Here is a 288,358-nt window from a genome sequence, read left to right on the forward strand (position 1 = left end):
ATACCAATTATCCTTAAAGAAGATTCTCTTTCTCAAGCTTAGGCTTGGTTTAGCAGGAATGTTGGTAACAAATGAGAGTTTACATCTTGTTTATTGAGTGTAATCACAATGTCAAAAATATTTTCTTTTATTGAGACTTTGAACTTACTGAGTATTTTGAATCCCAAATAGCTGCAATCTTGGACATTTTTAATCTAGAAGTTCCGTTTTAATATAGGCAGTGGTATAGCTTCTAATTAAAATGGGGGTTCCTAAAAAAATTTGCAATCCAACCTCCCTTTAATATAATCTTAATGTACATGATCTTCCCTAAAAATCCAAACACCAAAATAAATACAAATGGATAACTACATTCATTTAATCTTTATTATAGTCACGGACCAGAACAAAAAAATAAACATTAAAAATAAAGTAAAACTGAACAGAACCAAACAGAACAAAGCATAGTAACATGGTACAATTGAGAATGAAATGATCAGTGGATGCCTAATTTTACAGACAGTGTAACAAAACTTAACTACATTCAGAGAAATTGAATCATACTGATCTGACAATAGTTGTTGTAAATAAAAGAGATAAGAGTTTCCAAAATATTTAATCAGGTAAGGTGTTAAACGGGTCCATGATTATGACCAATTCTGATGCAAATGACACAGTAAATCTAAAAATCATGTATTTAGATTTTAGGTTTTAAAGGATTAACACTATAATGCCATATACTTTATTTCACATTCTGCATGTACAATAGGATAATCTATGGTACTGTGGAAAGGGAACTTCACGAAGACAGTAGTGTCACTCAAACAGGAAAAGCCCAAGGGGAACATCAGGTCAGCCATAAAACAAACTTACATAGGAAAAGGAATCAAATAAAAGGTATTAAAGAATCCCTATAGACAAAAGCCTAAGTAATTAAGAAAACTAGACAAATAAGAAAAGGAAACCCTTACAAACACAGGACATACCAAATAAGCAAAACAAAGAGACAAAAGACACAAAAAAATATAAATTACAAAAGAGACAGACAGATTGCCACAAAACAAATATGAAAAAACCATTATAAAGCTGAAAGAGATTAGGAAAAAAAAACGATAATACAATCTAACCACCCCGCGGAGTTTGCCCTCTGGCGGGAATAAAGACAAACTCAAACAGGATTTGAAACATTAAGCACAAATACAAACATTCACATAAAATCAACTTACAAAGGGAGAAAAGGGTATAAAAACCAGGGACTTACCATAAGAAGCCAGCTAGCCCAGGAACGCAGACTTCTCGCTGTCCCTCGCCTTCCTGAAAAATAAAAAGATCCAGCTTTCAAGCAGTTGTCCATATCCTTGCGCCGGAGCTCTCCCAGCAGGAAAATCGAATCCTCGAAGGAAAGGCATTTTGACACCTTTCAACAGTACCTAAGGAAGTTTTTTTTTTTAATATTTCAGATGCCATCCTGTTTCCACTTCATATTCTGTCTCCTTTCCTCTGTTGTTTCTACTTAGTACATTGCCAAGAACAAATCATTTTTAACTAAAGTGTGGATTTGTCAGTTGCAGAGATGAAGGAATGACAACAATGATAATGATGGTCATCACCATCATCCTAACATACATCATGTCATTTTTCTACCCGGATTGTCCACTCTTGCCTTAGAGGCTTGATATACAATCACCTGAGAGTGAATTCTGAAGAGTCCATGTTCTCTGAGGAGAGCATTCTAAAGATTAAAAAAAAAGGAGAATATAAAATCCTTCAGAATGTGATCTTTGGATCAGTAAACATTAAACACAAATCATTTAAACTTTCACACCTGACTTCAGCACACATAAAATCACAATGATGTTGCAATTGTTACTTTTTTAAAAGTGTCATTATATGTCATATTATACAGCAGCCTGTAAAATATGCCAAAGAAACTATGGTACGTTCTCTAACTAATGGGGCTAAATGAATAAAATAATTTTATGTATAAAGTTGCCACCTTCTTCCTCCTTTGAAAAGGTGGCCTGCATTCCCGAATACTACAGATATACATGTCCACATAATACATTAAACTGAAATGTAGTTTTGGTTCAGCATAAGATGTAACTTTTTGTCATTGTAGTTTGAAAATTATAGTTTGGTTTCTCACCCTTCGTAAACAGCCTTCTATGACACATTCAACAAACCATATCTAAGTAAATGGCTTAATGGTTTGGCACAATGGGTGAACTCTTTTTCTGGGTGAGTGCTATCATTCATTGAGTTCTTTAGAGGAAAAAACTATTATATCCTCTGTCATAGTTGTTTTGACAAGCTTAATGTATTAATATGGTCATCATATTATGACACATGCTGGTCAGAGTCACTTGTTGAGATGGGTAGCTGTAGAAATCAAATAAACAAACAAATAAAATTATATCTCTTGTTCAGAGGTGGTATTCAGCAGGTTCTGACCAGTTCTGGAGAACCAATAGCGGTTCTCAGAGAACTGGCAAATACCACCTCTGACTGGAGATTTTACAGTATCCTTCCCCTGCCATGCCCACCAAGCCACACGCACAGAATCGTTAGTAAAAAAAATTTGAATGCCACCATTGCTCCTGTTGAATAAAATACCTTATTCGTGGTAGAATAACTGTTTAATGTGCATAAAGTATAGGACAACTCTGCTCCATAAACCATCTTGAGCCCTTGAAGGAAAGGTGATATACTAATGTAAAGATAATGATGATGGTGATGATAATGATGATGACAATGATGATGATTGCATTTCCAAAGCTGCCTGAAGCTATGGAGATTCCACATTCAGAGTACTCACCTGTATGCAGGGGTCCCCAACCGCCGGTCCGCGGACCGGTACCGGGCCGCGGAACAAGCCTTACCGGGCGCTGGTTGCTGGGCGCCGCCATCTTTTTGCAAAAAAGCAATTTTTCGTCAAAAAGATGGCGGTGCCAGCGCTTCGGTGAGCTTTTCCGGTGAAAGCCATTTCTACCCGAAAAAGCTCACCGAGCGTTAGCGCCGCTTATTTTTGACGAAAAATCACTTCGTGACGCCACCGGAAGTGATTTTTCGCCAAAAATGGCGGCGCCCAGCTGACGCCGAACCGGGCATGGCGCCCAGCTGACGCCGGAACCGGGCCGCGGCGCCCCAGCTGACGCCGGAACTGGGCCGCGGCGTCGAAAAGGTTGGGGATCCCTGCCTGTATGGACCAATGGTCAAACAAAAGAATCTGCAACAAAATTCTGTTGTAACACAAACATGCATATAAAATATTTAATGGATCCATGCTTGACCTCAGGGCAGATTGCGTTCATAATTTTATTTGAATGCATTGTAGTTGAATAAGGCTGGGCTGAGGGTGAGCTAAAGTTCAGAACCTCCCATCCCGGTAGCCCTTAGAAATAGTATCACATGGATATGGGGTTATAGCATAGCATAGCATAGTCCAGTAGATGGAAAGGTTTTTAAAACAAAATAGTTTGTCGGTTTCATTTGTTGGCTCTAATGTACCAGAAATGTAGAAAGCAGCTACTGAAAGCATGATAAATGGAGGTAGTAGATGGGACAATATTATTTCTGTGATTTCTAATGGAGGTAATATCAATATTGAGAATATTTGTAGTTCAGGGTTGAAAGCTTGGTTGTTTTCTTACAGACAGTTCATTACCCAAACTAGGTACCATCATTAGAGCTAGATGATGTTACCTAATTTGGGTAATGAAATGTCTGCAAGAAAACAACTAAGTTCAGAGAACACCAAGTAATGAAAGTATCAATGAAAGTAATACACATGGTAACCTAAGGGGGAGAGGAGCATAAAATAATTAACTTTTGAGGGGGGAAGTAAAACCATTATTAAGTTACAATCGTTTTACCCAGAGGTGGTATTCAACAGGTTCTGACCAGTTCTGGAGAACCGGTAGCGGAAATTTTGAGTAGTTCGGGGAACCGGCCAATACCACCTCTGACTGGAGATTTTATAGTATCTTTCCCCTGCCACGCCCACCAAGCCACGCCCACAGAACATGTAGTAAAAAAAATTGAATCCCATCACTGATTTTACCTACAGAAAGACTCTTGTTCTATTGTGTATATTGTGTATAGGAAAAAATAACTCAGATCTTGGAAAGGCTCCAGTCAATATGAATCTGATATCCTCCAGGATCTGAACTTTCTTCCAAATGTGGAGTCATGTTACACAGGCATTTTGAGAAGTAAAGTCTAATGTATCTGGAGAACTAGTTGGGAAATCTTGATGGTAGATACAACAATAGGCAGTTTCAAATGTTCATCTTCCAACCACTATAGTTATATTCTAGCTACAGTACTTCAATTTAATGGGAGCACTGAAAGGTAAAGGACAGTGTTTCTGTACTTATATACTGTAGTTGTAATAGAAATATATTAATTCAGTTGTAAAAAGAAAGTAAATAAAGACCTACAGTAGAACTGGAGGGAGGCATTTAGGCCATTTAATACAATCCCTGCTCAATGAAGGAATCCAAATTACAGCATTGTAGAGAGATGGCTGCAGCTTCAGTCTGACTATAGTTGAAGTGGAGTTTATCAGCTTCCAGTCAAACTGTTTTCGCTATTTGAAAAAGCATCTAAAAGCATCTCAGCTTTCCTTGAAAATGAATTACACTGAGGAAGTAGCATTTAAACTTGCTTTAGGATTGCACTGTATTAGGTGCATAGAAGAATGTCAGGGTATATGACATTCGCTGTATAAATGGTTGAGATAACTGTACAGATGTTTCTTTAAAAAACTGTGTACACTTTGTTGTTTGTTTAGCTCACAAGTGTCAACAGTTTTATAGTAAGCTTTCTGAACATAAGTATGTAAATTATATGGTAATACTGTCTGGTGACTACCAAATGTCTAATCCACAACATGTGCTTTGGAGCGTGACTAAATATGGATGGTTGTCAGATGAATCACTTTATTGATTATTCTCTGACAAACTGTTCACGTTTAGATTAGATTATGTCAAAGATTACCAATCAAAAACAATCATGTAAATCTTCTTACAGTTTAAAATCATATGCACTTCAGTTTTATTTGCAATTCTTTATGTTTTGTTTATTAATTAAATTTACATTAAAGTTTCAAAAAAGGACTCCACTTTCCAAACAAATAACATTATATGGGATGAGAGAAAGTGTGCAGTATATATGAACATTATACAAGTGCCAAGAAATTGTTTTATCTTCTTATGATGACATGTTAGGTATTTGCAAATTGTCTTTTATTTTTTTATTTTTCCCCCAAAAAATTTCAAAAAGAAAGAAAGAGAAGAAAGAATTGACATTGGAAATAAGAAGAACCAGTGCTTTATCTTACAATCTTACAAAAAGCAATCTTTCCTTTTTAACAATCCCTCAAAGTATTTGCTCATTTGCCTTCACCCATGTAAATATTGCTGTTCATGTTTGTACAGAAAACATGTATGGGGTTTTTTCTAACCAATGTTAGCAATTTTGAAAGCATGATGAATTTTCAGACTTTTGTGTTTAAAAGAAATTTCCAATTTTTGCAGTCTCTTATTTAGGGAAAGAGGATTATTCCCTTTTAACACAACGCCATTAAACAATATCTACTTCAGCATCTCGTCTGATGAAATAAATATAAGCAAATTGTTTTAAAAGGCATGAGTCCTAGCCTAAGAATGCTACTCACAGCGATGTAGAGAATTGACATAACTTCAGCATGCAAACTGCTCTCAAGCAACAGAATCAACTGTGGCTTTGATCAGCAAGTTTAAACTTGCTTGTCTGATAAACAGTCAACTCACTGCATAGCACATAACACTAGTCATGTGTAAAACAGAGATCTACTTTTTCATGTTAAGGACAGAATCAACCAGTCCAGAAAGTCACCGGAAATGGAACAGAAAGGAGTAAAAATAAGCTGGACATATACAAGGGGCTATTATGCATAAACTCAAGAAGATATGATGGTAGGAAAGAGCAAATAAAGAAAAATCAAACAAAAAGGAGCTTCTCCTCCAAAAATCCCAGTATATAGTATGGCCATTTTATTGCAGGAAGTTTATAAACGTTTTGTAGCACCACTGGACTTCAACCAATTGTTGCAAGAGATTCCATGACACAGTCTCTCTGAGTCTGAAATGGCCTATTCTCAATAATTTCTGAGATTTATTTTTCATGGTAGACAGGATGCTAGAGATATCAAATCTTAAAAGGCTAAAATCCATACATGTCACTATACCAGATTTATTTCACATTCCAATAAAATGTTTAAATGTTGTGAAATATCATGGCATGCCGCTTGAAGAACAGAGAAGTGCACCTGCTCCTGAAGAAGTTATCTCTTCCAATCTTCCATTTTGGGGGAGGATTTAGGAGAAGATGGTATAGTGACAGTTGCAGACACTCCTAGATCAAGCAGCTTATCTGGATTCCTTTCTCAGAATATCTGAAGATTGGATGAAAACCATATTAGTAGAAGACTGTCAGGACCTGAATGGAGACAATGCAAACCCCATGAATCAACTAGACCTCTTGATGGCATTTGCTACTTTTGACAATGATATCCCCCCTTGATCACTTGTGAGGGTTAGGAGTGTATGTCACTGATTCATTGTTGCTTCATTTCTTCCTGAGTGGGCTGCTCCAAAAAAATAGTTATGGGGCAGAAGCAGTCAAAGTATGTGTGGCATGTTCCCTGTAATATTTAACACCTACATGAAATTGTTTGGAGGTTTTATATCCACCTTGGGCTGAGCTAGAGTTGGAACAGATTTTATTCCATGTCTGGAGGCTGTGACAGATTGCAGGGAGGGGGGAGTTAAAATTGAATTCTGGACAAACAGAGGTTTATTTATGCATAATCTGGCTTCATTGCAACAACCTCTATATTAGATGTGGATGAAGCAATCATCTCCCAAAGAAATAAGTCCATGACTCGAGAATCCTCTTGGATCCACACCTTGTGTTTAATAAGCAAGTAGAGGCCATAGGTAGGGAGGCCTTTACCAAACCTCAGCTGATGTGTCAGTTGCTGCCCTTTTGGAGTGGGAAGCCTAAGCAAAGTGTTTCATGTTCATATCACATTAAAGTCAAGATGCTGCACAGGATTCCAAATAATGTAATTACTTTAAAAGATTAAGGGAATACAGTAGATGTAATATATCTTGATTTCAGTAGGGCATTTGACAAGTACCACATGGTTCTGTGATTATCAAGGTTTGAGTTGGAGAAATACTAATTAAGTGAATCTATGACAGCTCAAAAATCACACTTGATGAATGATTCCTTATCAAAACTAGAAAATGTATCAAGTGACTTGCTAAAGGTTCAGTCCTTGGGTCTTCATTCTTTAATATTTCTATAATGATCAAGAAGAAAGAAGGCAATGATTATCACAATTTTCAGATGATGCATCTGAAAGAAACTAATATCCTAGAAGATAAAAAGAATATTCAAAATCATTTTCACAGGATAGAGAAATGGGCTCAAAAAGCAGAATGAAATTTAACAAACAATTATAAACTTTTTTGGTTTCTAAACAAAAATCATTACTCTTTGTATTAGTACTTCTGATAAAGATCTTAGAAAATGATGCATAATAATAAAAGACTGAATATGAGTTGACAGGATCTGGCTGAAAAAAACCATTAAATGTAATTTTAGACCTTATTAATAGAAGCATAATTTCTGAATCATAGCAAGTTTTTCTCTTTGATCACACCATGCCTTGAATACTGTGTTTGGTAATGGGCGACATCCTTTAAGAAAGATTTAGACAAACTGTAAAAAAGTTGAAGTGCAAATGGGATGATCTTGGAAGAATTCAGGGATTATGCAAATATGAGGAAACATTGAAAGAGTTGATAGGGGGACCTGGTTCCATTGTTTAAAAAGCTGAAAGAATGTCACACATAAGGATGGAATGCATTTCTACACCCACTACAGTTGTTTATTAGAAAGTATCTTCTATTGGTCTGGTTTCAAAGATAAAGAACACTGAGAAAGAAGATTAAGGACTTTGAAAATAGATAGCACATCTATTTTGCAGAGTGAGTAGATACCAGCCACCTATGGAACATGCCAAAGATGATGTAAGTATACATCATGGACAATTAAGTTACTGGTGACAAAAGACATGTTGTCTTTTCTGTTTCTCCCAAGAGCTGCTCTGGCTCCAGTTCCCTTCTTAACCTCACTGCCAATCTCTTCACAGATAGGATGCTGCAACCATGGGTAACAGACAACGTTCCATCTGCATGTCTGTCAGCTTCTTGCCATTTGAGGAAACATCCTGATGTAATGTAGCCATGGTTCTAAAATCAAACCCTGGTTTATTTTCCCAACCTACCAAAAAATACAATCTAAAAGCTCATATTTGTGTGTGTGTCACTTTGATTGTTTAAAGAATCTTGTTTAAAGAATCGCCCAGTTGTGAGCTTTCTTTTCACCAGAGATCAATTTTAAAGAGCAATGCACTGAAAAGTTCCTCATCAGCATTATAAAGCATGCAATAGTAAGTGCCCTTCCCTTAGACATTTTGCCCAGAGCAGTTTGGGCTTAGTCATACACAGGGTTTGGTCCCATTAGGAGATCTCTCAATATGCTTTTATGTTCTTCTCCCATAGTGCTCTACAGCAGACTTGTTAGCTCTACAATGATTCAGATGAAGCTCAGATGAAGAACTGGTGTGAACTGCTCTTGATTTCCATTAAAAATGGACTTGCCCAAGATATACTGTACTTAAAAATTATACTTAAAATGTCAGATAATGTATGTTTTCACATACAATTTGTAGCTTTTCTTCTTTTTAATGTAAATAGCATGAGGGAAAATCTACACTGGAACAGATGTAGAGGGAGGAAAATTAAGATATTCCTTGACTTACAACCATTCATTTAGTGACCCTTCAACGACACTGAAAAAAGTGACTTATGACCATTTTTCACACTTATAACCATTGCACTTACAACCCACAGTCACGTGATCAGAATTTGGACACTTGGCAACCACTTCATATTTATGATGGTTGCAGTGTCCCTGGGTCATGTCATCACCTCTTATGACCTTCTCACAAAACAAAGTCAATGGGGAACCCAAATTCACTTAACAACCATGTTACTCACTTAACAACTGCAGTGATTCACTTAACAATCTTGGCAAGAAAGCTCAAAAGCTCATTTAACAACTGTCTCACGAAGCAACAGAAATATTGGGCTGCATTATGGTGGTAAGTCGAGGATTATCTGTATTTCTCTTACTGATGCAGTCTGAAGGACAACCTCATTTCTGAAGCTGATAGATCTTTGTAAGAAAATGGAAATTTGAAGCCAGAAAAAGTTGCAATTGATACAAGGTTTCCTAGCACCACTTATCCATATACTTATGTGCCAGGCAGAGAATGATGGAACACACATGTACTGTGATGGTAACTGGTTCCTCTTCTGGAAGATTGCTTTAGTCTGTTTTCAGGTCTTGCAGCCACTTTGCACTGGTGTTATATGCTCCCTTTTTCCCTTGTGTTCTTCCAGTACTGTTCAATTCCTGCTGTTGGTAACTCTGCAGTTACTGTCTTATTGTGCTGCAGTTGGAATGTACTTTGGATGTTTGTTTGTTTTTAAGAGGACAGGGCAATTATCTTCTTGGCCTCTGCTTCTATAGCTTATCTCCTTAGCCTGGTAGCCAGTTCTGTGAGCCTTTGTTTAGCAGTCAAGAGCTTCAGATGGAGTCAAGCCTTTGTATTTTTTTTTCAGTAGCAATGGCATTAACAGTAGCACTTAGACTTATATACTGCTTCATAGTGTTTTACAGCCCACTCTAAGCAGTTTACAGGGTCCTCATTTTACTGACCTTAAAAGGATGGAAGGCTGAGTTAACCTTGAATTGGTCAGGATCAAACTGGCTGAGGCCTGCAATAATGTATTCTAACCATTGCACCACCATAGTTTCTTCAGTAGCCAAGTCTTATTTTTAATTTTCACATCCTTATGTAATTTTACCATCTTACTAACCTCTAAGTTTCCTTGATAATAGCTTCTAATTTCATTTTCCAGGTGTGTGTGCGCACATACTGATGTACTACTGTTCTTGATCATATAACTAAGCATTTCCAGGGCTAGAGCAGCTGTAGCATATATGTTCATTGATTTGAGTTATGGTGCTTAGAGGGATTGTCATGAAGGCTCTATTGGCATTTTCTAGCATATAATCTGATTATATTTGTCCACTGACCTTGGTAATTGGTCTTAGTAACTAGATTATCTATGATCTTATACCTCACATCAACTGCTGGGCTCTGTGATGGAGGACGTGGCAGAGACATTCCATCCTTAGGTGTTGGCTGAATATCCAGTTGTTTTTCTGGGTCTTCTTGAGTCCAGAATGTAATGTGTAATTGGTCAGTCTCAAGTTGTGAGAGCACCTTCCTCTTCACTATGTTGAAGTGTTTGGTAACTAGCTAATCCTCAATCTGTGTGAATGTAGGTCTTCAGTCCATCCATAGTTCCCTCATAAGTTTCATCTATCTCCTCTCACTAGGTATCCTGTTCCATCAATTCCATATCCATCAATTCTAGCCTCTCTCATCTCATTCATGTATGATTTGTTACAGTAGCTTACATATCATCAGATTGTTCTGACTGCCCAATATTTGATGTGGATTTTGTTAATGATAAGTATCAGCCACAATTTGAACTTGGTCTCTCGTGACAAAGGTACATTCTTACACCATGTTATCCAACCAGTTGCTATATACACAGACATACATACAGAGCATAAAAATATAATACCAGTAACAGTAATAATAAAAACAGTAAGTGCCTTGGGTGCAATCCCAAAACATCTGAAGGACATTTGAACATCATTGACTTCGACAAAATCATCATCAGTCAATTGCAAAAGGCAGTTTTACTTGGAACAGCACCATCAAAAAAAAAAAAAAAAAGCATCTGCCTATCCCAAATCCTTAGGAAGGACTCAATAGGTGGATAAAAATACCAAATACTATCTAAACATCTGGCTGATTTTGTACATAACTAACTTATAAAACAAAGATACTTAACTGCAGTAGCAGGTTGCTGCCTCAGAATAAGCATATTTTGTATGTTTGTCCCAAAGCTACTTTTCTGTTTAAAAATATTTTTGATGAGAGAAATGCAAGTCATTCCAGTTGTCCAGATACAGTTGCCTTGTCCATTATCTTTTTAAAGAAAGGTGGAAGAATTTTTAAAAAGCAAGAACTGTACATGTTTTGTTTCCCTTTCCCTTTCTTGTGCAAACTTTCTATTCCAGTTTCTGGCCTCTTTAATTTGGGTCTGGCTGCCTTTCCATTACGGATAATATTTTTATAATTTTGTTGATGTGTGAGAGAACATGAAAGGATTTCTGCATTTACAATATATGTATCTGTTCTGATTACACTACTGTATTTATTTAATGTTAAATAGGAAATAATAGAGCTGTTGATGTCTTTCAGCCGAATTCTCTACCTCTGTTTCTCCTTTCATTAATGTGGTTTAATGTTCTTCCCATATCTATTCCAATTTCTCTTCATCAATTGTAATGTACACCACAACCCACAGGCATCTCACACAAAATACGTTTGATTTTGGCTTGGTAGTCCTCTAAACTCAAGTCATTGTGGATTTTCAGGGCTTCAAAAGGGTCTAAAGTTTATGCCTTAATTTGTAGAAATCCCTTTACTTTTACGGGGTCTCACTCAAAGTCATGAAAGATAATTCCAGTGAACTCCTTGTACTTGTCTTTCCAAATACATATATTCAGCAGCCTTCGCAACCAGTCTATTATTATCCAGAATGGGGACAATGGCAGTCCATTCCAATTCAAGGGCAACGAGTGAGACTGCTGTACAATTAATTGTATGCATATGCTTTTTCTTTCGAGGCGAGCGATGCTCGGTTCTTCCGTACAGCAAAGGCATCAGTGCGGGAGGTGGGGCGTTAGGGAAAGTTCAAGTATTTGCCCAAATGCACAACGACTGCAGAGTGAGCATCTGAATTAGAAATAAAGCGACTATGCCTCAGGGGTCCCCAAACGTGGCAACTTGAAGACTTAAAACTCCCAAATTTCTGAACTTCCATCCTTGCAAACATCGCGCACTTCATGAGAACTCGAAAGGAATGTTACGGGCAGACGTGTTTTAAGGAAGCTTAACCAATTGGAAACGCTATCTTTAAATAGAAAATCCATGCGCTTTACGAAACATGAGGGAAATTTACTTCCGGGGCACAACCTTCCCCCCGCCCCCATGGTTTTAGAGGCATCCAGTTGTAGCCATCCGCCCTTTCTAAAGGTGATGGAATGGCCCCAGCCCGTTCTTGGCTTGCGCAGCTCTTGGTGAAATACTGTGTACGGGGTTAGTAGTGCCTTGCCCTTCTCCAAGATGGCAACTCTTCCGTTCCTTTGGTTTGTTTGTTTGTTTTTTTGTCCGTCCCCCGAGAGGCGGAGCCGATCTCGAACCACGCCCTCCTGCTTATTGATGCGCGCGGAGCCGAGGGTGTGTCTGCGTGTGTCATGTGCGCGCGCCGAATGCTCGCGCCCCGGCCGCGGCTGCCTCCGGCACGCGCCCAAACGACAGAGGGAGGAGTGAGTGAGTGAGCGAGCGAGCGAGTAAGCGAACGAGACGCGGGCTAGAACTGCCTCGCGCACCCTACGGGCCAAAGAGGGGCCCGTAGACAGACGCGGAATTCTCAGGCGCTGAGGCGGCAACGAGCGTGATGGCGGCGACGGCAACGACGGCGGCAACAAGACTGAAATGGGAAGCGACTCCGCGCTCCAGCGGGTCTTCCTCTCTTCCCGTGGTGACCGAGAGCCTAGCGGCGACGACGACCGTCCCTTGGCTAGGAGTAGCGCTGCGGTTATTGGTCGCGCTGCTTCTCAACGCGGCCCGGGCCGACAAAGAAGGTGAGCTGGCGATGGATATATCTCCTTCGGGAGCGTGTATTAACCGAAGCATCGTCCCCTTAGCTAGAGTGGCCCGGAGGGGGGGGGGTGGATCCGAGGGACGCGGGCGATGCCTTCCTAGTGTCTCTCCCTCCTTCTTCCCCAGGTGGTTAAACATCCAGGGTTTCAGCGTTTTCTTCCTTTTTATTGCCTGGCCGCCCCTCTCGTTGGACGGTCCTGTGCAGTTATTATCTCCCCAATGATTTCCTTAACATCGCGTCGACGTTGTTAGCAATATTGTTTCTACGCCCCTTCCCCTCCCAAAGTTTCTGCATCTTGGGGGCCGTTCCCTATAAACCGCTTGCCTCTGCTTTTTCCCCTTTCTCGAAGGTCCCTTGCGATTTCTTCTCGGAAATCATTTACTACATTTTCCTATTCCTCGGTGCTGTAATTCTCTCACGTCCCCTCCCAGCCGGGCTGCCAACTCACTGCCCGGCCCTGTTAGTTGCTCCACCCGGCTTGGGACCTGCCTCCCCTGGGCTTGACTTTCCCCCACTTTGTAACCCGGGCCGTGATAGCTGAAGCTGTGCTTGTTTGGTAATAAAAATGAAGTTTCTCTGTTTATTCTCTGTATGGGAATGGAAGACGAGTTGCTCTTAGCCTCTCGGCTGAATTCTAAAAGCTGAAATAGTTATTGCACCATTTACAATCAACGTTAGACTTGGCTTGCTTTTTAAAATTACTCTAAAATATTTCTTCAGGCACCCTAAGTTCATTTCTTTACCTCACTGGTTAGCTCTCCTTCCAGTCCCCCCCCCCTCCAATCAAGAGATGTTTGTGAAAGTATAAATAGCGTAATGCTACCTTTGCTGCTTGGTTTATGATAGAGGGGAGTGATACCTGGTTATTGTAATGAAGCATGTATTCAGATTGTGAAGAAATTTATAGAGGGTATAGAAAGAGTCTTATCATACACACTTGGTCTTGGCTTTTGTGGTTGATATCAATCCAAGAGAAACATGAAATGAGGGAAATATCTCCTCAGGCTTCCATTTGGTTTTCCATAAGCACATATGAACATGTTTGGACATTTGTAAGTTGGGACTTCTAATTTGCTTTGATGCTTATATTTTGTAGCTGCTTATTCATAAAATAGAAATTATTATTTAAGGCTTTATCACAACTCAGGAAGAGTTTTGGGCCTGTTATCACTGAGTTGTTAGCTGATTTTTGTATCAACCAGAGAAGTGACTTTAAGCCAGGTGTTTTAGCCACAGAAAGTAAATCATGGCAGAATTTCTTGGAGAAGGAACATATAAAACAAATTGCTACATGTGAGCTATTTTTCTACTAATTCTATTTGATAACAATGTTTAATCACATTATGAAGATGAATCAAGATAAAATATTTTAAAATCTAGTTGAGTAGTCTATATTTCAACATTTTAACTTAGGGAAACTTTGATTAAGGAACTAGAACCTGCATTAACTATTGATTAAAAATTGTCAGAAAAATAAAATGTGTCAATTATATTTCTTTGATTCTGTGACTGATTTTGCAGAATGGTCCTGATCTTGTGAATGGCTTGTATAAATAGATTCTATTTGAATAAGTTGTTGCTTCGTTCTGTCTTAATAATGTGCCCTCATGCCTGCCTTCATGCGTTGCCTGGAATCTGCAAAGTCAGCAGTTAGCTCATTTTTAATTTCCTCCCTTCTGAATTTATTTATTTATGTAAAGCATTTATATTGGTGCCCAATTCAAATATGAAATTTTGGGAGGCATACAATAAATAGATAAATGAAAATATCAAATAATATATACAATCAGATATTAACTGGCAGCCAGGAACTCAGATTTATTGCCTCCTTTTTTTGTAAGAGCTCTAATCATTTTTACCCAAATGCTCAAGGAAAGACCAGGTTTTCACTGCCTTTGTAAAGGCCTAAAGAACTGGGGCCTATCAAATGGTTGAGTGGAAATAACTCTTGAGGGCAGACACTGTCCTAGGAATGGTATCCCCCTTAGGTCTCATCAGATGACATTATTTTAAGAATGTGCCTACCCAAGAGTGTACTTTCCAAATGGGAGCATTTGGAATGGGTAGATGCCATTGGGAGAAAATGGTGCTGCAAATAATCAGGCCCTGTGCCACATAGAGTCTTATGGGTGATAACCAGCTTCTTAAATCCCTCCCAGAAGCCTATGGGAAGCTTATATTTTTAATTAATTGTCTGGATATTTTCTCTCCTTACGGGTCCCCACGGCCCCCACTTCCCCGCTCTCTCCCCCCCTTTTCCCCCCCCCCCCCCCCCCCCCCCCCCCCCCTGACTTTATTCCCCCCGGAAGCTATATTTTTAATTAATTGTAGCTTCTGGATAGTTTTCTGGGCAATCCTATATAGAACTAATTGCAGTAGACCAGTGAGGAGATGAAGGTATGAGTGACTGCAAGTGGAACTTTAGCATGTTGGTGTACAAGATAAAGTTGTGAAAATGTCTCTGGTAGTTTAGTAGTTTCCAGGCATGCTATTTGAAATTGATACTTCATTGTATTGATAAAGCTGGCATATTATTGTTCAGAAGTCTTGACATAATACTTGATATTTCATAGCTACTGAGAACAAATATTTCTACTTCCCCATATCCATTTGAATAGTTCTATGCTTCCAGTATATTCTGATATTGAAACAAGCTTTTTATTTAAGGCATTTTGGATCATCTACTCTCCATTCTTTAATTAAATTTATCAGGCATATCCATCAGTTGGCTTATTTCTTTTAAAAGGGTACAGAAGCTAATACACTTTTTCAAGCTATCTGACTTTAACTGGATTGTTTACTTATCAGAATCTATTTTGGTCTTGTGACTTGGCAATTCATTACTTTTAACTTTGAGTTGTAATGTCTGCTATTGTTGATAAATGTATAGACAGACAATTATTTGTAGGGTGATTTAGATTTTTAAATCAAATTTTGAATACAATTTTAGTAAAAAGGGGAAAACTTGCTTATAATTATATATTTTGAATCTGAATTATTTTAATATAAAGGTAAAGGATTCCCTGTCCAGTCATGACTGACTCTGGGGCATGTTGCTAATCTCCGTTACTTGGCTGAGGGAGCGAGCATTGTCTGAAGACATTTTCTGTGGTCATGTGACCAGCATGGCTATACGTCAAAGGTGCAGGGAATGCTGTTACAGAATTGGTACCTATTAAACTACTCGTGTTTGCATGCTTTTGAACTGCTAGGCGGACAGGAGCTGGGGCAGGAATGAGAGTCATCCTACTGCATGGCGCACAGGTTTCATATCCATGCTGTCAGCTTTTCAGCTCAGCATCTTTAACTGGTGAGCCATCGCACCCCCTTCTTTTATAGATAGACAGATTTAAAAGTATACTGGTATTGTCTGTGATCTGACAAGAGGTGAAGCACAAAGCAGCTCACCACTGTACCTCTGAAGATGCAAGCTGGCAAGACATTAGGATAAAAGAAAACTAGATCACAACTGTACAGTCTGAAAGCTCATCGCTGTTTCAAACATAACTTTAAAACATACTTTGTAGATTTCATTTACCTTTGTTGATTAAACTGCTAACAACATTAAGACAACAGTGGCAAGATGGGCATCTGCTTTGTCTGAGTAACAGGTTGTATTGTACTTGGAGGGAAAAATCTGATTCAGTGATAATACATGTGTTGGTAATCTCAAGGCTAGACTACTGCAATGTATTATTTCATGCAACAGTTTTCAAAGATGGCCCAAAAATTGCAGTTGGTATAGAAGGCAAGTGTCATTTTTTGGAGATGCCATATTGCTCCTATGTTGGAAGAGTTCACTATTACTACCATAGTTGCATTCTGACACTAATATTCATTCTGGTGCATACCTTGTACATAAATTGACTATGGGACCGGCTGTATGTAGCCTGCTCTCCTGATAACTAACCTTTAAGTATTTGGAGTTGCCTGTAGTCTTCTCTAATAAAGCATATCTATACCCAGTTTCTTTAACTTCCTCAGAGGATTTAGTTTCCAGGAGCCCGATAATTTTGGAGGCCATCTGAACAAGATCTGGTTTATTGATGATTTTTTAGATGTCTATGCCCAGAATGGAATACTATCTTGCCCTCATTTTGGCCAAAGTCAAAATCCTAGGGTTTCACAAGAACCTGGTCAGATTTCTTGGAATGATAGTGTTAACTCAATTTTCTTCATTATAGCTTTATCATTTAATAAGTGGTCCAGGATTTAAAAAAAAAAACAGATTGTGAAACTTGAAAAAGTTTGGAAAAAAAAACTGAGTTAGTGGGTGGGCCGGGGTGATGGTGGTAGAGAAAATACTTTAATTTGGATTCCAGAATTGAAGAACTAGGTGAGCTCCTAAATGGCCACTTCCAATTATTAAGATTCTATTAATTTATCCCTGTGGTTCACTCTCGGGCTTGCCATAATTTAACTCATGATACAGATTCAGATGTCATTCTGGATATAATTGTATTTTAAACTGATTATGAAACTGAATCCAGATTAGGTTAAAATTCCAGGTTGGATTGCATGTTAATTTGTTCACGTTTCTTCTCTGTTTCCTGTTTTATCCTTTCATCTTGGAGTACTTGATGATTGTGTATAGTTTTGTAGTTGATCTATCTTATCAAACTGTTAATGTTTTCTTGCCATTGCTGGGTATGGTATTACAGTATAACTACTATTTCTTTTATAACTGGTCTAGTAGTCAAGGCAGGGGTCTTCAAATTTGACAGCTTTAAGACTTGTGGACTTCAACTCCCAGAATTCTCCCTCCAGTCATGTTAGATCAGGAATTCTGGGAGTTGAAGTCCACAAGTCTTAAACTTGCCAAGTTTGAAGACTCTTGAGTTAAGGCATCAGAATAGAAACCAGGTGACTGTGATTTCTAGTCCTGTCTTAGGCATGAAAGCCAGCTGAGTGACTTTGGGCCAGTCATTCTCTCTCAGTCCAACCTTACAGGGGGTTATGGGAAAATAGGAAAAGAAAGGAGTATTTGGTATGCTCCCCAATTTATTTGTAAAAATACTAAGGGTGAGATATAAATAAATAAAAATTATTTTGCTGTACATCCCTGCAATTAACTTCTGGCTCCTTTTAAAGCACTGTTAAAATTTTATATCATATCTATATTCAAGGACTGTATCTAAATTTTGTCTTTTAAACAATTCATTGTTTTAAATTATAGATAAAATAATATACAATATTATTTTGGATTGTATAGAAGTACTCTTTTTATGATTAAAATAATATTTGATATAATTGTTTTTTTTTAATCCATTTCTCTATGAATTGTTAATAAGATAACAGAAAAATGGGAAGACTGTTGTGTCCATGCTAATTTACAGAATGAAGAAATATAGCAAAAAATAATGTAATGCAATTACTGTAGATTCCTCATCCTATCCCAGTACCTTCATCTTCTTCTTCCTAGCATATTATGCAGATGCAGGGTACACTTTTCGGATCATTGAATTCCATTTTGTGCAGTCAGCTGCATCTCCAGGGTGCAGGACCGCCTCTTTCATGTCTTTGTTGATGGTGTCTCGCCATCTCTGTTTTGGACACCCACCAGGTCACTGGCCATTAACTTCTAGTTGATAGGCTCTCTAAGCAATGGTGGAAGGTGCCGCTCTCTGGACAGGTCCATATTAGTGGAGCCGGCCTTCTCTCATCATCTCTGTAATTGGTGCCACACCAAAATGCTGTTGAATTGTATCATTTGTGATGTGGTCAAGAAGGGAGATGCCCAATATCCAACTGAGCATTTTCATTTTCATTGCATGGAGATAGCTTTCTGTCCCTGTTGTTGCTGCCCATTATTCAGTGCCATACAGAATAACAAGGCAGATGGTTGTTGTTGAGGTATTCCCCGTTAGGAGAATGAGTGCACTCAGGGAAACATAGTGAGAGTGATGTTGAATAACACACAACCAGCACACAGATACACTGAATAGTAAAATGTAGGTTTTACTTCCAGTAAATGGGTAAACAAAGTCCAACAAACAGTCCAAATCATACACGGTTAAAGCAGTATCAGTCCAGGGATAATCCAAAAACGAAGTCAAGTATCATAAACAAAGTTCGGTAAAGGGGGTTTGCTAACAGTTGTAAGACTCACAACAATCCAAGCAGAACGACGATCAGGCAATACGGCAAAACAGGAAATGCAAGGAGAAAGAAACCAGGTTTCTGGCCCCATTTTATGGCCGTTGGAGGAACCTCACCCAATCACAATTACAGTATTTTCTTAAAGATACAGTATTAAATGACTATCCTGGTTTATATATTTCCAACCCAACGGTTAGGGAGCTATCATTCCTAACATTCTCCCCTTTGGGTAGGACAATATATAAAGCCTTACAGTTTAAGTCCATATTCCTCACAGCAAGCCTTATGTTTTACAGTGCCTTAGGCTTTTGTAAAATGATCAGCAATGTTATTCTCTGACATGCAGTACTCCAGTGTAATCATTTTACTTTCAACACATTGTCTCACATTTAGATATCTTAGATCGGTGTGTTTTGATCTTGTCTTTACAGCAAGATTGGAAGCCATCTGTATTGCTGATTGGTTGTCATCATACACAACAATAGGTTCCTTTACATTACATCCCATATCTATCAATAGTTGTTTATAACAAACTAAATCCGTACATAATAGAGACAAACATGAGAAATCAGCCTCCATTGTTGATAAACTTAGATGTTTTTGTTGAATAGACTGCCATCCAATTAACACCTTTCCTAATAATACTACAGTATCTGACGTTGATTTACGTGTAGGAATGTCTGTAGCGAAACTTGCATCGGCATATGCAGTTAAACTTAGTTCATCCTTAGGCTCCAAATATAATGCATATCTCAACACACGCTTAGGAGCGTGCCAGTGGCTTTCAGTAGGCTCAGTGTTAAACCTGGCTAATTGGTTAACACTATATGGTATATCTGGCCTTGACCAATTACTAAGATAAGATAAGCTACCAATTAATGACTGATAAATATCTTTATCAAAAACAGGACTTTGCACATCACTGTGGCTAAACTCCTGGCTCATTGGTGTTTTAGACCAGTGATCCCCAACCTTTTTGACGCCGCGGCCCGGTACCGGCATCAGCTGGGCGCCGCGCCCGGCACCGGCATCAACTGGGCACCGCCATCTTTTTGACGAAAAAGTGCTTCCGGTGACCTCACCAGAAGCACTTTTCGTCAAAAAGATGGCGCGAGCGCTTCGGTGAGCTTTTCGGGTAGAAATGGCTTTCTACCGGAAAAGCTCACGAGCGGGCGCCGCCATCTTTTTGATGAAAAGTGCTTCCGTGAGCTTTCTACCGGAAAAGCTCACCGGAAGCACTTTACCAAAAAGATGGCGGCGCCAGCAACCAGCGACCGGTAAGACTTGTTCCGCGGACGGTGCACGGTCCACGGACCGGCGGTTGGGGACCCCTGTTTTAGACTGTTTACAGAGTTCCATTTTAAAATTCTTTAGTAAATGGTTACTTTTATCTGCCTGTGAGATTTTGTATCCTCCCCTAGTTTTATCTATTTTTAAACCAAGATACTGTTTAATCTCTCCTAAATGTTTTATTTTAAATTTCTTCTCTAACAGTGAAATAATCTCAGTAGCTTCTTGCTCAGTCTTAGTGATCAATGCTATGTCATCAGTAAACAATAGCAATAATGAAACTACACCATCACTTTCCTTTTTGAATAAACATGGATCAGCCATGACCAATATAAACAGAAGTAGTGACAGTTCATGCCATGCCCCTGTCAGAATCTGAATCAGAAGGGGAGGCTGAGCAGCTGACAGGGAGTGGGAGTGTGATTCCATTAGCTGTGGAAGAAACTGGGGAAGGGCAAAGTCCGGCTGAGCAGAGCAGGGAAGAGGTAGAGCAAGGGAGAGGGAATTCGGTGGAAGACCCAGGCCCATCCCCTCTTCATCCTAGGGCACGCAGGGAGGAACAGAGAAGGGAGTAATGTGAGTTGCATGGCTTACAGGGGAGGAAAGGGCCCTGGTTCCCTTCATTAGCTGCAGCTGGGAACACAGTGTTTAAAAAGGGAAGCTGCGCACAGCAAGTTGTTGGGAGCAAATCGTGAATTATCTGGTTTCATGGAGGCTTATCTGTGTTCCTGGCGTCTTCCCAACTGTGTGTGTTTTGCTGTGCTTTCAAGTCTACGATTCCTTCTCCTGCCCTGTCAAGTTAATTATTGCAGCGTGGTTTGTTTGGATTTTTAGTTACAGTTTGTATGTACTTTTTTTTCGTACTGAATTTCCTCCACTTAAAGACTGTTCCTGGAAGAGTTTTTCTCCAGCCGAAGGTAACCTGGACATTGGGGGCAAAGTTGGAGATAATAAAGGGACTCTTATTGCTTATTTGACTGTGTTGCCTTTGTGCCATGCCCCAGGTTATCACAGTTCAGAGCCTTGGTGCACTCCAAACGTCACCTGGAATCTGTTGGAGAGACCAGCTGGGCATCACACTTGACTGCTGGTGTTCTTACATAACATTTTGACCCAGTCAATTAGTGCTTCAGGTACTCTGTGATCCCAGAGATACTCCGTTATCCCAGTACCTTAATGTGTTTTTTTGTTATTAACAGGTGGGAACTGGCTCATATATATTAAAATATGTTTTTTGGTTGGTTGAGGCCTTGTCTCCCTGTGATACTGTATCTAGCTATTATACTGAAGTTTTTTGCATTGCCTGAGAAAGAATTATTCTCTTTGCATAATTGTTTAAAGTCCACCTATCCCCCAATCCTAACATTTCTTGCCATTCTTCAGCTCTAAAATATGTTAGTCTTCCTTATGCACAGTTTTCCCAAACAAACTATTTCGTCACTCTTTCAATAATGGTTATAGGTTTTGTTTTTCTACAGTACAAAATAAAGAATTAATTATGAGCAATAGAATAAGATACTGGCACTAACAACAGGGTGTTAAAACATGAATAGTTGTTATTTTAAGCATGGTTTGGTAGAACTTGAATGGATGATGGTTTGGGCAGGTCTTTTAAGACAAGCTGATCTGCTTAAACAGCAAATGGAAACCGTGGCCTACTTTAACTAAAATGCCTTGATGATAGTAACTCATGCTGTAATCACCACTTGGTTGGATTGTTACAACATGCTCAAAAGGGCTGCCTTTGGAGATATTGAGGATTGCAGCTGGTATAAAATACAATGACTAGATTGCTAACTAGATAAGCTGGACAGGCAGGAATAATACCTATTTTGAAATTGCTGCATTAGTTGCCAGTAGTTTCTAGGCTTAAAACAAAGTGCAGGTTATTACCTTCAAAGGCATGTCTAGTGCAGTATCAGGATATATTAGGAAATGTCTTGGCAGAACTATCTGATTCAGTCATTAAGAGAGGATATATTGCAGTCTCTCCTCCATATGATATGCATGATCAGGCAGCAAGCCTTCTCAGTGGCATCCCCCACTTTATGGAATACCCTTCTTCCAGTAGAACAGAAAACCCCAATCTGCTGGCATTTCTTAAACAAGCAAAATAATTGGTTTGAGCATTTGTTCAGCCTTTAGATTAAAGGATTTATGAAGTTTACTGACGGGTTTCTAGCATTTTTTTTTATTTTCACTTATAATTTACTACTTTATTAAATTTGTGCCACCCATCTCATAAGAGATAACTCTGGGCAGTTTACAAACATTAAAACTAGTACACATTAAAATAATAAAAAACAATAAATAGTACCATTAAAAGATGGAGAGAAATGGAACACAAAGGATACGTGGTGAGGTGGCAGAGAAATCTCTTTTCCTGAAAAGTGGAAAATTCTTGACTGATGGGATCAGGAGCATTCTCCTTTTATTGACACAGGTTGGCCAATCCCAAAGAGTTGAGATGGTTCTTCAGCTAACCTGGTCCCATGCCTTGAATTGTAGCTGGAAACAAACCAGTAGCCAGTGCAGCTTGCAGAACAGTAGTGTAACATGGGCCAACCTAGGGGCCCCAAGAACTGCCCATGTTGCTGCATTCTGCACTAGCTGTAGCTTCCGAATTCTTAATCCTGACAGAAAGGGGTCCAAATAATCAATTTCTTCCTCTGAAACTGCTAAGCAACCACCTTTTCTCCATGGCGCTGTTCCAAGCATCCAGGTCTGGGAAGTGCTTCCATCTGTCGTCCAATAGGCTGAGCAAAGTTCTGAGGACACTCCCCTTGTCATTTGTCCCCAGTTTAGCTCAGCCTGTCGTTCAAGCTAGACGTGAGCAATTTGCTGACCGGGATCTTCGAAACCCTTGGAGAAAGCCCCTAAAATGGGAAGGTTGGAAACTACACAAAAATTGTCTGGACAAGTGGGGTGAGAAGCTGGGGTTTTCTAGAAGTGGGCAAACCAGACCTCCTTAAAAGACCTCAGGAACGGCCCTTTCTGCAGTGAAAAATGAATCAATTTCACCAGCGAGGAGGGCTAAAGATCTAATTGACAGGTGGTTGCACTGATAGCATCGAGAACCCTGTCCACTTCATCAAGATCAAACTGTTCCCGGAGCGTGGTTTTGCAAGGCTCGGCGGCAGGAATTCGCGATCCTCCGTGATTCCTGCTGCGCTCGCTGCCGAGGTTCCTCCGATCCAGATGGATCTGGAGGATAGGGCTGCCCCATAGAGGCAGCCGAAGAGAGAGGGGATCCGGATTTGGGTTTGGGGGTATCGCAAACCCCCTCCTCAGCCGGCAAAACCCCCTTTTCCCAAGGCGGTGGAGTGGCGGTCAGCAATGGCCGCCGCAAAGAAGCCTGCAGCCGGGTAAGATTTGTGCAGGAGGAAGCAGGTGAAGGCGAAAGTTTTGGCTGAACCGGGACTAGAAGAAACTTTTAAATACCTTGGAAACTAAATCGTTTGAAGGATACATTGTCTCCCAAGGAAGATCGTAAAAGCGGTGAAAAAAAGCTGAAAGGGAAAGTTACTTTCTTTCACTCTCCCTTCCCACAGAAACAGCAGTTGGAAATCTGGAAAACCTGCTTGGGCATAGAAGGTAAACTTGAAATTTAAAGCCAAGGGGATAAAGGATTTCTGGACATTGGAACTAAAAACTTAAAATTCTTTTTATTTGTTATAAGTGGAAGGGAAGAGGTAAAGATTTATTTTAAGATTGTATTGAAGGAGACTGCTTTGAGTTTATAAGATCAGAAATAAAAGGTATTACGACTTCTAGAAGATTACTTTGGAACTGTGTATTTGAATTCTACCCTAGGAAGAGAAAATATAGAAAGAAGAAAGTGCTAAATGAAATTGTTTGTTTTGATTTGGTTTGGTTTGTGACTTTGGGATCTTTGTGAACTATTTCTTGAAAGATTAAAGATATTTGGGTTGTTTCAAAAAAGGGAAAAAATGGCATTATCTTTTGAAGAATTACAAATGGAATTTCAAAAATTGAAAGAAGATGAACAGGAAGGCATGGGCTCTTCTGGATCTATTTTCCACTTTTTAGAAATGGCGATTTCTACCTATCAAGAAATACAACAGCGACAGGAAGACTGGGACCAAGAAGAAGAAGCCATTTTTAATGGACAAATACTCTTAGTGGAGGAAGAAAAGCGTAAGGGGGGTAAAGAAATGGTGAATTCAGGACTTAAAAAAGCAACCAAGAAAAAGAAAAATAAGATGAAAAATCGATATGATGTCAGAAAACAACAGAAAAGAGAAATACAACAGAGAGGGAAGATAAAGAGAGTGAAACTTGAGAGATGGGGGGGTCAAAAAGCTAGAATTGACAAGAAAGGAAGGGAAAAAGGAAAGAGAAGTCATAAAAGCTTAAACAAGATGTTAAAAAACAGTTTTTTTTCAGAGATAAGGGGTAATATAATTTTATAAAATGATTCTGCAAAAGTACATAAGATTGTATGGTAGATATTAGTATTTGAAATTGAATTAGAAAATTAAAATATTACATGAATTAATAATGCATTAAAGGGAAACTATGAAAATGTTTAAGATTTGATAATAGAGTTTAATTTACTATGAAATATTGCTCTTATTATATTATAAACTCAATATTCCTTTTTTTTGGTTTTACTATTACTTATTAAATTTAATATTATTGGCTTGTTTTATTATTTTGAAATGTAGTACTTAGAATGTACGAAGCAGAATCAGTATGGAAAGTATGTATTATTTTAAGTGTAAAATTTAGGGGAAAGATAAAAAGTTGTCATACTTCAACCAGTGGTTACAGGAGAAATATTGTATTAGAAAGAAAGAAAAAATAGATGATTGAAAGAGAACGGACAAAAGATGCAAGTATAATTATTTAAATTGAGATGAAATAAATAAAATAGAATTAAAAGAATGAATAGGAGAGAGAAAATATATAGAAAATATAGAATGTTAAATAAGATATGAAATAGTATATTATGTGAGCACGAATGTGATTTATGTCTGTACAAAAAGATCTAACCCGGGGTAAGCCGCTTTCCAAAAAGAAGTTTTATGTATTTATGTTTGTGTAATGTTTGTTTATGTTTGAAAGGATGTTGGAAGAGAATTAATGAAACTATATATAATGAACATATATAATTTAAGGCAAAAGAAATACAATTAAACAGAAGGAAAGGGAGCAGTAAAGAGAAGTTGGGAAAGGATATGAAGTTGAACAGATAAGATATATATTATATATTAAATGGTGTTTGTATAGAAATGTGATAATTTGGAATTATCTTGTTTTTAAATAAAATATTCTATGTGTTTTTTAGAAAAAGATATTTTATGTTACTACATCCTATGTTTTGTTTGCTTGTGTATGTTTTTAAAAAAAATTAATAAAATTTGTTCAAAAAAAAAAAAAAGATCAAACTCTTCCCATATAATTGGGTAAGGCCCATCTCCCAGCATCTCCCATGTAGCAGTGCCACACATAGGTTCAAACTGGGAATGAATCTGAACAAGGTGTTGAACAAATTCCTTTGTGCAATCCTAAAGATGATCATCTGAACCCTCCTGTTCCAGGAGGGACTAGGTGATCCTGAACAGGGCTTCCGGGCAATATTCTGTGGATGCAAGAATGGTGGAGAAATAATGATGTCTTGCTACTCTGACTACAACAAGATAGGCCTTAATGGCAGTTCTAAGTCATTTCCAGTGGGAGTTATCCATTGTCTTCCCCCAGTGCTGCTCTATCTAGGTGGCTCTTAACCCTTTTCAAGACCCACAGCTCCTCTATGAATCATAGGATGGGGTGGGTGTGAATAGTCAAGAGAGGTTGCACAGGCACAGTCTTGTTCAAAGCCTTGACTACTCTTGATTCCAGGACTTTATCAGAGCTTTGGCAGGTTTGTGCAGTGAAGCCCCCAGGATATCCCCTAGTCCCCTCTGGAACCCATTCAGGGTCAATAGTCACTGGGGACAGACCACTCAAATGAATACAGCCTCCCTGCGGAGGGAAGCAGTATAAGGGAATCTCAGGGACACTAAGGCGTGATCTGAACATAACAAGGGAGAAACCAACAAGTTTCACACACGCCCCAGCTAACGTTGCCATTGCTCTGATAAGTAAATTGCATTTGGTGTGTGACCATTATCCTGAGTTGGACATGAGATGATCTGAGATAGGCCCATGGCGACCATGATAGTCATGAACATCTGGGCCACTTCTGAGGTCAAACCTAGAAATGGCAGATTGAAGTCTCCCAGAACAACAAGCCTGGGGAACTCCACTACCAGCCCGGGATATAGTCTCCAGCAGTTCAAGCAGAGAGGCTGCTACGTAGCAGAAAGGCTGGTTACAATCGCTTAATTTTTGTTTTACCTTTGTTGTACTGTACCCATAATTATCAGAATTGGGCAATTTTTAAATATTATAAAATAAATAGGTCATAAAGTTAACTTGAATGAAATTTTTGTTCCTTTTTCTTACAGCTTTTATCCAATCGGATAGCATAATAGAAGTCTTACGCTTTGATGAAGGAGGCTTATTACAGGTAAATGTTTATTGTTAAATAGAATTGTATAGTAACATTTCTTTAAATAGCCTGCTTTACTAGTTGCATTATTTTCTTTAATAAATAAAAAATAATGGTGGAACAACTAGTCAGACTTGATTTCCTTTTCAAATGGTCTCTTGCAAGTCCCTTGTGTTATTTTACCGGTAAGCATATTTCAGCAAGTGTCTTTTTTGATGCCGAGATAAAATTTTAAGTGACTAGCTGGATTTTTGGCACAAGGAATTTTTGGGTGAACTGGCCAATTCCTGAATAATTTTATGAAATATTTTTTTTAATTATTTACAGTGTTGAATTGAGCTACAACTTATATAGCTTGTTTATGTTGACTTATTACTCAGCTAACCATGGTTAAAACAAACTATAGCAAGATATGTGAAGTTACCTGATATTTGTTAGTTTGAGAGAATTGTTTCAAAAATTTGTATTTCACTTTTCATTTCAAATGATGCTAGTATAAAAAGATTTATAGTCCTTTACTTACAACAGCTCTTTCAGTGGTCATTTGAAGTTACAACAGCACTGAAAAAATGAGTTATGACCGTTTTTCACAACCGTTGCAGCATGCTCACGTGATCATTTGCTTGGCCTATGACTCATTTTTATGACGGTTGCATCCTGGGGTTATGTGACCTTCTGAAAAGCAAAGTCAATGGAGAAGCCAGATTCACTTCACCATGTTACTAACTTAAGAACTGTAGTGATTCATTTAACAGTGGCAAGAAAAGACATAAAATGGGGCAAAACTCACTTAACAAATGTCTCACTTAGCAGCAGAAACTTTGGGCTCAATTGAGGACTACCTGTATTTGAGGACTACCTGTATTTGATTTCAAAATAGTTTTTAAAATTATTTTATTCATCTTGTCTCATGAAAAGCAGTTGATTGTTTTTTATATTTAATGAGTGCATTTTGGGCAAGACTTTATATAGCTGTGTTCCTCGTTGAGCTTCTTCATTCTTCATTTACCATCTTTCTGGGCTGTTATTTTCCACTTTCCCTTTCAGGCTGCCAGCTATGTCTTTTCTCCTGTCAGAAAACTAGCATTATGATGGGTGAAAGAGGCTTGAGTGAGCATGAGGGAGAAGTGGGGGGAGGGGAGAAATGTGTCTCACAGCATACAGGTAGTCCTCAAGTTAGAACAGTTCATTTAGTGACTGTTTAAAGTTACAACAGCACTGAAAAAAGCGATGTATGTCTGTTTTTAACATGAATGACCGATTGCGGCATCCCCATGATCATGTCATCAAAATTCAGACGCTTGGCAACTGACTCATATTTATAATGGTTGCAGTGTCCCACGATCATGTGATCACTTTTTGCGAAGTTCTGACAAAGTCAATGGGAAAGCCAGATTCATTTAACAACCATTACTAACTTAATAATTGCAGTATTCACTTAACAACAGTGGTAAGAAGGTCATAAAATGGGGTAAAACTCATTTAACAATTGTCTTGCTTGGCAACAGAAATTTTGAGCTCAGTTGTCATAAATCTAAGACTACCTGTATTTGTAAGTCATCATATGACATGCAGAAATTATATCTTGAATTTAAATTTCAAATACTTTCAATACAGGTAATCCTCAAGTTACAAATGTAATGGAGCCTGCCAATTACATTCATAACCCAAGGATTCATAGGAGTAACTTGAACTCCCTGCTTTCACTAATCAAATGCGCAGGTCGTTAAGTGCACGAGGTAACTCTGGGTGGGGAAGGCCTAGTGCTTCCAACCACCCAAGACTGTCTCTGACCCACTGAGATATCTCATGGTTTCCTCCACCCCACCCCAATCCTGCCTGACCGGGTCATTTACCTTACATAGATCTTGATGAGAGCTGTCTCCTTTCCAGCCTCTCTGCCACAATTTCGCCTTGAGCAAAGGCTTGGCAAAACCTGCAGGGATGAGAGATTACATCTCTATAGGCTCCAGTCATCTGTGCAAAAAACCTTTGCTGCCAAGAACGGAGTCCAGGAGGTGTGCGCACATCCTTTCAGACCTCTGTTTATGGCAGCAAAGGGCTTTCCACAAGGCCTTTGCTGCCAAGAATGGAGCCTGGGAGTGGCGCGAACATCTTTCTGGGCCTCCATTTACGACGGCAAAGGGTTGACCTCAAGGCCTTTGCCGCCAAGAATGGAGGCTGGGAGGGATGCACACCTCCCTCCGAGTCTCCATTTCCAGTAGCCTTTGCCGCCAAGAATGGAGGCCCGGAGGTATGCAGGCACCCCTCCCAGCCTCCGTCCTTGGCAGCAAAGGCTTTTTGCAATGGCAGCAAAAGGCTTTGCAAATGGAGGAAAGGCTTTAGTGTTTCAGGGCTTCCCTCTGTTTACAAAGCCTTTTACCACAGATTTCATCCAGGCCTCCATTTGGAAAGAACAGAGGCCTAAAGTATTATGAGATCTCGTTCTACTAATCTCACATGATTTTGCGGTACTTTAGGTAGGCCTCCATTCTTTGCAAGGTGAGTATCTACAGGCCCAATACCTGTGGTCACCTGCGGGAGGAGGGGGAAATAGGCAAGGTGAATGTTGCAGTGCTTCTACTGTCGTTTGTAAGGGTGAACAATTGCCATGATGCTGCAACATTCATAACTTCAGGACTGTGTTGTAAGCACTTGGGGGGAGGGGTTGGATTATGTTCTATCCTAGGCCTCACCCATTATTTACAATAATGTGAATTCATTCACAGTCAGCCAACAGCTTGGCAAACAGTCACGCGAAGGTAGACTAATTATTTCAGACCTTTATCAATCCTGGAACACTGCCCAGTAAATAGTTCTACACTCACTGTTGGTAGGGAAGGCTGGGTTTACAGACAAATCTTCACGAGGCTGGAACAAACAAATGACCGAACGAGCGAGTTGTTTCCTGCAAAAGCCCCCTCCCCTTTTGTTCCTCTTAATCCTGATGAGAGGGGCCCCTCATTGTCCACCTGTGGCCTTCCACATTGACCCTGAGTTCTTAATTGCTCCTTTCTTTTAGCAGCCCTGTGCATGCACAGGCTGGGAACCGGTTCCAACTGCTCCACAGCCTCACTGCTATCTGAGCCCAAAGGCAGCTGACGACTGCCGGCCTGCCCTGGCCCCATCTTTGCCTCTGATGTAGATCCCTTGTCCGAGCCTTCCTCAGCCTCTAAGACTGGCCCAGGTTCCTCCCCAACTTCCTCACTACTATCTGACTCTGCTGCTAGTTCTGCCAGCCGCCGGCAGGCCACAACAATAACTTTGAATGGTCACTAAGTGAACTGTCGTAACTGGAGGATTACCTGTACTCAAAAATAATTTTTTATGTGATAGGACACAAAATTATTAAACACCATATTTATTCAAAGGGAAGGTGTTATTTTCCTGTAAAGCATGACCTTTGAAAAAAGGTTGATTGTCTTCCCTTCTCAGAATACTGGCAGATATTGAAAGGGATTTGCTGTTGTTTGACCATGAGTGAGGATTCTAAAAAAAACGTTAGGAAATCCAGTGATTGAGTTTCTATCCATGCACCTGCACTTTTTTAAAAATCTTCATTCTCAATAGGGCAAAAACAATTTAAATGGTTTCCCTCTTTCTTCTGTTTATCTCTTACATCTTTTAAATAGCATAACTTTATTCAAAGTTAAACCTCACTACTGTAACTCTAATATTGAAGATAAGTTCTGCCCCACCCTAGTAAAATATTAACTCTTTTTATAATTCCTGATAAGCACTTTACTTTCTCTTTCAGTTACCTCATTTTTATTTAATCAGTTCTCTTTCTCCTTTAGAATTCCCTCCCCCCTTCCTGCTAGGAGGAGGAAGGAAAATTGCTTCTGATCAATGTGGATGGATACCTAACAGTCTAACCCATAAGTGGGTTTTAATGTTATATCATTAAAAATTATACTTATTTTCATGGACATTTCACATCCACGCTGTAATTGACATGCTTATTAAACTTTAAATATACTTGATTAAAATAATCAAGTCAGTATAAAAAAGAAAACAGTGATACTATTACTGATAAACAGTGCATAAGCAATAATGTAAATTATATGTAGATCATATGTCAAGTTTAAAAAAAAATTCCAAAATCTGATTTATTTATTTTTGTATGTGAAACAATTTCTTGTATAAAGTTTAGTCTATGCTTGTTCCTAATACATACTCCTATGACACCCTTGTATGTAGGATGAGCACTGTTGTTTTTTTCCTACTTTCTTTTCCCCATTTTCTAGCCAAAAACTTGTATTTTTATCCCAGTGCTGCTGAGTTAGCGTAAAATGGTCCTGTCTTAAGCAGGAAAGCTGGCTGGGTAACTTTGGGCCAGTCACTCTTTGGCAGCTTAACCCACCTCATAGGACTGTTGTTTGAGGAAAAAGAGGAGAAAGGAGTATTATGTATGTTCACCACGTGGAGTTACTTATAAGGTAATAAAGGCAGGATAAAAATCTATTAAATAAATAGCTTTGATGAGGAATTTTGTCAAAAGATTTTTAAAAGTAAAAATATGCAGCATTTATTGTTTATCTACAAGTTTATTAGTACGTTTATGAGATTAGATGTTCTCTAGTTACAAGTAGTCCTCAATTTACAATTGTTTATTCAGTGACCATTTGAAATTGTGACAGGACTGAACCAAGGGACTTATGTATCCAAAATTATAGCCACTGCAGTGCCCCCGGGGTCACACGAACAAAATTCAGGCCATTTTGGGAGTAATCACAATTCTCAGACCACATATGAGTTGGAGAAGTGCAGTGTGGGCCTGGACCTGCATCAAGCCTTCCAAGGGCCTCGCCCACCCCATGCTTCACTTAACAGCCACAACATGGAGAGTGGGGATTATAGTCATCAAGTGAGGCAATCATTTGGGTTCTATTACAGTCGTACGTTGAAGACTTCTTGTAATGGGATAGATATTCAGTTCTAAATAATTTGAATATTTAGAAGTAATTTCTTTTTAAAATGCTTTACAATTGAAGTTTTCTGTTCTTTTTTTAGACTGAGACAGCTATTGGCCTCAATTCATATCAACAGAAAAGGTAAGTGGTTTGCTATAATAGAATATTTGATTTAGGTAAGCAGTTTTTTCAAGAACTTTTGTATTTTGAATTATTTTGATAGTTTGATAAATCTACCACATTGTCTCTAATTAGTACTTTTCTAAATCTATGACAGTGGTGTCTAAGAATACCTTTTGTAAGTTTTAAATTGATGATTCTACCAGATGTTGCAACATTGTTTATAGGTGCCTTGGTAACCATTCACTTGAATTGCTGCAATCATAGTAAGATGGACTACTATTCAGTGTAGTTTTTATACTTAAGTCCATCAAAAAGAAAGTTTCGAAGTTTGTAATAATATATAATCATATTACACTTGTTTTTTGTTAGTTGAATTAGCTGCCAATAAATAATCTATTTCTAGGGCCTAAGAAAGGATTTGGAGACTAATTTTTAAAGTTCTGAATGGCTTACAGCTAGGGGAAACGGTGCTTTGAAGGGTCTGTGAGCATTCCTCCTTAACAAATATTTCCCCTTTTTCAACTCTCACTACAGGCACCATAGTGCCAAGAAAATACATATTTGAATTAAGGAACTGAGAACATGGTTTTATATTGTGCAACATTTCCCAAACAAGTGCATTTCTTCTCAGAATCACAGAAATTATAAAATGAATTATGTTTTATTAGCAATTAAAATTTTACCTCATAGCAAGCAAGGTTTTCATTTCTTTAAAGTTATGTGTTCCGTGACTTGTTGAACTAGCTAAAGAGCAAGATACAAAGAAAAAAAGTAACAAATTATAATTAAATGATTTCAGATTAAATATGGCAAAATATTTTCTACACACACACATTTTGATTTTGAAGCTCTTAGGGCAAAAAATCATGAGTTTGTCTCAGTATGCTGTATCTACCTTCTATTCATGGAATGTGGGTAACAGTGGAATAATAGAAAATACTTGTATCTCTTAGATTTTGGCAGTGGTTTGCTCTCTGAGCTTGCCATTTAGTTTCCAAACTTTTCATTACCCGGCTAGGTAACATCATCATCAGGACTTCAGTAGAAGTGTCTTGTCCTATTCCCCTTTAGCTTATATATGTCTTGTGTGCTGGTGTGGTCAGTTGGTTGTGTGATTGACTGTTTGTTTGTGCTATGTTTAAATTCTGATAAGCTGATGGAACATTAAGGTGGCTTGCAAGGTACTTTGCAGGCTAGAGATCATAGTCTGCATAGAATGATGTAAGTATATTGTTGCATAGCTACTCTATTTCAGATAGAACTGAGTTTTATTTATGTCTCTGGCATTGTGGCCAAAATGTGCCAAACTGAACCAGTATTACAGTAGGGAAATGGATAGACACACAGCCAATATCTCAGCCACACATGTTTTTAAGAAAAAGCCAGCCAATCTGCAAACAGCAACTCCATCAACCAATCAAGAAATGACAACACAGCCAACCTGCCCACCAGTATATATAGGAAGACGGCAACTCTGATCACGCTTTGCTCACACAAGCACGAAGCCGAAAGCACCAGCCTGAAGATGGCGAGTGGGACTTCATCAAAACGTTGCCAAGATACTCTCAATCTTACATGGAAAAAGACCCGAACACTCCAAGACCTGCATATATATATATATATATATATATATATATATATATATATATATATATATATATATATATATATATATATATATATATATATGTGTGTGTGTGTGTGTGTGTGTGTGTGTGTGTGTGTGTATGTATGTATGTATATGTATATATGTGTGTGTATATGCATATATATGCGAATATGTATGTATGTGTATATATACCCTGTTTCTCCAACAATATGGCCTCCCCCAAGAGGAAGTCCCACCATGTTTTAGGCATGAAATGAAATTAAGCCCGTCCCCCAAATTAAGGCCTATATTAAAACATGCGAAATGGGGGAATGGTGGGGGGCTTGCCATTAGGAAGTACTTTTGTTGCACACCTGGATATGGTGCTGCCTGTGTTGACCCGATACGAAGTGCCCCACCAACGCCGAGGTCAACATCCAAGCCGTCGCCGCCTGCCCACCCAAAGATACAAGGGGGAAATTAACTCACCCCGAAAAGACGGCCTAGCCATTTTTCAGGGCTCAAAAAAAAATAAGACCGGCCTTATTATATGAGAAACACGGTATATATATTAAGTGTGTGTGTGTGTGTGTGTGTGTGTGTGTGTATATATATATATGTATGTATGTATGTATATGTATATGTATATGTATATGTATGGCATTCAGCTTTGTTAGGGTATTTTCCCACGTCATAGTAGTGGTGCTTTTAAAGTTGTAGCAACGTTTCAGCAGAATCTCATCTGCCATCATCAGGCTTCTGTATTGTGTCCGTCTGTGAGTCAGACTTTTACCCTGTAAAACTTTAAAAGCACCACTACTATGACGTGGGAAAATACCCGAACAAAGCTGAATGCCATACATGTAAGTACCCGCGAAAACTTAAGAATATATATATATAATGGCATTCAGCTTTGTTGGAGTATTTTCCCACGTCATTGTAGTGCTTTTAAAGTTGTAGCAACATTTTGCAGAATCTCATCTGCCATCATCAGGCTTCTGTATAGTGTTCATCCAGATGAACACTATACAGAAGCCTGATGATGGCAGATGAGATTCTGCCAAATGTTGCTACAACTTTAAAATCACTACAATGACGTGGAAAATACCCAACAAAGCTGAATGCCATACATGTAAGTACCATGAAAACTTAAGAAAACATATATATTAATATATACATATTATATTATGTATATACATAATATATATTAATATATCATGTATGTATGTATGTATGTATGTGTATGTATGTATGTATGTATGTATGTTGTGGTTCCGGGCTTGGATTCTGCTTCTGTGGAAGATCGGAGTTCAAGTGAGGAGGACATGGCAGAACTATATGAGCCGGCATTGCTCAGTGAAGGGAATAGTAACCAGGATGAGGAGATGGATGTGACAAAGGACGACAGATCTGACGTATTGGAATTGTCAGGACCTTTGACCTCCTCTGGTTCCTTATCTGATCATCAGCCGGGAATGGCTGACAGGGAAGTTTTGAGGGAGTCTTCCAGTGGAGATGAGAACTTGGAAGACTTATGGTTAAACGTCAGGAACAGACAACGTATGAGAAGGCAAATCCAGCTGGAACGAAGGAGGAGGGCGAGCCAGTAATTAAGGAAATTAGCTCGTTACCTCAATGACTATAAAAGGACACAGCTGGGTTGGTACAATTTGCCAGGAACAAAGTGACTGATTGCGTGGAGAAGTTACAGCCGACGCTCTGAGGCTTGAGAATTTTTGCCAGGACTGGTTTGCCGAACAGAGCAAAGCTTGTTGCTGTGGACTGTGATTTATGGCAGCCGTTATCTTGTGAGACTCCTTTTTGTTTGATTTACTTTTGAAACGGTTGCTTTCTGTGTTGCTCGCTTGAATTTTGAAGGGGAGTCATAACATATATATATTAAAACTTAATTATATATATATATATATATATATGTATGTATGTATGTATTGTATGTATATATATATATATATATATATATATATATATATATATATATATATATATATATATATATAAAACTTAGGAAAACATATATATACACACACACACACACACACACACACACACACACACATACATAAATGGTAAAAACCTAGAGCATTAATTACACAGTAAAATTGAATTGAATTAATAGAATATTTGGCTAGTTCAAAGGAAGAGCTCATGAACAAGATTTAACAATGGCAACAAGTCATACAGAAAAGAAATTTGAGCAAATGAAACTAAGTGCAAGATTATCTTTCCCCAATTCATGTAATTAATAATGAAGTAGTAAATAGCAGCTTGACAATGGTCCTTATCAAATATGAGTAAAAACAGAAGTGTTTGAATCCCTTGCCTACCTTCACCTCCCATATTAAGGTCTTAAAACTCATAACAGACTTCCCCTCATGATAACGAAACAAAAAATAACCTGAAATAAGGATATTATTTATTTATTTAATTTATATTGCCTATTCGCCCATAGCTACTCGAGGCAGCTTACAGAATATAAAACCATAGTTTAAAAAAAAAAAACCAAACAAACAATAAAGTAACTAACCGAGTCTAATACTTGGCCTTTTGCAACAAATAATAAAGTACAATAGAACAAAATCTGGAAAAAAATCACCCCCACAACTCCCAACCTCCGCCCCGACGACAGCAGATCACACAAGCCATTTTATGGGCTCCATCCCGCTCTTGGTTCCCCAGGCCCACTGGCAGAACCAGGTCTTCACTGCCTTCTGGAAGAGTATTAGAGAGGGGGCCATCCTAAACTCTGGGGGAAATAATGTTTCAGAGAGAGGGAGCCACCACGAAGAATGCCCTTCTTCTGGGTCACACCAGGTGTATCTCCCTCAGGGATGGGACCCGCAACATTCCCTGCCTCCCTGCTCTGATGGGTTGGGTAGATGTAGACCGGCAAGAGACAGTCCCTCAGATAACCTGGCCCCAAGCCATGAAGGGCTTTAAAGATGACAACTAGTACCTTGAATTGCATCGAGAAGCAAATCAGCAACCAATGCAGCTCCCGCAGGAGAGGTGAAACATATGCAAACCGGGGTCTGTACAAAACCATGCGGGCCGCTGAATTTTGCACCAACTGGAACTTCTGGATGCTCTTTAAGGGCAGCCCCATGTAGAGCGCGTTGCAATAATCAAGACAGGAAGTGACTAGGGCAGAAGTGACTGTGAGTAGGGACTGTTGGTCCAGGAAAGGGCATAACTGGTGCACAACTCACAGTTGCACAAAGGCCCTCATGGCCATGACATTGGCTCATCATTCTTGGGAGAATGGAGTATGGGTGTTTGGAAGTTGTATTTTCCAAAGCTGTTTGGGGACAATGTAGAAGAAATGAAAGAATTTGTGTCCTATTGTGGAAGTGTTTACTAAAGCTGGAGAAATATTAAATTGTGCAAATATTACTAGGAAAGTAGTGAATATTATGTGGTCTGTAATTTGTTAAAAGGGACAGAAATAGTGAAAAGTATAATTCTGTTCATTCTGGTGCATACAAAGGAGGGTATATCAGAAGAAATGGATTCAGGAATCTGGTAGGAATTATTCAAGATATGTAAGTGGAGATGGGGACAAGAATGAATGGATGATTAATTAGTACAATTGAATAATGTAACAATAGTATATTCAGTATTGCATGCAGAAATGTGCAGTCGGTATAAAATCTATTAGAGTGGTTTGGTCATACAGAGAGAAATCTGATAGTACTCCCGTAATATTTTGCAGCTGTAATGCTATAAAAACATGTTTGTGCTATAAAAAAATTCAGATCAACAAAATACAGGAATTTCAAATAGGAAAAAAAGTGCATTGTGTATAAACATGTATATATTGCGGTTAAAATAATTTACCAGTCCATTAAAATATTTTTTTAAAAGCTATTTTTGAAGCTTATATTTAAAAAGTTGAACAAAAACTAAAACCACAAAAAATGAAGTTTAAACAAAGTCTCTTAATAGACATACAGGTGCTTGGTAATTTCACTTCCTATTTATTTTTGAAATGTCCTGCAATTTTCAAAAAGTCATATGAACAGTTGCAATAAAAAAAAATCAACTATGTTCAACTACTTGGTTTTAGTGGAGTCTAAAGTCGGTCTTTTGCAACAAATAATATTTTACAGATTGCATTTGTCTTCGGTTATGTCCACGTCATAATCGCAAAGTATAAAAGTGTAAATAAAATCAGATGGTAGAATGGATGGGACTTCTTTTTAAGCAAATTGTTACTTAAGTGCATTTGTAGAGAAATGCTTTAGATTTAGATATTTAATTGTAATTGCAATTGATATAAGATTTTACATCTGCATTCCTATTACTGTCATACCAGGGAGTATAGTGGGGCTTATTTCTGAATGCTGAGAGATAACTATGGTTTAGTACCGTGATGGCAAACCTATGGCACACATGCCGGAAGTGACATGCGGAGCTATTTCTCTGGACACACCAGCCGTTGCCTGTTGTGCTTTTGGATTCCAGCATGTGCATGTGCGCTGGCCAGCTGGTCTTCACATGCACATGCGTGCCAGAAACCAGAAGACCAGGTGGCTGGCGTGCATGTGCATGCTGGAAACTGGAAGCTCAGTTTCCCGGTGTATACATGCATGCAAGGGAACTGCTCTTCCGGTTTCTGGTGCTCCCACACCAGGGAGCTGCTCTTCTGGTTTCCCGCACTCTCCCACACGCTCATGCATGTTTCCGTTTTGGCACTCAGTGCCGAAAATTTTCACCAACCCTGGTCTAGTATAACATTTATTTAATTTATATGGCTGCCCATCTGAACAAATGACTCTGGTTGGTAGACAGTAATTCAAAAATCATCACACATCACCTCCATACAAAATAAATACAATTGGTAATCAATTTTTTTAAAAAGAAACCCACAAGAAAAAGCAACTATCAATATAAATACACTACCAATGTTTCAGTAAAACTAATTCATAGGCTCTACCGAACATGCCAATAACTCCTGTTACATAATATAAGATGTGATTTAGTAGGGCTATGCAAAGCACTCAAATAGCCATATCAAGTAACTACTTTGAGGGTTTTCCAAGATAGTCATGTACTGTATTACTATATGTACTATATTTTAGAAGTGTCTTCTTTATATATGAATCTGCAAAAGAACCATTTGAACAGTTTGCACAGATTTGGATTCAAATTTTTAATTATAGTTACATTTTGAATCCCACCTGCTTTCAGATATAATTAGCATGGGTAAAGAAAAAGTGGGATATGTAAATCTCTTCAATGGCTACTAATCCCCTTTATGAGAAGTTTTTAAATTTTATAGCTTTTGAGAGAACTGATGATAACTATGGGATGGCAGTACAACAAAGGAGCCAGTCACAAAATGGCACTAGACATATTTTGTATGGTCCTCAGATAGTTATTATTTAATACTATTAAATACTTAGGTACTATTTTATATTAGTACACAATCTTTTTTGAAATTAGTAAATTCTTCACTGTAGAGATTTCCTCATAGCAAGAGTTTCCATACTTCAGTTTCCCTAAATTAACTAACAACATTGACTGGAGGTGTTATTGCTCAGCTTTTTTATTTCAAGTATACTTAGTAAATAAAATAATTTACTAATCCAATTTATATAATTGCCCATCTCCCCCCAAAGAGGACTCTGGAGAGTGCACAACAATACATAAAGGCAGCCAATATAAAGTAGATAAAAAAAATCTAAAAGCTACAGTAATAAATAACATAAAAACCAAAATACTGAACCTGGGAAGAGGGGAGACAAAAATGACCCTCTCAGCAGGGGTGAGATTCTACCGGTTCAGACTGGTTCTATAGAACTGGTTGTTATGATTCTGTGCAGTTCGGAGAACTGGCAAATTGTGTCCTGGCTGGCCCCACCCCTCTCTGCCCTCCCCTCCCAGTCAGTCCTTATCACACATGCGTGACATCGCATACATGCCCGACATCGCTAACTGTGTTCTCCCCCACCGTCACTCCTTAAGGTATTTCTTTTTTCCCCCTCCCGACAATCAGGTGTTCCGATGATCAGCTGTACAAGGATCCCCCTCACTGTCTTATGCTTCGCCCAGGAAGTGCTTTGTCCCCCCCAACTCTGTTTTTTGCCTTCCTGGGCCCCAGGGAAGCCTGGGAGCCATAACGCCCCCCCCAGGGCCTGCAAAAAAAGTAGAGGCCACGCCCACCTAGTCATGTGGCCCACCCACCTAGCCACACCCACAGAACCGGTTGTTTAAAAATTTGAATCCTACCCCTGACTCTCAGCAATGGAACCATCAGATAAAATCTCCAGTTTCTTGGAATCTCCAGGCCTGGCAGCATAACCAAATTTGACTTTATTTATTAAATTTATATAATGTATGTGTTTGCTGCATTTATATCTTACTGCAATAAAAATGACTCTCAGGGGTTTGCTGATAATCAAATTATTATTTTACACTCGGCTTCCCAAACATGCTTCTCAATATTTTACCCATATTTTGTTGTATCTCTTTTTGCATTATACATGACCTTTTCAAATACCAGATCTTTTCATCCTTTTCTCCTTTTACACTGGATGAGGAGAATACAATTACAACAGATTACTTCTCTCTTAATATTATATCCTCTAGCTTTTGCTTGCCATTTCAGGGAGGGCCAAGGCAGATATAACTAGCAGAAATTCAGAATTGCCCAGACAGTTATCCAGGATAGAAACTGTGTAAGCTTTTTATCTGTGAAGAAATCCTGCATGCTAATTTTTCTATTCACTGTTTAATATTTAGTGAGTATTAAAAGTATTAACATTACTTCAGTCTAGATTCATCAGGGCAATTTAGAGTTGTGTTATCTGAATACAAGATCCCTTGCAGTCTTTTCCTTTGTAACAGGAATGCATAATCTGCAGGTTTAAGATCATGTGCAGTTCTTCATGTAAACCTCTGCAAAAGCTGCCAGTCTGATGTTTAGATTTTATTTTTGTCTTGGCCCTTAGTACTATTTGATAGTATGGAATGTACTCTTGGCCAGTTGTGGCTCTTGGCCTTAAAAGTGTTATGTAACCTTCTTGCATGATTGTTCAGGAAGCATTGCTGTTTCAAAGAACCAGCAAAGGATAAGCAAAAATTGCTGTCCAGATGAAACAGGAAAATGTGTGAGATTATTATTTATCTCTTTTATGTATTTAATTGATGCATGTAATTTTTCTCAAAATCTCAAAGTGGCAAACCTAAAATCCTTATTTTTCACAAAACAACCCTCTTGTAAGATAAGTAGGATTAAAGAATTGCCCCAATAAGTTTCCATTGCTAAAAGTGGTCTTGAATCTGGATCTCCTTAGATTCATTTAAAACCAAAGTATTGATGGCTGTTCCAGGCTGGGTTTATTCTAATCACCACATAGCTGAGCAGTGCACAAGCTAATCTTTATCTGATTTAGATCTGGGATCTTCTGGAATTGGTAGCAATCATCCAAGTTATTGTTAATCAAGGCAAATACATGTGGAAGTTCTTAAAGATTCAGGGGAGGAAACAGATCAATTTATTGGGTATTGAATTACAACGAGAGCCCCTTAAGTGCATATTTGATAAACTACAGTAAATTAATTTCTGGATTTACCCATGCTAAATCCTAACTAAATGAAAATTCTTGGTCTTCAGAAACCTCCGTTGTTTAACATTACAGTCCAATTAATATCTTAGGTTTAATTTCCCCTGATTCCATCATTTTGATCATGTTGATTCTTTCTGTCCTACTTGGCCTTTAATTTCTAGAACAGTTATCAGCCTTGATAGCATCGTAGACTTGCCCCACATTCTAATATTTTGCTCTTGTTCATCTGCAACCAATTTCTCTCAAGAGTGGTTATTTCTTTCACAGCACATAAAGCAATTTTGCTTTTATGTTCAGTAATCTGATTTAACCAACAGGTGGCTGGCTGCTCATGGAAAATGCTGAATCACCCAGAGCCATCTAGGCTATGGGTGGGAAACCCTTTTCGTAGCCTGAGGCTGACCTTTGTTTTATTTCATTTCAGTGGCTGATCTTTTATTTCATTTTAATGACTGATCTTTGTTTTATTTCATTTTACTAGCCAGTTACCACACAGCTGAAGCAGTGATATTAATTGTAGTGTGGGTGTGGGGAAGATTATTGAAGAATTATTAATATAATATGTCCTTTTAAAAATTATATCTTAAGATACTCTTTTCTACAGCTATAAATTGAATCTTCAGGAGGTGGCAGCTTCTAAGCTAATTTTCATTGATTTCAGAAAAGTTAAACAAGCTTAGAACATATGAGTATGAGAGTCTACCTGAAAATCCAGGGCTGCAGACTTTAAAGGTGAAAGTCTTAAAAAGATCCCAGAAATAAACAGTAGAGCCCATTTTTGTATAATTGCCAAGGAAGTTGCATAATTGTGCATATGAAGTTCTAATGAATCCAACATTAAAAAGTTTTTTAATTTTAAAAAATTAATTAAACTTTTTTGATCTCCCATCTCAAATTTTCTGATGAATTCTGATGTAAACTCGTATTTTTGTCTTTTAAGAAAAAACTTCTCAGTTTTAGAATATGAATGATAAAATCTTAGGTAAATATAAAATATAGTCAAGAGATCAAGAAAACAGAGTACTGGATTTCTTCGTTTTTTCCAGGAGAAAATGCCATAACCATGGGACCCTTTGAAAATGCCATGTCTCATATATCTGCCAATCTTTTTTTAAGTAAAACAATCTTAGTATTCAATATTGGCATATACAATTTTCCATATATTAGGTTATTTGGATTTTATAGATCAATTATTACCTGCTTTAAAACAAAACTGTTTTAAACCTTCAAAATAATTTTCATGCTTGCATATAACTAGTGATCCTTATTTTACAGCCAAATCAGTAAACCTTGGTAAAAAATGCACCTGTCCATTTATATTATTCATGAATCATGAACAGAAATGATATGGTGGCCACTAATGTTGGAAACAGTATGTTATCTCAAAATTTAGAAGACAGCAATTACATCTCTGCCTCAGTAAGGCAGCTTTTCACACTCCTCAACTGGAATGCTACCAGATCTCTTTTTATTTTATGCAGACCATGCAGTGGTTATTTCTTTTCACTAATCTAGTCAGAAGGTCTCTGGAGGAACTGGCAGAACACTGTAAGCAAGACAATCTTATCAGTTATCAAAAACAAACAAGCAAACAAAGAAAGTCTTGGTTTTTTTGCCAAGAGTCATATGGCACATAGATGCTGGCAAATTAAACAGGTTATTAGTTTTAAATATTTTAAAGTGGTATTGCATGCCTTGGCTCAAAAAGACCCATAGTTGGTATACAACCACAATAGTACAGAAAGCCTCAGATGCCATCCTTAAGTTTCTATACAAGGGATAAGAGTACTTCATAGGAGCAGTGATAAATCTCTCAGGCAAAATCAAAGGCAGAATTATTTTATGAGATGCAAGCAGGCTCTGCCTCCTCATTTTGCCCTTCTGGAACAAGTGCAGTCTCTTAGAGCAACTTTATAGCTCTCTTGAAGTGCCCCAAATGTTATCCTTTGGCTGGAGACAAATATCAATAAGGTAGAGGCAAGGGTGTATATTGTATCTTTAAAATTATGGCCCTAGAGATTGCACAGACACCCCACTCCTCCACAATGCCTATCAATCTTTCTGGATCAAATCAGTCCAACTGAAATTATTCCCTTCTAGATTTCTCCTCTAAAATTGGATTATGACAGGGCTAAGTAAAGAATCTTTGACATAGAATGCCAGGAAAATTGAAAAGATACCAGGTTTGTTTAGCCTTAGAGTGGTTCAAATATTTAGTGATTCCTGCAAGGATACTTTCATAATTAGAAACACCAAGCCACAGAAAACCTTTTATGCTGATAAAATGCTAAATCCTCCCCTCTACTGTACTGAAGGGTAAGTATAAACAGCACCCAGTAGTTTAATAACTTTGGTCCTCTAATACAGGAGAGGTAAAAACTTGGAGACATGCCATCCTCTGTTGCCCATTCTGTAGAGATAAAAGGTTTCCTTGCTTGGCTGGGATCCTTATAAACTAGATTAAGCCTGTGTCCAATTTCTATTAGAAGGCAATAGCCCCTGCATCATCTCTATTTTAGCTTTGACTTAATGAACAAATGAAATCTATTGCTTTTACTGCTGTTACTACTTTTAATGTTTTATCTGTACTGGTATTATACTGACCATAATAAAGATACACAGTATATACCTGCATTTCTCCATTATAATGCTGCAAGAGTCCAGGACAGGATAAACTCCACCTCCTTCATCTTGGGACTGAGTCTGCCAAACTGTTTAGACCTGCCTCTGTTGCCATGGTTACCCAGCTTTTGACTTCGTTCCCTTCTCAGCTGGATGTGCCTCAGCTTAGCTCTCAGAGTACTTCCTAAGAAAGCTAAAATCAGCAGGATTGGAGAGGAAAAACAACTCAAACGTTGAAGAGGTGCACTCCCGAGGCATCGGTTGAGCCGCCACCATTTATGGAGGTAGGGCTTCGGCCCTACCTACTGTTAATTCCAGTGTCAGGGGCTCCCGACACTGAGGCCATGATCGGATCAACAAGAGTAAGTGATCCTGGCGCAAGAGCCTAGGCTCGTGCCGACGGACTTTAGCATCCCCCGCCATCGCAATTTCACTCGGCCGTGAATAAGAATTACATCCAGTCTTGATTAAGATTATATTATATTAAATAAAATAAAGTTCATTTTCATATTATTTTATTACAGCTTTTGTAATGAATGTCTTGTTGGAAGTTGTCTGAATAGATAGTATAATATATAATTATAATAAGATTTGTGTCTTTATGATACTTAAGCTAAATTCCCCAATGGTTCTTTTTGCTAATTTAAAAGCGGGTTGGAAATTATGAATGGAACCATTTTACCTTAAAGAACAAATACCATTGTTGTTGTGTCTCAGCATTACATTCATGAACATTCCTGCAGATTCCAGGAGTTGATTTACCACCTTTAAATACTACTGTGGCAAGTTGACCCAGTCAGATATCATAGTTAATAATAGCCACTGAAAGAAGTCTATTCTTCTTATGTCTGTAATTAGAAGTCCAACCAAGACTATTTCCATCTCCAAATCACGATATTAGCTAAACTAAAATTGATAGAAATAATTTGTGTCATCTAAAACTACCTGGAAGTGAAAAATAACCATCCCATTAATGCAACATATTATATTATATTATAAGTAATATCTTAAATTATCCATAATCTGTATACTACTAAAACTCTCATATCTATAACCTTTAACTAGATGAAATAGGCATCGTAGGGCAACAGTTTTTGAACCACAATACCTCAAATGAGCTAATTTACAAAATACATCCAAAATCTGGGACCAATGACTTTCATGGAGTTGAAATTTGGTAAATAGGTGATTGGTTGCTTCAATGCTCCTGCACTGCTTGCTGCCACTCAAAAGTTTTTTTAAAGTACTTCATAATGTGAGGCATAGCCTTTTTTCAACCAGATTTCTGAATGTAAGTTGTCTGTATGGTCTAAGACAGGGGTCCCCAACCACCGGGCCGCGGACCGGTACTGGTCCATGGATCACTTTGCACCGGGCCGCAAAGAAAATAAAAATTAAAAATAAAATAAAAATGGCGGCTTTCTTCGCCTTCGGTGAATGCTGCTGGGATCAGGGATCAAGGACACAAATGAAAGAAGGGGAGGGAGGAAGCAACCAAAGCCTGTCCTGCTCTCCGGCTCAGTGGCTTCGGTTTCCTCCCGCCTCGTTCCTCTCTCAGTCGCTCTCGCGCTCCTCCACCAGCCCAGGAAGAAACTGCTTCAAAGAAGCCGGCAGGGTGGCTTTTCCTGTCGGCGCAGCTCCCCCGAAGCGCCCGTTCACCCCCACCCCGCCGCCAATCAATCCAGGTTCAATCCAGTGCTCCGTTCTGCCTGCCTTCGTTTCTGGTTGTTTCGGAGCAGCTTCGGCTGAGAATAATAACTATTCGCCTCTTTTTCTCAGCCGAAGCTGCTCCGAAACAACCAGAAATGAAGGCAGCACAGGCAGAACGGAGCACTGGATTGAACTGCGGCGCGGGTGGGGGTGAACAGGCACTCGGAGGAGCTGCGCTGACAGGAAAAGCCACCCTGCCGGCTTCTTTGAAGCAGTTTCTTCCTGGGCTAGTGGAGGAGCGAGAGAGCGACTGAGAGAGGAACGAGGCAGACACCTGAGGGATGAGGCTGAGGGAGGCAGGGCCGAGAGGCGGGGCTTCTCAGCCGTCCTGCAGGGACTTGTCCTGAGCCGCGGAGACAGCCGTGGGCCTCCGCCGCCCAGCGCTCAGTTTTGAAGGCGCTCCTCAGCCCGGCGCAGTTCCTGAATCTGCAGCTGAAACCCTCCATTTTAAATGTCCCAATAGAAGAGAATATCTGTCGCTCAGGGTTGCAATGAGGAGGCATTGGCGCTCCCTGAACTTGGTGGTTTGCTGGCAGACGTTTTATTACCCGACTAGGTAACAACATCAGATGTTACCTAGTCAGGTAATGAAACGTCTGCAAGCAAACCACCAAACTCTGACTCCTTCTCCCCCCGGTCCTTGAAAAAGTGTTCCTGCGTGAAACTGGTCCCTAGTACAAAAAAGGTTGGAGACCACTGGTCTAAGACACTGCCTATATGTGTAGGAAAAAGATGTATTTTTATGTAAAAAATGGCTCCACTATAACATAAAATGTTTAGTTATTGTTAAAGTTAGATTATAAAATTTTTAGCTATATATCTGAGCATTAGTTAAAACTGAATGTCTTTTCTTTTTGTATAACAGTGTATCTATGTATCGAGGAAATTGCAGACCTATTCGGTTTGAACCACCAATGCTGGATTTTCATGAACAGTAAGTTGTAAATATTTTAGTTAATGTACTAAACAATGCCTTCAGAAAAAAAAATGTACAAGGTTTCAGTTCTAGAAACTATTGCATAAACTTATTTTTCATTATGTCAGATTGCTCTTTGTGCACATGGTCCAAAACAACAGCTGCCATTTTTACATCCCTTGAATAGAAGGTGTGAAATAAATCAGGGGTTATATAAACGTAAAGTGTTAAGATGTTGAACTATAAGCCAGGTGACCATGATATCTAATTCTTCCTTTGGCATAAAGGTCAACTTGATGACTTTGGGCCAGCCTAACCCATCTTATCAGGTTGTTGTTGTGTGGAAAATTGGAGGAGGAAGCATTATGTGCATACTTTGAGTTGCATAAAATAAAAGGTAATAAATCAAATAGTTGTAGTAGCAGCAGCATTGATGTTAAAAGAGCAAAAATGATAATAACATGATGTTACTGTGTTTCTCAGAAAATAAGGCCAGACCTTATTTTCTTTTGGCCCCCGAAAAAGCGGCTAGGCCATCTTTTGGGGGGTGATTTAATTTCTCCCCCCCCACGCACCCCCACCTAGAGCACCCCGCGGGCAGCAACGCCTCGCCACCAGCCGCTCCTAACAGCTGATCATGGCGGAGCGCGGAAGGCTCCCTACCCCCGCCAAGTGCCTTTGCTGCAGACCCGGGTATGGTGCTGGTTGCAGGCCGGGTCAGCGGGTGGGCGGCGGCATGGATGTCGGCCTCAGCGGCGGTGGGGCACTTTGCATCGTGCCCACCACTGCTGCTTCCTCCGCCGCTGTTGCTTTCCCTTTTGCCTGTACTGCTGCCGTGTTTGGAGTGCTGTGCATTCCTCCACCAGCAGCATTTCAGCCGCTTCTCAGGTGGGAGAGCCGCCTCCGTAGCTTCCACGGTTCCTGCCAGCGCTGGCGCCTCTCTCACCAGTGCCGTCTCAACAACAGCGGCAGCAGTGGGACAGACCCCGCTGCTGACGAGAACCGCCTACCCTCCCACAGGGGCATCACTTTGATTGACGACAGCTTTGTCGACAACGTCCTGCAAATCGGTGAGTCTTTTGGACTTCGATGGGTGGAAGCGCCGGCAGGAGGGTGATGCCATCGTTTCTCCCCCCTCCACGCCTCGCTTTGCTTCCCCACCCAGAGCTTTGGGTCATGGTCTTGTCCCCTATACAGTCAGGCACTCTCCTCTTGCTCCAGCCACCCGACCCCCGTGGACCTTTCCCCCCTCTTTAAGTTTTCTTTACTCTCATTCCCTCCGTCAGTCCCCTAAGAATACAAACTGGCCAGGCAGCTTCCTCTCCACCCCTCCCGGTAGTTTTAAAAAGGGAATCATCTATCCACTTTGCCCTTCGAGCAGAGGCAGACCTTCCAATCCAAACAGAAGAGAAAGGGAATCATCCTACAGACCCTTAGCACCAAGCTTCCCAGAGGATTCTCCCAAAGGATCCACCCCAAGGGAGGATTCATCAGATTCACCCCAAAGGAGGGGAGTGCATTAAGCGGGCGAATCCTTAATTAAGATTATGAGAGCCCTAATTAAATAAGGAAATGAGGAAAGAGTTTTATTAATGCTCTACTTTGGTGTTGCTTAATTATACAGTATAGTTACTTTGTTTGCATGGGCAGCATGATGGCTCAGTGGTTAAGATGCTGGATTTGTTGGCTGGAAAGCTGACAGTCTGGGTTCGAAACCCAAGCATCACATGATAGGGTGAGCTCCCATCTTCACCTAGCTCCTGCCCACCTAGCAGTTTGAAAGTATGCAAATATGAATAGGTGCCACTTTGGTCGGGAGGAAACAGCATTCCATGGCATCATGACCGTGGAAATATCTTTGGATAGCACTGGCTCATAGCTCTTGAAATGGAGATATATAGTTGCTTACAACTCCTTTCCTTTATTTGCATACCACCCAATTCTGGAAAGCATCTGGGCAGCATCTCATAGTAAAAAAAAAATGTCTGAAATAATAAATCATAAAATAAACCAAATGCAATATGAAAATATTACACACTCACGCACACACACACAAATGTGAACTTTAGGAAACTATTGGAAAACAATCTTATTCAGAGATATATTGATTGTAGTTAAAGTGTTTTAATTCAGCGAGTTTTGCTCTCTTTCAAAAATCCAGGCTGCTTTGAACATCTAGTTACAGCCTATTGTTTACAGAGTAATAGCAGCAGCAATCAGAGCAATAAATTCCTCCCACCCAGTAAATCACAGCTGCTAGTAAAATAATTAACCCTTTCCTTGCAGACTCTCAATACTACCTCATTACTTTAATCAAACACTGATTAATTCATTACCTCAAAACTTACAACTTTTCTACCTCATGACCTATACCAATGATTAGATAATCAATTTCTATAAAATATTTCATTAATGGTTTAATTGATTTATTGTTTTAATTGATTAGTGTGATTAGAATGTTTAGTGCAAATAGTGTGATTACTGATTAGTTTAAAAGATCAAGATTCATGTAATTTAATTGATTAGTAAAATCAGTGATTTAGTGAATTTAATTGAATTTAGTGTGATTAATGATGAGTGTAATTAATTGATTAGCAATTAGTGTAATTAATTGATTAGCAATTAGTGTAATTAATTGATTAGGCTGATTGTTGCTTAGGAAAATTATTTGACTAGAGAGATTACTGTAATTGATTGATTGGTGTGATATTGGCTATATTGATTACCCAAAATTGTTCCATTAATTAATTTAATCAACGTACCATCTTAACAAACCTACCATGCCAAGAAAAAAATCCAATGGCAAACCACAACCTAAAGAGAAAGTAATCCCCGCCAGTGAACCACAAGACTCCTGCACATGCCTTAAATGCTACAAAACTCTAAAGGATAATGAAAACTCCATCAAATGTTCTCTACGTAACAAATATGCTCATCATGACTGCTTGGGATTACCCGAGCAAATGATTCAATACCTAGAATCATCCAATGAGTTTCCATATCTCTGCAAATCATGCAGACCCAAACTGGATCTGTTTGAAAGAGTTGATACCATAGAAACACGAATAACATCCCTTGACACCATAGTAGCATCCCTGGATGCCTTAAAAGAAAGATTATCCAACCTTGAAAAAAAAGACACAACGCAAAAACCTGAACATCCAATAGCTACAAACCACATCTCTACCCAACAACCACAACCCAATCCACAACCCAATCCACAAAAAAACATAAGCCAGACAAATAATGATATCCCAATCCTCATCAGAGAAGCTGTTGAGCGTGAACGGAAACGTCCAAACGCCATCTTATTTGGTCTAGAGGACATCAATGATAATGATGACATCACAACTGTCCAAAACATCATCAGTGATTATCAAGCATCAACCATCCCCCCTGATGAAATACTTGACATTACCCACATTGGCCGAGAGCTCAAAAACAGAGACGGCTCTGTGGCCCCACGCTTCTGCAGGGTCAATTGCAAAAATGAATCAAGCAAACGTAATTAAATTCACTATAAATTCACTCGCCAAAACCAACACCAACCATAAGAACCTCCGTTGTCGCCCTGACCTAACCATACAGCAACGTGCCCGCTCCCGTGTACTCCGCACTGAATTCAAAAAACATCTAGACAATGGAGAGAAGGACCTGTACATTGACTACCATGCTGACTGTATCAAAAGTAAGTCACGCAACCCGCAACTCAGCTTTAACCTTCAACCACAACCCTACCTCAACCAATCCTCCATCACCCAAGATTAGGCACGCACGCCCCTAACTACCTCAATTCCAACTACAACTGGTCTTAAATGCAAGCTACTCAATGCAAGAAGCCTTGCAAATAAAACGCCTGAATTTCTCCTCTTACTAAATGTGGTAATATAACCTATTGATCATTTTATCATTTTCTGTAAGGCCTTTGTATAACTAGCAGTAAGTCTAGGAAGATGTGGGCATTCTTGGTGGGGGTAGGAGTATCTTTGCTCAGAGTGCCTCATTCTGTTTTGATTCTGCCAGTTTAGAAGGAATAGGAAAATGGGTGAAAGTTCAAGGTACAAGATACACAGTTGTGCTTTCTCATGGGACTTTCCAAACTTTCCCATGAGACTTTCCGTGGCTGTATGATCTCACCCTAGCAAGGTAACATCTGGGACTTTCCAAGATTGTGTGTTCTCATGCTGGTGAAGTAATCTCCTGTTGAGGTCATTGTTTTCTGAATATGCATACTGTATATTTTGCTTGTGTTTTTCTCAATAAATACTGCTACCTGAGTTCTCTCAGGGTTGGCATTTTTCTCAGAGACAGTTCCCTGTGTCTCATTTCAATGTCAAACCACCATAACTAAATATGGCTAAATTCGACATCATATTTGTCTGTGAAACATGGCTTAATGCATCTCTCCCTGACTCCATTACCACAGTAAGAGACTATCATGTTTACCGATTAGATCATGAAATTCGTAGAGGAGGTGGTGTGCTATCTTCTATAAAAAGTCCTTACATCTAAAAAACATCCAAGTTACCCAGGAGCTTGCTCTTCCTGAGACCATCATCTGTGAACTATCCTTAAATATCACATTTCGATTCTTACTATGTTACAGAGCACCTGATTATGACATCGAACATGTAAACAAGCTAAATACACTACTAACATGGGCAGCATGCTGCCCACACGCTTTTATCTTTCTTGGTGACTTCAATCTACCTCATATTGACTGGACCCTAAATGAATGTACAACTGAACCCATACACACAACCTTCTACAATGCTGTTACAAATCTGGGACTGGAACAACTAGTAACCAACAACACTAGGCTAAATAACTGCCTCGATCTCATCTTCTGCAATAGTTTGAATTTAATTTACAGAATACAAACTGAAGAACCCCTTTCCAGCAGTGACCACAATATGATTGACTTTTGTCTCAACATACGCCCACACAAAAATCATCACAATGATGTAATCCCCAATTATAACTTCAAAAAAGGCAACTATGATCTTATAGACAACAATCTCTCATCCCTTGATTGGCAATCTCTATTCACTGGATGCAATACTGTTGAAGACCATTACAACATATTTTTACTTGAAGTCAAAAGAGTCATCAAACTATATGTACCAACAACAACTCCCAAAACAACAAAAAACAGATTACCCATAACAATAAGGAAACTTCAATCCAAAAAGAGATCACTCTGGCGGAAAAACAAATCTGGTCACGTTGCCAATTTCAAAAGCCGATACAAAAATTTATGCCACCAGATAAAGACTGAATGCACCAATTATCACATTAAACAAGAGGAAAACCTTCTATGCACCAATTCCACCCGTGCTTTTTACAATTTTGTAAACAACAAACTAAAAGACTCAAAGTCCATCCCACCCCTGATAGGACCTAATGGTAAAGACTGCAACAACGACACCATTAAAGCCAACATCTTTAACACATTGTTCGGCTCAGTATTTGTAAACAGCAATGGATCATGCCCAGTATTTCCTAGCCGAACCGCAGACAACTACAATGATCTAATACATATCGATTTTACAAAATACAATGTTGAAAAAGCACTATGCAATCTAAAACCATCTCTATCTATTGGACCTGATGGAATATGTGCCTACTTCTTAAAAAAGCTATCCATTTGCCATCATAGCCCAACCTCTAAGCATAATCTTTGAAAAATCTTTCAAGACCAGCTCCTTGCCTAACCTGTGGTCACAAGCCACGGTCATCCCCATCTTCAAAAAGGGAAACCCCAGTCTAGTTGAAAATTACAGACCAATCTCCTTATGCTGCGTCACCTGTAAAGTCATGGAATCAATTATTAACCAATCCATTATCCTCCACTTAGAGACAAACAACCTACTCTCCAATAAACAATTTGGTTTCAGGAAAAAACTATCCTGTAATTTGCAACTCTTACACTGCAAAAACATATGGACTACACAACTCGATCAGGGCAGAGCAATAGACGCAATCTACATAGACTTCTGTAAAGCCTTTGATTCGAAAGTCCAGAAATATTTCACAAGAAGAGTTCTCCACTCCTCTTCTCGTTGTAGAATATCTTATGCCACCAGACTTGAAATTCTAGACCTAGAAAACCTTGAATTACGCCGTCTTCGGTCTGATCTAAGTATAGTATATAAAATCATACATTGCAATGTCCTACCTGTCAATGAATACTTCAGCTTCAACCATAACAATACAAGAGCATACAATCAATACAAACTTAAGGTTAACCGCACCAAACTTGATTGCAGGAAATACGACTTCAGCAACAGAGTGGTCAATGTCTGGAATACTCTACCTGACTCTGTGGTTTCTTCCCCAAACCCCAAAAACTTTAACCTTAGACTGTCTACTATTGACCTCACCCCTTTCCTAAGAGGTCTGTAGGGGGCGTGCATAAGTGCACCAACGTGCCTACCGTCCCTGTCCTGTTGTTTTTTTTTCCTTATATGTACCCATTTCATGTATTCATAACTATGTATATACCTATTATCTCGTAAGCGATTGACAAATCAAATAAATAAAATAAATAAATAATAAATAAATAAATGTACAACAGCATGCAACTACATGTTCAAATCTTCAATCATACCATGCTCTTTTCCTGCACTTGATAAATTATTTAGTCATGACTACTCTCCTGAGACCCAAAAGGGGATTAGTAGACTGGTTTCTCTAGAGAAGGGAATTCCCTAGAGAGGTATGGGAAAAATTATGAGGCCCAAAACAAGTGTCATTCTTGTGTAGACAGGACCTGGAGGTAATTGACCCTGTTCAATTTGATTAGATAGTCTCTAGCATTAGATGAATAATGGAGAAGATGCCCCCAGATAATCCATATATGATCTTAAAGGTGGCAACAAGCCCTTGAATTACATCCAGAAGCCTACTGGCAATCATTGCAGCTCCCAAAGCAGTGGGTAAACCATCACTGTCCAGGCTTGTTACCAGCCATAGCTTCTGAATGCTTTCCAGGGCTATTTTCATCCAGAGCTTACAATAATCCGTGAGGGAGGTGACTTAAGTGATTGGCTGTGAACAGGATTTCCTGATCCACGGAAGTTGCAGTTAGTGCACAGGATGTGACTACAAATTTTTTGTAAGTTGCATTGGTTACCAGTTTGCTTCCAGGTCCAGTTCAGGATGCTGGTGTTGAACTTTAAAGCCCTGTTTGGCATGGGATCAGGTTATTTGAGAGATTACCTCGCTCATCCATTAGATCTAACAAAATGGGCATGTTTTAAGTTCCCTGATTTAGGGAGCTATATCTGGGAGTCCCCAGGTAGTGGGCCTTTTCTATTATAGGAGAATCTTTTCTCCCTTCCCTCCTAAGGTGAAGTCAACTTCATCATTTCTGAGGATTAGAAGGTCCCTCTGGTTATGCCAGCAGTCCTGAGGATCCAGGGGAGGGTGAACAAATGAAGTTTGTTATTTCAGTGAAGGTATTCATCACAATTAGTTGCTTGAAATCAAGATTGTATAGTAGTCAAACTGTGAATGGCTATTGAATATTAATTTAGTTAACCATGTTAACTAAATTAATATTGTTCATTCTTTTCTACAGCTTTTAGTTTAGTTTTTATTTAAGAAAAACCAAGATGACTTGGAGATACCATGTGACCCTAGTTAACAAAACATGATTTAAGTCCAGGATAGAAAAAAAAACATTGGAATGCAAGCTTGTTCCACCTTAATTTAACGCTGTTGAGTATGACGGAAGAAGGGGGAATGCTTTTAAATTACTTTCAAATTTCTGTTATGGTGGCCTACATAAATAAAAGGATTACAATAAAAAAGGATTGTAATAGTACTTTTGGAGTCTGTTTTCTGACCTAGCTTTCTTCAAAGGGCTGATAGTTCCGAAGACTGTCTCTAATCCTAAACATGAACTCTAGAAACTTATTTTTGAGAATTGTAATTGCAGTGCTGTATTTTTTTCAGAACAAAAATATATCAGTACTTTAAAACAGCATATATGCTTGTTCTCTTAATTACTAATAGAAGAAATAATATTTAATTGGAATATTAATTGACTCCATTTTCAACTGACACTTCAAAGCAGCATGCCAACAATTTTATAAATAAGATTATTTATAGTCCCTAATATAAATGCCTGCTTAAATAATCTTACTTGCTTACTGCTGTAACTCACATTGTAGAATTAACATAGTGATAACCTATGATTATTATGGAATAGTATTGGTATAATTTCCTTTATATAAAGCTTGTCTCTCATGTAAAAACTTCATTTTTATTTCTTTGCACATGTTAAAGTTAGTAATTCTTTAACATGCCATTCAGTGTTGCTGCATCATGCAAGTTCTTGTTTGGTTTAGGACAAAGAGCTAAATACCGCTTGTACCATTTGCATTTCTTTGTTTTGTTAATTTAATACTAAATATACCACCTATAGAAATGAATAAGACAGATATTCATAATGATAATATGTATACCAGAATCTTTTTTCATGATGTACCAAATACATTATGACCTGCAAATATAAATTTACTGTTGTAAGATAAAAGAAAAAAAAAATTCTAAATGCTTTTTCTGGTCTTTCTTTTTCTACAGGCCAGTTGGGATGCCGAAAATGGAAAAAGTTTACTTGCATAATCCCAGTTCAGAAGAGACTATTATATTAGTTTCAATATCTGCAACGACGTCACACTTTCATGCTTCTTTTTTCCAAAATAGGGTGAGCTAGCTTTGCTTTATGAAATTGCTGTTATTGTGGAATCTTTTTACCCTATCATAATAAACTGTACTTTAAACAAAATCCCAAATATGGGATACTGTAAACTATAAACTAAAATATGTTTGGTATTCAGCTTTGTTCGGGTATTTTCCCACATCATTATAGTTGTGCTTTTAAAGTTGTAGCAACGTTTCGGCAGTTTGCTATGTTCTGCTTGATTGGTGTTTCTAATATCTTCTGTCTGTTTTGTAGCTTTTTTTGTCTTGATTGGCTGGCAACATTGTGTTTCCTGTATTGGAGGCTTTTAGTGCGGCTTGGCTCTGAGTAAACGGACGGCTATCATTTATTAGAAAGCTAGGTTTCATCTGGGTGCCTGGTTGGGGTGTGTTTGAGCTGGAGGTATCAGGGGGAGTTTGTTTGTGCCCAGGTGTTTGGCTGGCTTGTGGTGTGGATATTTTTTTGTTTGAGAGTGCAGGCTTCCAGATAATTGACAGTCTAGTGGAGTCATCTCTTCTATTCATGCTTTCAGGTCTTTTTTCAATCTCTATGGCTTCTCTGATAATTCTGTAGCTGGGGTTTTCTATAGTGGCTAGGATTTTGGTGCCATTGAAGTCGATGCTATGACCTGTGGCTTTCATGTGTTGGACTAGTGAGGAAGTGTGTTCCAGCTTTTTTACTGCATTTTTGTGTTCATCCAGGCGGGTACTTATTCTTCTGTTGGTCTGTCCAATGTATGTGGCAGGCATGATGCACAGGGAACTTCATATATGCCTTGGTTTTCCAGGTCTGTTTTATCTTTGGGGTTTCTTAGGATGGCTGCTATTTTTCTGTCTGTTTTGAAGGCAGTCTTGATGTGATGCCTGTGTAGTATCTTACTGATTTTGTCTGTAGTACCTCTTATGTAGGGCAGGACAGCTGTTCCATAGGTCTGTTCATCTTCTGGGTCTCCATTATGTCTCAGTGTGTTTTTGTGGATCAAGCCAGTGATTTTGCTTTAGTGGAAGCCATTGGCTGTCAGTACTTTAGTTCAGTCTTTATGTGTGTCTTGTTTGCCAGGCATTTGTTTCTGGCAATTAGTGTTTTGGCCACGGAGTTTATCTGTGTTGGGTGGTGGTGGGATTGGGCGTTGAGGTAGCGGTTGGTGTGTGTTTTCTTCTGGTATATGGTGTGTCCTAGTGTGCCATCTGTTTTTTTGTAGATTAGTACATCTAGGAATGGTAGTTGTTTGTTTCCATTTCCATGGTGAGCTTGATTTTGGGGTGTGTGCTGTTTAGGTGTGTTAGGAAATTGTTTAGGTTTTCTTTTCCATGGGGCCAAATAACAAATGTGTCATCGATGTATCTTAACCATAGTTTGGGTTTGAGGGTGGCATTGGCTAGGGCTCTGGATTTGAATTCTTCCATGAACATTGCAATTCTTGCAATGACGGGTGACAGTGGTGATCCCACAGGGGCTCCTTCAATTTGCTTGTATCTTTGTCCTTTGTATATGAAATATGTGTTGGTTGAGTTCCATGTTCCAGTGTTCTGTTAGTTCCATGAGGTGTTTGGGTGGTTGGTATTTATTTTTGATGATTTCGAGAGTTTCTGTTATCGGGACTTGAGTGAATAGTGAAACCACGTCGAAACTTACAAGCAGATCTTCTTGTTCCACATGTAGATCTTTGATCATTTCCAAGAGGTGGTATGAGTTTTGTACATGTGAAGCTGCTGCTTCAGCATGGGGCTGTAGCTGCTTTGCTAGGTATTTGGCTAGGTTTTGTAGTGGTGCTTCTCTGGAGCTGACTATGGGTCTGAGAGGTATGCCTTCTTTGTGTATTTTTGGGAGGCCGTATAGTTTGGAAGATTTTTCTCTTGGGATGATCGTCTGTTAGATCTCTTTGCTCATGTGGCTGGTTATAATTTTCTTCTTGGTTATTTTTTCCAGATATGTGGTTGGGTCTGTGTTTATGGGTTTGTATGTGGAGTCTTGGAGTATTTTGTTTCGTAGTCTTTTCTATCCATTACTACTGTGGCATTAGCTTTATCTGCTGGAAGTATGATTATGCTGCTCTCGTTCCTTAGGGCTTGCAGGGCTTTTAGTTCCTCTTTGTGCAAGTTGCTTTTGGGTGGTTTGCTTGTGCATAGGATGTTAGTGACTTGGTGTCTTATTCTATCAGCTTCATCTATATTTAATTTAGTTAGGCTGGATTCCACTCCATATATGATGGATTCTGTGGGGATTTTTTTGGGTGCTATAGCATAATTGAATCCTTTAGTTAGGACATCTGTTTCTGTTTTGATGAGTTCTCTGTTGGAAACGTATACTAATTGTTTCAGGTGTTGTTGTGCGTTGTTGGGGGATTTATTGTCATGTTCTAATTTCTTTAGTTTCTTCAGGAGTTTGTCATTTTTGTAAGTGGTTTCAGTTTCAGCTCTCCAAGTTGTAAGTTGTTTTATCTTGTCCCAAAGTAGAGGGTGGATCTTGCTCCTCAATTCCAGGTGTAGTGCTAGCAAATCTTTGTTTAACTGATCGAGTTGGAATCTCTTTCTGTGGAGCTCGTTCCTGAGTAGAGCCATTTCAGTTCTTTTTGGGATACGTTTAGTAGCTGCTGTCCTGTGATGAAATGTGTTTATATCATTTCTCCAATGAGGAACAGTTCAGTAAAAAAAAATTAGAGATCAGTTTCTCCAGGGATTACATTTATTAATTAAATATTGCAAAGGAAAAACTGAATGACTTCAGTTTTATTATGCTACTGTAGTTCTAATTCTGATAATTGAGGAAGGACTTCTTTTTGGTGAAGGGGGGGGGTTAGATTTATATTCTGGATTTTTCCCTCAGGATCTAAGGTGTGCTACTTTGTCCTTCCATTTTTCTGCACAACTAGACTGGGAGGTACAGGTGAAACTCGAAAAATTAGAATATTGTGCAAAAGTTCATTTATTTCAGTAATGCAGCTTAAAAGGTGAACCTAGTATATGAGATAGACTCATTACTTGCAAAGCAAGGTAGTTCAAGCCATGATTTGTCATGATTGAGATGATCATGGCTTACAGCTCATGAAAACCCCAAATCCACAATCTCAGAAAATTAGAATATTGTGAAAAGGTTCAATATTCTAGGCTCTAAGTGTCCCACTCTAATCAGCTAATTAAGCCATAATACCTGCAAAGGGTTCCTGAGCCTTTAAATGGTCTCTCAGTGTGGTTCAGTAGGAATCAATCATGGGAAAAACTGCTGACCTGACAGTTGTGCAGAAAACCATCATTGACACCCTCCATAAGGAGGGAAAGCCTCAAAAGGTAATTGCAAAAGAAGTTGGATGTTCCCAAAGTGCTGTATCAAAGCACATTAATAGAAAGTTATGTGGAAGGGAAAAGTGTAGAAGAAAAAGGTGCACAAGCAGCAGGGATGACCACAGCCTGGAGAGGATTGTCAGGAAAAGGCCATTCAAAAGTGTTGGGGACTTTCACAAGGAGTGGACTGAGGCTGGAGTCAGTGCATCAAGATGAGAGACATCTCCTGGTGTTGGTCCACTGTGCTTCATTAAGTCCAGGGTCAACGCAGCCGTCTACCAGGAGATTTTGGAGCACTTCATGCTTCCCTCTGCAGACAAGCTTTATGGGGATGCTGACTTCATTTTCCAGCAGGACTTGGCACCTGCCCACACTGCCAAAAGCACCAAAACCAGGTTCAGTGACCATGGGATTACTGTGCTTGATTGGCCAGCAAACTCGCCTGACCTGAACCCCATAGAGAATCTATGGGGCATTGCCAAGAGAAAGATGAGAGACATGAGACTGAACAGTGCAGAAGAGCTGAAGGCCGCTATTGAAGTATCCTGGTCTTCCATAGCACCTCAGCAGTGCCACAGGCTGATAGCTTCCATGCCACGCCACATTGAGGCAGTAATTGCTGCAAAAGGGGCCCAAACCAAGTACTTAGTACATATGCATGCTTATACTTTTCAGAGGTCCGATATTGTTCTATGTACAATCCTTGTTTTATTGATTGCATGTAATATTCTAATTTTCTGAGATTGTGGATTTGGGGTTTTCATGAGCTGTAATCCATAATCATCACAATTATGACAAATCACGGCTTGAACTATCTTGCTTTGCATGTAATGAGTCTATCTCATATATTAGTTTCACCTTTTAAGTTGCATTACTGAAATAAATGAACTTTTGCACGATATTCTAATCTAGTTTCACCTGTAGATTGGGATGAGAGAAGTGATTGGTCTAAAGTCACCCAGTGAACTTCCACGACTAAGGGTGGACTTCAATCTGGATTTTTGCAATCTTAGTTCAGGGATCTTAACAGATAGCTTGCATATATCAGTTCTTCTTTTGCATATTTAATATACTGCTTTTGAATCAATAGCATGGCATAATCTTCTGGCTTTTTTTCTTTTTCAGAAAATTATCCCAGGAGGAAATACATCATTTGATGTAGTTTTTCTTGCAAGAGTTGTGGGAAATGTAGAAAACACATTATTTATTAACACATCTAATCATGGGGTGTTTACTTACCAGGTAAGAACAAAGTGACATTGCTTTCCAGTATAGTGTACATTAAATTAACACTGTACAGTTGAAACTAAGAACAGTTTATATTATTTGAAGTCCTTTTTCATTGAATTGGAGTCTTGAAAGCTGGCATTTTGGTCAGAGAGTCCAAACCATTTGCCCAAATCCAAAGTAAAGCAACTTTGGCAAGTTGCTGCTTAGGCTTTCCTTGAATAGGTTGAACGCTTATTCTGTCTTTCTGAGAATAGGTTTCACTATCTAACTGGTATTTGAGAGATACCAGTTTTCCATGTTGTTGTGTTTTGAATCTTTCCTAAAGTACAGGCTCCAGAAACAAAAACCCTACTTACATTGGAAATTGACTGACTAAAGTAAAATAATTATTTCCCATGATTGCTCTCCCATACAACTTTTTTTCCTGTTTTCTTTTCCAGTCACATCATGATGTTGAACAAATTTTCAATTTGTTAACAATTCTACAGTCTTTTTGATAGGAATTATTACAATATATGTTATCTCTCATTCTGGGCGTTGTTTCCTAATGTGTTTCTCTGGAATTTTATTATATTTTCAGTTCATGGAGATGCACATCAGGATTGTTTTGAATTTATTCTAGGATATTAGCTGTATTACTCTGGATTCCCTTATCTGTAGATTTAATATGCATTATCTTGTCTCTTCATCCAAGTCAATAATAAACATTTTGAAGAATACAGGCCTCTAAGACTATGGCATCCTACTTGATACTTCCCTCCAGTTTTATAAGGATACGTTGATATACACTATTCTAATATATTTCTTGGAAAGCTGAGGTTTGGCAGGCTTGCCTGCCTGTAGATATCAAAATAATTAAAGCCATCCATCACTAGTACTTTGTTTTTTATAAGTATCATACATGTCTTCTGCTTGGTTAGGGTTAGGATTAGGGTGCAAGTAAACAACAATCCTTGTTTTATTTATTCCTTCCTTTATATTAATACTAGATGTTCTTGGGAATAAATTCTTTTAGGAGTTCGAGTCCCTATTCTTTTCTATTACCTAGTTTCTTTTGAACAAATTGTATTCTTCAATACAATCGCTGGAGTCATGTCACCAGATATAAGGCAGAATTCTATTTCTTTTTGTTATTCCCAGTAATTATTATTATAGAAGAATAGATTACAAAGTCTATGAATATTGACTTTGGTATTCTTCTTTATTTGTTTTATTAAGAGATGTGAAAGATCCCATTTTAGCAACTTTTGTACCATCCTATTTAAGAATAAGCCTTTAACTTCTGAATTTTCATCTCCAGGTTATACAGTATTCATTTTATAGTCCTGTCTTCTTCAGGAATCCATCACTATTTGTTCTGATCTGCAGTATCTCTTTTTCTTCCCCTATAATTCAAAGCCTGTTTGTTTTGTAAGAGCTTGAAATCTGTAGAAATAATTGTCTCCCCCCCCCCCACACACACACAATATGTCTTGTTTTTGGTTGTCATTCTTATCCAGAATCTTGTTCCTTTGGTTGATTTTCTTTCTTCATTAAATAGAATTCATTCCTCTGTCAGTCATCTTGAAATGTCTCATTTTTAAAAATTGGGTAAATCTTCATTTCATACTATGAATTAACACTTATTGCTCCCAGTCTGTGACTTTTCCTTCAAGCACTGTTACAGCATTGTGCTTACTGAAAATATTTGCCAGATTGTTGGTGGGTAGAAATGGAAACACATTAGAAGAAACACTGCTTATAGTTAATGTTTTCTATTCATGTATACTTTTATTTCTAGTGCACTACTGACAGAAGGTTTTGTTGTTGTTGTTCACTTCTTAGGCTCTCAGAAACAACGTCTTAGAGGAAAAATGGTTAGGGATTCCTCCTTAAATACTCTTGCTAAGTCCATTGTTAAACTTCTGTTTGCTCATTCAGTGATCTTGTTCCCTGGAAAATTACCGCTTTATGTATCTCTTATAGTCTTTGCTTATGCAATTACTCAATCATTCCCAATGAGCAATCAGCAAATGTTCAGTCTGTGTGGGAAGATTTCTTTTCTCCTTTACACCTGAACACATAGCCCTCAGAGGAAAGAAATACTATGGTCATCCTCTTATTGAATTCTACTGGATAGCTGTAATTTGTGATTCCTTAGTGATCATTTTTTCTCAAATAAAAATTATCCATGGGGGAAAAATATTCCAACATGTAATGTCTTAGAGGTTTTGAACTACAAATATATCTCAGCCAGTGTAGCAAATAATTATTTTGCCTAAGGGTACTGGGATTTGTACTTCCAACACATTAGATGAGGATGGCTGGAAATATGCTCAATAGTGCAATGCAACAGAACAACAAAGTTTGTGCACTTAACAATATAAAAACTTGATTTAAAAAGTGTGGTTATTGTTGAACATTCTGTGGCACTTATGATTCTAATCATGATGTTAAAAATATAAGAGGAAGATACTTGAATGTCAAAATAAGTTTTTCTTTTTCTTTTTAACATTTTTACTGAGTTATAGAGTATTATAAAATACAAAATACAAAAGTAAATAGAAGAGCAGGGAAGGGAAGAGGGAATAGAGAAGTGAGGAAAGATGGGGGGGAGCAAAAGAAGCATTGCCTTCCAACTCTCTCTGTTACAATAAAATAAGGCATTAACATAAAATCACAACTTGTTGCTTTTCCATAATTGTATGAACAAGCCATTTCTATAAAGATCTATCAGTCTAATCAGTAAAACCCAAAGTCAGAGTTTTATTCTTTTCCACATCGAGCATGCAGTTCAGAAGCTGTCTCCATGTGCAAACAAAAGTACTTTTCTTTTCCTTAATCAAAGTAGTCAGTTTTGCCATTTCAGCCAACTCCATCAACTTCTGCAATCATTTTGAATGTCAACGTAGGTGTTTCAAAAATATTTTTCAGTGTATGAAAAGAAATTATCAAAAAAGTCTTAAAATTCATTATATATATATGTGTGTGTGTGTGTGTGTGCGTGCGTGCGCACGCGTGTGTGTGTATATATACCGTATTTGCCGGCGTATAAGACGACTTTTTGCCCTAAAAATCATGCCTCCAACTGGGGGGTCGTCTTATACGCCGGGTCGTCACGTGCGGCCAGTCAGGGCTCCTCCCTGCAACCGGAGCCCTGAGGAGACACTGGCTTCACCGGCGCTCCCGTCTTCCCTTTGCTTTGAAGGTAAAGCGAATTATTTTACAAAAGCCTCCCCTGCCCAAGAGGGCAGCCCAACCCAACATGGGGAAGCTAATTTCCCGGGGCCTCTTCCATTCCTCCCCGACCTCCCTACACTGCGCGCCTCTGGCGCGCCGGTCCCTTCAGCCCAGCGACCTTTTCCACCTCAAAGAAAGGCCAGGCGGGAGCTGCTCCAGCGAAACAGCCACCACCCTTAGCCCGGCGGGGAGAACGGGCGGGTTGGCGCCCGCCAGCCCGTCCTTCCTGCCTTTGGAGGCACCTGCACGGAGCGCCTCCGTGGCTCGGTTTCCCCCTACCCGGCGGGTCCTCCTTTCGTGCGGAGGGCTGCGGGGAAGGCGCTGCCGAGAGGATCTCTCCTCTCTCTCCCCACAAGGTCAACATCTGCGCTGCAGAGGAGAGGCTGCAGCCGGTTCCTCCTGCTTGCTGAGTGGTGGGGAAGCCGCGGCCCGCCCGAGATTTGGCAGACGAGGGGCAGGAGGAGGCACGCACACACCAGCGCTCACTTTCCCAGCTCTGCCCAACCCTTATGGTTCTGGCGCGGCCCTGGCAGGATGAGTGGAGGGTCCAGCGGGAGGTGCTCGCTGCCCGCCAGGGCCGCGCCAGAGCCATAAGGGTTGGGCAGAGCTGGGAAAGTGAGCCGCGGGTGTGTGCGTGCCTCCTCCTGCCCCTTGTTGCCAAATCTCGCACGGGCGGGCCGCGGCTTCCCCACCACTCAGCAAGCAGGAGGAACCGGCTGCAGCCCTCTCCTCTGCAGCGCAGATGTTGACCTTGTGGGGAGAGAGGGGAGAGATCCTCTCGGGCGAGCGCCTTCCCCGCAGCCCTCCGCACGAAAGGAGGACCCGCCGGGTAGGGGAAACTGAGCCGCGGAGGCGCTCCGTGCAGGTGCCTCCAAAGGCAGGAAGGACGGGCTGGCGGGCGCTAACCTCGCCCGCCTTCTCCCCGTCGGGCTAAGGGTGGTGGCTGTTTCGCTGCGAGCGGCCCGCCTGGCCTTTCTTTGAGGTGGAAAAGGTCGCTGGGCTGAAGGGACCGGCGCGTCAGAGGGCGCAGTGTAGGGAGGTCGGGAGGAATGGAAGAGGCCCGGGAAATTAGCTTCCCCACGTTGGTTGGGCTGCCCTCTCGGGCAGGGAGGCTTTGTAAAATAATTCGCTTTTACCTTCGAAAGCAAAGGGAAGACGGCGGCAGCAAGGGAGAAGGGAAAGCAACGGTGGAAGGTCTCCGATGAAGTGCCCCACCAACGCAGGCAGCACCATATCTGGGCATGCAACAAAAGTACTTCCTAAGAGGCCGGCCTCCGCCGCACCGCCTCCAAGTGGGGGTCGCCTTATACGGCAAGTATATAACAAACTCTATATTTTGAGTGGAAATGTTGGGGGTCGTCTTATACGCCCAGTCGCCTTATACGCCGGCAAATACGGTATATATTCATTCTCATAGATTTTCACAGGTACAGGTATGCAGGTCTTGGCGTGTTCGGGTCTTTTCCCGTGTAAGATTGAGAGTATCTTGGCGACGTTTCGACGAGGTCCCACTTGCCATCTTCAGACTGGTGCTTTCATTTTCGTGCTTGTGCGAGCAAAGCGTGATCAGAGCTGCCGTCTCCCTATGTATATTGGTGGGGAGGTTGGCTGTGTCCATCAACCAATCAAGAAATGACAACACAGCCAACCTCCCCACCAGTATATATAGGGAGACGGCAGCTCCGATCACGCTTTGCTCGCACAAGCACGAAGCCGAAAGCACCAGCCTGAAGATGGCGAGTGGGACCTCGTCGAAACGTCGCCAAGATACTCTCAATCTTACATGGGAAAAGACCTGAACACGCCAAGACCTGCATACACACACACACACACACACACACACTTCAGTATTCTAAATTATGGAATCGGGAGTTAATATATAGCAACAAATCAAACATTTTTACTATTACTGAATTAGATGATGATAGAGAATAACATAAAACTCTCATTACTTCTGAGAGTGAAAGGCAGTAAAATTATATACTTGAATTTTATATGATTAGGAAATTAAGTAATGCCTGAGGCTTTTAAACCTTGCAATGACGAACTTCAGATACAGAAACAGATGTGGGAGTTTCTTTAGTGCTGAGAATTGGGTGAATTTTAAAACTAGGAAAAACAAAATAACCATATTGATTACTAAAAAAAATGTTTCTTCCTAAACAGGTGTTTGGAGTAGGAGTACCAAACCCTTACAGACTGCGGCCTTTTATAGGAGCAAAAGTTCCAGTGAACAGCAGTTTTTCTCCTATTATAAGTATACACAATCCCCACAGTGAACCTTTGCAGGCAAGTAATAGCATTTTCATATTTATAGGTATGTTAAAGACTTGTAATATATTACGTACAAGTAGTCTTTGGCTTATGACCAAAATAAGGGCTGGAACATTTATCAATATTCAACGCATTCATTAGTGAGGTATCACATGACCACACCCGATTTTACGAGCTTTTTTACCACCATTATTAAGTGGTTGTTAAATGAGGCATCATCACCATGACTTGGAACCTCCTTCCAACTTCCCCATTATCTTGGCTTGTCAAAAGTCAGCCGGGAAGGTTCCAAATGGTAATAATGTGACTGCAGAATGCTATGATTCTCATAATTGCATGACAGTTGCCAAGGCCCTAAATCACAGTTGTGACTGTGAGAATGCTGCAATGATTGTGCTAGAGCTGATTGTAAATCATTTTTTTCAGCACATCATAACTTCAGTCACTTAATGGTTGTTATGTGAGAACTACCTGCATTTTATGCAGTTCTTGAAATATTTGATTTTATTTATTTATTTTCAGGCTAGGTTATTATCTCTACACTAGTGTTCTGACATCAGGGTGTTCTGACAGATCCAGTGCTTTGCTGGCAATTGCCTGACAGTACAAAAAATTGAAGCACATTCTATCCTACTATGAGCTAGTCTATTTTTTCCTGGCATGATATAATGGAAGGTTGCTAGGATTTAGGAACATTTGACAGGTCCCTCTAATGTTCCCATTCCCAAATTTTACATGGTTCCTTCTACTTTTCTAAGCTTAGGATTTCTTGATATCTGGAAAGGTAAACTTGGAAATTAACTAGAAAGTAAAAGGAGAATCTAATATTATAGATAGAACTCTCACTAAATTATGGATTAATTGGATTTTTTTATTCTTTAAAGAGTAACAAGGAAATACTGTGTAAGGCTGTAATTACTGGTGATTTCTCACTTCAAAATTGGGTATTTTTAAAAGAGTTATCTCACAAATATTGTATCTAAGCTATTAGCCACCTTGAAACATATAGTTTGAATTTGGATTCAAGTTTTATTAATGCTTTTAACAACTTTTTTTCTTCTATTTTCCCCCCTTTTTTGCCTTTTTTTCTCAGGTAGTAGAAATGTATTCAAGTGGGGGTGATCTTCATCTAGAGCTTCCAACTGGCCAACAAGGAGGAACAAAAAAACTGTGGGTACGTGATAATTCATTGATGTTATTATCTGCTTTTGATGACAAGCAAAATTAAATATGGCAGAAGCTTTTATGGACCAAAGCACTGGATCTTCTTTAGATGGATGAAATGGTAGTGTAGAGAGGGTTTTTTTTGCCTTGTATATGGATATGTTCAAAATAGGAATGGGTGTTATTCCTGCTAATGGAATTGTATGCCAAAATAGTTCTACTAGAAGAACCAAAGATTATTTCCTTTACCCGAATAACTTATCTTCTGTTGATGAGATACCCTAGAGCAAGGGTCCCCAATCCCTGAGTTGCGATCACTACTACAAGAGGGCCGCGGACACTACCACTTTTGCATGAAGCTCCATTTGTGCAAATGGGCGCACACACCCTCCATTTATGCAAATGAAGCTGTACCCCCCCAATAAACATAAAACCATCCTCCCTCCCAAGCCAGAAAGGTTGGGGAGTGCTACTCTAGAGCAGGTGTCCAACCTACAGTCCATGGGCCTCATGCAACTAGTAATGAGGCCCCACAAGATTGTAAACTTTTAACATTATTTATACATATGTAAATGTATGCATTAACTATATTATATATATATTTATATGTGGTCCAAGACATTTCCTCTTCACTTAGTGTGACCCAGGCAAGCAAAAGACTGGACATGCCTACTCTAAAGCAAGGGGTAGGATAGTTACATAGAATAATAGAATTGGAAGGGACTTTGGAGGTCTTCTAGTCCAACCCCCTGCTCAAGCAGGAGACCAGGTACAATTTCAGACAAGTGGCTGTGCAGTCTCTTCTTAAAGGCTCCAGGACACCCACAATTCTGAAGGCAAAGCATTCCATTCGTTAATTGTTCTCACTGTTAGGAAATTTCTCCTTAGTTCTAGGCTTCTCTCCTTGGTTAGTTTCCATTCATTGTTTCTTGTTTTGCCATGTAATGCTTTGGAAAATAGGTTGATCCCCTCATATTTAGCCCCTCAAATATGGAAACACTGCTATTCATGTCTCCCCCAGTCCTTCTTTTCACGAGACTAGACATACCCAATTCCTGCAACCGTTCTTCATAAATTTTAGCCTCCAGCCCGCTAAATCACCTTTGTTCTATTTCTCTTAAGTGATACTGGATTTTTGCAACGATTAGATAGTATAAAAGAAAATGGCATTGTAACATAAAATTAACTGCCAACATTTAATGCAACTTTGAAATTTGGTATTACTTTACTATCAAAACACCCTATGTGGTTTTTTTGTGTTTTATTATTGCTTTTGTTTGTATGAATAAAGTGTACAGTTTTTAGAAATGTGAAAAGCATAGAGAAGAGGAAATACAGATACATCCTCAAATTATGACCACAATTTAGTCCAATATTTTCATTGCTATGCAATGAAAGTGAGCTGTGCCCTATTTTATGACCTTTTTGCCACAGTTGCTAAGTGAATCACTCCAGTTGTTAAGTGAGTCATGCATTTGTTAAGCGAATCTGACTTCCTCCATTGGTTTTGCTTGTCAGAAGCCAGTTAGGAAGGTTACAGATGGTGATCACATGACTCTGGAAAATTGCAACTGTCATAAATAATGACAGTTGCCAGATTTTGATCGTGTGATCATAAGGATGCTGCAATAGTTGTAAGTGTGAAAACTGGGCATAAGCAATTGTTCAGTGCCATTGTAACTTCGAACTGTCACTAAACAAATGGTTGTAAGTCACAGCCCACCCATAGTACAAATTGAAACCTCTTTAGGTTTCTTTGTTGTTAGGATTAGAAGCATGGTTATGTAGTGATAATAATCACTAATGGTGACTTTCTACTAAATATATAATCAACAGATCAAAATATACTCAATATTATACTAAATGGATTTCTGAACCTTTAATTTTTTTGACTCACATTTTCCACTATTGTCTATTCAACAGGAAATCCCTCCCTATGAAACTAAGGGAGTAATGAGAGCAAGTTTTTCTTCAAGAGAAGCAGATAATTACACAGCATTTATTCGAATAAAAACAAATGCCTCAGATACTACAGAGTTCATTATTCTTCCAGTAGAAGTAGAAGTTACAACAGGTTTGTGATGTAGTTTTTAATCAGTTCCATGTATTTTTCTTCTCCCACGTAAAAAAAGCTAATTTTGTTTATTTTCTTTTAAAGCTCCAGGAATTTATTCATCAACAGAAATGCTAGATTTTGGTATTTTAAGAACACAAGGTAAATCCTACATTTGAATATTTCTTATAATTATTGCTGATTAATTACATGATTTACATCCTATCTGATTTCACATATTTATGATGGCACCTACGTATACTACAAAAATGATAATTTAAAAGAAAACACATCTTTAAATCAGCAGCTCACCAGTCACATCAAGCCCAAAGGTTTTATGGGGAACAGCCACAACCTTGCTACCAGTAAAATCTAAAAGGGGGGAGTATCTGAATTGAGGAAAAGCCTATTCCAAAATGACAATTTTCTGCACTGCAAAAAGCTGCAACTAAGCTTTGACTTTTCTAAACATCTGAAGAAAAGGGGATCAGCGTTCTGTGCGGTTCATAGAAGTAGCACTGTTGAAGTGCCTCTTAGCAAGCTAGCATGTAATTGTTAGCTACGTTCAATGCCAACTACAGCTTCCAGATATTATTCAAAGACAGCCCCAAGTAAAAGGTACTGCAGTAATTCAGTCTCAAGGCAATGAAGGCCTCAATGCCTCTCTTTCAAAATACTAAAATTTACGCTTGAAGAAGACTGTCATAGTCATGTTCTAAAGCTTGAAAAAGGCTGTCCTAGTCATGTTCTCCACCAGCAGCTAAAGCTTCATCTCCTATCTCTGGGTATTTAACTGAAGTATTGAACAGTTTCATGCAGATCTTAAACGCCATGGAGAAAAGAATCAAGCCCTGGACAACCAGTACAGGAATTCTTAAAGGCCCAATTACATATCTGTCATTAATGCAGACAAATGCTTTCCACTCCCAACCCTCTTATGCAGCCTAAAAGAATTTAGATACCATTATTGAATTAATGCATCATTTTTGCTCTGTTCTTTAGATTTTTTATGTAATAATTATCTCTCAGATAGATAGTCTATAGATATAGGGTACAGATATTTATCTATATGCATGCTTTATTTAGTTATGTATAATATGTTTGTGGTACAGATAAAGTAAAATTAAGTAAACGAAACTAAGATTAGTATCTCCAGATTAACCCCTTGGGCAGGGGTTGGACTAGAAAATCTTCAAGGTCTCTTCCAGCCATATGACTCTATGATTATACACTGTGAGTTAAAGCTTCAGTTGCATTTTGTTTCTCTGGATTAACAGTGCTATACTGTTTGCAAAGCATTTTAAAAAGATTTGAAGACTTGTATATTTTACTTCAAAAGCTTTCAGTTTGTTATAATTTCCTATTCAAATATATAGGAAAGGGATTTGCATTTGACTTTTCAACCTGTAGTTATGCCCTTGGTCAATATTAATTGCTATGTTAAAGAAAAAAGGAGCATTTTAAATAATCTGTTTACCAATTGAAATTACAATTTTTTAATTAGGACAATTAAATACTCTTGTCCTTGGAAAACCTATATATATATATATATATATATAACAAATAAAATTAATTAAGTTCTGACTTTGGGTACTAAAGTACTTATAATACCTTCTATGTGTCTCAGCAGATTTGCCAAAAATTTTAAATCTACATTTGTTAAATTCAGGAACAAAAGATGTACCAATAACTGTAAGTACTGCCTGTGTAATTTCACAGTTCATTATAACTTTCCTTTGTTTTGTACGCTTAAATTTCTATTTGTGACTTTGGGCCAATAACTGTCTCTGCCCAACCCCCCAACCCCCACCCCTCCAGTTGTTATGGAGAAAACAGGAAGTAGTATTAGGAATGTTTGCTGCCTTGAGTTATTTATAAAATTAACAAGGGTGAAAGAAAAGAGAGAGAGAGAAAGAGAGGGAGAGGAAGGGAAGGAAGGAAGGAAGGAAGGAAAGGAAGGAAGGAAGAAAGGAAGAAAGAAAGAAAGAAAGAAAGAAAGAAAGAAAGAAAGAAAGAAAGAAAGAAAGAAAGAAAGAAAGAAAGAAAGAAAGAAAGAAAGAAAGAAAGAAAGAAAGAAAGAAAGAAAGAAAGTCAAAGCTTGGATTCTGAAAGTTTGGCTCCACTTTTTCTATGGCCTGTGGTGCAATGTAATCTGGATTCCTAGGAAGGAGGGGCTACATTCCAGAGCGCAAAGAGGCATTGAAGCCATTGAAGTTTTGGTCTTTGGGAAGAAGACAGTTAAGAAGGATCATCCTTAACTATTCCCAGTGAATACTTATAGTGATGCAAATAGTTGCTTTAGTTTGCAAGTTTTTTGTCTCTAGGTGAGGATCAATAAGGGAAATTGCTCTAGGGTAACTCCAGAAGGCCTTTTTGTTTCTTGAGACCTGACACACCTATTGCATTGTTACCTATCCTTTATACATAGTATTTACTTTTACCAAGCCAGTATCAACCTTGGCAAGATTATCCACTTTTGGCACCACATCTTGCCAGAGATTTGTGCTTCCTGTTTATAATACAAATTTACAGTACTTTATATAATTAGGGTTACCTTGAAGGCAGACGGACCTAGCAAGTTTCTAGGCCATGAAAGTTTCTTGTTTACTAAGCATTTTAAGTCTAAATTTGTATATAATATTATTTGAGTTTGGGTAATGGTTGCAGAGAAGTCTGATTGTTGAAGGTTAAAAATTTGTTTTTGAGAATATGCCTCATTTGACTTAGTATTTCTTTGTCTCTCTGATTTATTACATTTAATAAGAGAAGGCTCATGTACTTGTATCTAGGAAGTGATTAATATCTCACAGAATTATACAGTTTTGCTTGGCTCCTAAAGAATCATGTCCCAAATTATTTTTGCTCAAACTATAGCCAATCAAAATACAGGTAGTCCTCAACTTAGGACCACAATTCAGCCCAAAATTTCTGTTGCTAAACAAGACAGTTATTTGTCCCATTTTATGACCTTTCTTACCAAAGCAGTTAGGTGAATCATTGCAGTTGTTGAGTTAGTAACAGGATTAAGTGAATCTGGCTTCCCCATTGACGTGGCTTATCGGGAGGTTGCAAAAGGAGATCACATGACCCAGGGACACTGCAAATCATCATAAATATGACACAGTTGCAGCCTGTCTGAATTTTGATCATGTGTTCATAGGGATGCTGCAACGGTTTTAACTATTAAAAACAGTCATAAACCACTTTTTTATGATGTTGTAACTTTGAGCAGTCACTTTAGGACTACCTGTATTCAATTTTAGATCATAGTTCTGGAGGTGATATAGGTGTGCATTCTGTCTGAATTTACCAGAGTGCAAAAAATAGTGTTGGCACATTTGCAATGTAGCAGTGTTTTTATAGTATCCTAATCAGTTTTCTCATTTATTGTTTTAATTGGCAGAGTATAGTGGTTGAGCAGAATGATTGTTTGTACATTTGCTTGTACACATTCTTGAATTGCTCTTTTAAATCTAATGTAGCTTTCTTTTTTCCTATCTTCCACACAGAAAATTATATCATTGGGTTATGATTAGTTAGTAGCTTGCATAGCCAGCAGTTCACTGTTTTTGGCCTCTCTAAATTGATAATAACATTATCAAAAAGAAATACAAAAGCAATTGCTGGACTCAGGTTTAGAAGCCTGAGAAATGTATTTCTTAACATGTAGCATTGTAGCAATTCTCTAAATAAGATAAAATATGCATAATCACATTAATGTTATAGAAGATGCTTAAATAAATTTGACAGAAGTTGTAGCCTAAGAAACATTTCATGAATCTCTGGATCTGATCTGTTTCCCATCGTGTGGTTTAAATGGTATCAATAAAAATACAGAATTATCTGTGGATACTTTATAAACAATACACTATTGAGTTCCAGAAATAAATCTACAGTAATTGAATACAAAGCTGCTTTTGTTAATAGTAGAAAAATACAGATAATCCTGCTTGACAGAATCTGTTTTCATGTTTGTTGTTAAATTATTTAGCCAATTCTCTTGTTGTAATTATTTGATAACCTTATTCACTTTTTTACTTTTGGCTATAAAGTGAGATAAAAATATAATAATGATAGTAATATCCTGTAGAATCCTAATGGTTTAATCTCTGACACTTTACAGCAAAATTGATATATATATTTAAACTTACCCTTAAAGGCTAAAATATTTTTCATATAAGTAGGGAAGGACAACTTTTTGTATTGTGGACATTGTTTCAGCACGGTTTGAGAGCAAAGAAGTCTATTTCAAACTTCATTTGAATGTCATGAGAAAGGCCAACACTATATTTAGCTGAAATCTAATCTAGATAAGTCCTAGGATTAAATTCTTTCAGTACTTTCTGACACTATAGCCAATTTCTATAGCCACTAAAGTGTTTATTCTTTTATAATCATTTATCTCAAAGCGCATGCATTTCAGAAAAAAGGAAATGTTAATATTGAAGTAGCCAAAAAGTTGTAATTATTTGGTTTCTATGCCAAAAACAATAAATCAAGAATAAGTAACTCAGGAACCTCCAAATATTTTGCACTACAAGTTTATTTCTGCCAGTGATTTCTTTGGCTGAGCTTTATGAAAGTTCAAAACATTTGATGAATGCTATAATGATGCCTTTTTTTGCCTTATATTTACATTTATATTAGCAGTTTGGTTTTATATTTGAGTTAATTGGTGTGTCAAAACTGTCCATATAACCCATCCAGAAACTTGTCCACCAGATTTATGCTTCTTCCAATAGCTCCATGCTGGGGAAACAGGTGATGATTATTGTTTGTGAGACCTTAGTTGCACCAGAAGAATTGTCCCACAGGTGACTGGATGTAAGTGCCCTTAGGCCTTAGGAACAAGGTAGACTGCAGCCTGTAAGGGTTTGTGATTAAAATAATTTTTCTGCAGTGGTTCCATTTCTTCATTAGTAGGAAGTTTCAGTTGCCGTGCGAGGGGGAAAATGGTATATCCATCAGTCAGGTTACTATAACACATTCCACATGAGCTGCTTTTTAAGATGCCCAGGCCTAGAAGCTTCCATTAATCTAGTGCAATAACCCATTTGCTAAAACTGAGCATAGTATTTCAGCCTATGCTACCATCACTGCACTGGATATTGTTCAATTTCTGAATCCAATTCCAAGTGCTAGTTAGGCTCACGTGACTTAGCTCTTTTATATGCAGACAACCATCTCTCATAACAAGATCTGTTATGCCACATGCATTCTTGTAGTGATATGGGATATCCTGAACCTCTTTTCAGATATGCCAGTATACCAGTTTATGTGGAGGTAAGGAAGCACAGGTAAAAGGAGCAACCAAGTCCACCAACAATGCTCATTACATTTTTGGACCAACTCTATTGGATGTTACCATAATATTTTAAATTCCTATTGTATGGCAACACCAAAAACAGGAAAAGGATAAAACTATATCTGTGGTAGGATCCTATCCTATTATTTAACCAATAAATTTTATTATTTTTAGAAGAAGTTTATTAAGGCACTTCAACCACATTCAAAAACGATGCTAAAAAGGCAGGATGGAAGGTGGTTTTATTGTCATTTTGTATGCTATAACTTAATACATTTTTAATTTCAATCATATAAAAACAGATATTGAAGATTAAAGCAAATTAGAATTGTGTATGTTGTATATTTTCTTTCATCATGTGCAATATGCCTTAGAGTTTATTTTCTTTCTAATGTAATGTAGGAGGCTACCAAGTATTACTTTTATAAAAATCTAAAATGTAAGGGCTTTAGGTTTCTTTGGAATCCAAATTATTATGGATTGTTGTCATTCTAATATATTTTGGTGATAGCATACACTTCTAGCCATCATATTTTCTAACCTAAGAAATAAAAGCTGAAAAGATACAATGAAATAAGTAAGTGTTTGGGAATTAAAATTACTGTGAACTGTGGGTTTTTTTTTTAACATAATGTTCTAACAAATATTTTAAATAATGAATGGAAGATCTGAAATAATTATTTATAAGTAAAAATAATAGTGTTTATTAGTTTGCAAAAACAATTTTGCTTCTTTTTCAGAGTGTTAGACCCACACCACAAAATGAAGCTATCACAATCCATTTCAAGCCAATTACATTGCGAGCTTCTGAAAATAAATATACCAAAGTTGCAACTATTAGTTTTGATGGTATGTGATAATGTTAAAGTATATGTTTTAATATATATTTTTAAATTTTAGTTTTTATTCAAAGCTAAGAATATTTTAATGAATATAAATAAATATACTGTTTGCTTTTAGTGTGAAAATAGTCATTATTTAATATAATAGAGATAGGAATGTATATAGTTTGTCACTCAGAGTATTTGAAGTGCTATATATGCATCTTACCATTCAATACATATGCAAAGAGTCAATTTGTACAGTATGTCATGCTATACTTTAGCAAATCTTTGTCTAGGGGACATAACTAATTACAATCAATACTTCATGTGATTCAACATGATTGATTGGGTTTCAGCTTAATTATTGTATTCAGTGAGTGTTCATCAGTGACTTATATCAGGTGTAACATTGAGTTCCATTCTGTGCCATTCAACATATCTATCTATGCATGAAATTGATGAGGAATTGCAGACAAAATGAAAACGGTATTGGCAAACCCTATCACGATTCAGGAATATTATCACAAATTGATAGTAACAAACAAGTTGGTTTTCAGCCAGGACAGACAAGTCCCACATTTGAATAGAAAAAAGACAAAGGCTTAGGATGGGAGAGATCACATTGAATAATAATACACGTGAAAAGTATCTGGGTATGTTTTTGAATATCTAAACACAAGACAACAATGTGATATAGCTACAGTATAAATGCAATTCTAGGCTGTCTAGAAGTGTAATGTCAAGATCAATAGAAATAATTGTTTTTCTTCTTTGAATTTGTCAGACCAAATAAAACCTCAGATCCTGTTCTAGCTATACAAAACAATTCAAAGAATTTGAAGAATTTGTTGAAGACTGCATCTTCTTTTGACTAAAAAAATAAAGGAGTACTTAACTTTTAGTTAGTAGTTAATGTCTTACAGTATTATGCTTAAATATCAAAATAGTTACATTGTAACACGTGTGTAGTTAAAAATATACGTAAAGTAACATTGATTCTTTTTATTCATGTATGTGTATGCAAATGTGTACATATAGCATCAAAAGCAAAACGACCTCCACAATTTTCTGGAAAAATAACTGTGAAAGCAAAAGAGAAGACCTATTCAAAACTTGAAATTCCATATCAGGCAGAAGTATTGGATGGGTAAGGTTACATTAGCATATGTTTTTGAAAATTGCTTTGTATTTTTGACTTTGCACAACATTTTATAGACAGGTAGTTAAACAATTGCATAGCTCCTGATAGTAATGTGAAATGACTTCAGGATTGTGGGATATAGTTTATTTGAATAGTATGAAGGCAAGATTATGATTTTCCATTATGTTTTCCTGGATTTGGGAAAAGAGTGGTATATCCTTCACTACTGAGTTCCATTAAATCCAATGTAATTGAACTGGGTAGCATGAAATAATTTATTAGAATCATATTATTGAAATTCAAATAGAGGGTATGTCTGTATAGCAGGGGGGAACTCTTGGGCTGTGGCCCAGTACTGGGCTGTGGCCGGTTTGGAAGTGAGCCATATAAGTGGCAAACCAACGCATGCAACTTGACTTACATGAGCAAGTGATGGGCCTGTGTGCACCAACCCACCAGTTGGAAGGGCAGTTCCTCTCCCCCCCCCCTCGCCTTCCAGGCTGCCAAGCCACAAAGGTTGGGGACCACTGCTATAAAGCCTTGGTGGAAATTGGCCACTCTTTGTTTATTTGAATGATTTGTATGCCTAATTTTGGCAGAATATATTGATAGGGATATTAATTTGGAAATGAAGAATACGTTTAAAGCCTTTTGAGAAAGTACTCTATTAAACTTACCAAAACAATGTTAATTCAATCTTGTTAGAAAAAAAATGTGTAATAACTACTATTCTTCCCCTCAATGTTCTTCTTTTTAAATAGATATTTGGGATTTGATCATGCAGCAACATTGTTTCATATTCGTGACAGTCCAACAGACTCTATGGAAAGATCAATCTTTTTAACAAACACATTCCATTTTGCAGTCTTCGTTCATGATATAATACTTCCAGAAGAAATCAAAGCAACATTTAAAGTAAATTCCATTATATATGGCATTATTTTATAACTATTCAGTGTTACACAAATTGTTTTAAAGTTAACTGTTGTTTTATTTATTAAACTAGGTTCACAACTTCAGCAAACCAGTTTTAATTCCATCAAATGAATCCAGATATATTTTCACTCTTTATTTTGTGGCTTCTTTATCATCTTTCCACATTGATAACAATATTCTGCTCATTACCAATGCCTCTAAATTTCATCTACCTGTGAGAGCATATACGGGGTTTTTAGATGTGAGTACTATATTCTTTGACTTTTTTTCCCTCCCTTGTTTTGAAAACCACAGAGTTTCATTGTAATTTTATATGTAGTGAAGTGTTTTTTATCTAAACCGAAAATGAAACTTTAAAATTTAGTCTTTCTGTTTACTTAAATCCAAATTAAAGGATATGCACTAGCTGCAGAATTCACTTCTGCCCTAATTTAGTGCTTTGGAAAATAGCCTGATGAAATCAGAAGTTGCCAAATTTAGGAGGAATCTAAATCCAAAGAGAAGCTCCTTCTCCCATTGGCTATTGTCAGAAAAAACGCAGGTATACATAACCTTTTTACTGCTAGATTTTTAGCAGAATACAATTAAATGTGCAAGCAGACTAGACTTTTTTTAAAAAAAATTCACCTGTTTCACAGAAAGAGACATGCTTGGATCTAGGCTTTAAATATTTTTAATTTTCAAGTAAATACTTGAAATACGTCTCATGCAAAATGCAAATTTGAAATGAGAAAAAAACTCGATTAATTGGCCACATGGAAAGGAGAGATTGAAAATATGCAGGCATCATTGAGCATCCTTTTGCAAGACAATTATAGTTTCATAGAAACAGGTCCTCAGAAAAAACCCCTATAAAGCATTATTTTAAAAAAGGGAAAAAAAGAAACAGGTCCTTTATTCCTTTTTAAATTCCGTTTTTAAAAGAATGTTTCTAGAGGAAATCAGATACTTGCAGCTATTTTATTACTTGCTATGTAAGTAAACCATTCCATAATTCAAGAAAGTATGTGACTAATGTAATATTTTGATTTGTTCTTCCATCATAGATTTACCAGCCACACTGTGGATTTACCCATTTTTTCCAACCTCACTCTTCTCCCTTCTATCTCTCCCCCATTTTATGTAAAAAGCAAATGAAATGCTATGGAGAGGCATGGAGTTTTGTTTCAGCGCCTATTTTGGGGATGGGGTGAAATTAACAAGTCTTTCCCTCCCAGCTTTTTTGTTTTTGTTTTCTTTATTGAAGAAATCTGGGTTTCTGGGGAAGGGAGGGGATTAAGCAAGAGAAAGATTTTGGGAAGCTTTCTTTTCATGCAGGCAAAGGAGACTTCCCCAAAGCCTAAGAGAGGTTTGTAGTCTCCTGACAGTTAGCTAATCAAGGCAGAAGCCATAGCTTCATTGGCTAAGTGTAGAAGCTTGTTTGGAAGCCTCTCTGAGATCGAAATGCAGTGCTAGGTCCTAATCTAAATGGGGTTGTCCCTCCTCCTGGGCTATTTTTTCGTTTACAAACCTTTTTGCTGTTTGTCTGCTTCTTTTATGAACCCAGCTAGGTGGTGGGCCTCCCAGGGCCTCCCTATGCATGAGGTACCGCATGCTCACTTAACAACTTGTGCATTTGTTTAATGGTGCATCAGGGAGAACGGGGTGGGGATTGTTGAGCAAGGCTGTCTCACTTAATGGTTGTCACCACTTGCGATCATAATGGCAGACTGAATTACGGTTATAAATCAAGGACCATCTGTATAGTGCATAAAAGTTTCATACTAATATGTATATATAATTGTATTCAAAGTGAGTGGGATAGAAATGAACTTACATAATGGTTTTAGATCATAGGTTTAGTTACTTTTACTGCATTCATCTTGACTTGGCACATTAGTGAATTCAGATACTGGCTTTTCTGTAGAGGTGTGATCTCAGGCTAGATAGCTGAAAAGCAAATACAGTATTATTACAATTATTTATACATACCTAAAGATTCTAGTGAATAAATTTTTTTTGTGTAGACAAGAAGATTTATGTTAGTGTAAAGAGATACATGAGGTATCCTCCTTTTAATACAATTAATGTTGTTATTCTTTTTAGTATTTTATATTGCCCCAAAAACCTGATGAACAAATAATTGATTTTGGTATATTAAGTGCCACGGAAACTAGCACCATTATGCTTGCAGTTCTTAACAGTAATCCAATTCAGGTAAGAATCATCCTTCCTTCCTTTCTTCCTTCCCATCAATTTCATTATTTATGCTAATACTATCCTATTTTTCTAAGCTTTTCCTAAAAAGCTGGAATGTTATAGGTGATGGTTTGACCATAGAACTCCTAGCTGCTGAAAAAGGCAATAGAACGACAATAATTGCTAGTCTTCCAGACTTGGAAAAGGCCAGTATATTGGATCAAAGTTCGGTAAGTTACATACTTCTTGATGTTGATTACCTCTTGTATTCTCTTGATTAAAAACACATGTATTGTGATTTACATTTTTAATAAATAACATAATTGATCCCAGTATATTTAATGTGCCTGATGTTCACAATGTAAGAAGTAATTCCTGGTAGCCTTGGCTCTCCCATCTGTTCAAAAAAAAAAAAATAGAAATTTATTTCAAAATGATAAAAATAAAGATACTCTAATTTGTCAATCTAACCTTGGCTAATCTTGGAAGATAAGCAGGGTTATTTGATAATATTGTGATGGGAGACTTTCTGTGGATTCCAGAGCTGTTGGCTTGATGAGGGAGATAAAAATATATCCTGAAATAAGTTAATGGCAAACCAATTCCATAATGTCCCCAACAAAAGTGCAGGAATATGTCTAAAACAGAGACTGCATGCTGCATCCAACCTCAAATTAATTTTGTGAGCCTTGATGTCAATCACTCCTAGAAAAAAATGACAGAAAGCAATAATGCAGCACATTTCCAATTTTTATTAGTTTGAGTATAAAGTGTGCTATGCAGGGATCTCAAACTGCAGCTTGTTATGGAACGGACATGGGGCAGCTAGTTTCTACCACAACTGCTAAACTGCCACCTTCCTATGACATTAGAGTAGCAAGCACTGCTTTCTTCCTGGACCAGGTAAGCTCAGGGATGCCTGCACTCCAGTGGTGGGATTCAAAAACTTTTACTACCGGTTCTGTGGGCGTGGCTTGGTGGGTGTGGCCATGTGGCTGGGTGGGAGCTTTTTTGCAGCCCCCACCCGTTTTTGGGAACTTCCTAGCCACAGAGGAGCCCCTGGGGGGTCGCTTTTGCTCCCCTAAAGCTCCTCTGGGGCTCTGGAAGAAAAGGAACAGAGCATGGGAGGGGCGCACAGCACCCCTCCAAGCTCCATTTTGGGAGCTTCCTAGCCCCAGAGAAGCCTCGAGGGGGGGCGTTTTTCTTCCCCTAAGGCTCCTCTGGGGCTCCGGAAGAAAATGAAAAGAGCAAGAGGCACGCAGCACCCCTCCAAGCTCCGTTTTGGGAGCTTCCTGGCCTCAGAGAAGCCTGTGGGGGGCGTTTTTGCTCCTCTAAGGCTTCTCTGGGGCTCTGGAAGGCAAAAAATGGAGGGGGGGGCAAGCTCCTTCTTCCATTTTTTGCCTTCATGGGCCTCAGCAAGGGAAATCCCAGCACAGCTGATCTTATCTACAGCTGATTGTCAGTAGGGAAAAAAGAGAAATACCTTAGGCAAATGTCAGGGAGGCAGGCGGGGTGAGCAAGCATCGGGCAGGAGGGCGACCGGGTAGGGAGCGTGGCCAGCCAGAACTTACTACTGGTTCGGCGACCCACTCAATTCTTGCTACCAGTTCACCCGATCCAGTGCGAACCGGCTGAATACCACCACTGCTGCACTCCTAACTCTATATCAAGACCTCTTCACACCATTACTAGGGCCACTCCAAGTTCATCACCACATTTCTTAACTTAAAACAAGGAGAAATGTGACAATGTCAGTGGGAGCAGGGAGCAGGAATTTCTTTATATGAAACTAAAAGTGCAGTCACCCCTCAGCTTAACCCATACAGATACAAAACCACACTTCTCATCCTACAGCTATAGCAGTAAGAACTGTGGTAATGACAGGTGGGTCAAGTTCCTGCACTGGTCTAAGGCTTTTTCTGGTATCTTAGATAAAAAAAACTCATGTAGAGAGAAGCAATAATAGAATCTGCCAACCCTGTGCATCCATCAGGCCATTTAGGTTCACTATGTGGATGTTCAGTCATTCTCAGAAAAAAATAAGCAGTTATGCTGGCATTGTGCTGATTATAGATCTCGGTTAATTTTATTGCTGCTGCAGTATTAAGAAATGCCTTGTTGCCACAAAACTACAGGAGGAAATAGGAGAAATTGTACACTTCTTTGCAGCATTTGTTTTAATTACAAGAATTCAGAGTCTTTCTTACCAGATTTCAGTGCTGTGTCCATTGCGATAATAATAAATCTTCATGCAGCTTTCCAGATAATTTGAGCTAAACACAGCTGTTCTAAAATATATTGTCTGATACAAATAACATTGATGGGCAATTTAGACTTAAAACAATGAATAAATCATAGTTCTTTCAACATACAAATCACTCAAATGACTGTTAATTTTTGGGGGGCGGAATAGGAGACTAAGTTGGAGTACATAATTACTTTTATTTTTCAGGTAACATTGATGCCTGGTTCATATACTGTATTCAGAGTAAGATTATTACCGAAAGAACTTGAAGGGATCCATGATGGAGCTATACAAATCATAACAGATTATGAGGTACTTCTAAATTATAAATTATATTATATTATATAAATTATATTGATCCTGAAAGTATTATGTATGAAAGTTAGAAACTGAACTAAACAAATTTAAAAAGGAAAAACCCATATACTTGCAGGTAGCTATTTTGATTTGCAACTACTGATCTTTTTTTGCTTGCCAGTATATTCATTATTTGTTATAATCCTTGATTACTCATTTACAGGTAACCCTAGACTTATGAATGGTCATTTAACCACTGTTCAAAGTTATAATTGCCTTGAAAAGAGTGCTTCATAGTCCCTAAAACTTCCCTTCCATCATTGTTACTGACTGCATTTTGAGTGCTGGGCAACCAGCTCATATTTACAACTGGTTGCCAAGATCCCCATGATCATGGGAGGAACATTTGCAATCTTTTCTGCCAGCTTCCAATGGGGAAGCCAGTAAGGAGGGTTACAGATGGAGGGGAGCTGAAATTGTTCAGTAGGCTGCAGGAAAAGAAGAGAAATCATGAGAGTTCCAGCTCTGTATCTGCAGTCTGCTGTACATCCTACATGAAACTTGCACAGAAATTAGATGAAATCCTTTGCCGGGACATTTGCAGCAACATTTGAGAGTGAAAGGGCTACCTGTGGCAAGGATTTGAGTTCCACTTCTAGGATATCATTTAATGACTGTAACTGGAAGCGCCAGAATTGCAGTTGTTGAGTGAAGCAATTAGGTGGGCATCTTGCTTAATGATTATGTTGTTCAGCGGCTGACATTTTGGTTCCAATTCTGGTTATAAGTTGAGAACTGCCTGTATGAACAACTTTTTGGATGTCAAAACCAGAAGCGTTACTTCTTTTTGTAAGTTTGTTTTCTGAAAATAAGTTACATTAATTGGATATTTCTGTTCCTTTATTCAAGTACAAAGGAAAAGTGCTAAATGGCCATAACAAAAGTGACCCAGACCAAAAAAATGCAAAGCATGGGGCAGTTTGATTTCTTTAAAAGCACTACCTTCTTAATCACAAATCTGATACAGGACGGCATCATGAACTTCTTTCTGATTTTCAATTCTGGGATCATGGATCTTTAAAAATAATGGTGGATATTAATTCAGTTTTTAAAATAAACATAAGCATCCATATGTTTTATAACATAGATTTTCATAGTGCATAAAATATTGGTGTGTTGCATAGTGCATAAAATATTGGAAATGTGTTGATACAAAAATTAATCTAAGATTCAGATTATTACATTTATATTTCTTCCTCTCTTTTCTATAGATTCTAACAATTCCTGTGAAGGCTGTCATTGCTGTAGGCTCCTTGACTTGCTCTCCAAAACACATTCTGCTTCCACCTTCTTTTCCAGTAAGCTTTTATTTGGAATTTTCAAAAGATTCTTCTTCATTTTTGGTTTTCGTGATGGGTTAGAGGAAAGTTTTGCTAAATAAATGGTGTGCTATACTGCAGGAATTCATTGAATGCTTTGCACTATGAGGCATTTAGATATTGGATTGTTTTAATTTTTTAGCAAACTTGGAGTGCTTTCCTAACTTGCTCATAATTATAAAGGTAGGCTGAGTATCTGAATCTATCTAATCACTAAGAAGCTAATATTAAATGTTTCAATTACATTTCTGACTTAATAAGCATCTATTGTTAAAGGCCACTTTTTTGGCCTTATTTTTTATTAAAGACAATTTCTTTTTATACCCATGCTATTGCACATTCAAAAATATAAATGCTTATGCTCTGCAACTTTAATTTTTGCATGAGTAGCATTTATAAACTTGAATTTTAATATGTGTACAATGCATGTTCAATAGGAAACACAGATACAGACACACACACACACACACACACACACAGAGCTAAACAGAAAGGGAACCTGCCATTTGTATGACAAGTTGTTGTTTTTATTCTATTACAGCGGAATTTTTCTTAATGATGTTGTCAAAGTTCCATTGTAGAATAATTTGTAAAATGGAGAAAAGAGAGAATAAGCTAAATTCAGTTTTGTATCAGTAACTTACCTTATTTAACTTCTTGAACATCTTTGTATTTGTCGAGTCTTTGCTGGAAGATTTCTGAGCCTCCATTACATACTGTATTTGGAGAGATATACAGAAAGGAAATAACAATTTCTTCCACAAATAATAGCTCATTTTTTGCATATAGGCACTCTGGAAGTTCACTCATTTTATACAATATAGCAACAAAGTATACACCTAAACTTAGATGAAGATCTTATATAAAACAGACAAAAAGTCAGTACTTTACTTTGTGACTAGTTGTATGTCATTGTTTTTATTCTATTTACTTGTTATCTTTTGGTTTATTGATCAAAAAATAAAAAGTACTGTGGTCATATAATTGTCACGTATGTAGTCATTCTATGACTTTGTGATGAACCTGTGCCTTCTTAATGTTGATGAGTTGCAACTTCCTACTGTCTCAGCTAGTATGCCCAGTTACGAAGGATTCCTTATATAAGTACCTACACACATTTCCATAAATAATTATGATTTTGCAACCCTAATTTTTTCATGTGTTTTTATGTTCATGAATGTTAGGTTGAGTGCATCACAATAAATCAGGGTAATTAGAATAGCTTAGCTGTAATATTGAAAGATTTTCTGAGTGTTTATCTACTTTTACAGTTCATTATCTTCTGACTGAACAGTTCAATCTTAAACATTTTAATAAATTGGCAGACTTTGAAACATTTGCATTAAAGCATTTCTTAAGTTGTGATCATTTACTATATAGAAAATCATTCAACTGGTGTGGTTTAAAATAGCCTAAATGAAATGTTATAGAGAATGTTTTTATAGTGGTCTCTGAACACTTCAAACAATTTAAATGTTTTGTCTGCTTTAATAAATGTGTCAGAATGTTATTACCATGGGCACAAAAGCATTAAAAGGAAAACATTTACATTTCTTCTTCTAGGGCAAGGCAGTCCATCAAAGTTTGAGTCTTATGAATTCTTTCTCACAGAAGGTAAAAATACAGCAGATCCGATCATTATCAGAAGATGTTCGGTTTTATTACAAGAGAATACGAAGTAACAAAGAAGATCTAGAACCAGGGAAAAAATCAAAGGTTTGAGCATTTGAATATGATTCATATGAACAGAGTTATCTTTGGAATTGTCATCATTTATCAAGACTGCTATAGGCATGAAGGGAGATAGGGAAAGGAAAGGGTGGTGTTTTTTTTTCTTTAATTTTCTGTCTATATGGGAGTTTTTTTGTCTCTCTTTACTAGCATCAGTAAGAAAGACATTATTGCATTGGTTAAAAGGCTGAATACTTTGAGTGTATTTATTGGGGATCATGTAAGAACAGGGCTTCTGTAGATTACAAACCCTCTCACACATCTTTGAAATCTCCTATTCCATATATAAAACCACTAACTGAATTCTGGGTTTCTCAGATATACAAATGGGAAGTATTTCTCAGTTTTACCTTATAATTTCAAGTAGCTTTCTGCCGGTATTGGGAGTAACTAAAACATTTTATATTTGCTATCCCAAGATATGTTGTTGTTATTGAGGGTGTTTCCATCTTGCTTATATTTTTCAGATAGCTAATATTTATTTTGATCCTGGTTTACAGTGTGGAAACCACTGTTACGTAGGTTTGCCTTTTCTGAGTAAATGTAAGTAATAATTTATATAAACTATTAAAAGTGCTGTTATTATTGAAGGCATTTTGGATTAAATCATTTATTGTTTGTTGTTGTTTTTCCTAGCTGAATCAAAAGTACAGCACAGTGTATCAATGCAAGAAGATGCATGGGATTCAGATTGGGAGTTGCATGATAATTTATTCAGAGAATGGATTGGGATAAGAGATTATTCAAACAATCAGTGAGTTTATTTTAAAATATAGTCACATTTGAGTTAACTGCTTGTTAAAATGTTGTAAATGATATGTGTTAAGCAAATAAGAAACATAAAAGAAATTAGTTTCGAATGAAATCACAAGAATCAATTTAGAAACTAGAAACTTAAGATAAACCATTCAACAAATATGCTGAAGAGGTTATCAGATTAAACAGTAACAAGTGTTTTTCCTTAGTTATACTAGGCATGCCCATAGAGAAGGCCGCAAGTCAAGATAGAAATAAGTGAGCGACAATGCTTCACCTTTATAAATGAGTGCTTAATGCAAAAAAATAGGTGGGGTTTTGATTGTATATTCATACTTGCTGTCTTGATCTTTTTGACACACAGAAATGTGCACATGTACAAAGGCACAATTCTGATTCTATTAGTCTTTTAAACAGTTCAGAGAATGAGAGTTTGTGTTCATCAGATAGTTGATTTTAGCATCTTGTGAATGCTTCTATTTAGCCATATTGTGGTTCATAAACTCTCTGATTCCATACTGTAGAAGCATGTGTCACTAATAGAGACCTTTACTAATAATGGTTCCATTCATTAAATGTGTGAGCAATAGCTTAACTCTATGCCCAGTAGCCATTTTAAACAAATCTTCTAATTTCCACATTTATTTATTTTCATTTATTTTTCACATTTTTAAACTCCCCTATTCTTCAGAGAGGGACATATGCCAATTATATATCGAATTATTTCATCATTTTACCATAGAAAATGTTTTATGTATTTCTCAGTATTATATTTCTTCTCCTTTGTGTGATTATATTTCTATAACTAGAGTTGATAATATATTTTAATCAAATATAATCCTTTTTTAAATCAAAAGTGTAATGCAGAATTGTGAAATTATGGTTTTTCTAGTACACGAATTCCATGAACTACTGTTATTTTTTGTTTGTTCAACGTTTTTTAATGTCTAGGCTGAGTGCTGTATTTGAAGTGGACACAGATCTTCAAAAGGCTGTGACATCCAAAATCACAGCAGAATTGGCTTGGCCCTCTTTACTTGGTTCACAGCACCAATTGGATTTTTCACTTACCAATACAAATGGTTCATCTGTAAGTCTTGGCATTGTTAATAGAGTAAAGCTTAATATTTTTTATCTCTTTTATACAATAAATCTGAATCTAAATTTGTTCCATTAGGTAGAAGAAGTTGTTCTAGAAAATCCTGCAGATGTTCCCGTTTTTGCTCAGCTTCTTCCCATAGCGCTATACTCTAATCCATCAGTCTTTATAGATAAGCTACTTGACAGGTAAGGGTTGATATTAACAGGGTTGATAAGGAGATTAACTGTATGCTCTATTGCCTTGATGTCATTTATACTTTAATTGTAAGTTCCTTGTGTGTTTTTCTGTCTGATTGATGCATAACAATCCTTAGTGATGGTCACTGGTTTCAAAATGAGAGGGGTGACCATGGGATCAAAGCCCTGCTTCTGCTTGATATGCATTGTATATGCATAAAAAGGGATGGATCTTTGATTGCAGCTGCACCTGCAACTTTGAAACAAGCTTCACCTGCAACTTTGAAACAAGCTTCTTTAAGCAAAAATATTTCACAGTTTTACTGAATATAGAGTGTAATTAACTTAGAATACTATTCAAATGTATATATTTTAATATATCTTTTCAAAGGGCTTATTTCTTCAAATAAATTTATATTTTTCTAAATAGATAAATGCAGCTAAATGAAATATTTTTCTTTTAGATTTAATTTAAGTAAGATGGGAGACATCAATTTGAAGACATTAGAATTTCAAGTTTCTAGAAATTGTGTAAGTAACCCTCACTTCTTGATTTTCTTCAGATGTCAATTTCGGTATAATATAGTAATTAAAAATAAGAACTATATATTTAGAATTCCTGGTTCAAATTGTATTTCCACTACACGTTTAATGAATATCCCAAAACAGAATGAGCAGCTCTTGAAACATGGACCCATTCCTCTGCCTGCTGTCTTAAGTTGCCCAACAAGTTTACAAAACAAAATTTCTGTTCTGCTAAATCACTGTATTGATGTCATGTTCTATACATCTCTCAGAAATCAAAAGAGATTTTATTTTTTTAAAAAAAATATAAATCTGATGTCAAAATTAGTCTTGCTGCTGGAAGAAGCCAGTGACAAACCAAAAATAATATTGAATTCTATCTGATTATTCACATCTACAAAGTGTGCTTTGGTCATTGGGACTGTCATGTATTTACCTAAATGTATGGATTTGCTTTTTATGTATTGAAACTTAAGATTTCTAATATACGGTGCATTTTATACAATTCTCTTAACTTCTGAATTTTATTCTCTTTTCAAAGGGTCAGACATTGCAGAGCTCCACGGGATTTATAGAAGGATTGTCTCGCCAGTCAGTTTTAAATGTAATTTTAAAACCTGGTGAGAGAAAATCTGTTAAAATAAAATTCACTCCAATCCTTAATAAAACTGTTTCATCCCTAATAATTATCAGGTACAGTATGTTTTCTGAATATAATTAACACAAATATTACTTCTGAATTTTGACTACACTTTTTATATTATTCAAGATAACTTGCAATTACTTTGTAGTTATATAAGAAATTAGGTTTTGTTTTGTTACAAGTATTGTATATATACCTGATCCAACTTATAGAGCTTGTTCTCCTAAAATATCTTTAATGTACATATTGACTGATTGATAGATAAATAGATAGATGCTATCAAATCAATTATATACTTCTTTTTCATAAATACTTTGCATTAGAGGAAAGATGATTAGCTAAGATTGCATTTAAGCTAAGACATATTTGCGTGAAGAGACACAGCTGCATTTTAACATTTGATCCAATGATAAGCAATCATGGCTCTCTCTTTGTCCAGTTGACACATTTATTTGCTCAATGAGGCAGTCAGAACACCATAGAAAGCAACTAGCCTGCAATGGGCTTAAATTTAATTCACTTAGGTTCTGTCCTGTCTAGTGTTAAATTAACCGTTAATTAGTGTTGTAGGCAGATAGTCATATGCTTACTACCACTTCAGTGATCGTTCAAACAATGTTGTGCAACAATGTTGAATGAGGGGTGCTTACAACCAGTCCTCAGAGATCCAGCCAGCAGAACAATCATGTATTTGTGACTTAGAAACCCGGTACCTGGCTTGCAATTATGACATTGCGGTGAGCTGTGGTCACATGACTGCAATTTCCAGTGTTCCTTGCCAGTTTTCCACAAGCAAAGTCAATAGGGAAGCCAGTAGGAAATTCAAAATTGCATTTGTTCCCTCTGCTTTTTTGCCTGTTGCTTTCTGCAGCGTCTGCCCATGGCACGTCCTGCAGCACTCCTGAGTACCCATCCATACTCCAGTGTGCTTTTCTGTGGCATTCCTGTGGCTCCTGTGAACTCTCCAACTTGCTTGTCTGGGACTCTGTTCCTGCTTAATGATCCGCATGGTCCTAGGGTTATAATGGTAGCCAGGACTGCCGGGATTGCCATCACTAAGCAATGTGATCACGTAATTTTTCACTATATGATCACATTGCTGAACATTAGTGAAATCCCAGGCACAACTGCCATCGTAATTCAAAAACTAATAATTTGGGAGGGACCTTGGAATCCTAGTGGACAATCACTTAAACATGAGCCAGCAGCATGCGACAGCAGCCAAAAAAGCTAATACAGTCCTTACAAGGGTTAGGGTTAGGTTAGAGGCATAGAATCAAAAACATGTGAAATATTACTACCAAAGCACTAGAAAGCAAGACAAGAAACAATGGATGGAAACTAATCAAGGAGAGAAGCAACCTGGAATTAAGGAGAAACTGCCTAACAGTAAGAACAATTAACTAGTGGAACAGCCTGCCTTCAGAAGTTGTAGGTGCTTCATCACTGGAGGTGTTTAAGAAGAGACTGGACAGCCAGTCTGAAATGGTATAGGGTAGGAGTGCCAAACTCACGTCATCACGTGACACATCACAACTTTTTTTCCCTTCACTAAACCGGGTGTGGGTGTGGCCAGCAAATGACGCATCCGACCCATGGGACATGAGTTTGACAGCCCTGGTATAGGGTCTTGAGCAGGGAATTGGACTAGAAGACCTCCAAGGTCCCTGCTGTATTCTGATTGAAATCAAAATTGTGGAATAGCTTTAAAATAATTAAACATTGTTATGTGGTTAATTTTATAATGATTCTATTGCTTTTGTTTTGTAGAAATAATTTAACAGTAATAGATGTTGTAATGGTTAAAGGACAAGGAACAACAGAAAGCATGAAGATTGCAGGAAAAGCACCCGGAGTAGCCAGTTCATTGAGATTCAAAATCACTGAAGCATTACTAAAAGATTGTACAGAAAGTGAGTATTTTAATTACGAGTTAAACCATTCCATTCCATGAAAAAGTGCTCAAGAAAGATAGTCAATAAACTATTACGTTTTTCTCTTTTAAAAAAAAGACTAAGTGAAACAACGCCCAATGATGTTTTTATTAAAAAATAAAGAAAACAGATATAGACATATCTTTTTTATGAAACAACTTATGCATTATAATATTAACTATTTTGTTCTCTTTCTTACAGAAACAAAGTTAAAGGAGCCAAATTTTACTCTGAAAAGAACATTCAAAGTGGAAAATACAGGACAACTTCAACTTAACATAAAGTCCATGGAAATCAGTGGATATTTATGTGAAGGATATGGATTTAAAATAGTCAATTGCCAAGAGTTTGCACTAAGTGCCAATGCCTCTAAAGACATTGTCATATTGTAAGTGTTCTTGTGCTGAATACTGGCATCAATTTCAGTTTACAGGATTACCCTAAAGTATGTGTTCTTTGTTTTGCTTATAAATAATCTCTTTACCAGGGATTTACACAAATCCAGACATACATTTTGCTTCAGACCTGAAATGAACTTGCTGTATACCGGGTGTTCTGCCGCACCATTTTAGATTGGCTGCCCTTCAACACAAATAAAACCTGCAATGTTTCAGCTTGTAACAAAATCCAGGGGATGTAGGGCAAAGCTAGTGCCCATCACTCATTCCTTCCCTCTTCTTTTGCATGGCCTGCCCCTACTTCTCCCCAGTTTCTCCTCCTCACTTCCACAGACTCCTCTAGCATCCCAACAGATCTGTCTGACTGGCCTGCCCATCCCTCTGGATTCTATATCATTGTTGTCTTCCCTCAGTCTCTCCCAGGCTTTTCGTTTGCAGCTGCTGCTAGTGCACTGGTCTGTGTGGCCGTAAACCTTTGCTGCTAATGTACATAAACGTAGTTGCCAAGGAAATTTCTTGGGTCTTTTTCCCCAGTCTTCCCTCGTCCCTCTAATCCTTTCTTCCCAGGTTGAACTCCATTTCAGTTCTTATCTAGAACAAAGCAGCTGATCCATACATGGAACATTTCAGGAATAAAATGCTTTGTACATCGCTACCTTTTATTACATAAAGAAATCTATGTGTAGATCAGCAGAAAATAGGATGTCGGTTAGGACAAGTAATGTTCCATCCCCTAAATTATCTTCCCAGGAACTTGGCCAAGAATAATGTCTTGTCAGCTTAGCCAGAAAGCACTTAAAAAGGGCAAAGAATGTTGGTAAAGCTGGGAGAAAATACTAGGAGGCAAGCAAAATGCTCTAGGAAACAGGAGAAATATAAGATAAATCCTCGAAAACGACTTCCTAGAAAGTAATTATTTTCATGGAATCCTGCTTCTATGTGCACTATTGTTCTTAGTTCCAGCTCATTGCCTCAAAGATTTCATCCTAATTACTTCACTGACCTTATCACCACTTACCATCACATGCTGAATCCAATCATGCATATTTCTAATTCTTACAACCCTATATAAAGAAATTGCATCCTTGTCCCCTTTTTAGGTTTGCTGCATCTGCATCCAGTACTAAAGTATTTGTGTTTCACTGGAATAGCATAGGGGTCCATACTAAAAGCCCTGATTCCTTCCTGTTTTTGTAGGCTGTATAACATTTTTAATAACCAACTACCATATTTGCCGGCGTATAAGACGACTTTTTTGCCCCGAAAAACATGCCTCCAAGTGGGGGGGTCGTCTTATACGCCGGTATATCCACTGCCGGCTTTGGATGCTTGTTGGATCGCAGCGGGCGCCTCTGGCTTCCTGGATCCTGCGCCGCTCCGCTTCATCCCGCCGCCTCGCTCCGCCCGAGGCTGCAGCCTTCCTGCTCTTCCCACGGCCCTGGCACTCTGCCCTGCCGCTGCAGCCCCGGGATTTCTGGAGGCGTTTCCGGTGGTGGTGGGGGTCGCCTTATACGCCGGGTCGTCTTATACGCCGGCAAATACGGTACTCCAGAGTCAAATCACATCAAATTTATTACAGCCCTAAGGCCAGATACAAGCAAAATATCTAATAAAAGAAGTATTACATCCTTCTATAAATATATGTTTAACAGAAAAATGTATAATAGATTCCAAAAATAAATATGAACAAAGATACTAAAATAAATCCAAATAAAATAGTATTATAGAAAGTTGCAAACCTAAGTGGCGATTCATACAAATGGTAACAGAAATCTAAGTGATGTGAGAAATTATTTTCGAGTCCTTGTCCAAAAGAACATTAAATAGAAATCACACTCTGATGTGATTTTTATTTGACTATTCCAGAATATCTACAAAAGGTTAAATCATGGCAACTGGGCCAAAGTTTATTGAACTGAGATGTTTCATTACTCATTCAAGTAACTTCTTCAGTCAAAATGAAAATTTTTGATTAGGCATAGAGACAGAGAGCTGTTGGAAAGTACTAACTCCTCCAAACTGACTGCAAGAGGTTTCTCTCCAAAATGAAATGCAATATATAAATAAAGACTCAATCATCCAGGCCAAAAGTTATAAAAAAGTTAAATCATGACAATTGGACCAGTTTAATAAATTAAGATGTTTCATTACTCATCCAAAATAAATCGATGAATAATGAAATGTCTCAGTTTAATAAACTTTGGCCCAGTTGCCATGATTTAACTTTTTAGATACTTTTGGCCTGGATAACTGAGTCTTCATTTACAGATTAGTCCATAATGGGTTCATGTGTCATAATGCCTTACTCTGGGGTCTTTTTGGATACTGTATGTGCATGACAGAACGTAGCAATCTTGGACTCAGTATTCTATCTCAGACCAAGATAGAGGATAGCCTATTCTTAAATAGCCTAAATATCCATGAGCCTTGTGGATTATAGAAAGTTCGTTAGACATATCCTCACTGTTCCTTTCCTTTATCTACAGTTGGGACAGGAACAAATTATAGTGGATGTTCTGTTAAGTTTCTTACATTTTTCAATAGTTTTGTACGCTCCCATGTTATTTTACTTATATATACCTTGCCATGTACACCCAAAATGTTTCATAATAAAAAATGGCATGATTGCATAGTGAAAGAAATAAAGCAAAATTCAAGCAGGGCCCAAATGTGAAAGGATTTTCTCCTATTTAAAATAAAACATTCACATGCTTCACCTTTTCAAAATTGTTGCATGGTGGTTTTAACAAGAATTGACAGAAGTTATCACATTGGTTATTGTTGGACTATCAAAAATGTCATTGACTTTTAGAATGGCTCTAACTTAATTTGAATGTGCAAAATTGTTTTTTTGTTATTGTTGTAAATCAGGGGTTTCAAACTCATTTTCATTGAGGGCTGCATCAGGATTGTGTTTGACCTTGGTCGACCGGATGGGCATAGCCAGCTCAACATCACTCATATTGGGAGTGTTTATGGTGGCCTGAGTGCTCTGCCAGAGAAAATGGAGCTTGGGAAGGCCATGCACGGCCCTCCTGAGCTCTGTTTTCACTGGCAGAGGCACCAAGGGCCAGTTGTTTGCTGTTTCCAGGGTGGCCTCATGGACCAGATCTAAGCATCCCAGGGGCTAAATTCGGCCCGCAGGCCTTGAGTTTGACATGATATAACCTGGATAAGTAGAAAGTCTTTCTTTATTCCAACAGGTTTACACCAGATTTCACTACTTCCAGAGTCATTCGTGAACTGAAACTAACTACAGCAGGAGGCTCAGAATTTATATTTGTATTAAATGCATCTCTGCCCTATCATATGTTAGCAACTTGTGCAGAAGCTTTGCCAAGACCAAATTGGGAGTTGGCGCTGTACATAGTAGTCTCAGGAATAATGAGGTATTAAGCATCTTTTTTTTAGTATTTTGTTTATTAGTGGTTCTCTACTTGTTAAGAAAATAAGTCTTCATGCAGATTGTCCTCAACCTATGCAGTTGGGACCAGAATTTCCATCATAAGTAAATGTGGTAATAAGTTGAATCATCATGTAACCAGACCCAATTTTACAACCATTTTACTATCATGGTCATTAAGTGATCACATTGTTGTTAAGTGAATCCAGCTTCCCCAATTGTGTATTGGTTGGAAACTGACTGGGAAATCACAAATCGTAATCAAGTGACTGGAATGTTGCGATCAGTCATAAAAGGATTGCTCTGAAATACTTGCACTGGTTGCCATTTATCTATTTTTTTATAAATTGAAGCAGGAAAAATTAAAACAAATCCTGTCTTATTGGCTGAATCAATATTTAAGATTATTTTGTATAGCTTATAGTTTAGTAAATCAAGAAATTTTATAATTAGTATCTGTACAAATGGACTACCATTGTATCTTTTGATTTTTAAGTATCAAAATAATAAAAGCACTTACAATTCTCTCGCAGTGTGCTCTTCCTTTTGGTAATTGGAACAGCCTATTTAGAAGCTCAAGGAATTTGGGAACCATTTAGAAGGCGCCTTTCCTTTGAAGCATCCAATCCTCCCTTTGATATGGGAAGGCCATTTGATCTCAGGAGAATACTTGGAATTTCATCTGATGGAAAGTATGGCTTTACTTGGAAATTTAATGCTTTCAAAGTGACAGTTTCATTAATGTATGTTGCCCTCAGAATGGATTTGGCCTGGACTTGCAATATTTGAGCAAATCTGTGTACATAAAGAATAATTATGGAACTGAAAATCACTTGGCAAAAATCACTAAACAATCACAAATGTGTTGTTTAGGTTATATTATCTTGCCTAATAAATGCCAATTAATACATTACTTTCCCAAAATTGGATTATCAATTTTAAGGAAAACAATGTTAAATATTATTTTAATCCTGGATGTATGTCCAATTCATAAATCCGTGGTATAAACCTTATATTTTGTAGCAATAAAAGTAGAAATTAAATCAAAATGCAAAAATAATTAATAATGAACAGCTTTATCGTTATCCTAATACACAGATCCTTTGGTATGATTCTATCATATTCTTGACTATATTATAAGTGATGCATGAGACCAGCCTTTAGTTATTTATAGAATTCTAAGGATAATATATGATGAAACTGTTATATAGAAAATGTGTACATGAAATGGAATGGAATCTTAAAAGGGGCTAGCAGTGATTACGGAATGGAAACTTATTTAATATATTGAGCTTTAAGATCTAAATTAAGCATTAATTCCACATATGTCTTCACTGCATTAAAATTAAATTTAATACCTAGTCATTAACATCTCATGCATTTTAGTAAGTAGGTTGATCCCCATATTTTAAATATTTGCATTGTGTGATTTAAAGGCGGTTATTTTTATTTCAGCTTGAATCCCCTTGGATCAGAGTCAAATCACAGCTCTTCCAGAGGAATCTATGGACCAGGAAATTCCTCATCACGATCGAGTGCAGGAAGTCATAAGCAGTGTAACTCATCAGTGAATCTACACAGCAATAGAAATTCAGTTGAAGTTGATAATATGAGATTTAAAAACAGTTCTAATATTGCAAACAGAACTTCTGTGCACGCAGGTTTTACACAGTCTATGAACAGAGCAGGTTCTGTCTGCTTGGATTCTAATGCTGCAACTCAAAGTCATGCAGCAGGCAGGAAATCTAGAAGTACAAAACAAAATTTGCAATCAAACCAGCAGCATGCATCAGTTTTACTAGATCAACATTTACCGGAGCTACCAGTGGTATCTCAGCAGCAAGAGCAGCAGAATGAAAATTCCTCGTCACAAATGCAGCATCCTACACCTTCACATTCAGAATGTGCTAACAAAACAAGGCATAGTTCGGAAGATTCTGATATTGCCACTCTAATGGAAACCATGGATAAAGACTTTGATCACCCAGAGTCACCTTCTCCAGAGGTATTTACAGAACAACCACCCTCTCCAGTAGCAAAAAATAAAGGTAATAAATTATTGATTAACTGTACTTTTAAGTAGTATAAAAGTAAGTATATAAAGTTAAATTGGGTTGTTGAAAGAAAATATTTCTAAACAAAACAAGCCTGTATCATGCATTTCTTCTTTACGAGCAAGCACAGTACAAGGTTTACTGATCCGAGTCAGCAACCACTAATGTACAGGTAATTCTTGACTTATGACCACAATTGAACCCCAAAATTTATGTTGCTAAGCAACAGTGAGCTTTTGCCCCATTTTTCGACCTTTCATGCCACACTTATTAAGTAAATCACTGCAGTTGTGAAGTTAATAAAACAGTTGTTAAGTGAATCTGGCTTCCCCATTGATTGTGATTCTCAGAAGGTCACAAAAGGTGATCTCATGACCCCCAGACCATTATAGATATGAACCTGTTGCCAAGCACTTGGATTTGGATCACATGACCATGGGGATGCTACAGCAGTCGTGAAAAATGGTCATGTCACTTTTTTCATTGCCGTTGTAACTTCAAATGGTTGAAAATTGAGAACTGCCTGTATCTCTGTATTGGTGATTTGGAGAAATATTGCCAGATAAGGAAGATGATGGAAGAAGCAATAACTTGCAATGGTAGCTGCTTATACTCCTTCCATAACGGGGAGGGACGGGGAAGCAAGCGAACCACTTTCTTCTGTATTTCCACTATCTTTAGGGAATGCATATTCCCTGTTGCATACTTTGGAAATGGGCCAGAATTGTTTTTAGAGGTCAAGAAGAATTTGGCAGCTGGTCTGACATTTTTAATATGTGTACATGTGTCTCTCTGCAGAAGAATCCCGGGAACCAAAACAAACTTTAGTGATGTGTTTTCAAGCTTTAAAAAAATGTGAGCATACACAAATGATTGCTTGAACACACATACACACACATTTTCTCCATGATTTTTGGATACACTACAGATCAAAGGGTCAACACTGTACAAGGTTTTGAAACTACAGTATTACCGTATTGTCCATCAAAATACATTGCCCGTAGGTCTTTTTTTGTTTGCCTCAAGGATAGGGCCATTTTTCCCCAGCCTGAGAAATCTAGAGAATGTGCTTTCCATTATAATACTTTTTATTTGCATTGTCAGGGGAGAATGTAGGTATTCTAAAGAGAGAAAGCATAGCACACAAGATTCTTTTTCTAAATCAGTCCAGTTTTCTCCTTTATATTTGTAACATTGGAAGATAAATACTTCTGAACCTGGTTTTTATATCTTGGTAACTCTATAAACTGCATGCAGTTAACACCTATGTTGCCCTGCCTTAACCCTGTTCTGTTCTGCACTACTCTGCCCTGCATGTTTGCCATTAAAAGTTTGGAATGTAGTAAAGGAAACAAGTCATTTATGATTTTAATTGCTCTGCTTTTCAACATTGCCTGCAAAGTTGTGGTCTTCTTCAGGGGACCAGTGTATTTATCTTAAACCCAGGTTACCAAACCCCCCCCAAAAACCCCCCCCCCCCCCCCCCCCCCCCCCCCCCCCCCCCCCCCCCCCCCCCCCCCCCCCCCCCCCCCCCCCCGCCCCCGCCCCCCCCCCCCCCCCCCCCCCCCCCCCCCCCCCCCCCCCCCCCCCCCCCCCCCCCCCCCCCCCCCCCCCCCCCCCCCCCCCCCCCCCCCCCCCCCCCCCCCCCCCCCCCCCCCCCCCCCCCCCCCCCCCCCCCCCCCCCCCCCCCCCCCCCCCCCCCCCCCCCCCCCCCCCCCCCCCCCCCCCCCCCCCCCCCCCCCCCCCCCCCCCCCCCCCCCCCCCCCCCCCCCCCCCCCCCTTATCTTCAAAAATCATCCCATTCTTAGCTTAAGGGTTGTAAACAAAACTTAACTATCAAACTTCTGTGGGTAGCACAATGTTGATTTTCTAATTGGGTCTTCTTGGGACCTCTCCTCTGGAAATTGTCCCTCTCCAGGGACATTGATCGCTCCACCCAAAAATGGACCCAGAGGTCTTCAATTCATCCTTGATATTTTTTTCAGGTCCTAAAACTTAAAGACTTCTCGCCACTCCTCCCCCCGCCCCCCCCCCCCCCCCCCCCCCCCCCCCCCCCCCCCCCCCCCCCCCCCCCCCCCCCCCCCCCCCCCCCCCCCCCCCCCCCCCCCCCCCCCCCCCCCCCCCCCCCCCCCCCCCCCCCCCCCCCCCCCCCCCCCCCCCCCCCCCCCCCCCCCCCCCCCCCCCCCCCCCCCCCCCCCCCCCCCCCCCCCCCCCCCCCCCCCCCCCCCCCCCCCCCCCCCCCTGTTGTCTGGGCCGGCCTCTCGCCCTCTGCCCCCCCCCGGCTTCCGTTCACTCTAAAACTGGTTATCTGCCAGCTGCCTTTGTGCCATTTTTCTTCCTAGCTACAATCCTTCTTAGCGCATTTGAACTTCCATGAAAAATCTCTCTGTGTATTAAAATCTTATTCAATTCACTCCCGGCTACTTTTGCAAACTGAGTGTAATTGTTCCAAAGTTAGTTTACATATTTGGGACAGACCTGCTCCATATATTCTTTACCTACAAATGGGACTTTCCTACTTTAAGTCCCTAATATGCAGAAATAGAGCTAATCAGTTCATATGGCTGACAAGTAAACTTTACTTCACATGCATGGCCTACCATCACCCATTTTTATTCTTTGTTCCAGAGGGATTTCAGACTAAAGCATTAGATACACAACCCTGGAATAGTTATCTAGCAGAAATATCTTGGCATTATCCTAAAATCCCATTCAAAGTGAAACATCAGATCATGGAGATGGTGATAGTCACTGAGTCATCAAAGTGACTTAGATGTTTGGCTACTGGAATGTGTGGATTGGTGGGTAAATGACCCGGGAGATTATGATACGAAACAAAAGTTGGACTTTAAAAGAAGCAGAATAGGAAGAGTATTTGCACCTTTGAAATTTGATAATTCAAATTAATCCAAAACTCTCACTAAAGGCACAAATGACCAGGCTCAAATTCTTGTACTTTGGAGACATTATGCAAAGACACAGCTCTCTAGAACCTAGAAAAGGTTCTAATGCAGGACGAGTGGAAGGGAAGGGAAGAAGAGGATGTCCAACAGCAAGGTGGTGATGGACATTCCATTGGGACACTGGAAAGAACAGGATAGGAATAGATTATCATGGAGAAAGTCTATCTATGTGGTCACTAGGAGTCGAAAACAACATAATAATAATGGCATAAAATCAATAAAATACAGTATTTACCAATAATTTTAACATAAACTATTATTTTCATGTTATGGTTGGATTTGCTTGTTGGTAGAATTTTAGAGTAACATTTTTATTGATTTTGGTTAAGTTAAAGCAACTTTGAGGTGTCAGGATACAGTTAACCTGAAAATCAAAATTTTGGTGAAATTTATTTATTTACAAAATTTATATAGCCATCTCATATATATGACTCTGGATGGCACACAAAATTCAAACCAAGCCATTGATCATTAAAAATTGTAAATATAAAGAGAAATACAAGAGAGTGCATTCAAATCCCACATGATATAACCATGTTTCAGGTTCTTTATTTCCATGGTATCCCTGCCTGACATAGTTTTTATCACTAAATTATTTTATTCATAAAGTTACAGCTCAAGGTTTGGCTTCCTTGCTATCTATTTTAAAATTTAATGTTAGGGCTAACTAACATTACCGTATGACTATCATTAAGTGTTGTATCTTATGATTCTTGACTCTTGACGAATGTATCTTTTCTTTTATGTATACTGCATTTGCACCAAGACAAATTCCGTTACTATTTTAGTTTGACATCTGTTTGTTTAATGTTTTATAAAGAATGTTGGTCTGTGACATTTAATAAATTTTGAAACAATGTAACTACCTTTATCATCCTAGGGAAAGGAAAACCATTTCAGCGAAAATCTAAGCCCCCAAAGAAGCGTGAAGACAAGGAACACAGGGGAAAGGGTAGGCAACAAGAGGATGAATTAAGAGATGCTCTAGCAGATGATGACAGTTCTTCAACCACAACAGAAACGTCAAATCCAGATACAGAAGCTGTTCTGAAAGAGGTACAGAATTTTAATAGGAATAGCTTGGATAGTATTTTTAAAATAGAATCTTGTCTATTCAATGCCTTCAGTAGATTTTTTTTTTAAATTATCAACATCACTGCAGTTTTTAAGTTTTATATTAATCTGTTTCAGAAATAAACAAGCAGATATATTATTTGATATGGTGGTCCTCTTCCATCTGTAGTTGCTATATTTTATGGTGTTAAAATATGAGGCAATCTAGTGCTGAACCTTTAGCAAAGTTCCTTCCTGTGTCCTGATTCACAGTTAATTTACAAAACCATCCGTTTGGAAGGAAAAATAGTTTTACCACTGCTAGAGTGGGATTAGGGCCAATTGACAGTGTAGGCAACAGTAAATATCCAGAGTTTTTAGAGAGATACAGCATGTTCTGTGGACAAACCATCCATAGCTATAAGGTATAGCATTATAGAAAAGTGATTATTTAATTAAAAATCTGTCCAAGTGGTTTAAAGTTTGAAATAGATTTTAAGAAGAATACTCAGAAATCAGATATAAGCAGGTTTCAAATTTCTAAATGCTAATTTTAGACTGAAAAACTAGATTATATGATTAAAAGGCTCTTTCTGGAGGGTAGAATTATATTAATCCAACTTCTTAGATAAGAAGAGAATGAAGTCATATAAGTTCAATTCATAATGTTTAATAAGTATGTGGTTATTTTTCTGAAATGGCCTGGAGAAAAAAATTGATGTATAATAAAATTATTTCCTTTAAAAAATATGAAAACCAATTAAAATTTTCTTGTATTTTTGATTTAGAAACATAGAAAACTGATGGCATAAAAAGAGCTACCATGTTTCTCCAAAAATAAGCCCTAGCCCAATTTTTAAGTATGTGCCTAATATAAGCCCTACCCCAAAAATAAACCCTGGTGAAGGGGGGTGGGCATGGCCAGCACAGGAGGTGGCAAGCACACACGGGCTGATGGTGTCCAACAGCAGCTGCAGCAGAGCTGAGTTGATTCCCTGTCCAAGCAGCATGCAATCTGGATGTGCCGCAGAAAAGCCAAGACTCAGTGGGCCAGAGTGGGCACGCAGCTGCAGGAAGCTTTCTTTGTGTTTCTCAGCTTGCCTGCGCGGCGCTGTGGGATCACCTGCCTGCCAACCCACACTTATGCCTCCCTCTGCTGCCAGTGCCACCATGTGAAGACAAGCCTCCCGCAGGGCTCTCCCACTCCAGCCCACCGACTCTTGGCTTTCCCGCAGCCCGTGTGGCATGTCTGCATCGCAGAGCCTCTCCCTCCATCTGCTGCTTGGACAGAAAATCAACTCCTCTGCAGGCTGTGCAGCCCCAGAATGCACCTAGCAAGGGACCGGCGGTCTCCAGTTGCTGCCGGATACCATCAGTCCCAGCGTGCTTGCCACCTCTTGTGCACGTGCCGGAGTGGGGCGTCCAGCCAGGCTGATCGCCCTGAAATTGTGTTTTCCCAAAAATAAGCCCTTATTTTGGAGTCCAAAAAAATATAAGACCGGGTCTTATTCTCAAGGAAACACAGTAATAGTCCCATCAAGTCTGCCCTTTAAATTTGTTTTTTCCTTTTTAATTTATTTATTATTTTTAAATATTTTATATTTTCTTAATTTTTATTTTATTTTTAATTTTGTCAGATGATAGACATGTATCAAGCATGTTTAAGCTCAGTTACTAATTATTGACCCACTACCTCCAGTGGAACTTGGTTCCAATCTTCCACTACTATTTTTTTTTGAAATAATACTTTCTAACATTACTTTTGAACTTCGCTTCTGTCAATCTGAGATTATGCCCCCACCCCCACCCCATGTTCTTGATTTTTGCTGCCTTCTAGAACCTAATTCACAACTTGAATATATTTAAAGGTTTCAATCATGCCATTTCTACTTTCAGGAGCCAGAAAAGCAAAAGGGAAAACAGTTGATACCAGAGAAACAGGAAAATGAAATACATGTAAAGCAGAAAAGCAAAAAATTATCAATGAGCAAGAAGGATACTCCAACAGATTTAAAGCCAAGGTAACTACATACCATCATAGTATAATCCAAATAGTTTTACATTCAGTATATGGGAAATGATATGGCCCTTGGTCTCAATTGTTACATGATTTAGAAAAATAAATCAGTGAATATTGATGTGATATCTTCTATGCTAGGGAGGCTCTGGAAAATGTGAAACAAGTTTCTAATACAAACTGAGAAAAGGAGAATTATAATAAATGAAGAATTTTGCTCAACAGAAGTCTTTCTGTAAATAAAATGGAAACAGTTTTCTGGTCTTACAACAATTACATCTAAGAATATCATATTGATTAAGATGAGAGAAGCAGATAATCTGTTCTGCATTTTAGGAACATAATATTTTTTTTCACCAGTCAGTCTGTTGCAAAGACTTTGTGTGTGTGTGTTTTTGTAATTTTGCTTTAGTTCCTTCGAGGGATCATGTTCATCACTGGAAAGTAAACAGCACAAAAACTTTTCATCAAAGCTATCTGCTCCGCATACATGCACAAATGGATTCAAATCAAGAAACTTCCAGAAAATGAAAGGTATGGTTTAACACTACTTAAATAGGGATTTTTGAAATAATTTGAAATGGGCTTCAGTTCTCTTTTATTCTTTATTGACCTTACACGTGAGGCTAAAGAAGTTTCTATCTTAGTAATTATAGCTTATTTTTTATTTCTCTGTAGGTACAAGCATGAAAATGATGGATAGCAGGCCATCATCATTAGCAAAGTTTTTCTCTAGTGCCTCTGGTCAAGAATTAGGCAATACCAGCAGTTCAGAAGGAGAAAAAGATTCACCACCACCAGAGTGGGATTCAGTACCAATTCACAAAGAAGGCAGCTGTAAGTCATGGACATGCAAACATTTTGTACCCAAAGCGGTTGGTTTTAACTGGCTTACGTTCAAATTGAAAAATACGTGCTATATTAGTTTTGACCTGCATAAAAAGGGCTGGTATAAATGAAAATAGAATTCTTTTCAAGGAGCTGGATGGATTAAAAATTAGAACAAGAAGAATCCTGCGGGTTTCTCTTAATATCCTGCAGGGGGACCATCAATGGTGATAGTTGAGGGGAGGAAAGTTCAGGGTCTGGCTGAGTCAGCACAAAGGCCATGTGGAGGAAGAGGAGGTATCTCCCCAGCCTTGTAAAATCCCTACAGAATCCCTCTGGATTTTGTTTCATTTAAAGCACAGAACAACCAAATATTTCAGGTTACATTTCTGCAAGACTGTAACCAGTCTATAACAATACAGCAAAACTTTCCAAAATACTACTTTTTGTTTCAGGTTGTTTTTTTTAAATGGATATTTTCCATTTTATTTTTACCATGTGTCAGTTCAGCTTTATGATGATACAGCCTAATTATTTTTTCAAATAGAATTCTTTTTTTTTTTGCTCAACAAAACAATATAGGGAAAGTTGAAGTGAAACCTACCTATTTTGAAGGTTATCTACATACTTCTAAAATTCTCATTGTGCTTATCTGTTTGTACCCTCAAGCTAAACTGTGCATTACACTGCTGCAGTTTTTTTAATCGAGGTGCCTAAAATCCACTCTTCAAAAATGTATAAACATCTGGAACTCATTACTTCAGCAGAATTGAAATTTCCAGAATACCTAGACTAATTTTATTTGCAAGATTGTGACCATTGCAGTATTTCCATGGTCACATGATTGTGATTTCCAATGCTCCCTGCCAGCTTCCTGCAAGCAAAGTCAATGGAGGAGCTGGCAGGAAGTTGTTCCCATTCACACTGCTTTTCTCTGGGAGTCACAGGGTTGTCTAATTTGACACAAAAGGTACTTACATGAGAAATACTGTTTTTCAAACCTTGCCTCATCTCTTTAGTAAACTCTTCTGCAGTGAGAGCTTGGCAGAATTTCTGAAGCTCAGAAATCAGACTTTCATTCTTTTGTTAGTGGAAGAAATAATTGGAATTTCTTTTCTGCAGTTCCAGACCAACACCCATTTCAGTTTTTCACTGAATAAGGAAAATTGCTAAAATGCCCAAACTTTTAAATTAGCACAACACAATTAGCACTTTATATCTCAATATTCAGACAGATTTTTCTTTAAAATGAATGTAAAAGGGTATTCACACAGTCCTTTAGTAAGATACATTGAAACTAAGATACATTGAAAGAGTATCTTTCAATGTATCTTTTTTAACCACCACCACCCTGAACTGTCTTAGGAAAAGCTATTATAAAAATAGAGGGGAGGTTGTTGGGAGTTTGAAACTTTTTTTGCAAATTAGATGTATTGGGCTTCACTGTCCTCCTTAGTTTGTCTTGAACAGCATGCAATTTTAAGTAGTATATCTATCTGGCTTAAAGGACGCTGACTTTGGTGCTCTACTAAATGTTTGTTAGGAAAATGAATGTGAGGGACTTTAACAGTTGTGTTCTTATTCCAGCTTCTGACAACCTTTATAAGTTGTCTCTGCAAACAATTAATGCAGATGCTTTTCTGAAGCAAAGACAGACCTCACCAACATCTGCCTCTCCATCTCCACCACCTGCGTCATTGGCCTATGCCACACGGAATAGTTACAGCAGTATTGTGAACAACTGCAAGTATGTTCAGATAAAAACTAAACACGAGAGTTTTGTACCCTTGTCAAATACATTTTAGTGTATGCCTTTTCTTTGTGGCTGAAAGTTCTGAAAATTTATCTTCTTTTCCAAATGTATGAAGCAATTCATTCAGAGATTCTTTTAAGATAAATTTCTATAGAAGATTGAGATATATTTACATTCTCAGCAATCAAGCCAGATTTCTAAATAATTTGACAAGAGTTAGTAACCGTTAATTAACAGAAAATATGAAAGGCGTGGATTTGGATGACAATACCCTATACTAGGAGTGCCAAAACTGCTCTGGTATGTGATATTGCGCCTTACCCGTGTCATTTAGCAGCAGTCCCAATTCCTGTCAATAAACAAGGACTGCCTGTACTTGTAATAGTTAGCTTTTATAATCATATTAACAGTTCGTATTGTTTTGCTCTCTATTCAGGATATAAATTGTCACTACGAATTCCCATATTAGTACATTATAAGGAATAATAAATGTCTTTCCACCCTTTGTAGAGACTCGAAAAGCAAACTACTTAGCGGTGGCAAGCATAAGGTGACAAAGGCAGCCTCTCTGCCTGGCAGGAATGGAAATCCTACTTTTGCTGCTGTAGCTGCTGGTTATGATAAAAGCCCAGGTAACACAGAAACTTGGAGAAGCAATTTTTGTGGTAGCCTGCAATTCCAATATCATCTTATTTGCTAATTAAAACTTCCAGGTGGCAGTGGCCTAGCAAAATCTTCACCAGTTAAAGCTGAGCCTTCTGGCTGTATGAGCATTTCACACACAGCTGTGGACAGCGATGGCTCTGACAGGTAATATTTTTTGAAACGGAAAAACTAAACCTATTAAGATAAGTTTCAGAAGCTTCCATCTCTGCTTTTCTAAGTTTAAAAATTTTCCTTATTTAAATTTTCTGAATCTGTAGGGCAAGCTAATTAGCATAGTATTGCATGTCTGCAGGGTTTTATTAGTTCAAAAATCCAACATGATATTGAATGATAATTCTGACTTTTATGACTAAACCAAAAATGACTTAATTCAGTTATCTAATGATTTTGTTAATTATCTAATTTTTAAAGTGCAGTTCTCATGGTATATATCAGTAACTCAGAGCAGGAATTTTTCTATTAGTATGTTCACTAAATATGATTTTGAGATGCTGAAATTGATAGTCCATATAATGTTTAATTGTATTTTGGGGGTTACCTTACAGAAATGGTTTTTCTTAACAAAAAATGCCCCTCTTTTCTCTTAGTTCTGGTTTGTGGAGTCCTCTTAGTGATCCTAGCAGCCCAGATTTTACACCTTTGAACTCTTTCTCAGCATTTGGAAACTCTTTTAATTTAACTGGAGGTAAGTGATGCGAGTAGAACATAACTCAGAAAATAAGTCAGTAAGCTAGAAACCAGGAGACAGAGTTCTAGTTCTGTTTGAAAGCTGAAAGCCAGCTGAGTAACTCTCTCAGCCCAACTTACCTAACAGAGTTGTTGTGATAAAAATAGGAGGAGGAAAGAGTATTCGGTATGCTTGCTGCCTTGAATTATTTGTGGAAATAATAAAGATAGGGATAAAAAAATCCAAAAATAATCTAATATACTTATTTTTAATTGACACTGCTTCAGACAGTAGTTAATTATTCTGACTACTGATGTTTTCAAGTTTTGCATTTATATTCTATTGGAAATATTAAGATTTTTTTACTTATATTGCATGGGAGAGGGGGAGAGAAATGGCTGTTTCTGCTAGGAGGAGAGAATAGAATATGTAGGTGTTTTTCTTGTGTGTTCCTGTGTATGAGACAACAGTTAGAAAATAAGTTTATTTAATAATGATGCACAGGTAATCCTGTGCATGAGGAGTGGAAAAAGTAGGAGTGGCAACTCAGTTGTTAAGAGAAGCAATTGCTAAGTGAAACCATGACTGTCCTTATTGTCTCACTTCCGCTTTCCTTTGCTTTACAGACCTGCAAAGGTCATCATGCGAGTGTTAATCACAAAGTTACTTTTTCATTCCTTTCATAACTGTGAACAGTTGCTAAATGAGGCAGTCACTAAACAAGGACTGCCTATGTACATTTTATAACCAATCAATCTCTTAGTAGTAGGTTTTATTAGCCTGGCCCTTCCCTTTATTGCAGCATGCTTCTGAGGTGTATGGGTTAGGGTTGGGGTTAACCCAAATGTGAGACACGTACACATTTTGTAGAGAAATTCCAGGATTATCTTTATTTAGACTTGACAACCATAGATTGGTAACGCGAGAAGATAAGCATTCATAATATTTTTCTCTTAAGTTTATAAATAGTTATTTTTTTGTTTTGTTTTCTTTTGTTTGGGGGGAATCATTTTAAATCCAGGGTAATCTTTCTCTCTGCTAAGGTGTTTAGCAAAATTTCAGTAATTAAGACTTTTTTAAAAAAAAATAATAATAATTTAATAAGTAAAGTATAAATGGTAGCAAAAGGCTGACTTCTAAAACCATCATAAAAATAAAAAAATATGGATGTTTACATTGAATTGCTCTATGGCAGCATATAAATTATAGCAAAAACATTTTAATCTTCTCCAACAGTATCTGCAGTACACTTATATAGCGGATATCTGATTAGATTTAGCCTTTGATGGTGAAGGCTTCTATTTTGCTTTCAGGATGCCGTGTTTGTTAATTTATTCAAAATCAAGGCCTTGTATTTAAAATAGAAATGACATCTGCCTTACTTTTCTTGCCATCTCTTAGAAGTTTTCAGCAAACTTGGAGTGTCACAGTCTGTTTATGGTCAGGATGCTCAGCGAAACTGGAGTGAGATTACCAATGTTCCCTCATCCATCTGGGATTCTTCAGCTACAGATTTTGCACCTTCCTGGCCCACAAGTTCAGGATCCCCAACTCACACAACTTCAGTAAGTATATGTTACTCACACTACTGTCTTTAAGTGTCTAAGATGATTTCTTCAATAATGTGGACTGCTGGGGACATATTTATTTGACAATTTTGGGACATGGACTTAATTGTTCTATTTTCAATAATACTAAATTTTGACTCTACAGTAATCTCAATAAGTTCTTAGATAATAAAGGAAAAACTGGACTGAACACTGGAAATCTGGGTTCAAGGTTAATCCACCTAAGATGGGTAAAATATAAGCACAGCTCCTGTTTATCTTTCAATTACAAGCCATGTCATTCATGTCTGATAAAGTGCAAATTGAGCACTCAGAATTAGATTCTTCAAAACTTCATTCTGAATATCAGCAAGTAAGATTTAGTTATAATACTGTGCATCCATATAGACTATCTTTCTTAGCCTGCAACTCTGCTTCACAACACTTGGATAGTGGAATTGTTTTTCAAGAGAAGCCTCAGGTTTCTGCTGACCTTTTGCATACAGTACTGGGCAAAATAACTTTGGACTATTTCATTTATATATGCATTTATCTTACAGTTTTTATACCCTGCCCAATTTGAAGACTTGGATGGGCTATAATGGAGTAAAAAATTTAAAAAAAGAATAAACCTTCACCGTAGTTTGCCCAAGACAGACACTGCTTGCTGATATTCATGTTTCATTTTAGCAAAAAGAATAATCTAAGTTTTCACAGGTTACAGAGATTTTTGCACTCCACTGAAAAAAGGAAAAGCTGGATAAAATACAGATTCAGTGGAGTCTGCTCAAGAATTCACCTAAATGTTTGAGAGCTTGAATCTGCTTGTATGTAGATATTGAATATAGATGTAGATATAAGTTAATTCTAGTGGGCTTTATGCATCATGTTTATTCAGAGTCAGATGACAGTTTTGAAATCAAATAGCACTGGAAGATCTCGATACACTTCCAGAGAGGCAAGGGTCATTATGAGCGACAGGGGATTGATGTGAAACCTGACCTATTCTGAAGTGCTATGTAATTAAGTTTATCGAGCAGGATTAATGATCCTTGGCTACTGCCAACTCACAATGACCTGTATCAGTGGGCAATATCTTCATTATCAGTCTAGTGATACGGAAGTATTCCAGGGGATGATTCTGATTGTCAGGGTTAAAGTAATAGATCTTTTGAAGTAAGTTCTATGTCCTCTATGGACAGTTGCATTAACCAATAGCATATTTGAACTAAAAACTATCTAGGTATACCTTGGATTGATTGCAGTTTTTTAAAAAAATATCCTTTCTATTGTATGCTATAATATTTCTTACGGTAACTAGAGAACAAATGCAAAAGCTATTAGCAAAACATGAATTAAGATGTCAGGCACTCAGTAATGATATCAGTCCTTTGAGACAGGCCAGGTCAGGAAATAGACTCCATAAGAAATGCTGGAACTCCACCGTACTCATAATAACTATAATAACCGGATTTTGAATGCCTAGCACCATTTTCCTTTCCAATTTCTTATAGCAAAGATAGCCAAGGCAAGTTTATTTCTTATGCTCTCAGACTTAATTTGTGTTTTTCTAATAGCCTTTGCATTTCTTCTCCAAGTCAATTCTATGGTTCAAACTGTTGAGTAAGCAGATGAGTCCTGCATCTTAACATTCAATATATTAAAAAAATATTCAATAAAATTCAATAAAATCTGAAAAAATAACATTTTTAACCTGGTAGTTATGATGATGTATATGATAAATATATTGTGTTTCTTTTTTAAATAATTCAGACTATCCTTGGCAACCCAAATGGCCTGTGGTCTACGACTACCACTCCATTCAGCAGTTCCATTTGGTCAAGCAATTTGAACAATTCCCTTCCTTTCAACACTCCAGCTCACCATTTGCCAGGGATCGATCTTGGGAGTGAAAACACCCCATCCTCCCCTGTTACTGCATCCACAGTAAACAGTTCGGAAGAGTTGGGACAACCGTATAATCCTTGGCTAATTTGGAGTCCTGCAATTGGGAGAAGAAGCTCGGATCCTTGGCCTAATGTGCATTACCCATCTGAAAATTGAAATTAAGCAAAATAAAATGACTGTAATTATTCAGATGCGATCATGGTAAATTCTGTAACATGCCTGAAACATAACTCACAAGCCATTTGTTCCTATTCTTTCTCTTTGTTCCTCCCAACAAAACCATTAAAGTCTAATCATACATTCATTATTTACTCCTCTAAAAGTCTGTCTCACAATTATGGTAGTGTGAAATTGCTGATCTGATTGGCGAATCTTTATGTGCAGTCATCTACTGCGCTAGGATTGTGGTTCTGGCTTTTTACCATCTACTGTTTAAATTTTTAAACATTTGCTAGGTTTAAAAAAAATACAATGATTTTCATCTACCAAGCAAGATTTAATTTTTTTTCCAGTATTATGCCCCAAACCTAATTTTAAGGAGCATCTCGTGCTAAAAATGCAGAGTATTTTTTTTAAAAAAACAAAGCTTTGTTAAAAGACTCTATGAATGTAAAAATATTAGGAGCAAAAATGGCTGAATCTAAGAGCATTCTGTTCAAACTATACATTTTATGTGTCTGTTTGTACATTTGTAAACCTGAATGCATTTTTATGTTGAACTGAAATGTGCATAGCCAATACTTGTGGATGACACAAGATTCCTTGTGCTTTTTTACCAATACAACTTTGAGTTGTACTTGAAAAATAAATAATGCTTTTTTCATGTTTGTGTTATGTCTTTCTTACGTACCTTTTGAAGTATGTTTAAATTTTAAACATTTGGCACAGTTTGGGTTAAGATTTATGTAATAAATCATAGTTTAATCATAGAACAAGCTTTCCTTTAATCTAGGTCATCTTAAATAAGTTTGCTGCCTGAGCTGTTGGACCATAGTGAACTCTGATCATTCTAAAAGTTCACAGTGGAGGAAAACATTGTATAAAAATAACTGTGCCATGTAAACATTTTTTTTTTTTTTAAATGGCAGCTACAAGTGAGCTGGCAGTTTTGTGACAGCTGCCGCAGCTGAGTCACCAAACAGCATATCATCTCTCATACATCCACCATGGAAGAAAGTCTTATTTACCTTGGCTGTGAAACATTCTGCGTGGGATACTGGTTACATACCAGGAGCAAAAAGCTTGAACATATTTTCGGGGCTAGGAAAATAAGACCGATATTCTAGGGAGGGAAAAATTAATAAGTTTGGAGGAGGTATGAGTCTTGATTTGTGATAACTGTCTGGACAAGCAAAATCCTACAGTTTTCTTGGCAAGGTTTTTCAGAAGTAGTTTGTCATTGCCTGCTTCTTCCTGCTTAGAGACAGACAGTCGCTCAAGGTTATCCAGCTGACTTTGTGTCTAAGGCAGGAATAGAACTCAGAGTCTCCCAGTGTCTAGACCGATGCCTTAATCTTTTACACCAAATTGGCTCTTACGTAGAAAGCTAGATTTTGTCTTTCTGTTACATCAGAGAGATGTTTCTAAACCAGTGTTAATACATATTGCACATTTCCAGTAGTTACTCTAATTGCAGACCTTTTTTCCCCCCCAACACTGCACAATAGCGTTCACTTTAGAGCAGGGAACTTTCAGCCAAAAATCCTAATTCACTTCTGGGACTTCATGGACCACAGTGATCAGGATTGATTTGCAGCTGCTTCATTAGACAAAGGGGAATGAAAGGGCTTACACAATCAGTTGTTTGAATGATGATGCTTGAAGATGCATTTTCAACAACCAATTATTGTCAGTCAGAACCCTTTTAAACACCAGCTTCTGCCTGAAGACTTGCTTCACACTGTTCCCATTGCCATAAGTCAGCTCTTCTCCAGGAGTTGGATAAGTGGAGAGGAGGAGACTTAAGTCAATCCCATCCCAAAGGCATTATCTAGCCTATGGAAGGAGGCCAATTATGACATTCGCCATATTCTGAATACAAATTTACAGGAAATTATAGCCAATTATAGGAAAGAAATGCCTATTTTTTATTGGAAACTTTTCCCTTAGAATGGATAACATAAAATGTGTTCTGGCTGCATAGTTTGACTCCTCATGGAGATCTTTGAATCTTAGACTGGAAAAAGTGATTTGTTTCATGTCATTATAACAATAGCACTTAGACTTATATACCACTTTATAATGGTTTACAGCTCTCTCTAAGCGGTTTACAGAGTCAGCATATTGCCTCCAATAATTTGGGTCCTCATTTTACCCACCTCGGAAGGATGGAAGGCTGAGTCAGCTGGTCAGGATTTCTTCTCATCTGCATCTTTTACCCATCACCATAAGGTCATGTTGACTGTGTGCAGGATAAAGAATCTACACCAGAGGGATTTACCCTATCAGACCACCCAAAAATTATGTTTATATGTAGTTATTCATTCAACCAATTTTGGTTAAACAAAAGTCAAGCACCACTAACACTTGGAGTACTAGCATGGGGGAAACAGTTGCTTGTTCGATAATGAAATGTCTGCAAGCAAACAACCAAGCTCACAGAGCATCTGGAGTCTGGACCCCACAGTTCAACCCCGAGCTACAAATACTCTTTAGAGATTCTCTTATGTGGGCTGCTTAAGGGGAACCTAGGCATCTGCAAGAGAAGGTTAAGCAAAACATACCCCTAAGTGTCTTGTGATACTATCTTCCTTTGTGTTTTAATATGCAGCTACGTTTAATGAATACAATCACAACTTGGTCCAATTTATGACAGCTAAATCAAAAAAGGAATATTATGCTACAATACAGAATAAGGCAAAATATTTATTAATATTGAGACGTTTTTATGTTGGTTATACAAGACCATAGAGCACAATTTCAATTGCATTAAAAATTGAGTGTTAGCATTTCTGTAATATTTGGTAACTTTACTTGGGCAAAATAAATATGCTTTCTTAAGTAAGTAAACACATTGAAAGATGGAGGAAGGAGACCATCAATCAAGGAATAGCATTTAAAGAGGATCTGGCTAAGGATCCAGTTTCCCTTATACTACTTGGGTTACCCTGAATAGGTTGAGAGTTGGAGTGCAAAACCAATATGCTGAAGTGGAGGCTCTTAGCAGCTAACAACATGCTGTGTGAATATGGAAAGACACAGCCCAGCCCATCTGCTGGCAAGTCAGCTACTACCCAAAACACATCCCGATGTTCACTTATTCTTGGCTAACTACAAAGCCAAGAAAGTGGCTTTATTCCAGCAGTTTAAAGTTTGATCTAGACACCGGAAGAAGGAAAAGAAGGGAGGAGGAAGAGGAGGAGGAGACATCAAAAATAAATGCAACAGCTACTTTAGTGTGTTTATATGCAATGTGTTTATATGTTTATATTGTGCGTAATAAATGCAATGGAGGGGAGACTCGAACGGTATATATTTGTATAGATGAGTGTAATTTGTTTAAACAACTAAAATGGAACTCATGCCAAACCCAACATCTTTTATAATTATCATTTTGTGTAGAAGTAACAATACATTCATTTACTGCAAGGGGAGGACAATATGTTTCTTCTGCCTCTATTTTATTTTATTATTTTATTTGATTATTTTTATGTCTTACACAGCTGCCCATATTATAACAAGAATCCTGCGCAATGCATAAAACAATAAAAATAACAGAAAACCCCAAACCATAAAATAAAAATAAATAAAATCATTTTTCCTGTGATTCCTGAAAGGACTTCCAAGTGTGTTTTTAAAATATTGAGTTTTCCAACATGACGAACTCCTGAAAATTCTTGTGTAAGTCTTAGAATAGGCTTAAAATCTTTATAAATATCCCACCACCAAAAATGAAGAAAACGAGAAATCCTGGCACCATCATTTTTACCTGCCCATCACCATCATTAACCTGCCCATTGCAACTTTCATTTCTCCTAACTATTGTCTCCTCATTTATGAAGGATTTCTGTCCTTTCCAAAATCTGTTTTAAGAATGGACGTGCTATTTAATATTTCAAACATCTTTTCTAAACTGGCTGAAAACCTACAAGTAGATAATTCTTATTCTTAAAATCCATGCAATTTTTGTAAAGGGAGAATGCAGCCTTCCTAAATCTTGTTTGCATATTTTCAATTTCATTCAATCTGTGTTTAACGTTCAATGCCCCTGTTGTTGTTTTTTTAAAATAAACATGCTACCTTAGGCACATTGGAACAGAAGGATAACATTATGAATGCATAATAAGTGGTTCTCACAATTTGGTTGGATAGAAAATGTGCAGCGGTATTTTTTCTTGGAGGTAAAGTTGACATCACTGCCTTTGAAATAATTGTTTTAGCAAAGTGAAATATTGATATATATTTTTTCAGCACATGTCTTTTTTGTTTTGAAAAGATAGTTGAAGAACAATACATATAATAAAGCTTCATTTCTAAAGTTGGTACTGAAAATGCTCCCCCAAAACTACTCACGAGAAATAGAATAACAGAGTTGGAAGGTACCTTGGAGGTCTTCTAGTCCAACCCCCTGCCTAGGCAGGAAACCCTACACCCGCTTCATGCACAGTCCTTCTACAAACTGATAGAAGCCAATTAATTGAGGGAGCAAGCCAGGGGTGGGATTCAAATTTTTTTACTACCAGTTCTGGCTTGATGGGTATGACAGGGGAAGAAGGATACTGTAAAATCTCCAATCAGGGGTATTTGCTGGTTCTTCGAACTACTCAAAATTTCCACGACTGGTTCTCCAGAACTGGTCAGAACCTGCTGAATACCACCTCTGGAGCAAGCTCTATCAACGTGGGTTCTTGGAATTTCATTTTCATTTCTTTGCCTTGAACGACTTTACTCTTCTCAATTAAACACCACTAGGGCCACCTTATGGCTACCTAACATTCTGCTATTCTTATTTTTCTATGGTTAAGAATGGCTCCAAACTTAGTTATGCTAAGATTAAATTTCATTAGTTCTCTTACTTTGACTCTAGCCCAAGATGACGTTATATGTTTTACTAAGTGCACATTCCTTTGCTCTTAATGTAAAAATGTTTCCAGGATCCCTCCCTTGGGGTACATAGTCTAATGTACATGAATCAAAAAGTAAATAAAACAGAAGGAAAAAGAGGAAAGAAAAAAAATGAAAATGGTGATTGGTTCAGTTGCTTAGTTAGCTCAGATTATATTGGAGTCTGATTAGAATGGGTTGTAATCTAAATATCTTCCACTGAAACATCGCAATAAGAATGAATGTCTGCCAGCTAATTATTTTAGCAAAGCATCTGTCCTAATTTCAAGAAAGTGGGGCAAAATAGCCCATAAGAATAAAAGGAGCTTATTAGTCCTTCTGTTTAGAAAGCATAACAGAATAACAGAGTTGGAAGGGACCTTCGAGGTCTTCTAGTCCAACCCCCATGCTCAGGCAGGAAGCCCTATTCCATTTCAGACAAATGGTTGTCCAATCTCTTCTTAAAAATTTCCAGCGTTGGACATTCACAACTTCTGGAGGCAATTTGTTCCACTGATAATTGTCAGGAAATTTCTTCTTAGTTCTAGGTTGCTTCTATCCTTGATTAGTTTCCATCCATTGCTTTTTGTCCTGCCTTGGAGAACAAGTTGACTGCCTCTTCTTTGTGGCAACCCCTTAGATATTGGAACACTGCTATCATGTCAGCCCTTAGTCTATAAGAGACTTTGCTCTATAGAATCTATATGTGTTCTTTATAAAAAGGGAGATTGCTTTGGAATTTAGAGCAAATAACATTTTTATCTTAGGTTGCTTCACTAAAAATACCTTTCGGGATGATATGGGCTGCGCATCAGATATTAAATGTTGCCATTTGTGATGCAGCCTAGGATGGTGTGGTGCACTTCCTTCTGCAATTAGGCATTACATTCCACCTGTAAAGGTTTGCCTCTCCCCTCTCCTCGAGAAAGCAAAACTCTCAAAAATAGTTTCAAAAGGAAACTTTTATTGGGACAAAGTGATAGCAACAAAGAGAAGGCAGGACCTGAGGATTCCCACACATTTCTGTTAGATTAAAAGAGAGAGAGAGACACACACACACTCTCAGTCCAGTACAGGGCAAGCCAGTCCACAGGTGCAAAGTTGTGTTGAGAACCTCAGGCTGAGAAGGTGATAAGAAGCTGTTCTCACACATTGCTTGCTGGAGGCTCCAGTGCTGAGATAAAACAGAGGGCCCTCTAGCCATTCCCTTCCCCTTTACATTCCCAGGATGGTAAATCGAAGTACAGGATAGGCATGCAACAGGAAAAGGGTTACAAAGTGAGGAATGCATCCAGGCCTTCTCCACCAGAAGGGCAGTGTCCTGAAAGGGATCTATGGGACCTGACGCCACCACAGTTTCTTGGATATAGTGGGACTGGAAAGGATTTTAGTAAGTGATAGATTTGGCATATTCTGCTAAATGAGCACAAATCATATTGCGTAGGGAAAGAGCAATTATTTCAAACAAAGGAGTTCTTTTGAGCAAATGGGATCTTTCACATTTTCTGTTGGTATACCTTGATTAGCTTGAAATTTATGCCTTAGGTTATAACAACATTCACCTTGACATAATAGTTCTACAAATAATTACAGCAAATAATTACATTACCTCTTGTTGACTGTTTTCTATAATATCACCATAATAATTGCAAAAGTGCATAAGAAAAGTATACAGTAATTTTGCCATTGTTTTATTAACAGTTATTAGTTTTAAAGTAAGTTATGCTTCTCACACCAATGGCATTTATTGATAATACCAATTAGCTCACTAGAAGCAGAAGACAACTATAATACAAGCAGTTATATACCAAGTAGTACACTAAAAATGGCATCCAATTATACATATGGAATCAGAAGGATCCTGCTCACTGGACCAGTAACCCCTCCAAAAGATACGTTCATCTACCCAAGTCTTGAACAGAAGGGACAACTTGCTTTAGAATGTCGGTCCTATTTGCTAGTCTAATCTCACCACAGGAAGATATCTGTGGCAATATCACTATGAATATGCAGCATCATTTTCTACACTATCCTTGTTTCTAACTTGTACCAAATGAAATAATGTGAACGTATCAAGGTATTAACTACTATTTATTATCTGCTCTTTTAAGAAAGTGTTTATGAATTATTAATTATAAGTGAATGTTTTATCCACCCAAGAAAACCAAATACTATATCTCCATTAAAATTGACCATATTAATTATTTTTAGATTTATGAAGGGGTTTTGGCACACATTTTTAAGAAACACATAATATAAATTGTGCCTGTATCAACATCTGGTAGAGCGTCAGAGAAGGGGGAAGACAGACATCAAGTTGGAGACATTATTTTATTTATTTTTAAATTTATAGTGTTTGCTCAAAGGATCCCTTCATAAATAATTCCTAAGGATGCATAATCCTTATCATCTTGAAGAGTTCATGACTATAGATGACTCAGTGAACAGGATTCAATCAATTGTAGTGCAAAGGAAGAGTAAAAGAAGTTCAATGTATATCTTTCATGCTGGCAAAAATGTTAAAAGATTATTTTATTCTTCAGAACAATTAAAGAATTTAATTAGAACCTTTGCATGGGCAGCTATTATAGTGTTTCAGGCAACCCTTGGTTTGCCCAGCAGCAGTAGCTTAACATAAATATTATGTTAAATAAGCCCATTTTATTTCAAAGCATCCATCATAAGTGCCTGGAATTTCCCTAAATCACAGTTTTTCATTACAAATGCTTTGTGTTCCTTTTTCAGATGGTCAGACCAATCCATTACCATCATTCCTCTAGTTAGAGAGCCACTGAGCTCAACACTTACGCCAATTATTGTGACTTCCGTGACAAAGTTTTCATCAATGGCAGCAGCCATAGCATAAGAGTCGCAAGAAACAAAGCCTAAGTGAGGTTTTGCCATTTTTAAAGAATGAGCAAATATTTTCTTCATGAACCTGGCTTTCTCAGTATTCTGATTCACCCATTCATGGTAGAATTCCTAGGAAGGAAAAAAACAATGTGGAACATTAAAACCCAGCCAAAGAAGGAATTATCTGGGGGGGGGGGGAATGGGAGATCAATGGGCAATCAGCCTGAAAGAGTCACATCTACCTTGCTATAAGCCAAAAGAAGCAGACTCAATAATACTATATCACGGGAACCAGTAGCCTTGGATTTTCTGCCCCATTTTGTTTTGGGGACTTTGAGGAAGGCCTAAGGCATCTATGTCAGAGGTGGTATTCAGCAGGTTCTGGCCAGTTCTGGAGAACCGGTAGTGGAAATTTTGAGTCATTCAGAGAACCTGCAAATACCACCTCTGACTGGAGATTTTACAGTATCCTTCCCCTGCCACGCCCACCAAGCCACGCCCACAGAACTAGTAGTAAAAACAATTGAATCCCACCACTGATCTATGTTGCCATGTAAGCCTCCCAAACAGGAAAAATAAGTTTACTACTATAGAGAGAATAAATCTAATGAAAGATTAACTGCTAACGTATTAATAAAATGTTCTGCCTTAAGAGAAGTTTGATTTAAAAACAACAACCTTGCAGTCAGTACAAAACTGTTTCTATAGTGTGTGGGTATATATACATATGCATTAAACACATTTCATGGGGTCCCATAAAAAAAGAAGCATTTTACGGCCTTTTAAAATTTTCAGTGAACCAATCCCAAGCATAATTCTGGTGGCAGTGGATTTTGAAGAACCAGAGCCAGGAAAGGAAACACTATTAAGTAAGATAAGGCTACTTTAGAATTAGGCAGGGAAACTAGTTGACCCAACCCTCCCTAATTGGATCAAACACAGAGATATAGAAGCCACCAGCAGATTTTTCAATTACTGTAACTAGCTATGCCTCTATGTGGTGCTTGATATCTCAGCCCATCAATTTACACTGTATCTTTCTTGAATTCCCAACCAATACTACACCATTGAACTGAACATATTCAGTGGATGGATACAGACAATAAATGTACTATCCTAGCCTGTATTACAACGTTCCACCAGAAGCCAGAATGGTGTAGTCTTTAGGATTTAGGACTGAATTAGGAAGATTTTACTTAAATTTCAGAAGCTGATTAGAATACTTTAAAACAGTCACTGTCTCTCAGACTATGATGGCTCACAAGGCTGCCATGAGAGAGAGAGAAAACATGTGCGTTGCCTTAAATTCTTGGAGAGCAGACAGGAATTTGTAATACAGAAACTCCTAAAGTAAATTAGTACATCAAGTGAGGTACTAATAATACCACTCTATAAAGCCTTAGTAAGACCACACCTAGAGTAGTGCATCCAGTTTTGGTCACCACATTATAAAAAAGATGTTGAGACTCTAGAAAAAGGACAGAGAAGAGCAACCAGGATGATTAGGGGACTGGAAGCTAAAACATACAATGAACGGTTGCAGGAACTGGGCTTGGCTAGTCTAGTAAAGAGAAAGACCAGGGGAGACATAATAGCGGTCTTCCAATATTTGAGGGGCTGCCACAGGGAGGAAGGAATCAAGCTATTTTCTAAAGCGCCTGTAGGCCAGACAAGGAATAACGGATGGAAACTGAACAAGGAGAGATTCAACCTGGAAATTAGGAGAAATTTTCTGACAGTGAGAACAATCAACCAATGGAGCAGCTTGCCCTTGGAAGTTGTGGAAGCACCATCACTTGAGACCTTCAAGAAGAGATTGGACTCCCACTGTCAGAAATGGGGTAGTAGGGTCTCTGCTTGGGCAAGGGGTTGGACTAGATGACCTATAAGGTCCCTTCCAACTCTGATTATCTGTTATCTATTATCTGTTATCTGTTAAAGGCCACAGTGAAGACTTGGGGAGGGAAAAAAGAAACAAAGCCTTACTATTCCAAACTAGAGAAGAAGATTGTAATATGCACTGATATCAAAGTTTCTTAATTTCTGGCGCCATTCCAGAAGTGAATAGAGTGAGCCTATGCAACCTAGTTAATTAAAACCTACCTCCTACACAGAATAAAACCCCATTGAATTCAGTGAAACTAACTCCCAGTATAGACAAAAGACTGGAGAATTCTCTTACCCAGGGCAGCGAGCAGGCACAGGTGAACTCCCAGGCTGCAATATACATTGGGCAGGTGTACTCATTTAAGACAATGTAAGCAGCTTCAGGATCAGTTGCAAAATTGAATTCTCCACACACTTTAATATTTCCTCTGGCTAAAGGAAACAAAGACGTTTCTTTAGAAAAAGCATTTCATTGCTGAAGTTGATGAATTGGAATGAATTTAGGTATAATCTGATATGTAAACATCATGCTCATATAAAAACATATTTTATTGGCAATGTGAAATTTTAGGACTACTCTAGCTGATTTGCAAAAATCCAGACAGTCACTTAGTTTATAAATTGAAATTTTATCACTTATATAAATTTATTTGCACATAAAGTATGATTCATTCATCTAACTAATGCATGACTGTTCCTTATATTCACTAGCATACCTATAACATGTAAGTCACAATATAGAAAATATACCTATAAATATGAAAGTGGATGCATGTAGCTTTGTTTGAATTGTGTGAGAAAAGCCTTTTGCAAACATACTTTAAAATGATACGATGGATTTCCTTTTCAAACATCTGTATGGTCCTCTAATAACAATATTTCAAATGAAACTGCAGGATACATCTAGTCTCTGAAGATCTCTTGTGAAGGAGAGTTCACCTGTTCATATGCAGCTCATACCAGAGGCTGACAAGCAAGTTCTTCTACAGTTTACCCTGTGAATCTTTAGACAAACTTAACCATAGTTTCAATTAGGAAACTATGACCATCCTAGACCAAGTCAAGTCCAAAAACATTGCAGAATTTCTAGAAGCCTGGCACTTTGACATATTAATAGCCATCAATAGACACATAGACATAAACAATATATACAGACTGGGCAAAAGAGACAATCAACAAGCCAAAAGTGAATAAAAAGACCTAAGCACCTCTCCATCAGCAATCAACACCCAGATGAGAAGAGATTAACTCCAAAATTAACATCAGACCAACAATCAAGGAGTAAGCATTACCCCAATCAAGGAATTGCCAAAATAAACTAGCAATAATTAAGCTATCTTAAGCTAAATAAACTTAAGCTAAATAAGCTAGCTTATTTTGGCAAGGAATTGCCAAAATAAGCTAGCCCAATCAAAGAACCTCCAAGACCACTCCCACCAACTCTGACAGGGCAAGTCATTAGTACTAGCATTGATGATGTTAGTTTGGGTAAGGAAACATCTGCAAGAAAACAATCAGGCTCAAAGAGCACCACGGATTCCTCATGTCAACCCTGAGCTACAAAATATCGGAATCTTTCTTGTATTTTAACTCACTGGTTCTGGTCTAGAATAAATCCATACTATGTTCTGTTGGGTTCCACTTAAATAATTGAAGACCAAATTCATGTATTTTCTCTAAACATACTTAAATCCTTTATCTCTTCTTATAAGACTTGGTTTCCAGATTCTTGGCAACTCAGGAGCCTTAGTAGCCTTCTCCGATTTGTCATTATCTTTTTTTTTTTTTAACTGTGATGCCCAGAACAGGGCATAGTTCTCCAAATAGGATTTCATTGGCAGAATAGAACAATTACTTTGCATGGGCTGAACTCTATGCTCCTGTTCATGTAGCCAAGATAGTATATGCCTTTTCAGCAACTGCATCACACTGTTACTTTATATGTCTCTACATTCATTTTCACCCTATATGTTTCAGTTTGCAAACCTATTAAGCCCTTCTTGAATCGTCTTTCATCTAAAGTTATTCAACTTCCCCAGCTTTGTGCAATTTGGTAAGAGTCCTCTCAATTCCCTCATCAAATTCATAGATAAAAATGTTACACAGTAGCACCCAAAACAGAATTCTATGGCATTCCATTCAATACTTTCCTCCAGGCTGAACTGGAGCCATTGATGAACATTCTTTAAGCATAGTCGTTATACAGTGTCCATTAAATAGAAGCACCTTCTAGCCATAATTTACTATTCCATGAAGGAAGAATATCACAAGGCAAGTTCTTAAAAGCTTTCCTGAGGTCCAATACACTATGGCTATAGCATTCATTCCCCTAATGATGTAATTCTACCACCACATAAGATGAAACTAAGCATAATTCGATTGTGATAGCCATGTGCATCATGAATTACTGCCTTGGATAACTGCTATGATTATTTATTTCACTCTATCTTATTACTCATATATGAGTTAATATGTTTAGGACACAAACCCATGCATACACTTGGTAGCATGACTTGAATTAAAATAGTCAGTCAGACTTTATCAGCCAGAATTAGACAGTATGATTAGTTTTTTCCCATAAAAAATGAACAAACAGATTAAAATGAAATTTTAGCATGGATCTGCCACATTGGGCAGATATAAACATGTCAAATAGGTCCTCTTGAGTTCACTTGCATTCAGTATTTCCTCCCATGATGAACAAATTCTTAAGTTTCTTGGGAAGTGATGGGTCCATTTTCACTGCTAGTGCTATATTCGTCAGTGGACCAAGAGCAACCAGAGATACCTAAAAATAAATTTATTTATTGAATATTATTAAAAGCACATAACTGTAAGACTATATTAATTTTTTTGTAGTTGATTAGGCCTTACTTCTTTAGATCAAACTGTTATTATGGAGACAATATCTGATCATATGTTTGAGTGGTCCAGTTGGAAATAATATAATAAGTACATCTTGAACTGAAAGTCAAAATATATTTTGCTGTACTCATAAGGAATGTACTGTAACTCCATTTGGTACAGCCTAGTTGTTTCTGTTAGGGATAACATGGTTACCTAACTTAGTTTGGGTAAAATAATATATATAAACTATGTTAGTGAGTTTAAGTGTGTGTATCACTTTAACTGTAAAACATGTATTTTGGGTGCGGTTGAAAAATCACCATAAGAGGGAGCAAGAGAGCTCACTGTTTGCTGGCTTTTACTGGATTGCTGACAATGATGGATTGATGGTGATAACTGCGTGTTTTCCCTGCTATTGCTGAACGAAGAAAAGAGGTTTGATTTTCTTCATATCTCTACTGCAAAAAGAGATATATTACTGGACTGATTATTTGTAAGTTTACTGACCTCTTTTTCGACACTGGACTTTGCTAATGGATAATCCCCAGATGGACTGAACTAAGTGTATGATATATGGACTGTTTGACTATGCTATAACTCTTACTGGAATAAAAACTATTTAACTGGCACAGTGTATCTGATTTACTGAGTGTAAGCTACAACAACGTTTATCTCACATATCTGCCTGCCTGACTGACTACCATTGCACGTTCTGCTAGGGTGTATATCCCTAACAGTTTCCTTGTTCTGATGTCTCTGTTTTTCCTTTCTAGGTTTCTTGTGTTAATAGTAGGGCTACCTTATCTTCCATATCTATCATATCCATCCAAAGTCTCTGAATGCCAGGCAGCATACAAGTAATACCTGGGCTGCAAATTCTAGACAGCCACAAGTTGTGATAGAAAAGGGATACAGAAAAAAATGTTGCATGTACTGGCCATGCAGATTTTTGCAGCCCTATTAAAAATGTTTTGCTGGAATTCAGATTCCTGGAAGCATGGAAGATGAAGCAAGGCCTTATTCTATTCCACATTTATGATAAATATTTAGGGTACCTGTACCATCTCACCTGACCTGGTCGCTCATTGACTATTCTTAATATTGCAGTCACAGCATTTTCTTTCTGCAGAAGTTCTGTTCCTGGGGCATTTGGATCAGGAACATCACCCAATCCATCTTTACCATGAAACAGTGCCCCTGTAACAGGTCCACCAAGTAGAGGAGCAGGAGCACCAGGATAAACTGGAATCTATATATGAAAAGATGTCAATAGAATATGAATTTTAAAGAACTATTGATCTCCCTAAAATTAAATAACAGTATAAAATAATTGAATTGCTCTATGAGTCCAACCATCCACTTTTCTATTTCAAGCAACTCAGATTCATATGATTTATCTTTGCTTATTTTATCGCATTTAAAAACATTTGTACCTCTGTGGAGAGAAGCAAAATAAAAATACCTTACTTTGTTAAAAAAAAAAAAAAAGAAGGAGATAAAAATGACCTGTGAGTGCTTTGTCTCCCTACATTTCCCCCTCCCCCTCTTCTTTTGGACCATCCACTTCTTCTGAAGGGAAAACATCTTCTTTCATTTGGCAGCCATATTGTGTTTGCTGATGGCTGCAGACGTCCAAAACACACATTTCCTCCATTCTCCTTCCATCATCTCCCAGGCCTATGTTAAGTGGTAGCTTTTTTTGGCAACTCTGCCATGCTGTTGCTTGGAAGGTCAAGTGGGAATGAAAGAAAGCAGCACAAGTGTCTGTATTATTGCTAAGTAATAATTGTATTCTTCCTCAATCTGGAAAATCCTATATGGATTGGTATGAAGCCAAGCAAATAAATACATTAAAGTTTCCACTTCAGATCAAAACTATGAACACACATAGTGATAAATCATAGTGGTAATAGTTCCTACTGCAAACCATAAAGTTAGTGTAACCCCATACAAGAAATCATATGTATTGTTAAAACAGACACATCAATATCATTTTATAAAATCAAGCAACCGCTTTTTGAAAACCAGTGATGCAGCCACACTTCTCATGCATAAAGTGAATCTTAAACATAAGTAAATAAGCACCCGTCTCACATGCCAATATCTGATTTTGTGAGTCCCACACACAGTGCTATGCCAAATGTGTTGGATGGTTCAGTTGGGGCAATTACCTCAAGCTTATTACAAACTTGCAACACACGCAGCACATTTCTAGATGTATTTTCCAACAGGTTGTTCCCATAAGTGCAAGTAATCCCCAGGACTTCTACACTGGGATTGGCAAGAGCCATCATTATAGCTTGAGCATCATCAACACCACAATCAGCATCAATCAACAGAAGTTTCTTCATGTCAGAAATATCTATGGAAAAGAAACATCAATAATTTAAAAAATAACATTTGTATCAGCTGTAACCAATGTTGGAAGGGTATTTTGGATAAACAGGAACCAAGGGCTGGATGAACTAGAGCAAGCCCAGGTTTGAAGCCCGGACTTGTAAACTTCTTTGCAGGGTTGCCTAGCAATAACTTTCACAAATCATCATGATGAATATTGGGTTTGATCAGCCATATGATGTATGTGCAAGTTTTATTTAAAAAAATAGACACTCGATTTGAACATATTGGTGCATAGAGAATGCACTAGTGCACTATGATGGACTGAAACAAGGACATACTGGAAATCAGATCAAAATATAACTGAGAAAAGTAACAAGAACCAATCCCAACTCTGATTTGAAGCTAAGGACCCCCTCCTAAATTGTTTTCTTTATTGTTGAATATTATTTTTAAACAATATTATGTGACACGATTGATGAAAACTGAGTGGTAAGAGTCCAACAAATGAATGTTTGTATTTATACTTCTATGATCGAGGCCTTGATGAGGTGAAGGGGCTTGTGTGAATAAATGAAGTCTTGGGGCTATGTTATTAGACATGTATATATGTCTAAGAATATATATGTCCAGAAGGTCTCCCCAAAGTGAACAGGTCATGATGGATACTCCAAACTAACACTGATCACATCTGCCAAGCCCCATTGGACTGTTGGAAGAATTATCCTTCTGGGTTCCATTCCAAGTGGGGAAGAAAGGCACTGGAAACATGGTGACTGTTTGGAAAGATGGTTTAATGGTGGACAGGATCACATGCCTTGGGTGAAGAAAGAATGAAAAGGGCTGAGATGCTGAGAGTCCCTTAGTTATATACCCTCTGTGGGGCCCCACCTTAGTGTTTCCTGTTCCTGTGTATCCCATTGGCTGTCAGACTCCCAGGGGCAGGGGTCTTAGCTAACTTTGTAGGCTTTGTCTGGACCACAAGGCTTCACCTGAGTGCTGGCAATCTGAGTGATGCAATCTTCCCAGACCAGGTGGTGAGATGGGCCTTTGTTATTATGTAGCAGGGGTCCCCAACCGCCGGGCCCCGGACTGGTACCGGTCCGTGGATCATTTTCTACCGGGCCGCCGGTTTGGTGGGCGCCGCCATCTTGTTTCGACGAGAAAGTGCTTCCGGGTGAGCTTTTCCAGTTGGAAAGCGGCGTTTGGGTCCTGAAGGAATCCTCGCACCTTAGTTTCATCGAAGGGGGGGCAGCTTGAACGAAGAGCCGTCCCGATGGCGGAGGAGATTAAGAAAGCACAAAAAGCGCAAAAAAGGTACAAAGGAGGAGTTGAAGGTGGCGGGAGAAGCGGGGGACGGCTGGCTGGCGGTCGCTCAGCTTGCATTGCCTTGTCATGCGTGCTGATGCTGGTACCGGGCCACGGATCATTTTGTGATGCCGGTACCAGGCCGTGGCACAAAAAAGGTTGGGGGCCACTGTTATGTAGAATACTCTGGCCCAGGCCTTAATGGCCCGCCCATTAACAAGGGTGGGGGTCAGCTTCTGCTTTTGAGGTGAGTTTCTGCTTCTGAGTTTGTACTCTTTTTAGGGGAAATATTCTGCCTTTTTAATATTTCCTAGGATATTTCATTCTTCTAGGAGAGGGGTGGGTGCTAACTTCCTACAGGACTAGCATGGTGAATTATGATCTATTTCTTCCACATGCCAAAACAACCTTAAAAGCGGCCCTCAGTCCCGGAATCTCAGGACCATATTTGTTGGAAACATGTGGAAGAGGCCAATATCCTGCAGTTGACAGACAGATAATAAAATTATTATGATGATTGATGATGATGATGGTGGTGATGATTTATACTTATTAGATAAGATTACAAGAGAGCAAACAAGTACACTATGGAGAATACAATTTGAAAGGAATGCTTTCATACTACCTATTTGTTTAATGTGCTTCTGATGGGTTAGGAGACAAAGCTAAACGTTACACTGAACCAGTAGTAACACCGGTTGAATCCCACCCCTGACAAGAATGGTCATAAAATGGGGCAAAACTCACTAAACAAATGTCTCAATAACAGAAATGTTAGGTTCAATTGTGATCATAAGTCGAAGGCTACCTGTAATCAGGTAATTGCAGCCTGAGGCAAAAAAAAAAAGCAGCTTAAGAAGTGATCCATTGAACAAGGTATCTCTCACTCTGCAAGTGAGGACATTCTGGAGTGATGTAATCACAGACAGGACAGAAGTCCTTCTGATTCAGGGTTATTTTGACATGGTTTTAGGAGCTTTTCTGGAATGTTCCAGTTTACGCCCCAAAGTTCTGAGGAGATGGTATGCGCCAGTCTGTTTCAATATCTTTTTCACACCATGCCAACCAAAACTGAATGTAAAACACCACACTTGGAATACTGCATCCATTTGTCACCACAATGACAAAATTATTGAGACTCTAGAACATGGGTCTTCAAACTTGACACCTTTAAGACTTGTGGACTTCAACTCCCAGAATTCCTCCTCCAGTCATGTTAGCTCAGGAATTCTAGGAGTTGAAATCCACAAGTCTTAAACTTGCCAAATTTGAAGGCCCTTGCTCTAGAAAGAATGCAGAGAAGAAGAAGGATAATTAGGGGGATGGAGGCTAAAACATATGAATGGTTGCAGGAATTAGATATGCCTAGTTTAATGAAAAGAAGTCTAGGGATAACATGGTAGCAGTGTACCAATATTTGACAGGCTGCCTCAAAGAAAACAAGGTCAACCTATTCTCCAAAGTACCCAAAGGCAGGTCAAGAAGGAATGGATGGAAACTAAAGGAAAGAACCAGCCTAGAACTAATTATTAACTAATTATTAACAGTGGAACGACTTGCCTCCAGAATTGTGGGTGCTCCAACACTGCAGGTTTTTAAGATTGGACAACCATTTGCCTGAAATGATATAGGGTTTTCTGTCTGAGCAGGGATTTGGACTAGACTAGAAGATCTGCAGGGTCCCTTTCAACTCTATTTTTATGTGATTCTTTTAGCCTCCTTTCTAGCATTTTGGGGCTTTTCTTGCCATGGAGTTACCTTATTTCCCTCTACGAGACATGGGTTTTTTAAACCACTTCTCTGGAGTTTCTACTGTGATCCTGGTGAGTCTGGATCTTTCTGTCTTGCCCACACACATGTTTTTTAGTCACTGCATATGTGCTTTATGAAAACAATGCCTCTGTGGCTAGGAATTCATCATCAAGATAGCTGAAATGAGTAAAGAGAGTGAAGGAAAATGGGTGGAGTGATTCCCTTTTGCCTATAATGCAAGATGGAAAATATTGCCTTATTAAACATAATTTGAAAGAAAACAATGTCCTTATCAAATTTGATAAGCTAACATTTGAAGTAAGTCCAGGTATGAAGCAGGTACTAAAATCCAAGATGCTTTCTCAGTCAATCATTTCCTGCACTGCTCCTATCAATTTTTTTGGTCTTCTGTATTTTAAGTTCCAGGTATATAATTATTATGTCTGATGGGGCAGAAACCAATCTCTACTAACAGCATCTTTCCAATATTCCCTGGATTCCCTTCATAGCAAGGAAGATTCTGGAGAGGAAGCTCCTAACTCAGTTGCCTACATCTTCCTTAGCAGGGCAGCTGTCTGCAGGGAGGCCAGAGGGGCTCCCTTGGGCGGTTGGTAATCATAAGAACAATCTATTGAATTAAATAGCCAGGATCCAATCCACCAGGACATTGCTTATAAATTTTATAGGAGATATTTGCACTTTATGACAGCTAACTAGGGAAATGCACCTGTTGTGAGTTGTATTAAGAACTGGTCATAGATGTGCTTCCTGAACTTCTATTTGCAGTGTAGTTGTTATTCTTGATATCAGAAGATAAGCAAAATAGAGTTTTAAATGCCTCAGAAAATCGTTTGAACATAGGCCAGTTTATAAAACTATTATACAAAGCATTGAGGAGTCTGAGGGAAAGGCATTAAGCAAGTTAAACTTGGGAGCAGCTGGACTATTTAAGCATTATTTGCCTAAAATCCAAGACGAGGAATTTAAAAAAGAACAAAGCTAAAACATTCATTCGCCTTTATCACTGACAGCTGCTATTAGGGACAGGCGAAACTAGTTTAAAAAGCGGGTTTCCAAAAAAGCGCTAATGAAAAACGAGGAAAAAAGAGGACGAGCGAACCTGCCGTAGCGACAGCAAAGACCGAGCTCAACTCTAAGCCTTCCTGCGGGTGGGGCTGAAAAGAGAACGAGCGCCCAGAATTGGCCAATCGCAAGCTTGCCCAACGGGATTCTTTTGGCCTCAATTGGCGTCGTTGTTATGGCAGCCACGTTCCGATCGTTGCACGCCTGGACCCTCGTCGAGACAGTCTGGTAGGGAGGCCTTAATGGAGAACCGGATGCCAGCAAGGAGACTCGGTGGCTGAGCTACGAGCCCTTGGAACCTCGACCCGCAGATACGCACGGAGATATTTTTAGCCATGAAAAGCCGCCCGGCGCTAGAGCACCAACGTGCCTACCGTCCCTGTCCTATTGTTTCTTTTTTATTTTTCTTATATGGATCCATTTCATGTATTCATAACTACGTTTATACTTATACCTGTTATCTTATAATCGCTTGACAAATAAATAAATAAATAAATAAAATACGTTTTGCTTTGCTGCCTGCAATGTTAGCGCTAAGGTGCAATTTCTTCAAGGATAATCTGCTCAGCATCAAACGCCTTAAAACAGAGGTCTCCAAACTTGGCAACTTTTAAGACTTGTGGACTTCAACTCCCAGAATTGTCCAGCAGCATAGTTCCCAGATTCTGGTAGTTGAAGTCCACAAGTCTTAAAGTTGCCAAGTTTGGGGACCCCTGCCTTAACATCTTCATTGGGGATCCCTGCCTTAACATCTTCGTTTGGGGACCCCTGCCTTAACATCTTCTTGCCAGGCTTGGTTTCGTGGAGAAAAAAACGGACCAAGGACCGCTTCTCCAAGAAGAGGCGCCTATGGCTGACTTGTTATCATTAGTGTGGTTTGTAAAAGAGCCACCTGAAAGTGGAAGAGCTTTATTGAAACCGGCATCTCTCTCTTAACTCGTCAGTCTGGCAGCACTGTTTCAAACTAAAAAAAAAAAATTATTAAGGGGCAGAAGCTTTCATGAGGTGTAGCTCACTTATCAGATGTCAGGAGTGGATCAATCGATATAGAACTTGAAAAGGATGGATATGCAGCTACATGTTACATGTGAGACAGATCTGGAGAACTTCGTCAATTAGCAATTGTTATGTATTGAAAACCTTTTTGTTGGGATCTTCTAAGATAGCTTGAAAACTTTTGAGATGTCGGTTTGGTGGACTCACTCTATGATGCTGGTACCGGTTTGTCATAAAAAGACATCTATGAGATCTATAATGAAATGACCTGGGAGATTAAAGGGATCTACTGTTCTTTGCATTGTGCTGAGAACTGATGTCAAACTTGTGTCTGTTGATTATTTTGCAAAAAAATTGACTTTCTCCAAAGTAGAATGCAGGAGAACAATGCTGGCGGATAACAGCATTGGAAGAAGAGCATGAGAAGGGGACTTATTCTAATTTTGTATGAGAAATTGTGGGGGCCTGTGATGTGGCTGTTAGCTACCTTGCCCCCTTCCCTGTATATGTACTATCTGAGTTTGTTGAAAGGGTTGGTTCTGTAGGAATTGATCTGGCTCTTTTGTCTATTGGTTGAGTGGGTAGTTCAGACTCCTGAATGCTTGACTTAATTCTGTGACTTAAGCATGTCTGTCACAGAACAGTTGTGATGTGGAGTCCAGCAAAAGGGTTGGAGGGTTTAAAACAGCTGAAGTAATTATCTGTTTCACGTGTAACATAACCACCCTTTCTTCCTTCAGTTTTTAAAAAATTACTCCAATTTAATTATTCCATGCATCTGATGAAGCTACAGCTCTTAAAACTGTATATCTTTCAGTTTGTTAATTAGAAAAGTTGCTATTGGATTCCTTTCAATACTGGCTATGATAGATTAACCTGGCCTTCTTAGTGTCTAAAAACATTGGTTTCAGAATCCAGGAATGCTGTACAAGTCTCAACAGGTGATCAACACCCAGAAAGGATAAAATGGTAAAATTATATGTCAGCGTGTCTTTGTTTGTTAAGCAATTGTATGCATAAATTTTGTAAATAACTTAGTTTTGACTCTATATTTTATATGCAGATCAGTTCTAATACTTCTAAGTTAATTACAAGTTAAAGAAAACATCAGGAAGAATGGTCCTTCATATGATAACCACTAGTTTAATAATGCTTTTCTTTCCAATTTTTGGGGTGGTCTTTTTCAGCCTTCCATGCAGTTACATTTGACCAGGCACTCTTATCAAAGAACCTGGATCCCACCACAGTATAAATAAAACCCACTATTTCTGAAGTCACTCAGTAAAGATTCATCCTAAATAGAGATTTGCTGACACTTTCATGTCAGGTGTGGATTTTTTAAAAAATAAAATAACATGCCTTCAGGGCCATTTTATCATCCTAATTCTTTTTTTTTTCCATTTCTTGCTCCAAAATAAGAGAATATTAATAAACTGAGCAGAATAAACCACAGCTATAAAATACTAATGGGTCCTTATAAGCATTTAAAAAAAAAAACCTGAACAATCAGGCATGATCAAATTGTGAAGAAAGAGAAATAGAATATTGGATTTGTGCAGTTGTGTTGTGTGTTTCTCCCGTCCCCAAGTTCCACACACTGCAATGGGAATGTCAAGCCAACCCCCCAATCCAGCAACATCCAAGAAGGCTAAAGAGCAAATTTACAAGGCCAACAATTTCAGGGTGCATTATCGTAGAGGCTATGCATGCTGAACTTCAAGTCTCAATAGCTTTAGCCAACAGCTAATGATAAAAGTGTTGGAGTTTGTGATTTAATAATATACAAGGGTGACAGAGTTTCTTTTTGCTACAATCCATATTCTGTGAAAGTTAGGTCAACAGAATTTTTTCCAATGACCCACCATGGTCTTTCTTTGTTCTGTTGAGCTTGTTTCACTCGTAGCTGGTCATTATAAACATTATCCATTTCTTTTCATAAATCGTTGCAATTACAAATTCTGATGTACCATTCGGTTTCTGTTGTAAAATTCTGTTTCTTTTTGGAACACTTCTCTTCCCCAGGATTAGATTGGCCTTGATTCAACCCTGCTGGCGTTTCATAACACTTTGAATACATGCATGGGGGTTGAACTGCTATTTGGAGTTCACATAGTTATCCATTTGTGGCAAATTGGCTTTACCTCAATTGCCATTGCATGTAGTTTGATTTTACATTATTATTTTTGATTTTAAATCTTGTTAGCTGCTGAGTCACTGTGGTGTGATGGGTGACTGTATAAACCCAGTAAGTGAATAAATTGTATTATTCTGAGCTTTTGGACTCTCATACTGGAGCTCATCCTCATAAAAGTTTGGAAGACTAAACCTCTGGTCCTGGTTAGCCGACCCAGATTGGATCCTGCAGCATGATGCTGGGACATGTATATTTGCCTTCATTAGTGAAAAATATTTTTATCCTTACCTGCTCAGCTCTCAAGTTTTCTCAGTCTGAATGCTTGCTACTTTTCAACGCTGTGGCATTTGACCAGATCTTGTTAACATTTACCCAGTGTATATATTGATTGGATCTTGTTAATATTTACCCAGTGTATTGTTAGAATATTAACAATGTATTAAGTAAAAGAAACTGGAAAAGCAGCAATTTAAATCAGTATTCTTAGAGCCAAAATCATTGGGAGATAATGGAATTGAATTTCCCAGCTTTACATTTCACTGAAATGCAATAAAAACCACTACTCATTTCATTCTTTGATAAAGTGACTAAATTAGTAGACCAGCGAAATGCCGTGGACATAGTATACTTAGATTTCAGTAAGGTATTTGACAAAGCAGACCACAACCTACTTCTTGGTAAGCTAGTAAAATGTGGAATAGACAAGATCACCACCAGATGGATTGGTAGCTGGCTGAGAAACCATACTCAATGAATAGTCCTTAATGATACTACATCCACATGGACGGAAGTAAGCAGTGGGGTAACCACAAGGTTCCATCTTAGGCCCAGTACTCTTCAATATCTTCATAAATGACTTTGATGAGGGAATGAAAGGGCACAGAGGTGGGATGCTAGCGGTTTGGCCCGGCTCTATAGAACCGGTAACTCTGAAGAGCAGCAGACACCAAACCGGTTCTGTGTTTGCTGTTGTTAGGCCCACCCGCCTGCCCGGGCTCTTACCTGTCCTTTATTTCCTGCTTTTTCAACCTCAGCTGCTTTGTGCGGCACAGCTGAGGTTGAAAAAGCAGGAAAAAAGTGGCTTTTCAAATGCTGCGCACCTGTGCGCAGCGCTTTTCAGCTGTCCAGGCAGCACGGTTTAAGGTTTTTTACACACATGCATGTGCGCGAAGCACACATGCGCAAGCAAAACGTAGTCACCAAACTGGTAGTAACATCGGTTGAATCCCACCCCTGGAAGGGGAACTCATAAAATTTGCAGATGACACTAAGCTGGTAGGAATAGCCAACACCCCAGAAGACAAGCTCAAGATCCAAAAAGATCTTGACGAACTTGAACAATGGGCCCTATCCAACAATGTGGAGAAAAGCAAGGTTTTACATTTTGGCAGGAAAAACCATATGTATAAGTACAGATTAGGTGTGACCTGGCTCAAAAACAGTAACTGTGAGAGGGACCTTGGAGTCCTACGGATGATCACTTGAATATGAGCCAGCAGGGTATAGTAGCAGCCAAAAAAAGCTAATACAATCCTTGGTTGTATAACCAGAGGCAGAGAATCAAGATCACATGAAGTATTAGTACCGCTTTATAAAGCCCTAGTAAGTAAGGCCATACCTGGCATACTGTAAACAATTTTGGTCACACTACAAAAAAGATGTTGAGATTTTGGAAAAAGGTCAGAGAAGAGCAACTAAGATGATCAAAGGCTTGAAGACTCAAACATATGAATAGCTGCAGGGTTTGGGAATGGCTAGTCTAGAGAAAAGAAGAATTGGGTGACAGTATTCCAATATTTGAGGGGCTGCCACAAAGAAGAGGGGTCAAATTATTCTCCAAAGCCCCAACGGCAGGACAAGAAACAATGAATGGAAATTAATCAAGGAGAGAAGCAACCTGGAATTAAGGAGAAACTTCTGAACAGTGAGGACAATTAACCAGTGGAACAGCTTACCTCCAGAAATCATGGACACTTCATCGCTGGAGGTTTTTAAGAAGAGACTGGGCAGTCATTTGTCTGAAATAGTATAGAATATTAAAGTAGGTGGATATCTTTGCAGAAGGCTTAGTTTTAAAACCTGGATAATCCTAGAGGGGGAAAAAACCTTTTCTCCCTATTATTTCATTGAATATATCATGTTATCCTTAGAAGTGAGCAAATTAACACAAGTACGGTGATCAAGTTATGATTTCTTTGTTCATAGTCCCTATGTTGATGAGTATATTATGAGCTCGGGAAAGGATGCCACTTTGTTCCCTAAACTATTGATACAGATAGCTGTACGTAAGTAAATAATAAAATATTGTAAAAGGAAGAAACATGATTTTTGCCTATCTTTGGCTCTCCTTGAATAGGAAGCCACCAAATGATGCTATATACGGTATTGTAAAACATGCTGAAAGTCCCTCACACACAACTTACCACTTTTCATGGGGTTAGATGTGATAGAATAAGATAGGCGTGAGGATGTTTTCAAATCCATATTTAAAACTCTTGTTATAAAGTTGTCATCTTCCATCATTTTTTAAAGTAACCCTTAACATAGTGAACTCTTTTCCCCTGTCATCACAACCACCTTAGGAAGTAGATTCAGTTAAGAAAGAATAATTAGCTCAAAGTCACTCAGTGGGTTTCCATGGTTGTGGACGGATGAGAATCTGCTTTTGCCCTAACCCACGCTTGATCATACATCATACAGCTCTTCCAGCTTACAACCAGTTCTTTGATTCTACAGAGTCTAATTCTTGTACTTGAAGTCTATTTCTATTTCTGCAATTGAATACTGAAATATTAGTGATATTTACATCTTTTGAAGATTGCCATCAGCTTTGTGTTGGTCTCATTTTCTGCTATTGGATTCATGATTCATTATTTTGTGTTTGTTTTTTTTATTAATTTTTTATTGGAAACTACTAGTATAAATAACACAAATGCATCAATTATTTATTTTCATTGTAAAGTACCCAGTGATTTGACCTAAACTGTAAAAAAAAAATTGCAGCTCTCCTTGCTTATTGATAAACGCATAAAACAGTGGTTCCCAACCTTTTTTTCGCCCCGCACCCCTAAAGAAATTTCACTCGAACCTCACACCCCCTGAAATAAATAATAAATAAAAATGCCAACATATAGCCAATATCCTATTATTTACCTGGACTTTTCTCGCACCCCCTGGAATATCGTCTCGCACCCCAGGTTGGGAACTGCTGGCATAAAAGTACCACTATATTTGGTCATCAGTTTTTTAGAAGATAAAATATTAAAAGCATAAATACACTTTTAGAAAGAAATAAAGAAACATCTTCCAAGACCTAAAGAAAGATATTCTGGCATAGTCTTTCAGAGACTAAACAGCAGTTAGTCTATAAATGTTTATGGCAGAGTAAATTTGATTTTTTTTCCTAAAATAGATCAGAGCTACTATCACGAGAATATATTATATGAAACTTTAGAAAGTACAAACAAATATAGAGCTTATTGACCATATTGTTTTTTTTAAAAAAATAGTCATCTCAGCATACTTGTCAGTTCTTTATTTTTTTTTTTAATCCCTAAAGACTAGCACATTTACAGCATACATGGACTGGGTGAATTAAGACTATACAAAACAGTAACCATGTGTTTATGATATGCCAATACTGCTCCAAACAAATAAATAAAATAAATGCAAAAAGTTTTAGGAAATACAACTGTGCTGGAACAAAATTATGTTCTATTTTACAGCAGCTATACATATTGTATATAAATGAAAAATTCAAAGGCAGCAGTGCTGTGGCTGCTTTTACAGAACATGTACAGAATAAGCTTGGCAGTAACTATATCCTTTTAATGTTTCATCCAAGAATTGTACTCAAAAAGGTTAGAATGAGATTCATACAATAATAACCCCTAATAATGGATTTTCTATGGCAACAAAACAAATATTTTGGAAACATCATTTGATGTTTTCTATATGGATATATGCTTTCTTCGGTTCCCATGTTTTTATTCAGCTATATTTATTCTCCTTTAGGGAAATCTATGCAAAAGAAATGAAACCAGAATTTTGCATTTGTCACTTGTGATGCAGCATTGTACACTGAAGTCCTGTTCTTAGAAAGGGTAGAAGAGAAATAATTACTCAGAGAATTTGGGAATTGCTTTAAAACACAGTAGAATATTAGGTTTTCACAGCTGTAAGTCAGTATAGTACTGTAAATCAGAATGTAAAATAAAGAGCTAACCTAACTTAGAATGGCAGTAGCAAAATATCTTCCATGGCATACATTTTGCAGCACTGACAGGTCTGAAAAACCTATAGATTCCTAATGCATATGAGCTAATGGAAAGATGTTCACACTAATCGAAATAACAGCAGAACACAATTTCCTTCTCATATTACAAAATTGGGGGGTGGGGGGCACCCTAATTGCTTCCAGGAGATGACTAATGAAGGAGAATAATCCATTGTGCTGGCAGCAATCACTGCAATTAATCTTAACTACTTTTGCTGGCAAGTTTTAATGACAGAAAATTTAAAGTAAAACAATTGTTTCAGATCCATTATTCTTTCTTGCCAAGGCAGTGTTTAAAAGGTGAATTATATTAAGTATTTAAAATATAAATACATTGTACACACAGAAGGGTGGCAAGAGGGTAAACAGAGAAAAAAAATTACACAAACTAGCATATATCAAAATGTCACATTTGAAGTTTTCCTGAAAATATAAATTTAACCACCACCAATTTTACAGAATTCTGCCATTTAATATATTATACAAACGCTAAAAGCAGTGAAAAGAAAGAGCAATAAATATAATTCAGCAGAATCCTGCCCCTGGCTGAAGCATCATCCTGGGAAGAAGAAGAGGAGGGAGAAGTAGGAAGAGTAGTGAGATGGCATCAGGCCTCCCCATCCCTGCCCCTTATGCAGCTGCTGCCTCGGGAAGAAGAGGATGGAAGACCAAAGATATTCACAGCTGCAGAGAGATACCTTTAGCTAGCTAGCTGCAGACTGGAAATTGTTCCTCGTTGTTCAGTGCCAGGAAATCTCAAGAAGGGAATATATTCTCTATGCAAGGTCCTGCCCAAGTACAGTTTGGAAGGAACAACTTTTCATGGCAGCCTGATTTGTATTTTGTTTTAAAGTGTTTTGTAGCTAACTTTCTAGATAAAGGGAAGCTTACTTGCAAATCTCAACTCTTGTTGAACTTCACTGTCTTGCCCTGTTAACTCTTAGCTACTACCAGGAATTCCATCAGCAACAGATATGGCTATTTCTTTGCCTGTTAGGTGACTTGAAAGCAGTGCTCCCCAAATTTAGTAACTTGAAGATGTGTGAATTTCAACTCCCAGAATTCACCCAGCCCCAGGAATTGAAGTCTGCACATCTCCAAGTTACCAAGTTTGAGAAACAATGCATGATCAATTAATTTACAGAATCCTGAGGGATCCGGATTGTTTAGTACATATAAGAATTAAACCATTAAGCTACTAAAAGGCAGCATTAAAAGAAATGTATTGGGTCTGAAAAGAACATACCTTCAATAAATATAAAGTGCAAAAAAAGGCAGAATAAAGTAAAATATTTGAATGGCAAATGCATACCAGATTCTTTCTTGAAAATTGCACCATTTCCCCCTTTTCATTAAATGGCCAATAATGCTAACTTAAGTAAATTCCTCAAATATCAGTGGAATTTAAACATGCTGGGGTTAAATTGTTAGAATGAAAAGTTGGAAGGATTTCACAACCTGCCTACAGCTTCCAAAATCCATCCAAACGCTACTTCTGAACTGCAGCATTTCAGAGGATAAACATTTACACCCATAAAAAACACATACAGTGACTTATTAATCAAAATTGTTATATATTAATAGTCATTTGATGAATATTCTACTCTTCTGTAAGTATGAATATGTACTGGTACCACTATATTTTTCAAGTGGTAGTTCATCTTGCTTTTAAAATTTGTTACAGGAATAATAATGAACAAAGGATTAAGTTATAGTTTAGCAATGCCAGGAGGGTGTTCATGGAAATTTGGGAAATGTGGGGAGAAGGGGAATAATAATGTTCCCCTTTTCTGTCAATTCATTAACCTGAAATTCAAATTCTAATGTTCTGGAACAAATTGTAGACTACTGAGTTTCAAAAATTAGTAATGGGTACCGGAAATATTTTATATAAAACGATATATTCAAACTAGGAGTTTCAACAGGAAAATGAGGAACACTGATTTCTGTAAACTAAAGTGCACCTACATTCTGGATAGGATCTAACAAGCAAGCAGAAGTCTTAAGTGCATAGGACAGTTTTTCTATGCAAAAACATTCTTGTCATTACAAGAAGGAACTTTTGTATAGACTGGTTTGCACCACATATCACTGTGGAATCAGCTAACTCACAAGGAAACAAAATAGGATAAACTGACAGTGATTAACATTATTATGATGTGGAAGACACAGATGATTCAGCCCAATGAAGTCCTTCTGCAGGTAAAAATCCACTTCTGTTTTGTAGATAGATATGGATACCATACCTTCTGTTCGGATTCATTGTTTAGGGCTAAGTAATGCTTTACTAGATGCAGACAATATTTTCTTATGTGCAAGTATCATTTCCTTGTATTTTAAAAGGGTTTTAGGTGTTGGAATGTAATAGGTTTTTTCCTTACCTGAAATTATCACCTTTCAATCCACTTTCTAAATCAAGTCAAATAGGGTTATGTGTCAGTTCCTGGCTCCTATATAACTTTTTTATATAATAGTGTTCTAATAAATTTAAATCCCCAACTTTATATCTTAATGCACTGCTCTGTTTTTAAAACTGCCTTTTCTTCTACTTGTAATACCTGTTGTACTTGTCAAAACTCCTCATTTCCAATTTATTTACTATTTACAGCACTGAGGTTTTAAAAAGTATTATGAAAGTTTTAAATAAAATCAGTATAAAAATGAGGGAAACAGCTGCCTAATTCACAAAATCCTCCACAGTCTAGGAATTATCTTTCTTATTTAGGCAAGAGATTAATTAACTAATATATGCAGGCATCTTACACTGGGCAATCATTACATTAGTTTCATGTTATAATTATTCAGCACGTAATTGTTTTCTTTCTATGGAATTCAATTTAACAAAATTACATGCTCAGTATTTCCTAGTGAAACATACAAAAGCATTTTTTATGACATTGTCATCAAAGTTCATATACTAAAGTTGAGTGTATTCACATATTTTAACGGAACAACTAAATTACAAGACACCATAATCCTATGAGTCAACTTTTCCATAAGTTCCTTCAGGAGGCCTGTAATACTTGGGGAAAGCCTTCAGCTGCAAGGAATTAAATGCATATTTGCGACATCCAACATTCTTCATTGTATTTTCTCTTCGACAGCCCTCACTGGGGAAAAAGACAAGCACAGAAAAGAAAAAAAATGACAGCAGTAAAACAAAAACAAAATTACCAGTATTTTAATTAAAATGAATGGAGTTAGCGATTTCATTTCAGTAAAATATTTGAATTCATAATTAAGTAATAGGTCATTGATGGTGTACATAAAAAAAAATGTGCCAAATGGACTCTTGAACACACTTGCAAATCTAAGCAAGCAGGAATGGATTTTTTTTTTTTTTTTTTTTTTTAGGAAAAGGGGATATAGAGTTGGCAAATCTGCCAGCTCATCTTCTGAATCAAAGGGAACATTGGCAGTATAACAACACTTCTGGAAGATTTTGCCACAGGAAAAAAAATGCTAGCACAGCAGTTTTATCACAACATTTTCAATTTGGCTCTGAAATCTATTGCACACTTTCCTTCAGCAAGATTGCAAAGGCCATTATTATGAGATATACATACATATACATAATTACATAAGTAATTTGAGTTCTCAAAATATACTTTCCAAGTTTCCTTCTTTGGTTTCTCTAAACAGGAGATGACAAAGGAAAATGAAAGCTACAGAAGCAGAAGACAAAAGTATACGAACATGACTGAGATATTATTTATTGTAAGTTGACAACTAAGGACAGCAACATTGAACATGCTCTGAGTATTAACTACAACAGTTTTGTTTCCAAGATGCACTGAAATGTCAATTTATAATAATTTAGTAGTCCAATTATCAGTACAATGAAAATCTAGTCAAATAAGATTTTAAAATATTGTATTGATTTCCTGGGTATGTTTTGCTGATATTTATTATACAAATATAAATAAAAGACTTTAATTTGCATTATCTTTTATGGATTACACTTATATTCTTACATTATTAGGTCTGACTGACTACATTTTATTTTAAATGTATGGGTTAAATAGTCAATTATTTGGTGTAGTTATTGTATGTAGTAACAACTATTTATATATTTGGTTTCAGCATCATTGCTACCACTGGGCATATTTTAAACAAAACTCTCCAGATTTATGAGAGGAAATGCATGAAATAAAGATTCGTGCATTTCTTGATTTAATAACTTGTGATGTGTTTGCGTGTATACATACATACATACATACCTCTATACACACAGTCACATACAATTTTAACTCTAAAGCACTCTAGTATATTTAATTCCACAATATAAGGCAGGACAGCTCAGTTTTTCAAACCAGCCCCCCAAATGTATTCCCCCATTTATTGAAATAATATGTGTACCTCAGTAAGAACTACATTCCCTACATAGAAAATTCTGACTTGGATGTTTTTCTCGGTGAGCTGGCTATTTGTCAACCCAGCATTACTTCCTCAAACACAAGATTGCTTTATGTACTGAACTCTATTCTCTTGGGAAAACAGGTGATTGCTACTTATTTTTATTTGCAAGGCCACACAGATGCATGCAATGGTCAAAGCCTACATTTGGAGTAAGTGATCTTGTTGGATAAGCAAAGGAAATGGTGGTATAGAAAAGATTATGAGGTGAATATGCCATAGAGCATGCTTAGTTTTGGCATTAAATGATCAATATATTGCTAATAAATTTGTCATATAACTTGTTAGTGAATAAGATGTAACTACTGTGGTTTAATTAAAAAAATAAAATAAATTGTGGTTCAATTTACAAATTGAACATTGTTGTGTGACATCTACAGGAAGTGTCTCTTTCATTACCTACCCTGCTGCTGGCGAGTGAAATAATCATGCAGTATAATTGAGCCCTATACCTTTCACTGTAACAGAATCATATACCTATCAGGAAAGCAGCTACTGTGCTTCTCTGTCAAGATTCAAATCAATCCAATCAAGAACACATCTACATCTTATCTGTGCAATACAATTTGGATGTGATCTAACAGTTCAGATAAACAGTTCAGATAAACAGGATGTAGCACAACCAAATATTAAAGATTTTTATTTATAAGCCTTGGAGCTACTTTTTTAATACCCAGTAGTTACCTGTGTGTGTGTGTGTGTGTGTGTGTGTGTGTGTGTGTGTTTAAATGCTTCTAAAACATATACTGATGTAACTTATAAATGCTATCTGGATGGGAATATATACATCATTGTATTGGGTGAATAAATATTATAATGATAGAAATTAACATAATTCTATTACAAATTGAATGATTAGGAATCAGGATATCATTAAAATACATTTGCATCTTTCACATACTGTAAGATTTAAAGTTTAGCATTAACCCAAAAGAGCTATTAGTGCATTTTATGGCAATATTTAATGTAAATATTAATTAACATGTGATAGCATTGTATCACACAGATTATAAAAATAATTTTCCAATGATTTGAATGGAATTAGATGATTGTTAAGCTTACTCTTTCCATATATTCTTTCTTTTTTTATGCAGTAAGAAAGTAAATGTATAAATATACTGACTCTATATTATGTGCAGCATACTGCTTTCAAGTTCATTTTTAAAGGGCATAATGTGTTTCAACAGTTTTTTGAGAAAACTAACTCCACAGTTTTAAGTATTGATGATTGTAACACTGTAGAAGTGATGCTTGTAAATCAAAGTAGAATGATGCCTTAAACAAATGTGTAGATGAATATGTTACAAAGCTCCCCTTTTTTCTCCATACCACTTAAATATGAAAAGCAAGACTGACACTTTTTTAGGATATACAAAAACATTAGAAATCTTTTTAGACATAATTTCTTTCTCTGGATAACAAGAAACATGTGAAACAAAGCTGTATGTAGTTATAAAGAAATGGAGGGGAGGTGGATTTGAATGTCTAAAATAGATGATACAGAAACTAATCTTCAGGTTGATTAAACCACTGAGGTAACAGGCAGATGTTGAACTTACATTACAAGCACTGGAAGCTCAATGACAGTGTAAGCACTCAATACAATTCCTTTTCATAAAAGGATCAGATGTGTATTTTACAAGTTTAGTACAATAGAAACAAAATTGTAAGGCATACTAATCATTATTCTTGGCAACAATGCTATGAGACGTTTTTTGACAAATCGGTATCAGGTGGCAATATATATTCTGGCACTTTACTGGATTTTTGCTTGGTTTGTTTTACTTCATTTGCAACGTAATTTAGCCACCAAGTATGCAATGCTCAGAAACAGCCACACAATCAGTAAATTGGGGCTTAGAGCTAATAAAGGAATAGAGTAAAAAAGACTGGGATCTAGCCTGAAATCCCGGAAGGGCACCAGGCCACACAAGTTCTTCTGGATGACTACCTCCCGTGTTCCAATACTGTGAAAAGGAAGAGGTTTGGGGAGAAGAGAAAAGAAACAGAAAAAAAAAAACCCCACAGACATGCAATATATGTATCAAAAGATAAGAAGAGAATCAAGATGGCAAAACAAAAGAGAAAAAAATTGGGTCAGGAAGAGGAAAGAAAATAAACTTTGAAAAAATCACAACAGAAAGTAGAATGTGTGAGGGTAAAGAATAAGGAAATATGCCAATTTTTCAAAATAATAATAAAAGGCGCAATTACAGAATAAAGGAGAGAGAGAGAGGATAAAAAAGAGAAAATAAGAAAGAATACTGTAGTCTACTGAAAATAAATACATGTATGTCAAACTAGAATGGTTTTCCATGTTCATTTTTCTCATTTGGCTAAGCGATGTTCCATGCGGCTGTGCCATGCTTTCCACATGCTGGCAAAGGGAACACTGAAAAGCAAACTGAACATGAATAACCATTGTGATATTTGACCCTTTCAAGAATGCTTCAATGCCGGGTATATTGAATTAATTCAACTATTAATGTAGTGAAAATCTTCCTCCTGAAATAGCTAGATAAAAGTTGTTTCTTAAAATGCATGGCAGTTTAGTGGCTTAAGAATAATAATAAATCAGACAGATGTCCTATTTCCCAGCCTAAAATATATTTTAAGAATGAGTAGAGAGCTTAAAAGTTTAAGAAAGTAAATCTATCTTCTTTTTTGGTCCCTGATTCTGACTTTATTCGCATTGTTATTTATTCACATTGTCAAAAATAAAGATATGGTATCATGTGTACCAAAAGGCAGGGGAATATCTACATGAAGCATTTATTTTGAGGCTTTCAATGAATGTTTTAGAAAATTAGCATCTATTTAAATAATATTTTATTAAAAGATGTTAAATTGAAACAGAAGAAACAGAAGAAATATTGACTGCTAAACAGCTTTTTTCAAACTCAGATCAACAATTTTTAATTTTTGTATTATCTGTATTGCCAGAAAAAATTGCTTTGTTGTAAAATAATGCCAAAATCTAGCAATTATTTTGTAACAAGAAAATAAAAATAGATTTCCTACTGTTAGGTCTACTGTGTAGCATCATCCACATCAATTCTATTAAGTTTCATTTCCTAAATGCACAAAGCACAACAACATGATAACTTTTTCTCCAGAACATATGAGCTAATAATGTTTGTTGAATTCAACTGGTCCTTGATGTGAACTATATTAGATCTCTATGTTAAAATATGAATGTTATCAGAGGAACAATTAATGAAATGATAAGAATGAATCTGAAAATACTTTCTCTTATATTAGATATACTACATTCTTAAACTGCTGGCTCAATGTGAAACAATTGCAATTGCACTTTATGAAATTATGAAGTTGCTAGATAGGATTTATGGAATTAGAAAACATTTGCTAAAGTAAGATGGCATTGTAAGTAAGTTTTAAAAATAATAAACCATTGAAGGTTTAGAAAGGGTCAAATAGCAAAAACATATAGAAAGGATAAGAGGATTGAACATTTGTGAGAGCTTGTGAGAAGACACACAGAACATTTACATTCAGCAAAAGTGAATGTTGAAAGCAGAACTCTGTAGTCAAGTTAAACTATGATTAAACACTAAATCTGGATTTCTTATCCTTTCTTGCTTCATATGTAAAACTGGAACTTTTCAGCAGTGCTTGAAATAATGTATTAGATTTTTATTTAAAACAGAAACTGAAATCTGTGAACATGTCAGCGATTTCAGAAAGCAGACAAAGATTAATTGATATGGCCAAGTATGCCAGAAGGTTGTGATGGAATTGTTTGCTGTATCATGAAACATTCATAATGGCAATTCGCTGAAGGGGCAAACTATTGTCTGAGGAGTAAGCATAGGAAACCAATGCAATCTGCAGATGTTTCTCCTTAAATTCAGTTGATAATTCTGCATTTTCACTTCTAAGGAAAGCAGCAGCCTTGACAATGTTAGTTATGAAGCTTTCATAGCAGTAAAGCAGAAAGATCTACATGCTTAGCAATTTCTTTCTTTATAGTTCAATTCCAAGGAAGTGGTTTAAATGATTTCAAAGTCTGGATCTCAGAGGACTCAACAATGACAGGTATATGTGTAAAGAAAAGCTGAATCGTATAGTTTTGAATACTCATCTGCAGTTTACAGGGCTCTGGGGTTAGAAACAAGTAAGCGCAAGCAAACAAGATCTTCTTACCTCCTCATACACTCCAGGGCCTGAGTGAAAACCTGTGGAGCCATTCCATGTTCATGTTGCAGTATGAGACATTGCTCCAGAGTCACCGACATGGCAGTCCGATCCTTGGCACTTTTACAGCTTGTAAATCGAACACCATTTAGTCTGCGGCAAATCTGGGGAAAAATGCTTGATATTAGTTCCACTGTATCGTAGGACAATATATATAGTATTACTCCAGAATTACTAGGAGGATCTCATTGCTAACACTGGGGTGAGATTAGAATTCAAGAAATGTACAATTTATAGTCAGTCTTGAATTATTTTAGGTATGATTATGTGCTATCAAGTTGTTTTTGACTCCTAACAACCAATCTTTTCTATGATGAATTATCCCTAGCCTATTATTTCAAATCTCCCAATAGTGTACTCATCATTACTATAACTGAGTTCATCCACCTGTATTCATTCATACATACACACATTCATACAGTCTATTTCTGGAGAGAGAACTTTCCAGATGTCAGGAGTTATAGCAGAAAAGGCACGCCTCCTAGTCCCTGCCAGCTGACACATCTGGGACCCGTATCATGCCTTGCTGGTGGTTGCCCTGTTCTTCTCTTGGCTTGCATTTTCCCCAGCATTAGTCTCTTCCAGAAAGAGGGTCTTCACAGAATGTGCTTGAAGTAGGAGAACTCTGAAATGATTTGTTCGGTAACCCATTGATCTGTGTTCTTGGCTGTCCACCGTATTCTCAGGAATCTTCTCCAAAATCAAAGGTTAAGGGTGTCAATACTCTACCTATGTTGCTTGTTTAAATCTTAACTTTTGCTTTCACAGAGTGACACGGGGAATACCATGGTTTGCATGACTCTGATCTTTGCAGGTATAGACGTATCATGGCATTTGAATATATTTTAAGCCTTTCAATACTGTTCCACCAAATCCTAGTCTGTGGCACATTTCGTATCCTCTTGTTCCTTTACTGTTCATTGATGATCCTAAAAAGAAGAAGCTATCCATCACTTCAATGTCTTCTTCTTTTCCTTCTTCTTTTTCCTCCTTCTTTTCCTCCTCCTTCTCCTCTACCTATTGTCATTAGTTTAGTTAGACACAGATATGCTCTACAGATATTGAAGGGCAATTTTCAATACATGTCATATTTACAGGGGCCATTGAACAAAAAAAAAAAATCCTCTCTGTAGAGCCCAGATTGCCTACTTCAGCCATGGAATATGGGCTTCCAAGTGTCAAAATCTACAGAATGGTGAGTATAACTTCATGATGCATGCTCCATCCCTTTTTCTATATACATCAATGTCATGCCCAACTTCTTGTAAATGTTTAACTCTCTTGTGAACCTCACTGGTCAAGCTATAGCATTGCAATCCTCAGTGCCCATCATTGCCATTTCTATCAGAACAAGGCAACTGGTAACAGCACCCTCAGTAGAAAATGGGCAGGCTCCTTCTTGGGCAGCCAAGTTGGGAACAGTGTCAATAGTTTAACAGCATTTTCTTTTTAAATTAGGGGCTTCCCAATGAGATACTTCTAACATTTCTGGAGATATCTACAGAAACTACACAATTATGATATATGTAGAATATATGGAAAGCCAGTTTGGTTTAGTGTTTAAAGCAGGAGACTGTGAGTTCTAGTCCCGCCATAGCCATGAAAGCCAGCTGGATGACTTTGGGTCAGTTACTCTCAGCCTAACCCACCTCACAGGGTTGTTGTAGTGGGAAAAATAAAGGAGGAAGGTGTGTTGGATATGTTCGCCATCTTGACTTATTTGCAAAAACAATAAAAGTTGGATATTAAATCATCAAATATTACAATAATCAAATAAATGTACTTTTAACATCAAAATTAACAAGGTAGAAAAAGCATGGCTTCTGGAATTCTCCCCACCTCCTTTATGAACAGTGACCACTGCAACTTTTGCCTTCATCTTTGTATAATAAAATAATGGGTTGCATCTGCATGTGTATATATGAATCTGCCCCTTTCCCCAAAGGTTGTGCATATGCATTTCCTACATACATAAATGTCTAAACATGTTTCTATATTTTCCTATATTTCTTCTGTATCGTGTTGTGGTTTGTGTATATGTACGCAATGCAGAGTACAAAGCAGGCTGCATATATTCCACTATGAGTCATATGACAGGAGGGAGGGGCCTTAAACTGAAGCCATCCCCAGCATTCCAAGGCTTTGCCCATCTAGGTTTCCCATTGGGACAGACTGGGGAAATCTTGTCAGCAGGCCCCAACCTTATCTACTCCATACTGGCTTCTTCCTCATATCAAATTTAGTCCTGTTCTATTTCCTTTTCAGATAAATCATATATAATCCTGAAGCCGTTTAAATAATCTCCAGGATTCTGATGAGTTAGAAACATTAAAAATGGTCAAAATGTAGCCATTTTTAATTTGTTTCTATTTTCTGATGCCCAGCTGAATTTATGCAGCAGTGCACAGAACCTAAAATTTTGCTAAATCTAGGGGAAATCACGCCACAATAGAACCAAATTTCAAAGTTTATTCATTTTTCTGCTTATTTTAAAGTCAGAAAACTGGAAGGATAACAATGGTTACTATAATGCTCCGTGTCTTTTTGGTCAAGGAAACAACATGGCACAACAACAGAGAACATGCAGGGATCTACAGCTTTCTGTACAGCTGCTTATTCTGTAGACATGACGTTGTCATGGGAGATAAATGACAACATACTAAGTTAACTTTCTTAAATCTTACCTCAGCAGCTTGCCAAAGAATATCAACATTCTTATTTTTTCTTGCATGTACATTCTGACCAAGGAACCTCAACAGTTCAGGCAGGCACGTTTGACTCCGAGATCGAGGTAGACCTGGAGAAAAAATAAACACCACTTAACAAATGCCCAATAGCATTTTTTTTATCTGGGAATGGATAGGTTATGTTTAGAAACAGACAGTTATTGTCATGGCTGCATTTCTCCTATCCAAGCTTCATGAGCTTGGCATTAGCAATTGGGGGAGAGGGGTGATATTTGAATGTAAGGAGGAAGAAGTGGGGGATGAATAGAGAATAGAATAGAATACTTTATTGGCCAAGTGTGATTGGACACACAAGGAATTTGTCTTGGTGTAAATACTCTCAGTATACATAAAAGAAAAGATACATTCGTCAGGAGTCGAGAATCATAAGGTACAACACTTAATGATAGTCATAGGGTACAATAAGCAATCAATCATACTAGGAAACAGTCAATATAAATCATAAGTATACCAGTGACAAAGTCATACAGTCACAAGTGGGAGGGGATGGGTGATAAGGAGTGATGACAAGATTAACAGTAATAGTAGTGCAGACTTTGTAAATAGTTGGACAGGGTTGAGGGAATTATTTGTTTAGCAGAGTGAGAAGCTTCTGCCAACCCAGGTCAACTATCGGTATGCAGAACTGGGAACCGAGAACCTGTTTCCTTAACAATATACAAGCATGTAATTTAGACATTTATAGATTACCGGGAGATGCCTGACGGGGGAAGAGGAAAATTTACTTTGTATTGTTTGCATGGGAAAACCTCAGATTTGGTTTATGCTATTTCTGTAAGCTTCAGTAAAGTATACTTTTGGCAAAAAAAAAAAAAAAAATGACCAGGAGTCTTTCTTTGCCAGATGACTGAATGGGACAAAGTTATGTTTTTTAGCAAAATCATAGAAATTCAGTAGAATTTAGGAAATCTGAACTAGAGTACATAAAACCTACGGATCGCACAATATTCTGTACTTCGGGAACTGGGACTATACATAATAGGAATTCAGAAGCTATTCCTGCACGTCACATCAACTGATGTGTTGTTGCATCTGATACAGTTGAGCTCCATGAAAATTGATACTTTTTAATAAAATGTGTTAGTTGGAAAAAGTACTACTAGATTCCTTCAGATTTTTGGGGATCACCTAGGAGGGTCATGGGCACTTTTTTGTAATGGTTGAACTTCCCATTAGAGGGAGAAGATAGGAAAAAGAGGTTTGGTAAAAGGTTAGCAGCAATAGTGAAAGGGGAGGTTTTGTATTCTAAATTGTAAGTTCCTTGAACAATATTACTAAAATTAATATAAATGTCCCTTTTCTTATCCACAACTGAGCATAGAATTGATTTAGTCCAGGGGTTGGATCCTACCTGTTCAGTCCAGTAGCTCCGAAGAGGAGCTGACACCGAACCGGTTCGCTGGGATGAGGTTTTAGTCTACTGTTTGGCCCTCCCGCCTGCCCAGGCTCTAGGCTGTCCTTTAGTGGCTGCGTTTTCCTCATCAGCTGTTTTGCACGGCACAGCCGAGTGCCGCTCGTCAGCTGAAGAAGGTAAATGCTTGCCGGAGCCGGTAGCGTGCACGTGCATGCAGCACGCGTTTGACGCGCATGCGTGCGCTCCCCAAACCGATTGTTATGCCAGTCAGATCTCACCCCCTGATTTAGTCTCATAAATGTGCTGGCATCATCATTGCAGGAAGGAGACTGCCAGCTACTTAAAACAAAAAAAAGCAGCAGATAAAACTAGAGTTATACTTCTTCATTTCAGTAAGTAGGTCTTGAAAAAGATATTCAAATGCCATGACTGTCGAAGTGACCTACAAAAATAAGAATCATGCAAGCTATGGTATTCTCCATAAAAGTGAAAGTTGAACTATGAAGAAGTAGAATACGAAGACTGAATGCTTTTAAAATCTGGTGTTGGTGAAGACTCCTAAGAATATCATGGGTAGCCAAGAAAACAAACTAACAGATCATTGAACAAATCAACCCTGAGTTCTCACTCAAGACATACTTGACTGGGCTCAAATTATCCTACACTGGACATTATGAGAAGCATTGGAGCTTTCTGAAGAAAGTTCTAATGCTGGGAAAGGTGAAGGAAAGAGGCAAGGACGACCATCAGCAAGTTAGGTGGACACTATTACTGTGGCAATAAGTGCAGCACTGGACAAATGAAAGACCAGGTTAGGGATAGAATCTATCAGGGGTGTCAAACTGGCGGCCCACGGCCAGATGCGCAGCCCACGCTCACCTCAAAGGTCTGCAAAGGGGAAAAACTGTCACGGGATGGCAACGTGATGCCGCAAGTTTGATACCCGTCGGATAGATTGTCATGGAAAATATTTATATGGTCACTAAGCAATGAGTTGATGATGCATATCAATCAATCAATTTCAACTGGAATTGTATTTTGGTTACTCTTGGTATCTACATGTGTCTATGGCCACACAAACACTTCAGCATCAGGGTTTAGGGACTGTCCACAGGAGGTTGATACTGTTCCAGTTTACCAAACCTAACTGATTTTTAATTGTTTTGTTAGCATATAAAAGCAGACATTTTCTTGATATAAATTGTGTTGCATACAAATATCTGTAATTCACACTTACAGTCTTCAGGCAAAACTTCTTTGAACTGCTCAAAGTAGGAATTCAACCGTACTAAGCTTTCCATGTTAATAATTTCCTGCAAGGAGGTATCACCAAACCTTTAAAAATTTAAAGGGCCATATTAATAGAGCTTCCAAACAAAAATGGGAGAACATCTGCAAACTTTCAAATTGTTCTTTTCATTTCAGTTATTAATATTTTAACACTTGCCTTAAACATAGGACAGACAAGGTAACTCATTTATACAAGTGTTTTTAAATAGGTTTTAGAAATTATTGTGATACTAATTTTTAATTATTCTATGTTTAGTTATTCTATAGTTTCATAAGAACTTTGCCCTAAAATTAAGTAGTAAAAATACTTATGTACTATAGATGAATCAATTTCAAATGCCATAGACTCTGCCGGCTTATCAAGAAAAAATGTCTGATTGATTTCTACTAATAATATAAAGGAACAGATGCTCCATTTAATAGCTTGTTTACTGTTTCTTTGAAATAAGGTGTTTCCTTAACACAAGGAGATCCAAATAGAAACCTTGACATATTATCAAAGCCATCAAAGCAATACAATGAATTCTTCTATCTTAGGTTTTGCTATAGTTTCTTTGAAGTGGCAAGCACCAGATATTAACCCTTCGGGGTTTCTGATTCAAAGGACAAAAAGAGTCTGGCATATATATGGGAACACTTTAAAGCAGCTGTGATTTTCCTGCGATTGCATGGTTGCCCTTTAGAGCTGAGAAACAATCTTGGCAAAAAGATATCTTATTTATTTATTTAGGTCTCCCTGCCCTCCACTGTCTCCATGCATGCTCCAAATCACATGATGCCTTTTGAATATGGATACTGCATGATCTACTGGATAATGTTGCAAATGCCTGCAACTCATTTTAAATATAATAGCACTAGACTATAAATAGTAGAAATCTATGTATTAGACATATAACTACTGATTTCAAAAAGGTTTTCATGTCATTCAACTTCTTCCTGAGCTATCCTTTAAATAACCACTTGGAAGTTCATTCAGTATATATCTAGAAGGAGGAAAACCATGTCATCTGTTGTCTGTTAAGCATGAAATATTAAAAAAGAGAATGTGTAGGCATATGTACTTTTCTGCTAAAGTTTGCTGTTCGTTGATTCCCACGTTGAAGAGTACTGGTTGAACTCTCAGCAACATGCCACTCTGGATTTCACGAGGCAAGGCATCAAACAAGGTGCTTGGTAGTGGAATCCTCACATTAAATCCATCCCTAATTTAGACAGGAAAGTTGAAGCTAATCAAGCAATAGTAATATTTTCAGAAAAGCCCCTTTAAAAATATATATTTAAGGCATACGGTATGTTACTATCTAGGAGATTGCTAACAATAACTAAAATCAAAACTATAAGCACTCTAAGCATCTCCATTCCTGGCAGTTTTCAGAAAGCAATGGAAATACAGTATAATAGGGAGAACTGAAAGACCTGGCTTGAATGTCATATCAGCCCAAGAGTCTTAGCTTAACAAATCATGTTGCACATGAAACGCACATTGATATAAACAACCTATTAAGTAACGCTTTACTCATAATGAGTCAATACATTAACTACTACTATATTATAGCTACATGTGCCCAGACAAGGTCAAATCAGGCCAACTTTAAATCTACATGAAAACTCACTTCTTGTCCTCCTTTGATTATTATAATATGAATTTCCTAACTTTTTCTGGTTAGTTAGTAACACAAAACTAGAATGAAAAGGCTAGATCATACTGGCTGGGGAATTGTAGATCTCTTATAATTGCTGAAGTTAAGAAATTCTGGACTAGATGTATGTCTGTGTGAGAAGACTACATTTCCTCCTCAGAATACTGAACAAACCACTTTTGTTCTTTTCTTGCATACAGTACTAATAAATGTATCTATTCCTTCTACAAATCCTTATCCAAGAGCTTCATTCATAATTTAAAAAATGATAATGTGGCTTGCATTTTATCTTACATAAGTAAAACAGATGGTCAATTTATGTTTACATCTTTACAAGAGTAGCACATTGGTATAAACAACCTACTAATGAACACATGTTCGAAAATGTTCCTTATTAGGGAATAAATTTCCCCTTTCTTTCCCTTCCCCAACCATTCTCCATTCCCACTCTAATTTTTTACCGATTTCCTGTAATGACTGGCAGCATATCAGCACATGCACTGGAAGTGGCCTGAGTTACTTTAAATGTTACATTTCTCAAGTCCATTATTCCCACACTCATATCTTCTAGCATAGCCAATTCTTCTCCTAAATGAAAAAATGAAGATAATATTAATATGATTAGAAAATATATGTTTACATTTATTGCCAACTATTATAAAATAGTCTTCTTCAAGACAAGTTGAAGCCCCAGTGATCCTGAATAAGTTTGTTTATTTTTCTTAAAACAGGAGATAATGTCTTTTCAATTTCTTAGTTAACTTGTATCTCTGGAATTCCCTAAAGCAGGGGTCCCCAATCCCCAGTCCATGGACCGGTACCAATTCACAGCATGCCAGTAGCCGGACCGTGCAAACAAGTGAAGCCCCATCCACGAGATGCAGGCAGCACACGAAACCACGCTCCCTCCTGTCCGCGGAAAAACCTGTCTTCATGGAACCCCAAAGTATCTCTCCAAGCACTAACCAAGTTTGAACTGCTTAGCTTCTGAACCTGGATAAGGATGAGCTAAGATGGCTGTTCACACTAATTGCAATACAACAATCCTACAGTGTAACAGGAACTAGCCATGCTTTTGGCTCCAACATCACATCCTCATACTAATAGGAGCCCCCAGTTTCATGAATAGTGAGATGAGTGGCATATACACTTAATAAATAAATAAATACAATAAAGCTGCCACTGCACTGATAGCTAACATGGAGGCATTCCTCTCAGACTTGCAGAGATTTGCAGTTCGTGCCATAAGCAGAAATTAAGCCACTGAGAATTGCTTCAGTTATTGAGATCAGCAGCATATAAATTTAATAAATAAATAAATAAATCTAATTCCCATAATCACTTGTAAGTTTGGATTGACATTTCAACTTTAACGTCTCCATTTTGCCAAGGCTTTCAGCTAGAAAGAGTTGCCATTGTTTGAGATAACACAATCCAAATAAAATTAATTTCAACAAATCCAAATATTTAAGTGCACGCCAACATAATGTTTTGTCCGTCCTGCTGAACTACTCTTGTAAAATTGCTCTTCTGTTGCTTGAAGAACTTATCAGTACACACCACGCTCATTACACAGTTTCTGAATTTGGACCCTGTAATCATTGCAAGCATTTTTGATTTTTAGCTGCATTGGATTCTGTTGACTGATTTAACATTAAATTGTATTTCATGGTTTGATTCTAAGCCTAAAAGGTAAAGGTTCCCCTCCCACAAACATGCTTTCCGGCTCTAGGGGGCAGTGCTCATCTCCTTTACAAAGCCGGAGAACCAGCGCTGTCCGAAGACGTCTCCATGGTCATGTGGCCAGCATGACTAAACACTGAAGGCGCACGGAACGCTGTTACCTTCCCACCAAAGCGGTCCCTATTTTTCTACTTGAATTTTTACATGCCTACTTAGAGCCTTTTTGTGTTTGAATAAAAAGACCTCCATTATCTACACATATTTCATTAAGTGTAACACTTCAAGGAATTAATAACTCTGCATGCTTTCCCCATGCAATGATCTTTACCGTAAGTACTTAAAAGGCTTTCAAATTGGGCCAGCAGACCAATGGTATACAGCTGCCTCAGGAATCCATTATCATGCAGGCAATTCCTCAGTTTGATAATGAAACCACAGATCAGGGCTGTAAGCTGCATGAAAGAATACAAAAAGAAAATAATTGAAGATACTTGCCAAGGTTTCTCAAGCTTACTCAGCCAATATGGCAGATTGCTTCAGAATGGATGAATCTTAAAGGTCATTAGCTTTCCACTGCAACCTGAAGACAGAATTGCAATTGTTTTTCGCACAATCAGTTTTATTGCATTTTTTGTTATGTTCATCCATCAGTGCATCTAGTAACTGCTTTGGGAGATTCAGAAGTGGGAGATTCAATTCACCTGTGCAACCATTTGAAACTCAGCACAAATACCTATCTAACCTTTGCAGTCAGCATAATTTTATTAAGTTACGTTTTAATGGATTTGTAAATGATTGTTAAAAGCTTGTCTGCCTCATACTTAATATTACTGAAAACTGACTGAATACTCTCAGCATTTGGTCAACTTTGTCAAAATTGTAAATGGATATCATGAAGTAATAGGGTATTCTATGGGTAGAGTATCACCACTCAGTGCTGGTATCCCAAATTAACAACTTCTAAAAGGATAACCCCAAGGTCAAATCTCCAAATGGCCTAGCATCCCTTTAGGTATATAATTCCCAAATGTCCATGCCATCACTTCAAGTTCTGATTGAAGCAGATTAGAACTCAGTGCCATTATTTTAAAATTTGCTGGTTAGTTCTATATATTTGGTATACTATATATATATTTGGTATATTTAATACTGCATGTAATAATCTTGCACCAAGGCTTCAGAACAGTTTCAAAAGCAGGCCAATATGTGATATCCCAACAATGACCATATTTTTTGGAAACAATAAAGGTGAAATCTGAAAGTGGGGCAAATATGAAAGAAGTTTGTAAAGATAAAAAAATTGTTTATTTTTATAACTTTGCTTTACAAAGGAAAATGCAATAGCAAAACCAAGTGAAATTGTACAAAGATGCACACTCTAATAAAAACATCTCATATTAAACATTATACGTACATTTATTTTAAAGAGACAATTCAATTGCCATATTTTTCACATGAATATGAAAGATTATGCATTAAAGGGTACCATTTATATAGTAGAAGTTAAATGAGCAAAAAAAGAGATGGCACAGTGGTTAGAATGCAGTATTGCAGACAAACTTTGGCTACGGCTTGGAATTTGATCTTGATCGGCTTGAGGTTGAATCAGCCTTCCATCCTTCTGGGATAGGTAAAATGAGGACCCAGATTGTTGGGGGAAATATACTGATATTGTAAACTGCTCAGAGTATGCTTGTAAAGCACTATGAAGCACTATATATGTCTAAATGCTACTGCTATAAAAGACAAAAGAGGGTTTTTGAAAGAATAAGTCTAAAATACAGCTTTCTTATTATAAAGTTCTGTCCTTTATAATAAAGGACACATGGATGTTTTAACTATCCCAAATGTTTATCACTGCAGTTATCTGGTTCCAAAATTGCTAAAGTGCTCTAGGTAATCACTATCCCTTTTGGGCATAATCACTGTTTTCAATATTAATCCTCCAAGCACAAATCCCAAAGTCCAAAACATACATTCCATGTTTTTGCTTACAGTTTGGCAAAAGACCACATCCCTCCGGTACTGAAGGCTTAAGCAAAGAGCTATGGTGGGGGCACTGTCCTGCATTAAAAGAAAGACCATTGCTTTCTTTGCTTTGTCACTCATCATGGCCACACAGTCCGTGAGCGTTGTTAGCAGAGGATAAAGAGCCTCACTCCATTCACCTACAGGTCAGAAAAGAGAAGAGAGAGCAGAGACAAGCAAGGCACTTCTGTATGTTTATGTATTTGGCTTTTAAGTACAATTTAAAATCTCTTGAAGGCATCTAAGAATCCCAAGACTGCACATATCTCAGTCACAAGACCAAATATGGTCTATCAGCTGTGTTCAAACATGATGATAGATAGACAGATAGTTTAGACTTAGAGTGATCATGAACTCAAGATACTATTATCCAGTTTATTTTGTGAGAAAGGCTCTCCCCGCCCCCCAAAGTCAATGTAGTAGGAAATTTACAATCAGCAAAATATGTTAGTATTAGATTAAGAGAATCCCTGAGTTTTTTAAGTACAAATACAATGAATGGAGGGGAAAATATACATACCTGGGTTGGATTCTTCAGGAGTAGGACTGCAATCTGCATAAAAATGGAGGTGTAACATGCATGATTAAGGGGCAGCAACACATTTTAAAGATAAGCAACTGAAATGCTTAGCACAAGCAGTCTCAAATATTTGGAGAGGGGTATCAATTTAGACAGGAATGGGCCATCTATGACTATAGGGATGCACATTTCCTGAAACTTTTCTCAAAAGCCTTCTGCAAAAAAAATCCAAGAACAATATATCACAAGTGCTCTATAGGAAAAGGCAAAGGAGAAGAAAGGAGAGAATTAGCATAGAGTGGGAAAAATGGGGAGGTGAGAAAAACAGAAAATAGGTGACTCAACTGATGTTGCTTCTAGCCTTGTCCATTGTTTGAATAAGCTCATTCATAACTGACATGCACTCTTTCAAGATCCTCTTCTGCTTAAAACACACTACACTGCTAGTAGGTAGACCAAAATCCCTGTGCTACCAATCACTAGGAAAAATACAGATGTATCATATTGGGCCGTATCTCATACACCCTACAGAGTTTGAGCCATCAGCTTCATGGCTTACATTAGAAATCACTAAATAAAATAGCAGAATACCAACTATTTTGGGTGTACCAAATAATCCAAGTATACATCAAAGACATTTTTAAGGTGTGCGCCTGAAATATTTAATGTGTACAGTTCAAAATTTAAAGAATAAATGTGTGTTTGTGAAGAAAACTCATCAGAAACCAAAGATTGAATGCAAAATTTATCGGAAGTGTTAATTCAGGGGCAAATTCAATTTCATTTCAAATAGCCCTCATTCAGGCTCTGTAACAGTACAACTGACAATCCATCACATCATTTTTCCACCCTTTACGGATGTTTTACATTCTTCTCCAATGTTAAAAAATTGTTTACAACTTTCAGCAAGAAACACATTTATGGAGCTTTATTAATACTATTTAACTTATATGTCTGTCTTTAAATTTTTTAATAATAGTTAATCTCACTACACCAAATTTATTGATGGATTAGAAGTATACATCAGCAACTTAAAGAGTTGGCAGGAGGATGGTGAAAGGGAAAATCTGTTAGTTTGCTGCAGACAAACTAGAATCTGTGCTTAAAGTGCATTCATAAAAATACTATTATTCTAGTTTCTTCCCTACCTACTTTTAAAATTTCTAAATTTTTATAAGTTTAGCATGTTGTCAAATCATAGGTCAATTACATCATTCTAATACTGGCAACTCTAACTTATGAATGTTTGAGTGATTTTTTTTAATTTATAGTTTGCTGAAATATTTGTCTCAAAATGTGGGCAATTAATAGGTCCCAAACTCTGATACAAATAACAGAGGAATTTAAGTCCAGCAGAATTTACTTTCCTATTATATACCATACTTCCCTGACTCCTCTTCTTTACTTTTGAACTATGATTCCATAGGTCTAAAATCAGTTTACGCCAAAAAAATAAAAGCTAACATTTAAGTGATAATAATCCACCAGAATCAATCCACGAAATACCTTTTCATAGATGGTAATGGATCATAATATACTATACTGGTCCAGTGCAGGTTGGTAAAGAAATGTTTTTTACTTCTGGGTCCAGGGCTGAGTGACTGGCCTAGCCAGCTTCTGTGCCTAAGGAAGATAGGAACTGGGCCTCCCTACTCCTAGTCCAGCACTTTAGCCATTATATCATTCTATACCATGATAGATAGATAGACAGATGCCCAGATACCTACATATTATACGACAAGTTCCTTGGGGTTATTGTATGGATGGAGAATGGAAGTGAGGATAAGTGCAAATTCAGGCTGGAACTTTATATGATGGAAGAACATTAAGGTCAGCATCTTATTATCTTCTCTCATAGGAGAATATTTTTTTGTTTTGTTTTTAATGAAGTGATTGCATAAAAGTTCGGCTGTCACTTGCTAGAGCAGGAAAACATTCCACAAGTGACATTGCATTATACATTTAGTATTGGAAAATATTGTTCGAAAGCTATGTGAGTTTATGTCTAGTTCCAACTGCTGAATTTAATTTTGTAATTTTATAGCAAACCTTCAACTAGAATAAAAATAGTATGGATAAGGCAACATTAAAAAACTTCTATGTTTATTGTTCTGCCGGCATGCTGATTTTTACAATTTCATATTATAAACATTACACCTCTATGCAAATTCACACTTTAAAAAAATCCTACAGGGTTTAAAATACGATTATGCATTCTCTTCCTAATCTTCTCACTGGTGTGTTTTTAAAATAAATACTGCCTACCATGACTTCAGCTGTGTAAATATCAAGTTAAACAATATCCTAGCTTAGCATGTGATGTTACTCTAATATTTTAGTATGCATTGATTATAGTTTAAAATATTTATTGGGGGGAAACTTTCAATTTTTATACACATTAGTATAAATGTGACATTGACTACATCCATTATTTCAATGGTTATCAAACAGGGCAGTGTCAGAAAATATTTGATATAAAAATATTCCATGACCTAATACTATATACATGATATTGCTCTAGTTGGGTGGGATTCTTTTTCTAATTACCCATCTGATATATGAGATTCTTCTTAGAAATTGTCTTTATTAACCTGATGTCATCAACAGATTATGCCTATATTTTGCACAGCTTCACAATAGAATCAGAATGTATATTAAAATTTTAATATAATAGCTATTTGCACATTAATACACTATTCCATAGATAATACATTATTCATTCTTCCATTCTGCTAATGCTTAATAACATATAAAAACTTATAGAATTCTGAACAAACCATACATATCCTGTTCTATAATAATAAATTAAAAGAGGCATCTCAGTTATTTCAAATAATGTCATTTTTCTATTTTGACTAATAATTTATTGTGAAATTACAAACACAAAAACTGTTGTAAGGAAACATAATGAAGAGACAATATAAGACTATAGGTATTTTAAAAATTATTTCAAAATGGAATACAATACATTCTTACTCTACATTTTGAAACATATTTATATATAATGTTATGTATTATTCATATTCTATACCCTGCACTACTCATAGAACATGACCAGCAATTAGGAAGGTGATTTGCAGATGACCACAACTTTAGAATAATACTAGAGTTTTTGTAATGAACATACAAGTGCTATAAATGGATGGATCTTTAAATGTGTTTAATATATGATTTAATCAGGTTTCCCAGATAGGTTTGGATGAAAAAGATTAAATACCTCTGAGCAAACTGCATGTTTCAGAGAATCTCTAAGGAAGCAAAAGTTGATACAGCCTCTACCTACCCAGTACAAAATTAGACATGGCATACTTCTGCAAATTTAAGTATATATTTAGTTTTTATGTGCATTTGTTTCTCTTTGGATTTTCTCTATTCTCCCTTGCAGTACTCTTGCAGCTCAGCAATATTCTTAAGTCTCCATGCATATGATATATTTGGAGATCTTCACATCGATTTTTGAAACATTTTCAAAGTCTGGGAATTTCAGATCAGTATCTTTGATCAGGGATTTTGAATACAATCAGGAGTGGGATTCTACCTGGTTGGACTGGTTCTATAGAACCGATTGTTGCTTCGGGACTTCCGGTTTGCAAGGGTGCGGCGGCGGCAGGGATTCGCAATACTGCGCGATCCCTGCTGCGCTCACTGCCAAGGTTCCCCCGATCCGCTTGGATCTGGGGGATATAGCTGCCCCGTAGAGGCAGCTGAAGACAGGGGGATCCGGATAGGGTTTGGGGGTGTCGCAGACCCTCCCCAGCCGGCAAAACCCCTTTCCCAAGGCGGAGGAGCGGCGGTCAGTAATGGCCGCCACGAAAAACCTGCAGCCGGACAAGATTGTGCAGGAGGAAGAAAGTTGGAAGAGCTGTGAAAGTGGTTTTTGACCGGGACAAAGCAAGGGAAAGTACCCTGGAATTTTGAAAGTTGCTAAAAATACATTGTTTCCAGAGAGAGTTACAAGCGGCGAATGGAACTCTAAAAGGGAAAGTTTTTTTTCTTTTCACTCTCCTTGCTAACGTGACAGCGGATGGAACCATAAGAGAAATCGGAAAACCTGCATTGGAGGTAACTAAATGCTGAAGGGATAAGGATTTCTGAACATTTAAAAAAACAAAGAATCTTTTTTGCTGTGAGTGGGAAGGGAGAGGGAAAAAATTGGAGCAGAACTTGAAAATAAGGAGAAGATTGCCTAGAACTCTAAAGAGTTATTAAACATTAATAAGACTTCTAAAAGATATATTTTAAATGGAACTTTGTGACTAAACTTTAACCCCAGAAAGAGAAAGTGAAGGAGAAAGTATTTAAAAGAAACAGCTTGTTTGGATTGCTTGGTGATTTTGGAACTTCTGAGAATTATCTCTGATTAAAAGCACTTGGGTGGTTGTTTGGAAAAACTTTTTCTCTCTACAATGGCATCACTTGTGGATGGATTGAAACTTGTATACCAAAAATATGAAAAAGAAAAGCAAGAAGGGAAGGATTCTCTTGGCACTCTTTTTCAATTTTTAGAAATGGCGGTTTGTACTTATGTAAAGCTGAATGCGCAACAGGATGACTGGGACAAAGAAGAAGCCATTTTTGATGAACAAGTGACTTTGGTTGGGGAAGGAAAGGAGAAAGAAAAAAAGGAAAAGAAGACTTTAAGACTTGGAAAAATAACCAAAAAGAGAAGAATAAGGTGAAAAGGGGATACTATGCTAGAAAACAACAGAAAGGAGGAAAGCAGAATAAAAGGGAGGTGGAGAGACAAGGGGGTAAAGAGGACAAGAAGAATAAGCAAGGGAGAAAGGAAGGGACGAGAAGCCTCAATGGTGGGGAGCAAGATGCAAAGAAACAAAAGTCTTTTAGAGATAATGGGTAAAATTTATTGAAAAAGGGATTCTGGAAAGGTACACAAGATTGTATTTTTACATTTGTACTTAGAAATAATCATAGAAAATTGGAAACAATATGCAATTTAAAATGTGATAAAATATTTAGTATAATTTAGTGAAAATTTGTCAAGAAAGGGGGAACACTTTAATGAAACAATGATTTAAGATATGTGATGTGGGGGGAATAATTATGGAAAGCATAAGTGTTCCCATAAAGGCATGATATTTAATTGAAATGGGTAAAATGTTTAAGATATAAATGATTGTTAATATTAATGATTAGACTATGTTATCCTAGTGAAATTTTTTTGTGAAATGAGAGATTTGGAGTAGGAGAAGGGGGAACATTCTAATGAAATAATGATTTAAAATATGTGATGTGGGGGGAATAATTATGGAAAGTAGGTGCTCCCATAAAAGTATGTGATTTAATTGAAAAGTAATGTGCTAAGTGTTTAAGATATAAATGAATATTAATATTAATGAATAGATTTGTATTGGTATTGATAATATTATATAATTTTAGAATGTACCAAACAGAATCCCAATGTAAGCTATGTATTCTATATTAAGTATTATAAATGTAGGGGAAAGAGATAAAGGCGTCATACTCCAATTAGTGTACAGGAGAAGTTTTCTTCAAAGAAGAAAGATAAATGGATAGCTGGAAATAGAACAGACAAAGAATAATAAATATTATGATTCGAATTGAGATGAGATAAATAAAATAAAATAAAATTAAAATTAAGAAAATTTAAAAGAGAGGAGAAGCTATATAGAAAATTGAAAATGCTAATAAGATATGGAATGGTATATAAAATGAATATGAATTTGAATTTGTGTCTGTACGAAGAGTTGTAACCCGGGACTAAGCAACTTTCAGAAAAGAGGTTTTTTATGTTTCTATGTTTTGTGTTTTTGTGTGTTTATGATTGATTGAGCTAATAAAACCTTGGAGGAATGGAAAGGACAATGGAGAATAAAAGATAGAAGAGAATAAAGCAAGCCAGAAAGGGAAAATAAGTATAGTGAATAAAAACATATAAAACAGATAAATATAGAAAAGAAATATAATTGAATAAAAGTATAGGGAGAAATAATGAGGAATTTGAAAGGATATCTATGTGTTTATAAGGAGATGTCTTAATGATGTATAAAATGTTTTATTTGTTTAAAATTTACAAATAACTTTCAGAAAAGAGGTTTTATGTTCTTATGTTTTGTTTTGTATGTCTTTAAAAATTAATAAAATTTGTTCAAAAAAAAAAAAAAAAGAACCGATTGTTACGATTCTACGCAGTTCGGAGAACCAGCAAATCGCGCCACTGGCTGGCCCCTCCCGTCCCCGCCCACTCACTCCTTAACTGGCATGCGTGCCATCCAACTTGCCTGCCTTGTGCCTTTGCCTAATTTTTGTCAGTTCCAATTTTTCCTTTTTTCCCCCCGGCCATCAGCTGTTCTGACTATCAGCTGTGATGGGATATTTAAATTAGGTAGAAAGCAGGAAATCGTTGATTTCTTGCTTTCTAGCTGATCTAAAAGCAGAGCTGAACCTTCCTTAGGACTGAAGCTTCTATTTTTCAGTGCAAACTTAGGCAATAGATTGCATAAAGGTAGATATCTGAGTGAATCTGTGATTCTGTGAGCAACTCAATGTGCCTGTCTGTTTTGCCTGATTTTGGGTAAAAGTTTCTTTTTTTTATAAAAAAATTCAATATTTACATAAATATTTACAATATTTACATACAAGCCACGCCCACCAGTCACATGACCATCAAGCCATGCCCAGCCAGCGAGCCACACTTACCCTGTCACATGACTACCAAGCCACACCCACAATTTAGGCCACGCCCACAGAACCGATTGTTAAGAAATTTGAACCCCACCCCTGAATACAATGATCTGTACTTGCATGATACCTATATTTGAAACTGCTATACATAGTATTGACCTAAAATAGTCTTTCCCAAAGTGGTGCCTTGTAATTATCTTCAATTTCAAGTCCCGTAACACCCAGCAAATAGATTCAAGAGCCATGTTTGGTGGGGGAATTTCAGAAGTTTGTCTGCAAATCTCAAGGAAGGCTCACTTAAAAAATCAAATTAATTAAAGAAATACTTAGATGGTAGTTTCCATTCTAGAATGAGTCTTGAGTGAGATTAGAGTTACAACACTCACAAACAAATCCAGCCCTGTGGACTGCAATAATGTTCCTCTTCCAAATGTGAGAAAAACCACATTCATATCCTGTACTGTACATGTCCAAAAAGGCCAAATACCTACAAGACAATAATTTTGGCCTGTAACAGGCCTGAAGCTATTATAATTGGAACGAATTGCTTTTCCCACTATGAATTTGTTTGGACTCTGTGGAGATCTGTAGAATTACTGCAACCAGATTTTTAAATGGTTTCATGTTACTGTGATTTTTTATGATTGATGCCCAATACATTCTGTGGACAAACCATCCAATGAACAAAACATTTATTTCATCTTTGTATAGATACAGACCCTGCATATTTTGAGTTCTACATGCCCCTAACATGTGTTGCAGGTAGAAGTGTTTTAGAGTGGGGAGAATGAAGGGAAAGTCCTTGGTGGTATAGCAGCAGTCAAAAGGAGATAGAAGACAGGAAAGCACAGAAATGTGACAGGAAAGGGTAGACAAATTGATCCTCACAATGGTGAGGAAGGGGTTATATAACAAGATGTGGGGAGATGGGAAAGGACAATTGGAGTGGTTGGTTTTGTAATGCTGGTGCTGTCTAAATAGCAGTGGGAGACAAGTGGAAAGAAGGTGCAGGAAGATGGGAGGTCACAGACGAAGCATAGCCAGTTGGAGTCATAAAGCATGGTGGGGTTACACAGCTAAATGGAAGTAGGGAAAGGAAGGGGTGATAAGAAAACTGGAGGGACAGGTGTCTAGGCCACATGGAAAGGGAGGGCAGAGAGAAGCAAGGTGCACCAGCCTTGCCCTACTTGCTTTTTAAGACTCCTCTGGAGTTTTCTCAGCTCAAACCCTGAATCACCAAGAAGGCCTAGGTTTTTGTTTTTCCAGACTGCAAAGCTCTGCTCCAGAATGGTCTAGCACAATTTACAAGCCACAATGTCTTTGTGAACAGAAAAGATTATTCCTTCCATGCACAATTTATATTTCTATATATGTTTTTATGACTTTTACTTCTTTTATGTTGCTTTGGTCATCTTGCTGAAAAGGCATAGCAATACATACATACATACATACATACATACATACATACATACATACATACATGTTGTATAGCATGAATACCTCTGGTCTCTGAAACATATTGCAACACTAGAGGTCTTCACTTAACCAAGTATTTACTAGATGGCTTGAAACAAACCAGTCTTACTTCCATCCGCAATAGAGGGAATGAAATACCAGCCTATCTTTTAGATTCTTTTCTCATAGAAGGCATGCCACATAATATAATCATATGAAAGTATCCTAAAATATCAACCAATTTGAAATCATCCATTGATTTCTTAATTAGGAGATAAACTTACTTCTGAAAATATCACTGGGCAATTTTTCTATCTTCAGGTATATGCAGGGCTCTCAGACATTTTTATAAATACTGAAACTAGAGTTCTTAATCTTTTTAATGTCAAGAATATAAAGAAAATAAATTAAGGCATGGAATGGAACTTGGCAGGAGAAAATATAAATGTCTACAGGCACAGTGGTGCCTACAAGCACCATATTATGTATTTCTGATAAAATAATCTAGCTTCCGTTCCCAAAGATACTTTTTCCAAAAGGCAATTGGATTTTCTTGGGGTTTCTTTCCTTTGAAAACATTTCACTTCTCATCCAAGAAGCTTCTTCAGTTCTGAACTTCTGAATAGAAGAAGATTCTTGAATGAGAAGTGAAATGTTTTTAAAGAAAGAAAAACTAGAAAAAGCACCTTTGGAAAAAGTACCTTTGGGACAACCATGATCTGGATAATTAAGAATCCCCATAGACAATCTAACTTCTACTATAGCTTTTTGGAGAGCGATTAGAAGCACTCCATATTTAACCATTTTTAGGAAAAGCTTAATCTTTTTAGGAAACGCTCTGAAAATTCAAAATGGAAATACAGCAAAAAGACCATGGTTCTCTCATTCCTGGGACCTTACTGTTAAATGAATGTTCCTAGTATACCGACTAATGCTTACAATACATGGATCATGATTAAGGAAGAGCTAAGAAATGCAACAAAGCAGAACAAAATGGCAACAGCAAGAAGCCATGGCTGTCATACGCACTTGTGATTCTGGGAAAATGGCATGCAGAGGATGAAATGGATGAAGATGATGGTAGGGATGATGAAGATGAGATGATTTCATTTAAGGTCTCTGGCTTTATCCAGTATGCACGGGTATCTTGTTTACCTTTCTTGCTAGAACAGCTGACTTCACACAGGAAAACATCTTCACAGCTATCACTTTGTAATCGTTCTTTCTGGAGAAGCTTGTCAACCCTCTGGATAATGCATTCAAGACTTTTATCAACATTCACCCAGACTTTTTCCTGGGAAGGAACAAACAGAAAGAAAGGGACCAATGACATACTGGTGTGCCCAATATAATGAAAAAGCCTAAAGAAAGAAGTATATTGAAATAATATTTTGAAAACACTATTTTCACTACTTTCAATAATTCATAGAAAGCATGTACATAGCTTGAAAGGAAATAAAGAAACATACTACACATTTCCATCTAATTGGGCAATAGGGCAGTGGTGGGTTTCAAATAATCCCACAACCGGTTCACCAAAAATGGTAGCGTGCGCGTAGCTTCCATGCATATACACGTGCAAGGTCTCCACATATGTACGGCTTTTGCTTCGCAGCGAGGCTCGACCGAGCAGCCTTTCGGGGCCTGCTCCCTTCCATCTTTGGTCTCCAGGGCAGCAGCTGCTTCTCTGCGCTGCTGCTCTTGCTGGGAGAGCATCTTGTGAGTAGCTGTGAGCCGCCACTTTGGGTCCTCTAAGTCCCATCCGGAAAGCACTGCAGCACAGAGAAGCAGCAGCCTATTGCTGTTTCTCTCAGGTGGAGTGGGCGGGGACAGCCCGTGATTGGTTCTGAGAGCGCACTTCACGCAGCGCAGCACTCAAAGACCGCCCTTGGTGTCAGTGCTGGTGAGGGTTTTTTAGCTTAGCTGAGGCACTGCGCTCTGCCGCACGAATCAGCTGAGCTAAAAAAACAAGGGAATTTAGGACAGGAAAGTGCAAGGGTGGGGGCAGGTGGACAGGGCCAGCCACAGGTGGCATTTGCTGGTTCTCCGAACTACTCAAAATTTCCATTACTGGTTCGTCCGAACTGGCTGAATACCACCTCTGCAATAGGTAACATAATATTATTTCCTTCTGGACAAAACTGCAAAGACTATCAGTTCATTTACTACTTTCCAATTAATAATTGGGAAATCATCACATCTACAAGATACTGTCAGGATTAGACCACAGAAATATTTTATGAGTTGACAGATACCTAGAATAACTCCATAGCAAGATAGGCAGCAAATAAATTTAATGAATAAATAAATTTAGCTGCTCCATTTTTACTGGCCACTCAAAAAATAGAATCAGAAGTAGAGAAAAAGAAATGAACACTCAGTATCTGGGTTCACAGATTGCTTTAAATCACCATGTCACTTGTTTATTGCAAGAGTTGCACAACCTCAGCTGTTGTGCTTCTTAGGTTCAATATATGAACTTAGCTATTTATTTCACAAACTACACTTAAATCAGATAATGACTTAGTATAATCTGTAGAGATTCTGCTGGAATTAATAAACAAAGGGCTCCAGAAGCATCAAAGCACCTTCCAAAAATGATTGCCACAATTGGGTGCATGGATTTTTACCATTTTTTAAAATGGAAACATGACAATTGGGACACAGGCTCTAAAACAGGCTTAACATCATTTATAACTAAAGTGATCATTATCCTTTCTTATAAAGGACAGACCATTGTTTAAGAAAACTGTCTTTGGATTTATTTAACAATTATATTCTTGGTTTTGTTCTTGAATTTCCCTTTGTAAAGCAAAATTATAAATCTAAATACTTATTTCTCTTATCCTTGAGAACCTCTTTCAGAGTCTCTCTTCAGATTTGTCCTTAATTTTTTAAAAGAGAATATGGGCACTGTATTTATAGCACAAAGAAAAAAAGATGCAAAAATGAATTTCACTGTGCACCTTTAATGCCTACCATGCCTTTCTTCATTCAAAATGTTTTAAACATAGTCCCTAACCCACAAAACATGACCAAATACATGGCAGCTGTAATTTTACAAAAAGATAATTGTCTGAATTAAGATTCACTGTAGTATAGGAATGGAATTTTAAAATAACAGCCTACCCACTCTTCTTCATGCCAGTCCACCTGTAGAGAAGAACGGCTATTTCTTCCTGCCCACCTGGCCACCAAAGTATCTTGGTCATTTCTTAGCACCACTTGTTCTCCTTCTGTAGATGTTGGAGAAGCCTTTGAAGCTATATAGTCCGGTCTTGCAGCATTGAGGGCATGAATTGAATTTGCCAACAGCTTGCAGTCACAGACAGTGACAAGCTGCCGGGTCTAGAAATGATAAAGATGACACACAATATTTGTAAACAATGTCTATTTTATAACATCATTCTTTATTACTGTCCAGTCCAGCACTACCAAAGTACAGTAAACAAACTCAGTAACAATCCAATTTAAAAAAAAAACAGTTTAACATAAGGTACTCTTTTCTTAACAAATCTGGACATGATATGGCTAAGGCACAAAACTTAACAAATAAAAAGGTTATTTTAGGATACTAAAAAATGGCTAAGACATTTTTTAATGTGATTAGTGGTGTGAGTACTGCTGATCAGACAGGCAATCTTTCCATTATAGTGCCAATTGAGAACACAGGTCCCCATAGAATTTATCTTAGAAAAACATATTCTATGGTGTTTATTTTATAACTATTTCTATAGCATTTCACTTGGAATTTAATTTCAATTTGCATTCAATGAATTGATTCATACAGCACACTAAGAATAATCTTTCTTAGCTTAATATGTTCTGTAATCCTAGACATTGTGGTATAAAACCTGCATTTGATAATATGCTGTATGGAGCCCACCAATTATAGCCTATTTGTTAAAAGAAACTGGATTTAGTGTCATGTGAACGTAGTTATAGTACAGCAAGGAAAAATAACATGATTAGCAGGAAGCAGTCAACGCTGAGATAGATACCATTACTTGAGAAAATTATCAATCAAGTCTAGTCTGCTATAGCAGCAGGACTTAAAGCAGAATGGGATGTATTAGATAAAGTGTAATAAAATACAATAATCTTATATGCTGAGGTCAGAGAGTTTTAGGGCTCATTAAATATATTAAATACCATTAAATATAGACCAAATAAACATAAGTTCTTGTAGTCCTTTCAGAATTCTCAGATTTTGGCAGGCCTACAGAGAAGGAAATTCAAAACCGTGAAATGTTTTGTTATTATTACAATATAAGAATATTCAGGTAATATTAAGTTAGAGAGGGATCTCAATGGTACATAAGGGAGGGTGAACAAATCCCCTACCTTATCTGCCAAAATGGCAAGTGTTCTCTCAAGTCCATTTGATGATTTATCCTTGGCAGCTCTCGAAAGTCTTTCTGCATAGTAACTAACTTGAGTTTTCAGGATATTGATCTGTGCAATAATCTCCTTTGCTCGAATAATATCTTGTGGTATGTATATTATAGACTGGGAATTGGTTGCAGTGCTGACAAGGGGGGAAAAAGAGTAATTTTAGAAAAATAGTGGAAGATATTGGTTTGGGATCTAGTTCTAACTATTGAGCCACCAAGTACAAAGACTGACAATCTATTTATATTGCAACCATCTTATTCAAATTATCTTGAGATGCACATGATGAAAGCTTTTGAACAAGATGTATTTATCAAACATGCCATGTGATTATTTAGAAGCCACACAAGAAACAGAAAACTGCCAATCAAACATGCAGCAGTAACAGAATTATTCCTGTTAATCGGATTCCTTGCCCAAGTATAATTTATTCATTCAAATGGATAACCAATCCATTTGCCTTCAAAGATTTCCAGATTCAGCTTAGAAAATACTACTGGTATATTATCTTTTCCACAATCATGTAAATTGTTCAAGATGATTGAAGTTTCAGATAGCTTTGTTTTGAACTTTCTTGCCAATGTCAGAATCTTGCTTAATGAACCCAGATTTGCACTATTTTAGATGACAAGGTAAGCCAAATGTAACTCAAGATGGATTTATAGTAAGGCCTAACTACTTGACTTCCCTTCCACTTCCGTATATCTGGATTTGTTTTTGTAAATCCAGATATATGGTCTACCATCTATTGTTGTTGGAGAGCCATCAATTTAGTAGTCCACACAATGTTCCTGGAAAGGTAAAAATGGGAGTCTAATTCCTTTCTCTTGGCAGACAGCTTCCTTCCAGTGTCCCACTGCAAATTTCAGATTACCAGTTGCCTGATTCATTCACAGCAAAACAGATTTATTTAACAGAATGTTTTCATTTTGCATAAAACAATGCTTCAGAAACAATGTAAATTTTCAGAATCAGCTTCCAGTGTAAAATTGATGCAGGGAATTGTCCAAAAATGTTTTTGATAGTATGAATCTTGAAACAACATTTCTTCCTTCTAACAAACTTTAAATCTATCTTTGAAAAAATCTAGCTAATACTTTAAAAGCTATTAACCAAAGCTTTGTTCAGCTGTCTGGAAAAATACATTTTTAGAGGAAAAGATTTAAACAACTGTAATAAAAAAAAGGAAAAAAGAGAAAAAGTATGTTTTTTTATTTTTCAGAAGGTCTTCAAAATTATTATAAAATTGTCTTTAAAATGTGACACAGATTGTTTATCTTAAGGTCAGGTCTAAAAGCTCAGGCTTTTAAATATTTTTAGCAACCGTTACAGCAATATATGCATCTTATTTGAAAGAGAGACATCATGCAAAATCAATATATATGCAGTAGCAAACTACATGCAGCATTATTTGTGTTAAACTCATTCTCAAAAAAGAATCAAAGTAAATCTTTTGCTGGAATCAAAGGAAATAATTCGATTAGCTTCTCATGACCATTCTCCCAAATGAACAGCTATCATTCTTCACTGACTTTTCACTGGAAAACAAAATTTAATCCATCTCCCCCCCCAAAGGTAAAATTTTATTTCTTTTTAAATTTAGGATTAAGTAGACTCTAAAGCAGTCCAACTTTTGCTATTAAAGACCCAAGGTCACAATTTTTACAAACATAACATTGTAAGTTCCATGGATACAATGGCCAATTATCTAATGCTTGAAAGTATAACTATCAATTCATGTGCATGGATTAAAGTTTTAGTTCCTATCTGATCCAAATCTATATAAACCTCTTGTATAAAAGCTGATCCCTTGCCTTAAAAATGAGCCATTTTGTGTGCACAAAATTTATAAACTGGCCTTTGGAGACGCATGTATTCAGATAAACTGCAGCTAGGCTCTTTGCCATACCCCTAGGACAAATAGTAGAAATATTTAATCACCAGAGTCTAAACATAGCTGATAGAACTTCCTTTAATGTCTAAGCACACTTGGTAATGTGGTTAAATGTTTTAGCAACATCATACCACTGAACCTAAAAATATCTGAATGATAAGGGTAATTGGCTTCTAGGCTAGATGAGATAACATGAAGGCATTTTGATCCTCAGCACTGCAATTTTTAACAAAATAAGCTTGGTATCTACTATCTCCTTTTCAAATAAACACTTCTTAAAACTAAACCCAATCGAACTATTTTCTCTTTCTCCTAAAAGGAAAAGTAGTCAAACACTATTTGATTATTTTAGTGTTTTTTTTTTTACAATGAGCAGTTATACATTTAATATTTCCAATTGTCTCCTAAATTGTCTTGTATAATCCAAAGGTTGTTTTTAAATGTTAGCTGTTCATTGATAAAGTAAATAATGCAGGTTAAGATAACGAATTCATGCCTATGAAATACCTCAATAAACATTTATTTAATGAAGCAAATTAGCAAAGTCAGGATGCAATAATAAAATGCACCCTGTTAATACATTGTCTGCTTTAGAAAAGGAAGAAAGCTGTGCTACCAAGCTCAGAAATAGAAAACTCACCAACTTTCCTCAAAACTGCTAAAAAAAAAGAAACCAAAAGAAAATTAGCCTTTGTTAGCAAATATCAAAAGCCAAATGATGTTAGGTATTAAATGTTAGTTGCTTAATACTTCTTAATAATGCTGTATTTGTATGAAGTAGATGAGGAAAAGAAAAAGTATGTAAAATGGTAGATGTCTCCTAGAAAGTTATAAGACTCCACAGAAAAATGTATAGCTGACTGATAGAACACATAGCTATTTTTATGAGACATTCAGCACAGACCCAAAGGGAATTTGACTGCCTTTCTGCCATTCCTTCAGAGAATCTTAATTTCATTTTCCAACAAATAAATATTAAAGATACCACCAATGATCTGTGTCTACAGTTTTAAAATTAAAGATAACATGGAGATCCTAGTTCTGTATTCAATCTGTCAAGATGTTCTTCCAAAGGTAAAATAATTCAGTAGCCAATATTAAAGGGGTGGTAGGTCCAAGCAAGCCAATTACTACCTAGTTACTCTATCTAAATATAATAAGCCAGCTATATGCTAGGCATCTCTTCACAAAATCGAAGGAATTTAAGAAAAGATTTTAAATAGAGAACATGTCAACTGGAGTAAAATGTTGGCACGTGTTCTAGTTAATGGCATTTCTTATTGCCATTCTTATTGCCATTCAAAAACAGCTGGTATATCTGAAACCAGTGGTGGGATTCAGCCAGGACTGCCCGATTCGGGCAAACCTGTAGTAAAAATTCTGGCTGACCCTGCCCCGCCCCCTCCTGCCCCACCCCACCACTACTTATTGGCCTCGCACGCCTGGGCTGGTGCCTTAATCTGAAACATGAAATATATCTGTGTTTTATTTGTAAATATTTTTTTTATGTAAACATTGATGTTTCAGTAATGCAAGGGCAATTTCCAGAACTCACAAAGAGACTATTTTTGTAAGAGATGTCTGTAATGGTAAAGAACAAACTTGTGGCCTGCACCAGTATTTCTCATCCCTGGCATCTTTAAGATGGGTGAACTTCAACTCCTAGAATTCCCCAGGGTGGCTGGAGAATTCTGAGAGTTGAAGTCCACAGATCTTAAAGCTGCCAAAGTTGAGGGAAAATTTACCGGTACTTTACACAGGGTGTGTTTAGTATTAAAAGTGCACTGCATTCCAGTAGTGCATATATTGCAACAAATCAAATAAACAATAGTGTAGAATAGTCAAAAGACACTACCATAATCAGTTAAATATAATTTCAGAATCTCTATTTCATAAAAATGCATGGTCATTTAAGAGTTACATTTTATACCCTCCTTATTAGCCAAATAACCATTTTATTCAGAGTTTATTTTTACTTTTCCCCCCGAAAGATAAAATATAAACTACAGAATTTTAAAAAACCAACAAAACAAGAATTACATACAAGACAAAAATGAAAAGAAGAATGAACAAATATAACAGTAAACCTGTAACCTCCACCATGGTTAAATGCTGACCTCTGTATCTCAAACAAATATTCAGAATTATATTTTGTACAATTGCTATTAGCCTATCAATATGTAGGTTTCTTTGGACATAGTTACATTTTTACTGTTTGTAAATCCTGCTGTAGCTATAGTTATGTTTATCTACTTTTATTTTTAAATTTAAATTTTAATTTTTTAGCTTTTTAAGTGGAATTCTGGTCATTGATCATAATAAAGAACAAACTGATCTCAGATCAGTGTTTCACTAGATATGAAAAATGGTCAGACTGCCTACTAATGTAAACACAGGAATGCGAACATGATATATATTACAAGATGTCAAAAAGACAACATATGCAGACAGATCTGCATAACTTATCTAAAAAGCTATATTGATTATTTTTAACAGAAGCAATTAATATGGCAACCAAGTTACTTGAAGAAACATGATCAAATAATAGGCAGATTGTGATTTTTCTAAATATGGTCCTTCTAAGGGAAAATTTACCCATGGATTGATTGCCTGGTAGATGACATATTTTTTCTGTAGCTATTATTAAAAGTTATGCAAGTAACACAGACTAAAATAAGCAGTGATTTAAGATATGAGACTAAAATAAAGTGCAGATACGAGGTGCCTGCCTAAATTTAATTGCGACTTACTAACTTTAGAATATTATTGTTTATTGGGCAAGTTTTGTGGATGGAAAACTGTATCTGATTTGGCAGCATTTTGTTTTTGCGAATTCACTGTTTTTAAATTAAGAATATAAAGGCCATATAGCTAAGGCAGGATTACTCTACTCCTGAAAATAATAGAAAATGATATATTAATGATACAATAGGACATTTAAGCTTTTAAGAATCTTCCAGGATATTTTTCTTCAACCTTCTTTAGCCAAGATACCCTGAACTTTAACAGAATCTGCAGGTTATCGAATGTTTGACAGGATTAGTGGTTCCAGTGTTCGCATGTTCTCATTTTTGGTTAAAATCTCAGATATCCAAAAAGATAAAATTAAAGGATAAATTAATTTTTCTGCTCACAGCAACAGCAGTACTAGCACTTATTTCAAATCTGTGAAAGATCTAGTAATATCCATGTGATCTGTTTTGGATCCACTGCTGTATCCTTTAAATTCCTTTCCATCTAGAAAGTAGGGAAATTGCATGAGAGTGTTTTCAAGTTTCAAATAATTTCATATATGAAAATCCGTTATGAAAGCTTCCCAACTATTAAGGTTATCTACTTGACCTCCTTCTCCTTCTATGGCTTTGACTACTAGAGCCATCACCTCTGGGTAACATCACATAGGAATGCTTTATACATTTCATAACACCTGATTGCACACCTCTCTTTCCATATGGGCATATATTGTTTCTGTTTTACACTATAGTTTGTGTCGGGAGCAGGTCACAGGATCAGAACCGTCTAAACAAAATGAACATGAACATGTTTTTCTTTTTAGTGTGTTCGTTCTTTTTTAATTGTAAGCCACTGTCATGCCCCTGGTGGAGACTGACTCTGAGGGAGAGGAGTGGAAGTGTGGCTCCGGAGGTTGTGGAGGAGGCTGGGGAAGGGCAGAGGCCAGCTGAGCAGTCAGAGGAGGACCCAGGCCCATCCCCTATCCATCCTAGGGCACGCAGGGAGGAGAGGATAAGGGAGAGACGTGGTCTCCTCAGGAGGAGAGGGCCTTGATCCTCTTCATGGGCTGCAGGTGTGACAACTGAATAAGAGTTTGGACCTGCGTACTAGTTCCTCTCTGAGTTTGGCGTCCTTCCCAGTGTGTGGTGTTATCTGTGACATCCTTCATCCCTTATCTTGCCTAGTTTGTGTTGCTTTTTTCCTTCTTCGTGTAACTGTGTGGGAGGTTTTTTTATCTTCCATCAAAGATATTCGGAGCTTGGAAGCAAACTGAAGGAATAAAAGGGGCTTCACCTGTTTTCTGTGACTGTGTTTGCTTTGTATCCAACCCTGGGTCATCACAGCCACCCAGAATCACCAGACCTCCAAATTGTAAAAACAAAATAAATAAAAATGGAATCATTCATCTCAATAGCAAAAAAGGAGAGAAGTGTTATTTCTGCTCTTGAATAAGTAACATAGTAAAAAAGCAATGTTACTGAATTCGGCTATAATCCATCTAATTTGCTTGAAGCTACACAGAATAATTGTTTAAACTTCTTCAAAAATGTTTCTCTTAAAAAAAAAAACCCCGTCTAGCTTACAGTCTGGTATTTTCTGGCTATTCTCCCATCCAAATACTAAAAAGCGAACTAAATTCAGACAAGGTCAACAAGGTGTTTCCCCCTCGAGATGGTGACCCAAAAGAACTTCAAATTGAGGAGGGGGGTGGAAACAACAGCACCAGGAACAGAGAGGGATCTGGAAGGAACTACCTCTTTCAAAATTCAGCTACTCTCATAAAAAAAAATCTTGCACAAATTTTCAAGGGAAGTCTCTAACCAATGCATGATTAATAAGCTTTGATATGTGATTAAATAGGAAAAATCTACTAAAATCAGAAATACATTGATTAATTTAAAAATGGAAATCATTCTTCTAAATTCTTCACATAAAGAATCTCTAATTGCTATTTGGTTGAAAATGTCTCTTTTTAAAAAAAAATTATTGGTTTTTAAAACAAACATAAACAAACAAAACATAAAAACATCAAATCATGTAATATCTAATTGCGATTTGGTTGAAAATTTCTGTGTGGATAAAAGAGAAAAGAAGGAATGGCATTCTGTTTTTGTTTTTGTTTGTTTTACAAAACTAGTCACAAAAAGGGTGTGCATTCAACATGCCACTTACTGTTTCTTTGCATCTTCAAATTTATGTAACTTTTTCCGGAGACCTCCAGATTTAAAGGCCTGGCAGTGAGCTGCTGGTGCTCCTATAGTTACAATGTCATAATTCTCATCTAAATATTACAAATAACAGAGAAAAAAGATAACTGTGAGAATTTCTGTCATCTTGTCAGAATGCAAATATGAAAAGAAACCAATAACCACCTATTTTAAAGAACCAACAACACTCTCTATAAAGCTTATAAACTCTTTAAAAATTCTGCGAATTGCATTAAGTCATCTTTAAATCTAATACAAAGAGACATTTCTGCATCAGTTATTTCTAATACAGGAAATTCCTTATCACAATTATGTCAGGATCCAACAAATATATGAACTGTAAGACTTTCCATTCTATTAAGTGGAATGCCATTTCTTGCATTTTTGTTATAGGCCACAAGATATCACTGGAAATACACAACCATAAGATGTGAGAACTTATTAGTGAGTAGATGCCTAATCATGCGGACAGTCTCCGTGTATATAACAATATCTACCAAGAATGTAGCTATTAGAACATTCTTCATTTGGCCTTAGAATTATGTAAGAGAAATTTATGTTAGTTCATGAAGAAAGTCAGCAGCTAAGGATAGACATTCTAAATCAATCTGTACTTCTCTGTAAGGTGCGCAATGGAGAAGAAGGCTACACAAGAACATTTCTTTGCAAAGATAGTCATTTTCTTCCATTGGAAAGTATACAAAAATTAGAACTACCATGGCAAAATTTTCAAATTGGTTATACTGTAAAAAGGTGGATTAAAATAGCGCAGTTTAAACCAGCGATTCTTATTACATGAATAAGAAGACAATTTAGATTTATCTGGGATATTCCATTTCCCTCCAATGAAAAGCAGAATAATATAATTTGTAAATGGCAAAGGCCACAAAAAGCCACTGTTAGTATTACTGCTTAGGAAAACACTGCTAAGTAGTATCTCTCAATTAAAATTCCAATATTTCCTGCCAAGTACAGATAGTCCTCAAATTATGAATGTAATGGAGCCTGGCTATTACATTTGTAACCTGGGGATTTATTGGAGTGAATCATGTAAAATGAATATGAAAACTTCCTGCTTTGGCCCACACATTCGCTAACTGAATGCAAACGTTGTTAAGTGCACATGAAGTATCTCAGGATGGGGAAGGCCGGGGGGGGGGGGGGTTAGTGATGGAACAGGCTGCCTGCTTAAGACCACTCAAGGCCTCCCCCGACCCACTCATGCTCCCCACAATTGCTTCCCCTTCCCCTAATCTGGTCACACCAGGTCACTTAACTAGCAAAGTTCTAGCGAGCTCTCCAGCCTCTCTGCTGTGGGACGCTTTGAGGGAGTGAAATCACCCTAACCCTAACACTAACCCTTAAAGCATCCCATCAGCTTGCAAACATTTTGCATTGAGACTGGAAGCTTCTGCCATGATCTCCTAGCCTGAAGTCCCGCAAGATCACAGTCACCAGAATTACCGTGTTTCTCCAACAATACGGTCTCCACCAATAGGAAGGCCCAGCATGATTTCTAGGCATGAGGTGAAATTAAGCCCCGCCCCCAAAATTTAGGCCTATTCAAACCATGCTTTTCCCCGCCATTTCTCACATTGTTTGTTAGAACTACACGAGGTGAAGAGAACTGCGCGGGGGAAGGGCGGGGGGGATGGGGAGAAAACTTGCCTTTAGGAGTGCCCTACAGGTAGCCTAGGCTAGAATACCCCGATAGCTGATAGAAGCTCCCTGAAGGCAGAGTCCCCAGCTGCTTCAGGGCGTGGCGTGGATACCCGTGTCCCCTCGCCTTTAGGACAATGTCTTTTGGGCGATGGAAGCTCCCCAAATGCACCAGCTACTTCAATCGGCCGGTAGAAGCAGCCTTGCACTGAGGGGAGTGTGTGTGTGCCACGCCTTGCCCTGAAGCAGCTGGGAACTCTGCCTTCAAGGGAGCTTCGATCGGCTGGTAGAAGCGGCCTCGGGCGAGCGCACACACACGCTCCACTCGCCGTGAGGTCACTTCTATCGGCAGACAAAAGCTCCCTTGAAGGCAGAGTCCCCAGCCGCTTCAGGGCGTGGCGTGGCTGCCCATGTCCCCTCACCTTTAGGCAGTCTCTTTCGGGCAATGGAAACTCCCCAAATTCAGTCACCAGCCACTTCGATCGGCCGGTAGAAGCGGCCTCGGGACGAGCGTGCTCGCGCACACGCACACACACACTCCCGTCGCCACGAGGCCGCTTCTATCGGCAGACAAAAGCTCCCTTGAAGGCAGAGTCCCCAGCCGTTTTAGGGCGTGGCGTGGCTACCAGTGTCCCCTAGCCTTTAGGGCAGTCTCTTTCGGCGATGGAAGCTTCCCAAGTGCAGTCACCACCCACTTCGATCGATGCCAGTAAGTGGCCTCAGGGGCACACACACACACGCCTTCGCCCGAGGCCACTGGCTGGGGATTAAAGTTCCTTGAAGGCAGAGTCCCAGCCGAAGGCGACCTCATGGCGGGGTGTGTGTGCACTCCCCGCTGCAAGGCCGCTGCTACCAGCTGATTGAAGTAGCTGGTGACTGCATTTGGGAAGCTTCCATCGCCCAAAAGACTGCCTAATGGCGAGGGGACATGGGCAGCCACGCCTCGCCCCAAAGTGGCTGGGGACTCTGCCTTCAAGGGAGCTTTCATCTGCCGAAGAAGCGACCTCGTGGCGAGGGTGTGTGTGTGTGTGTGTGTGTGTGTGTGCGCTCGCCCGAGGCCGCTTCTACCGGCCGATCGAAGTGGCTGGTGACTGCATTTGGGGAGCAACCATCGCCCGAAAGAGACTGCCCTAAAGGCGAAGGGACACGGGCAGCCACGCCTCACCCCGAAGTGGCTGGGGACTCTGCCTTTAAGGGAGCTTTTGTCTGCTGATAGAAGCGGCCTCGCGGAGAGGGGAGTGTGTGTGTGTGTGCGCTTGCCCCGAGGCCGCTTCTAACGGCCGATCGAAGTGGCTGGTGACTGCATTTGGGGACCTTCCATCGCCCGAAAGAGACTGCTTAAAGGCGAGGGGACACAGGCAGCCACGCCACGCCCTGAAGCAGCTGGGGACTCTGCCTTCGGGGAGCTTTCGTCTGCCGATAGAAGCGGCCTCGCGGCGAGGTACGTGCGTATGGGCCGCTCTAGGTGGGGGAGGAAATTAAGTCACCCCCGAAAAGACGGCCTACCCATTTTTTCAAGGGTCAAAAAAAAAATATTTTGTGAGAAACATGGTAATATGGAAGATGGACTTTGCTTTTTTTTCTTTTTAAATGGATTTCATCACTTGGAAACCTGACAACTTCTAGTCTTCGTGCAAAACATTTGCAAGCCAATCGGATGTTGGAAGCAAAATTGTCCCTCTCTCAAAGAAACCGCAGCAGAGAGGAGACAGAGTTTCACAAGATGAGTCTGGCGTGGTGCGATGGGAGAGGGGAAAATTATGGAGACCCGACTGGGGGTGGGAATAGATAAGGTGAATGTTGCAGTGCCTCTGCAGTCATTCGTAAGGGTGAACGACTGCCTGGTGCTGCAACATTCATACTTTTAGAGACTGTGTCATAAATACTTGGGGGGGGGGGCTTATCGCGTAACTTCAAACAGTCACTAAGTGAACTGCTGTAACTCAAGGATTACCTGTACAGGGTGCCCCATTCCTTGGTGTTTAAAAGTTTAAATGTTTTTGTAACCTTTTTCATCAGTTTATGGCAAAAGCCACTTGTTCTAATCAGCAAATACTCAATGTACTTCCAACCTCTTTATTCAGGGAACAATATATATAACTTTTTACAATTCTCTCATTTTTTTTACCCTAAGCTGGGTAAAGAAAGAGAATCAAGAACAAAGGGCACTTAATTCACATGAGCAAAAGAAGCCCAAGACCAGAAAAAAAAATGCCACAGCACAGCACAAAGCATTCCTACTCAGGGATCTAGCCAAGAACATATGCCATTTCTTGACCCTTCAATTTCAGAAATACACCAGAAAAGCTTAATTTTTATTAGGCTCTATAAAGGCTTTCTTTTAAAAAATTATATGCAGCTTGTTGATAATGAAAAATAAAGATTCACACATGGAGAACTGAGCTTGCTAATAATATACATATAAAATGTATTAAGAAGCATAAGAATACCTGATCCTGCATCATCCTGGACTCTCATTCGCTGTATATGTAAATTTGTTGGCATGAATTCAAGCTTTTTATCACCTTTCAGACTACTTGCCTTGAATGATGGTCCTGGAGAAATGAATTGAAAAACATCAATTTTTATATATTAACTTCACAGAAATATAATAATGAATGAACAGAAAAGAACAATTACCATAAATAACAGTAAGAAAATGATAAATAGACCAATTCCAATCCCCATGGGAAACTGTTGGGGTATCACTTGGTCTAAGCTCTCTTTTGTTTCAAAGAAGGTAGATTTCCTTCAGGGTGTTATAGCTAATAGAAAAGAAGGTTGAATTATGGAGTCTTCGGTGATTTCTAAGCTTGGTTGTTTGTTCATTACCCAAACTAGATGACATCATCACTGCTAGTACTTGTATTCACCAAATGTTCATTGCAGTCTTAGGTCATTCTCTGATGTTTTCCAAGCTTGAGATGCATTAGGAATATGGCCTATGCTTCTTTTCAGACTAAACAACTATCCAAGAGTTTCCAATATACCTTTTTGATGGAAAAATAAATGTAGCTGATATGTTGCTTTAAAGAAAGTAAATAGAGAAAATATGCCATTACGATACTGTTTTAATACTGTCTATAGAGTATTTTGGACCACAGACATGCAGGATATTTTTGTAAAACTGATTGTAAAAGTATGAAGATAATTTTAGAATATTTAAAGACTTTTTTTAAAAAAATGTACAGGACATAATAGCAATGCTACATCTTAAATATTTAGAAGATAAATGGAAAGATCTGCCAAATTTCATAATTTTGACTTAGTCCTTTAAAAGCAACGTGAAAAATTTTTGAATGCTGACTAATAAAGGACACACAAAAAAAGATAATGCTCTTTTGCTGTGAATCCTTCTAATTCCGTAACTGGGCATGCCATTTTATTGTCATTTATCTGGAAATGTTAAGATTATAAAATGTTGGTTCTGGGATTTTGCTTACAGGATTAAAGTTTATGCAAACAAAGCATTTCTTTGCCACAATATTCATCCATCCTTGATGTACTGCTTTAAGTTTCATTCTGCAAAGCCTTTCCATCTCTTGATTTTCCTTTGTTATTGCTGCTTTCCCTTTATTTTAGGATAAATGTTTTCATTAACCTGGCAAAAGCAGGCATTCTGGAGATGTGCCTTCTCAGCCGTAGCTTCTGCCCCTGGAATATTCTCCCTTCAGATATCAGGATGACCCTGACCATCTTGGCTTTTTGTAAGTTCATGAAGACTTGGTTGTAGGCCCGGGGTCTAGGGCCCTGAGCATGATAAGGTTCCGGGTGTAATCACATCCATAGTAATAGTTTTACTTGGTGCCATATCTTATTTATTTTGTATTCTTTTATTTATTTAACATTGTTTTAAGTCATATGATGCATGTCACCCAGAGTAGTACCTACCACCCTGTTGACGTTGGTAGCCATCAAACTCAAATAAATAAATAAATAAAATTCAAAGAAATCTTCAGAACCACCAGTTTAATGACAAATCAGACCTGACATCTATTTCTTTGTATGATCAATGGCTAAATGTCAAGGACAATGTAGAATCAGGTCCGTGTATATCGGGACAATGATGGAAGTTTGGGAATATTCAGCCTTACTCCAGTAGTTTGCATTCAATCAGAAGATTTTAAATTAGGCCTTGCCTAGGTGAGAACTTATCAAGGGAAACACTTTTGTCAAAGTCCTTGAATTCAAGCTGAAAGTCTTCACTTCATTCACATCTTGAATGTTTCGTTTGAAATTCAACGTGATGATGTACAGAGGCTGAATGCCAAAAAACATTGCCTCAATATATACAAACCTGACTTTTATTGCAACAGCAAAAGAGCCACATTAATGGCAAGTCCAGATCACTCATCAGAGCTACAGTATTTTGTCCAACCATTTCTTCTTCAATACTGCTCCAATACTGGAAGTGGCCTTAATGGGCAAAGTGTGTTTAAAACTGCCAGAAGAGTGAAATGTAGTGGACTTCATTATAATGTTCAGCATCCCATTCTTGTATTCCTCTTTTCTTTTTTAAGTAAAATTGAAAAAGTCCAATATTGTAAAGATATTCATGTAGCTGTTCCTGCTCTATCTAATTTAACAGAAAGGGGTTGTTGTTTAAAGACTAGAATTCCATGCAAAAACCCAAATTAAAAAATGCAATTTAAAAAAGTAAGGCAAATTGTTCATTTATTTAAAAAAAGACACAATTTTTGTAAGCCACAAATCCCAATATGATTCATAGCATTCTTTCTGTTCTTCTTCCACCTTAGTATATACTGTACATAGACTCAATTCTCATCTATTTTTGGAGACAAAAATATCCTCTGTTCTTTTGCTTTTAATGGTATTTAATTACTATTTTACTTTGTGGTTCTATTGCCTTTCATTTGTATTGAATGCATAAAATGCCACTGTATTTATAGAATTCTTCTTCTATATCTATCCACTTCCAATCTTCCTGGACAAAGAAAGATAGCATGGATGGTATGGATAGTATACAAGATTCCACATCTCTTCCTATACCCATCTTGGTGAAACCAAATGACATAAGCAAACATAACAATTACTATGAATCTATGCAATTGGGTCTGTATGAAGAGTACATTTAGATAGCAATCTTCTTCTGTCAAAAAGGCAACAAAATCTATACCTGGTGATTTCGAAACCATCATAAAAATTATGTCTGAAGTATCTACCTTTATATTGATGAAGATTTGTCAAGTTGTCCTGATAGGTCAGAATAATTGTTTGGTACTGAGTGACTATTTGCCGACGAAGACTTTCCCAGCAAGGTGACAGCTCTCCCAGTTCTTCAAGTTCACAAATCCTACCAAAACATCCAAAGACAATGAAATACTATTAGATCAGTTATATACTAAATGAAAAACACATCTTCCTCATCTTTTAAAACTATCTATTCAAGCCTACCCATGGACTACTTAAATGTTTCATTTTAATTAGAATACATTTTGAGCTTTTTTGAGGCATATGTTAAACTTATTATTCTCATTTTTTTCATAAATTACTTTGTCCTTACATGGAGAAAGGTCAAATGTTAACCACATTCATATTCTGTTTATTTGATTTTCCAATATTAAGTGGGACTGATGGATATCAAGTGAAATTTTTGTTTCTGACAAGATCTCATGCCATTAACAGCTTTAGAACATAATTTAATCAAGCAAAATTTTCTAAATGTGGAAATACAGTGATGGGAGAAGATGCTTCTCCCTTATTTTCATTTCTTGTGTAAGGGAAAGGGATTCCTGCTAATATTTGAAAACTGGTTATATCCATTTATAAACACTGAATAGTACAAATGAGTAGTACACTTAATAGTAAAACCTTCAGAGGAACTGGTAATGTCTCTACCTTCGTTAAGGAGATGTAATACATAGCTTTTTGTTTCTAAACATGTGAAATAGAATTAGGCGTAAAAGCATTTATAGGATTTTCAAATTATGTTCTCACATTTCCAAGCATGTGCTCACAAGTCAAATAAGAAACAATGCAATGTTTTTTATAAATGTGTTTAACTTACAAAGTAAGTAATTTTGTAGGGTTTTTGTAATGTTGCTTTTTCTGCCAGTGTGTGTATTCCAATGTAAACACAAATAATAGAGGGATAGATAAAAATATAAATAGTAGGCATGACAACATTTTTAATTAAAAATGAAGGCTACACAAAAAATACAATACTTCTGCTTGTATTTTTGTTTACTTATTTATCATATTTATATGGCTACCATCTCACGTAACTCTTTTGCACCATATTGCAAGATTCTGAAAAGTCAGGATTTCGATACACAAGTGTGTTCCAGGTCAAATACAGGTTTGAAAAGCTCAGGTTGAACAACTTCATATAAAAATGAAAATCAAATGGATTTTCCCCATCCTATCTATTTCACTAGTATAATACATTCACTGTTAAGACTTTTATAATTCTTGTATCCTAATTACACAGTATTCTGTTTGCTTATTTTAAAACACCTGTCAAATATATCATCAAATTACTAACTGACAGCTCATAAACAAATTGCTAGCTATAAGTATACTGGGCCAAATGGAGAATTGTAGTGCTGACATCATACCACAATTTATAGCTCTGTACTGACATAATGAACTAATACAGTCCATTATACCACCAGAAAAGCACAAGATAATGATGGACCTATTTCTCAAACTCTTGGCCAGCTTCTTCAAAACTCTTTTTTTAAAATCTCCCAGCTCACCTTCCTATTTCTGTTCTTTTACCAGAAGAAATTGGAGGAAACATTAGCAACCAGCATTGCCTTGTCCCATCCCATCCCCTCCCAAACTCCTCACTCAGAATTAATGTATATATCCCACTTCCACTTCTACTTAGGTAACATTTTTCCACCTGGCAGCAACAATTAGGAAGAAGACCCACAGGAATTGTTCTTGTATCTAGTTGTTCTGGTGTTCAGTGCTCTATAGCGCTGTTTTGAGGGTAGGAGTTGAAACAGTTTATGTCCACGATGTGAGGGGTCCAATGTGGGTCCAATACACATTTGAAATGGTTTCTAAATCCAACAGAGTGCTATATGATTGCAATTTCTAAAACTCAGGAATTCAGTGGAAATTTTCCTACTGAATTGTCTGCTACTAATTCCAAATCCAAAACACTGGGGATTGAGAATACAAGTTCTACTGTATGTATAGTACTGAAAAATATTACTTTTTACTGATGCAATTTCATCAAGTTCAACAATTTTCTTCTTTTCAAACTAATCTCTCCCGTTTACTTTAATTTTTCATTTTTAAAAAAATATATCAATTTGCAAATACCAGATATACCAAATATGGAAGATTTTATAACATATTTTCACTACATCACTCTTGTTTCCAGAAAAAGCTGTATTGATTCACTGCAGTTCCTATAATTTATATCCATACTTTTAGCATTTGGAAAAGTATATCTTTACTTCAACTCACCATAGCATAAAACTAAACAGTGCTGAGATTTCTCATATAACATAAATAGGCAAGCTTTACCAACAGTAGTGGATTAAACATCCAATTCATTCATGAATCTTATTGGGTGAGCAGAGCCTAAACTTCTTTCATCTCAATCTAATTGAATCAGTCAATCATTGCTTCCTAGCTCAGTCTAACCAAAGTCCATGCTGGCTGAGAATTTGGGGAACTGAAGTCACACATGTCTGGGCAGCCATTAGGTTGGAAAAAGCTAAATTAGACAAAATGGCAAGGGTGGAAAAAGTTAAATGAATATACCAAGAAGCATTATTTGTCCAATTTACAGCAGTTGTCATCTACTAAAATTAAGCATTTGATGGTTAATCACAAATAATAGAAAAATAATAATGGTATATAGCATATGAAAACACAGTTTCCTGCAACGCCCACACAGATCCCTTTATGTATGTTCTACATTGACCTATCGATGTATATCTGCTAATTTTATCCTGAAACTGCTCTACTGGGAAGTTCTAATCTTGGCAAGGCCTAATTTAAAGTCTTCTGATTGAATGCAAATTACTGGAAAGGAACTGGAAATTCCCAGACCTCCATTAGAAGGTGAGAACCTTCTAATCACTGCATGAATTACACTGCAATAATGAATCACAGAAGCAGATGACACTTACAGACACTTACAGATTTTGTTTCAAATAGAAAAAGTTAACTTTTCAATTAAGGCACATAATGCCAGGATTCTGAGACAAAAAGAAAGACCGCAAAAAAACCTGAGTAATTTCTCATTAAAAATTTATTTCAAAGTCTGAAGCTGCTTTTTATACAGCTCCAGTAATATAACAGTGATTATACAATTTATCCTATGCACTCATTCTTACAACACCATTATGACAATGATGTGTCAGATTCCCCTTATATCTAATGAAAGCAGGAGTAATGACAATTAATCAACAAATCACCCAATCCAGCTTTCCCCAATCTAGGGTCCTTCAGATACTTTGGACATGTGATATTATCCAATCCCAATTTCAAAGTCAATTGTCTAGTGGCAATTGTAGACCCCAGATTGGAGGAAGTATCAGTATGAGAATGTCAAAGATGCCTTCCATGGTAAGTAAGATGGGATTCTTTTTTATCAGTTTATTTACAATACTAAAAATAATCTAGGACAGATATTATCATTACCTTACTTCTATACTGTTAGGCCAATTAAACCTGGATTCAAAGTAAATTATGATGAAAAGTAAAATTAACCCCAAGTAAATTAGAAACCCAATGACAGAAGTCTCCACACCAGCTAAAAGTGTCAAAAATTATATTACAGGTGACAAAAGTTGCTAAATTAAAGTTTCAATTAAATATTACCACCCCTATCCATCAGAATTATCCTGAAAGAACAGAAGACGGGAAATCATCCATCCTGTTAGTAAAATTTCTGAATATTTCTGATTGGTCATTATATTATACAGCATGCTGAACTTCGTAGGCTGTTAATCCAAACGAGCAGAATTCTTCTCATATTTTTATAAACTAATATTTCAGTATACAAACTGCCTAGATATCAGGGAAGTCTTAGCAAGGAGTCCAGCTAGGAGCCACATCCTCCAGAAAACTCAGTGCAGCTGCTTTGAATGCTGTCCCCAGCTATCTCTTCATACATGTGCATGCATGGGGAGCACCTCTGCTGGAATGGCCCACAGAACAAAGCAGCTCTGTGAAGCGGCCCATGAGAAACCCAGGAAAAGTCTCCAAAATAGCAATGCCAAACAGTTGTTTCACCATTTCAAGGTGAATCGGTGCATTCTGCATAGCTGCCCTTTGGGATACTTTTGCTCAACTCTACTACTCTATACATAACACAAAATAAATAATGTGGGGTGTTATTGTACAGTACTATAGTACTTTGATGAGACTAGTGTGTTTTGGAAACTTCTTTCACTTTAACCAGTATTTCATTTGCTTTTTATTTATTTAAAATTGTTATTTATTTCTATTAACAAATATTATTTTCACCAAGTGCAAATCAGCCAATAGATACTTGCTTTGTTTCAGAATTTGATTGTACAAATTTAATAAAACAATTATAAGCAAACTTATAAATAAAAAAAACTTTAGATCAAGTGTTTTGGGTGATGGAGTAATTTCAAAGCAGTCAAAGCAGATTCCAGAGGAAACTGAAGGCAAACAAAAATTATATGCTTTCCCCATGGAGCCATTACACAAAAATAATTGCTAATAGTCCTTTCATATCCTGATTTCCCCCCTATAAATTGTTTTCTTAAATCAGAAGCTCAAGTAGGAAAAACTCATGAATAGGTAAATGGAGGACAAATTGTCCTTTACAAGTGCCAGTGTGTACCTATGCTAACTGAAACAAGACATATTTGTCCAAACAACAACAGCAGCAGCTGCAAAGCCTGAAAGAGTGCAGCACATATCCTATTATTTTTTTCACAACACTTTACAGCATGTCTATTGCTAGAGGATATTTGTTGGAAGGAAAATAACAAATCAAACTATTTTCAAATAACAGCATTAATGATGACTTAGAGTGGGATTTAATCCAGTCTTGTTTTTCCCATTCACACCAGGGGTGGGATTCAAATTTTTTAACAACCGGTTCTGTGGGCGTGGCTTAGGTGGTGGGCATGACTTGGTGGTCATGTAACTGGCTGGGTGTGGCCAACTCAACATCACTCACATCAAGGCATGCATCTCCTCGCCTGGCCTCTCATGACTGTGGGGATGCTGCAACAGTCGTAAATGTAAAAAATGGTCATAAGTCACTTTTTTCAGTGCCATTGTAGCAATGAATGGTCACTCGGCACAAGCAAAGTACCAGCAAAGGAGGGGGAAAAAACTCAAGAGAAGTTCCTGAGACAGGAAGTCTAGTCCTGCCAAGAACGTAATAAGGGTTAACGGAGAGGCAGTTTCTGTAAGCAACACCAGAATGTTTCCTTCCTGCCTTCCTTTCAGGATTAGGCCAGTAATTTCTTCTAACAACAGGTTCTCCAAACGGCTTAGAATGTTAACAACCAGTTCTAGCGAATAGGTGCAAACCTGTAAAATCCCACCCCTGATCCACACCCTCAACCAACTCCAGTTTTACAGCATCTTTGGCTCAGCTTGATGGGCCAATATAAAACTGGGTATCATCTCCACATTGATGATCTGGATCATAACTCTGATTTCTGAATCATAACATAATTTTCCCAGTCAGTCTCATGTATATATTAATTAACATGGAGAAATAAGAACACTAAAATACTCAACACTAGAGTTTGCAAGGACTCAACAAGTGATTCCCATAACTGTGGATTGTTAGTCACCATTGAGGTAGGAATGGATGTAAATCAACCAGAGTGATCAATGTAAATTGAGGTAGGTTGATGTAAATCAACCAGAGCTATCAATGCCTTTTCTATCCTGTAACACTAAAACAAACAAGTAATTGTGCTGCATTATTTTTCAGCCTACCAATTATTTACAGGCATGGTTAAATATTTACAGACATGATCAGGAAAAGAAATAAAAGAAAGGTGTCAGCTAATCTCTGTAGGCACTGTGCAAAGTTTGCTTTAATATTGTATTTCCTCGCTAGCATCAACAGTTAAAACTTTATTGCAGTGACTTTTACCTTGCAGCATCTTCCTCTAGCAGCAATTTCACAAATTGCCTGGGAATGTGTAAAGAGAGCACACTCTCTCCCATTTGTTCCAAAATCCTCAGATGGTTGCCATCAGTGGTAGGAAAACGATACATCCGACAAATGGCACCTCCAAACACTAAAATATTAAAACACTTAAATAAGTACTTCATTGCAATTAGGCCATGCAAACTCCATTCCCCTAACACATTAATTTAACAAACCATTTAGAGAGGCCAGAAACCCTATTAACCTTGAAATGCTAAAACCTACTTAGCACATCCAAGCATATTAAAAGCACAGCTTATAAGGTACATTCCTCTCAACAAAAACCAGAAATGGAAAGTTGAGTTTTGATACAATATGAAAAAAAAAGTTGACATTGAAAAGATTATTAAAGATGTATGCCATACAAATGAATATTTAGACTGCGATATTCAGGTTTTCCTAGTTTCTCAGTGTAATGCATTTAGTGATGAGACAAAAGATAGGCTTGTGAACTGTTCTTTTTTAAAGAACAGTTCTTTTCACTCTGCCATCCATGCATCTGCCTTTGATACCACGGGCCCTATATGTTTCAACTTAAAAGGAAAATACAACATAAAGTAAACAGGAAGGTTGGACAACTAAAACCACAACCTATGCTGGAAACAGTTGTTACTATTATTGTCTTACAAGCCTATTACAGGCTTCTGATCAGTTTATTTCAGTTTGTAATTTCTTTTGCATCCTCATGGCCTCCTAAAGATCAGGGCTTAGATTCAAAACAGCACAAAGCTTGCAGCCAAATACCTCCTCCCTCTGGAAAAAACCCTCAGATCTCTTATGCATAGACAGATGTACTGTAGATCAATGTCGTATTTTCATCTGGATTGCAATCTAGGCCAACTACTTCTGGTGAACTCTGCTGTCTCCCCCCCCCCCCCAAATCCTTAATCTAAGAGATTTCAGTGAAATCCTGGAAAAATATTATTACTTAGAATAAAAATAACAATATTGTTCTGCATGTGAACAATGATTTAATCATTTCTGCACTTAGATGAACTGAATGACTGTAATGCTGATGTAGACGTGTCCAAATGCTTTTATATAGTTAAATCTATGATGTAGCACACTTTTAAAGATTTGAAAACCATAAAGTAATGCAACTTGGAGTTTTTCCTCTTTAGTATTTATTCACTCTGTTCCATTAAGTCAGTTCTATTCACTGATCTTTTCTCTCCACAAAGCCAAATGGCAGAATCCTTTGTCTGGTCAATCTGATTACATAAACCCTGACATAATATATGAAAGAACAGGCATGACAATGTACTGGACAAAAAAAAATTAAGATGCAGAATACTCATCCACTCTTGAAGCTATTTACCCGATTTTAATAGAGCATCTTTTCGTAATGAAGCATATTTGGAACGGATTCCTAAGGACTCTGTCAAACTTTCATCAACTGGTAGCACAGTCTGAAAAAAAAGCAGAAAAATATATTAATTACAAATACAGAGTAATCAAGCATCATCATTTGTAAGATTTATATTTAAACCAGGTTCTCAAGCTGAAGGTGCAACCTAGAAATTCAGAAACTTGACAAACAACAGGTTCCTATAAGCAGAGTTGCAAAGTGCCCTGGCCAAGATTCCTCAATTCCTAAGATATATTGTATTTGTCTGAGAGGAAAACAACAGTTCTTTTTTTAAAAAAAAAATCAATAATTTTTCTTTAACATGAAAAAGTTGTCTTCAATTTATTGAGAACAATAAAGAAAACAAGTAAGCTTTTTTCTCACTGTCACTTTTGGAGTTGAAATGGTAGCCTTATACAGGTCTCTTCCTTTTAGATACATAAGTAGAATATTTTTATCTAATAGAGGTTGAACGGCTTTAGGGAAAAAAGTGACTCTGAGGAATGAGGTGGGAAGAATAAGAAGAGTTAGATACATGGAAGAAAGAGAGCAAACTCACTCTTCCATTAATAGTATCAGGAGATCTGGTCACAGGAGGCCTTTCGTCTGTGTTTTCTTCCATCTGCCATCCTATGGCTGTAATATTCCCGACACGGTCATTTTCAGCAGATCTGCAATGTACAAATTACTTGAGATAAATCAATCAGGGTCCATGAGACACAACAGTGCCCCTTTCATTAAGAGAGATACAATTGTGCAATATGGCAAAACTGGGCTCACTCTGGGCCTCCAAATTCTATTGTTTATAAAAACACCATTTCTTGAATGGGATTTTATCCTCAGTTAAAACAAATCTAATCTCAAATTTTAGACTCATAATTTTGTCAGTGGTAATGCATATTAAAAAATGTTGAGTGCATACTCTTTTATTCTTCAGTCTAAGTCACACAATATCTTTTGGAAATAAGCAATAATTTCTCATCATAAAGCTGATCAAGAAAGATTGAGTGAAATTTTGAGCAGGGATTTAAAGTGATTAAGGCTATGCTGCACCTTTAAGGTCCATGATAACAACACCAAGAAATATATGCAGTAATCATAATAAAAGTAATAGTAATAATAATAATATAGCTACATTATGTTTGCTCTTCCAGATAACATGACATTTGTTTTTAGAGAGCATTTGAATTCTGATTCTACCTGCAATGCTCATTCTCTTAGTTAACTGAGTTTTAAAAATGAATTAAACCGAATTAGCCTGGCTTTCTTTAATTAACATACAGATTCTTTTCATATGAAACAAGACCAAATACTAACCTTAGTGTTAAATGCAGCCTATGACTTTTCTCCTTAAGTAGATCCTGTACAGTGAATATCACATAACCCAATAAATACATCTGAAGAAAAACAAAAACAAAAACATTTTAGTAATAAATTATTACCATTTTTAATTCCAGTTTTGAAAGGTCACTTCTTTGGCTTTAATATTTCATGTAAAACCAAATCACTAACTTGATGGAGAAATCCCTTTCTCAGTTCTCCCTCAATTCAGAAATAATGCCAAATCATAGAACCCGGTAAACATAATTCAGAATCTAAATTATGAGTTAAGGGACCAAGCATTTAAACATAGCTAATAAGTGTGTATTGTTGTAATAGGTATCTATGCCTGTTATTTGGCATAGATACCTATTACAACAATACACACCTTTCCATTTTTATGATAAATGCACGACTCCATAATTCAGTTAAATTATATCTACTCACATTTAAAATGGCTTATTTTTTACCACCTGTGTTAAATTATACATCTATAAACAATATAAACATTGTTTATGCATACATACATGAGAGAGAGAGAACTTTTTTTTCTTTTTTTATGGGGATAATTTATGAAAACAAGAAGAGGAAAGAACACTAAATATCCATTATAATTATATTTTAGAAGTCAGATCCAAAGATGCATTTCCTCCCTGCCACAGCAAGGAAATATTTGGTTCTATCCTAAAACAGCCCACCAACTATATACTGTATTTAATTATACAGCATACCTCCATCCTTTTTTCACTCAATAATGATAATAAGCAGGAGCACTTAAGATGCATTAGCACAGTAAGGTTGGAGATTTCTTTTCACACCTGCAAACCCCAAAGAAAATGCCATCCCAGCATTAGAAATAAGAATGAGCATCCGGGACTTCCGGTTTGTCGGCTTCGCGAGCGGCAGGGATTGCGAAGCTGTGCGATCCCTGCCGCGCTAGCCGTTTTTGGGGCTCCGACCCAGCCGGGTGCGGAGCTAGGCTGCCCTGCAGGGGCAGCTGAAGGTAGGGGATCCGGAGAAGGGTTTGGGGTGCTGCAGACCCCTCCCTGGCCGGCAGAACCCCCTTTTCCCAGGACGTGCAGCGGCGGTCCGTAATGGCCGCCACAAAGAAGCTGGCAGCCGGGTAAGAATGCGCAGGAGGAAGTGGAGAAAGTGATTGAGAGGAGAAAGTTTTTCTTGGCTCCTAGGACTCTAAGACATATTTAATAAAATTCCTGAAAAGTATGACTTTCTGAATAATACCTGCCAGAAGAGGAAAAAGCGGCTGCTTGAAGGTGCTGAAAGGATAGCTTTCCCTCTTTTCCTACGGAATAAATAACTGGATATTAAGAAACCTATTTTTTAGGTGGAAATTGGTTTTAAGCGATGAGTGGGAAGAGAGAGGATTAAAAGAAAATATTTGTATGCTAAGATTTGTTGGAGCAGATGCCTTAAGGATTTGAAGACTAGAATATATTGTAACAAGACTTTAAACAGATTTGGACTTTCTTTCTCTTTGATTGATATCACCCCAGAAGGAGAAAGTGAGAACTCTGCCTTGGTTTGGACTGATTGATAACTTTGGGACTGTTTTATCTTTTTTTTTTTTTTTTTTTTTGAATATTCTGGTTGTTGTAAGAAGAAAGAAGGAGAAAAGAAAAGAAAAGATTTATAATGGCTCTTTCTGTTGAGGAACTAAGAAATGGTGTGGAAGAAGCTTTTCTTTTCTTAGAAATGGCGCTTACTAATTATCAACAAAAATTACAACAGATGAAGACAGCAGAGGAACAAGAAAGAAAGGAAGGAGCCATCTTTAATGAATCTCAGAATTTGATCCAGAAAAAAGGAAGAGAGAAAGAAAAGAAAAGAAGAGAAAAGAAGAAAACTAAAGGATTTAAGGACTTAAGATCTAAAAAAACATTTAAGAAAGGGAAAAATAAAGTGCAAAACCAATATGATGATTGTAAACAAAGGGGAAAAGAAATACGACAGAGAAGGGAAGCCGGTAAGGCAGAGGCTAGAAGAAGGGGGGTAGAAAGGTTTGTTGGGAAAAGAAAGAAAGGGAAAAGGTGGAGAAAAGCTACAACGCTTTTGAAATTAAATGGAAAAAGGAATTTTTATGGATAATGGATAAAGTATAATTTTTTTTTTTAAAAAAAAAAGATTTTGCAAGGTACATAAGATGAGATGGTAGTATTGCAATGGTTTAAGAGTTGATAAGAGATTAAAATGTTAAAATGTTTAAAAATGATTGGTTTTAAAACTTAATAATAGGAGAGGTTTAGAATATTGTTTTAATTAAAGAGTTTAATAAAATTATGGTATTGATGTTATTATAAAATTTTTATTATAGTATTTCTTTTTAATATTTGGATTTATTCTCTAATTATGCACTTAATTGTGTTGGATGTATTAGTTAGATAGAATGTACCAAGCAAAATCTGATTGGGTATTAGATATTATTTTAAAGATTAATTTGATTAACTTAGGGGAGATAGAAAGGCATCATACTCTGATTAATGATTTCAGGAGAAACTGATTTTCTTTTTTTTCATAAGGGATGAGACAAAGGGATGATAAAAATGGACAAAAGATACAAATATAATGATTTAAACTAAGATGATTAATTAAGGTAGAATTAAGAAGTGTGAAATATGTGGAGAAGTTAATATAGAAGGCTTAGAATGGTAAATAAAATAAGTAATGATATGTAAGATGAGCATGAATATAATTGAAGTCCATGAAGAGAGACACCTGGGTCCAAGTTACTTTCCAAAAAGATATTTTTTTTATGTTTGTGTGCTGTGTGTATATGTCTTTTTGGGGGAGAATTGGTAAAAACTTGTAGAAATATAGAATGAGAATAATGGTAACTAAGTCAGAAAGAAACAGATGAAATAATAATAATGATATTGAATAAGAGTAAAGAGAAGTAAAGAGAAATTGAATAAGAGGTTTTGGTATATTATATGGAAATGGTTTAAAACAGAATCATAATTTATCTGACTTGTTAAATTTACAAGGGAAAAAGGTTTAAACATGTAATGAATAATGATAATTTGTGTGTTTTAAAAATTAATAAAACTTGTTTAAAAAAAAAAAAAGAAAGAAATAAGAATGAGCATCCTCAACAATGCAACTGGGGTGATTTTCATTTAATTCAAATATTCTTCTCCTCTTTTAAATTTTTTTTTTTAAAAAAAAAATAACCCCCCCCCCCCCCCCCCCCCCCCCCCCCCCCCCCCCCCCCCCCCCCCCCCCCCCCCCCCCCCCCCCCCCCCCCCCCCCCCCCCCCCCCCCCCCCCCCCCCCCCCCCCCCCCACAAACCCCCCCCCCCCCCCCCCCTGTGGATTTAAATTTACCCCCCCCCCCCCCCCCCCCCCCCCCCCCCCCCCCCCCCTTCCCCCCCCCCCCCCCCCCCCCCTCCTTGTCGTGATATAGAAAGTTTAATTTGTGTCATCTGATTAATAAGAGAGTCTTGAAAAAAGGCAATGCTGCTTAGAAAGATGGGATTATTTGTGCCCTGTAATGGAAACAAAAAAACAAAAATTAGTAGAGACAAATTGGTACCAGTAGAATTTAATCAGGTTAATGATGCAGCAAACACAATACAACCTACCTCAATAATTTCTGTTTGAGCATGCTTTGTCCAGAATGCCTGAGGTGGTGTAGTTACACTCACTGCTACAAAACAATTTGGCTTCCTATCTAGTGATGGAGTTAACAGTTCACTGCAAGCTGTGGAAAATCAACAGTGTACACACTGAAGGAACTGAATTTCACAAATAGAATATAAGAAATGAAAAATTTTCACTTGTTAAATACAAAACAATGACTGAATTGATCATAATTTCTGTCATTCTGATATACTAAACACTAGGCTTCTGTCTGAAATAAAGAATACCGTAAGTGAAAAGAAAAGAGAGAAATATAAAAGATATGGAGTATGAAAAATAGTGTTAATTGATGCTTGTCAATTAAAGTTTAATTATAATTTAAAGATGGATAATTTTCAAGGATTAATTAGAAAAAGAGAATTGATGCCAGCTGTATATTCAGATGCTGTATTTCACACAAATGTGCAGAATGGAAGATTGATCAAAAGTGGTAGTATGCCGAAACAGATTATTAGAATAAGCTGCACTGTTTGTGTTAATTTTGATACATTTCTGACATATATTTTACACTGCTGTTACTAGGTTATTTAATGCTTCAATTTAACAGTATGTTTTCCTAGAAAGGTGATATATTTATAATACGTTACAAAAATTAATCCAAAATGATCAATCACAAAGTGCTGAGGAAGGTACTCTAAGTGTCATAGGATCTTGTAAAACGTGTTTCACTATAACCAACCATTAAACCTGTACATAAACTAACCCTCATATAAACAGTAAGCATAAAGGTAGTATTTTAAAATGAATGATGAAAAACATATTACAAAACTACTTACCTAAACTAAATTCTAAGATTGGCTCATCTGGATCTTGGATGTTTCCTGTAAAGCACAAATGTTAGCAAAATTGTGTGCTTCTTTTGGGAAACTCAAATTCTGATAAGCCCTTATGCTTTTTCAGAAAAGAATCAAAAGACCCAATAGAATTAAAAGAAATAAAATAAATTTATTGTGATTCATAAATTATGGAATTATTCTGGAGTCACTTTCAGATTTATTTTATCTCTGGTTTTACTATCTTTGTCACGATACAGTATCCTTTTAAATATCCATCAAACATCCCTATTACATTGTATTTGCCATATATTTGGGGAGCAGAATACAAAACCATACATTCATAATAACTCTAGTCTCTGCTCTTAATATTCTGAAATTTTGCAGGTTATGAATCTAGAAATATGTGCCATTTTCATAAAAATTGACAAAAAAAAATCACACAATGGTAGGACCTGTCTATAAGAATTGCATTTAAAAATATTAAAGCAAAATAAAAAGAAGTTATTCATTTAACTCGTTTTTGCTGGGCGGGGTGTTTTTATTTGCCACGCAATAACGAAATGGAGGAATAACACTGAACATAGAATAACAGAATTGGAAGGGACCTGGGAGGTCTTCTAGACCAACCCTTATACCATTTCAGACAAAGGGTTGTCCAATTCTGTTCTTAAAAACTTCCAGTACTGGAGCATTCATAGCTTCTGGAGGCAAGACGTTCCTGATTAATTGTTTTAACTGTCAGGAAATTTCTCCTTAGTTCTAGATTGCTTTTCTCCTTGTTTAGTTTCCATCCATTGTTTCTTGTCTGCTTTCAGGTGCTTTGGAAAATAGGTTGACTCCCTCTTCTTAATGGCAACTCCTTAGATATTGGAACACTGCTATCATGTCACCCCTAGTCCTTATTTTCATTAAACTAGACATAGATAATTCCAGCAACTGTTTTTTACATGTTTTAGCCTCCAGTCCCCTAACCATCTTTGTTGCTCTTTTCTGTGCTATAGAGTCTCAACCTCTAAATATCCCTCTAAATATATCTTGGACTGCTTTGGTTTTTTTGACACCTGCAGCATACTGCCGGCTCATAGTTAAGTGATTGTCCACTAGGACCTCAAGATCCTTCTCACAATTGCTATTATTGAGCCAGGTACCACCTATACTATATCTGTTTATAGTTTATTTACTAAACCTGTTTATTGCCTAAATGTAGAAGCTTTTTTCTTTTTTCACCATCAAATTTCATTTTGATGGTAGGGCCCAATGTCCAAGTCTGTCAAGATCCTTCTGTATCTTACGCCTATCTTCTGGAGTGTTGGCTATTCCTGGTATCATCCATATATTGGATGAGTTCCCTTTCTATCCCCTCATCTAAATCATTGATGAATATATTGAAGAGTTCTGGGCCTAAGACAGAACCTTAATAATTAATACTAGAAAAGCACAGGTAGGGAATGGATAATCACCTGTCAAGGATAAACCTGACATATCAGAGGCAACTTCAACAGTTGAGGCCCGCTGTACAACACGTGATTTTGAACTATGTCGGGGGCTGAGATCTTTCACTGACATGTTGTCATGAGGAAGTCACTTTTTTATACTGCTTGAAACATCCAAAGAGGACAGATATTTGGTCTTTTTGCAGCCCTTATGATGTTAGCATGCTGAAATTAAAAAAGAAAAAAGAAAAGCCCAATTGAAATTTGATTTCACATGACAATCAGTTTAATGCTCATTTTACCAGTCAATGAATTAAATAATTAATGATAACATTAATGCTTTGTTGAAGATGTTAACAGCATATCTTTAGCTTTAGTAGACATTAACTTTTTAAGTCAATAAAGAATGCAAACATGAGAAATAGAACATGAATCTCAAAGTTGCTATATCACAAACATAAGTACTTTAGACATATATTGACCCAACTGAGTTCTGTGACAGGAGTCCTAAATAACTTAACATTGATCTCTTTTTGCAACCAAAGGTAAGACAAATCACAGTCTGTTTGAATTTAGGAGCCATGACCAATCTAAAATGAAAGTAATCACAGGAGAAGAAAAGGGAAACACACAAGATTATCTTGCTTTCCCAATTGCATTTTATTTTGATGCCAGAATTACTCTGATTCAAAATTGTATGTAATGTCTCCATGACTTTGCTTTTAATCTGTGATCTGTGACAGCTGGAAAAATAACACATGTAATAAGATTTCAGCTCAAAATGTTAAAGCAAGCAAACAAAATCCTCCACAACAACTGGAGTTCTGAATATTAAGACCTATCAAGATGATTTGGTTTGATATGGTACATAAATTTTTTTCCCCAGAGTTTCAGAGCATGCTGTTCCATATAGTATATGTGACTTTGTACACCATATTTATGTATGTTATACTTACAGGAGGGCTATTATCCTCTTCGATGTGAGCATGGTATTGCATTTGTTAAAGGCCAATTTATTTTCCCATCTGAAAAAAAGCCCATATTTAGTTATTTGATAAAGCATGCAAGGATATTGATTTTAAAATCCACATTTTTTTGACCTTTTAAAATAATCTTTAGCCTCTTTTACTGGCATGTTAACTATTGCAGGTGTTTCAGTTTCAGATAGATGTCATCAGCAGTCTTGTGTTTAGAATTTACCAACTTTACTCCAAATGTATGTTAAGACAGAAAGAAAGCAACTAACTAATTACATTATGCAAGTTATGAATGAAAGTTTATGGAAATCATATCCTAACTGTTCTGAATTAGTTTAAGAGAATAAAATATTAATTTTATAAAAGCAATCTGCATAATTTTAATTATACATTTTTTAGATCAGGGGTGTCAAACTCCCGGCGTCACAGCAGCATCACGTGATGTATTGGGACCTTTCCCCCCTTCGCTAAACTGGGCATGGGCCTGGCCAGCATGTGATGCATCCAGCCCATGGGCCGGGAGTTTGACAGCTCTGTTTTAGATTGTTGTCAGCTGTAGCCAAAAATATACAGAAAGAAAATTCTGAAAAACCTTTTTAAAATTTCCAGATCCAATTTTATTGATATTACGGATCTTCAATATAAATAAGAAGAGTGAAGGAATGTGCTAATGTAAATTAAGTTATTTATGCAGACATCCATTTCAGCCTTCCCGTCCTCTTCACTTGGCACCACATTATTATAATTCTGTGACAACCTACGTTTAGGAAACCCAAATCTGCTATGGAAAACTGATTAACTGCAGGCTTCCCAGTCCATTTCAAAGTGTGGATATTATCTATAAAGCTTTATATGTTGTTGCACTGGGATATATTAGAAGCTGCCATGATGCTATCTAGGGATTGAAAGTTGCCTATCTAGGGATTGAAAGTGGGCCGGAAGGCTGAAAGGGAGACCTTCTCTGTAATGGTGCCCTCTTTAAGGAACATACTGCCTCTGTGGGACATCCGGATCTAATCCTCTTGGCTTTTTATAAAGTACTAAAACATTTTTGTTCTTTGGTGAGGAATTGTGGGCATAATTTTAAATTGATTTGATTTATTTTGATTTCGTTGTAATGGTTTGTGATATTTATACAGCCCAGAATCATTTAAATTTGGAAGGTACATATTATTAAATAAACAAACAACATAAATTAGTTTACAATATATAATGCTATCCTTTTCAAAAATAACATTTATTCATTGACAGTAGTGCAAAAATAAACTCTCTTTTCAAATCTATCTTGACTCCTGCTGGCATCATAGACACAACCCTGTAGTTTTCTTGGAAATAATGAAAATTAGTTGCTACTGCCTTTTGCTTTGAACATCCAGCATACAAATTCCTAATGGTCTCTTCTATCTCTACTGAATTGCATCCAACCTATTTATCTTCTCAAAATTAGCCAAGAGACAAAACAGTATATCTACAACAGATATATAGTATTCACTATGAGCACCAACAGATTTAAAATAGTGACATCTCTGTTCCACACGGTCTTCTGTCACTACCAAGTTATGCTACCTACCCATCCTCAAGATGTATGGAAGCTATACAGTCATGTCATTTGCTATTCTAGGGAGCTTGAGGGTTCTGCAAAGTATCTTAGCTGCTCTAGTACTGCATTTTTCTGGACAGAGAGCTTCCATGTTATTCCTGGAATCTATTGGTGTCATTCTCCCAACTTAGGAGTCACAGCTTCAAGTGATCCTACTTCCACTTGAGACCACTTTATGTGTATAGTTCCTCCTTCAGGCCCTAGTATTTCTGCAGCTTTTCATATTCCTCCTTCCTGATATTGATTTCACTTGGCACCACTACATCTATCACTCCTGCTGCCTCCTGGTCCTTGTCTATTACCACAATGTCTGGTATTTTATATGTATTTCGTCTCTCTCTCTCTCTCTCTCTCTCTCTCTCTCTCTCTCTCTCTCTCTCTCTCTCTCTCTCTCTCTGTAGGTGTGCATTTATAATATGTATATATTATATATAAAATAATCTATCTAGTTTCAGAGATTAATGCTGTCTCTGGGAATCCATATATATAAAATTGATTCTTCAACTCAAGTTAATTTCAACTATAAATAGAATGCTTAAGAAAATCAGTACTGCCTGGCAAATTATGTTTTTGTTATTCATCCCTTCTAGGTTTCAACACACACTGTCTTGGCTACAGCATTTTAAATAAGCAATAGCGATATTTTTAGATTTTGGGGAGAGATCCTAGTAAAAAGATACTGTGATTTGAAATCCTTTAATAGAAATACTCTGACTTTGTTCATACAAGAAAAATAAGTCTGAAGGTACTGATTTATCATTTATTTTTCACAAATCATGTGGTCATATATACAACTCTTTTGATCCCATTTTATTTTAATTGCTGTGAGAAAAACTATATGTCTTCTCCTTGCTTAGTTTAAGATGCCTGACTTCCAAACAAGACAGCAAGGCAGAAGTCCAGCTTCAGATGACAGATTCAATATTGTTTGGGTCAGTTCCATCCAAAGAGATTAATAAAGGCTCTTCCACATGATTGTACACAGTTTGTGAATATTTTTTTTATTTTTATTTATTTATTTAATTTGTCAAGTGATTATTAGATAATAGGTATAAGTATAAACATGGTTATGAATACATGAAATGGATACGTTTAAGAAAAAAATGACAGAATAATTTTGGCTTATCGTTCTTTGCAGATATAGCTACCATGTTCTCTCTCTCAACACATAATCCTATGAATTTCTTCTAAACTGGAAGATATAAGAAGCAACTTAAAGTTTGCTTTCAAACAAATTTTTAAGTGTGAATGCAAGATTGGTAACATATAATGTGTTTTACACATGTGCTGCATATTTACTGGTGGATTTTTCTGTATTAGTTTATTTTTAGAACTCTCTTGACAAAGGAACATTATTTCAAAGTATTTTTAACTGGCACTTTAGAATCCCTCCCTTGTTTTTTCTCTCCAGTTTTAGGGCCAATCCCTCCTTTTTTTCTCTCCCTGGGGCACCTTCTGAGCAATGCCTATGAGTGTTGTAATGAGCAATATGCTCCATATTCCCAAGCCTATGCTATTTTGGGAACTTTTTAAATATTTGTCTTTTTTTTCCCTGATCCCCACCACATACCATATATAGGAGTGCTACTGAAGGTTTGCTTAAAACATTGAAAAGCACTTGTCAAACAACATTTTTCCCCCCTGACTATTTTGTCCCTTATTTAAAACTTAACTCAGATAAGGAGCTCCTATATCCACTTTCAGTGGCAACAAGCAAGGCTTTTGTGACACACATATTACAGTATCGGACGAGCAAAACTAGCCCTTGTTACCCATGAGCTGCTAAAATTAGCAAGTTTAACTCACACTTTCTCACATAGACATACACAAACAAATAAAGCGAGATGAAAAAAATCAGTGTATCCCACCCCAAAACTGAATAGTACCCTCAGATGGAGTGGCATAAGCATATTTCTCCCCTCACCTTCCCATCCGAGGTGGATAATCTTTCAGCCTCCCTGGTTAAACAACAATGCCTTCATACAGCCTTTTAATGCAAGGATGGTTATTACTGGTTAATATGAATCCGTTACAGTAAAAAGAAACCTTTTCTTCAGAAACACAACTCTCTTCTTTGGAATTATTTTGATTTCTTGGTTATTTTTCTGGCAAGCTCAGATGCCATCCTGGCACACTATGTTTGCTCTAATAATTGGCCCCAAGAGAGAGGTTTGGAAAGTAGCATGCAAAGGAAGAGCAGAGGTTTCCTTCAGCAAGGACATAAAAGCACTGTCCTGTTTTAAGGGATTTAGCTTGTTAAATCAACCAAGCAACAATTCCCATCATGCCCTCCAGCATCACAATGAGATCTCTTGGTGGCAAGGATTTAGGATAATTTTCTTCTATGTTTCTAAAGATAATCTGAGATATCGAAAGACTCACAGGTTGTAGATGGCTGATTCAAATCTTTTGACATTTCTAACCCTACTAGGACCACAATGGTAGTTATTTCAAATGCTTTTAATTTTTCTGGTAACATTGCACAGTAGACACCAAAGATCAGAGGTGAAATCACTCACAATTTTTTCTTCAAGTTAATATAAAAGAGATAACAATTTATAAAACAAACCATAAATTCATCTGTATGGTAACACTATTTTGTCAGTTACAGCAACAGATGAGTCTCTTTTAAGTCACGCTGACTCCTTTGGCCTTCTTAGGTACATGGGCAGTAATGCAAAAGTGGTTTGCCACTGCCTTCTAGCATGTTCTTTTTGACTTCCTAGCCCACAGTCCTGGTCTTCTGAGGTCATCTCCTATCCAAGGACCAATCCTGCTCAGAAGCTAAATCCAGACAAGGTAAATCAATTTAATCAAGATGGACTTGGATCTGAACAGATGGGGAGGCAAGACTGGACAATATAGTGCTGTACAGACTAGGTTTAAGTATTTAAAAATTGGTTCTTAATGTTTCTCTTTAATTTTATGTTTTGTTTTTGATTTTTTTCAGGGGAGGTGTCATTTTTCCTTTTCTCTTTCCTCCTCAATGGTTTTATAATGGGTTTCCTCTTTTTCCCCCTCACTTTGTATTTTGTCATGTAACACATTAGGTTTCTTTTTTATAGTATTTTATACAATAGTAATATAGTTGTATGGTTATGCTGCTTTTTGATTACATTAAAAATGATAATTAATATTTTTAAATAAATATTAACTGCTAATATTTTTAAAGTTAAATAAAATTATGCTTTAAAAAAGTATTGGCCAGATGCTTATCCTTGCTTGAACAAATACTTTATAAAAGTACCGAATACAAATCAATATTGCCTGTATTACATACTTACATCCAAATACCTCTTTCTACAATGGTATATTGACTTGTTATATTATCCTGGAGTGACAGATTGTTCTTTTAATTCTTTTAATAATTTTTTCTTTTAACTTCCACTAGGGGTCTCCCACTCTGGTCTCAGGTGGGAATTTAGCCTTACTTTATTTTTAAAAAGTATATGGCCATCTATTTTAAACAAATAACTATGCCCAGCTGACAAACAGTACACAGAAAACTCATTTTATACATCAAAATAGAACAAAACAAACTCATATTAAAATAATAATACAAAAACCAAAGAAATAAAGAAGGCATTCAAAATAAGTTACAATTGCAACAACTTACAATAACATTTTCTTTTCATCCTGGTGCTAAAGCCCTTCACATAGAAAAATAAATCAATCAGATCCTAGGTCCAAGCCTGATTTAAAATATGCTACTCTTTTCTTCAGTTTATTTCCTGAACCTTTCAGGCAGCATCAATTTTTAACATCTGTTTCATTTTGACCACAAGAGGAACAAAACAAACAGGAAAGGCTGTAGAAAGCTAACAAAGTAGATATTTTAAAATAGGAAGCAATGGATTTTCAAACTTTGCTCTGAAATACATACTTTCTTCAGCAACTATAAACTCTGCTAATCTTATCACATGATAGTAGAAAGACATAGAGATCTTTCATGTCTTCAACTTACATGTAACTTTAACTAAGCATGTTGGGTTTCACCTTGACTTCTTGAATACTTGAAATGATCACTAAAAGGCATAATCTCCTATGCTGGCTCACTACTCATAATTACTGCAAACCCTTCAGGAAAATTGATTGGATGTAATGGATTTTTTTCATTTAGAAACTTTTGATAATCTTCCAGGAATCTTCGGTCTTTCTTTGAAAACTGCTGCAGTAAACAGTACCACCACAGAGTTTTGACAGCATGATCTTTCATTTTCCAAGGCTTTTAGTACTCTAAAATATCATGTTGTAATAAATTTTATTAAAACTGTGCCATATTCTGTACTTTAAAAAATCCAGAAGCATAACCAAATGCTGTAATAAGAAAGTTTTCAAAGGGAAAAAAATAAAGCCATACAATCTACAAGACCTTATTTCTGCTAGCAATGGAAGGGTAAAGCCTTTTTTTTTTTTTTTTGGACATTTGCAACACTGGGTTGGAATCCTACTCTGAATCAAAACCAGTTCAACACTGATATTACAGGTGCTCGGTAGAAAGGTGCTTTATCCCTAAGCTATGCCTAAGCTATGATAATAAATTAAAAGATTACCTTTCTGGTTTGTCAAGGAAAAGCTGAATATCACAGAGTTACTACAGCCAATTCAGCACTTGCTCAGTATAATTGCAGAATGAGAAATAAGCCTTGGTCATGTTGCTTTAATTCATTTTCCACAGATATGACGTCAATCTGGCTGCCAATCTTTCTGATGCTTTTATATGAAATCTGAAATACAAGCAAAGAGACTGTTTGGTCATTGTTTAGCTATTTGCAGAATGGTCAGATCAAAACATGTCATTCAATACCTCACTGTTATTATTTAAAAGTATCCTCATGCATCAATAAATATTTGATCAAATTAATGAATTTTAATGGGGAAAAAATTCTCTTTAGGCCAAGATATTCTGCTAGAGAAAAGGATTTTCAAATATTATTACAGGTCAGAACCTCTATGGTTCCAAAAATGATACTTCCGAAAGACATAGCAGCAGCTTCCCTGAACAACTATTGTGCCAGGAATTTTCATAGCTATTGCTTTGGGAGGAAGTTGAAACCTTGCTGAACATGATGGTTATGGCATACATACTAATTAAAAATATGCTGGATAAATAATAGAATATAAAATTGCCAGCATTTTGAAATCTTTTGCAATTTGGTTCAGTGATTTGCAAGATTCTCGTCTCAATTTACACCTAGAAGAGCATGCCAAGGGAAGTACATACAAAAATGTTATGACTCCCTTCAAAATTCAAGCGAGCAAAACAGAAAGCAGCCGTTTCAAAAGTAAATCAAACAGAAAGAAGTCTCACAAGATAACGGCTGTCATAAATTACAATCCACAGTAACAATCTTTGCTCTGTTCGGCAAACCAGTCCTGGCAAAAAATCTCCAAGCCTCAGAGCTTTTGCTGTATCGTCTTCACGCAATAAGTCACTTTGTTCCTGGCAAATTTTTCCAGGCCAGCTGTGTCCTTTTATACTCATTGAGGCAACGTGCTAATTTCCTTAATTATTGACTCGCCCTCCTCCTTCGTTCTAACTGAGTTTGCCTCCTTAATCGTCTTCTGTTCCTTACATTTAACCACAAGTTTTCCAAATTCTCATCTCCACTAGAAGACTCTCTCAAAACTTCCCTGTCAGCCATTCCCGGCTGTTGATCAGATAAGGAACCAGAGGAGGTCAAAGGTCCTGACAATTCTAATACATCAGGTCTGTCTTCCTTTGTCACATCCATCTCCTCATCCTGGTTACTATTCCCATCACTGAGCTCTGCCGGCTCATATTTTTCTGCCACGTCCTCCTCACTTGAACTCATATCAGCCACAGGAGCTGAATCCAAGCCCGAGCCACAACACAAAAATATATTGTCCAATTTTAAAAAAATATATTTGTGAAGCATAGTTGATGCATGAAAACAAATGCACTGGAAAAGAGGGTATACAAAACTACAGGCAGCAATTTGTGCAAACATTTTCTGCCAAACCAAATTTGGGGAAAAAATGGGCCAGATTTGCAGTTCACAATAAAAGAAATTCAGCAGAATCAAATTGATAATAATCAGAAATAAGGCATGAATGCTTCCTCATCCCCCCCCCCCATTTTAAAAAAAAGAATCAAAACTAGCATAGCTGGAAGATTTTCAGTACAAAGAAGCAGTTCATTTCCCATTTACAAAACATTTGAAACTAAACAAACTTTCAAATGGCACAGGTGTAGACTTAATACAACAGCTGTGTGTAAAAATTATGCACACACAAAAGAGGATCTTGTGTATGCCTTAATGATGGATGGTTGAAACTACACAAACATAAAAATCCAATCTAAAAAGGAGTTCTTCATGGATGTGGCACAGTAGTCCTAACTCTCATAAACACCCCAATAATAGAAACAGGAATATCAGATTTTACTAACTAAAAAGAAATCTGCCTTTTAACACATTGTGATTTTTTTTTATTATCTTAAATCAAAATGAAAATTGCCACCTCCAGGAAATTATGTATAAAACAAGTACTTATTTGTTGCAGAGAATCAAGACATAATCCTAAAAAAGACTGAATAACATTCTTTCCTATCATTTAACTGAAACCTACATTGTTCACCACAAACACTTTTTAAACTTCAAAGACTTATTCATCTAGCTAGAGTATCATGTGGAATACATTTGAACAAATGTCATAGTCTGTTGCAACACCAAATAGACAGCTAACAACCAGGTTCCTAACTTATCAAATACAATGATTCACTTAATTACTGTGGCAAAATGGGGGAAACTCACTTAACAAATGTTTCACTTAAGAACATAAATTTTGTGCTCAATTGTGGTCATAACTCGAAGGCTACCTGTATATGGATTATTCCACCACAGTTTCCATGCAAGCTTTCCAAGTTTGTGTTATAATCTTCCCTAAACACCTACACTATGCTGCTTATAAGCGTGCAGAAATATATGGTACAAATTGATCAAATGGTCCCCACCATAGATAAATATATAATAAATTTTTCCTTGCTATAGCAACGACTATTGAATAGAGTCAATCTTGAATTATACATTAAACCAAACTATTGCGCAATAATAAATATCTGATTTTAGATAAAATCAGAACTTGTTACAGTGGATACAAGACAGATGATTCCCCCAAAGGCCAAAGTCTATGAAACACTACAGTCACATGCGGTAACTGAAAGTGTTCTGCATCAAAGGAAAGCGGAATTGAGTGGCTTTTCCCTTCTTAGCCACTTCCTTCTTTCCAAAACGTTCGCACATTACATATCCCTTCTGCAAAATAACTGAATCCCAAATAAGAGAGGGCCGGGAAAGTCGAGGGGTGGCATTTTGCAGGGAAAATCAGCTATGTAAAAAGCACTTTGTTTTCCTCCGTCTTTTTTGTTGTTGTTGTTGTTAAAGCATTGGCCCTAAAAAGTGTTTTTTAAAAAAGAGAAGGCATTGGGTAACAGTATGATATATTTTGTTATAGGAAGATTTCCTCAGCTTGTTGCCCACATGAATAGGATTATAACGAATAAAATGTGAAACGATATAGATTAGCAATACTCTTAATGATATCAAATCCTGTTTATTCAAATACCTATTTATTACACTGCAAAATATACAGAAGCAAACATCAATTCAGTGTTTATATTGTATTTATGCAATAACTTTCACATGTCCAAAGTATCACACAGATATTATATAAATATGATGGATATAGGAATTATAATGTTTCTCCATTACTTGTGTAGGAAACTTATTCCATTTTTTCTGTGTCCCTGAGTAACAAATGGTTTTCCAGCCTTTAGCCTTGCTTGGCTGCATTGAGTGAAGACAAATTATCTTGAGCTGCATGCAAAATATATATTTAATGTATACAAATAAAAAACTTCCTTTATTTTTTAATTATCTTGTGGGCCCACTTTACTAGAGCCATGGGTTGGACACACCTACTGTAAGGTCTGTTTTAAATAAAAGTGTTTTATGTCTATCATTCTATGTCTAATACTACAGAGAAATAAGCTTCAATCCATTTGTGCCCCCAAAACATTCAGATCAGTGGTGGGATTCAAACAAAATTACTACCGGTTCTGTGCGCGTGGCTTAGGGGGCATGGCATGGGAAAGGTATTGTAAAATCTCCATTCCCTCCCTACTAATCTGCTTTCCAGCTCCATTCTCCTGTGAAGGGCAACAAAAAAGACCCAGCCGATCAGCTGGGACTCGGGAGGCAGAGAATAGATGGAGGCGGGGCTAGTCAGAGGTGGTATTTGCCAGTTCTCCAAACTACTCAAAATTTCCGCTACCAGTTCTCCAGAACTGGTCAGAACTTGCTGAATACCACCTCTGATTCAGATATATTTACAACGCTGCAGTACAGATTTTCTTAGTGCTTCTGCTTAGAAGTATTAGATAAATTAATTTGCTAAAATCTGGTGTTATTTTATTTGTATAAACTCTTTATGGATTTTGTTAATGCTGTTTTTGTTGCTTTTCTTTCATATCCGATAATTATTTATTGATGAATATAATGAATGTTATGTAGTATTCTATTTTAATATTATTTGATGCCATTAGTTCAACACTTCAACAACTGGCCATCTAAAAACAGAAATGTATTTATCCCAGTGATGGGATTCAAAGATTTTTACCACCGGTTCGGTGGCCATGGCTTGGTGGGCGCACTTTGTGCACGTGTACGTACTTTGCATATGCACACGTGCCAAATGTGCACTTTGTGCAGGCACAGAGGCATTTGTGCAGGCGCAGAGGTGTTCCAACTCACCTCCTGCAAGTCTGCACTTTCCCTGCTGCTTCAGCAGCTGACGTGCAGCACTCTGCTGTGCCGCGCAAAGCAGCTGTGCTTCAAAAGCAGGGAATAAAGATGAGTATGGGAGCCCAGGTGGGTGGGTGGGCCCAACAGCAGAGCGGTGGAGAGAACCGGTTCCGTCTCCGCTGCTCATCACCACTACCAGCTCGGCAGAACCAGGCAGAACCGGTGGAATACCACCACAGATTTATCCCTAATATTATGAAGAGGACAAAAAAGGAAATCGTTTCATTTCTGCAATATGAATATGAATGAATCATTTACTAAGAAAAAAAAGGAGTGCCACAAATTAGGAAATGTAGTTATAAAAAAAAATCCTCAACTACCAAACTTGCTCTAACAATATTAATCCACCAAAGAAAAAAGTGACTCTTGTGGTATTACAAGCCTTCAGACACTTCGGTTGCTCATGTGAAGTAATCAACATTTATATACTACCCGTACTAAAAACCTCTTATCTGATTGTTTATAACCTTCATTTGGGTGAAAGGGTGCATCCTCAGTCAACAATTTTTGAATCAGTGTACCTTAAAATGAGCTAACTTATAGAATGCATCCAAAATCCAGGACCCATGATACCCATAGAATTGAAATTTGGGGAAATTGTGGCTGTTTCGGTGCTGCCATAATCAGCCATAGTCGCATGATTATCATTTCCAATGCTGCCTGCCAGCTTTTTGCAAGCAAAGTCAATGGGGAAGATGGCAGGAAGTCAAAAGTCATTCCCACTCCCATTGCTTTTTTGCCCACCCATGGTCGTTCCGTTAATTAGATGTATTTTTGTTACATTTAAACAGGAACAATGACTCAACAGGTCATAGATTGTCTAGTTTATACTAAAAAGATAGAAAGGGAATCCCTTAACTTTTTGAGCCACCTTTAAGGAACTTTCAGAGTTCAGATTGTAATCCTTTCCTCAGTTGCAAGTCAAGGGACATTCCTAAATTGTAATTATTTGAAGCAAGAGTTTGCATAAATAGGAAGACAAAGCCCAGTTTACACTTGTTCTAGTTTTAATCCTACAGTAGGGATGAAAAATCAGCTGGGTGACTTTGAGCCAGTCATTCCAACAAACAGATTTGTTGTTGTGGGTAAAAGAGGAGGAGGAAGGACTATTGATATGTTTGCCCCCTTGAATTGTATATGAAAAAAAGGTGGCATAAAATTCTATTTCCCAAGTGAAGTGGAAAACTTATCCCTATTGCACTGACTTTGAAGACACTTGGAAACCAAACTATTATCTTGGCACTTCCTGAGCCAGCTCTTTTCATCATGGTGTGAGGAAAAAGAAACCAACTGGTAAGTACATTTCTGAACCTTCAGGTGAATTATAAACGAAGTGTCCCTATTCCTTCAGTATATTCATGCTAGTACGAGGTGCAAAAACGGCTATACTCAAACATAAGTGTCATTCAATATAATGTATTTCACAGTATAAACCAATATGGTAGCAAAAAGGAATGTTGGCTTGAAAGAAAAATTTTAAATTAGAGACCAAGTTTGTGTAGAATGATTTTAGTTAAACTGGATTATGAGAATGCTTATGACAGAGTCATCAATATGTTCCAAAATGCCATGTGGATTCTGACATGGACTATAAGAGGAATAAATGGTGAGAAGCATGAATAAATATGAGATGAATAAAAGGAGGATAAAAACATTGTGTATAGTATATGAGTCTAGAAGAAAAAGAAGGACATAATAGATCTGAGTAAAATTATGTATATTGATCTTATGTAGGGGAGATTATTAATACAAGCAGGAATATTACTGTATATACTCGAGTATAAGCCTAGTTTTTCAGCCCATTTTTTGTGCTGAAAAAATCCCCCTCGGCTTATACTCGAGTCAGATCCCTCTGAAAAAAAATGGTGTGGAGTCGCGGCCTCCGGCGGCAGCGACTCCCAACAGCCTCAGCCGGGAAGGGAAAGGCAAAAGCGCTTTGCCTTTCCCTTCCCAAGGCGGCGGGACTGGGGCCGCGCCGGCGGTAGTGACTCCTGACTCAGGGGGCCTCCGAGGGAGGGGAGAGAGTGACCCGCTGTCATCATCATCTTCTTCTTTTGGGTTAGTGAATCAATTAAACCTTTCATGATAGTGAGATCGTTTCCCAAATTAATTATTTTTATTTTTGAAATTTACCAGTAGCTGCTGCATTTCCCACCCTCGGCTTATACTCGAGTCAATAAGTTTTCCCAGTTTTTTGTGTAAAATTAGGTGCCTCGGCTTATATTCGGGTCGACTTATACTCGAGTATATACGGTAAGTACATTGAGGGACTTGGTCATATCAGAGAATGAAAGATTTGAATTGCAAATCAATATATCTTGAAAAATAAATGGATTGAGCAGAAGGAAAGATCAAGAAATTGTGATTGGATGGAATGCTGAAATTTTCAAAAAGATAAGTGAGAAGCTTAAAAAATATAATACATGGCATGATAAATGGAAAAGTAAAAACAACAAAATTCATAAGGAAAGAACTACATGGAGATGTATAGTGAATTGTGTTCATCTAAAATAGCTTTAGCTGGGTTTTCTCTTTCTCTCATTATATGTCTTTAATTCTTCTGGTTTTGTATTTCTTATTCCTTTTCTGTACTTTACATGATGATGCTAATCTCAAACATGCATATATGTATGTACATATATAAAGCACATGGTACTATAACCCAAGACTTCATTATATTATTCATTGCATCTCTTTGATTCACTATTTTAATTAGACTCCAAATCAGTAGCCTCAGTGCCAATTTGTCTAAATTTCATACATTGCACAAATGAAACTGCAAGACTTTGTTCAAAAATAGAAGAGCCAATTAAAGCACATAAGCTCCTGGGATTTCAATAACATAAGTGGTTTTACAATAGCAATGAAACAGCACATTGGATACCTGAACTCAACTTTACATAGGAAGATTAAAAATCTAATAATAACACTGAACAGATTTTGTAAATAATCTATTAAAAAACTAAAAAAGTGGCACTCATGCCTTTTTGATCACGTGGGGATGCTGCAGTGATCATAAGTATGAAAAATTGTCATACATCACTTTTTTTCAGCACCATTCTAATTTCAAATGGTCACTAAACAAACAGTTGTAAATCAAGGACTACCTCTATTCTAGAAGACAACAAATTTAAGACTGTCTTGATATATTAAAGTTAGACTGAAAGTATCAGTATAAAATGTATCAACACAAATGCAAAATTCTTCACTTAAGAAAAAGTAAGATTTGTACAGGAATAGAATGGGTGAAAAATGAAAGTAGAAAAGATCTTGGAATAATAAGTAATCACAAGCTGAATATGAGTCAGCAGGTCTGCTAAAAAAACAAATGCAATTTTAAGCTGCTTGAAGAGAAATCTAATTTACAAGTAACTGGAAGCAACAGACACATACTCTGCGTGGCCAGACCTCATTTTCAGTACAATGTTCAGGTTTGGGTATATTTAGATTCTAAGAAAATTGGAATAATGCAGAGAAAAACAATCAGGACATTCAAGGAATTGGAAATTAAGTTTTATGAAGGGACACTGAAGGAACTGGGCCTTAAGAGACAAAGAGGAAGATTCTGAAAGAACATGAAAGATGATAAAAGCAGGTCATAAAATAAAAACTTTTACTGAAAAAGGTAGCAATCTCACAGAGCAGTGTGAAACAATGAATGTGTGTAGATATTAAAACTAATACAGTGAAGTTATACTTTGATAAGATTAACCAAATCTGAAATTGAATAGAAAAGGAGAAAAAGACCAAGGAAAAAACAGAGGTAATACTCTGCTCCTCTACAATACTCAGAAACAATGAAATGATTTACATTGATACATATACACAAAGAGAAAACATACACATAGTAGTGGTAGCATATGTTTATATATGGCATATTTTGTAACTGAATTTACACTAGATGGGAAAAGGGGTCTAGAAAATCGAGAAGAGTCAGAAATGGAAAGTGTTAGAAACAAAGGATGATGGAAGAGCAAAAACTGAGGTGATTAGAGGAATCTGACAGACAATATCAAAGAAGTAGAACTGCAGACAGAGTTGGGAGGGGAGGACGCAGAGTTAAACATGTCATCAGTTTAGAGTCCTTGTGTTGCCACAAGAGATCCAAGTCCAGCCCCCCTTTCGTTGACTCTTATCTAGTGCCAATTTAATTGATCAGATTCTATGTATAGATTTGAATAAATCATCTATGATGCAACTTTATGAATGATCCTGATTCTTTGTGCCCTACCAGTAGCATTTTATTATGTTTAAGGTGCATCTAATGAATCTGTCCTTCCATATAGAGCAGCATCCCCCAATCTTTTGGGCACCAGGGACCGGTTCCACAGGAAAAAAAAAGATTCCATGGACTGGGAGAGGCATGATTTTGCATGTTACCTAGATCCTGCACATGCACAGATGAAGCATTGCTCAATTATATGGTCCAGTTCCCAATGGGTCACGTATCAGTACTGGTCCACAGTCCAGGGATTGGGGTCCCCTGTTGTAGGGCACACACCCATCACTTGTGAGAACCTATTCACAACTGTTTCTGGATCTAATGAAATGTCACAATATGCTTAAGTATAGTTTGCTGTTGCACTAAATCTTTCAGTTGAGCCTTTGATAGTAGACTGAAATATTGTGCCTCCTCAGATCATGGACTACAACATGATCATTGCCCACTCCTTGAGCTCACAGATCCTGTTGATCTATCAAATAACAACGGTGAGCTGTGAAATAAGAAAGCAGACGTGTCAAAACAAATATGATTTATTTCCACTGAGAACATAGTGGCATGGCTATATGTGGCTTTGAAATAGAGGAAAATGGGGTTTTCTCCTTTGTAAAGCTTGTAGAAAGCTTCCTCATGTCCTCAGCAATGAACCTGAGAGCTTAACCATTTTTTCTCCTCAGTCACTCACTCAATCATATCTGCAAGAAAGATGTTAGTGCTATCATTAATGCCTCTTTCTAAAGGGTGATGCTATTTTCTCTAATTCCACAAACCTGGTGTTGCCACTGAGATGCCCTACTCCTGGTTGGTTGTAGCAGACCTCCTTTCTGGATGGCATTCATAAAAGACCAGAAGAAGATAAATTGAGATTTGGCTGGTGATCTGGGCAAATCATTCCTTTAAATAGGTAGGACCCAAGCTATAAAGGTATTTGTGTATTAAAACAAGCACTTTGAAATTGCTTGAGAAAGCAATGACCTTCAGTGATACCAACCACAACAACAGAGGAGCAAAAACTATGACAAAGCTATGTCCCCAACCCCCAACTTCTTCAGGTGGTCTTGGAGGACATCATGATTGATAATATCAAAAGCATCTGATAGTTGCAGGAGTACTAGCTAAGATTGTGTTTATTATTACATTTATATGCTGATATGCATACTCCCATGTCCTGCTTCCTCAAGAGAATGTCCAGGGCAATCAAAGATATCTTTGTGCAATGAGCAGCACTGAAACAGATGTAGATAATCAGAATTATTCAGAAGTACCTGAAGTTGCCAGCCACTATCTGCTCAACTGTAGGTCATTGTCGTCAAGTCTAAAAATAGAGCAACTATAAAACTACCATTCCCTTCCTGCTTGGTTTTAACTGATATTACTTGGTTAAAATATTTATTGTTATATTATAAAGCACCAGACTGTTTTCCCAGGAACATGTGAGTATATAAATCTGTCAGTAATTAGTATACATTGCCAGCAACAAATTCCACTAACAACAGCACTGCTGGTTGATCAAAGAAGGGACCTTTCTAGCGCTTCCTATTCTCCCATAGTAACAAGCTGCTATAAATATCACATATATTGTACCACACTGTTTGATATGAGCAATAACTAGATTTTGGAAAGAAAGTGCTCTTCAAACAGAAAAAGATACATTACAGATTTTCACCAACTATATTCCAGAAACATATATCAAAACAAAGTATGAAAAAGCCCAAATCACTATATTGCAGCAATGTTGTCATCAGTGCACCATGTTTCACAAGGAAAATGATTCCATTTCAAAAGAAGAAACCAAGAGAAATGTGGCTGTCCCTTCACAGAAGGCAGCTACTCAGTAAGGGTTGAAATGAAAATAAACTACACTTATTCTACCATATTGAACGTAATACACTTAGTTAAGGTTCTACCCTGACAAAGGTAACTAATGACACTGCATAAACAGTATAAATTCAGTTCAACAGCAATCAAGAGAGTCCACAGAAAGAATATAAAGTTGGTTTATTTGATCAATGTTATAATAGATATGTTGTTAACTCTGCTTAACCCTTAATGGATTTTTGCTGACCAGGACTGAGTGAAAAGGCTTTATTGATTTTATAGGTTAGAGATGAGGTACAGGAAGAAGAGATAATGTGTTGTATTTTAAGACAGAGGTCTCCAACCAAGCTGTCCTGGCTGGAGAATTCTGGGAGTTGAAGTCCACAAGTCTTAAAGTTGCCAAGGTTGGTGACTTCTGTTTTAAGAGAAGGTGGTAAGTTGCTAAACATAACTATGCTTGTTATTATGAAGGGAGAAACTCATTTCTATATATTTATTTTTCTTTACTATATCATATATTTCTTTTTTTACTATATTTCTTTCTTTTCTGCACTTTCTATTTTTTCTTTATATTCTTTTATTTCATTTTAGTTTGTATTGCTGCTCATTCTTTACTGTTATGTTTAATAAATTAAAATGTTATTTAAAAACCCAAAGAATTCTGTTCCAGTTCCACCTCTAGTAGTAACTAAAGTTCTTATATGATTTACCCACAAATATAACTAATGTGAAAATCATTATTTTAGGATACTTTAATCATCCTTTGCAGTGGTGGGATTCAATTTTTTTTACTACCAGTTCTGTGGGCTTGGCTTGGTGGGCGTGGCATGGGAAGGATATTGTAAAAACTCCAGTCAGAGGTGGTATTTGCTAGTTCTCCAAACTACTCAAAATTTCTGCTACCGGTTCTCCAGAACTGGTCAGAACCTGCTGCATACCACCTCTGATCCTTTGCCAGCTCATTCTAAAATAACTACATTCTAAATAGATACTGGGAACTTTCTGCTATTTAAACCTTACAGCTTTTGACTTAGCTACATTTTGCCTAAAGTGGTAAATGGAAAGGTCTTTATTGTCAATGTCTAGTGGTTGCATAATACATGTTTTTCTTGTAAAAAGCATCCTGCAAAAATAGCTCCTACATAAAACAGTTCTTTGTTTGAGTATGTACTGTATTTTGCAGGTATAATGATCCTGCTGTAGTTGCAATCCAAATGGCCAAACAAAATAGACCAATAAGGAACACTCATTTCTTATTCAGTCTCTTTCTATGTGGGAAATATATACGGAGCTTAGTCCTTCAGTCAATAAAATTCTTTGTTCAGTTCTGACTGGTAGAGCACATATTTTAATTTTTCCCCCTCTGCTGACTTTGAAAAAAACCTTCATTCCTGGAGAATGTCTGGACAAGGCCCTCAAATTTTCATAGCAGCATTTTCTGAATTGTTTTGCCCTTGCCTTCTTCTTCCTAGAGCTGAGAGAGAGATGGGTGGACCAAAAGTCAACCAGCTGGTTTTGTGGCTAAGGCATAAGTAGAACATAGGGTTGCTATATCAAAATGTACTGTACAATCCCCATCTTCATTTCTGGCCTTTTCAGAAAGGAGCTTGGGAGTTTAGTTGCTAAGAAAGATGTTTTGTACAATTTTGGGCTTGAGAAGATATCCAGTTCATTGGAAGTAAGCCTATCAAGCCTTAGTTCAAGAATCAAATATTTACTGTATATCTTTTAGATGTGAAAAATCTGGCAAATCATCTTCTCTTTCATCACTGATCAAATACAATCACTTCTCACATAACTTGTTTTTCTTATTTGCAATGTCCTGTGTAGGAAACACCTACATCTGATATGATTCATTGATGCATACATAATATGCCATCTGGCAAGTGCATTTATTGAATTAATCATAATAATAAGCTACTCCAATCCATGCAAAATCCTGGTACTGTACACTACCCACTGGGAACATTCCACACTATATTAATTCTGAAAAAGTTTTTTATTCAAAATAGCCTGACTCTTAACACATTAATTAATTACTTCCTAGGCCAGGGGTGTCAAACCCGCGATGACATGTTGTTTTCACGTGACATATCGCAACTTTTCCCTCCTTCACTAAAACAGGGGTAGGCATGGCCAGCATGTGACACATCTGGCCTGTGGGCCACGAGTTTGACACCACTGGCCTAGGCAAGTCACCTTCCATTCCTGATTTTTAAAAAACATTATTAAAAGTGTTAAAGCATGGGTGTTCAAACTTTTAACTTGCCTAGGCCCCATTGAATAAAGAGGAATTGTCTTGGATTATATATAAAGTATGTAATATATAAAAATAACATGTGTGTATGGTGTGTGTGTGTGTACACATATACATACATACAAACATACACACACAGACAATCTTATGAGGCCACATTACTAGCTGTCCAGGGCTGCATGAAGCTTGTGGCTGTGGGTTGCATATGGCTGCTTTAAAGAGAGCATAAAATCTAACACAAAGTAAGATACTAAATGTAGAGAACAAGAAAAAGATAAGGAAAAATGAAAAAAAAATTCAATAAGAAAAAATAAAGAATAGGAAAAAGAAGCTTCCAATTTTTTCTGCAGGAAATATAAATGTGATTACAAAATTATCCCTTTCCGATTTCTCAATTGATTCTATTCCCTAGGCTATAGTATGGATATATTCCCTCACAGAGTCCTCTTTGCAGCTTGAACAATTGCTCATTAATTTTCTTATTGCTGATGTAATTGTACAATTGCTTAAGACACCACATCTGAAGCAGGCCATTGTATGTTTGCACAATAATGAAAGAAAAAACTAAGAGTAAGTTAAGTATATGTCAGTGGTATGCTAATTACACACTGTTGTCTTCTTTTAAAACATAATTCTAAAATCATATATTGTGGAATAATTATGCACTTGTCCAATGTTCTATTCGTTCATCATTTTGCTGCACTGGTTTATGTAAGACTAACTTGCATTCAGGAACTGTAATATTTTAAGTAATAGACTTGTTTACTGGCATGCTGTTTAAAATTACATACAAAATGAAGGATCTAAATTCTAAATCCTTGTATGTAAATGTATCTATTGTGTACAATGCTGACCAAGGCATCTTAGTCTTTTTGGAGTGTGAGAAGATGTGGGTACTCATGAGTATGGGTACATATGTATTTGATTTCTTGTAAAATATTGGCCATAAGGATCCAATCCATAACAGCAATGAATTTATCAGAATATTTCCTATTAATTCCTCTATGACTTCCTCCTGTAGAACATGACCTCTTTATATCTTTGCCTTTTTCTGGCGAGACAGATCCATTTCTAAATATAACATGGTTACAACTGTCAATAATCTCTTATCTTCCAGAAAGCTTATGAGGCCATTAGGGACCCAAAGACCTTTAAAAAAAAAATAATGGTGACACTGGAAGCTGCTATTATGCTAGCTTTATTTTTTAAAAATCAAAAATACTTAGGGTTAGGAATCTAACCATGGCCACTCTTTCAGATATACATTTTCCACTGAGAATTTCTGTGACCTTATCTAAAGCAATGAATAGTATGTTGTTGTACATTTTCACATGCCAATGATAATGTGACAGTTTGGAGACTTTTTCCAGGAAAGGTAGGAATTGGATTACATACTTTCAAAGATATGCACGTCCAGAAAAAAGATCTGGAAAATGGCTCATGTAATACTCACTAAATCAAACAATTCACAAACAATGGCTTTACCAAGTCAAATGATTTTCATTCCTGAAAGAAAGAAAAATGCCATACTTCTTCACTATAAAAAATGTATTAGCTAGGCCCCAACTATGGGACAATCTTTTACATCAAAACAAAATAACACAAAATAAATATCTTAACCTAGTATTCATATCTCATCTCATAGAAACATAGACAAAGTCTAACATAATCTTAGCATTTCGCTTAAAAGATAATGCTTTCCTATAAAACATTACGATGGGAGTTATCTTTATTCTTTCTCTTTCATCTTATCAAGTCTGTACTCATTCCTTCTCTTTTAAATTATCAGATTTTATGCACAGCATAAGCAATAAATCTTGACTGCACAGAAACTTCAGCCATATTTAGGAACATGGTTGCTGCAAAAACTCACTCATGCAACATGGCCAGATGCTTTATTGCAGACAAGATAGAAGCCTTATAAATGGAGAAAGCATACCTATTGCAGCACACAGAAATCAAAGCCAATATAGGTTGCTTCACAGTTTAAATTCTAGACCAAGTATGTCTAGCATGGCTGACTGGGGAATTCTAGGAGTTGAAGTCCACTAGTCTTAAAAAGTTACCAAAGTTGGACATCCCTGTTCTAAGCCTTTTGCTCCAACTTTTTTGAGACCATGGAAACAAGTCTTTTTCTGTCCCTAGACTGGGAACATCTGCACAATATTCCCATTCCAGTTAAGCCCAGCCTGAGAATAGCTGATTCCTAGCCTGCACTAGCCAAATCAATCTGGGATGATAGCAGAGGTGGTATTCAGCAGGTTCTGACCAGTTCTGGAGAATCGGTAGCAGAAATTTTGAGTAGTTCAGAGAACCGGCAAATACCACATTTGACTGGAGATTTTACAGTATCCTTCCCCTGCCACACCCACCAAGGCACGCCCACAGAACTGGTAGTAAAAAAAATTGAATCCCAGCACTGGATGACAGGATCTAAGGACCGTCAGATATGGAAGTCTGATCAACGACCACAGTAACTTCAACAGAATGATGTCATGTCTTTATCTTCAAAAGAAGAGATCGGTTTTAAAATGAAAATATACTGACCCACATTTCTGCAAAAAATAAAAAAAGCAAATTAAGTTTGACAATCAAACTTAATTTGCTTTTTTATTAAATTGACTTTACACCTTTGGGAAGATTTCTCAAAAACTAGGCCAGGTCAAAAGAAAAATATTACACACTTTCCAGAAAAGCTACTCTTTGACTACAAATGGGCTGCAGAGTCACTGCATTGTTTAATATCTCCAAATTCTACAGATATTGATTACTCTTCAGAAATTCAGCTTGGAATCAGCTGCTTATTTAACTCCCAGGAAAGATCACCCTAGCCTGGTAGTTCATTATTTAAGTTAAACTACAAATAAATAATTTTAGAAAATAAAACTATCCAAGAATATACATCTTTAAATACATAAGTTTAAAACCGTATATCCCAGAATTGTTAAATCAAAAATTTAAAAGTGTTGTACATTGTCCCAGACAAAGTAAAAACAAAGCCAAATAATATTCAAACTTTCTTTCATAGAATGGGCGTTGGTAGAAGTTACCCTGAACGCCCTTTCTGTCTATGCTGCGAGAGAGCCCAGGATGGGTTGACTCCTTCCTATGACGTCATTTAGCTGAGTCTGTACTAAGATATAAAAGCCAGCCCCTGGAAGAGACCCCAGCTTTGGCGAAGATACTTGACAGACTGAAAGGTGTCTCTGAAAGCACAAATGAATACAGAAATATGACTTACCCTCTCCGGACGAATCAAGGGAGGGGCTGGGCTCTCTCGCAGCATAGACAGAAAGGGCATTCAGGGTAACTTTTACCAATGCTCATTCTCCCCCATGCTGCATTGAGAGCCCAGGATGGGACATACCAAAGCTTGCATGTCCACGGGCGGGTCCTCGTCCGGCTCATCACACCGACTGTTGAACTACTCTTTGAAGCACCCGTCTGCTGAAGGTTGCAGTTGCTGAGGTAAAGACATCCAGACGGTAGTATCTGATGAAAGGAGACAGAGATGTCCACGTGACCGCACGACAGATCTCCTCCAAGGGTGCTTGGTTCTCCCAGGCAGCCAAAGTGGCCGCGTTTCTGGTAGAGCGCGCCGGCAGACCTCGAGGAACCGGAAGGGCCGCAGCTTTGTAGGCCTGCTCAATGCAAGATCTGACCCACCTGCTAATAGTAGGAGAAGAGGCCCTGTGCCCCAAGTGAGAAGGGAAAAGGAAACAAAATGGCTTCAGACTTCCTGAAGGAGGAAGTGCACTTAATGTATATTCTAAGAGCCCTACCTACGTCTAGCGAGTACCACTGCTGCTCTAAGTCATGGTGCGGGAGGGGGCAGAAGCCAGGCAACATAATGTCCTGGGACCTGTGAAACAGGTGGTAACCCTTGGAAGAAATGAGGGGTCCAGACTGAGGACAACCCTATCATCATGAAAGGAACAAAGGTCCTGTCTGATGGAAAGAGCAGCGAGCTCGGATACCCACCTGGCTGAAGTGATGGAAATGGGGAACACTACCTTCAGAGTCAGGAAACGAAGAGACAATGTTCTAAGGGGTTCAAAAGGGGGCTTTGTAAGGGCATAAAGGACCACATGAAGATCCCAGGAAGGATACCTGTGAACCACTGGAGGGTACAGGTTGGAAGCCCCTTTCGAAAACCTCCTGACTGAAGGGTGATGGGATAAGGAAGGAAGCGAACCCCATGAAAGAACTGAGGAGGGGGCCTCAACCTGCCTGCGTAAAGGTGTTGGGGGCCAAACCTTTCTCCAGATCATGCTGAAGGAATCTAAGAACCTCTGCCAACTGGGCTAAAGCGGGAGAGAGAGACCCTCCCTAAGGCACCATCGGGAAGGGCCTTCCAGGTGGCATCACAGATGCACCTTGTGGGAGGTTTGCGAGATGCCAGGATAGTGATGATGACCCTTTCAGGAAGGTCAGCCACCTCTAGCCGCTGCCACTCAAGTGCCACATGGTCAGCTTGAGCCACTGGGGCTCCGGGTGGAGCAGAATCCCCTGATGAAGGGAGATTAGATGGGCTGGGATCCTCCAAGGAGAAGCCACTGACAGGTTGACCAGGTCTGCAAACCTTGGCCAATAGGGTGCCAGGAGGAGGAGCTCCGCTCGTTCCTCCAACATCTTCTGAATTACTGCCGGAATGATGGGAGCAGGGGAAAGGCATAGAGGAGACTTTTGGGCCATCTGCACAGAAGGGCATTGGTGCCCTCCGCTCCCTGGCAAGGAAACCTGGTGAAGAATCTGGTGACCTGGGCAATTTGAGGAGTGGAGAAGATCCATCTCTGGCGTTCCGAATCTGAGGGAAAGGTCCTTGAATAGAGAAGGAGGAATAGACCATTCTGCCTGGTTGACTAGGCTCCTGCTGAGCCAGTCGGCCTGGGAGTTGTTGATCCCGGAGAAGTGGTCCGCCGAGATCGACAACAGGTGTTGCTCTGCCCATAACCCCAACCATAGAGCCTCTCTCATGAGGGCTCTGGACTCGTCTCCCCCCGCCGGTTGACATGAGCCATGGCAGCCATGTTGTCCATAAGGACTAGAACATGAGAGCTGGTCATGAGTGCCTGAAATGCTTGAGAGCTAGAAAAATGGCTCTGAGCTCTAGCCAATTTATGGGAAGGGCCTGCTCTGACCTGGACCAAGGTCCTGAGCTATCTGGCCCTGCATATGGGAACCCCAATCCAGGAGGCTGGCATCGGTGGTTATCACTAGACTGTCTGGGACCCTGAAAAGGAGTCCCTTCCAGATTAACGGGGACCACCACCAATTGAGAGATCTCTGGATTTGTGGCGGGAGCTGGACCTTGATGGATGAGTGACTGGTTCCTGCTTGTTGGTAGGGAAGCAGGAACCATTAGAGTGGACAGGAGTGGAAAAATCCACAGCTCTGGAGATATGACAGGGTAATTTGCAGATCCCGATGGGCTGCATGGATGAAGGAGGACAGAATCAAAATGTTGTCCAAGTAGCATTGGATCCTCACTGGAACAGAAAGCAGAGATGCCATCAATGCTGCCAGAACCTTCGTGAAGACCCTTGAAGCCAATGAGAGGCCGAAGGGAAGTGCTCGATACTGGTAATGGGTATTCTGATAACAGAAACGGAAAAACTGGCGATGATGAGGCCCAATGGGGATGTGGAGGTAAGCCTCCAAGAGATCAGTGGAAGAGAGAAGATCGCCCTCCCGAACGCTCTCTAAAATAGAATGCAGAGTCTGCATTTTAAATAGCCTGTATTTTACAAATTGGTTGAGAAATTTTAGATCCAGGATGGTTCGCTACACCCCCTGAGGCTTTGGGAACAATGAAAGGCAAGAATAAAGCCCACGTCCCCATTGGGAGGAGGGAACAGGTTTGAATAGCTCGGATTTCAAGGAGTTGAATAGCCTGATTCATGAGGTCTTGCCTTGAAATGTCCCAAGAGACAGGACAGATAAAAAATTTGGGGGGAGGGGTGTGCATTAGGAAGTCCAATTGTAATCCTAACCTAATAGTGCTGAGCACGCAGGCATCTGCCGTTGACTCCTCCCATTTGGAGGCAAAGAAGGCTAGGTGACCTCCGATGGGTGGGGACGAGGGATTACTTAGAGCGACAGCAGGAATGACCCCCACCCTCCCGAAAGGGCTGTTTACCAGTATAAGGAGCTGGGCGATAGTCGGCTCTCTTCCCAGAGAAAGAGAGAATTTTATGTTTATCTCTGGTTTCGATGAGATAAGGTTCCAGAGCATTGCCAAAAAGCTTATCGCCCATGAATGGAACTGAAACCAGCTTCCATTTACGGCGTAACTCCGCCTGCCAATTTCTGAGCCATAACAGTCTTCTTGCTGCTACTGAAGATGCCATGGCCCTAGATGCAAATTTGGCAGAATTGAGAGTGGCAGCATCAGATCGCTGGTGAGTGCTATCTACAGAACCTCAGCTGGCTGAAGCTGTTATCGGTTTGCCGATTGCTTTTTATGACCACTCAAACCACAGGCGTGGGGGAGGTCTACAGACGCTGCCCAACTTGCCTGAACAGCGCTCCGGCAACGCTGCTCCCAACGTTGCAGGAGAGAGAGAGAGAGCCCTGCTCTCCTGGAAGAGCAGCTGCCCAGATCCTGGGGGCTGCTTGAAACGAGGAAAAACAGTACTGAAGATCACTGGTGAGTGTTATCTAACAGAAGCTTTCAGAGACACAGCTACTGACTGAAAGGAGCTGAGTCAAAAGCTGGGGTTTCTTCCGGGGGCTGGCTTTTATATGTTAGTACAGACTCAGCTAAATGACGTCATAGGAAGGAGTCAACCCATCCTGGGCTCTAGATGCAGCATGAAGGAGAACCTGTCTTTCTGGAGATGAAACCTAAGTGCAACTACTATAGAAGTTACTGGAAAGCTCACAATAAAGGCATAAGAAATATAGGGTACAGATAGATTCAAGCATCTCTTTTGAATATTTTCTTTTTGTATGTCACATCTACAAGTATTTAAACAAAAATACTATTTATGATTCTGCCATCTTTTTCAGTCCTCTAAACTGCTGTCTAGCAATCCTCCTTAATATAAAACTGTATTTTATGGCATTTCTTAGGGAGAGGGGAAATGTTCTGAGCTCTCAACAGGATGGACACAAATGCCTGGATTTCAAAAGAGAGAACACAGCACATTTTATTTATTTCTGAAATTTTGAGAGCCACACGCTTGCCAGTATTCTGGGTGGCTTACAAGTAAGTGGATTTAAAAAGTATTTTAAAATCACTCATTAAAAGATTATCATACCAAGCAAAAAAAATATTATTCGTCGCTTATTATTAGCAAAAATATCATCCATGGGAGAAATACTCCCCAAGGATAGAGTATTGGAGTTTTCTGCTCCTCAGAGGGATGCAGTTCCAAAAAACAGGCAATCGATTTTTGTCATTTGTCATTCCCAGCCAAAACTCATTAAACACAATTGTCTGAGATAAACCTTTCAGGGTTGTAAAAGGCTGCCAAAAAACAAAAGTCCCGTTACTGAGAAATATCAACTGACAGAAGTTCCAGCAAGGACAAACCAGAGTTTGCAGGGCTTCAATGAGGAATTAGAGTCTAATCAACTTCTTTGCTTCCCGCAAAGAGCACATCCCCGAGGGCTGGTTTTTATCCTTTATGGGAGGGGCAATCACCTCCCAGCCTTACTCCTGAGTTGCCCCTTCTGCTTCAGCTGCTCTCTCCTTCTAGCAGCCCCGCACACACACACACACACACACACACACACAGGGAACAGGCTCCCCGGGGTCCTCTGCTTCGCTGCTGCCAGACTCCAAAGGCTCCAAAGGCAGCACCCCAACTCTCAGATAGTCCTGGGCCCATCCCTGCATCAGATGCAGGACCCTCATCCAAGTCCTCACCAGATTCCCTGACTGGTTCCCTTTCGTCCTCACTGTCAGATACCTCTGCCATCCGCACCTGCTGCCAGCGAACCACAACAGACTGCCAGTATCAATGTTCGGCAAATATATGAATTAGTAGGAGGAGTTTTGAATTTTGGAATGTTGATCTGCAAAACTTAGACTGCTCAGTTTGTATGCTTGGAGTTACCGCCCCTCCCCCCAAATATTATAGGACACTTTTGAACTGATTTCAAAGAAAGTCAGATTAGGACTAGTTTTCCAAAGCAGGACTGTTCTGATTTTTGGATCGTAGGCAATATAATGCTAAGAGTGATTAAAAAGCCTGTTACAAAAGCTTCTGAAGACTCCTTTCTAGAAACTAAGATCGTTTCTACAAATTCCAACTATGCCGTTAAAATTGCTGGACAATATGCTTCGAAATCTGGTTTGTTGTTTTTTTCTAATACTCCAGTCCCTTTTATTATAATGTTTCATTATTTGAATGATATACTCTATTTTAATAGCAAAATTAGAATAATAATGGTTTAACTTCATGCAGCTACATGGCTGTTTTGCATGCCCAACAAGGATTTCTTTCCCTTGTTTTGTTTTATATATCTCTGTCTACCTCTCTCTCTATCTGTCTGTCAATCTATCTCCAAGGTGCTTCTGTGGTTTGGGGTTTACTTCAGAACAATACAGAAGTATTGTATTGCCTTAGAACCTAATGCGTGTTGGTAAAATGCTGTGTCTGCTACCACTTGTGCTTGCTTGCATGGTGATCATTGTGGATCCAAATCAGTACCTTTTTTTCTAGAAAAATATATAATTTATATACGGTGCTGTTGTCTAAAATGTAAATATTGAACTTTTTCCTATATGCTGCTTTGAATGTAGTCACAGTTCACAAGCCTGCATCAGTTGCTTTGAGGTTATGTGGCACTGCCTATGCAACATAGTGTCAAAAATGAAATGCATCATTTTGAAATCTCTTCAGAAGTTCAGCTATTTTTGTTACAGTTTTGGTTCATTGGGTTACCTTTTCTTCTAGTGATTGCTTTTCTAGTTTCCTTCCTCTTTATAATGGCTATATTAACCTATGATAGCCTCCCTGACTTATAAGTCTCTACATCTTGTAACTTACTCCTCTTAATGTGAAAGTACTACCCAGTACTGATCCATAGGAATTGCTCAATAATAAGAGGATGAGCTTCCTGAATGTAAGAGTAGATAATTGCAAATACTTTTGAAGATTCTATTCCAGAATATATGATGGTTTCTACAAATTCTAGGGCTGTCTTTACTAAATTTCATGCTTCTAAATTTAAAAGCTGGTGGCTTTTGGTTTCATTATGTCATTGGTTTTCTTCTTATTATACTTCTAGATGTATTTTTGTCCATCTTTAAGAATTTTAAAAACTTCTTGGAAACAACAGGTATCTGAAGAATGCTGCATGTTTGATTTTAAAAAATGACTATAGATAGCTGCATTTTATACTTTTCCCTGCAAGCCTTTCAAAATAAATTCTGCCCAAAGATTACTAGGTTTGTTTTCAATAGTAACAAAAATAGAATTAATGTTCTCTAGGGATATATGTATGAACTTACGCTATCTAAGTTACAAATAAAATGTCAATTATATGGGTGGCATATAGTAAAGTGGCAGCATGTGGTCCACATGTGCTTATTTGATTTTGGTTGTTGTTTTTCATAAAAATAGACCACGTTTTGGGTGAAATATAACCATCAAAAATATCTGGAACCTGAACAACATTGACTTTGACAAAATCCCCACTGTGACAGTATTTTTAATGCCATCCAACGATCTGCCTATCCTAGATCTCTGGGAAGGATTCAATAGGTGGATAAGAATGCCAAATTCAGTCTAAACATCTGACTGACTGTGTGATGAACCCTAATAATGTGATTGTGCCACCAAAAAAGGAATTCGTGTGTAATAATGATTATATGAATAATAGTAGATACTGACAGTATGAACAGAAAATATGGCATTGTTTTATATTGGCAAAGGAGGAACAACAAACTGAAAAATAATTGTCAATGTTTTTTTTTTTTCCCAATGAAAGTTACCCAAGAACAACATAATTTTAACTGCCTCTTATAATCACAAAAATATAAAGTTGGTTTCCATTGATGTAAAGGCCAGGCAGCCATAGAAGAAACTAAAGTGCTGTTCCCAAAAAATCTCTAGAGTAGAGGAAAGGATTGAGTCCAAGAGCAGAGCATGAAGAAAACAAAAGTCCAAAGTCACTGTTGCATACAGAACATCCACTAGCACTTTTCCTCTCTCCGGACAGTATTTCCCTTCACACAGCATAGATGTTACACCAAGTATTCTTTTTAACACTGAAGGGCAATTTAATTAGGTAAATAGGAAGTTAGCCAGCCATTCAGATCTAAACTAAACTTTCTATCCACTGATGATTTCCATGTTGGTTGGACCCTAATTCCATAATCCCCATCATCACCATCAACACATTTTTTTAGTAGCAAAAGCACCAAAATAAAGACTAGGGATTTTTCAAAAACTTTCAATGTTTTCAACCCAAAGTCACCTTCATGAGATGGGCACCTATATACATTTGATAAATAAATAAAGAAGTAGGAGGTACAGTAGTGCAAACTGAAAAAAGAGAATGAAAAAAAAAAAGAGTATGTTAACACACATGCATTTTTTACTTATATCCAGATCGGCTTATAGCTGTGTATTCCACCTGAGATTGCATGGTGAGAGGAGCCAGATACCAGCTGTGAAGACATCAATGAGTGCTTAGTTAGCACATCATGTTGATTCTTCCCAAGTTGCACTAATTGCCAATCTGTTTCCAGACACAATTCCAAGTACTAGAAATCACCACTAAAAGCTTTCAATGGATTTAGATCCAGGAAGTCAAAGGGATTCAAATTCAACAGAAGTAAAGAAGGACATGCTGCATAAAAGAGAAAGTGTTGAGGGTTAGTGATTTAGTTATTGTATTTGTATGCTGCCTGTGTCTTTGGGTTGGCCAATAAAAGCTACATTTTCTGTGCTACTGAGAATCTTCATGTCTGAACAAGGAAAATAAAATACAAGAAAGCACCTTAATGCAATCCTAAATTGCATTAACAGAGGGATACAATCAAGATCAAGGGAAGTACTAATATCACTCTATAAAGCCTTAGTAAGACCACACCTAGAGTACTGCATCCAGTGTTGGTCACCGCACTATAAAAAAGATGTTGAGATTCTAGAAAAAGTACATAGAAGAGCAACCAGGATGATTAGGGGACTGGAGACTAAAACATATGAAGAACAGTTACAGGAACTGGGCATGGCTAATCTAATGAAGAGAAGGACCAGGGGAGACATGATAACAGTGTTCCAATATTTGAGGGGCTGCCACAGAGAGGAAGGGGTCAAGCTACTTTCTAAAGCATCTGTAGGTCAGACAAGGAAGAATGGATGGAAACTGAACAAGGAGAGATTTAACCTGGAAATAGGGAGAAACTTTCTGACAGTGAGAACAATCAACCAATGGAACACCTTGCCCTCGGAAGTTGTGGGAGCGTCATCACTTGAGACTTTCAAGAAGAGATTGGACTGCCATTTGTCAGAAATGGTGTAGGGTCTCCAGCTTGGGTGGGGGATTGGACTAGATGACCTATAAGGTCTCTTCCAACTCTGATTATCTGTTATCTGTTATCTGCCTTGTTTATGTAGATGATCCCTACTATTTCTTTTTCTTTTCCCATAACTATATTGCTTTTATTTTTGGCAGATACTTGAACTACTAGGTCAAATATTACTGGTCAAATGTATTGTGTTGTATTATTTATCTGTTCATTTGTTATAATTGTTTTTAAATTTTAAATTCCTAAATTTTGTTTGACTGTACTAACTTTAACTATCCTTAATACTGTATACTATAAACACCTACATGTATTTTCTAATATGTGACTAATGTATAATTCTTTGAGTAGATCCAGAATATTAGGCCAATGTTAGCTTTTGATGTATTATCACTGCTACAGGATAAAAGTACGTTGGTGGTTAAGAGTCACATACAAGTGCCTGAAACTCAATGCTTCTGTTTCAAGTTGGAAATTTTCTTCTAGTTTGTGCAGTCTAGCAAACCCACATGAGAACGTAAAAGGATGTACGTAAGAGGAAACAAGAGGAAGAATTCTTGTACACAGGCTGAATTCCCAATGTAATAAACAGATCTGATCTTGTCACTTACAAGTCATATTTATAAAATGACTGGTGGTATTTTATTTCCACTCAAGAAAAACCAACAGCAATGACAAGCCATCTTTTAAAAAATGAAAATGCTTTCATATTACTATCTCTGTGTTTAAATGTGGACTCCTTGGGCTGCATCTTCTATGTTTGTGGATATGTAGATAGGACCCATGATGACTCAGTAGTTAGAATGCAGTATTGCAGGCTAACTCTGCATTCCACTGCCAGGAATTCAAACATGACTGGCTCAAGATTGACTCAGCCTTCCATCCTTCTGAGGTCAGTAAAATGAGAACCCAGATTGCTGTGGGCAACATGCTGGCTCTGTAAACCTCTTAGAGAGGGTTATAAACTACTATGCAGTTTAAGAGCTATTGCTATGTGTGGATTAGGAAGTACATGATGGAATTGTACATATTAGAAGGATATGACCAGGAAGAGCTAAGAATGGAGTATTTGGCAGCATTCAACACCAACACCCTCTCCCAAAGGGATGCACTGGTGGGACTTTTTCCTGGAATGTTTTTCTCTGTAACTTCCTAGACTGATCTAGCCCATTCTCTAACTTGATCTTTCTTCTCTTGACTTCTCCCACCATTCCACATTTTGCTCTGCTTTGTTCAGTATCCATAGAGCATTTTTCTGACAGCATAATTTAGTTTCAACTTTCTTTTAATGGAAAAATAAAATGGGAAATAGAAAAAAAAATGTGAATCAGATCAAATGCCATTATGGTTTAGGGCTTCAGTATTTGGTATGCCACCTTACTCTGCTACTCTTACTGGTTCTACTAGTTTATTTTTAAAAAGCCCAGCAATCACATCAAAATTGAGAAGGCTAATGCAGCAAAACCTGCCTCCCATGGTAGACGGTAGCACTTTTCAAAGGCAAAGTCAGATTTTGTCTATCAGTCATTCAGAAACTGGCAGGCAGGGTCAGGAATCAGGCATGATAGGAATGTTCTTTATTGTAGTATGGAATAAAGTAACTTGAAAGCCGTTTTTTTCCATTCCATCTTATTCTACTACACAATACCAAGGTGGGGACATTCTGAGTTTAATTTTCAAGTATCTTCTCAGAGTTGAGTGATCTTTTCACTTTAAGAGCTTGCTCCTTCCTTCCCTCTCCTCAAGATGAAGAAATGTAGAGCTGACCTTATCAGAAGTCACCCATTTGAATGAATGGACTAAGAATCAAATTAGTAAGGCAAGCTTTGCTTTTTAGACCTATGTCATTGGATAGTGCAATGACTGGTCACACATTTCAAGTATTTATATTAATTCATTTCCCCAAAATTGTAGGCAGGGTGTGCCAGGAGACATATCATAACTACTGGTTGGTATGCTAAGCCAATGAGCTGTTCACAGGATGGAACTGCCAAGAAACTCTGAAATTTTAAAACATTTTAGTACTTGAGAAGAGGCATTATATATTTTAAAAAACCCATCTGTTTTCCAGATGTAGCTTAATAGTTATGCTACAGAACTAATTTATCTCACCATGGTAATGTCTCACAGGAGTAACTCTTCTAGGTTAGTTCATCTTCTGCAAATTCCCCAAGGCCAACATCAAAGCAATTGACCCATCTGATTCATCTCTACTCTTTCAGAAGTTGCAATGAAGACACATACGGTGCTAAATTTAGGTTTCTGTCATGACCATCATTTGTAAAGATGGTCTAATAACTGGCTGCCTCAAGATATGGCTTTAAAGCTGGTGTTTAATAACTTTAAACACCAGCTTTTAAGCCATATCTTGAGGCAGCCAGTTCCCTATATTAAGGGTTGTATTTTCTTCATATAAACCATTTTCTTCATATAAACCACTTCATATAAACCATTTTAATAGCCCAAATTATTCTGGAGAAGTTGGAAATTTATCTAGACCTCATAATTTTAGAAATCTCAGTTGTATCCTACTCCAGCAGTCCCAAATGCTCTTTCTTCAGGTTCATCTATCTCCATGAGTTCATAAAGAGACAACCGGAACTAAGTACAGAGATCTGGATATGGCTGAATGCCATACAAAAAAGCATATGAAAATGTAACTAATAGGAAACAATAATAGTTATTATTTCCATAAACTTCTAGTAACAAAATATATAAACAAACCAATGTATACAATACTTTCTAATTAGACTGTGCCAACTCAGATACTAATCAGTTATTCCGTAAGTTAGGAATTTTACTTCAGGGCATATCATTTGATACATACAATAATATTTGACATTTACCTACTGAAAAATGGTGTTAATTATATACAGTATTTTTTTTTACTTTTGCTTCCTATTTTCACTAGTTCCTAACTAAAAACTGATTTCTTATTTCATGACTTTTAACATTACTCATCAATGACAGAAAGGAAACTATCAAAAGCTTTTCAAAACTACAAGTTTACGTAATTTCAAAATCTTTATGAAACAGGTGTTCCTCTGCAGAAACCATTGCTGTTTTTAAGATATTCAATTAAATTCAGAATTACTAAATATAACACAACCAACAGAAACACTTCACACAACAAAATTAAAGGCAGAAAAAATTACAAATCCAGTGCCCATGGGGATGGCAACTAAATGAATTTTTAAGAAAAAAAACTAAATTCATGGCACATAGGCCTATCAAAAGCTATTAGTCATATCTAATAGCTTTTGCGAATACTACAAAATACTACGGATACTTTCTAATATTGCAAAAACTACCATCACCAATTTCACCATTAAATGTAAAATAGAATTCCTTCTACTTCTCTTCTTAAGGAGAAGATTCTTCTAGGATCTTGAATCCTTTAAATTTCTCTACAGGACTTAGGGCTGGAATCCAGGAGGATTGTGTAAGATGGAAGAATAAACCTGGTCCATGTCACATTTGTAAGCTCAGTGCGATGCGTCCGGGATATGAACTCTTACTTTAGCTAAAAGATTAATTCTCATATTTTCTCAAGTATATACAACTTATTCAAGAATGACAGAGTTTAAAATAAACACTAATTCATTTTGTTGATTAATCTTAAAAAGAAAACAATTTTTCCAGTCTTTTTTGCGTCACACTATGCTTTAAAACTATTTGCTTCAACTATGGGTTTTTTAAAATTAATCTAGGAACAAAATAAACTTGGAAGTCACAATGAAATAATTTAAGGGACTGTGTGGCTATATTGCTTAAAACAATGGTTTAGAGACCTCAGAAAAATTACTTCTTTCAAATACTATCAGTTCCATGATTCCAGGCTACCATAACAGCCACGGTTCTTTTAGTTTATCCAAAACCAGAAATAACATTTGAATATGATTTATTAAATATGGAATAGTACCTTAGCCACCATTCATTTTAAAACATAGAAGAAATATCTGTGCTTATTAAAAGTTAGTCACAAAATTCATATAACCCACGCATGTCAGAAACAATGAATTTACAATACCTATTAGCAGAGCAGATATATGTTTTCCATGAAAGAAAATCTGAGATCCAAGTCCAGGAACCTCCAAAAAGAAGTACTGTAGATAACTTTTGCATGAAATATCTGCTTATCACTGTTGACAATACAGGCTTTGATGAACTAAGAGAAGGAAGTTAGCAAATGCCCTAATCATATATTTCACCTCCTACTCAACTCCCATATACATAGACATGTAAGGATGTGGATAACTTGTAGCTAAGAGTCCCCACCCTCTTATGCAAATATTCAACACTGTGGAAAGGCTGAGGCCTCCTAAATGATTTGGCTTATTTACTTCCAGTGACATCATCAACATTCTTATAAATATCCTTTGACATGTTTATCAATTTCTGGGTGGAGAACAAACCAAAACTGATGGGAGTGATGTTATTCTCTGAAGTATCTTTCCCCCCCTTCTCTTTGAAACCACATTCTAATTAGGGGAAAGTCAAAAGGACACGTACATACTTAAAAGAGCTTTGACTTGATATTTTTTCCAAATGACTCACATTTTCAAAGAACAATATATACTTTTACCATCTCACCAGTGAAGTACATTAAATCCGGGGCCTAAATTCATCTGACTGTATTACTGCTTGCTCTACTAAAATGGGAAAGATGGTTTGAAGGTGGACTGTTATACAATATGAGCATGCCGACCTGATTATTGTAAGATAATCAGGTAACATCCTGTCCAACAGAGGCAACATCCAAGCTAGGAAAGGTCCCACTGTTCTTTTCCACTGGAAAGAGGAGGGAGACAGGGAGGGAGGGAGGGAGGAATGACTATTTTTGCCTTAGCTAAGAGCAGGGGTGTCAAATTCATGGCCTACGGGCCGGATGCATCACGTGCTGGTCCCGCCCCCGTCCAGTTTAGTGAAGTCCCGATATGCCATGTGACACTGCGAGTTTGACACCCCTGGTTAAGAGCATTCTAGAAACTATAGGGTCAAATTCATAGCTATAATTTCCTGCAAAACAGCAAATATAATTGCAATAGCAATTTAGCCACATTAACAAGCATGGTTATCCTATTAAAATTATTGTGTCTGTAACCTTTAACTGAACAAAATGGTGCATCATAAGCCAAAACTTAACAAAGGTACAGTATCTCAAAAGGGCTAACCAAATCAGATCCATGACTCTCTTGGAATTGAAATTTGGAAATTTTATAAAATATTTTATGACATAAAATTATCATGAAGCATGTTGTGACATAATACAAAATGTCATAAAATATTTATTCAATCAGCTCTGATATTTGACTACACTATACAGTTCAACATGGACTACAGATAAATCTCTGAATTATCTCCATGATTTTTTAAGAACTTTAAACTTTTAAGTATATTAGAAGTTCTGCCACTATTGAAAGCATTGAGGAATCTGGTAAGAAAGTATCTCTGAAACGATGACCCAAAAGGTCACAAGTTGTCTCACTTGAACTAAAACTGCACAAAAATAAGACAATAATCATTAGAGAATCACACAATCTTCTTTTCTACTAATCTACCCAGAGTGATCATCATTAAAGTACCATAATAAAAATTTAATCTCTCATAGTTAGACATTTACTAAACACACAGTCTAATTTCGCAACCAGAAAACACTCTTTCAATATAATTAGGAAATCACAGAAAACACCTCATACTTCTGCTGAGACTCTAATAATCTTCGTCGTTCTGTTTTGTAAATAGTTCCTGGCCATCAAAATTAACAATTAACTGAAAGTTCATTGTTTAAAACTAGAATAATGTCTTCACTCTATAGTTTACATTGATTAAACATTGATAGGCAGCACTGCAAACAGAAGTCAGTATCTCTGGAACTATTCAGGGAAATGCGACTGCCAATTCAGACACACTGAATTCAAACAAACTTCCTTGAAATACAAATTGTTTATCACTATAAATCTTGTACAAGAATACTAAATTTTGGGGGAGTATTTGCTATGATCCACTACTTGCTCATTTGAAAAAAAGCGTTACAGGTAGTCCTTGATTTACAACCATTTGTTTAGTGACCATTGAAGTTTCAACAGCACTGAAAAAGTGTGACTTACAAGTGGACTTCACACTTAATGACTGTTGCAGCATCTCCATGGTCATGTGATCAAAATTCAGGCGCTTGGAAACCTGCATGTATTTATGACAATTGCCATGTCCTTAAGTCACACAATCACCATTTGTGACCTTCCCAACCAGCTTCCAAGAAGCAAAGTTAATGGGGGAAACTGGAATTGCTTAATGATTGCATGATTCACTTAACTGCAGTGATTCATTTAACCACTATGACAAAAAGGCTGTAAAATCCATCTTGACTAACGTGACATCCACCTTGTTTAGCAATGGAAATTCTAGTCCCAGTTTTGGTCATAAGTCAAGGACAACTTGTAAAGCGGTCTAGACTCCTGATCAGAGCATGTATATGTGAAGTGAATACCACCGTAAGTATTCCCATGAATGCTGCAAGTGTTTCACTGCAGAAGTGCAAAGTAGAGATACTTTAAGAAATATATTTTATCATTTGATTTTCCTTTGTCATTATTAAAACACTCTGTATTATGTTTCACATACAAATTCTCAATGTTATTATACTTTCCTTATTTTTAATCCTTTGCTCACAAGATCAGAAGGAAAGAGAAAATAACAACACTTTGTTATTACAGAGCTACAATATTAGGCAAAAGCAGAGCCAAACCCTTAAACTCTTAACTGGTTTGCATTTGGTATGCCAAATGTTTTTATCTCACTTCACAACAACTAAACCAAATTATACACATTTCTTCAAACTTAACAGATACAACGCAACAGACACACCGTCTGGTTTAATTCAGACAATGGAAAAAAATCTTTCTGTGTAGAGAAGCAAATATTCCCTCACAGTGCTCCAGTTCCATTCAAACAAATGGTAAAAAAAAAACTAACAAGCACAACTCTGACACAGTACTAATTTTCCACATGCATGGATATGTTTACTTCTCCTCAACTAATGGCAGTCACCTAAATAGGCAAATAGCAGAGCAAATAGATCATGCTCTCTCCTAGGAAGCAATCATACAAATTCATTTACAGAACATATTCTCTGGACAAGATATATGCGCAGTCTGGGGCAGCAGGTGACATGGCAATACTTCCTCAGTTACCCAATTACGATAATTGCCACTTCCTTTCTGCATCATAGGCAACTAGAAGGCATGACTTGGCTAAGGGAGGCTGAGACTGCCTATAACAGGGGTTGGAACTCTGGGAGTTGAAGTCCACAAGTCTTAAAGTTTCCAAGGTTGGACACTCCTGGCCTATAAAAACAGATAGGCTAACTTGTATCATGGTCATTGGCATCCTTAAATGCCTTTCACCTATAGTTCTGACAGGCAGCTAAAGCACATATATACTATACTTATTTTCATTTCATTTTCAGTTATAGGAGTCCATTATTGCTAAGTCTATTCAGACCTTACAAAAACACATATGAATAAGATATTAAATAAATGTTTATTTATTTTATTCTGAATGTATATTTGCAATTAGATGCTATTCATTTTTCCTGATGTATTTCTTTCAGGCTTTTCTTCTTTTTTATTTCTTCTTTTACCGCTTTGGGTGTCGAGGGATTTTTCAGGACCACTATAATTATTTCATAATCCATAAAAAATATAGACCTAATTCCATTTTTTCTAGAAACGTTTTATTTCAAGGAAACCACAGATTACATATTCCAGGGCTGTTGGTAGTAAACAAAAGTTAAATTTCTCATCTGTTTAAGGTATGGTAGTTCTAAATTAATTCAAAATATTTCCTAGAAATATTATCTTAATATTTTCAACAGATGAATAAACAGAAAAAAACAATGGCAGAGAATTTAGCATTTAAGGTAAGAAAGCAGCAGGCAGGAATAGCTTTATTTGGCATTTCACAGATTAGTGTTTCTACTGTATGAAACATCTCCTCCTGAATCAGCCACAGGGACTATAAGATTAACACTTTTACAAGCAAACATGTAGTACCATGTTTGCATTTTGCAAAGAATCCAACTATATAAAGTTCAACATAAATAAGAGAAAACACATGATGCATAAATAAACCCTTTAGCAAACCAGGATTAAAGAATGTGGGTGGCAGTCTTAGAGCTGGAAAAAAGGCTTCTAGGATAAACACAATTAATTTCATCAGGATTTATTTCTATCAGGAAGAGAGACAAGTAACCTGGATTACAATACTTCTGGTTGGGAAAAGATCTGCAATTAAAATGAATATCCTCCTTAGATTGAGATAGCAATTCCAGGAGTCATTTCCATCAAATGACATCCCATGTACAAAACTCATACCACCTCTTGGAAATGATCAAAGATCTACATGTGGAACAAAAAGATCTGCTTGTAAGTTTCGACGTGGTTTCACTATTCACTCAAGTCCCAATAAAAGAAACTCTTGAAATCATCAAAAATAAATACCAACCAGCTAAACACCTCATGGAACTAACAGAACACTGCTTAACCAACAATATTTCATATACAAAGGACAAAGATACAAGCAAATTGAAGGAGCCCTATGGGATCACCACTGTCACTCGCCATTGCAAACCTGTTCATGGAAGAATTTGAATCCAGAGCCCTGGCTAATGCCACCCACAAACCCAAACTATGGTTAAGATACATCGATGACACATTTGTGATTTGGCCCCATGGAAAAGAAAACCTAAACAATTTCCTAACACACCTAAACAGCACACACCCCAAAATCAAGTTCACCATGGAAACGGAAACAAACAAACTATCATTCCTAGATGTACTAATCTACAAAAAAACAGATGGCACACTAGGACACACCATATACCATAAGAAAACACACACCAACCGCTACCTCAACGCCCAATCCCACCACCACCCAGCACAGATAAACTCCGTGGCCAAAACACTAATTGCTAGAACCAAATGCCTGGCAGACAAGACACACATAAAGACTGAACTATGCACCCTGACTAAAGTACTGACAGCCAACGGCTTCCACAAAAGCAAAATCACCGCCTTGATCCACAAAAACACACTGAGACATAATGGAGACCTAGAAGATGAACAGACCTATGGAACAGCTGTCCTGGTCTACATAAGAGGTACTACAGACAAAATCAGTAAGATACTACACAGGCATCACATCAAGACTGCCTTCAAAACAGACAGAAAAATAGCAGCCATCCTTAGAAACCCCAAAGATAAAATTGACCTGGAAAACCAAGGCATATGTGAAGTCCCCTGTGCATCATGCCTGGCCACATACATTGGACAGACCAATAGAAGAATAAGTACCCACCTGGATGAACACAAAAATGCAGTAAAAAAGCTGGAACACACTTCCTCACTAGTCCAACACATGAAAGCCACAGGTCATAGCATCGACTTCAATGGCACCAAAACCCTAGCCACTACAGAAAACCCCAGCCACAGAATTATCAGAGAAGCCATAGAGATTGAAAAAAGACCTGAAAGCATGAATAGAAGAGATGATTCCACCAGACTGTCAATTATTTGGAAGCCTGCACTCACAAACAAAAAAATCTCCACACCACTAGCCAGGCAAACACCTGGGCACAAACAGATCCCCCCTCATACCTCCAGTTCAAACACACCCCAACCAGGCACCCAGATGAAACCTAGCTTCCTAACAAATGATAGCCGTCCATTTACTCGGAGCCAAGCTGCACTAAAAGCCTCCAATACAGGAACACAATGTTGCCAGCCAATCAAGACACAAAAAAAGCCACAAAACAGACAGAAGATATTAGAAACACCAATCAAGCAGAACACAGCAAACTCCAAGACCAATAAACAGACCAAGACTCCCAACAGACCAAGACTCCCAACCAATCAGGATGAAGAAAAAACCATTCTGGCACAGCAGTAGGCTAGCCCCAAATTTAAAACAGAAACAACTGTAAAAGTCTGACTCACAGACGAACACAATACAGAAGCCTGATGATGGCAGATGAGATTCTGCCGAAACATTGCTACAACTTTAAAAGCACAACTATAATGACGTGGGAAAATACCCGAACAAAGCTGAATACCATACATGTAAGTATCCGCGAAAACTTAAGAAAACTTCAGCTTTGTTCAGGTATTTTCCCACATCATTATAGTTGTGCTTTTAATTGACTCTATTATCACCATACAATACTTTGCATATAGAAGATCAAATAAAAAACTATTTGTCTCCTGTCAAGCTAGATTGTAGCTTATTTATGAAGAATGGAGCAGGATATTTAAACAGCCAGAGACTATGAAATATATCCTTAGCTGAAAATGTAATCAAGCAGGAGAGGCTAAGAGAAATATTAATTACAGAAATATTTTTCTTCAATATGCTCTAGGTTTCTAGTACATATTAAGCAAGAAGCTGAAAATATCCAACCCTTAGTTTTTTGGATAATCATGAACAAGTGGCATGTTGTAGCAAAGAATAACTTCTTGTATAGTCAATAGTTGTGTTATTTAACACAATTACTGTTTTTGTGTATATGTGTTTGCATAGCTATGTCTTTAACAAAATAAAATTTAAAAAGATAAAGAAATTGCAAACACCTCAGTAAATCTATTCAAAACTATTGCAGGATGGTTTCATTAAAAGTTTGGCTAACATTGTTTTTAAAGCTCAGTTGTTTCAGTGAGCATCAATAGCATTTGTATTCTATTTTCCAGCAAAAAAATATTTTTAATAATCATGGGTTGAAGCCCAATTAAGGCACACTCAGATCCACCAGATCAACTGAAATTGAGCTGTTTATCCCCCATTGATATCTGCAGATCATCTCCATGTATGACAAAAGTTCAGCTGCCTGTTCTGTTTGCCGTACTCTGAACCTGCCCCCATTACTATAACCTCCATCTTGTGGCCAATCCATTGCTAAGGCAGGATGAAGCTGATTCAAGGTGCTTTTGAAGAATGGAAGCATCTTCCTAGCAACTGCAAAGACTTTTCACATGGACAATCCATGGTACTTGGAGGATGGGCCTCCAGAGGTCAGCGAATGTCTGGGTTCCAGGTGGACCAGCCGATGTTGCAGTGAGCCCATCCTCTCCCATCAAACTAACTGGGCTCTATGCCTGCAGCTCCATTTGTGCTTGGCTGCCAAAGAGACTAGACACTTCCCTTGCACAGCTACTTTCTTTTTCCCCTTTAAGTTCAAACAGCAATATCAATATAATGCAAGACCAAATGCAGATCTACTGAGAGATTGATATTCCCACTGACAAATAGAAATACTGTAATCCTAAAAATCCTACTGTAATCCTAAAAAGCAGAAACCTCTGAAAGTGACAAATGAAATTAACATCAAGCACCGGGCCAAGGCAAGATAGCCTGAGATATTATAAATCAGCTGGAGCTTTGGTGTCATTTAAAAAGGGTCAGATCAAGGTTCAAAACTAAACCAACAATTCAAGAAAGATTTTAGATAACCCCAACCCCCAGTAGACCCCAGTAAAAGAGAAGGGAACTGTTCTGGCAGCAGCACCTTCTCATTTGAGATTGGCCAGAGGTGAGCAAACACTATGGATCTTGTTGCTGAGGCAGGATAAAAAGTAGACTGTGTGGGCAATCCTTTAAAATTAGTAACCCAAGCCTAAAATTATGCTAGTCTTTATATTAGCTCCTGGGTGACTAGCACTCTACCAGAAACGCGTGATCTGTGTGGAATAGTTTTAACAAATCTCTTTTATCATAAGATTTAAGGCTACCTTGGGAAGGTATCAAGCTGATCCCTTTAAAAATCTCATCAATTCACAGATGAATCAGGCACCTATAATGTAATCGTCTACCGTTACATGCCAAGAAACCAGATTAATGAAGAAAAAAGCCTGGCTCCAGGGCAAGAACTCCCGGGAAGCCATTCCGCAAAACATAACCCTGGATGTCCCAGAAAAGAAAAGAAAAAGGCGGGGGGAAACAAAACAAAACAAAATCCTGAAGCTGCCAATATACAACCATCTTCTCTTCCTCCTCTCTTTATTATTTCTGGCCGACGCACGCCCTCCAGTTTGCATCAGACCAATGCAGCGCTCGGATCACACACCCAGCGCCGGAGAAAGACCATCGGCATCCTTTTCCTACTACGGCTGTGAAATATGTCCTCCTCCCCACGACATCGGCGGGCCGGAGGCAAAGCAGAACCCGTCACGCGCCGGTCTCCCCCCAACCACCGTCCCTCCCCCCCCCACACACACACCTCAAGTTGTCCCAACAAAACCGAACAATGGAATTAAAAAAGCAGCCCCTTCTGAGCAGAAACGGGTCAGCGTGGCATCTCCCCACCACCACAACCGCCCTCCTCCGTGTTTATTTGACAGCCCTTTGCAAAAAAAAAAAAAAAGCAGGCGAGGGGAGAGGACGCGGGGCTGAGGCGCCGTCGTTACCCCTCCTTCCCCTCCCTGCCGCCCCCTCCCCACCCTCCTTGGCTGGGACTCTTGCTGCAGAGCTTCCACTTCTCCTTCCCCCCCTTCCCTCCTTCCCCTCAGGGAAGCAGACCTTTGCAACCGTAGAGTGCGGGAGGCAACCAAGCAGCAGAAGGAAGGAGGACCCGTTTTGCAAGAGCGCCGCTCGGATTTAGGGGAGCCGCAGCTTCCTCAGCAAGCCTTGCGCAACATTGCTGGACTGACTCGTGGCCCCCCTTTGAGGTCCGAGGAGCTGCGGCTGCAAAACCTCACCTTCCCGTCGGATGTAGCTCTGCTTCGGCGCACCCTTGACAAGCGGCTTCTTCAGCGACTGCAGCAACCCGGGCTCCCTAACGCGCATACACCCGAGGCAGCTATGACGCCATAATCCACCCAGGCTCCTCCTCCGCCTCCCGTTCTTCAGCGCTTTGCGCCGCCCCCCCGGTTCTCTTGCCCTCGGGAACCGTACTTCGGCCCGCCCCATCGCTCACCCTGCAATTGGTGGGGGGGTCTGGGCTCGCGCGCCTCAGCTGCGGGGATCCGGATGAGCGCGAGGCGGCAGCCGAGAGAGAGGGCGAGATTTCGTAATTCCTGGAGAGCGCTATCTAGTGGTGGCTTGATCTTTTTACAGCGCAGCTGTGGTAACGGTCGCCTAAGCCAGGGGTCTCCAACCTTGGCAACTTTAAGACTTGTGGACTTCAACTCCCAGAATTCCTCAGCCAGCTTTGCTGGCTGAGGAATTCTAGGAGTTGAAGTCCACAAGTCTTAAAGTTGCCATGGTTGGAGACCCCTGGCCTAGGCATCTCTCAGCATGTAATAATATTAAGACCGATTTTTTTCTCCCCTTTGAGGCACATTTTGAATGAATAGTGCGTTAGCACAGGAAATGCCTGCTCCTATGAATCTGAGCACCGTTATCCAGGTCTCATTTTAGCTGTGTATACTGCGCTCTTAAAATCAAACTGCCCTAGTTTGATGATGCCAGCCAGACAAATCTTATTACATTCTTTGACAAAGTGACAAAATGGACCAGAGAAGAGCTGTGGATATAATATTTACTTGGACTTCAGTAAGGCATTTGATAAAGTAGACCACAACCTACTACTTGATAAGATAGAAAAATGTGGGTTAGATGGCATCACCACCAGATTAATGCTCCAACACTGGAAAATTTGAAGAAGAGATTGGATAACCATTGGTCTGAAATGGTATAGGGTTTCCTGCCTGAGTACGGGGGTTAGATTAGGGCGATCAAGGTCCCTTCCAACTCTGTCATTTGATTCAATTTGATTCTATTCTATTCAGAATAGGCTAAAGCAGTATTTCCTAAAAATTAAGACATGTGGTGTTCAATTCAGAATTCCCAAACAAAGTCGCAGAATTCCTCAGTTAGTAGACACAGTGACCCAATAGAATATTTTGATTTTGCAATTCATTATTTTGGTTACTAATCTCCATGGTTCTCTTCCTCCTCCTTCTTTGAACTAATCAATTTTCAAAAAAATAAATAAATAAACAACTCATCATACATAAAACAAAGGGAAAAAGCACTGTAAAACTTTCTCTCTTAACATACCTAAGAATAACCAATAATTATAGTTCTGCTGTGATCAGTTTAGGCTTCTTTCACTGAAAAAGCTTCAAAATGGTTTTACAAATAAACAAACTGCATTTCAAATTTTGAGTCATTCTAGTGTTTCCTGTTTCCTTAGAAGACTAAAAATTAGTATACAATGAAAATAAACATGAAAGAAAAAAATAAAGTTAAAAGACATGTGTTGCTACTTTTGAACAACTTATTTTGGAAGTAGCTAAATCCAGTCTAACAAACAGGATAGTTTATAATCGTCATCTCAGACATTTCACCCACACACCCACACATATAGAGTACATAGTGCTTTCCAGAAATTGGGAGTATACAAATAAATAGTATACGATCTGACCAGGAAATAGTGCAAGTTGAATTATCAGTTATTTGCAAAAGTAGCAAAATTATGGAAAAATATAATTCATAAATTTCTTTGGATAAACACATTTGCAAAAGATACTTGACATGTACAAGCACAAAGGAAGCATCCCATCTGCATCTTTTTTCAGATTATTTATTTAACTTATACGATGCTCAACTTTCAATAAGATCCATTCAACTACTTCCAAAGCTGTTCCTGATCATCTTTGCACCTAACAGTCACTTCAAAATTATTCATTTTCTGAATAGCCTCTTTCAAATGCCTTGCACAAAATTGAAAAAAGTATTTAACATCAGTTTGGTTCTCTATGGGATATTTTGAAACAGGAAAAAAATTCCTTTTAATTCATATTAAGAGCAATCAAAATTATGCATTAAATTGAAAATAATATCCATGCTATCAGTATGCATTAGGAAGTCACAAGTCGCGGTCATGTGATGTCACGATTGAAGACCTGACTGATTCACTTAGCAACAGCAGCAGAACAGATGGTATAAGTCTGTTATGGTGATGTGGTGTTTCATTGTACAACTGTGTTGCTTCGCACTGGAGATGCTGGTCCCAATTGTGGAGACTAAGACCAGTTTTATAGTCATGTGATCAAAACTCAGGTGCTTGACAACTGGAATGTATTTATGACAGTTGCACTTTCCCATAGACATGGAATCACCATTTGTAACCTTCCCAGCCAGCTTCCGGCAAGCAAAGTCAATGGGAGAAGCCAGATTAACTTAACAACTGCAACGATTTCCTTAACAACTGCAGCAAAAAGGTCATAAAATGGGGCACAACTAACTTAACTGTCTTGCTTAGCAATGGAAATTTGGGGCTCCATTATGTTCGTACCTGTGTGGGGAATGCTGCATTTTTACTGCAAAGTCTTTTAACAAAAGGCAAACACGGGGAATCTAGTGCCAATACGGTATTTAGTTATTTATTGGCATGTAGTAGCTGGAGTTATAGCATCCTTGCCTTCTAGGTAACAGAATAACAGAATTGGAAGGGACCTTGGAGGTCTTTTAGACCAACCCCTTGCTCAAGAAATCCTATACGTTGTTGTCCAAGTCTTCTTAAAAATCTCCAGTGTTGGAGCACCCACAACTTCTGGAAACAAATCCTTCCATAGATTAATTGGTCTCATTGTCAAGATGTTTTTCCTTAGTTCTAGGTTAGTTCTTTCCTTGATTAGTTTTCATCCACTGCTTCTTGTCCTGCCTTCAGATGCTTTGGAGACTAGGTTGACTTCCTTGTCTTAATGGCAACCCCTTAGATATTGGAACACTGCTATTGTATCACCCCTAGTCCTTTTTTCATTAAACTAAACACAATCTATTCCTGCAACTGTTCTTCCTTTGTTTTAGTCTCCAGCCCCATAATCATCTTTGTTGCTCTTCTCTGGACTCTTTCTTGAAAGTCTCAACATCTTTTTTACATCGTGGTGACCAAAACTGGATGCAATATTTCAAGTGTGGTCTTCCTAAGGCATTATAAAGTGCTACTAACACTTCACATTACACATTAACACTTCACTGCAATAAGTTCACATGGAGCAATAGGATTGTGTTTGTCAGTAGGATTCACTGGGTTAGGGATTTTGTTTTTTGTTTTCACTAGGAGTTGTATTGTGTTGGGGGGGAGCACCCAAAGGGAGGCTCAGCCAATCTCATTGTACACATGGTGGACAATAAAGGTTTGAATTGAATTGAACATTATTTTGATCTCGGTATGTCAAACATTCAGAGAACGCCTAATTGATTCATCTGGTATGTTCCTCCCCTCTCCCCCCAAAAAGAAAGGAGAAACCATTATTTACATATTCATTTATTTTTTATATACTCTAATCATGTGTGGTGCTATGTATTATATAAAGAAACATCAAATGATTATAAAAATGAAATACGAATAAAACAAACTCATTTTTGAGAGTCTGGAGGCCACATAAGAGCATGGCTCTCTCAAATGACTTCCAGAGGGTCCAAAGTTCTGCGAGAGCACATCCTAGTTTTCTGAAATTGCAGTGTTTGCAGAAAATGAGTTCTACCTCAATTGCTGGATCTGGATATTCATGAATGTTTGTAGTAAACACATTTATCTACTTCAGTGGATACCAGCTTACATTATATTATATGACTCCACGCTTATATATCTTTTCCAGAACTACAGCAATACTTTCATATGAGAATAAGGTGTCTACTTAATTTGGCATTTTTGCAGAACACTTGCTAAAAAGCTATAAAATATAAGTACAATAATATTACATATTGAAACATTATTATAGAATGAATCAACCTATACATTATTTCAGTTCCTAAAAAAATAATGCCCAAGGTTAAAGAGATTGTTTGAAATTAAAGATTTTATTTACAATATGATAGCCACAAAACTGCCAGGCTTGATTTTCAATTCAGTACCTCTGGTATGCACAGTGCCAATCATTTCATGATATCACATCCAGGAATAGCTTTGAAGGAAACCCAGAAAACTGTGGTTCTTCAATCTGCCAAAAATATCCCCAAGATTGCATCTTAAAAGGCAGCTTCAGTATCCTTTTATTCCTCTGAATCTTGTTCTGTTATCCAACTTTAAGGGAGAAAAAAATAAATATAAATAAATACTAACTTTTTATTATTTAAAACTTCCTATAACTAGTTTTATTTTAGGAAGCTTATAAGAAAATATGGCAATATTTAGCATATAGTACAGATTGTATTTCCTGGAAAGAAATTTCTTGGAAAGAATTCTAAATAGGTAACTATTTATTTATTTTTTACCAAGTTTAAAACAGTTTAGATTAAAAGTACATTCAACATTTTAAAAAATGCCTACAAAAGCAATATGTTCAGCAGTTATACAATAAGCAGTTAAAGCTATTCAAATTTGAATAGCTTTTTTGGAAAGTCATGCTTGTAATTATCTTCACATCCATGCATAATTAACTGGAACTTCTATGGTATTTTTTTTCAGAATTTTATTTTATAAAATTAGAACACAGTTTGACTTCATGTTCTTAATGAGTGTTGGGATTCATAGAGAGAAACAATATTAAATCTATGTTGTCCAGATTGGCAGGATGTAAAAAATAAATATTACTATCTTGAATCAGTCTTGTAAGCTCAAAAATAAACAAATGCACTTTTTTAAGAACCCACTTGATATATTCCCCTTTGCTTTATCCGGGATTTCTAAAACTACTGTTGATTAAGAATGTTATAGTCTGTATATTACATGATTAATAAGCAAATGTAATAGTTACGTTCTCTGCAGCTATTTTTGATGTTATATTGTTTTTAAATTTTGGCTGTTTCATCTTGTATTTATTTTGTTTTAATTGTTAATCGTTCAAAACCATGTATATGAGATTGATAACAATATAAACTTATTAAATAAATAAAAACTTAGGCTGAAAAACTAAGAAATGTTGCCTGTACTGATGGTTGTATAATCCATAGAAAAAGTCTGGAGGGGGAGATCTTCTATACCCACTCAGCCACCTCCAATGTAATAAGCCCCAGGCTAAGCAGCAGAGCCAAATTTTCAGGATCTTCTGGAAGGTCAGATGTGTGGGAGGGGGACCTCACTTCCAACAGAATATTCCAAAGGCTCTTCTCCTGGACCCCACCAACTGAAATTTGTTGCCAGGTGGGATCTGAAGTAGGTCCTTTCTGCTGGAACCAGTGAGGTGGGCTAGTCTGATTGGGGTGATATGATTCCTCAGATATCCTGGCTCTATGTATAAAGGTGATGATCAATACCTTGAATTGAACCAAGAAGCAAATAAGTTTATTAACAAGCAATAGAGGTTTCTCATTTTTTCCCTCTAACAGTAGTGTGTGACTCCACTCACATAGCCAGGGATGGGCTGAGCTTCTAATGGCTTACACTGAGTTACAGAGAATAAAATCAGCAAGTTGCAATTTAGAATACAGGAAAAGGTCTTGAACAAATAATCACCTTAATCTAACGAAATATACATATGTTGTCTGCTCTCTACAAGTAGATTCCATTTTGCAGTTTGCAGAGAGAAGGTAGTGATTTATGTAGAACAAAAAAGCAAGCTCAGCAGCAGCCTCTTACATTTCTGCAATTTTCTCAACTTGGTTCCTCCTACAAACTTACCAACGATCTCTTGCATTCAAACATGGAAATTAGCAAACCTCTGCAATGTCCTTCCTTCAAGCATTGTTTGACGCTCTTCCCTTCCTGATACAAAAGATACCCAGATAAAAGATTCAATATATTCATTTAGGTGGTAGCAAAAATTTACATTATACATAATCTTTCACAACAATTTTTTCCAATATAAGCAAAAGCAAAGAATGACCAAAAAGTAAAACTTGTTAAAAATGTAAATTAAAAAAAACATTGCATGAAAAACAAAACTGTCTTCATATACCCTTCCTCAAGATGACTGTAGAAGGCCCAGAGAAAAAATTTCACAAGAATGGAACTAAATTTGTGAAGGACTATCTCAATAGTTTCTAGGTTTGACATTAACAAAAGCTGGCTGGACTTATATTTCAAGAACCATTCTCAAAGCTGAGCTTTTTCATATGGGCATTCTGCATTGGATTCTTACTGAATCTAACAGTATGTTGTATGATAAAATATTAAAATTCTTTGCTCCCATTCAGCAATAGGCAATCAATACACAACTTGTCATAATATGCTGTCAAACACTTGTTTTACTACACACCAGATCTATTTATCTGTTTTAAACAAGAACACTTATACAAACATTGGCATGATGCAAAGTAAAGTCCCACTTTTAGTGTCATATTTATTTCCAGCAATACCACTGACCTTCACAAAGGACCCACTGAGAACATAGAGATACTTGGGGCAGGGGGTTGTTCTCTAGTAAATAAATATTTTATGATTGGCCAATTACTGAAGCAGCTATTTGTATTCATAACATATTGTACCATTCTAAAAGTGACCCTGGTCCAGGAAGACTGTTTACCTATGTTTATCTCATTTTTTAAAAAATTGAAAGGACAGAAAAGACATCATTTTAGTAGCTAGTCTTCTTTTCATATTCTCTTATGATTTTATAAGATACTGTACATTCTTATCAAACAAGACCACTGCACACTTTTTTTTACTGTAAACCCTCATAAAATGTATGCACCTTTTAAAAATGACAGCTCTGTAGCTGAAATAACTTATTGTTACATTCATATCAGAAATGCTGTTCAAAATTTACTGAGTTTAATATTTCTTTTCTTCATATATGCAGCCTGATAGCCTTCTCAGAATGGACATACAAGGAATTTTGTCTTTAGTGTATATGCTCTCAGTGTACTTTAAAGAGAATATACATTCTTCAAGAGTCAAGAATCATCAGGTACAACACTTAATGATAGTCATAGGGTACAATAAGAAATCAAATCATACTAGGAAACAGTCAGTATAAATTGTAAAGATATAAGCGACAAAGTTACAGTCCTACAGTCACAAGTGGGAGGGGATGGGTGATAAGGAGTGATGCATCATAGTGGTGCAGACTTTGTAAATAGTTAAACAGTATTGAGGGAATTATTTGTTTAGCACAGTTATGACTTTCGGGGGAAAACTGTCCTTGTGTCTAGTTGTTCTGGTGTGCAATGCTCTGTAGCGTCGTTTTGAGGGAAGGGAGTGGAAACAGTTTATGTCCAAACTATTGGACATGGTGCAAAATGGACAGATTTATATTCCTTGCACGTCACCCGGTCCATTAGGTCTGTCTCCTGAGAGTCCGGTTGCCTTTTGAAAAAGCACCTTTGGGACAACCACCCACCTGGATGACTGAGAATCTCCCATAGGCATTTGGTGCCGTCCTTTTCCAAAAGAAGAATAGCCAGCCTGGACAGGGGGACTTGGCTGTGAAAGGCTGCCGGCTTCCTTAGAGAGCCGTCCCGCCAAATAAAAGTATTGGCTTCAGCATTAAAAAAAAAAGAAGTAGCCTTTTTGATCAAGAGAGTGAGTGCTTTCATGGCAGAGATGAAGGAGTTTCTTTGGCTCCTGGTAATCCGGATTTGCTGCTATCATTGTTATACATTATGCACGAGAAATTTGGATTTGAATCAACCCCTTTTCATGACAACATCTATATCCTAGTGCAGTGCATGTATATAATTCTGAGCAAAACCTTGAACTTTGCAGAAATTACATTTGACTATAACTAGTAGTAGTTTTCAAGTATTGATTCTTAATAACCTATTGTGGTTTATTTTAATTTTTTCATGTGTTTAGTTTTATAGTTTCAATATCATTTTATATGTGTTAACTTTTGATTGGGGACCGTCCAGAATTGGTTAGAAGATAGATGGCTATATAAATGTTTTAAATAAATATTTTAACATATTCATGTGACATTTAGCAGAAGAGAAACATTTTGTGTGAAAGGGTTTTAACATTAATAGAAACAGCTGTCTTCTTGTGTGTTAGACATGCATACATTGGTTTTTCCTTTCCATCTTACAGCTGATGTGCTTATTTCCTTACACTGTTCTTCCTGAAGGTATCTCCTTCCTCCTTTGTTTTTAATTGATTTCATGTGTAATCCCTATCTCACTTGGCCAATAAAGGATTGAATTGAATTGAATTCTATCCTATCCTATTATTCGGTCAGAACGGAAGAAGCTGCTTAGATGTGAAGCGAAACGTCTTCAAAGCAAACAAAGAACGTCCAGTTGCCGTTTGAAAGAAGCACCTTTGGGGCAACGGAATGCTCTGGGGGGCCTTTCTCTACCCCGCCGCCCCATCTCCTCAGCCGCCTTGCCGCCGAAGGACCCAAGCGACCCCCCTCAGAAACTCCATCCTCCCGCAGCCTCCCAGCTACCTTGATGACGCAGGGGCACTCCAGCAGGCAGGACTTCAGATCCTCGCGTACCCCGGAGCACGCCCGCCTGTCCTCCTCTTTCCCTTCGTAGTATTTCGGCATCGCGGCGATGCGTTTCTGGCTTGCGGCGTCCGTCACCCGCGGCTCCGCAACTTCCTCAAGCCGCAAAAAGAACTACGCTTCCCGAGAGCTACCGCAGCTTCGCTCACCTTTCACCTATGTTCCTGGAGTTACGAAAAGTATAGAAAAGGCGCCTCGCTTGCGCGTGGGGGGAGCTTCGTTTTCAATTGGATGCTGTGCTGCTTTACGTGCCTCTCACGCTCCCGCGGGCGAGAAAACGCTCCGTAAGACTTCAGTGGAAGAAGTAGTCAGTATTTAGAGGCAGGAGTTTATTTATAGCAAGAGTTCAGTCCTGAGGACCCTTAAGACTTGGATCAACTCCAGACTCTCAGCCAGCTATGCTGGCTGAGGAATTCTGGGAGCTGAAGTCCACAAGTCTTAAAGTTGCCAGGTTTGGGGGACCCTTGATTTATAGCTTTGGAGGGGATCTTATTTGTAAGGTTGTTCTATTTTTGTTTGATATGCATCATCAACGCATTCATGCGAAACTCTTAAGCTGAAATGATAGGGTGTTGGCTATGGTAAATCCGAAATCGTTTCTTAATGAAAGTGAACGCAGTCAATTGTGGTCTACTGTGTAATCTATGATTGACTATGGCTAAGTGTTGCACAGCTATGCCTTTCCCCTTTTGGTATGAAAAATAGCTCTGTAATTGAAAATCTAGTATCGCCCCTAAGGCTGAGTGCAAAATGGTAAACTAACCCTGAATAACAACTACCTTTGTACGGCAAAAAAGAGAGACATAAATAGATGACCAGCAAAGCGATAGGGAGTTGCGTAACTCTTTGCTTCCGCAATCTTATGTCCATCGATTTTTGCAATTTGGAATTCTTTCCCACAGTAGAATAGTACATACTGCTACGTTAGATGCTTTAATGATAAAAATGCATGAATAATTATTTCTGCTCGTTGCCCGCTATTGTTTACTTCAAAAGGGAATAGTGAGATGAACAAAATGCATTATTTTAAATAAAAATGCAATGGTGAGTCGGTTTAGCATTGGAGAATCAGCATAAAACAAATAGTGCCTACTGCCCCTGTCCTATTGTTTCTTTCTTTTTTTTTTCTTATTCGTATCCATTTCATGTATTCATAACTATGTTTATACTTATACCTGTTATCTTATAATCGCTTGACAAAATAAAATAAATAAAAATAAAATATCTCTCCGTAGTATTTAGAAACAAAAAGAAACTTGCAACGTAACCTAATCTTACGTAACCTAATCTTACGTAGCTTTTTCTCTGGTAATATTACACTAATAACTAGAGCATACGAAATATTTGCTAGACCAATACTCGAATACAGCTCATCAGTCTGGCACCCACATTACGTATCTGATATTAACACAGTTGAGAAAATCCAGAAATATTTCACAAGAAAGTTCTCCACTCCTCTAGTCATTGTAGAATACCTTATGCCACCAGACTTGAAATTCTAGACCTAGAAAATCTAGAACTACGGCGCCTTCAATCTGATCTAAGTATAGTATGTAAAATCATACATTGCAATGTCCTACCTGTCAATGAATACTTCAGCTTCAACCATAACAACACAAGAGCAAACAACAGATACAAACTCAAGGTTAATCGCACCAAACTTGATTGCTGGAAATACAACTTCAACAACAGAGTGGTCAATGTCTGGAATACTCTACCTGACTCTGTGGTTTCTTCCCCAAACCCCAAAAACTTTAACCTTAGACTGTCTACTATTGACCTCACCCCTAAGAAGTCTGCAGGGGGAGTGCATAAGCGCACTAACGTGCCTACCGTTCCAGTCCTATTGTTTCTTTTATTTCTTTTATTTTTCTTATATGTATCCATGTATTCATAACTATGTTTTTACTTATACTCTACCCGACTCTGTAGTTTCTTCCCCAAACCCCAAAAACTTTAACCTTAGACTGTCTACTATTGACCTCACCCCTTTCCTAAGAGGCCTGTAGGGGGTGTGCATAAGCGCACCAACGTGCCTACCGTCCCCGTCCTATTGTTTCTCTTATTCTTTTATTTTTCTTATATGTACCCATTTCATGTATTCACAACTATGTATACATTTATACTTATTATCTTGTAAACAATTGGCAAATCAAATAAATAAATAAATAAATAAATAAATATACCTATTATCTTGTAAGCAATTGACAAACCAAATAAAATGAATAAAAAATAAAACGTAACCCGCTATAACATATTCCTGTTCAATGATTGACCCTTCTACATTTTTAAAAAGTCCCTGTACGTCATCATCCTGCGCTTAAAAACTACCCACAGGACTCCGTGGCCGAGCCAACGTCCCACTGTCAACCTGTGTATTGCGTGCGCATGCGCTTTGGCATTTGTGGGGGGGAGGCTGGAAGTTACGGAAGAGTCAGCAACTTGGGGGGTTGTGAGTGGTGGGAGCGGGCGGCAATCAAGCAGGATTTGCGGGACGGGGGTGTTTTCCTCCGGGGAGCCTCTGTAGTTTTCCCCTCCCTCCCCGGCGCAGCCCCCAGACGAGAAGAGGCCGCTCGCGTAGAGTGAAAGTGGTTGGAACGTTCCGGGGGTTCTGGAACGGTGGGAATCCGGGCAGAGCCACGCCCCCCTTTTCCTCCCTTCTCCGTTCTGCAAGTGGCGCCTTGGCTTTTAATAATCCGTGTTTTTCTACCGCCTCGATCGCTCCTGCCTTCAAAGGTACCTGCGGCCTCTCCCCACCTTCTCCCTTCCCGCTGCTCTCCGCGCCGGCCTCTGACTTGCCGAGCTAGCATAAACCATGGCTTGTCAAGCAAATTCTCATCTGTCTCTAACTGAAGTGCCCGAATCCAGGGAATCAAAACAGACGAATATACCCTCCATCGCATCGTAGCCTCCGGGGATATTCCGATTTTGTCCACTGGTGTTTTGGTTTCCTGCTTCCTCTGTTCCCTTCAGTTGGTCGAGATAAAACGTTGCTTTAAAAACCATCGCAGATAAAACGTTGCTTTAAGAACTCAGGTTTTTTGTTTTTTTTTGGTCGTTACAGAAACATAGTAGCCTGTTTGATGAGCTTTTCTAAATCTGTCATGGTTTTCCTTTCTAGGATTAATATTCTCTTTATTTCTTCAACAGACTGGCCCCTCTGTATCTGTTCTTGAAGCCAAAGCCACTTATATCTTCTTTGGCTATTTAGGAATATTTTTTGCTTCTATTTTCAGAATGCCTCTGTCTCTTCCTATAGGATCTTATAGGATCCTCCTATAGGATCTTGGGTTCTCCTTTTATAAATTAAAGTGTAATGTGTCTGTTTTATGTGTTGGTTTTATGCTTGGGCTGTATCTTGCTGAACAAATATTACTAGCTTTCCTGCTCGTTAACTTTCTGAATTTATATGTTTTATATATGAATTTATATGTTCCACAGGCAGTTGCTGGCATTGTCCTGACTTGTTGAGATTTAACTTATATTAGCTAAATGTTTGATCTATGCCCATATAATTTCTTTGACAGAGTGTCCCAAAGGTGCTTTTTCAGGAGGCAACTGGAGGTTTTTTTTCTTTCTTTGAAGACATTTCACTTCTCATCCAAGCAGTTTCTTTAGCTCTGATAGGATAGTGGGGAATGGAAGGATTTATATTCCTTGCAGACAGCTGGTCATTTGCATCCTTTTTGAAGAGTTGAAGCACTTGAAGGTTTATCTGTGTCCTCAGGGTCACCTGAGTTGCTGTAGTCTGCAATTTTTCCTCTGGAAATCCATTCCTACTCCCACACCATTCAAAGGGTGTCATCCCAAATTGTATAGCTAAAAAGTCTGTAGAGATTCTCAATCATCCAGGTCATGATTGTCCCAAAGGTTCTTTTTCAGGAGGCAACTAGACTGTCTTTTTTTTTAAGCCTTCAAAGAAAAAAACAAGAAAGTCCAGTTGCCTCATGAAAGTCCAGTTGCCTCATGAAAAAGCACCTTTGGGACAACCATGACGTGGATGGCTGAGAATCTCTACAGACTTGACAAAAATGCTAAAGTAGGTAGTTGTCTGTTGCCTTCTTCTAGGTTTGATTTTGGGGTTTCTTCTTCTAGGAATTTCTTTCATTGGCTAATTCCTGTTGTTGATTACTTTTACCTTCATTCTTCCCCTTAAAACTTTAGCAGCAAAGACACAACTTGTTCTACTTAGCCTTCCCTCAGAAAAACAACCTTGCAAACATGTGTAGTCTATGACTTACCACAGTTTGTTTAGTGACCGTTCATAACTGTTTTTCACATGACTGTTGCAGCATCCCCATGGTCACATGATCAACATTCAGGTGCTTGGCAACTGACTCAAATGTATGACAGTTGTAGGATCCCAGTGTCAGGTGATCACCTTTTGTGACCTGACAAGCAAAGTCAATGAGGAAACCAGATAAATTTAACAACGTAACACTAACTACTGTGATTCACTTAACAAATGTGGCAATTAAAGTAGTAAAATGGAGAAAACTCACTTAACAAATGTCTCACTTAGCGACAGAAATTTTTGGGCTCAGTTGTGATTGTAAGTCAAGGACTATCTGTATTTATTTTCTGCAACTGGCTTTTCATTCCCTTTACAGTATTGATTTACTTTCATTTCTGTTCTTCCACAGTTATGTCTGCTGAATGGTTTTCTTGTCCCTAAACCTCTAGCCATTTGAGATTTACTACGTTGGATCAAAAGGTATAAAAAGCTCAGTTGTTGCCTGTTTTTGTCAAAGATAATTTAAGAACTTTCTCTCTTTGCTGTCATTTTCTGCCATCTCCTACCGTAGTATACTTAGTACATGCAGTACAGTCCTGCCTTGATCTACTATGTGAGAAAGAAATAATTTACAGATATATTGTTTTCCATTTGTACAATTCAATGATCTTATGAATTAATAAAGCTTTGGATCATTTAGAGTTGTTTTACAAAGTCAGTATGTATTTTGTCTTAATTTGGCCTGTGTGAGAAGATAATGGCCTGATACCAACCACATAACTCTCTTGCACAAGAGGGGAAGAGAAGTTTGTAGAAACCTGAGGCTCATGCATGTAGCTGTGGCTTGTTATGGTACCTGAATGAATCTTTGGCTGGTGGGGAGTGGCAATGAGAGAGAAAAATCACTGCCAGTGATTCACTGTTGCTTTCTCTGCTTGTCAGTATTTTGGATTGGAAATCCTGCCACGGTTGCTGTATATATCTTGAAATTCTCCCAAATTTCTGGGAAGCAGTGTTTTTTTTAAAAGCAAGCATTATCCCCACCAAAAATCTTACAAGAAATAGATAAAACTCTTCCATAGCTATTTATGTATTGAGTTCTTTGTATTGAATCACGTCATTGCCAAAGCCAGAGAATCATATAAAATGATGACCTTAGCCAAGGTATTAATATTAATTTCTCTGCTCATTCAAGAATAGTGATGCCAAATGGATGAAGTGGAACATCTTCCCATTAGTTTATGACTTTTTCATTTGGAATCTTTTGAGAAATATTTTTTGCAGTTGTATCTAGTATGTTAACACTTTGAGTATACTTAACAGAGAGTGTGAGGATTGACTTTCTACTACTATGTTTAATAACAGGATCTAATACATGCTTATATAAAACAGAGCAAGGATTTACTACCCAGAACTGGGAAGAGGTGGTTTATAATTTCAACATGGGAAACTGGTGCCTGCTTTGAAGTTTTAGCTCAGATATACTTCTTTTTAAAAACGATGGCTATTTTTCCCCCTGTTTAGCAAGATGTTGCCTACCACATCAATTAATCCCCGAGATCAGGGCAATGGATCTTTAAATACTAGAGCATCAGAAAGACACACGGCTGGAGCAAAGCGCTATAAATACTTGAGAAGACTTCTTCATTTTCGTCACATGGACTTTGAGTTTGCTGTGTGGCAGATGTTGTATCTGTTCACTTCACCACAGAAGGTGTACAGAAATTTTCAGTATAGGAAACAAACAAAAGACCAGTGGGCTAGAGATGATCCAGCTTTTCTTGTGTTGCTGAGTATCTGGCTGTGTGGTAAGTAGCCGAGAACTTCCCTGTCTACTTGAAATTAGTGTTTCTAGCGTGGTGCCCTGAAGTATTGGTAGTAATGAGTCCTCAGTAACAGTAACCAGTTTGGTCTGGTGGTTAAGGCCTCAGACTAGAAGCCAGGAGGAGACCATGAGTTTTAGACATGAAAAGCTGGTTAGGTGATTTTGAGCCAGTCACTCTCTGCCTGCCCAACTTGCCTCACAGAGTTCTTGTGGGGAAAATAGGAGGAAAAAAGTATTGTGTGTGTTTACAGCAGGGGTGTCCAACCTTGGCAACTTTAAGCCTGGAGGACTTCAACTCCCAGAATTCCCCAGCCAGCTTTGGAATTCTGGGAGTTGAAGTCCTCCAGGCTTAAAGTTGCCAAGGTTGGACACCCCTGGTTTACAGCCTTGAGTTATTTATAAAAAAACAGTAAAGGTGGGATATAAATAAAATAAATATTAGTGTTTTACATAGTGCTCAACCAGAGTAAACCATTACAGAATTAAGAGCTAGAAGTGCCCTGCCTACATTCCCAAAGACTCTGAACACCTGCTGGCAGAGTCAGATTCATAGTATTTGTGAAGGAACTAAGAATTGTATCTGAACTCTAGGAACACCAATATCCAGTAATTCTCTGTTGGTAAGCAGGTTAACCTGCTGAGCTATTTCAACCCTAGTCTTAAAAAAGACACCATTATCTATAACTTACTTCATCAATTTAGAAACATCTAAGTATAAAAATATTACGTACCAACTAAGGCACTCTACGTATATGCGTCTTAGTTTTCAGATTAGCAGTATTGACAAGGGAATACAAAATACTTGCTTGGAAAGATGAAACTATATAAGCAACAACTTTATTGGAGATGGAGGCATATTACTGAATGAGTCTTCTTTAAGCAGTATTAAATTTGGGGAGCACATCACTATCCAAAGTTGGAGCATCGTGTATACCTTGAATTAATCATATATGTCACTGCTGTTCATCTTCCTCCTCCAGTATCCACTATAGGATTTGGATTTGTGTTAGGCTTCGGATTTGTTGAAATGATAAAGCTGTTGCTTTGGGTCGTGTTTATAGACTGTGTAGGAGTTGGCCTTCTAATTGCAACTTTAATGTGGTAAGTTCAAAATAATCTTAAAATGCAGATTTCTGAATTTAAAAATTGCAACTTCCAAACAGAATATTTAAAATTAACAGTTTACTCCAGTATCAGCTCAAGATTTAAAAGGAAAGTCACATATTGGATTTTTCTTTCTGGAGAAGGTCATACAAAATTTAAATTAATTCTGGGTTCACTTGTTATCATATTACCATTACTTGACATTTATGTATGCAATAGAATTTATGGAAACCATCTGGACTAGAAAATGACTAGAAAAATATGCTTAGGATTTTCTGCCATATAATAGGCACATACTGTATTAAAGAGAGTGGAAAATCTTTTTTTCCCTTGCTCTGATTTGAGGAGGGTGAAAAAATAAAGTTCCATACTGAAGTATATATTTGTATTTTTAATATTCAGCTAGGGAATCAAAACTATTCTTTTGCTTTTATAATATTCCTTAAAAGAACTTGTAAGATTTATTTTGGATTTCTAGATCAAAAATACATTTGGATTTGAAAGTACTACAAAACGCAAAAAGAGTTCATGTTATACACAAGAAAGTTATTTAAAGAGTTGTTTCATGCTATATTAAAATAATAAAATATTGCACATTGTAATACATAGGTTTTGAATTTCTCCCTCAAAGGTTTATCTCCAATAAATTTTTGCTTAAACATCAGAACAGGGACTATGATGTAGAGTGGGGATATGCCTTTGATGTTCATTTGAATGCTTTCTACCCACTTCTTGTTATCCTGCATTTTATCCAGTTGTTTTTCATTCATCGTAAGTATTTTTTTAAAAATTTGAAGCACTTTTATTGTCTTGCTTTCTTTTATGTCCTATACTGAGCCTGGGTTATCTCTTGCAGATGTAATTTTATCAGCATCATCTCTTGGCTATTTTGTTGGAAATACTTTCTGGCTGGTTGCAATTGGTTATTACATCTATGTGACATTTCTGGGGTACAGTGGTAAGTAATGGTAAAGCTTTCAGCAAGAACTTAGTATGGCAGATGAGAAAGAACAGTTTTGTTGGTACTAAACAAGGGTGCATCAATGTTACATCATTATCAAACAGCCATTTTTGTGAGCCAGTTGCATAATGCGGTTATGTAGCCACCAGGGAGGAGGTGGTCTTCAGAACTGTGTTATAAGCAACCCGCCATAAATCAAGGACTATCTAATCACAGAGAAGCTCAGTTCAATCTTTACTTTTGCTCCTTAGCATAAAACCTCCATAGTTGTCTTGCCATACCCTCCTTTGGGGTATAGTAAATTACTTAAATGAGCCCCCTGAGTGCCAACTCCGCCATTTCCTTCAGTGGTCTGTTTTTGTTTCAGGAAGCTTCATATTTCCAAGAATTAGCAATTGCTCTGGGGATATGTTTTTAGTGAAGGTGTGTTAGCTTTCTTGCACACAGGAGGGAGTCCTTCCTGCTCTTTCTTATCCTTGAGACAAAGAGATGCAGTCTTGGTTTCTACTGAAGCTCTGCTCCCTTTCAGCGCTGCCATTCCTGAAGAACACGGTGATCCTTCTGTATCCATTTGCGCTTCTCATCTTGCTATACGTGGTCTCTTTAGCCATTGGGTGGAACTTTACGAAAGCACTTTGCGTTTTCTACACATACAGAGTGAAATAAACTGGTCTCCAATAAACCATACCTTGTACAAATGTCAAACCTGGTGAGATGAAGATACTCTTGTACATTCCTGTAAATAACTTACTCCTCACTGTAGAACAGTGTATACAAAATATTTGGGTTTTTGTTTTTTAAAAAACACTGACAGCCTTCTGACAATAAGCCTTCTATATCCCTCCTTTGTGGAAGAGTTGTATATCTCTGTAATAAAGATTCTTTTTAAAATTCAATTGCTTTTAAGTAGATTTCTTCATACACTTTTTATATATTAAGTCATTCAATAAGATAATACAAAATTCAAGATTAAGCAAGTAGAGGGACTGGTTTTATTTTACTTATAAATGCCTAGTGTGGTGTCCCGGGGCATGGCACAAAGGCAACACAGTCAGATAATAAGTAGGAGTCCCTTTATTAGCTCCAACTTTGCCCCCAATGTCCTGGTTACCTTCTGGTCTGGAGAAAAACTCTCCCAGGAACAGCCTTTGGCTGCTTTAAGTCCAATGAAGGCAAGATGAGGTAAATTAATCTGGCAGTTCCAAAAATGAAGGAACGGCAGTTAATCAACCCAGTTGGGAGGATGCCAGGAATGCAGATAACTGCAGTCAACACAAGATAAACTTGGTTTGTTCCCAGCAAACACTGCTCTCAGCTGCCTATCCTTTAAACTCTCTTCCCAGATGTGCCTAATGAAGGGAGTCAGGGCCATCTCCTCCCCTGTAAGCCATGCAACTCACGTTGCTTTCTTCTCCGTTCCTCCCTGCGTGCCCTAGGATGAAAAGGAGATGGGCCTGGGTCTTCCTCTGAACTCCCTCTCCCTTGTTCTACCTCTTCCCCTACTCTGTCCAGCCTGACTTTGCCCTTCCCCAGTTTCCTCCATAGCCAATGGAGCCACATTTCTGCTCCTTGTCAGCTGTTTGTCGTCTTCAGATTCAGACGGGGCATGACACCTAGTGTGTTTTAAAGACAATATTTCTTTGTAATTTGGCTACTCCAGGAAAATCGAGAAAAAAAATCAGCTGTTATCTCATAAATGTGTGAGAGCTGGAGAAATACACCCCAAATTCAAGACACAAGAGAAAAAAAATAGGATGGTGGTTTTAAAAATTTTTCTAAAATATTCTTTGTAAGAAAAAAGATATTATAAAGATTCTATTCCAGACTCTAGAAGACTTATGGGTGCTGGCCTAGAAATTGGGAGGTTGAGTTCTAGGCCTTCCTGGGGCATGAAAGCCAGCTGAGTGACTTTGGGCCAGTCCTATTCCCTCAATCACTTGCCACATAAAGTGGTTGTTGTGGTGAAAAAAATGCAGCAGCAGTATTAGATATGTTTGCCATGTTGCCACCCATATAAAAAGGTGGGTAAAAACTTAGTAACGTTTCATGTGAATATGTTGGCCCCAAAGAAGCTGTGCTTCTACTGCTACTCATTCCAAATAATAAATGAAAACATGCTTAGCATTAGGTCGTAGCTATCGCTTAAGGTGGGAAACACTACCCAACCCACTTTGTGATCATATATTCTGGAAAATAGTCTAACCATTCTTGTGTTAGTCTGGCAGCTTCTAACACATACACATTTACATAATTCTAGAGGACCAGGAAAAGCATAACACCATTGTGCCCCTAAATTCTCCAGGTTATATAAAAAGCCTGATAAATTTTATAGAAAGTGAAGAGATGTTTAAAATTGCACTACGTTACCCTTGGACTTGCTAAAATGTCCATACTTTTTGCTATTCATGTACTTTTAATATATAAACTCTACTAAGTAGTCAGTAGAGGTGGTATGTGACAACGTTCTTAGGAGGGCATGGAGAATATGGCATATATAAATCATATGTAATAGTTTGCAAGAGGGGGAAATAAAATGAGAGGTAGTAAACTGAATAAAATTATTGATCAAATTTGCATATAATCTCACAAGATGATTTTGCAGGGAAAGCACTATGTCATAATGATTTTCTTTCCCATCTTCTTTCCCTAATCGTTATCCCACCTCAGAAAATTAAAAAGAAAACTATTCTAAGATAGCCATTCTATGTCAGCTGGAATTATGCTCTCTGTTTATGTAAATATGTGTGTAAACTATTGCATATAAAAATCATTTTTGTAGGTTAGTTTTACGTACACAAGTTATTCCAGTGGTATTTATCTAATACAAATACTTCCAGCCCTTCTGCAAAATTTTTCATTTTTTTCTAGTTAAAACGCCAGAAGAGAGTTTTAAAAAATATTTATTTCAAATAGTACATGGGCAGCTCGTGGCACATAGCGCATTGATGAAAGGCACAATTAACATGACCCAGTTAGATTTTCAAATGTAGCAGCAAGATTAACAATATCAAAATCTAGCTCTAAAAAAGTTTTACAAGTAATGAAAATGCTTAACCATATCATGGAGAATGCCAAGAAATCTGGCTGTAGGATGAAGATTCACATTTCACAAGCACAAGAACAGAAGCACAACTAGAAAGCCAAAAAAGTAGGGCAACTCTAAACGTTTTAAACCTGTAAATTGGTTTCTACTGACAATCAAAATAGCATCTTCAAAACACCATACTTCAAGTAATATACAAGCTGTTCTTTTCTCCAGAAGGAGGAAGCAGACTGAATTTGAGACCAAATAGGTAAGAAGGGAAATGAATTAATATTTGTACTTTTGCAGGAAGAATTTCAAAAAGCTTCTTTAGGGGAAAAAAACATTCAAAAGCTCTTTTTAAAAATGGATGTTTTAAGCACCAGAAATATCCAGACACCTTTTATTTATATTTAAAAAATAACTATGCTTAATTATCAACTGCTAAGATTTAATATTTCAGTAAAATAAAGAATGCCAGCAACTTGGACATTTAGTTCAGCTGCATTTATATTAACGAAATATGAATGTCATGTCATATAAGAAAATATAAGAAAAGATAATTATATCAGGGGTTTGGGATGATGGATATATTTAGAAAGCTGAGAATATATCAGAACCCGAGCATGAAATCTGGGAAGAGCATTGGCCTACTCTCAAAATAGTACTATGAGCAAAGTATAAAAGCAAAGTATACCAAAATGCATCCTTCCAGGCGCTCTTCTAAATAAAATCCTGTGCAGTTCACACACATTTTATTGGAAAACTTATGAACTATTTTTGAACTAAAAATAAGCCTAGTGCCATGTATTAGATTCCCATTTTAGAAATTTGGATTTTTTTTTTTAATTGGTTGAGCAGATGCTATGGATGTATTCCACAAGTTATTATCTACTCCAAACTATCAGGATACACTTTTTGGTTAAGTCATCAACTGAGAATTTTCTACTGAACCTATTTTCGAACAACCTAGTGACATATAAGTAATTCTTGACTTACAACCATTTAGCAAATGTTTGAAGTTACAATGGCAGTGAAAAAAGGTGCCTAATAATTGGTCCTCACACTTACAACCGTTGCAGCATCCACACATTCACAGATCAAAGTCTGGGTGCTTGGCAACTGACACGTATTTACGATGGTTGCAGGATCATCTGGGGTTGGTCATATGATCACCATTTGCAACCTTCCCAGCCGGCTTCTGACAAGCAAAGCCAATGAGGGAAGCCGGATTCATTTTACAACTGCAGTGATTTGCTTAACATGGCAAAAAAAAAGCTATAAAATTGGAGATGACCCACTTTACCACTGTCTTTTTTAGCCACATAAATTCTGGTCCCGATTATGATTTTTACACTGAGGACTATCTGTAATATAGTTGCATTCATGTCCTGATAGTCATGTAGTTATTGGAAAGCAATAAGATTTTTGCATATTCCATTCAGTGAGATTATTCTAAGCACCAACTCAATGTATACTGTTTATTGGGGTTGGTTTTTTTTTGTTTTGCATCTGGCTTTCAAGTCAGTATTGTACTGACTTCTGGATGAGCCTTTGCAGTTTTCTTGGCAAGATTTCAGAAGTGGATTGCTATTGCCTCCTTCCTAGGCTGGGGGGTGGGTGGGAAAAACTGGCCCAAAGTCACTCATCTGGCTTAACACATAAGGCATGATTAGAATTCAGGGTCCCAGTTTCTAGTCTAAAGCCTTAATCATTAAATTGCCTCTCTCACTGTTGTACTTACAAAACAATAATCTAAGTCTTCCATTAGAAAATAAAACATTTGAAATTATTGTTAACAATCTCTACTACAGCATCAAAGTAAATGAATGTACTTAGAATGATGCTAGGACAATACCATTAAGACAATTCTATTACTATAGCTCAAGTGGTGGATAATTGTACACAAGCTCTTTTCTTCACTAGAGCTTCATAGAAGTTCATTGGTCCATTTAGATATCCTTATACAACTGGCCAATTGCTTTGAGGGGTGGGCTTTATTACCTGATTTATCCTTAGCCAGTTGGATCTTTAAAGCTGGCAGTATAAAGAACTGACATTTATTACTTTTTCTCATTTCCAATTGGCAATACAGGAACACTTTGCTAGTGTATCTCATCTTCTGTGCAATTCTTTATTACATGGAATGGTTTATACCTAAGACAGTTGTCTGTTTGTATGGGTTTCAAGAATTAAAGTTAAGGATTGAAACATTAGATCTGTAATAGTGCATATTAGAATACTACTGAATACAGGAAATATTGCATCTGACAAAGTATGCCTAAAGTTGCACTGGAGGACATCACTTTTGACTTCTGGGTTACTGTTAAATCAATTGGCTACTGATTTTCGAGAGAGAAACTTTCCCCAAAGACCATACATTCAATGGGAGAAAATGATTTACTGGTCTTTGGAAGAGAACAATAAATTACATTTAGATCTAAGATTCAGACTAATGTTTAAATACAAGAGGTAAATAAACCTACAAAAACTGCAATGGAATAAGCCACTGGGGAGAGAAAACCTCACATTTATGAGGCAGAGACTCATAAATCATTGATCTGCTATGTTAGCTTGAGAGCTATGACAAGTGATTATATAGCTTTACGACATGTTCATAAGAAACTTAAAATATGGACATGAATATTTTCATACATATTATTCCCTTTTCCATATAAAGAAAAGGTACATATTTTGAACAGTTTTCCCCCAATTCTCTATGTTTTTCCTACCCAACCTTATTTTTGTGTAGGAAAATGTTATTCTTGATTATCATTATTAAGTTTATCATAAATACTCCACCCACCCCAACATGGCATGTCAATATTAAATACACATTCAATTAGTGTTCAGTATTACAGGCAGCTTACAGGTTATCTAAAAATAATTTTAACATTTAAGATTTATAGAACATTTAGGAATCAGAATTCTTCATTAGTTTAGTCTGTAAAATAGGCCACTATTACTATTCCTTCCATTTTGGAATCAGTACAGGCAGGGGTGGGATTCTACAGGTTTGAACCTATTCGCTAGAACCAGTTGTTAACATTCTAAGCAGTTCAGAGAACCGGTTGTTAGAAGAAATTACTGGCCTAATCTGGTAAGGAAGGCAGGAAAGAAACATTCTGGTGTTGCTTACAGAAGCTGCCTCTCCATTAACCCTTATTACATTCTTGGCAGGACTAGACTTCCTGTCTCAGAAACTTCTTTAGAGTTTTTTTCCCCTCCTTTGTTGGTACTTTGCTTGTGTGGAGTGACCATTCAAAGTTACAATGGCACTGAAAAAAGTGACTTATGACCATTTTTCACATTTACGACTGTTGCAGCATCCCCACAGTCATGAGAGGCCAGGCAAGGAGATGTGTGCCTCAATGTGAGTGATGTTGAGTTGGCCACACCCAGCCGGTCACATGACCAAGCCACGCCCACCAACTAAGCCACACCCACAGAACCTGTTGTTAAAAAATTTGAATCCCACCCCTGAGTACAGGCCATCCATTAATTTTATAGAAGTAGTAATATTCAAATCCATAACTTAGTATGTCATACAAGCAATTCTATATGCAAATGTCCCCAACCAACAAAGAATTTCAGCAAAACTATTTCATAAATATAGGATCAGATCTAATTAAAATCAAAGCAATCTCAAGTCTTGAATAATTTGAAACAATTCAAGTGTTTTTTTCATACTGTGATCTTTTTTCTTCTTCTTTAGAAGTGGTTGGACTCTTCATAGACTCAAATAGAAAACAGATGTCCAATCCCTTCAATACATTACAAATCATTTCTATATTTGATAGAAGGCAAGAGAGACATTGATTTTTGGCAAAAACTTACATCCGAGACACAGAAATATCTAAGAATTAACTCACAATACAAGCTCTCACTATTGAAGAAGATTCAATTTACCTGTGTGAGTCACAGAACTAAAAAAATAGCCTTGCTTTTCATAACTTGGCTGGAGTTAGATAAGAAAAAACATGTTTTGTTACTATTATTACTTTACTATTGCATGTTTTCTGTGCTACGGAGCACAAAGTGCTTGAATTGCCTCTCTTCAAGGCTACTGACCAAGCAAACATCTTTTTTCTTTGAAATACAAAAGACAACAAGCATTTAAATCACAGGAGCCTTGCTTCAGTCAATTGGAGTGCAATGCTTTTAAACAGAAGCTAGATCTTAAGAAATAGAAATCACTTCCACATTTAAGGACTGACAAAGTTACAATTATAAAAGCTCAGCTGAGGTTACTGTGTATCTATTCCATTATCCCTAACATAATGCTAAATTAAATCATTCAAAAGCACTGAGCAGAGTTCATTGAAAAGGGAATGCAAAAAAAAAAAAAAAAGTTGATTTCAGAAGGCATTGCTATCCAAAGAGCAACTTGGCTGATTGCATTGAAGAAAACTTTACAAAGATTAAAAAAGAACAACCTGTTATCAAAGTACCCCTTTAATGGGGAATGATTCAAACTTTAAATTGCTGCAGACTTCATTCACTCTATTGAAATATAAAATTCCTTAATTCCAGGGCGATGAAAATCATAGGTAATGTTCTTCAAAGTCCTTGCATGCCATGTGTGTATCTTTGAACACCATATCCGTGATTCTGTGAACTTTTCATGAGGATGTTCTTCTGTGAAACCCTTCTTATTTCAGTGGGATTTGTGCAGGAGAATCTGGTCTGGTACAAAAGTGCTTCATTGGCAAATTCAGTTCAACTCTTCTAACCATGGCAATACATTACAAAATATGATCATTAACCAAGTAAAATGTACATTTAACTCAAGAAGTAAGATAATACATTAAAAAACAAGTTATTATTGGCATAAAAATATGTACTTTTCAAATTATTTAATAAATTAAATACCCTAAAATTTTTGAATATATATCCCTGATAATCTATAAAAGAGGGTTTTCAATAACAAAATAAATGGACTTTCAAAAAGTACCCTCTTCATAAAATGCATTTTAACACCTTTTTCTCATTTCCAAGGAATGTAACAATATGTACACCTTTTATGTACTTAACCCATCACCATTGGATAGGCCAAGGAGAATTTATGTGCTCCCTAGCCAACCAAAGTCATGTTCAAATTATTAATATAGATAAAGAATGCCAGGTGAATATCAGTTTCTACGTTGTAATCAATCCTTCTTGCTGAGTCCTTATTTTCAATTACAGTAGAATTCACGGGAGGTAGTGTTTCAGTTGAGTTGAATTAAGGTGCGTACTCAATATCTTCCTTCTGCAGTTCGGACGATTTTGCAAAAATATTCAACATCTATCTTCTTACTTCTTCAATATTAATCAGTTGGGGAGCTTTTTAATATGAATCTGTAATGCAGAATTGAAAAATGTCTGATAGACCCCCAATAAACAGCCAAACACTTAAGCAAACATTCTTCATAGGCTTTTCAGTGTGATGTAATCAAGTTTCCGCAACATTTAACAAATCACTTTTTTGGAATGTGCTTCTGCATGTCTTTTGATACAAGAATGACTGTTAATCAGAGATGGGGTGAACAGCTAGATCAGGGGTCCCCAAACTTGGCAACATAGCTGGCTGAGGAATCCTGGGAGTTGAAGTCCACAAGTCTTAAAGTTGCCAAGTTTGGAGACCTCTGAGCTAGATCAAAATTTACGTATCTGTTAGCAGAAGACATGATGAAAGTGGTTGCTGGGAGCTATTGTTCAGTACATCTCTATGGCCATTACTACTGAAAGATAAAGGAGAAACAGAAGCCTCTTTTCTATTATAAGGTATAGTTCTTCGTTATATTACTACTAGCCACAATTTCTTAGTTAATCTAAGACAGTTTTTCCCAACATGACATTTCAGATGTATAGAACTTATATGACAGACCACCAGACTTGGCAAGTCTGATCTAAGTCATTAAGAACCCTGCAAACTGACACACTTGATTACTGTAAAAGGTTTTCTGAACTGGACTAGCTCAAATATTCCATGAACAGAATATATTGATAGAAAGCACTTTCGCTCTTGGTAACAGAAGAGATGGGTTTCCTTTCTCCGCTATTCTTAGAAATCAGATCTCAGGAACCGGAGAACCTTCTGAATAGCATGGGTAGTATTGGAAAAAGGAAAAAGGAGACAAAGGGCCTTTCAACAAATAGGACATATTTGGATCTAACTCAATTCATACCATTGGACTATCCAGTCTATGGTAGGAAATCAAGAATATACAAGTGCTATAAAATGCAAAGAAGTCAAACTATTCTGAATTTTCCATCCAGTATTAATATTCCTCTTCAGTGCATAGCAACTGCACTTTTATAAAGGAGAAAGATTCAGAATAGTCCCAAAGATTTAAGATTTCATGATAGTTAAGAAACTTAGGAATTTAAATGCTTGAGGCAAAAGTTCTAGTAATTAAGCACCCTTTGTTTAACTCTTACCTCATTTATGATTGCCCAGACGGATGAATTTTGTATGATGAACAGCCGGACAGCTGTAATTGGATTTAGATTAGGATTGACTATTCCTTCTGCTATGCCATTTTCAAATTTGCCTTCAAAAGCAAAATAATCATTCTAAATAAGTATATACTTAGCAAATACAAATCACTTATATGTAATCTATCAATTTTGCACAAATAGATTACAAAATCTGGATTTTTATGGATAATATGAAAAAATTATCTGCCAATATAGCATGATTGATTGGTTTTATTCTACTTATTTATTCTATCAAATGAAAATCGTATGATCACTTCATTTAGCTGGAATATGAACAATTTCAAAAAAGGCCTTCAGAGAACATGAAGATAGCACTTGACTCAAATTCTTTAATGCTGCTATGTATTTTCGCAAAGTCAGATGGCTGCTTTAAGGAGTCTCTATACAGTATATGCACCCCTATGCACTACACTTTGCAATAAATTTTGAATTGCTACTCTATCATAACAACATTTAAGTGATGCAGACTTCAGAATCCATAATTAGATGGTTGCAATTTTTCCCTAGATTTCACAGTTCCAACATGTCACAGCACACCTTATTTTGTGGGTAATGCCAATACCATATCGCTACTCATATACCTTCTGTGACACTGGTTCATGAAATTCTGTCCCCTGAACTTGATTAGTATGCTGCTAGATCAATAGTAATGCAAAATGAGTCATAACTTGAGTTACTTAGATTTTGTATTGAAATGTCTATAAAACAGAACTGTAGTATTATTTGGTTACCTATTCTGAAATAACCATCTTCTAACCGTTTCTCTTTGGTTTCTTTGCTTAATACCAGCTCTTTATTCTGAAAAATGAGATATAAAATATTATCATCAAACTGATAAAGGATTTAATTAATTGTTTAATAAATACTAATATGCTAATGAATAACAAATTCACAATTCTTTCCCCCATCCCCACTTCATAATACCCTGGAAGCCAACAAGACTGGACTGGGCCCTCCCTGAAAAGGCCATGGTTGGTTGATACCAGGAAGTGAAAAAATATTCTTAAAAGATAATGATATGCTGCATCCTTTTATTTCCATATATACAGCTTATTTTAACATAATATGCATGATGTGATTTTTCCCTTTCTCTGACCTATCTTTGGAATTTTTAATAATGGCATTTATATTCAGTTTATATTCCTCTTTGAGACCTATAAAAAGTTGTAGTCCAATACTAAATATATTTACTAATAAATAAGCCCCAAGACAATAGAGAATTGAAGTTTTACAAGTTAATAATTTACAAGTGGATAATTTAAATTTTATGTTTAATCATCTGCAAGTCCTGCAAGTCCACTACACCTTCCCTCCTTGGTTCTACCATTGATCAGCATTCTGAAGAAAGATGGAAAATCTATCATCTTTCAGCTGTGGCTGAATTACAAAAGGTGCAGCATGGCCTGTGCTGAGATACAGGAAACTTTAGTTCAGCAACAAAAGTCAAGTTTATTGTGATGGTCTATCAATATTTATTGTTCTGGGGATGGGGGCATGGGTAGGGAATGTCTTCAGTTATAGTTACAGAATAAGGTACATGGAGTCCAGGCTTATTTTTTAAAGAGTGGGATAAAAAGAATGCTGATGACTACATTATTGCAGGAAGTTATTATTTGTAAATTCTCAGCCTTGAGCATGCAAGGCAAACAGCCAGTGTAATCCCCAGTATTAATAAAGGAGTGGTCCTGCTTACTCTCTTGTAATCCCTTCCTCTACAGTGAATGTAACACAAACATTAATTCTTGCTAATTATACAGTGTTGCTGTAAGCATTCAGCTTGGGAGTAGGAGAAAAGGAAAGCTGAAATAAAAGGATAAGCACAGTTGTAGTAACATGATTTTCCAACTTAGCACCATTTAGCAATTGAGTTCTGGTCCCAATTGTGGTTGCTAACTATTTGTATAACTGTTATACTCATAGAAAGGAAGAAGTAGTAGACTTTATTATCATACCCTAAGAGGTAATACTTCCACAGTTGTATTGACCAATATATCCCCTGGATGTTCTGGATTGCCACTATGGAACAGGAATCTATATCATGAAAAACAATAAAGCAAAACAAATAGAAAAAACAATCACAAATCACCCATAGAGCTCCATTTCTATCTATTGAGAGTTTACTTCTAGGTAATATGCAAAGAATTGCTACCAAGAATGAAGAACAAAACATAATGTTCAAAACTGATCTTGCAAACAATTCATTATGAACTTTTTCAAATAGGTGAACAAGATAACCAGCAGAATTTCCATTATAACAACACAAGCACAGAAGACATTTTGCTCTGTCTCTTTGCTGAGAATCTAATTAAAGGCCATTTTGGCATTCATGAGGTTTCATATGAAGAACATGAAGAATGATTTTGTAACTCAAACTTAGTTTAGATCAGGGGTTGCCAACCCTTTGGACCTCAGGGACCACCAAACTCATAATTTTAAATTCCGGGGACCACTAATATGAATTTTTACTGATGGTGCTTGCTGACCTTGGTGGGAGAGGGAGAGAGAGAGATCTGATCTAATCTCCCTCTCTCCCTCCCCGCCTCTCTCTCACACACACAAACAGACAGAGACAGGGGTGGGGATTCAAATTTCTTAACAATCGGTTCTGTGGGCATGGCCAAATTTGTGGGTGTGGCTTGGTAGACTTGACTGGCTGGGCATGGCTTGTATGTAAATATTATAAATATTTAAATAAAAATTGAATTTTTTTATTTAAAAAAGAGCAACTTTTACCCAAAATCAGGCAAAGCAGGCAGGCAGATTGAGTTGCTCACGGAATCACAGATTCATTTAGAGATCTATCTATCTGCCATTGGCTAGCTGAGTCTGTCACATAAAATTTGCTTACAAGCAAACTCATAACATTTGCTAGCAAGCAAACTCACAAAATTAACTCACCACAAACCATATATATAAATATTGATTTTTTTATTAAAAAAAAAAGAGCAACTTTTACCCAAAATCAGGCAAAGCAGGCAGGCAGATTGAGTGGCTCACAGAATTACAGATTTACTTAGAGATCTGTGCTTCTGCCATTGGCTATCTGAGTCTGTACTGCTTCGGTCCTAAGGAAGGTTCAGAACCGAAGATCTAAAGATTAGCTAGAAAGCAAGAAATCCATCGTTTTCCTGCTTCATGGCTAATCTAAATTTCCCGGCACAGCAGAACAGCTGATGATCGGAAAAAGAAAAAAATAGCAATTTAGCAGGCAAGTTTGCCAGGTAAGGAGTGAGTGGGCGGGGTCGGTTCCCACAGGCCATGTGGGCGGCGCAGCCTTGTGTTCCTGTGCAGCCTGGATTAATTGCTTGGGGTGTGTGCTCTGGGGGTGAGATTTCTCTGCAGCCCACCAAAATTTCTGGTGGTCTGCGGACCACTGGTTGGCAACCAGTAGTTTAGATGACATCAGAGTAACAAAATGGTTATCTGACAATCTTCAGAAAGGGCATTGGTACTTACCTGACACGCCCGTTCTCTTTGAGCTGTGAAGAGCATCCAGTAGTGAGAGGTGCTTCAGTCTCCACATGTCTAGGCTGGGCTTAATTCGTGGAATGCTCCTCCTCCTCCACGGTACTCCTCCCCAGCATTCCCCAGTTTTGGCGAAGACGAGAGACATAACCGCCCTCGTCCTCAATGCCCTAACACCCCCACCAGACGGAAAAAAAGGGTGGGGCTGGATGCTCTTCACAGCTCAAAGAGAACGGGCGTGTCAGGTAAGGACCAATGTCCTTTCTCCCATAAGCTGTTCAGAGCATCCAGTAGTGGGACATACCAAAGCTTGGCCTGTCCTATGGGAGGGACTCCGTCTGGCCTGGAATCTCCTCCTGGTCCCTGTGGACCCGTTGCAGAACTCTTCTGCCAAAGGAGGCCTCAGCGGATGCAAACACATCTATTTTATAATGCCTAATGAATGGCGATGGAGAGGCCCAGGTTGCGGCTCGACAAATTTCAGTTATTGGTGCCTGTGTGGCCCACGCTGCCGATGTTGCAGCGCTCCTTGTTGAATGAGCTGTTATGCCCCTGGGCACCTGCAGAGATTGAGTCTGATACGTTTTCGCTATCGCGGCCCGTAGCCAACGGCCTATTGTAGAAGGTGAGACCTTGCATCCCTGAGTGTTGGGCTGAAAAGACACAAATAAGGCCTCCGTTTTTCTGAAAGCCGCTGTGCGGTTGATATATGCTCGCCTCACATCAAACCTATGCCATTGTAGTTCCAACCCTTGGGATGGTCTGGGACAAAAATTAGGAAGTATCAGCTCTTGTGCCCTATGAAAGACCGAGTTAATTTTGGGTATAAATGTAGGATCAGGACGAAGGACCACCCGGTCAGAATGGAAAACACAAAGATCTTGTCTGACAGACAAAGCTGCAATCTCCGAAATACGACGAGCAGAAGTGATTGCTACAAGGAAAACTACTTTGTACGTCAGAAATTGGAGACTTGATGATTTCAAGGGTTCGAAAGGGCCCTTAGTGAGTGCGACAAGGACCTTGTTAAGGTCCCAGGTGGGATAATGGTGTACCACTGGAGGGCGTAAATTTGTGGCTCCTCGAAGGAAACCTCGTATGCGTGGATGATGGGAAAGAGAAAGTAGACCTTCACAAGTGAGAACTGACGCCAAGGTCGCCACCTGTCTTTTCAACGTATTAGGTGATAAACCCTTGTCAAGCCCATCTTGCAAGAACTCTAGGATTTGAGCCACAGATGGAGAGATGGGATGAATTCGAGACTCGGTACACCATTTGCAGAAACTGGACCATGTGGCATTGTAAATGCGAGTTGTTGAGGGGCGTCTGGCGGCTTGGATAGTGGCGATAACTCTGTTGGAAAACTTTTCGCTCTTCAGACAACTCCGCTCAACCTCCAGATGGTCAGGTGCAACCATTGAGGGTCTGGATGTTGGAGGGGTCCCTGGGTCAATGAAACCCTGGCTGGCGGAATTCTCCATGGTGTTGATACGGAGAGACTGCAGAGGTCTGCAAACCACGGCCGTCTGGGCCAGTAAGGAGCTACTAGAAGTAGTTCCGCCCTCTCGTCTAGCAGTTTCTGGATGACCTTGGGAACCAGTGGAAGTGGCGGGAATGCATACAGAAGTCCAGGGGACCAACGACAGTGGAGTGAGTTGAAGTTCTCCGCTCCTTGCGAGGGGTACCTGGAAAAAAATCTCAGGAGCTGAGCGTTGAGGGGGGAAGCGAACAGGTCCACCACCGGCTGTCCAAATGTCCTGACCGCTTCTTGAAACAGGGATGGATGGAGGCGCCACTCCGATTGATCGATCGTGGCCCTGCGCAGCCAGTCTGCCTGTGCATTCGACAGACCCGAAATGTGCTCTGCTCTGATGGAAAGTAGGTTGCTCTCCGCCCAACGACACAAGCGCTCCGCTTCTCGCGTGAGATGTTTCGACTGTGTGCCCCCCTGTTTGTTTATGTGAGCTTTGGCTGTTACATTGTCGGTCAATATTAGTATGTGCTGATTGCGTACCTGTAGAAGGAAGCTGCGGAGAGCCAGGTGTACTGCTCGAAGCTCCAGCCAGTTTATGCTGCACGACTGTTCTATGGCAGACTAGCGGCCTTGGGTTGTGAGCGATTGAACGTGCGCTCCCCATCCAAACAGGCTGGCATCAGTGGTGATGGTAAGTCTGTGTGGCTCTTTGAAGAGGCAGCCTCTGTTGATGACTGGTCTGGTCCACCAGAGGAGAGATGTGAGGACCTTTGATGGTACCCTGACCTTGTATTTGGAGTTGCTTCGGCTGGAGCGCTGGTACGGTAGCAGGAACCACTAGAGGGATCTAGTGTGGAGCCGGGCCCAAGGGATGATAGAGATACATGAGATCATCTTTCTTAACAATTTTGATAGTTCAGCTAGGGGACACCCTCTTAAGACCCCTGATCTCCTTAACTAATTGCTGAATGCTATTTAGTCTATCTGGTGACAGGTAAACTTTGCCTTCCACCGTATCTATGACTGCCCCCAGATGGGTTAACTGAGTCGATGGTGTTAAATGACTCTTTTTCCAATTTATTGAAAATCCGTGTTGTTGTAGGGATTGTAATGTGTTCTGCGTATCTTTGACTGCCTGATGAGCGGAAGATGACAAAATCAAGATGTCATCAAGATAACACTGGAGTCGTGCAGGGATATCACGGAGATGAGCAGCTAGCGCTGCGAGAACCTTCATGAAGGTCCTAGGGGCAGAAGCTAGTCCAAAAGGAAGGGCCACATATTCAAAATGGTGGTTATTATAACAGAATCTCAGAAATTTATAGTGGGAAGGCCGAATAGCAATATGCAGGTACGCCTCCATCAGGTCTATGGACGTGAGGACGTCACCCTTTCTGATGCCAAGTAAGATAGATTGCAGGGAGTGCATTTTAAACTTGCGATATACTAAGAAACGGTTGAGACGTTTCAGATCCAATATTGCTCTCCACCCCACCCGAACTTTTGGGAACAACAAAAAGATGTGAATAGAAACCTCGCCCTCGTTGGTTGGTGGCTACTGGCTGGATGGCTCGTATGTCCAGTAAGTGTTGGATAGCTGTTTCCATGAGATTACGTTTAACTGGGTCTCTGGAGAGAGGGCATGACATGACAAAATCTGGGAGAGTGGATTGAAACTCCAGCGCACTAATATATATGTCCCAGGGTCAAGTGATCATTATTTGTAGCCTTCCCAGCAGGCTTCCAAGAAGAAAAGTCAATGGGGAAAGCAGAAATGAAATAGAAAATAGAAAAGAATAGAATAACAGAGTTGGAAGGGACCTCGGAGGCCTTCTAGTCCAACCTCCTGCTTAGCAGGAAAACCTACACCATTTCCGACAAGTGGTTATCCGAATATTTTTTTAAAAAAATGTCCAGTGTTGGAGAGAATTCACAACTTCTGGAGGCAAATTGTTCCCCTGATTGATTGTTCTGTCAGGAAATTTCTTCTTAGTTCTAGGTTGCTTCTCTCCTTGATTAGTTTCCCTCTTCTTTGTGGCAACCCCTACTTAACAACTGCATGATTGAGTTACCAACTCCAGCGAGTTGCTCAGCAGGTTCTGACCAGCTCGGGAGAACCAGTAGTGGAAATTTTGAGTAGTTCGGAGAACCGGCAAATATCACCTCTGATTGGAGATTTTACAGTATCCTTCTCCTGCCACACCCACCAAGCCACGCCCACAGAACCGGTAGTAAAGAAATTTGAATCCCACCACTGATTTACTGTAGCAAAAAGACCATAACAGAATAATTGGATGAAGCACAGCTCACTTAACTGCCTTGCTTAGCAAAGGATATTTGATTCTCACTTGTGGTCAAGGGCTACGTGTAGTGTAGGGGTCCCCAAACTTGGCAGCGTTAAGCATAGCTGGCTGGAGAATTCTGGGAGTTGAAGTCCACAAGTCTTAAAGTTGCCAAATTTGGGGACCTCTGGTGTAGTGTCTTCACTGTTTAATTTACTACCGGGAGATATTAACCCCTTCAGCTCATGAAATGTTTCATATTAAAATGAAAATAAAACAGTTACCTTTCTAGATTAGCTGGCTTGTCAAATTTAAACAAGATATAATCTCCAGCAACTGGTGTGATAGCCCAAAAAAAGTCTTCACCCATGTAGGCTTTTTCAAGAGCATGCCCTTGATAGACTTTTAACGTTGTAGAAACCTCTGCTGGTGGATTCACATGAATTTTATGCAATAATGGTTTCAAGAAGTCTTTATCCTATAAAAAAAAAAGACAAGATATAATGTTAAGTGGGGAACAACAATAACAACAAAGTATAGATGGTAGGGCAATAAATAGATTTCCTGTGCTTTTCAAGGTTATTAAATTTTTCTTGATAAAAATCATTTGAAACAATTTTACAGACATATTTCACTTAGACAAAATTGTAGTGAAAAGCTCCCCTACATCTGGCAACGTTTTGTCCCATAACTTATAGGAAAATCTGGGGGAGGTCACGGTGACATGACAGCATCTTCTTACAGACTCTCCTTGGTCCTGCTTATAAATTTCCCATTTTAAAGCTTTGTTTATCTTATTTTTGTTTTTAAACTGTTTCCCCTTTTAATCTATGGAACATTACAGTTAGCAATATTTTATTTATTGCATGAGAAACAACCTCCTACACCTTCAGGTAATTCTAGACTTACAACCACTTGGTTATGAATTTGGTTTGAAATTCCAATGGCACCGAAAAATGTGATTTGAAACAAATTCTCGCACTTACAATCATCACACCACGATGATGGTCACATGATCGCAATGCAGGCACTTGACAACAGGGACTGGCATTTATAACAGCTGCAGTGTCCTGGGGTTAGGTGATTGCCATTTGCAATCTTTCCAGCTGGTTTCCAAACAACGTTAATAGGGGAAGCCAGATTAACTTAATGATTCACTTAATAACCGCAAGGACTCATTAACAACCATGGTTATAAAATCAGGTGTGACTCGTACAACTTAGGAATAGAAATTCCGACCCCAGTTGCAGTTGTAAGTCAAGGACTATCTGTACTATCGTGAAAGCAATCAAGAGATGGCAAGAAAATATAAATTTAATAATAATTATTATAGGAGGAGATTTTAATGCAAGATTTGGCCACAATGATTAGGCCCTTTAGAGCTGTGGTGGCGCAGTGGTTAGAATGCAGTACTGCAGGCTAATTCTGCTAACTGCCAACTGCCAGCAGTTCAGCAGTTCGATTCTCATCAACTCAAGGTTGACTCAGCCTTCCAGGGACCCAGATTATAGGGGGCAATATGCTGACTCTGTAAACTGTTTAGTGGCGTAAAGCATTATGAAGCTATATATAGGTCTAACTGCTATTGCTATTGCTATTCAAGCATAAATATCCTCCAGAGGTTTATTTGCCTCCACTGCTGGACAGCCACCAATCCAAAGGTCCAATATCTAACTTCACAGGTTTTTGTCTTGCAAAATGCTTTAGCAACCTCAGTTTACATACCCTAAATCAGGGGTCACCAACCTTTTGGACCTCAGGGACCACCAAACTCATAATTTTAAATCCCAGGGACCACTAACCGGTTCTGTGGGCACGGCCTAATTTGTGGGTGTGGCTTGGGTGTGGTCATGTGACTGGCTGGGCATGGCTTGTATGTAAATATTATAAATATTTATATAAATATTGAATTTTTTTATTAAAAAAAGAGCAACTTTTCCCCCAAATCAGGCAAAGCAGATTGAGTTGCTCACAGAATCACAGATTCATTCAGAGATCTATCTATCTGCCATCAGCTAGTTCAGTCTGTCACATAAAATTTGCTTGCAAGCAAATTCACAAAATTAACTCACAACACACCATGTATGTAAATATTGAATTTTTTATTTTAAAAAAGAGCAACTTTTACCCCAAATCAGGCAAAGCAGGCAAGCAGATTGAGTTGCTCACAGAATCATTCAGTGATCTATCTATCTGCCATTGCCAACCTGAGTCTGTCACATAAAATTTGCTTGCCATGAGTCTGCACTGAATAATAGAACCTTGAGTCCTAAGGGAGGTTCAGCTGTGCAGAGCCGAAGACCTAAAGACTAGCTAGAAAGCAAGAAATGCAACCATTTCCTGCTTTCTAGCTAATCTAAATCTCCCAGCACAGCAGAACAGCTGATGGTCGGGGGAAAAAAAAGGAAAAATAGCAACTAGCAGGCAAGTTTGCCCGGTAAGGAGTGAGTGGGCGGGAAGGGTTCCTGCGGGCCATGTGGGCAGCGCAGCCTTGTGTTTCTGTGCAGCCTGGATTAATTGCTTTGTGGGGGGGTGCTCTGAGGGTGACATTTCTCTGTGGCCCACCAAAATTTTCTCATGGACCATGGGCCACGGCCCACCGGTTGGCAACTACTGCCCTAAATGGTGGTGTCCCTAGGGACAGACTAGGGGAACTTACATTTTGGTCTAGCTTCAATTTGAGCACAACAGATGGTACAGCCCTTGCTTGAGGACTTGTAAATTTCCTAAGAGACCATACAACAGTTGGTGCTTCTGACTGTGATCATCTACAAATGACACTTTCTTTTCATTTAGATACAACTGACAGATGTTCCCTGTCTGTTGGACCCATTGCATGTTGTACAATGCTCAGGATATATAAAATGGTCAACTAGAATGACCATGGCATTGGAAAAGTTTCTGAACTATTCTCACCTAAAAGGGGCAATTTGAAATAATATCATCTCCCCATCATGACCCCATACCCAAGTACTATGATCTCTAATTCAGATTTGCAAACAGATTCTGGTTAACATCTACTCTAACATAATTATCAACTGATCAGTATAAATCAAATCGCTGATTTGACCAGGACTGCCAGAAAGCAGGGAGGGAGGGAGGGAGGGAGGGAGGGAGGGAGGGAGGGAGGGAGGGAGGAAGAGGAAGGAAGGAAGGAAGGAAGGAAGGAAGGAAGGAAGGAAGGAAGGAAGGAAGGAAGGAAGGAAGGAAGGAAAGGAAAGGACTGACTTGTGGTGACTAGGATTACTAGATGCAATCATGTGATCATGATCTGGATGTCTAGCAACCTATTAGCACTTACAGCCACTTGTCAAGTGCCTGTAAGCACAAGAACCACACAAACAAACATCCATGTGACAAACAGAGTTAATGGACAATGAGGAAGTAAAGTCATAGTCATCTGATGTCTCACTTAATGACTGAATTATACTCAGATTTTGTGGCAGTTGTATTTAAATATAGTACATAGTTAAGAAATATATATTTAAAAAATAAGTAGTTCTTAATTAAGGTTGATTAATGAACATATTTCCAAAAATTGGTGTAAGTATATGTTGCTTTCTATCAGTACTCACTGTGAGTTTTTGAATCTTTCCTTCTAGGGAAGAGTGTAGGCCCACATGCTGAAAAAGCGAAGGCCTGAACCGTATTCTGAGATTTGACTTCTGGCGATCACAATGTTTCTTTAACAAAATGGTGGAAACTTTTTTTAGCATAAGACACATCATCATTATACATGGCTTAAAAACTGGCTATCTGGATCATTTATTGCAGGAGTCTCCAACCTTGGCAACTTTAAGACTTGTGGACTTGAACTCCCAGAGTTACTCAGACAACTTTGCTAACTCTGGGAGTTGAAGTCCACAAGTCTTGAAGTTGCCATGGTTGGAGACCCTTGATTTATTGCATTCTTACCTTGTTTTTATTTAGCAGACATGATTTCATTCAGAATAAAATAACATATTCCCACCACTACAAAAATTCAGTCATTAGAACATTAGTAAGTAATTATATAGGAAGTAATGAACATTCATTTCTCACAGCTGCTAGGATCTCTAAATGCCAATTCTGAGAAAAATATATTTTCCAACTACAGCTTTTACTTTTGCAAACTGCAATATCTGTTATTTGAAATGCCCTTAATTAAAATAAAAAATAAAAGTGTCATGCCTAATAATATATTAGTCATCATTCTTGTTGTTATGATTTGGTTTGAAAACTATAATTGGACAAAGCAATTCATATTTCTGATTTTAGTATAAGTTACTTTTGTCCTTTGTTGTCTTTTTCCTTTCATTGATTTTCTCATATTGATATATTGTTATATATGTATATGATTTGCTTCCACATTTCATTTCTCTATCGTCAGAGAAACCATTTCATTTCAAATGCCAAGAAATAAAATTTATTATAAGACATAGGTTCTAGCCAAGCCAACATTTCTGCACATGAACTTTGCAGCCATTCAAAAGCCACTCCCTGGTTTCCATGCCCTCACCACACTGCCTATGTTTGACAGTTGAGCATAGTTACTTTGGGTTTAAAAGCAACCCAATAGAAGGATAATGGCAAATCACTTTGGTACTACGCCTAAGAAAAGATAGTGTGAATTTAATGGAAGTCTCTAGCACTTTAGTTTAACATAAGGGCAATTGTATCCCTTATATGTGCATGCCTCACACTGCAGAAGAAACTCTTTTACTCTTTGCAATGGAAAAGTTCTGTGGGGTTTATAAATTACCTTTACCTCTACTTTCAGCTTCTGTGTCTGAATTGCTTCCTGGATCATTTAAAAAGAATTCTGGCTTGATTTTGCAGAAATGGAATTTTCAGGAAAATTACTGCTGGATGCTTCTAGCCCCTTGCTACCACTGCTCACAAGACAGCACTTTCCTACAAAAGTGCAGGCAAGGGAAGGAAGAAGGGAAGCAGCACATCCCCAAAGGCTGGCAAAGAGAATCAGGCCGAGAAGAATTATCTGTCCTTCCCTGCTCCTCACCTCAACAGCATCAGTAGCAGCTAACTACAGCTCCACACAAGGTCAGTTTAATCTATCAGCCTTGTTAAAGACACAACAAGAGGAGCACTATGAAGAAGTGGTTTTCCAAACAACATTTCTTCCTGTCTATGAAAGACAGATGAAAGAAGAGTATCTTGCCTGGAGGGTAGGGACAAGTCTACACCATTTTCAAGAGAATCACCCAGCCCATGCAAAGCATGGTTATTATTGCAATTATGAGAATTGGGCCAGTCTCTGAATAAGAACAAATGACTAGTTTTTCTGTTACATCGGGGTGGGAAGCGATGGCCCTTTTATGACTTGTCACGAAAGGACCATCGTTCCCTATTCCTATAGATTCTGCCCTAGGCTAAGTATTAATTGGGCATCCTCAACACAGGTTAAATACTCCAAAAGTTGCAACTTTCAATCTATAGGCCAGGAAACATGGTTGTAGTAAGGGAGTCTACATTTTGAAAAAGGGGGTGGAATACGTTCACACAAATGCATGTTTATCCCTGAGTAGATTCAGGTAGATTCCCTGCCTCTCCTCCCCCAGCAATCTGTTTGGCCTGCCAGACAGCAGGCCATGGGCGTTCAAATTTTAGGTAGGATGTTCTCTGCTGGCCACCTGTAGAAAGCATGATATCTGCAGGGGCACAGTTGGAGAAGTTGAAATATTTTTAGGATATAATGCAGTCTTTATAGTACTTGGCCTCTACAGTGTATGTATAGTAGGGCTGTGCAAAGGGGTGTTTTGCAAAATATAGTATGCTAGGATAAGTAAAGCATTCTCTCTTTGCTTTAGGTCGTCTGCAAAGTTTGGCATGATTGCTTCAAAATATTCATAGTTGTGACTACAGATACTTGCACACAGAGCTCTCTTGTTTTTCTGACAGTCTCAGAGAATTGCTGTCTGTGTGTGCACATGCACACAGCCAAAGACAGTTTTTGAAACTGTCTTGCCAAACCTTCCAGAAAATATACTTCTTTAACATTTCAAGGTGGGTGCCTCAGTTATATTAATCATGCTTTTCAAAATGCTCCATCCGACAGCTTTGCACAGCTTCAAATGATTTCTTTCTGGTAATGTCTGGATCATTAATCATATCTTCTTAAACATTTCATAATACACTAAACGTTGTTTAGCTAAAAGAAGCTACAATTTAGAAAAGAGCTATAAAAACTATGACTAGGTTTCTTAACATATTTTCTTACAATCATGTCACATAGAAACATTAAACTCTCAAATCAACTTACTGCATCTTTCTCCGGATTGCACACTTTCACCCAAAGAATGTGATCCAAGAGCCAGTCAATTGGTTTCTCTTTATAGAACATAAGTATGAACTCTACAATGAGCGTAATATCTGGAGACTGGAACATTTTCCCTGTAAATAATAACATGTATCAACAATAATTTAGCATTTTGAGCTTTAAATGGATGGTGTTCTATTAAAGAGTACGAATCCAAAAATCTGATGTTTAGAATCTGAACCAGCAAAATATTGCAAGTTGTTCTTTTTATACAATGTACCACTATCAGATAAAATACATTTGCAGAATAATTTAGGGTAATAGGTTCAAAGAAAGGCTGAAGACACAAGGGCATCAAGATGAATTCACTTTCAGACATAAAACTAAAAATAATATATGTTAAATTTCATTTCTCTGTACCTTCTCATTTATTAGCAATTAATGCTCTAAACTAGGGGTGTCAAACTTACTTCCTGCAGGTCAGATGCGTCACAAGCTGGCCATGCCCACCCCGGTTTAGCAAAGGGGAGAAAAGTCAAGATACATCACGTGACGCCACTGGGATGCTGCGAGTTTGACACCCCTGCTCTAAACTGTCCCTTTAGAGATAAAAATTGGTGTCCATCATCTATATTTTCTGTTTTATGTACACTTTTCTTGCAGAATATTCGTATGATATGTCTTGCATTCTGATTAAGGCATTCCCTGTCTGTGCAGGGTTTCTTGGGTGAAGGTGGTCCTCCAGGGGTGGGATGCTACCGGTTCTGTCCCGTTCTATAGAACCGGTAGCTCTGAAGAGCAGCAGACACCGAACGGTTCTGTGTTTGCTGCTGTTTGGCCCGCCCGCCCGCCCGGGCTCTTTCCTGTCCTTTATTTCCTGCTTTTTCAACCTCAGCTGCTTTCCGCGGCACAGCTGAGCTTGAAAAAGCAGGAAAAAAGAGGCCTTTCAAATGCTGCGCACCCGCGCGCAGCGTTTTTCAGCTGTCCGGGCGGCATAGTTGATGTTTTTACTCATGCATGCAGCAAAACGTAGTCACTGAACCAGTAGTAACACAGGTTGAATCCCACCCGTGGTCTTCCTCAATTCACCAGAACTGTTGCATTCACTTCAGCAGATGTCAAAGCAAAGGCACCTACAGCAATCACCTTTTTGTCAAATGCCAAATGCAGCATCATACCATTTTGACCAAAGTTCTGCCAACACTCATATAAAAGAGAAAGTTTGCATCACCTTGGTGCAACACTACTTTTGTCATTACTCCTCCCTCCCTCCCCTTTACTGAATGGGAGACTAGGCGTTTGTTTCCATTATTCAATTTAAAGAGGGATATTAGTTGCACATAGGATAGCAAATGCTAGAAATTATAATGCTACTAGTGAAGAATTAGAGAAGTCATACTCTTTTTTTAAAGAAACCCAGTATCTTCAAAAACTTGTATCAGTCTAACATATGATGAAAGTAGAATCTCTCTTCAAATATGGATTCAGGAGCAAATATTGAATTGCTGGCCTTGATAGAGGCAGAAATAAGACATTAAGAAACTTTTAAAACATAGTTTTTCACTTGTCAATCTATAAATGAACTTATTTAGATGACTGAAGTCCATTTAAGACTTATATTCCAATTTTAAAAAATGTATTTAAGAACTGCAGACATAATTACAACATTATTCCATTTTCTATCACATGGGTTTTGTTACACGTTATGTGCTACCTACACATAATCTAGTAAGGAATGATACAGGAAATTTTACAACTAACATTTTCATATTACAAAAGGAACTGTAAAGTTGTTTTTGAAGGGGGGGGGGTTGTTAAATTGGTTACCCAGATTTTGATGTGCTTTTCTATCCTTCTCCTTTTTAAAAATTATGTAAGAGGTTGTTTTTTTCTTACCAATAAATCCCAGTTGAGAGAATTCTAGAATCATCCAATCTTCTGATGACAACTGAAGTGCAAAATTTTTTATTGTGCTGAAATAATTCTGCTTGACAACGATGTCATCCTCAAGCTAAGGGACCCAAGCGCAAGCAAGCAAGAAAGCAAAAGAGAAGAAATGAAATGAGGAATGAAGTTGTATGGGGGCGGCATTGGACTAACTTTTTCAGGTTCAAGCATACATGTAAATCCAGCCATCATTGGGCCTTTTCCAACCGATGACTTGAAATGCCCATCCCTGAATCAGAAGCAGAAACCTATCCTGATAAGAAATTTGCTATTCCTACTGCTAACCCTTATTCTGTCTCTGTAGCGTCTGCTTCAAACTAGTATAAACATCTGAATTTCTCCTAAGGAAAAAGCAGACAAGGACTGCCCTTGGAGAGTATAACATAATAAGGGGGAAATGCTACTTTGACACTAATACTGTTATGGCTATCTCTCTAATAGGCTGTGGGTGTGATGAAGGAAATATCATATGACCCATCAGAAGAAAGAACATACAGGTCATCCTTGAATTACAACAGTTATTTAGTAACCATTTGAAGTTACAATGATGCTGAAAAAAGGGAGGTAAGACTGTTTTTCACACTTACAACACGGCAGCATCCCTGTAGTCATTCACTTAACATCTGGGTTACTAAATTAATAACTGCGGTGATTCACTTAACAATTGCGACAAGAAAAGTCACAGGATGGGGCAAAATTCACTTAATATATGTTTCATTTAGTAACAGAAATTTTGGGTTCAATTATGGTTGTAAGTAGAGGACTATCTGGATTTATGCCAAAGTTGGGTACAAGAAAGGAGGAGGCCTTTCTTCCACAGGTAGTTTCTCTATTATTTATTATCTTGATTTTTGCCTGGCCATTCCAAATCCATGATTCTGAGCAGTTAACAGAAATTAAAAACACCATATAACAAACACAACAATAATATATGCATAATTGGCAACCGGGATAAACAGCCAAAACGGCTAACAAACAAATCAACCCAACCATATTGCAGGGTTCGCCATACATCTGGTACCCCAGGCTTATTGCTACAAAAGCCTTAGCAAGCCTTACTCTAAAAAGAAGTAGCAGCCTTGATTTTTATTTTATTTTATTGTGATAATTTAATGCAATGCTATAGAGACTTCGAAAGAAAATGAATTAAGTCCTGCTACGCTAAATGAGACTTAATTTTAAGGAGGCACCCAAAGGTTGATGCTCTTAATCCATGTATTTAATCAGAAAGAAAAACAGAGCAGGGTGTGCCAAGTATCTGTCGACATCTTGACTGTAATAATACATCTACGTACAATAACAGTAATATAGTAACAACAAGCCGCTAATGGTAAAGGCAACTCCCTATATTATCCTAGGCAACAATTCTCACTTCACAGAAGATACTCAAATAGTGCCAAATGCATACAAACAATTCCTCTCCAAAAATGCACATGCTGTTGGATCCATCATTCCACTTTACAAAACTGTTTCTTTCATGTTGAGAATAAGGGCTGGATCACTTCATGTCCTATATACACAAAAGGTTTAAAGATGGAATAACAAAAGGTCATGTCCTTTAGGACTGTCCATGATCATTAGCCATAGTACGGTTTCCAGTGGCTGTGGAAGGCTCTTGTGCCTTTTGATATTTAGGCAGCTATATAAATCTAAATTGTTGCCTGTCGCTTGTGTCCTCTTGTCTCTATTCTTTTGGCAACTTTTGTCCCTTTCTGCCCATTTTTTAAAATATTTGTTGATGTTTAATAAAGGTTATTTTTGTTCGCTGAACTGAGTGATGTGTGTATTTGCTCTCAATAGAGAGATTGACTGGAAGTCTGATGGGTGAAAATTAAGCTGGAAATGACCCACAGAAATTTCCACATACAAGTGTGCTCAGCAACTGCTCCACCCAAACCTAAACATGATGTATAATCCTATTCAGAAGCCAATCATTATTTCAAGAGAAGCTTTTTTAAATTTCCTTCCTTCTTTTTAAAATGAGTCAGAACATAGGAAAGTGCTGATTCCCAGAATGTTGTTCTATTCCACTCCTTTCCTCAGATGTTTTTAAGCATGGGTGAACTCAAAGGTATTCTGGGCAAAGAAAAGGAAGAAACCTACGGAGAGACTTGATTTCTCATTTATGTGCACAGGGGCATCTGCAGACTTAGACCAAAGGCACCAATATAATGCAAACTTGTGGGACCAGATCATTATTTTTTGTTTGTTTTATAATGAGACTGCTTGCACATCTTTCAAAAATCCCAAAGAGAGGAATACTAAAAGCTGTGATGAAATAGTGTCTCTCTTTTCTCAATACAAGTCTGTGCTTTACATACAGACAATACATCCAGTTCTCATTTAGCAACCATGCTCCATTCCAACAGTCAGGAGAGGGAGGGAGGGAGGGAGAGAGAGAGAGAGAGAGAGAGAGGCTATGAAGATAACTGATTAATGCCATGTCATTCAGAAACAGTTCTTGTACAACTACATCAGTGTCACTCTTATTTGGGTGTGCACTGATGTCACATGTACAAATTTTGAATATTTTTGTTACTGTTGTACTTGCAAATGGTTGCTAGTCAAGATAATCACTAAACAAGGGGTGTTTACATGCCAGGGCCCACTTTACACAGTTATGCAACAGTTTGGATTCAAAGGCAAATCAGAGCATGCAAAAAGAGGTGCTCATTATACTTTAACTATACCAATTTGTGTCTAATTCCAAAAATCAGTTTTGCTTAATTACTAATTATTTGCCTTGAGGCTAAAAATCTAAATATGTGTAACTCTCTTTACCTATGGCCTTATTGCACACTCATGCCTGGTAGGCTGAACCAAATTTACAAAATGAAACTTTGACAATAACAGATGCTAATGAAGGTAAAAATACTGCATGTGCTTCATATTTAAGAATCCTACAAGCCATTTAAATTTTCAAATAATCATGAAAAGGCAGTTTTAATTTGAAATTAAAATTTTAAATTCTACTGCAAGACAAACATTTTAATCCTCCACTATTTTTCATTGTTTTATTGAAATATTTCACTGTAATAGCTAATCTTATATATTATAAATAATTTATATTTTTGTAAAATAATATATTACAAATAATTGGTATTACGATAAATAAACTTTATTAGGTCTAAAAGACCGTTTGATAAATAGCTGTGTTATGGAATACTCACTATGCCATGTTCACTATTACACATTTAAAAAATATTTTGAATATTTATTTTTACATTCAAAATATAAAAACAATTCACCTGAATGTAGTATACACCTTTTTTCTGTGCGTACATCATAAGAAAACAGTAATCCAGATTCTGCTTTGTCCTCCATCTAAAATTAAATATTTAATGTTATTTATTTTGCACGTGAACAGGCAGACTTGAAAACCTTATGCTTGAAACCTTATATATATTATATTATAGCTTGAAAACCTTATGCTTGAAACATAAACAATGGTTTTAGTTATTATTTTAGTAGTTAATGAACACATAATCTCTGATTCCCTCCCAAACCGATTGATTCCCAAATCTCACCATCCAACCACTTCACTGAAACCTCTGAAAAGGCCCATCTCAGGAAGTTTATCAGTGGACAAAAGCTCCTTTTGAACGTCCTTTCCTTATTCAGTTTCATACATTCTTTTGCTCGGGAAGATCTACTCTGCTGCATTGGGGGACTCTCCACAATTGTTTCTGTGACAAGTTGTTTCCTACCCTCCTTCCTCTAGCATAGGAGTCTTTGTTGGTCTTCAGTTTCCTTTGTCAGTGGAAGGGCAAATTTGGATGTTGTCCTTCAAAAATCTTGTTCTGTTCAAAGTTTTCCTGTGTCATGTTTATTTTGATTTGATGTGTATCTAATATCACAAAATAATACTCCCATGTCCTAATTGGTTCTGCACCTTGGTTCTGTCCCAAGTCCTAGCAGACATTACCGAAGAAACATGTACTTGTAGTGCTAGGATTACAGAAATAATAGTCATTATAGAATCTTTTTCTAGCCATTATTTAATCCAAACCATACTTCTGCTTATCTGCTCAGTCACCAAATACCACAGTAGAAGCTCAAAACAGTTCCAAATCCAATGATCCAGTGCCAAGCTAAGCATTTGTGGATCAAAAGAAGGCTACAATAGCAAAACTGACATTATCATGAGAAAGCTAAAACATAAGATTTAGATTGAAAAACCCTTCCTTTCCCCAAGACTCATGTCTGAGGTCATGTTTAAAAATGAATATTCCCGAAGAATAATGTAATAGTAAGAGTAGTAAGAATAATGTAAGCTGTCTTTCCTCAACTGCTGTATATGGGCAGTTGCACATTCTGTAACCAACATGGCCAATGGTTGAGGAATGTGAAAACTAGTTCCTGCATATCTAAAGAGCACCAAATTAGGAAAGACTACTGGATATAAAACATGCAACAGAATTTGCAGTCTGATTCTGGGCCTAGTTTACCCTGTTCTCAAATGCAATATGTAAGTTAACAGTATCCTAGACTATCTCAGTTAAGATCTACTGTGATGACTAAAGTAGTTTCACACCTGCAAGAAAAAAAAAATCCTTACCTGACTCTTTCTTTTGAATCTCCAAATGTCTCTTTTAGATTTTTCATGTCAGGATAGTAAAATGCAGGAGGAGCTATTATTTCCACTAAACCAGAACGAATTTCTGTCGAAAACCTGGGGTCAGAAAAGTCAGCTTTGTTATTTTATATTCAAGTACTTCAGACATCTGTGATCAATTTGGACTTGAGTTCAATTTTGTATTCAGCTGTGAAAAGTTAATAAATTGGAGGCTGATTTCAACCTACATGTAAAACTGTAGTTTTATCACCTAGGGCCACATTTGACTGAGGAGGCTTCTGTGTTTACCAAGCCTTTGATAGCTTCTGAGATTGAAAATTCTACATCTACAAAATCAGTGCAGCATATTGTCTCAAACCATTTGCAATTATCAATGGATTAGTCTACAGAGATAAATGTGTATGTATTTTACAGAACCAACCAATATTAACTTCTTAAGCGCCTAGACAGTATTTTATATTTTACCACTAACATAAAAACTTTAATGTACATATGCAATCTTTATTTCATGTGGATGTATCCATTTCAGGATCTTATATCATAATACTATTTGCTGTTTTAGAAGGAAAGTTATCTCAATGTTCAGTGTAGCTATTTAACTATAATGTATTATGTATTAATTTAATATATTACACAAACCTATTTAGAAGTGTCACTTTTGGATTCTAAGCTGTGTACTAAAAAGTGGATAATCCAAAATATTTCAGTGGTAACTTGTATGAATTAAACTTACTCTTTTTCAAGGTTTGCCACAACACCATTTACATAGTCAAGTTCTGTCTAGAAAAAAAAGGAAACAACATCTTTACACATAGTATGGATAATTGGTTTGACAATTGCATAGTTTGTATACCCATTTTTGCTCTTCAAGTAGGCTAACATGACATTAATGCCCCAAATGTATTCATTCATTAACAAAAGCCATACAAAAGGTTTGTTTTCTTGTCACAGATAATGGCCAGCAGAACATTCAGTTCAATTCAACTTGAGCATGCTAAATTTAGCATGTTTACTTTTAATTAAGCAATGCCAGTGTTAGAGTCATGAGGTCAAACAACACCTGAATGGTAATATAATACCAATGCTTTACCTCTATTGTGAATGACACAGCTATTTAAAGCAGTTTTTGTTGGGAAAATCAAAAGCAGAAGAGTTGGGAAAAGATTTTTTCCTCTGATTCATATGTTTGATTGAGAAAAGCAGCTATTTAAATATAGGTCCTTTATTCACAAATACACAATAGGCACATACATTTTGGGCACAGTACCTGAATCTGAACCCAGAAAAGCATTGAAAAAAGAGCAGGACCTCTCCACATGCTACAATAGCTGCTGCTTCAAGTTCTGAATTGTCCTTCCCCATGATATCTGCTTACTTTGATTATGAGATGGCTTATCTCTGGCTCTATCCTGAAACTGGAGTGGGAAATGGGAATTGCAATCATGGGGCTTATCAGTGAATTGTGCCTCCCAGTTCCTGCACACAACCAATGCATCTACTGCATTCTAATTATGTTATGAATCAAGGCAGCCCAATTAAAATCCTTCTAGTTAGCTTTGTTACCTCTCTGGAAAAAAATCAGCACAGCATGATTTCTTTGTTATAAATAAATAGCATATCATTGCCTCATCCAATCTGGATAACTATTCCTTTCTCCACCATCATGTAGACCCAGAAGTTCTACACTGCAATCAGGAATCATGGCTGGAACGTCTATGAAAAATATCTGTTTTCAATCTTGGCAACTTTATAATTCATGAACTTCAACTCCCAGAATTCCACAGCCAGAAAGGTTGGATGTGAAATTCTGAGACTTTAAGTCCATGCATCTTTAAGTAACTATATTAAGTAGTAATAATGCCATTATCTTTTCAGAATCTCAGCTAGCTAAGATTTTAAAAAAGAAACAGAAGACAGCTCTCCCTTCTTACAAGATTGGTTAACATGCATTGAGCATATACTGAAAATATAAACAGGGGAACTAACTGATGGTTGCTTATTTCTTTTTCTATTGCATGGAGCAATGGAGTTTTGTACTCTATGATGCCAGCAGTGGATGAAATAGAATATCTTTTCAGAAACCATCTTTTGAACCTCAGAATAATTTCAGAAAGAACTATTTGGTGATTGTATATCCTGCTTGTTCTAGTAAAAATGCTAGAAAAATCAACTTTGGGTTGATTTGTAAGATTTCAGGGGCACAAAAATAATCAAAATTATGCCAGGTGGATATAATCTTAATTATATGTATCCTATAAAACTTTTATCTACTCCAACTGAAATATCTCTCTCCATATACAGAAACTGGCTTAATTAAAAGAGTTTTGAAAACCAACAATTCAATGTATTTGTTCTAAGGCAGTTGAGTGTTTCTCAACCTTAGTGACTTCTGGAGTCCATACTTCTTAAAGTATAGACTTCAATTCTCAGCATTCCCCAGCCTGTGTTGAGAAACACTGTTCTAAGGAATTTATAAACAGCAAATGTTTTAGTTCACAATTCATT

The 288,358-nt window shown here is 37.7% G+C and overlaps 6 protein-coding genes across 13 annotated transcripts in view; 2 read left to right on the top strand and 4 right to left on the bottom strand.

The window, feature by feature from the left end:
- Positions 1-12,462: 12,462 nt before the first annotated feature.
- Positions 12,463-109,458, top strand: TMEM131 (transmembrane protein 131). Its single transcript, XM_087967134.1, has 41 exons — positions 12,463-12,888; positions 26,771-26,832; positions 31,828-31,868; positions 46,225-46,293; positions 54,865-54,988; positions 59,392-59,508; positions 64,882-65,008; positions 66,087-66,163; positions 68,077-68,227; positions 68,312-68,368; positions 69,837-69,898; positions 74,252-74,360; positions 75,374-75,482; positions 76,238-76,391; positions 76,483-76,653; positions 78,498-78,608; positions 78,686-78,820; positions 81,043-81,147; positions 82,404-82,490; positions 84,075-84,227; positions 84,710-84,785; positions 84,879-84,996; positions 85,950-86,088; positions 86,176-86,285; positions 86,741-86,807; positions 87,343-87,494; positions 89,215-89,357; positions 89,580-89,766; positions 92,980-93,165; positions 93,713-93,871; positions 94,635-95,227; positions 99,077-99,252; positions 101,146-101,270; positions 101,679-101,800; positions 101,945-102,103; positions 103,682-103,841; positions 104,358-104,479; positions 104,561-104,657; positions 105,101-105,198; positions 106,582-106,745; positions 108,501-109,458. The coding sequence occupies exons 1-41, from the start codon at positions 12,702-12,704 to the stop codon at positions 108,789-108,791; spliced, it is 5,652 nt and encodes a 1,883-aa protein (XP_087823260.1). The 5' UTR covers positions 12,463-12,701; the 3' UTR covers positions 108,792-109,458.
- Positions 109,459-111,989: 2,531 nt separating this feature from the next.
- On the bottom strand, positions 111,990-131,220 carry LOC113431728 (inosine-uridine preferring nucleoside hydrolase-like). Of its 5 annotated transcripts, XR_015749875.1 has the most exons (7): positions 131,164-131,220; positions 123,437-123,627; positions 122,335-122,514; positions 121,095-121,206; positions 118,714-118,850; positions 114,898-116,660; positions 111,990-112,646 (listed from the first exon to the last, which is right to left on the bottom strand). XR_015749875.1 is itself a non-coding variant. In XM_087967130.1 (6 exons), the coding sequence occupies exons 2-6, from the start codon at positions 123,614-123,616 to the stop codon at positions 116,340-116,342; spliced, it is 930 nt and encodes a 309-aa protein (XP_087823256.1). In that variant the 5' UTR covers positions 123,617-123,627; positions 131,164-131,220; the 3' UTR covers positions 114,623-116,339. The 5 variants fall into 5 exon arrangements, 4 of the variants coding, with proteins under 4 accessions (XP_087823256.1, XP_087823258.1, XP_087823257.1 ...); XM_087967130.1 differs by lacking the exon at positions 111,990-112,646 and having other exon boundaries at positions 114,623-116,660; XM_087967132.1 differs by lacking the exon at positions 111,990-112,646 and having other exon boundaries at positions 114,623-116,660; positions 118,714-118,846; positions 121,091-121,206.
- Positions 131,221-134,395: 3,175 nt separating this feature from the next.
- Positions 134,396-239,782, bottom strand: INPP4A (inositol polyphosphate-4-phosphatase type I A). Its single transcript, XM_087967691.1, has 27 exons — positions 239,648-239,782; positions 202,848-203,021; positions 196,674-196,742; positions 195,745-195,942; positions 194,285-194,329; positions 193,451-193,569; positions 193,271-193,354; positions 189,850-189,929; positions 189,092-189,203; positions 188,503-188,593; positions 187,128-187,275; positions 181,231-181,361; positions 178,498-178,602; positions 174,354-174,462; positions 170,089-170,106; positions 167,507-167,690; positions 166,292-166,510; positions 164,318-164,456; positions 155,045-155,077; positions 154,492-154,664; positions 152,825-152,948; positions 151,275-151,401; positions 150,235-150,375; positions 149,121-149,218; positions 146,467-146,579; positions 143,732-143,886; positions 134,396-138,261 (listed from the first exon to the last, which is right to left on the bottom strand). Exons 4-27 carry the CDS (start codon positions 195,848-195,850, stop codon positions 138,129-138,131), a joined length of 2,787 nt encoding a protein of 928 aa, XP_087823817.1. The 5' UTR covers positions 195,851-195,942; positions 196,674-196,742; positions 202,848-203,021; positions 239,648-239,782; the 3' UTR covers positions 134,396-138,128.
- A 3,900-nt stretch (positions 239,783-243,682) lies between these two features.
- COA5 (cytochrome c oxidase assembly factor 5) lies at positions 243,683-248,378 on the bottom strand. The gene is made up of 3 exons (XM_026666823.2): positions 248,165-248,378; positions 245,461-245,544; positions 243,683-243,924 (listed from the first exon to the last, which is right to left on the bottom strand). The coding sequence occupies exons 1-3, from the start codon at positions 248,264-248,266 to the stop codon at positions 243,883-243,885; spliced, it is 228 nt and encodes a 75-aa protein (XP_026522608.1). The 5' UTR covers positions 248,267-248,378; the 3' UTR covers positions 243,683-243,882.
- Positions 248,379-250,553: 2,175 nt separating this feature from the next.
- UNC50 (unc-50 inner nuclear membrane RNA binding protein) lies at positions 250,554-257,244 on the top strand. Its single transcript, XM_026666820.2, has 7 exons — positions 250,554-250,960; positions 252,868-252,938; positions 253,983-254,266; positions 255,264-255,384; positions 256,019-256,158; positions 256,244-256,345; positions 256,878-257,244. Exons 3-7 carry the CDS (start codon positions 253,987-253,989, stop codon positions 257,012-257,014), a joined length of 780 nt encoding a protein of 259 aa, XP_026522605.1. The 5' UTR covers positions 250,554-250,960; positions 252,868-252,938; positions 253,983-253,986; the 3' UTR covers positions 257,015-257,244.
- A 1,988-nt stretch (positions 257,245-259,232) lies between these two features.
- Positions 259,233-288,358, bottom strand: part of MGAT4A (alpha-1,3-mannosyl-glycoprotein 4-beta-N-acetylglucosaminyltransferase A) — an 87,346-nt gene continuing 58,220 nt past the window's right edge. For all 4 annotated transcript variants that reach the window (XM_087967139.1, XM_087967137.1, XM_087967140.1 and 1 more), the window contains exons 6-16: positions 286,587-286,633; positions 285,836-285,949; positions 284,526-284,601; positions 281,227-281,341; positions 279,334-279,464; positions 276,650-276,757; positions 273,359-273,552; positions 267,806-267,884; positions 266,585-266,651; positions 265,794-265,906; positions 259,233-264,710 (exon numbers count right to left, since the gene is read on the bottom strand). In XM_087967139.1, the coding sequence (XP_087823265.1) occupies positions 264,684-264,710; positions 265,794-265,906; positions 266,585-266,651; positions 267,806-267,884; positions 273,359-273,552; positions 276,650-276,757; positions 279,334-279,464; positions 281,227-281,341; positions 284,526-284,601; positions 285,836-285,949; positions 286,587-286,633 (1,071 nt within the window). In that variant the 3' untranslated portion in view covers positions 259,233-264,683. The remainder of the gene's footprint in view (positions 264,711-265,793; positions 265,907-266,584; positions 266,652-267,805; positions 267,885-273,358; positions 273,553-276,649; positions 276,758-279,333; positions 279,465-281,226; positions 281,342-284,525; positions 284,602-285,835; positions 285,950-286,586; positions 286,634-288,358) is intronic.

This window comes from Notechis scutatus, chromosome 5 (genome assembly GCF_049901735.1).
Source record: "Notechis scutatus isolate UNSWTSFEM ecotype Mainland chromosome 5, rNotScu1.2, whole genome shotgun sequence".
Lineage (NCBI taxonomy): Eukaryota > Metazoa > Chordata > Lepidosauria > Squamata > Elapidae > Notechis > Notechis scutatus.

What these genes read in the sequence shown, in the direction of transcription:
- LOC113431728 (XM_087967130.1), bottom strand. Translation starts at nt 123,616, where the DNA reads ATGAAGAAACTTCTGTTGATTGATGCTGATTGTGGTGTTGATGATGCT. An exon ending in TCAATGAGCGACCAGGTCAG is followed by an intron (nt 121,207 to 122,334) that starts GTGAGATGGTAC and finishes ATTTATTTTTAG; the next exon opens with GTATCTCTGGTTGCTCTTGG. An exon ending in CATGGGAGGAAATACTGAAT is followed by an intron (nt 118,851 to 121,094) that starts GCAAGTGAACTC and finishes TGTTTCCTTTAG; the next exon opens with CCAGAGGAAATATTAAAGTG.
- TMEM131 (XM_087967134.1), top strand. Translation starts at nt 12,702, where the DNA reads ATGGCGGCGACGGCAACGACGGCGGCAACAAGACTGAAATGGGAAGCG. An exon ending in CAGTGAACCTTTGCAGGCAA is followed by an intron (nt 65,009 to 66,086) that starts GTAATAGCATTT and finishes TTTCTCAGGTAG; the next exon opens with TAGAAATGTATTCAAGTGGG. An exon ending in CCCCAACTCACACAACTTCA is followed by an intron (nt 106,746 to 108,500) that starts GTAAGTATATGT and finishes TAAATAATTCAG; the next exon opens with ACTATCCTTGGCAACCCAAA.
- INPP4A (XM_087967691.1), bottom strand. Translation starts at nt 195,850, where the DNA reads ATGTCAGTGAAAGATCTCAGCCCCCGACATAGTTCAAAATCACGTGTT. An exon ending in TGACACAAATTAAACTTTCT is followed by an intron (nt 189,930 to 193,270) that starts ATATCACGACAA and finishes GTTTTTCTTCAG; the next exon opens with ATGTATTTATTGGGTTATGT. An exon ending in ATGTGGTCTTTTGCCAAACT is followed by an intron (nt 152,949 to 154,491) that starts GTAAGCAAAAAC and finishes TCTTTCATGCAG; the next exon opens with CTTACAGCCCTGATCTGTGG.
- UNC50 (XM_026666820.2), top strand. Translation starts at nt 253,987, where the DNA reads ATGTTGCCTACCACATCAATTAATCCCCGAGATCAGGGCAATGGATCT. An exon ending in CTAATTGCAACTTTAATGTG is followed by an intron (nt 255,385 to 256,018) that starts GTAAGTTCAAAA and finishes TCTCCCTCAAAG; the next exon opens with GTTTATCTCCAATAAATTTT. An exon ending in GACATTTCTGGGGTACAGTG is followed by an intron (nt 256,346 to 256,877) that starts GTAAGTAATGGT and finishes GCTCCCTTTCAG; the next exon opens with CGCTGCCATTCCTGAAGAAC.
- COA5 (XM_026666823.2), bottom strand. Translation starts at nt 248,266, where the DNA reads ATGCCGAAATACTACGAAGGGAAAGAGGAGGACAGGCGGGCGTGCTCC. An exon ending in AGTGCCCCTGCGTCATCAAG is followed by an intron (nt 245,545 to 248,164) that starts GTAGCTGGGAGG and finishes CTTTTGTATCAG; the next exon opens with GAAGGGAAGAGCGTCAAACA. An exon ending in TTGAATGCAAGAGATCGTTG is followed by an intron (nt 243,925 to 245,460) that starts GTAAGTTTGTAG and finishes TCTCCCTTAAAG; the next exon opens with TTGGATAACAGAACAAGATT.